Below are 270,864 nucleotides of genomic sequence, written 5' to 3'. Positions count from 1 at the left end.
GCCCGGTGATCTCAGTCGAAATTTATGGGCCTCTATAAAAGATTTGTCAGACAATAGGGACTGTATAATTAACCTCCTAGAGTCCAATACAATACTGCTATTCTCTATCCCCCATCCTTGCATATGCTGCAATTGTGCAGATATATAGTACACCCATGGGTTGGGCAAGGCTATACCTACCTCTGTCTTAGGTAGCTGTAGTTTGGTTAGTGCTATTCTGGCGGTATTCTTTTTCCATATTAAATCTCTTAATATGCCATCTATTCTGCGGAATAGGTAGAAGTCACATCATTAGTGAAATGATGTCCACCTGCGTGCAATCTAAGTGTTACATGATCTGTCATTACATATACACACCTTTTTTTGAAAGGCCGCAGAGGCTGCAACACCTAAGCAAGAGGCATCACTAACCAAACACTGCCATGAAGACAAAGGAACTCTCCAAACAAGTAAGGGACAATGTTGTTGAGAAGTAAAAGTCAGAGTTTAGGTTATAAAAAAAATATCCAAATCTTTGATGATGCCCAGGAGTACCATCAAATCATTACCAAATGGAAAGAACATGGCACAACAGCAAACCTGCCAAGAGACGGCCGCCCACCAAGGAGGGCATTAATCAGAGAGGCAGCACAAATACCTAAGGTAACCCTGGAGGATCTGCAGAGTTCCACAGCAGAGACTGGAGTATCTGTACATAGGACGATAATAAGGCGTACACTCCATAGAGTTGGGCTTTATGGCACAGTGAATGAGGAAACTGATATGCTGGCTCACCCCACAATAACAAGGAAGGTGCTACAAAGTCCTATTGATCCACCACATTAATAATGAAAATTACACTCACCTAAAGAATTATTAGGAACACCTGTTCTATTTCTCATTAATGCAATTATCTAGTCAACCAATCACATGGCAGTTGCTTCAATGCATTTAGGGGTGTGGTCCTGGTCAAGACAATCTCCTGAACTCCAAACTGAATGTCAGAATGGGAAAGAAAGGTGATTTAAGCAATTTTGAGCGTGGCATGGTTGTTGGTGCCAGACGGGCCGGTCTGAGTATTTCACAATCTGCTCAGTTACTGGGATTTTCACGCACAACCATTTCTAGGGTTTACAAAGAATGGTGTGAAAAGGGAAAAACATCCAGTATGCGGCAGTCCTGTGGGCAAAAATGCCTTGTTGATGCTAGAGGTCAGATGAGAATGGGCCGACTGATTCAAGCTGATAGAAGAGCAACGTTGACTGAAATAGCCACTCGTTACAACCGAGGTAGGCAGCAAAGCATTTGTGAAGCCACAACTTGCATAACCTTGAGGCGGATGGGCTACAACAGCAGAAGACCCCACCGGGTACCACTCATCTCCACTACAAATAGGAAAAAGAGGCTACAATTTGCACGAGCTCACCAAAATTGGACTGTTGAAGACTGGAAAAATGTTGCCTGGTCTGATGAGTCTCGATTTCTGTTGAGACATTCAAATGGTAGAGTCCGAATTTGGCGTAAACAGAATGAGAACATGTATCCATCATGCCTTGTTACCACTGTGCAGGCTGGTGGTGGTGGTGTAATGGTGTAGGGAATGTTTTCTAGGCACACTTTAGGCCCCTTAGTGCCAATTGGGCATCATTTAAATGCAACGGGCTACCTGAGCATTGTTTATGTCCATCCCTTCATGACCACCATGTACCCATCCTCTGATGGCTACTTCCAGCAGGATAATGCACCATGTCACAAAGCTTGAATCATTTCAAATTGGTTTCTTGAACATGACAATGAGTTCACTGTACTAAAATGGCCCCCACAGTCACCAGATCTCAACCCAATAGAGCATCTTTGGGATGTGGTGGAACGGGAGCTTCGTGCCCTGAATGTGCATCCCTCAAATCTCCAACAACTGCAAGATGCTATCCTATCAATATGGGCCAACATTTCTAAAGAATGCTATCAGCACCTTGTTGAATCAATGCCACGTAGATTTAAGGCAGTTCTGAAGGCAAAAGGGGGTCCAACACCGTATTAGTATGGTGTTCCTAATAATTCTTTAGGTGAGTGTATATCAAAACAGCTAGTATGGACCGAGCACTCACATTAAAATTTTATTTTATTTCTTTAATCCTAAAACATATACACTGCTCAAAAAAATAAAGGGAACACTTAAACAACACAATGTAACTCCAAGTCAATCACACTTCTGTGAAATCAAACTGTCCACGTAGGAAGCATCACTGAGTGACAATCAATTTCACATGCTGTTGTGCAAATGGGATAGACAACAGGTGGAAATTATAGGCAATTAGCAAGACACCCCCAATAAAGGAGTGGTTCTGCAGGTGGTGACTACAGACCACTTCTCAGTTCCTATGCTTCCTGGCTGATGTTTTGGTCACTTTTGAATGCTGGCGGTGCTTTCACTCTAGTGGTAGCATGAGACGGAGTCTACAACCCACACAAGTGGCTCAGGTAGTGCAGCTTATCCAGGATGGCACATCAATGCGAGCTGTGGCAAGAAGGTTTGCTGTGTCTGTCAGCGTAGTGTCCAGAGCATGGAGGCGCTACCAGGAGACAGGACAGTACATCAGGAGACGTGGAGGAGGCCGTAGGAGGGCAACAACCCAGCAGCAGGACCGCTACCTCCGCCTTTGTGCAAGGAGGAACAGGAGGAGCACTGCCAGAGCCCTGCAAAATGACCTCCAGCAGGCCACAAATGTGCATGTGTCTGCTCAAACGGTCAGAAACAGACTCCATGAGGGTGATATGAGGGCCCGACGTCCACAGGTGGGGGTTGTGCTTACAGCGCAACACCGTGCAGGACGTTTGGCATTTGCCAGAGAACACCAAGATTGGCAAATTCGCCACTGGCGCCCTGTGCTCTTCACAGATGAAAGCAGGTTCACACTGAGCACATGTGACAGACGTGACGAGTCTGGAGACGCCATGGAGAACGTTCTGCTGCCTGCAACATCCTCCAGAATGACCGGTTTGGCATTGGGTCAGTAATGGTGTGGGGTGGCATTTCTTTGGAGGGCCGCACAGCCCTCCATGTGCTCGCCAGAGGTAGCCTGACTGCCATTAGGTACCGAGATGAGATCCTCAGAGCCCTTGTGAGACCATATGCTGGTGCGGTTGGCCCTGGGTTCCTCCTAATGCAAGACAATGCTAGACCTCATGTTCCTGCAAGACGAAGGCATTGATGCTATGGATTGGCCCGCCCGTTCCCCAGACCTGAATCCAATTGAGCACATCTGGGACATCATGTCTCGCTCTATCCACCAACGTCACGTTGCACCACAGACTGTCCAGGAGTTGGCAGATGCTTTAGTCCAGGTCTGGGAGAAGATCCCTGAGGAGACCGTCCGCCACCTCATCAGGAGCATGCACAGGCATTGTAGGGAGGTCATACAGGCACGTGGAGGCCACACACACTACTGAGCCTCATTTTGACTTGTTTTAAGGACATTACATCAAAGTTGGATCAGCCTGTAGTGTGTTTTTCCACTTTAATTTTGAGTGTGACTCCAAATCCAGACCTCCATGGGTTGAAAAATTTGATTTCCATTTTTTTTATTTTTGTGTGATTTTGTTGTCAGCACATTCAACTATGTAAAGAACAAAGTATTTCAGAAGAATATTTAATTAATTCAGATCTAGGATGTGTTATTTTTGTGTTCCCTTTATTTTTTTGAGCAGTGTATAACAATTATCACTAAGGAACGATCATTCCAACAATAAACCGGCGGTAATCACTACAAATTCAAACAATGGAAATAATGTTGTAGTATTAGTAATTAGGAGACTCCTTCCAACAAAATGACCACTCTCGTTCTGTAGACAAAAATTATCCATATTAAATCCAGCCTCCCTCCTTCTAAACTTTCTGGCTTGCGTGCACTAGCCTCAGAGAGGAAAGAGAGGGGGGGGGGGGACATGGTTGCAGTCTGAGAGAACACTGCACTGCTTTTCTAGTTTATTTCTCATGGTCTGCAATTGTGATATCCAACGAAACAACCCTGGAGGAGCAATTGTGATATCCAACGAAACAACCCTGGAGGAGCAATTGTGATATCCAACGAAACAAGAGCAAATATCAAATGCAAGTAAGGAGATTATGTTTTTGTTGGCTGTTCTTTTTTTGTTTTTTTGTTTTGGATTCTGAGTTTAGAGGCCCTTTAATAAAAATGCTCCATCCACAACACCTCCTGGGCTGCAGAAGTCACATGCCCATCCACAGTCCAGACCAGAAGGCTGAAGGAGGTGATATCAGCGGATATACAGTTGGATTTCTGAATAGAGGGGCTTCATATCACCTTGTTCCAGAGTGGCCAATCCACACAGCTTTAAGACAGTACGTTTGCTGAAAACTTTCTTCTGCAGGCAAGTTATAATTAAGATGGGTTGCTGGGTCCTGGAAAACTTCTTTAAAAGGTAAATTGTCAGCTGGATATCCCCCCCAAAGCCCCTGACTATTCTGCTCCTGATGTCTCCAATAGTGTCTTTAATAGCCTTCTCAGAAAATGCACTTTAATCACCACTTGCACTTTATGTAAATGAGTGGTTGGGAGTTGAGAAGGTGGAGACATTGAGAGTGGAGGTCATCTTGGCTTTCCCCAATACCACCCCATCAGTATTGACTGATGTCCCTGAGGAGATCTCGTATCTTGTGCATATGGCCAGCCTAACTTTGTGACCACGTTGCCACCACTCAGATATTAATTATCTGCATATTATCCGGATGTAATTTTACATGCCAGCTTTTTGGTCATCATCCAGAGCTTATGTGTCACTGAAATTCGTAGATTTTTTTTTCCCCCTTGGTCAACTAAGGGTACTTTCACACTAGCGTTTTTCTTTTCCGGCGCTGAGTTCCGTCCTAGGGGCTCAAATCCGGAAAAGAACTGATCAGTTTTATCCTAATGCATTCTGAATGGAGAGTAATCCGTTCAGGATGCATCAGGATGTCTTCAGTTCAGTCTTTTTGACTGATCAGGCTTTTCAGAAAACCGTAGCATGTTGTATTTTTACCTCCGGCCAAAAATCCTGAACACTTTGACTGAACGCCGGATCCGGCCTTTTTCCCATTGACTTGCATTAACGCCGGATCCGGCGCCGTGTGTTCCGTCAAACCGGATCCGGCTTTTGCATGTTAAACCCGAAAAATTGGAAAAAGTCCATAAATGGCGGATCCGTTTTTTTCCAATGCATTTTTTCATTGTGATCAAAATCCTGATCAGGATTCAAATGTAATCCGTTTTCACACGTTTTTCCGGATCCGGCGGGCAGTTCCGGTGTCGGAATTGAACGCCGGATTCAAACAACGCTAGTGTGAAAGTAGCCTAAGATGGTCCATGGAAAGTTCAAAGTCTTCTCTTACTATAGTTCAGTAATGAGGTAATTATGATCTAATTACTTAGCCAACAGTGGGCAATCTCGTCTTTTGTAGTTTTATCCCCTAAGGGCTCGGAGTCTCATCTGTTTTGGTGTCTTCCTCATGCAGTTTTGTAATTTAAGGTTACATCTTACTATTGAAGTTGTATTCAGGGGTTGCCGGTAAAGCTGCAGCTGCAGAGCACTGTTTAAAGGAGATTACGAGATTACCTTGTCGATTTTTGCCACTGGATTCCATATTACTTCCAGACAGCTTGGCTCTGGACGACTGAACAATTACTCAGTGCTTGGTGTGTGGTGGTGTAGATTTGGCTCCAGTTACCCATGCAGTGCTTGGTCAGGAGCACCATTGTGCAGGAACACGACTGGGCTGCGCGCACTAAACCAGCACTGTATCCTTTTCATTCTTAGCATTGGTGGGGTCCCAGAGGTCAGACCCCCCCCCCCATGCTATCACTTTGTGAAGTCCTTAAAGACCACACCTGGACACATAGCATCTTGGGGAATATGGATGTCATAGAAGGGGTTCCCTGCTTAAGACCTCTCTATAATAGCTGCTCTTGCCATGGTTGATCGAGCCATTTAATGCATCACCTGCACAGTCATTTATTTAGTGGTGATCCTGACCTTGTGCTGCCAAAACCTCGCTGACCCATCGAGGCATGACCTGCACAAGACCTCTGGAGGTGTCCTGTGGGATCTGGCATTTAGACCACAGCAGATCCTTGAAGTCCTGTAAGTTACAAAGTTTGCCCTCCATGGATCAGATTTGTTTTCTCAGGTCATCCCACAGATGCTCGATCGGATTAAGATCTAGGGAACAATCACTTTGAACTCTTTGCCATGTTCTTCAAACTCTTCCTAAACAATTTCTGTAGTGTGCCATTGGAATTGGGGCTCTTTCAGACGAGCATGTCCTGTGCGGGAATCACTTGACTCTACAGTGTTTAGGTAGGTGGTACATATCACATTCACATAAATGCTAGGATCCAAGTTTCCCAATAGAATATTGCCCAGGGCATCACACTGCCTCTGTTGGCTTGTCTACTTACTGTAATGCATCCTGATACCATCTGTTTCCCAGGTAAATTACGCACACACAGCTGGCCATCCACAAGATGTATAAGAAAATGTGATATCAGGCCGTCGTCTTCCATTGCTTAATGGTCCAGTTCTGATGCTTACATGCCCATTGTAGGTGTCGGCATGGACACTCTGACCGGTCTGCAGCTCCACAGCTCCATTCACAGCAAATTGGAATGACCTGTCTGTTGCAGTACCTCTTCTGTGGCATTGGATCAGATAATGCCTTCGATGCCCACGTCCCTGTTCACTCGCCTATTGTTCTGCCTTGATTCACCTTACTGCATACGGTGAATGCATCACAGGGCCTGATGTCAGGTGCGTAGCTAAAGGCTCATGGGCCCTGGTGCAAGAGTTCAGCTTGGGCCATTCCTCAGTGCTTTGTGGTAAGGGGCAGGGCTGCACCTAGCCTTTCTGCTCATGAGGCAAAAATTTGAAAACTTCTCTCCCCCCATGCCAAATTTTCAGCCTAACACCTTCCCTCCAGCACTACTGTTAGACATACATGGAAAACATTACATACAGCGCTACAAAACATACAGGGTAATACAGCGCCACATCTCTTACATGCAGTGACGTGTCCTCTGATGTAGATGTTCTCTTTCCTCATCTTCTCCATTCAGACCAGACCAGCATGATGGTTTCTTTCAGCCATGTCTCATCTCTGCAGAGTTTTACTGACATCTGCTCCTCAATGCTATACTGCAGAAACAGTCCCCCTGAAAATACTAGTACCACGCAGATACTGCCCCTTCAATAATTATTGGCACACAGTGCTCAAAATGATAACTGCCCAGAAAATACTGTCCCTGACTCTAATAGTGCCATAAACATAATGTCCTCCAAAAATAATTGTGCAAAGCTGATACTATGCCACGGTGCCCCCCACAGTAATAGTGCTCCCCAAAGTCTTACCAATAAAAATAACTATCTACAAGAGTGCATAGCGTTAACAGTGCCCCCGACAGGAATAATGTCCCCCATTGTGCCCATACTAGTAATTATGTTCCCCGTAGTCCCCCAGTAGTAATATTTCTCCTTATAATGTGTGTCAGTACAAAAAAAATGCCCCCTAATAACGTGTGCTACTATACTTTGTGCCAGTACAAAAAATACCCCCTTACCTTTCAGATCAGACCCCCATATCAGATCCTCTTATCAGATCCCAATATCTGTTCCTCAGAACAGACCCTCAACATCAGCCCTCAGATCAGACCCATTTTAGACCTCCATGTCAGCCCCTTATATCAGACCTCAGATCCGACCCCAAAAAACTAAACTCTCCTGCTCCGTTATTACTCTGCAGGTCCAACATTCTTTCCTGTAGTGACGCTCCTTGGTCTTCTCAGGGCCCACTCTGCAATGTGACCTGACTGCGTATAGTGTTGGGCTCGAATATTCGAATCGCGAATATCGGCACTTTGAGAATTCGCGAATATTTAGAATATAGTGATCTATTCGTATTTTTGAATATTCTAGTTTTTTTTTTTCATCTGAACCCATGATCCCTCCCTGCTTCTTGCTTGTGGGCCAATGAGTAGGCTGCAATTTCTTTGTCTGAGCTTAGCAACATCCCTAGAAACCAATAGGAAAGTTGCCTACTCCTTACTATATAAGAACATCCCCAGCAGCCATTTTCTACAGTTTTTTAAAGTTCTGAGAGAGACAGCAGTGTCATTGCTGTGCTCTGTGCTTTCCACTCACTACATTAGATAGATAGTGTAGAAAAAACGCAAGGGTCCGTCGTTGACAGAAGGTATGTGTCACCGAGGTTCCTGGCCTCGGTGGAGTAAGAGCCAGTTTTCATGTGTCAGCAGCGGTTGCTGTTTGACACCTAGCTATTTAGTATAGCTGATCCGGGATGACTCTTACTGGGAGTAGTCAAAGTGCTAGGTGGGTGACTACTCCCCTCGTTCCAGGCTGGGTCTTGACTGGCCTATAAAAAAAACAGCCGGCAGTGTCAGCTGGGTGTGATTACCTCTCTCTCTGACAGAGGAGCTCTGGCAATCGCTGGATTGGGATCTGAGCCATGTGCTAGGCTGGAGGCCTGAGTTTGGGAGGTCTGCTCTATCCTAAGCAATGCAGATCAGGTGTGAACTAACACCTAGGATAACAGGTGACTGTCTAGGTGTGAACAAACACCAAAACTGCAAATGTACTGTTTTGTTGCCATAAGTGTGAATAAAACACTGACGTTTTTTTGAGTTACAAACTGGTCATTGCCTCTATACTGCGTCCGCTTGTCCTGTCTATCAGAGCGAATCCCCACAATTGGGAGGCTGGCGTGAAGGCCGAAATATTTTTGTTTTCTGGGCTCGGTTCTATGTCCTACATCAAACCTGCGAGATTACAACCCGTGTCCCTCGACAAAATGGAAGCTGTCGTGAAAGCCCTCATGGAGGCTAACCTGCAACAGTGGGAAGCATATAAGCAGCATCAGGAAACTGTCACGCTGGGTAGTGGGGAAAACCCCCCACCGTACAATGTAACAAGGATAACTGATAGCTGCTAGGCCAAGAAGCCAGGAAAATGGAATCAGGTCACCTCCTATAGCGTCCCTAATCCTCTCCCTAACTCCTCACCATATGAGCGGACCTGGATGGTAGGACGGTTTATACCCTGAATACCTGAGGCCCTGAGTCGCCCTTAGAATCCCTCACAAAGGAGCTGAGGAGAGGTGCCCTGTTCTTCCAGGATAAGGAAGAACAGGAGTCTCAAAAGGCCTAGCAGCAGGGAAAAGGAGAGACCATACACAACAAGAGGATCGGCAGGTAAGAACACAAGACAACACACTTACCTGCCAAAGTCTCCACGACTAGAACCCGTGCATACGTACAGGAGCCCTAACACCAAACAGGACGCTGTACCAGCAACTCACACAGGTATCCAGCACACCAGACTCCGCCAGAACCCCCATGCCGCAAGGTGCATGGCAGCCCTTGGCAGCGCTGCATAAAGGCTAGTGGTTCACCCCTCCGGGAAACCAACCCCCTTCCGGAGGACACAACACACAGGGAAAACATCTTACATACATGCAGGGACAAACACAAACAACATCCCAGACATGTAACAACAATAAAGATGTACAACACACCCTGGACATAAACCTACACCTAACATGCAACAAGTGAGGTAGGGTATAAGGAGCATACAAAAGGAAGACAATTTATGTCCAACAACATGGCCCTCAAGGACTGGGCAGAATCACCCAGGAAAGGAGCAGAGCCAGGAAGCCACAGGTAATATCCACATAGCGGCCACACCTAGGACACACCTAAATCCCCACCATCTAGAAGATTAACCCCTCGCTTACCAAACAGCAGGGTGACACACCTTAAAGGGGAAATGCATGTGGAAACCGACAACAACACGTTGCCACCGGCAACCGCGTCACGGTCAAAACATGACCGTGATAGAAACAAACTAGCTGCTATTACAACATGTGATGGCTTTACAAGCAGCAGGAGCCTCACAGAGCGTTCATGATGCCCGGAAAGCGGTCCGTGCGGTGATCCCCAAGATGACCCCCGCAGACAACGTCGAGGCCCCAGTATTATACCCTATTACATCTGTTGCAAAAATGTCTGCTATGTTGGACTGTCTTTTGGCTGATGTGTTCTGGAGGGCTTTGCACTGGATAGGCCAGGTGTCTCCTGGTAATGCCCTTGAGATGGTGGACCTGGTGGAACGCTATGAGGCTACCAGGAATTTGAAAGGGGGTTCGTTTGGGAGGGGGGCAGCCAAACCCCAGCAATCTCCATCACAGACCCAGAGACTTGTGCCAACCAAGCCTGCCCGGGGTGTACCCCTGTAGATCCGGCTCCAATAGTATGCTGGCAGTGTCAGGAGCCTGGCCACGTAAGGGCCGACTGTCCCCATGGGGCGAACCGATGGAGACTAACTATGGATACTGCAACTCGTTGTACTTCAGGAAGCTGTGTACATCAGGTATCCCAGAGACTATAGACAATAACCACCTGTGCCAGGTAGAAGTGGGAGACTCAGGGAGTCTTGTGTCCCTGGTAAGAGCTACCCTGGTGTAGCCCTACGAGTATACTGGCCTAAAAATCGGGGTCATGTGCATATATGGAGATTTAAACGACTATCCCACCACTCTGGTGTCTCTATCCACAGGAGGCGGCAGGTGGACCCACAAGGTGGCCGTTGCCACCACTTTACCTTATGAACTAATAATAGAGAGAGACTTTCAGGGCTTCCCAGCCCTTTGGCCAGCTGTGAGAGTTGTTGATGTCCCTGAGTCAGGGGTAACTCCAGCAGAGTGGCCTGGCTCGGGTGGGAGGCCATAGGGGTGGGGTGATCGCCACTTCGGTGGAAGAGGAGGGGGACAACCCCGCTGAGTGTGTTGGTAGGAGACGTTGAGACGTTGCAGACCTTAATGTCCCTGGTAAAAATTTCGGAACCGCTCAACACCGGGACCCAACCTTATCCCGGGCCTGGGAGAATGTTGTAACAATTGACCCAAAAACCTGGGTCCGAGTCGATGCTTCCCCATTTTGTCGTTCACCAGGAAATGCTGTATCGGGTAAACCAAATATGGGGTGAGCATGTTGAACAGCTGGTGGTGCCCAAGGCATATTGCAAGCTCGTATTGGAGCTTGCCCACCAACATGTTCTTGGGGGTCATTTGGGATGGCAGAAAACGCTGGACCGGATACTACAGCAGTTTTACTGGCCCAGTGTGTTCAGAGAGGTAGAGTTTTGTAAATCTTGCCCAACCTGCCAGATATATAGCCCTCAGCCACATTTCCGGAGACTCCTGGTACCTCTCCCGATTTGAGCGAATCACTATGGATCTTATAGGGCCAGTACCGAAGTCTGCTAGAGTGCACTAACACATCTTGGTCGTCCTCGACTACGCCACTCGGTACCCGGAGTCGATGCCACTGCGACATAAATCAGCCAAACTCATAGCTAAGGAGTTAATGGAGATGTTTTCCCGAGTGGGACTACCTAAAGAGGTTCTAACCGACCAAGGGACCCCTTTTATGTCCAAGGTCATGAGGGAACTAGCTACGGACATCCGTTTATCATCCGCAAACGGGTGGCCTGGTAGAAAGATTTAATCAAACATTAAAAAACATGTATAAAAGAGTGGTGTCTAAGGATGGGAGGGACTGGGACCTTCTTCTGCCCTATCTCATGTTCGCAGTGCGAGAGGTGCCTCTACTGGGTTCTCGCCCTTCGAACTGCTATATGGCAGACACCCTCGCGGTCTGTTGGACATAGCCAAAGAAGCATGGGAACAACAACCCACACCGCACAAAAGTGTTATTGAGTACGTCACCCAGATGCAAGGACGGATGGAGACAGTGTTGCCTCTGGTCAGAGAGCATATGGAGGCAGCACAGCGAGCCCAGAGTAGGGTCTATAATCGGCAGGCTCGGGTCCGGAACTTTAACCCGGGTGATCGGGTTTTGGTTCTGGTACCAACCATAGACAGTAAGTTCCTATTACAATAAAGTTTTTCTGTGGATTATTTCATATGGTGTTAGGTTTAATTATAGGAGTTCAAAGTTCCTAGCTAGCTGGTAGGGGCCCTACGAGGTACTCAAGAAAGTTGTAGAGGTAAATTACAAGGTACACCAGCCGGGGCGGCGAAAGCCGGAGCAGGTGTACCATGTGAATTTACTAAAACTGAAGACAGCCCGCGTCCAGGTTGTCTAGGAAAAAAATTCCTGACAGCCTCTCCTCTAAACAGGCTCAGGAAGACAGAGAGTTCATTAGTCGGAACACAGATGTGTGCTCGGACCTCCCTGGACGCGCTTCTATAATCCAGCATGACATTGTCACTGAGCCTCAGGCAAAAGTCCGGTTAAAACCATACCGAGTACCCGAGGCTCGGCGACAAGCCATCTCAGAGGAAATGCAGCTAATGCTGCAACTAGACGTCATTGAGTAGTCCAAAAGTGAATGGGCCAGTCCGATCGTCTTAATACTCAAGCCGGACGGGACGTTACGGTTCTGTAACGATTTTCTCAAACTAAACGAAATCTCCAAGTTAGATGCGTATCTCATGCCCCGGGTAGATGAGCTTATCGAGAGGTTAGGACAAGCCCGATATTATTCTGTTTTGGACCTCACGAAAGGCTACTGGCAGGTGCCCTTAACTCCTTAAGGACCGGGCTCATTTTCACCTTAAGGACCAGACCATTTTTTGCAAATCTGACCAATGTCACTTTATGTGGTGATAACTTTAAAACGCTTTGACTTATCCAGGCCATTCTGAGATTGTTTTTTCATCACATATTGTACTTCATGACACTGGTAAAATGGAGCAAAAAAAAAATCATTTTTATTTATAAAAAAATACCAAATTTACCAGAATTTGGGAAAAAATTGCAAATTTCCAAGTTTCAATTTCTCTACTTCTATAATACATAGTAATACCTCAAAAAATAGTTATTACTTCACATTCCCCATATGTCTACTTCATGTTTGGATCATTTTGGGAATGACATTTTAGTTTTTGGGGACGTTACAAGGCTTAGAAGTTTAGAAGCAAATCTTGAAATTTTTCAGAAATTTTCGAAAACCCAATTTTTAGGGACCAGTTCAGGACTGAAGTCACTTTGTGAGGCTTACATAATAGAAACCACCCAAAAATGACCCCATTCTAGAAACTACACCCCTCAAGGTATTCAAAACTGATTTTACAAACTTTGGTAACCCTTTAGGTGTACCACAAGAGTTATTGGCAAATGGAGATAGAATTTGAGAATTTTGATTTTTTGGCAAATTCTCAATTTTAATCCATTTTTTGCAGTAACAAAGCAAGGGTTAACACCCAAACAAAATGCTATATTTATTGCCCCGATTCTGTAGTTTGCAGAAACACCCCATATGTGGCCGTAAACTACTGGACTGGCACACGGTAGGGCGTAGAGGGAAAGGTGCGTCGTGTGGTTTTAGGAAGGCAGATTTTGCTGGACTGGTTTATTTACACCATGTCCCATTTGAAGCCCCCCTGATGCACCCCTAGAGTAGAAACTCCATAAAAGTGACCCAATCTAAGAAACTACACCCCTCAAGGTATTCAAAACTGATTTTACAAACTTTGTTAAACCTTTAGGTGTTCCACAAGAGTTATTGGCAAATGGAGATGGAAAATTTGCCAAAAGATTTAAATTCTCAAATTTTATTCTACACCCCTAGAGTAGAAACTCCATAAAAGTGACCCCATTTTGGAAACTACGGGATAAGGTGGCAGTTTTGTTGGGACTATTTTTAGGGTACATATGATTTTTGGTTTATCTATATTACATTTTTGTGAGGCAAGGTTACCAAAAATAGAAATTCTGAAATTTCATCTCCATTTGCCATAAACTGTTGAGGAACACCTAAAGGGTTAATAAAGTTTGTAAAATCAGTTTTGAATACCTTGAGGGGTGTAGTTTCTTAGATGGGGGTCGCTTTTATGAGTTTCTACTCTAGGGGTGCATCAGGGGGGCTTCAAATGGGACATGGTGGCAAAAAAAAGGCCATCAAAATCTGCCTTCCAGAAACCATACGGCGTTCCTTTCCTTCTGCGCCCTGCTGTTTGGTCATACAGCAGTTTACGACCACATATGGGGTGTTTCTGTAAACTGCAGAATCAGGGTAATAAATGTTACATTTTGTTTGGCTGTTAACCCTTGCTTTGTTACTGGAAAAAAACTGATTAAAATGGAAAATTTGGCCAAAAATTTTGGCACTGTTTTTATTAAAAAAATTTGACCGTGTTCATCTGAGGGGTTAGGTCATGGAGTATTTTTATAGAGCAGATTCTTACGGACGTGGCTTACCTGGACGATATTGTCTTCCACAGTACCGACTAGGAAAGTCATCTACCCAAAGTGCAGGCTGTAGTGGACTCCCTTAGGAAGGCTGGACTGACTGCTAACCCAAAGAAATGCGCGATAGGGTTAGAGGAGACTAAGTGCCTGGGGTACGTCATTGGACGTGGAGTTATCAAACCCCAAGTGAATAAAATAGAGGCGATTCGGAATTGGCCCCGACCTGTCACCACTAGGCAAGTAAAGTCGTTCCTGGGAATGTTGGTCTATTATATAAGGTCCGTTCCCCGTTTTGCCACTTTAGCGGCTCCGTTGACAGGGCTCTTGAAGGGACGGAATTCCGTGATGGTCCGCTGGAATGACCACGTGGAAGAGGCTTTTTCCGCCTTGAAGTCGGTCCTGTGCGGGTCACCGGTTTTGGTGACGCCCGACTTCAAGAGGGAGTTTGTGGTACAGACTGATGCCTCGGAACTGTACTCTCTTAGTAAATCAATGGGGAGGAACATCCCGTTGTTTTCCTGAGCTGCAAACTCACCCTAGCCGAGACAAGGTACAGTATTGTAGAGAGAGAGTGCCTGGCCATCAAATGGGCACTCGAGTCTTTCCGCTATTATCTATTGGGGAGAAAGTTCCGTCTGGTGACCAACCACTCCCCTCTTAAGTGGATGAGCCAGGCCAAAGAGAGGAATGCTCGGGTCACTAGATGGTTCTTGTCATTACAGAACTTCAAGTTCTCAGTGGAACACAGGGCAGCCGCTTGCAAGGGAAACACAGATGCCCTGTCCCAGGTACACTGTCTGGCAAGTGTTCACCCCCTCAGGGTTGAACAAAGGGAAGAGGTATGTAGGAAGGCGCAAGGGTCCGTCATTGACGGAAGGTATGCGTCACCGAGGTTCCTGGTCTCGGTGGAGTAAGAGCCAGTTTTCATGTGTCAGCAGCAGTTGCTGTTTGACACCTAGCTATTTAGTATAGCTGTATAGCTGATCCGGGACGGCTCTTACTGGGAGTAGTCAAAGTGCTGGGTGGGTGACTACTCCCCACATTCCAGGCCGGGTCTTGACTGGCCTATAAAAAAACAGCCGGCAGTGTCAGCTGGGTGTGATTACCTCTCTCACTGACAGAGGAGCTCTGGCAATCGCTGGATTGGAATCTGAGCCGTGTGCTAGGCTGGAGGCCTGAGTTTGGGAGGTCTGCTCTGTCCTGAACAATGCGAATGGGGTGTGAACTAACACATAGGATAACAGGTGACTGTGTTGCTGTATGAACTGTCTAGGTGTGAACAAACACCAAAACTGCAAATGGACTGTCGTACTGTTTTGTTGCCATAAGTGTGAATAAAACACTGAAGTTTTTTTGAGTTACAAACTGGTCATTGCCTCTATACTACGTCCGCTTGTCCTGAGCGAATCCCCACAATTAGATAGCTTATATATGTATAATACAGATAGTTAGTGGGAGATACTCCGTGTAGGTTATATCCTGATATAGTGTAGCTGTTGCAGTGCAGGGTGTTAAGCCTCATGCAGGCGTCCGTGAAACACGGTCCGTGAGATACCGGACTGACATGGCAGGAGCGCACAGCGTCTTTGGTTGCTATGACTCTGTGCGCTCCTGCAATGCCAGTCCGGTATCTCACGGACCATGTTCCTGGCTTTAGGTAGTGTGATAGGTTCTGCTGTCCATACATACATGCTACAGACATAGTGCTGTAATGTCACAACAATACATAGTGCAACAATCACCAATATGTAGTCAGACCTGCTAAAATGTGAAGTTTCACTTATTGCGCCAAAATATTTGCATCATTTGTGCCGATTAGCGCAATCACGAATATTTTGGAGCACTCTATCTGCATATAAAGCCATTTTTAACGTTCTGCTGTGCCAACCATTTTCTCAGTCTCAGGCAACTTCTAGCAGCTTGGAAAATTTAGCAAAAGTACACACGCCTGTATTGCGCGTGCATTACTCGAATATTACATTGCCGATTTTCGCAATCAAGAAAATAATCGCAAATTCGCAATTATATGACGAATATTGTACAAAATATTTGCGAGATATCGCGAATTCGAATATTGCCCCTGCCGCTCATCACTAGTTTGCGTACAACGTCAGATCAGAGTGCGCACAGGAGGGCTGTAGAAGACCAGGGAGGGGGCTTCCTGCATACTAGTGAGCGCTTCCATAATGAAAGCATTCACTAGTATTCTTCTGGGGGGGAAAAGTGCGTCTTATAAAGTGAAAATTATGGTAATTGTCGGTGTGCCACTGGCAAGGGGGCCCCCCTGGCTTAGTGCCCTGATCACAATTAGGACCTCTGTGACCCCTTAAGCTATACCCCTGCCTGGTGTTTTGGAGATGCTACATAGAAACATAGAATGTGTCGGCAGATAAGAACCATTTGGCCCATCTAGTCTGCCCAATATACTGAATACTATGGATAGCCCCCGGCCCTATCTTATATGAAGGATGGCCTTCTGCCTATCCCATGCATGCTTAAACTCCTTCACTGTATTTGCAGCTACCACTTCTGCAGGAAGGCTATTCCATGCATCCACTACTCTCTCAGTAAAGTAATACTTACTGATATTACTTGTAAACCTTTGCCCCTCTAATTTAAAACTATGTCCTCTTGTAGCAGTTTTTCTTCTTTTAAATATTCTCTCCTCTTTTACCTTGTTGATTCCCTTTATGTATTTAGCAGTTTCTATCATATCCCCTCTGTCTCGTCTTTCTTCCAAGCTATACATGTTAAGGTCCTTTAATCTTTCCTGGTAAGTTTTATCCTGCAATCCATGTACTAGTTTAGTAGCTCTTCTCTGAACTCTCTCCAAAGTTGTGGCCCAGTCGTCTAGCCTTCTCAATGTGGCCCTTCTTTATGTCACTCAAATCCTTACCCTAACCTCATCTTCCTGCTTACAACGCAAAAAGGGCATTCTTAGGCCCCTTTCACACGGGCGAGAATTCCGCGCGGGTGAACGCATTGCACTTGCACTGAATCCGGACCCATTAACTTCAATGGGGCTGTGGAGATGAGTGGTGATTTTCACAGCATGTTCTATATTCAGCGTTTTTCACGGCAAAGCAGGTCATATAAAAATGAATGGGGATGCGTAAAAAAAATCGCATAGCATCCACAAGCAGGTGTCTTGATTTTCACGCATGGTTGCTAGGAGATGATGTTAGTAAATTGATAAAAGTCAATTTACTGTGTTATTTTCCCTTATAACATGGTTATAAAGGAAAGTAATAGCATTCTTAAAGGGCTTCTGTCACCCCACTAAACTGTTTTTGTTTTTTTTGTGTACTTATAATCCCTATACTGCGATTTATCCATACATAATGTGATTAATCATTTTGGTTCTGTAGATTCTGCTAAAAAACATACTTTTATAATACTTAAATTACCTGTCTACCAGCAAGTAGGGCGGCTACTTGCTGGTAGCAGCCGCATCCTCCTATCATAATGACGCCCCCTCCGCATGTTGATTGACAGGGCCAGCGAACGGGATCTCTGCTGGCCCTTGTTTGCATTCAAAATCTGGCACCTGCGCCGTACCTGTCTTCAGTCGGCGCAGGCGCACTGAGAGGAGGACGCTCGCTCGGCCGCTCCTTCTTCAATGCGCCTGCGCCGGGTGTAGATGTGACGTCATCGGCGCAGGCGCATTGAGGATGGAGCGGCCGAGCGAGCGTCCACCTCTCAGTGCGCCTGCACCGATTGAATACCGTTACGGCGCAGGCGCCAGATTTTGAATGCAAACAGGGCCAGCAGAGAGATCCCGTTCGCTGGCACTGTCAATCAACATGCGGAGGGGGCGTCATTATGATAGGAGGATGCGGCTGCTACCAGCAAGTAACCGCCCTACTTGCTGGTAGACAGGTAATTTACATATTATAAAAGTATGTTTTTAGCAGAATCTACTAAACCAAAATGATTAATCACATTATGTATGGATAAATCGCAGTATAGGAATTATAAGTACACAAAAAAAAAATAATGTTTAGTGGGGTGACAGAAGCCCTTTAATACAGAATGCTTACTAAAAATGTTTTTACTCACCTCATCCTCTTGTTCGCGCAGACGGCATCGTCTTCTTTCTTCATCTTTCAGGACCTGCAAAAGGACCTTTGATGACGTAATCGCGCTCAGACGTCAGCGCAGGTTCTTCTGAATGAAGATAGAATCTTCTATCTTAATTCAGTAGGACCTGCGCTGACGTCTGAGCGCGATTACGTCATCAAAGGCCCTTTTGCAGGTCCTGAAAGATGAAGAAAGAAGACGATGCCGTCTGCGCGAACAAGAGGATGAGGTGAGTAAATTATATTTATTTATTTTTTAACCCTTCAAGCAACATTTTAGTAAGCATTCTGTATTAAGAATATATAACCATGTTCTAAGGGAAAATAATAAAATGAATAGAACGGCTAACCCAAACCCGAACTTCAGTGAAGACGTTCGGGTCTGGGTACCACATTCAGTTTTTTCTCACGCGCATGCAAAACGCATTGCACTCGCGCGGAAAAAACTGAACATCGGAACGCAATTGCAGTCAAAACTGACTGCAATTGCGTACCTACTCGCGTGGTTTTCCCGCAATGCACACGCGACACATCCGGAGCAGAGGCCTTATCGTAGGGATTGCACTAATGGGTTATTCTTATTGACAGGGGTCACTAAGGAGGCATATCTACTTTGAGGGGGGCACTGTGTGGATCGCTACTACTGTGTGCCGTTGTCGAAGTCTGTGGGGCACTACTGCTGGGCGAGGGCACCATAGAGACTAAGCATGATTGGGAGTCTATAAGAAAATATGGACATGGTTAGAGGCATGTCTTAACATTTATTTAGAAAAAATTGTCCCCCTTTGCTTTCTTTGAAAGTTAGGAGGTAAAATGTTATCGTTGTCGCTGTCAGTGTTTTTAATGTTATGGCTGATCGGTGTATAGAAAATAGAAGTTAAAACTTTGTATGTATTTTATACTGTGACCACTAGAGAGCGCTGTTGGATTAATGTGAACGTTTGAGCAGCTGAATGCAGCTTTCTGTGTGTGGTATGATGTAATGGGCATGGTACATGCACATAGGATGAGTGCGCTGAAACTTGTTGTGGATTTTGCTGCAGATCTGCAGTGGATTTCATCATAGGCTGAATTCCATGGTGGGAATCCAAAAAGTAAATTGACAGATTTAAAAAATCCACATGCAGGTTAATTTTACTAAAATCTCATCTTCTGTGCTGCTGGTAATGAAATACACTGTGGACGATTCCCCAGCATATCCAGCCTGTGCTGATAAACCCTTGGGTTATGTTCACCTGATGGATTGTTTCCAAGGCTGTGGTTTTGAGTCTGCATTGCTTAAAGGGGTTATTCCATCTTAGACAATGGAGGCAAATCGCTAGGATATGCCCCCATTGTCTGATAGGTGTGGGTCCCACTTCTGGGACCCGCACCTACAAGGAGAACGGAGCGGAGAAAGTTGAGGAGGGCGCACTGCGCAGGCGCCCTCCATTCATTTTTATGGAGCCGCCGAAAATAGCCGAGCGCTGGCTCGGCTATTTCCATCTGCCCCATAGAAATGAATGGGAGAGATGGCCGCGCATGCGCGGTGCGCTCCCATTTGCTTCAATGGGAGAGGCGGGGAGCTGCGCCTGGTAGTGGACGGACCCCGGGAAACCCGGGGTCCCCCAGCCACAACTCTCCCCGGCTCCGTTCTCCTTATAGGTGCGGGTCCCAGAGGTGGGACCCGCACCTATCAGACAATGGGGGCATATCCTAGTGATATGTCCCCATTGTCTAAGATGGGATAACCCCTTTAAAGGGGTTGTCCTACAAAAAATATTCTGCAATTTTCAAAACAGCACCTGTATCTGAATACTTTTGTAATTGCATCTAATTAAAAAATGTACTACACTTGTTGAGTTATTCAATAAGATCTGTATAGCGCCACCTGCTGTTTGTTTTTTCCCTTATTTCTCTGTCCACCTCACTGGGGTGGTCACGCATGCTCTGTTCCATCCTTCAACTGGCACCAGTCAGATATTCTGCTAAAATCGGTGATAGTTACAGAGAGACTGAGAGCTGCAGCAGAAAGGACATTCCACAGAAAGGACACACCTGTTGAGCTGTCATAGGGACAGAGCTGTAGCCAAAGGGAATGCCCCCTGAGAGGATGCCCACTCAAACTGAGCTGTGATGGGGGAAACAGCTGTAGCAGAAAGGACACATCCCTGAGAAGGGGCATGCCCACTGAACTGTGATAGAGAGAGCTGCAGTAGAAAGGACAAACACCCCGAGAAAAGGACACACCCCCTTCAGTGCCAGCTTGAAATAAATTAAAGGGACTCTGTCACCACTTTCTAACCCCCCCTTTTAAAAGTATTGTTCTCTCCATGGCGCCCTTGTGATTACAAAGGTGTTGTTATAACATAAATTCGCCGTCTCGTTTTGATAAAAATACCTTTTATCTAACCTGTCAATCTTGTGGATAAGGTGCCCAGGGCGTTTCTGAAGGTCTGAAGCTGCCGCCCGCCGCCGTTGGTGCCCAGCTCCTCCCCTGATCCTTTCAGCGCCGCCTGAATGTAAAGAAATCCGCCTCCGGCTCTCGTTCAGTGCCCCCTCCTCCTTTTCGAAGATCCCGCGCGTGCGCACAGGCCTGTGCCTGATGCGCCCGTGCGGACATTTAGAATCAGCCTCATTGAGCGAAGTGCGCATGCGCGCACTTCGCTCAACCTCCTCATAAGACGAGCACTGCAGCCAGCCACTCAGAGCCTGCCAAGCGCTGTATGGAGCTTTAATTAATGCTGAGAACATTAGATCGTTATGCACCTGACCGGCGGCTGTGAGGAGGGCTCAGGCGGCCCCCTGAGCATTGGTCCACCAGGAAATTTGACTGTAGTGTCTCTGGTCAGTCCGCCCCTGCAGAAGCCCCATTCACATGCATGAGATGTGGATCACAGATTTAGGCCTGGCATACCCACCAAAATTCCTATGAAGTTTCATGTGAACATAGCTGTAAAGGGATTATATAAGGTGCGGCTGATACACCCTGCACTCAGCAAGGAATCTGAACTCTTTACTCCATCAGATCCTTATAAGGTCTCATGCACACGACCGTATGTATTTTGCGGTCTGCAAAAAATGGATCCCCAAAAAATACGGGTGACGTCCGTGTGCATTCCGTATTTTGCGGAACGGAACAGCTGGCCCCTAATAGAACAGTAATTTCCTTGTCCGTAATGCGGACAATAATAGGACATGTTCAATTTTTTTGCAGAAAGGACATACAGAAACATATGGTTCCGCATACGGTCCACAGAAAAAAACGGAACAGACACGGAAAGAAGATACGTTCATGAGCATGAGCCCTAAGCGTTTGCATGAATTCTGATTCCTGATAATTAGCCCGATCCTCGACTCGCGTAATAATATCTACATCCTGTATGGCGTTCTCTAATAATTTATTCTCAATATGGGATTCTTGAGACGCATTACCAAAGTCTACAGGAAATGCACCAACAAGTCCCACCATTATTTACAGAGACAAATGTAAGGACTTACAGCCATGAATGTGCAAACATATAGACATTCCTTGTGCCATAATACCCCGCTTCTGTGTGGCACCATATTCTTCCTCCATAATTTGGTATTTGATGGAAATGCACTGAAATGTTGTACCTTATGGGGTTTGGCAAGGTTTATATAAAGCAATATGACCTTTTCCATGGGCAACACATTGGCACTGTGGTATTTATAAAGCATAGTCCTACCAGGGATTGTTACGACGTGTACATAAGATATATGCGTTCAGTAATTGACCTTGGCTTGTTACCCCTCAAGATTATAGGCTAGGTCATCAGTATCTGATTGGTGGGGGTTCGACTACCGGCAGCCCTGCCAATCAGCTGTTTGAAGAAGCTGTGGCACTTCAGTGAGCACCGCACTCTCCTTGCAGCTTACCAACCACAGCGCGTACATTGTATAGTGGCTTTGCTTGATATTGCCTGGTATTCACTTGAATGGGACTGAGCTGCAACTAGACCACATTACTGGCCTAGGAAGAGTCCACAGTGCTCACCGGAGTGCTGAGGGCATCTTCAAGCAGCCAGAAGTTAGACCCCCACTGCAGGGGTGTACCTATTCTTTCTGCTGCCTGAGGCGAAAACTGAAACAATGCCCCCCCCCCCCTCCCCAATGCCAATTTCTTAACCTAACCCCTTCCCTTCAGCCGATGGGCCTTCGGCTGCCCCCCTCTTGCCCCTACCTGGTGCTGCCTCACCTTGCCTCATTGATGGTGCACCCTTGCCCCACTGATCAGAATTGGTCTGAGGATCAGTCATCAGTATTAAACACTCAGACAACTTCTTTAGGCCTCATGCACACGACCGTATGTTTTTTTAGGTCCGCAAAAAACGGACCCGCAAAAAATACGGATGACGCCCGTGTGCATAACCTTATTTTGCGGAACTGAACACCTGGCACCTAATAGAACAGTCCTATCCTATCCTTGCCCGTAATGCAGACAATAATAGGACATGTTCTATTTTTTTGCAGAACAGAAATACGGACATACAGAAACGAAATTCACTTCCGTTTTTTTTGCAGAATATGGTTCCGCATATGGTCCGCAAAAAAAAACGGAATGGACCCGGAAAGAAAATACGTTCATGTGCATGAGCCCTTAAGAGAAGATCCATTGTCGCCATGAATGGGACCTCTATTCGCCGCCATAGCATTACTGCAGGATGTGACTTATGATGAAGTTTTTGTCATTTCATGTTATGTAATTATGTTCTCTGCCTCCCATACCGTATTCTATACTTACATAAAACCTCACAGACAGCCCAGACTGAAACCCCATTACACCAAGGACCGACACCATAAGTGGTGGAACTAACCTGCATTCACACGGTGCTGGTCACAAGGACGCCTTGACTTAATCACAGACTTTTCCGTCACAAGATGCATTGTGTTGTGTCCATACGGTAAATCACATTATCTGTATTCCACATGAGACGTTTTACCGTGAACGCCAAGCTATTGAAGGAACACATTAATGCGCTGGCTATGGCTCGAGGTCTGAATGATTACTACTAAAAAGAAATGATTGTAAAGTCATATAATTTCCTTTTACTTATTGCCTAAAAAAAAATTCACTGCCCCCCCCCCCCCCCCCCGGACTTTTTCATATTGTGTAAAGTTAGGTCTTATTTTGTCTTGTAAAAAGTCGATTTAATGTCAAAACTAAAGATAAATCTCTACATTCCTGACCACAAAATAGCTGAATTTGTAAGCATTCACGCCTCTTATTATCTAAATCCCATTTAAAGGGGTGTTCTAGATAAAGAAAACTAGTTGGCAGTGGGGTCAGCGGGGTTTGAAATCATAAAAGTAGAGGTACTCATTTCATACATCATTATGATGCTGTGCGGGTGCTTGCTCCTCTCCACTTCCGCCACCCATCTAGAAATGCAGTCTCAGCCAATCAGTGGCTGAGGCGGGTCACCTTTCTGACCAGTGATTGGCTGAGAGGGTGTCTGATGGGATGGTGGGCCGGGTACCATGCATCCTCTGAGCAGGGAACTGCAACACAGCTTCATTCAAATCATTGAACTGAACCCGCCATTGGGTGGATTGAAAATTGTGCATTGAACAAATGGTGACTTCGGTGTAGATTATGTTGATTTTCTGCACGGTTCTCGCTGTATTTCTGCACCAAATCCAATCAAAATCCACTTGTGTTACTTGTGGATTTAACAGATTTGTCCCAGATTTCACTTTTTTTCATTGCAAAGGATGAAATCTGCGCTGAACATCTGAACAAACAGCCAGGGTCGCACTGGGGTTCCTTGGGCCTCGAAGAGGAAATTATTCTTGGCGCCCAATTCCCATATTATCAAAAAAGACTAATCGGTTTTGTTTCAAAGAAATAGACCCTAGTAGCGAGCAATTGACAGCCAAATGTTTTTTTTCTCCTGGACCTTTGGGGCCCACTGTGGTATCAGGGCTTGGGCCCACTAGAGGATCCTCTGGTACTCTGGAGGGCTGGTCCGACGCTGCAAGCAACAGGACAATTTCTGTGCGGAAAATTTCTGCACTGTGTACTTGATATTTCAAAAATCTCTTCTGTTTACCTGGTACTGTATTAGAGCACATGAACACAAGCGTAAGCGCTCAGAGCCTGTGCTGCAGACCGCAAATAGCAGTCCACAATGAACGGGCACTGGCCGTGTGCACTCTGAGGATGCTGATCCATTGACTTGAATGGATCAGCGATCTGCAAGATACGGCCAAAGATACAACATGCTCTATCTTTTTGTGGTGCTGAGGCATGCACACGAAAGCCCATAGAGGCGCTTTGTAGTGCTTCTGCGGGTCTCCGCTCCACAAAAGATAGGTGAAGTCCTATCTTCGGTCGTATCATTCAAGTCAATGGGTTCACATCCGCACCACGGAATGCACACGAGCAGTGCCCGTATATTGCGGACCGGCCATCTACGGTCCTCAATACGGGCACTGAACGTTTACACTCGTGTGCATGAGCCCTAACACTGTGTATTTTCCACACAAGAATCCAGGTGTAATATGTGTGCGTATAGATCATAAAGGGTGTGACGAGTTATGCAACCTTTCTTTTTTGAGTCTTATAAATGCAGCAGACCTGGGCACATTATGTTGCGTCGTAGAATTTTTTTGACTTGGAATTGTTGGTTACTTCTACTATATTCGATATTCTGACCAAATTCTTTCAGCTGGACCTTATTGCTGCTCTCCTAGAATTCAATAACAACCAGGAAAAAAAAGGTTCACACTTTTGATAAAGGAGATGTTGGTTAGGATTGGAAAATCCCCTAGAAAGAGCGCCACATCTATCAATAGTCTGTGTCTGGTATTGCAGCTGAAAATCATCACAATAAAGCTCCATGCACAATACCCTTTGTATTTTCCAGTCCGCAAAATATGGATACTTTACATGTTGCATCCAAAATGTTTACAGAGCCATTGACTTCAATAGGTATTGTGGGGATTTGCTCTGGTAGACAGGCTTGCGGACGCAGTATAGAGGCAACGACAACGTCTTTAACTTAGGCCTCATGCACACGACCGTTGTGTGCATCCGTGGCCGTTGTGCCGTTTTCAGTTTTTTTTCGCGGACCCATTGACTTTCAATGGGTCCGTGGAAAAATCGGAAAATGCACCGTTTTGCAGCCGCATCCGTGATCCGTGTTTCCTGTCCGTCAAAAAAATATGACCTGTCCTATTTTTTTGACGGACAACGGTTCACGGACCCATTCAAGTCAATGGGTCCGTGAAAGAACACGGATGCACACAAGATTGGCACCACACTGGCCACCACACACTGGCCACCAATGATATTCAAACTGGGGAGGGTGGGGGGTCTGCCCCCTGCTGCCTGGCAGCCCCTGATCTCTTACAGGGGGCTATGATACGCACAATTAACCCCTTCAGGTGCAGCACCTGAAGGGTTAATTGTGCTGATCACAGCCCCCTGTAAAGATCGGGTGCTGCCAGGCAGCAGGGGGCAGTCATGTACACAGTTTGTAGTATATTCTAACTAGAAGCGTCCCCATCACTATGGGAACGCCTCTGTGTTAGAATATACTGTCGGATATGAGGTTCACGATGTAACTCATATGCGACAGTATATTCTAACATAGAGGTGTTCCCATGGTGATGGGGACGCTTCAAGTTAAAATATACCATCGGATTGGAGAAAACTCAGATTCTATGGTATATTAACTCCTGACTTTATATTGAAAGTCAATGGGGGACGGATCCGTTTGAAATTGCACCATATTGTGTCAACGTCAAATGGATCAGTCCCCATTGACTTGCATTGTAATTCAGGACGGATCCGTTTGGCTCCGCACGGCCAGGCGGACACCAAAACGACTGTTTTTTCATGTCCGTGGATCCTCCAAAAATCAAGGAAGACCCACGGACAAAAAAACGGTCACGGATCACTGACCAACGGAACCCCGTTTTGCGGACCGTGAAAAAATACGGTCGTGTGCATGAGGCCTTAAACAGTTCAGTGTTTTATTCACAGATAAGGAAAGTGACAACAAAAAGTAATAAGGAAAAAACTGTCACCTTGAGTCTGGTGTTTGTTCACACCAGGCAGCAACATATAAGTCCTTGGGTGAAACAGACGTCCACGTGACTTTCACTTAAACAAGATAGCAGGTCTTTAATCCCAGCCCAAACTCTCAGGGCCCCAACACAGAGACTGGCAAAGCTCCACTGTCAGATGGAGGATAATCCACACACACAGCTGAGACTGCTGGCTGGGTTTTATATCCCTAACCAAAACCTGTCCTGGAACGTGGGGAACAGCCACCCACCCTGTACTTTGGCTGCTCCCAGTAAGAGCCGGCCCGGATTGGCTTTACAGCCACACTAAATAACCAATAGTGTCAGTCAGCACTAGCTGCCGCTGACACTTAAAATTACCGGCTCTTACCTCACCGAGGCCAGGAACCTCTGTGACACATATTTTCCGTCACTGATGGCCCCTTCCACTTTCCTACATACCTCCCCCCTTTGTTCAATAATGAGGGGGTGAAAACCCGCCAGACAGTGTACCCAGGACAGGGCATCTGCATTTCCCTGTAACCTGCCTGCCCTATGTTCCATAGAAAACTTAAAGTTCTGTAGAGACAAAAACCACCTGGTGACCCAAGCATTCCTCTCTTTGGCTTGGCTCATCCACTTGAGAGGGGAGTGGTTGAAGTCAGGCGTAACCAACACCGGGGATCCACACAGGGCCGACTTCAGAGCAGAGAAAGCTTTTTCCGCCTTCTCATTCTACTGGACCGTCACTGACTTGCGTCCCTTCAAAAGGCCTGTCAATGGTGCAGTGACTGTAGCAAAGTGGGGGACAAAGCTCATATAGTATCCGACCATTCCAAGGAACGACTTTACTTGCCGAGTAGTGACCGGTCGTGGCCAATTCCGAATTGCCTCAATTTTGTTTACCTGAGGTTTAATAATTTTGCGCCCAATTACATACCCCAGGTACTTGGTCTCTTCTAACCCTATCGCGCACTTTCTTGGGTTGGCGGTTAAGCCAGCCTTCCTAAGGGAGTCCACTACAGCCTGTACTTTAGGTAGGTGACTTTCCCAGTCGGTGCTGTGGATAACGATATCGTCCAGGTACGCCGAAGCATGCCAACGATGTGGACAGAGTACAATGTCCCATCCGGCTTGGGTATTTAGACTATCGGAATGGCCCATTCACTTTTTGACTCCTCGATGACACCTAGCTGTAGCATTAGCTGCACTTCCTCCGCGATGTCTTGTCGCTGAGCCTCGGGTACCCGGTATGTTTTTAACTGGACTTTTGCCTGAGGCTCAGTGATAATTTCATGTCGGATTATGGAAGTACGTCCAGGAAGGTCCGAGAACACATCTGTGTTCCGACTAACGAAGTCCCTGGCTTCCTGAGTCTGTTTAGAGGAGAGGCTGTCAGCAATTTTCACTGTGGCAGCTGCATCCCTTGCTTCAGACAGAGAGACAGAATCCGCTTCCCCTAAAAACCCTGGACGTGGGCTGTCTTCGGTACCTCATAGGGCCCCTGCCACCTAGCTAGGAACTTACTGTCTACGGTTGGTACCAGCACCAATACCCGATCACCCGGGTTAAAGTTCCGGACCCGAGCCTGCCAATTATGGACCCTACTTTGGGCCCCCATGCGCTGCCTCCATATGCTCCCTAACCAGAGGTAACACTGTTTTCATCCGTCCTTGCATCTGGGTGACATATTCAACAACACTTCTGTGCGGTGTGGGTTGTTGTTACAACGCCTCTTTGGCCACGTCCAACAGACCGCGAGGGTGTTTGCCGTATAGCAGTTCGAAGGGCGAGAACCCAGTAGAGGCTTGGGGCACCTCTCGCATTGCAAACATGAGATAGGGCAGAAGAAGATCCCAGTCCCTCCCATCATTAGACACCACTCTTTTTAGCATATTTTTTAATGTTTGATTAAACCTCTTCACTAGGCCATCCGTTTGCGTGTGATAGACGGACATCCGCAACTGTTTTATGTGGAGCAATTTACAGAATTCTCTCATGATCTTGGACATAAAAGGGGTCCGTTGGTCAGTCAGAACCTCTTTAGGCAGACCCACTCGGGAAAACATCTCCATTAACTCCTTAGCTATGAGTTTGGCTGATGTATTACGCAGTGGCACCGCCTCCGGGTTCCGAGTGGCGTAGTCGAGGATGACCAAGATGTGTTGGTGACCTCCAGCGGACTTCGGTACTGGGCCTATGAGATCCATAGCGATCCGCTCGAATGGAACCTCAATAATTGGGAGAGGGACCAGGGGACTACAGAAATGTGGCTGGGGGCTGGTTATCTGGCAGGTTGGGCAAGACTTGCAATACTCTTCCACCTCTCTGAACACACTGGGCCAGTAGAACCTCTGTAGAATCCGTTCCTGCGTTTTCTGCTGGCCCAGATGTCCCCCCAAGAACATGTTGGTGGGCTAACTCCAACACAAGCTTGCAATACGCCTTGGGCACCACCAGCTGTTCAATATGTTCACCCCGTAGTTGATTTATCTAGTACAGCATCTCCTGTTGAACCACAAAACGGGGGAACATAGACTCGGCCCCCCGATTGTTGCGGCTCACCCTCAACTTTGGCTGGCACCAGCTGTCGGATTTGGAGTGGAGATTTCCAGGGTTTGACTGGCCCCCTCCCAAAAGAACCCCCCTGCAGATTTCTGGTGGCCTCGTAGCACTCCACCAGGTCGACCATCTCCAAGGCATTATCCGGAGACACCTGGCCGATCCAGTGCTGGAGAGGGTATGGCAAAGCCCTCTAAAACACATCCGTCAACAGCCGATCCAACATAGCAGTGGGAGTCAATATGTCAGGCTGCAGCCATTTTTGAAATCGGTGCAGCAGATCATAATATTGTGGTCTGGCGGGTTCAGCCGGGTTAAATTCCCACTGATGCACCTGCTGGGCCCGGACCTATACATTCACCCCGAGTCTCGTCAGGATCTCACCTTTTACTGTCGGGTAGTCGGCCGCTTGATCCTCGGGGAGATCAAAAAATACTTGCTGGGGACCAGACGCCATGAACGGTGTGACAACCTCAGCCCACTGGTCTCGGGGTAACTTTTCCCTCACGGCCACCTTTTGGAAGACCGCCAGATAGGTCTCAACGTCGTCCGAGGGGGGCATTGTGGACGTTCTGGGACGCTCCTGCCGCTTGCAATGCCATTACATGTTAGTTAGTTTCTTGGTGCTGCTTGTTACCCTCCCGCTGCTGCAAGTTAGCCTCCACGATAGCTTTCACAACTGTCTCCATTTTGTCAGGGGACACGGGTCGTAACCTTGCTGGCTTAATGTAGGACATGCACTTGTACCGGGAATTTTTTTTTTCCCAGCCTTCAGGCCTGCCTCACTGCGTTTGACTGCATGAGACACTAATTGTGGGGATTTGCTCTGGTAGACAGGCTTGCGGAAGCCCAACAGCTCAGTGTTTTATTCACACATAAGGAAAGTGACAACAAAAGTCATCGAAACAAGATAGCAGGCCTTAATCCCGCCCCAAAATCTCAGGCCCCAACACAGAGACTGGCAAAGCTCCACTGTCAGATGGAGGAAAATCCACACACAAAGCTGAAACTGCTGGCTGGGTTTTATATCCTTAACCAAAACCTGGCCTGGAACGTGGGGAACAGCCACCCACCCTGCACTTTGGCTGCTCCCAGTAAGAGCTGGCCCGGATCGGCTTTACAGCCACACTAAATAACCAATAGTGTCAGTCAGCACTAGCTGCCGCTGACACTTAAAATTACCGTCTCTCACCTCACCGAGGCCAGGAACCTCGGTGACACATATCTTCCGTCAATGACGGCCCCTTGCGCTTTCCTACAGTATGCGATCCGCATTTTGTGTCAAGTATAGGATCTGTTCTATCTTTTTGCGGAATGGACATATATATGCGGGAAGCATACAGATGGTCCGTGTGCTTTCTGCATCCGTATGTCCCTTCGGCAAATATGTCCGCAAAATGTAGACCACGGACCCACTAAAGTCAATGGGTCCACATAAAAAATGCGAGCACATGGACTGCATCCGTATTTTGCAGATCCGCAGTTTGCGGATCGCAAAACGGACATGGTCGTGTGCATGAGGCCTAACTGCAACAGCACTCGAACGCCAAATGATTTGCTATATGGTCGATTGGCGCTCATTATGGGAAATTTATCTGAAAAGGTCCCTGAGTTGTTAGCGTACAAACTATGGGCAGAGTGTGGCGCTATCTGTGAAGATTACACAATAATCGCACTGGGTTCCAGCAGCGATAATAGGTTTCGTAACCCTCCGTTTTCTTTGATCACATTGACAAGGCTGGATTTTACTCTATGACAGGAGCTCTCGTCTGGAATTCCTTGTTGTGGTGGATTCTGCAGACAGGTGGTGCACACATGGATGGCCAGGACTAGACAAAGGGCTTATAACAGTAGATTGTCCATCAAATGAGTCTGGAACGAGAGGATTATATAAGGGCAGTAGGAGACATTGCATCAGAATCCAGCAGCCCGTGTACTTGTTATGCAGGTCAGGTACATAGCACATAGTATGAGAGATTGCTGGTGTGCAGAGATGGATCCAAGCACTGTGATTTCTACAGGAGGCTAGAAGTCACTGCGTGACTAGAAGAATGAGATGCAGATGTTTTTGTCTTTTCTAATGTACGCAATGCAATTTTCAAGGACGGTTGCTAACAGATGTTGTTTGTAAACATTCCGTTTTTTATCACGCGCGTGCAAAACACAGTAAATCGCATTGCACCCGCGCAATAAAAACTGAACACGATCGCAAACAAAACTGAATGGCTTTGTTTGTGAACTCACACAGTTTTCACTGAATGCATCCGGAACGCATCTGGACATAATCTGGACACGCTCATCTGTAAGGGGCCTATGCCTCTTTCGCACGGGCGAGATTTCAGCGCGGGTGCAATGCGTGAGGTGAACGCATTGCACCCGCACTGAATCTGGACCCATTCATTTCTATGGGGCTGTGCACATGAGCAGTGATTTTCACGCATCACTTGTGCGTTGGTTGCAAATCGCAGCATGCTCTATTTTGTACGTTTTTCACGCAACGCAGGCCCCATAGAAGTAAATGGGGCTGCGTGAAAAACGCAAGCAAGTACGGATGCGGTGCGATTTTCACGCATAGTTGCCAGGAGATGATCAGGATGGGGACCCGATCATTATTATTTTCCCTTATAACATGGTTATAAGGGAAAATAATAGCATTCTTAATACAGAATGCTTAGTAAAATAGGGCTGGAGGGGTTAAAAAAAATGTAAAAATAATTTAACTCACCTTAAGGCCTCATGCACACGACCGTTGTGTGCATCCGTGTCCGTTGTTCCGTTTTCCGTGATTTTCTGCGGACCCATTGACTTTCAATGGGTCCGTTGAAAACTCGGAAAATGCATCGTTGTTCATCCGCGTCCGTGATCCGTGTTTCCTGTCCGTCAAAAAAATAAGACCTGCCCTATTTTTTTGACGGACAACGGTTCGCGGACCCATTCAAGTCAAAACACGGATGCACACAAGATTATTATCCGCGTCCGTGATTCGTGTTCGTAGGCTACTTTTACACAGACGGATCGCAGATCCGTCTGCATAAAAGTTTTTCAGAGCTGAGTTTTCACTTCGTGAAAACTCAGATCCGACAGTATATTCTAACACAGAGGCGTTCCCATAGTGATCCGCACAATTAACCCCTCAGATGCCGCACCTGAGGGGTTAATTGTGCGTATCATAGCCACCTGTAAGAGATCAGGTGCTGCCAGGCAGGAGGGGGCAGACCCCCCTCCCTCCCCAGTTTTAAATTCGTTGGTGGCCAGTGCGGCCCCCCCCTCCCTCCCTCCCTCCCCTGTATTACATTCATTGGTGGCTAGTGCGGCCTCCCCTCTCCCCCCCCTCCTAATTAAAATCCCCCCCCATATACTATGGCCCCACTTGTGCCCCGATCTTTATATTATGGCCCCAGTTGTGCCCTCATACATATACTATGACCCCAGATGTGTCCCTATACATATATTATGGCCCCAGTTGTGCCCCCATACATATATTACGGTCTTAGTTGTGCCCCCATACATATACGAAGGCCCCAATTGTGCCCCCATAGATATATTATGGCCCCAGTTGGTGGCAGCGGAGAGTTACGATCGGAGTCCCAGTTTATTCGCTGGGGCTCCGATCGGTAACCATGGCAACCAGGACGCTACTGCAGTCCTGGCTGCCATGGTTACTTAGCAATTTTAGAAGCATTATACTTACCTTGCTGCAGTAGCGTCCTGGTTGCCATGGTTACCGATCGGAGCCCCAGCGATTAAACTGGGACTCCGATCATAACTCTCCGCTGCCACCAACTGGGGCCATAATATATCTATGGGGGCACAATTGGGGCCTTCGTATATGTATGGGGGCACAACTGGGACCGTAATATATGTATGGGGGCACAACTGGGACCGTAATATATGTATGGGGGCACAACTGGGGCCATAATATATGTATAGGGACACATCTGGGGTCATAGTATATGTATGAGGGCACAACTGGGGCCTGTCATGCCCCACTCTGACGATGTGCGGAGGTCGGCCAGGATAGCAGCACGAGTTTATTATTTGTTTTGGTTCCGTGCTGGATCCGCCTCTCATCAGGTGCACTGGGTGGAGTCATTAGTTTAAATGGCCTCCAGCTAAGTGCTCTGAGCGGATTATACTGATCATTTTGGTCTGGGGAGCTTGGAGGGAAGGTTGGCTGTCAGTTCCTGCTCTCAGAAGATAAGTGTCATTTCTAGTTTGGTTGTTTGTGTCATCTTTCCCATCCAGGTTCTGTGCGAGCAGGCTGCTCCTATCTCCCCACTTCACCATCTCAGGGAGTTCAGGGTTTTGTCAGTCCAGGCTGGAGGACACAGCACACCTACCTTCAAGGTCTGCCTGTGGGCTGAGCAGTGCAGGGAAAGAGGTCAGGGATAAACTAGGAGGTGACCCTTCCCCGTCTCTCGTCCAGAGCCTGGTTGGTGGGTTATCTTGTATACTGAGTGCACGTCCGTCATGACAGGGCCATAATATAAAGATGGGGGCACAACTGGGGCTAAAGTATATGGGGGGGATTTTAATTAGGAGGGGGGGGAGAGGGGAGGCTGCACTGGCCACCAATGAATTTAAAACTGGGGAGGGAGGGAGGGGGGTCTGCCCCCTCCTGTCTGGCAGCACCTGATCTCTTACAGGGGGCTATGATACGCACAATTAACCCCTTAGGTGCGGCAGGGGGCAGTCATGTACACAGTTCTTAGTATATTCTAACTTGAAGCGTCCCCATCACTATGGGAACGCCTCTGTGTTAGAATATACTGTCGGATCTGAGTTTTCAGATATAACTCAAATCCGATGGTATATTTTAACATAGAGGCGTTCCCATGGTGATGGGGATGCTTCAAGTTAAAATATACCATCGGATTGGAGAAAACTCCGATCCGATGGTATAATAGGGACTCCTGACTTTACATTGAAAGTCAATGGGGGACGGATCCGTTTGCAATTGCACCATATTGTGTCAACGTCAAACGGATCCGTCCCCATTGACTTGCATTGTAAGTCAGGATGAATCCGTTTGGCTCCGCACGGCCAGGCGGACACCAAAATGACTTTTTCCTTCATGTCCGTGGATCCTCCAAAAATCAAGGAAGACCCATGGAAGAAAAAACGGACACGGATCACGGAACTACGGAACCCGTTTTTGCGGACCGCAAAAAAAAACGGTCGTGTGCATGAGGCCTAATCCACTTGTTCGCGTAGCCCAGCTTCTCTTCTTTCTTCTTTTTTGCTGTGCAGGAGGAAAAGGACCTGTGGTGACGTCACTGCACTCATCACATGGTCCGTCACATGATCCATCACCATGGTGATGGATCATGTGATGAGTGCAGTGATGTCATCAAAGGTCCTTTGCCCAGGTCCTGAAGAAAGAAGAGAAGCCTGGCTGCGCGAACAAGTGGATTAAGGTGAGTTAAATTATTATTATTTTTTTTTTTAACCCCTCCAGCCCTATTTTACTAAGAATTCTGTATTAAGATTACAGATGTGTGTATGGCCCCATAGAAATGAACGGGTCAGTGTGCTATCTGCAAAAAATGCGTCTAGCACTATGGCCCCTTTTAAACGAGCGAGTTTTACACGCGGGTGCGATGCGTGACATGAACTGAATCCTGACCCAATCATTTCAATGGGTCTGTGCAAATGAGCGTTTTTTTTCACGCATCAGTTTTGCGTTGAGTGAGAATCGCAGCATGTTCTATATTCTGTGTTTTCCACGCAGCCCTGGCCCCATAGAAGTGAATGTGACTTCAGTGAAAAACGCATCGTATCTGGATGTAATGCATTTTTCGGATTTAATGCATTTTTCTCTGATGGTTGCTTGGAAATGTTGTTTCTAAACCTTCTGTTTTTTTTCACACACGTGAAAAACGCATCAAAACGGATTGCACTTGGGCGGAAAAAACTGAAACACTGAACGCAATCGCAGACAAAACTGACTGAACTTGCTTGTGAAATGGTGTGAGTTTCACTAAACGCATCCTGAATGCATCCTGACACAATCCGTATCGTTCATGTGAAAGAGGCCTAAAGAGGCTATGCTGCAGTTCTCTGCACAGCGGGTGGGTAGGAGAATTACTATGGCCCTGATTTTCACTCCAGAATTCTGGCATCAAAAAGTCACGAAATAATGCTTTTGCAACTTTTTACACTCACTTGCACAAACTTTTGTGACTTTTTTCATTTTTACACCACTTACTCCAGTTTTGTAATATGGGTGGAAAAGTGGGTGTGGTAGCTATGTTAAAGGGGTTATCCAAGACTAAAAAATGCCCCCCATGTGCCCAGGCCCCTTACATTGAATATACTTACCTAGCTCTCCTGGTCCCTGCACCGCCGCTGCAGCTTCTCCCCATGTGTGGATGAAAACATCCGGCGTCGGGGACCAGCCTCCCTAGCGTCACCCGCAATGCTAGGGAGGCTCGTCCCCATCACCGCCTGCTCCCGCCTGGCTGCTCCCCCTTCCCCCCCAACACCGTATATTTTGATCAGCACACGGGGAGAAGCAGCAGCAGAGGTGCGGGGACCAGGAGCAGTGCAGGGAGCCCGGTAAGTACAGTACAGACCAAAAGTTTGGACACACCTTCTCATTCAAAGAGTTTTCTTTATTTTCATGACTATGAAGGCATCAAAACTATGAATTAACACATGTGGAATTATATACATAACAAACAAGTGTGAAACAACAGAAAATATGTCATATTCTAGGTTCTTCCAAGTAGCCACCTTTTGCTTTGATTACTGCTTTGCACACTCTTGGCATTCTCTTGATGAGCTTCAAGAGGTAGTCCCTTGAAATGGTCTTCCAACAGTCTTGAAGGAGTTCCCAGAGATGCTTAGCACTTGTTGGCCCTTTTACCTTCACTCTGCGGTCCAGCTCACCCCAAACCATCTCGATTGGGTTCAGGTCCAGTGACTGTGGAGGCCAGGTCATCTGGCGCAGCACCCCATCACTCTCCTTCATGGTCAAATAGCCCTTATTTTCAAAGTTTTCCCAATTTTTCGGCTGACTGACTGACCTTCATTTCTTAAAGTAATGACGGCCACTCGTTTTTCTTTACTTAGCTGCTTTTTTCTTGCCATAATACAAATTCTAACAGTCTATTCAGTAGGACTGTATCCACCTGACTTCTCCTCAACGCAACTGATGGTCCCAACCCCATTTATAAGGCAAGAAATCCCACTTATTAAACCTGACAGGGCACACCTGTGAAGTGAAAACCATTTCAGGGGTCTACCTCTTGAAGCTCATCAAGAGAATGCCAAGAGTGTGCAAAGCAGTAATCAAAGCAAAAGGTGGCTACTTTGAAGAACCAAGAATATGACATATTTTCAGTTGTTTCACACTTGTTTGTTATGTATATAATTCCACATGTGTTAATTCATAGTTTTGATGCCTTCAGTGTGAATCTACAATTTTCATAGTCATGAAAATAAAGAAAACTCTTTGAATGAGAAGGTGTGTCCAAAATTTTTGGTCTGTACTGTATATTCAGTGTGAGGGGCTCGGGCATATGCGGTACATTTTTTTGTCTCGGATAACCCTTTTAACCCCTTTATCATTGCGACTTTTTTAAAAAGCCGCAAAAAAATCGCACTCTCACTCCAGGAGGAGGGTAGAGTAGGAAAACTGGAGGAGCTTCTCTAGACAGAAGTGTTAGGTTTAGGCTAGGACAGTGGTCGGCATAGTGCGGCTCGCGAGCCACAAGCGGCTCTTTAGATCCTTCGATGCGGCTCTTTGGTTCGGGCTGGCGGGTGGGCGGCCGCGCAGCCATATCGCGCTGCTCAAGCTGCTTGCAAAATGTCCGTCATGCGCCTCCTGCCCCGTCTGTCTGCTCCTTCCACTTTATGAATGAAGCAGGCAGGCGGGGCAGGAGGCGCATGACGGAGGGTGAGATGTCACGCTGTGCACACTCCGCACAGCAGCAGAAGGGCGGGCAGCGGCCATGTGAGGAGTGGTGAAGAGGCCGCCGCTCAGGAGGAGCGAAATGTCCTGCAGCAGAAAGGTAGGAGCTGCCCCCGGTGTGTGCAAAGCGCCGGGCACTGCACCGGCCCCGTCGCAAGTGTCCCTGCCTCCTCCCCTCCCCCCACTAATACACATTACTTTACTTACTGGAGGGCACTTATGGGGGATATCTGTCTAGGGCACTTATGGTGGATATCTGTGGAGGGCACTTATGGGGGATATCTGTGGAGGGCACTTATGGGGGATATCTGTGGAGGGCACTTATGGGGGATATCTGTGGATGACACATATATAGCATCTTATGCTATATATGTGTCATCCACAGATATCCCCCATAAGTGCGTCATCCACAGATTTTCCCCATAAGTGCGTCATCCACAGATATCCCCCATCCACATTACATCCACATCTGCGGACAAGTTTAATAAAAGTAAAAAATGATAAAGATAAAATGAAATAATAATCAAGATCCAAATAAAAGAAAGTACATATAAAAGTATGTAAAAACACACTCTGGGCTCATGCCCACGAATGTAAGGGCGCCGTGCCTGTGCTGCGGACCGCAGATAGCGGTCCGCAATGCACGGACACAGACCATGGGGCAGCTGCATGAGGATCGCGGACCCATTCACTTGAATGGTGTTCGCGATCCGCATCCGACTGCCCGCACCGCAAAAAAGTAGCGCATGCTGAAGTGAATGGGTCCATGATGCGGGCTGCACACGGCCGTGTGCAGCCCGCATCATGGACCCGTTCACTTCAATGGGTCCAGGATCCGGGATATGAGTGCTACAGTGTGCTTCCGTGGTGCTTCTGGCTGTGCCTCCGCACCGCAAAAAAGTAGTGCATGCGGGCTGTACACGGCCAGTGCCCGCATTGCGGACCCGCCGTATGCGGCCTGCAATATGGCAACGGCGAGCACACGGTCGTGTGCATGAGCCCTAATAGTCCTCACTGGTACTGTTGACGCAATATTTTAGGTTTTAAAAATGTGGCTCTCGAAAGAAATTTCAATCGTGGTTTTGGCGATATTTGGCTCAGTTGACAAAAAAGTTTGCCCACCACTGGGCTAGGACTACGCGGTGACACTGGTCGCGGCCAAGATTGCTGAGCAGAGATGATCCCATAGAAATGAATGGGATTGCCGTGGCCGTGGCAGTGGCAAGAAATCCAACACGGCTTGATTTCTTGAGACTGCCGCCGTCATCCCATTCATTTCTATGGGATCAACGCCACTTAGCGATCCTGGCCGCAACAGCTGTCACCGTGTAGCCCTAGCCTTAAGGATACATTTATCAAACACGTGACATTTCATAAATGGGCCACAAAGTACTCCAACACAAGCAAAACTGACTCCAAATATTCTCCTCGTGATAAATTCGATAAACTCCCCCCTGTGCTTTCTGAGAATCGGTAGGACCCCCCACACCAAAAAGAAGAGGATGCACAGGAACCCAGAGGTCGGACCCCAACAATCACAACATAATGGCGTCTCCCAGGGCTATGCCATAAAATTACAAGAAGGTCAAAAAAAAAATTCTCTACTCTCCCCCCTCACGGCCCGCAGTTCCACTAATTGACAAGCTGGTGAGGTAAATGCCTTCATTATAGCATCATTTCATTTCAATTCAATTAGAATTCATTATAAAGCGCGTGAGAGAACATCGGAGTCACTTGTCAAAACATGGCTGCAAGGATTTCATCTAGAGCGTCAGTCACACTCGTCCTATTTCATGTATATAAAGCTGCATATAAAACAAACATTGCATGTCATTATGTAGATGGGGCCCGCCGCTCATGTTGTATCCTTTCCAAAATAAGCAATTAGTTCTGCTCTGCTTATCACAGGGCAATGACAGAGCCACCTCCCTGCTCCCCGGGGCCCTCATTATCCTGGAAGGCGGTCAATAGCAAAGATTTGTTTTACGGACTCCGCCATGAAGAAACGTACCACCAACAGCTGCCAAACGAGGGCACCCAGGGCACAGGCTGGGGCTGCACCTAGACTTTTTGTAGCACCTTTGATTTTTACCTATCGAGTGACAGCTGCAGGCACAAGGTTGCGAACAAGTCCGTTTGCTGTGGTGGCTAGAGAGTTGTAACGCAATAGTTAAAATCAATGAAAAGTCTAGGGGGAGTTTTATCAAAACTGGTGTAAAGGAAAACTGGCTCAGTTGCCCATAGCAACCAATCATATTCCACCTTTCATTTCTCAGAGCTCCTTTGGACAATGAAATGTGGAATCTGATTGGTTGCTATGGGCAATTGAGCCAGTTTTCCTTTACACCAGTTGTGATAAAACTCCCCCTTGGTGTAGCTCTGGCCTTAAAGGGGTATGTCACACTTTTTTTTATAGATGGCCTATCCTCCGTAAGGTAAATGTCTGACACCCTGTGCCCCTGACAATAAGCTGTTTCAGTGTAGATCCAGCATCGAAAGTCAGAACAGGAACTGCACAGCTCCTTCCTGGTTACTGCAGCGCTGCTCCCATTCACTACTCCTAAACAGCTGATTTTCTGAGGTGCCGGGTGTTGGATCCCCACCATCCTGGAATACCCCTTTAAGTGAATAGTTGACAATTGTCCAGAATTTGGCAGGACTGTCCCTGATTTTCAGAGACAGTCCGGGCAAATTCGCGAGGTCCTGGGGCTGAAAATGGGTGTGGCTAACTCCGCCCATACATGATTCCTAGGTGGAGTCAGGTGTTCTCAGGGGCGGGGCTAAGATGTCCTGATTTTACCAACTGAAACGTATTATTGTTTTTTCGGTTTCAGTGTATATCTCAGAATAAACCATCAATATTGTAAGGAATATTCTTATCTTTCCCTTTATATTGTACCCCTGGTACAAGACTTCGGTATTCAGCTTGATTTGATTCTTAATCTGGCGCCAGAGACAGAGACAATGACACAAGACACACTTCTGTGCAGTTCAAAGTCACTCTGCATCTTTATTGATCTCATGAGACATATATAGTGCTAAATGACATGATGTTTAAGTTAACCAGTAACACACATTTTAGCCAGCTACACATTTCAGTTATCTTATCTTATACCAGAGTCCAAGGCTATATGTGATATGTGAGCAAAACCACTTTAGTAGTAGTTTTTTTAAGAACTTTGCCCGCTACGTGTTCCTGTGTGCGTGATGTATTAATGTATAGATAGTGATGGAATATAAGCTTATATAAAAATAGGTTTTGGACTGTAATAGAATCCTTCAAATATCAGATCAGTGGGGGTTCAACTCTCGGAACCCCCGGTGTCACGCTTCAATGTGGGAGGGAAACACCACACCGAGCATAGGAGGGTAGGGGGAAACAGGGAATCAGGCCTGAGAACTAGGGAAGGAAGATGGACACCTCCTAGTGAAGACCCTAACCATAATCCTGCCTGACTACCAGTATGAACAGACCCCAAAGGTAGGTGACTTCATATGCAGAAATACCTAGAGTTCTATCAAGCCCTATAGGACCCTGGTACTAATGGCAGGGACGAGACTACCTGTTCCTCCAAAAAGGAAGCATGAACAGGAGTCTCCTTCAGGCCTAATACAAACAATTGGGAAATGCAACACACAGAACCCAAACAAAATACAAAAGGGAAAGTGGATATGTATAAAAAGAGAAAAGAAGGATGCGGTTACCAAACACTACCAAAGTACACAAAGATGTACAACAGGTGGAAAGGATCCAGAGGCGCCAAAGAAAATGGACTAAGAGAAAGAGATTGTAGATGATAGATGATACTAGTAGAGAAGGCAGCTCAAGATAGTGTTAGCGGTGCTATACACTCAATAGACAAATGGAGAAATAGATAAAGGATGGGCCGTGTGCGCCCGAAACGCCCAGCAAGGGAGTCTCAAGACGGCCTTACCCTCACCACAAAGGTGAACAAGAGAAAACAATAAACAAAATTCGGCGCCATTCTCAGCAATCAATGTTATTATTGGTGTTATTGGCCCATATGCGGGCTTCCGGGTAAATATTAAATCTCACGTGCATATATTAGTAATATATTGGCGTACTAAATACACAATATATTAACAGTATTTAGGAAGATATCATAGCACGTATACCCAGAATCCGTGTTACTTTATAATATAAACTCATTAGGTAATAGATCAATTAAAAATCAAGATTGAAGTTTTTGAAATTTAAAATAAAAATCAAGATTAAAACCCTGATGTACTCACTTCACAGGGGTATGCCACCAGGATAAAGCTCAAGACACCTGGAGCAAAATAAAAAAACAGCCAAGATCGCCTGTAGTATGTAGAAGATCTGACGTCAGCGCTCCAGTTGTACCAAGATGGAAATATACGGCACGTAGGACAGCAATCTTTTTTTATTTATATATTTAAAAAAAATATATTTATTTATTCCAATAAAAATTTTATTGAAATAAAAAAAGATTGACGAAGAATCGCTGTCCTACGTGCCGTATATTTCCATCTTGGTACAACTGGAACGCTGACGTCAGATCTTCTACATACTACAGGCGATCTTGGCTGGGTTTTTTTTTGCTCCAGGTGTCTTGAGCTTTATCCTGGTGGCATACCCCCTGTGAAGTGAGTACATCAGGGTTTTAATCTTGATTTTTATTTTAAATTTCAAAAACTTCAATCTTGATTTTCAATTGATCTATTACCTAATAAGTTTATATTATAAAGTAACACGGATTCTGGGTATACGTGCTATGATATCTTCCTAAATACTGTTAATATATTGTGTATTTAGTACGCCAATATATTACTAATATATGCACGTGAGATTTAATATTTACCCGGAAGCCCGCATATGGGCCAATAACACCAATAATAACATTGATTGCTGAGAGTGGCGCTGAATTTTGTTTATTGTTTTCTCTCGTTCACCTTTGTGGTGAGGGTAAAGCTGTCTTGAGACTCCCTTGCTGGGCATTTCGGACAAAAGGGAAAGGAAAGACTTAACTTCAAAGAGGCTATGGAAGCACCAGGAACTCAGCCAAGATCCAACCACAAACAATCCACAGGAACAGAAGTTATAAATCGAACAGCATAGTGGGAGAAGCAACTATAAAAAAGGAAGGTTAAATTTCCACATTAACAACACCTGGAGGCAAGGGGCGTGGCCATTACCAGAAACAACACAGACACCTATTGATCCACAAGGAAAACCTGTCAGATCAAACCACGTGTTGCCAGTCTCACAGATCTCCTGCCACTCGCTGTCGCCGGGATGTCCGTATGTCTCAGTACATCCGTGACACCCGATCAGTCAGCTGTTTGCAGATTGAAGGCACCATACTAGGAATGAAGGCTACATTACTTGCATGAGGGCCATGGTCCTTTCGAACAGCTGATCGCCGGGAATGCCAGGAGTCAGAGCCCAACCAGTCTGATGAAGATAAACTATCCTGAGGACAGGCCATCAACATACTAAAACAAGTGTAACGCCCCAGAGTGGCATTACCACTACTGGACCCTGCTACTATCGCTAATGGGCTAACAAAGCGTCATCTTGTATTTTGTTTAGGTCCTATACACTGTGCATTTCTAATGTTTGTAACTGTTATGTTCATATGTAATGTGCCTGGTTCACCAACAGGTGGCAGCAAATATGGCAGAGCTACAGTTAGGTAGATTGGAGCTTTACATTCCATTCTAACTCCCCTCTGTAGGGGAGTGGGCGAGGCCCTCTTCGTTCAGGAAGGGTGGGTTCCAGTTTCTAGTCAGCTTACCCCCTGCTTGGAGAAGGTGTGCAGCAGGGCACGTCTCTTCTGGACGTGCCCAACCCAAGCCAGCCAGAGCACCCTCAGCTTTGCTGGCCATGGCGGCCAAAGCTTAAAGCCCCAGAAGCTAGGAGTATAGTTCCCTGGCATAAATTAAAGAGTCAGACTACAGAGAGAAGGTGCAGCAGACAGAAGAAGCAAAGTCATACAGTCAGCCTGTCAGTACAGCAGAGCCAGAGAGAAACAAGTGTAGCAGAGACGAGTTTGCCTGCCAAGTGTCTTGGATGAACATTTATTCAAGTAAAGCTGCTGTTCAACTTTATGTAAGGTCTGCACTCGATTCTTTCTTCAATTCCTTAATTATTCCCCCTATTTATTGCTTCAGAGCCTAAGCCTGGGGTCCAGCCGTATCAAGGTAGGAGCATCGTGACACACATAAAGGGACATTTTAGGCCGCACTATATCACTCGACATTCCCAGTAACTCTTTATGAATTCTGTTATAGGTTCCGGAGTTATAAAGGAATCTAACAGAATTTTAGGACTTTTTTTTCCATCATGTATAACAGAACCAAGCTGAAACGTTATTTGTCCCCTGTAGGAAGGCGCAAGGGTTCATTGTTGACGGAAGGTATGTGTCACTAAGGTTCCTGGCCTCAGTGGAATAAGAGCCAGTTTTCATGTGCCAGCAGCAGTTGCTGTTTAAAGCCTAGCTATTTAGTATAGCTGTATAGCTGATCCAGGACAGCTCTTACTGGGAGTAGTCAAAGTGCTGGGTGGGTGACTACTCCCCACGTTCCTGGCCAGGTCTTGACTGGCCTATAAAAAAAACAGCCGGCAGTGTCAGCTGGGTGTGATTACCTCTCTCTCTGACAGAGGAGCTCTGGCAATCGCTGGATTGGGATCTGAGCCGTGTTCTAGGCTGGAGGCCTGAGTTTGGGAGGTCTGCTAACACCTAGGATAACAGGTGACTGTGTTGCTGAATGAACTGTCTAGGTGTGAACGAACACCAAAACTGCAAATGGACTGTCGTACTGTTTTGTTGCCATAAGTGTGAATAAAACACAGAAGTTTTTTTGAGTTACAAACTGGTCTTTGCCTCTATACTGCGTTCACTTATCCTGTCTACCAGAGCGAATCCCCACAATTGGTGGAGGATGCGTGCATCGCAGTGAGGCTGGGCTGGTGTGAAGGCCGAAATATTTTAGTTTTTCCGGGCACGGTTGTATGTCCTACAACAAACCAGCGAGATTACAACCCGTGTTCCTCAACAAAATGGAAGCTGTCGTGAAAGCCCTCGTGGAGGCTAGCCTGCAACAGCGGGAGGCCAATAAGCAGCAGCAGGAAACAAACCAGCTGCTGTTACAACATGTGATGGCTTTACAAGCAGCAGGAGCATCCCAGAGCATCCATGATGCGGTCCGTGCGGCGATCCCCAAGATGACCCCCCACAGACGACTTTGAGACCTGTTTGGCGATCTTCGAGAAGGTAGCTGTGAGAGAGAAGCTACCCTGGGAGCAATGGACTAGGGCCGACTGTCCCTATCAGGGCGAACCTATGGAGACTAACTATGGATACCGCAACTCGTTGTACACCAGGAAGCTGTGTGCATCAGGTATCCCAGAGACTATAGACAATAACCACCTGTGCCAGGTAGAAGAGGGAGACACTCTGGAAGTGGCTTTGTTGGACTCAGGGAGTCTGGTGTCCCTGGTAAGAGCTACCCTGGTGCGGCCCAATGAGGATACTGGCCGAAAAATCGGGGTGGTGTGTATACATGGAGATTTAAAGGACTATCCCACCGCCCTGGTGTCTGTATCCACGGGAGGCGGCAGGTGGACCCACAAGGTGGCCGTTGCCACCACTTTACCTTATGAACTAATAATAGGGAGAGACTTTCCGGGCTTCCCGGCCCTGTGGCCGGCCGTGAGAGTTGTTGATGCCCCTGAGTCGGGGTAACTCCAGCAGAGTGGCCTGGCTCGGGCGGGAGGCCAGAACTCTGGGAACCTGAGGCCGAAGGGCCCGCGGTAGGGGTGATTGCCACTTCGGTGGAAGAGGGGGAGACAACCCTGCAGAGTGTGTTGGTAGGAGACATTGAGGACTTACCGTCTGGTCCTGAATTGGCAGACCTCAATGTCTCTGGTGAAAATTTTGGAACCGCACAACACCTGGACCCAACCTTATCTCGGGCCTGGGAGAATGTTGTAGTAATTGATGGTGAACCACAAAAACCTGGGGCTAAATCAATGTTTCCCCGTTTTGTCATTCACCAGGAAATGCTGTCGGGTAAACCAACTACGAGGTGAGCATGTTGAACAGCTGGTGGTGCCCAAGGCGTATCGCAAGCTCGTATTGAAACTTGCCCACCATGTTCTTGGGGGTTACTTGGGATGGCAGAAAACGCAGGACTTGATACTACAGCAGTTTTACTGGCCCAGTGTGTTCAGAGAGGAAGAAGAGTTTTGTAAATCTTGCCCAACCTGCATAAATAGCCCTCAGCCACATTTCCGGATTCCTCTGGTACCTCTCCCATTATCGATGTCCTGTTTGAGCGAATCGCTATGGATCTCATAGGCCCAGTACCGAAGTCCGCTAAAGGGCACCAACACATGTTGGTTGTCCTCGACTACGCCACTCGGTACCCGGAGGCGGTGCCACTGCAACATACATCATCCAAACTCATAGCTAAGAAGTTAATGGAGTTGTTTTCCCGAGTGGGACTACCTAAAGAGGTTCTGACCGACCAAGGGACCCCTTTTATGTCCAAGGTCATGAGGGAACTCTGTAAGTTGCTCCACATAGAACAGCTACGGACGTCCGTGTATCATCCGCAAACGGATGGCCTGGTAGAAAGATTTAATCAAACATTAAAAAACATGTTAAAAAGAGTGGTGTCAAAGGATGGGAGGGACTGGGACCTTCTTCTGCCCTATCTCATGTTCGCAGTGCGAGAGGTGCCTCTACTGGGTTCTCTACCTTCGAACTGCTATATGGCAGACACCCTCGCGGTCTGTTGGACATAGCCAAAGAAGCATGGGAACAACAACCCACACCGCACAAAAGTGTGTTTGAAGACGTCACCCAGATGCAAGGACAGATGGAGACAGTGTTGCCTCTGGTCAGGGAGCATATGAAGGCAGCGCAGAGAGCCCAGAGTAGGGTCTATAATCGGTAGGCCCGGGTCCGTAACTTTAACCCAGGTGATCGGGTATTGGTTCTGGTACCAACCACAGACAGTAAGTTCCTAGCTAGGTGGCAGGGGTCCTACAAGGTACTCGAGAAAGTTGGAGAGGTAAATTACAAGGTACACCAGCCAGGGCGGCAAAAGCCGGAGCAGGTGTACCATGTGAATTTACTAAAACCATGGAAAAATAGGGAGTCCTCTACTGAAGAAAGCCCGTGACCAGGTTTTCTAGGAGAAGAGGTTTAGACCCCTCGGTCTGATGCAAGAGAAACAGTTGCCACAGTAAAAATTGCTGACAGCCTCTCCGCTAAACAGGCTCAGGAAGCCAGGGAGTTCATTAGTCGGAACACAGATGTGTTCTTGGACCTCCCTGGATGTACTTTCATAATCCAGCATTACATTGTCACTGAGCCTCAGGCAAAAGTCCGGTGAAAACCATACCAGGTACCCGAGGCTCGGCAAAGCCATCTCGGAGGAAGTGCAGCTAATGCTGCAACTAGATGTCATGGAGGAGTCCAAAAGTGAATGGGCCAGTCCGATAGTCTTAATACCCAAGCCGGACGGGACGTTACGGTTCTGTAACGATTTTCGCAAACTAAAGGAAATCTCCAAGTTCGATGCGTATCCCATGCCCCAGGTAGATGAGCTTATTGAGAGGTTAGGACAATCCCGATATTTTTCTGTTTTGGCAGGTGCAGGTGCCCTTAACGGAGGCTGCCAAAGAGAAACCTGCCTTTGCCACCCCTGAGGGGCTGTATCAGTATAAAGTGTTACCCTTTGGTCGGCATGGTGCCCCCGCCATGTTCCAACGACTCATGGACATTGTACTTCGTCCACATCGTCGGTACAAGTCGGCTTACCTGGACGATATCGTCATCCACAGTACCGACTGGGAAAGTCATCTACCCAAAGTGCAGGCTGTAGTGGACTCCCTTAGGAAGGCTGGACTGACCGCTAACCCAAAGAAATGCGCAATAGGGTTAGAGGAGAGTAAGTACCTGGGGTACGTCATTGGACGTGGAGTTATCAAACCCCAAGTGAATAAAATAGAGGCGATTCGGAATTGGCCCCGACCTGTCACCACTAGGCAAGTAAAGTTGTTCCTGGGAATGGTGTGCTATTATATGAGGTTCATTCCCCATTTTGCCACTTTAGTGGCTCCGTTCACAGGGCTCTTGAAGCGACGGATGTCCGTGATGGTCTGCTGGAATGACCAGGCGGAAGAGGCTTTTCCGCGTTGAAGTCGGTCCTGTGCTGGTCACCGGTTTTGGTGACGCCCGACCTCAAGAGGGAGTTTGTGGTACAGACTGATGCCTCCGAAGTAGGCCTCGGAGCTGTACTCTCTCAGGAAATCAATAGGGAGGAACATCCCGTTGTTTTCCTGGGCCGCAAACTCACCCGAGCCGAGACTAGGTACAGTATAGTGGAGAGAGAGTGCCTAGCCATCAAATAGGCACTCGAGTCTCTCCACTATTATCTGTTGGGTAGAAAGTTCCGTCTGTCGACCGACCACTCCCCTCTCAAGTGGATGAGCCAGGCCAAAGAGAGCAATACTCGGGTCACCAGATGGTTCTTGACATTACAGAATTTCAAGTTGAACAAAGGGGGGAGGTATGTAGGAAGGTGCAAGGGTCCGTCGTTGATGGAAAGTACGTGTCACCGAGGTTCCTGGCCTTGGTGGAGTAAGATCCAGTTTTCATGTGTCAGCAGCAGTTGCTGTTTGACACCTGGCTATTTAGTATAGCTGATCTGGGATGGCTGAGGGGCTCTAACTGGGAGTAGTCAAAGTTCTAGGTGGGTGACTACTCCCCACGTTCCAGGCCGGGTCTTGACTGGCCTATAAAAAACCGGCTCGGATGCGGACCCAAACAACGGTCGTGTGCATGAGGCCTAAGTGAGAATAAAACACTGAGGTTTTTTTGAGTTACAAACTGGTCATTGCCTCTATACTGCGTCCACTTGTCCTGTCTACCAGAGTGAATCCCAACACCCCATAGACATGTATTAGGACGGAGCAAAACTAAATGCCTCTAAAAATTGTGTTACATTCCGTTATAAGGCAGTGTTCACATCTGCAAAAAAATTTAATATGTCCTATTATTATCCACATCACGGACAAGACAAGACTGTTCTATTAGGGGCCAGCTGTTCCGTTCCGCAAATATGGAATGTACACGGACGTCATCTGTATTTTCTGTGGATCCGTGTTTTGTGGACCACAAAATACATACTGTTGTGTGCATGAACCCTTAAACTGGAAATCTGGATATCTCCTTTACTCCAAGTCGATGTTAAAGGAGGTTTCAGAAGAAAACAAGTGTCTGTTTATTTTTTGGTGGTAACAGTGCCACCAGGGGCATAACTACCATAGCGGCAGACCATGCGACTGCTATAAGGGGGCCCAGTCTCAGTTGGGATCATCCCCTCTTCTACTGCAGGTGAAAACTTGGTCAGGACTCTACTGTCTAAAGGAACACGTTTTAGCAAACGAGGCAGTGGAAAAATGGGCCAACGGTCATTAAAAAGGATTTAGGCAGAAACCCTTCTGTCCTGTGTGGGGGGCCTGGTTTGATCCCTGCTACGGGGCCCTTACTTCTCTATGTACGCCACTGAGTGCCACTCTTATCTCCAGGCTGTGTCTGGTATTGCAGCCTTTTCGTGTATATGTTCTTTTTCTTACAATGGAACTCTATGGTGAACGGTTGCCACTGTATTCATTCAATATAGTGGTCGCGCTGCCACATTCAGTATTTAACTTCTGAGTCTAGGTCAGTATATGACAATCTCTTCTAGTGCAGCCGAACATCCGAGTTTCAACAGAGGATAGTCCTTGTCACAAGCGATCCTTCTGTGGATTTTAGTTAAAGGGTTTCTATCACTTCGTATGACATAATTAGCTGTCAGACACTAGCGATCTGCTAGTGTCTGCTCTGGCCAACCATCCTACTATAATCGCTTGTGGGGCAGCGGTTTTGCTAAAAAACGAACTTTTATAAATATGCTAATGAGCCTCTAGGTGCTATGTGGGCGTCATTAGCACCTAGAGGCTCCGTCTACCTTCATAAACAGCCGCCGCCCAGCGCGTCCCTCCAGCCCGCCCATGTCCTCCTCCGTGTGACGCAGCAGACGAATTCTCGCGCATGCGCCGTGCGCGGCTGTATTCGGCGCATGCGCATTGAATGTCTGACGGCTCCCAGCTCAGACATCTCAAATGCGCCGAATACAGCTGCGCATGCGCGAGAATTCGTCCACTGCGTCACACGGAGGATCGCATTCCGAGGACATGGGCGGGCTGGAGGGACGCGCTGGGCGGTGGTTGTTTATGAAGGTAGACGGAGCCTCTAGGTGCTAATGACGCCCACATAGCACCTAGAGGCTCATTAGCATATTTATAAAAGTTCGTTTTTTAGCAAAACCGCTGCCCCACAAGTGATTATAGTAGGATGGTTGGCCAGAGCAGACACTAGCAGATCGCTAGTGTCTGACAGCTAATTATGTCATACCAAGTGATAGAAACCCTTTAAGGTCCATCAACATTCCATTAATCAATAGGATTTTATTATACTCGCAAGGATATAAAATCTACAGGCATTTGAACAATAATCCACGTTCATTCGTGTTCACAAAGTAGCCCGACCCAGGTTTCGCCAGAATAGCTTTATCAGGGGCGAATGTTACACCCTTAATTGGGCGTTCTATTTATATGGGTAGGGGTTAAACACTAAACCCCTCCCACCCCTCATAAATATATAAAAATACATATCTTAAAATTCAAACATAATATATTTATGCCAATTATACAAACTTCAATTCATATTCACATTTAAAATTCTTCATATTCATAATGCCAGTCTATCACTCATCATAGTAAATCACCGCAATACAGCACTTTAAAAGTCATCCCTTCATATATAACAATAAAACATAAACCAAATCTCTGTGTAACCCTCTCTATATCTCTCCATAATCTATACTTCAATGTATCGTTGGTATAATCCCATCTACATAACACTATTATATCATTCCACGTCTTGTCCTCCACGTGGTATCGTTAAACCAATGGGGTTCTACTGACGCCCGACGTCATTCCCCATTCACAAAACCATTAAACATTAACACGTGGCCAATTGTAGCCAATGAGACTCTTTTTCAAACCGATCCACCCCATGCTCATGCTGCCTATCTTCCTTATTCATCAGGTTTGTAACTATTCCATCAAACATTGTTTTAAATCAAAATCCATGTTTAATCTATTGGGTTGTAGAGAACTCATTCTTTATATCCACTCTACTTCTCGGCGGTTGATATTAGCTACCGGATCCCCTCCTCTCCAGTTCAGTTTCACTTTTTCAATCCCTGCAAACCACAACCCTTTCGGATTTTTTCATGCATTGGGCCCTATTCTCTTCAATATATTAATGATCTTGTAGAAGGCTTGCACAGTAAAATATAGATTTTTGCAGATGACACTAAACTGTGTAAAGTAATTAACACGGAAGAGGACAGTATACTGCTACAGATGGATCTGGATAGATTGGAGGCTTAGGCAGAGAAGTGGCAGATGAGGTTTAACACTGACAAATGTCATGTTATGCACATGGGAAGGAATAATGCAAGTCACCCGTACATACTAAATGGTAACATACTGGGTAACACTGACATGGAAAAGGACCTAGGAATTTTAATAAACAGCAAATTAAGCTGTAAAAAACAGTGTCAGGCAGCTGCTGCCAAGGCCAATAAGATAATGGGTTGCATCAAAAGGGGCATAGATGCCCGTGATGAGAACATAGTCCTACCACTTTACAAATCACTAGTCAGACCACACATGGAGTACTGTGTACAGTTCTGGGCTCCTGTGAATAAGGCAGACATAGCAGAGCTGGATAGGGTTCAGAGGAGGGCAACTAAAGTAATAACTGGAATGGGGCAACTACAGTGCCCTGAAAGATTATCAACATTAGGGTTATTCACTTTAGAAAAAAGAGGGGAGATCTAATAACTATGTATAAATATATCAGGGGGCAGTACAGAGATCTCTCTCATCATCTGTCACAGATGGTGTTGCAGAAAGCTGGAACTTATAAATAAACATCCGACTGGCTTGATCCCAAACTAAGGAGCATATGGGTGAGCCCTATAAAACCCCTAGAGCTCTCCCTGACTGCTATGCCCATGCACAGGTCTTTATGGTAGACGATTGCATGCCCACGTACCTAGACTGTATGACACCTGAAAACCCTATAATAGTGAGGGGACACAACCACCGGCTCCATGCACTTAATACGGATGGAGTCAGGGTCACCTAGAATCAAGCCAGCAAGGAAACACAAATAAAGAAAAAAGACTTATCTGAGGAATCAGCAGTAGCAGCCTCCAGCAGTGAACAACTCATCCAGGAAGAAGTGTAAACCGCAAAGTGAGGCAGTATGGGAGGGAATATAAAGGGAGACAATTAGTGTAAATAGGTGACAGCTGGGAGAAGGAAAGGAGATGACAAAGTGAAACCAAAACAAAGAACGTCATGCAAGAGGTAGAGAAGAAGGTCTAACAGACCTTCTCACAGAACTGGTGGTGACATCATCTATGTAACGGGGTTCCGAAGGTGCACTCGGTCTCCCATTAGCCGCAGACCTGCTGCTTAGCTTCAGGAGCGAGGATCTGTGTTTGACCTCGTTCCCAGGGCGGCTTTGCTACCTGGGAGGCCCCCTGCTCCTAAGTCTGCCTTGAGCGCCGAGCTGATCACTCGGTGCTCGACTGGTTGGTCTGTCGGTCATGTGACACTGGCCACGTCAAATGACCCTCACTCCCCACTATAAATACAGGCAGCCTGCTGGCCACAGGTTGCCTGTTAATTTAGGTTCCACCTGTGATTTTGTCTTTCCTGGCGTACCTCCTGCTGAATTCCTGACGATCCTCTGCCTGCTCCTTGTGTACTTTGCTGCTCTCCTGGTATTCTGACCCCGGCCTCCTCCTGACGATCCTCTGCTGACTCCTTTGGTACTTCACGACTCTCCTGGTATTTATGACCCCGGCTTCTCCTGACAATTCTCTGCTTGCTCCATTTGTACATTGTAGCTTTCCTGGTATTGACTCGGTCCGTTCACGTTCTGTTGTTTGTCTGTCTGTCATCCCTGCACTTATTACAAGCTAGGGATTGCCGTCCAGTTGTCCCCTGTCATTAGGACTCGCTAGGCATTTAGGCAGGGCCAGGGGTAAGGGTGGAGCGCAGTGGTCACTTTCCTCCCCCCTGTGTGTGTGTGTACACGACCGTTACAGTCTATTTATCCCCAGAACTGTGACGAGGGGACATCCTCTGCGTCTGGAGGAAAGAAGGTTTGTACACAAATATAGAAAAGGATTCTTTACGGTAAGAGCAGTGAGACTATGGAGCTCTCTGCCTGAGGAGGTGGTGATGGTGAGTACAATAAAAGAGTTCAACAGGGGCTTGGATGTATTTCTGGAGTGTAATAATATTACAGGCTATAGCTACTAGAGAGGGGTCATTGATCCAGGGAGTTATTCTGATTGCCTGATTGGAGTCGGGAAGGAATTTCTCCCCCCTTAAGTGGGGAAAATTGGCTTCTACCTCACAGGTTTTTTTTTTGCCTTCCTCGAGATCAACTTGCAGGATAACAGGCCGAACTGGATGGACAGATGTCTTTCTGCACACAATGCAGAAACCGCACCATGTGAATTGATTTTTTTCTTTCTTATCAGCCTTTGTGGGGATATGATTATGCACCAACTTATCACGTAGGTTAGGCACTTTTCGATACAACACTTCAGGTATTTCTGGAATAACGATCCCCAATATGGAGTCATTCTTCAAGACTGTCCAATTTTTCCACAAAGTGTTTTTCATTGGCCCAGTGATAGAAGGTAAATTTATAATCTTTATCTTCTTTATTTGCTCTATTTCTTATCTCCTTACCGCTGGCTTCTACAATCTCACAAATTTTTATCAATTTATTTGCATCATAGCCTTTTTCTACAAACCGTTCCTGTAGGATTTTACACTGTTCCCTATAATCCTCTGTATTTGTACAAAACCTATAAATACGCATATATTGTCCTTTGGTTTGCGGGGATTGAAAAAGTGAAACTGAACTGGAGAGGAGGGGATCCGGTAGCTAATATCAACCGCCGAGAAGTAGAGTGGATATATAGAGTGACTTCTCTACAACCCAATGGATTAAATATGGATTTCGATTCAAAACAATGTTTGATGGAATAGTTACAAACCTGATGAATAAGGAAGATAGGCAGCATGAGCATGGGGTGGATCGGTTTGAAAAAGAGTCTCATTGGCTACCATTGGCCACGTGTTAATGTTTTTTGGAATGGGGAATGACGTCGGGCGTGAGTAGAACCCCATTGGTTTAACGATACCACGTGGAGGACAAGACGTGGAATGATAGAGTAGTGTTATGTAGATGGGATTATACCAACGATACATTAAAGTATAGATTATGGAGAGATATAGAGAGGGTTACAGAGAGATTTGGTTTATGTTTTATTGTTATATATGAAGGGATGACTTTTAAAGTGCTGTATTGCGGTGATTTACTATGATGAGTGATAGACTGGCATTATGAATATGAAGAATTTTAAATGTGAATATGAATTGAAGTTTGTATAATTGGCATGAATATATTATGTTTTAATTTTAAGATATGCATTTTTATATATTTATGAGGGGTGGGGGGGAGTTTAGTTTTTAACCCCTACCCATATAAATAGAACGCCCAATTAAGGGTGCAACATTCGCCCCTGATAAAGCTATTCTGGCGAAATCTGGGTCGGGCTGCTTTGTGAACACGAATGAACGTGGATTATTGTTCAAATGCCTGTAGATTTTATATCCTTGCGAGTATAATAAAATCCTATTGATTAATGGAATGTTGATGGACCTTCACTGTGTGCTCCAACCTCTAAAATCCACAGAAGGATCGCTTGTGACAAGGACTATCCTCTGTTGAAACTCGGATGTTCGGCTGCACTAGAAGAGACTGTCATATGCTGACCTACAAACAGAAGTTAAATACTGAATGTGGCAGCGCGACCACTATATTGAATGAATTACTGGTTAATGTGAATTGAGCCCACTTCACACGGAGGTCTGCGACGCCGACACAGTGGTGAACTTTTTATCGTTTCATTTTGCTTTTACATAGGTTGACACTGTATGGCATCACTCTGAGGCATCCATTTAATGTATACGTTTTTTGTATACGTTAAAAGGTTGGGAAAACGTTATGTGAACCCACCCTAACTCTGCTTCGCTATCAGACCTCCAGGTATGGTGTTTCAGAGAATTATCTACAATTGATATATGATGTTTGTCTTGCTCAGGCTCATTAATTCAGTGTAATGTTTTATTTCCCCTGTGGTGGCGCTGCAGTGGAATTGAACACCTGCTGTCAGATTCTCTTTACAACTGATCGCTGGGGATCCCAGAAGCAGAACACTGTATGATCATTTTTTCAGTCCTTGCTTTTTGTGTGAGCAATTAAAGACCACACAAGGCAAAAGGTGGAAATAGAAAGTGGCCATAGGCCTGTTTCACATGGTCAGTATTTGGCATGAGTATTCGGTCAGTATTTGTAAACCAAAACCAGAAGTGAAACCAACAGAGAAAAGCTTTAATATAAATATTTCTGCCTCTTCTGTGTTGTGGACCCACTCCTGGTTTTGGCTCACAAATACTGATACAAATACAATACAATACTGACCATGTAAAGGAGGCCTAATTGCACTAGCTTTAAATAACTGGGACGTGGTTCTTAAAGTGGTTATCCCATTAACAACATTTATCACCAATCCACAGGATTGCTGGAGATCGGACTGCGGGGCCCCTGCTTTGTGGCTCACCCCTTTTTGCTAGACCTGAACATTTGCAGCGGGTCTTACAGACTAGCGATACATTTTTCTGCAGTGCAGGGGAAAGCTGAAGGAGCCATGGAAGGCTGTAATGACGCAGCCATTGACTGGTTAAGGGCTCATTCACATGACCGTACTTATGTGTCCGCATCTGTACTGCAATTTTGCGCTCGCTCCATTCATTTCTATGGGAATTCCGGAGATAGCCAAGCGCTCTACTTGGCTATCTCCGGAACTCCCATAGAAATGAATGGAGCGGCCACGCACATGTGCGACCGGCCACTCTGGTCTTTTCAGGGGAGCTGCAAGGGGTACGGGGCACCTGTTCTCGTGAACGGTGGGGGTCCCAGTGGCAGGACCTCCACCGACCTGATAGTTATCCCCTATCCTGTGGCTAGGGGATAACTTTTACCTACCGGAATACCACTTTAATGGAGGAACCCTTTTAAAGGGCATTTGTCAGCAGATTTGTACCTATGACACTGGTTGACGTGTTACATGTGCACTTGGCAGCTGAAGGCATCTGTGTATGTCCCATGATCATATGTGCCCGCATTGCTGAGAAAAATGATGTTTTAATATATGCAAATTAGACTCTAGGAGCAACGGGGGCGTTACTGCTACACCTAGAGGCTCTTCTCTCTCTGCAACTGCCGCACCCTCTGCATTTTGATTTACAGGTCTAGGTGTGATCATGTTTACACTGCCTGCTTCTGTCAATCAAAGTGCAGAGGGCCGCAGCAGTTGCAGAGAGAGGAGAGCCTCTAGGTGTAATGGTAACGCCCCGTTGCTCCTAGAGGCTCAGTTGCATATATTAAAACCTCACTTTTCTCAGCAACGAACATGAAAATGAACATGGGACCAACGCAGATGCCTTCAGCTGCCAAGCGCACATTCAACAGGTCAGCCAGTGTCATAGGTACAAATCTGCTGACAGATTAGTATTAGGAATTCTTGCATTACAGTTAAATTACATAATGGAAGTATCAGTTCAAGGCAATGATATGGGGTACCGGAAAAACTGAGGGGCACTAGTGGCAGCTAAAGAACCTCTGTATAATTTGGTACACGTGTTTCAGTTTTCCACTAAAAACCACATGCATTTATTTCCTTCAGGCTCCATAATCTACTGTCTCATGACTCATTGAAGATAATATATGGTGAACAGCAGAATAATAAGAATGAATGGGGCATAGATACTGCTAGATCAGGCATGCTCAACCTGCAGCTGTTGTAAAACTACAACTCCCACAATGCCCTGTTGTTTTGCAACAGCTGGAGGGCCGCAGGTTGAGCATGCCTGTGCTAGATGAATCCTTGTGTCTCCAGTAGAAACATGTGCTGCTTGTTATACTCCCACCAGCTACAATGGAGGCTTTTCAAAGTCTTCATGCCAAACAGACAACATTTAGTCCTTATTCCTACATTATATACGGTAATTTCCTTACAAGAAACGCACATTTTCCTCCTGACCTTCTGCAATCACATGCAAGCCGGCCGTAACATTGACTGCGTGGCTCATTAAGTGGCACCTCTCCATATGACCATGCCGCTGCCAAAATTGTCTGACTGGGGTGGAGAGTTTCAATGTTAGGCTTCTTTTACACTAGGCTTGTCCGGCAGGCTGTTCTGGCAGGGGAACAGCCTGCCTGATCCGTACTAACGCTTGCACACGTGTGCTGCCAGAAGTCCGGCGGGCGGTTCTTAAAATTACAACTGGATCGGAGAATCATGTTACCAGCTGAGTCCCGATCCGGTGCTCTGGCGGTGGCAGGGCAGCTGTCACGAGGGTGTCAAGAGCCACGTCTGACTCCGTTATACCCGGGGTCAGGAAGTCGCAGCGGGTGGCTGCGCGCTCTATGTCTAAAGATAGCGCTGTTTACTTAATGGTAGCTTTCTGTGTTTGCCTTGCAATCCTTTTTGTCTCACTCAGGGATCCGTAGCTTCTTCTCAGCTGTTTCTTGTCCGGCACTGTTTTGTTGTCGCCCACCTGGGACTATATGTTTTGTCCGTATTGTCTGTCTTCTCCCTAGTGTTTCCCTTTAGTGTTAGTGGTGAGGACTAGTGTTCCCACCGCCCTATTCACTACGTAGGGCTCATCTTCGGGAAAGCCAGGGTTTAGGCACGTGATCGGCGCACGGGTGAGAAACCCGTCTAGGGACGTCAGGTGCCAGCCTCAAGTTGAGTTAGGGGTCACCATCTTTCCCACTCCCTTGGACAGGGCCCTCCTTTTCCCTCCCTTTGCGTCACGTATGTGATCGGCACGCCGGTCGTGATAGCAGCTGGAGATGTTTGCTTCCATTGCTTTGCGCTCCGCTAATAGTTTAGCTCTTTACTTGGGAGGTATGTGTGTGTAGTGGTCTATAATTATTACTGTATATATAGCACCAGCATAGTCTGCAGCGCTGTATAAGGATTGTCACCACTCACAGCAGCCCCTGTCCCCATTGGCGGTTAAATATTAACTTTTATTATTACACGGCTAGGAGAAGGCTACTATCTATCTATCTATCTATCATCATCACAGACCTTGGTGTCCTCCTAACACTGATATAGTGTGCTATGATACCAGGTCATTCCCCTTCCTCTTTCCCAGATAAAGAATACCTGTGTTTACCCAGCAGAAAGCTCTCTGCAGTCCTTTCCTGGCAGAGTATGATGTCTGTTACAATGGCTTTATTACTCCATACAATAGAATACATATATTATTCTTATCAGTGCCATAACAAACCGATGAACAAAACCATAGAAAGTTAGCAGCATCTTCCGCAAGTACAAAAATACACATCTTTTGATAATAGCAATAGTATGGAAATGACATCAGGACGATCTGTACAAACTCATGAAGCCGATGAGATTCTTACTTTAAATATAGGAGGACACGTAACATAAATTACACAAGCATAGAGCACACAATATTGCACGGTTGAAATCTAACACTAAGATGTAATAGCATAAACAGGTTAAATTCTATCTCCGGTATATCTCACATCTAGGTTCTCACTAAAAATTAAGTGCACCCATCAGTAGGCCCCTTTATAGTATTTTGTCTGTAGGCATTTTGTCTTAAGTATACAGAGACCTTCAGGAAAGTGGTGGACTGCAAAAGATCATACAGAAAGTGCGTATTTATCGGCCATGTTTATCTCACTGTGCGACTGCGGTAGAGCTCATGTTCTGCACATATTTTCATGCATTAGGTTATGGCACTTGGAGACGGTGTAATATTGCATTACTACAGTTGTAAACTGCGATAACCATGACGTGTATTATCTCCCTGAAATAGAACGTGGTTGGCCAAAGTGCTGATGTCCTTCTGTGAGTGGAAGTTCAGCTCCTCATATTCGGATGTTGTCTCCCTGCGCAACCTAGCAGCATGAGATATCATCCATATATACAATCTATCCTTCCCTTCACCATTTCCAAATATGACCATTTTAAAGGCCATGAACACCTTCGGGGCAATTTTTTTATGATTTCATTTTGCTCATATTGGGCTAAAGATAATTTTTTCAATTGGTCTTTATGAAAAAAAATCTTCAGCAGTTTTTGTGATACATGGGGTTAAAAACTAGTCTATTTGCAGACTGTCCTTGTCAGCTGACAGCTCATGTGAAGTCTTATCTCTGATCTTCTGACCTCATGAGTCAGGAGATAACACTTCACAATAGCCATCATCTGACTGAACTCAGGAGCAACAGTCTGCAAATAGACTGATGTTTAATCCCATGCATCACAAAAACTGCTGAAAATTATACAGATTTTTAACCCCATGTATCACAAAAACTGCAGAAAAGGTTTTAATAAAGACTGATAAAAAAAAGATTTTTAGCTAAAATGAGTAAATGCGGTCATAAAAATTGCCCTGAATTTGTCCATACCCTTTAAATTTCACCCAGGAAGATTATTCTTAAAAGGGAATGTCCATCCTTATATTCTGTGCTGATTCATTTCATATATCTTTCTAACAGAGTTCAGTTTCTCTGATACAGAGCTTCAAATCCCAAGTATAGGCATAGATTTAAAGGTAATAATATGCTCACTACCTGCAATTACCATAGGAGCTTCAGAGGCTATAGCATATTGTTATACATTGAACTCGATAATAACCTTGTATGCAGTGAGCATCCTATCTCCCTCTAGTGGAGGCTGCAGGTAGCCAGCATGTTATATTTTACATCGATATGTATGCAAGGGCTTTGAAGCTCTGTATCAGGAATGCAATCTATGACCATTATAAAGACATATAAAAAAAGGAATCAACACAAAATTTTGGGCCTAAAAACTATATAATAAGAGCATAATCATGGTTAGCAGTTCCCTTTAATTTTTAGGGTAAAATGTTCTGCTTACAAACCTAATAATATACAGTATAAGGCCTGCAGACAGGGACACTTCCACTTAAAGGGGTTGTCCCATCTTACACATTGGGGGCATATCACTAGGATATGCCACCAATCTCAGATAGGTGTGGGTCCCAAAATGGGACTCCCAAACTCAGTGGAGAGCAGCTTTTCATGCACGGCCGCGCTCCATTAATTTCTATGAGACTGCTAAAAATAGCCGAGCACTGGTTTGGCTATCTCTGGCAGTTCCATAGAAGTGAATGGAGTGGCGGCCGCGCTCGCGCATTGCATTTTCCTTTCTTTTCTATGGGACTCCCGAAAATAGCCAAGTGCGTTCGCTCGGCTATATTCAGAACTCCCAGAGAAATGAAGGGAGAGCACACCAAACGCACATAGTGCACTTTCCTTCACTTTCAGGTCCCATTCTGGACATAAGTGTGGGTCCCACCTCTGGCAGTTCCATAGAAATGAATGGACGGCAGCAGTTCATGTGCGGCTGCTCTTCACTCACTTCGGGGGTTCTGTTTTGGGACCCACACCTATCTGACATCGGTGGCACATTTTAGTGACATGCCACCAATATCTAACATGAGACAACCCCTTTAATTTCTATTCAGACAACACAATACATAACGAACCCATATGTACTTTAGAATGAGTATCAATGAATGCTAGTGGAACACTTGTATGAACACTAAGAAAGTCAAATACTGTAAATTTCTCATAAAAAACACACTACACTCATACACATAAATTAGACTCGTCCATAGTCAAAATGGATTCATAATATATGAATAAAACCATTAGTTTGTATGCCAGATGCAGTTCAGGACCACTGAAGAAGGATATTTGGGTTCTCCTAACCCAACCCTATACATAGGATTCCTCTGCGAAAAATCTTTGGTCAATGTCTTCAAATTTCGGGTCACTACAAAATTTGGAGGGCCAATCTCTGCCACCCTTAGTAATGGGACTGTCACATTCTTGTGGATTTTTCATTTGTTTGTGAATGTCCGACTGGAAAAATAAGTCTCCAGTACTGGTGCTTAGCTTTGGAGAAACACAAAAGTTTTTCTCCAAGTCGCAATTTGCAATCCTAATTCCAGTGTCCACATTAGAAGGTAGCACTTTATTCTTCTTAAAACTGGCCACACGAATGCTGATATCCCTACTGAGTGAGGTTTTGGTGGTGTCATCCTTTGTGCGAGATGGGTTCTCTTCAGGCTGGTGGATTGAATGTTCACTAGAAGACTTCAGACTTGAATTGAGAAGCACAGGCTCCTCTAAGCTGCAAGAATTAGTAGATTTTCTACGGTTCAGCTGACTAAACAATGAAATATTATGACCGAGAAAAAATGTTTGTGGCAATTGTGTGCTTTCTTGGACGTGTGAAGATATTTCAATGTTGATGGAGACAGGAGATGGGAATATAAATGAGCTACAATCCAAACCGTTGTCACCATTCCCATTTCTATCAAGGACAACCTTATCTCTGCTATGTGGTAAGAGTTTCCGACTACTTACTTCTTCACCATGTTTAGAAGTTTGACTTTGAGGATCCTCCTCCTTGTATTCTTTAGGTCTATGTCCTGTTGGGAGGTACTTGGCTTCACACTCCAAATTTGGCACAGTTATGTGTTCCCTAAATAAGGAACATTCTGAAATTTCCTGTATATTTGCTGATAGTGCTTTTGTGGCATGGCTAGTATCATGCTTGTCTGTCTTTTTTGAGGACCAGATTTTTACAGCAGATCGACTATTTTTTAACCATGCCATGGGTGGAGCGCTAAGTGAAATTTTATTGTTTGGAAACTCAGCTCCATCTTTTCCAGTAATATAAGTGGAGCCATTATAAGGCTGCTTGCCCTCTTCATCCACTGCAAATCCTGAAAAGGAATTTTCTCCAAGGAAATCTGGACTGAGTTCTACTTGTTTTTTGTGTTGCCGCAATGTGCAGTCCAAGGGCGAAGGCACTTCATTTGAGTTTAACACTGAATAGTCTGAGAACTGAGAAAAAGCACTGTCCAAGGAACTCAATGAAGATCCCGAAGGAGATGTCCCAGGAGAAGACAAGCTAGAACAACTAGTTCGAGAGCAAATATTTAGTCTCAAAGCATTGGGTGGCATGAGTCTATTGGAGGTTCCTTTCTTGTCCCCTGTCTGCTTTTTATTACCATTTTTACCAACGTCAATACCCAAAGTCAAACTGCGATTTATAAGTTTTTGGCCTTCAACTTGAAGATAGCGATGCTGCTTGAGATGATCATCAGCTGACTGAGAAAGAAGAGCATCACAACTTGAGTTGTTCTCATGCGGAGACTCATTAAGTTGACTGAACCTTGAAGCCAAAATTCCAATAGCTGGTTCAGAGCAACGTCTGTGCCGCCTCACATCGGTAGTAGAGGAGTACCCAGAAGTATTGGAACACAGGGAGTCCTCCTCAGACTGCTCATGTAACACTGATCGACGTTGAGACGTTGCTGACATCTTCACAGGTTGTGCATGGGAGGAGTTATAGGCCCTGTTCTCTTCATTGTAGACGTGATCCAGATCACAATCACTTAGCGTCAAAACAGAATCTCTGCTTCTGTTGTCATGATTCCTCCTTGTAGGCAGACCACTGTACGGCGAATCTCCATCATCATTAAGTTCATTCTCCAGGCTATCGTAAGATGAGTCAATATGCTTGAAAGAACAAATATCTAAAGAAACAAGAACCAGAAAAACTTGGTGTTAGAACTGACTACCGTCACCTACAGCTCTTTATATATTCTATAAACATATTGTAATATGGGGTCTTCAAATAAACATACAGTAAGGGCTGATGCTATGTAATTACCCCTATTCTAAATTTATAAGGGTAGATTAAAAATTCTATGTCCTACTCTATGTCCTCTTGACCTGGTTCTGTGTACATAGTTGAAGCAGTGATGTGCCCGTATACTGAACATAACTGCTGCAGCCAATCACTGGACTCAGCAGGCATGTGCCATATGCTGCTGAGGCTAGTGATTGGCTGAAGCAGTCATATGCATAAATGGGCACATAACCACTACAGCCAAGAAGATGACATTACGGTGGGAAGGACTGAGTGGCAGCACTAGAGCAGGGAAGTTTGAATTGATGAGTATGCATTTTTTTGCTATTTTGCTACCCTCCTGCCTTTCACCAATATATTTAGATACCTATGGGGCAAATTGTTTATGATTGTATTTTACTCATTTCTCAATTGGTCTCATACAATGTTCAGTTATTTTTTGAGATACAAGGGTTAAAAAATCAGTCTATTTGCTGACTGTCACTTCTGAGTTCTGTCAGCTTAAGGCTCACATGAAGCCTTATCTCTGACCTCCTGACCTCATAAACACTCATTATAGCTAAGCTCTTAACAAACTGTTAAGAACATGGCTCAAAATTAGTGTTTATGAAGTCAGGAGATCAGAGATAAAACTCCACATGAGCCATCAGCTAACAGCACTGAGAAGTGATACTCTGCAAACAGACTGATTTTTAACACTTGTATCTCAAAAACAACTAAACATTTTTAATAAAGACCAATTGAAAAAATGATTTTTAGCGCGAAATTAGTAAAATGCAATCATTTAAAAAAAAAAAGCCTTAAAAGGTGTCCATAGCCTTTAACCACTTGCCGCCGCGCTAACGCAGAAAGGCGTCATTTCTGCGGCGCTCCCAGGTCACACTAACGCCAATTGGCGTCATCTCGCGTGAGCCGAGATTTCCTGTGAACACGCGCACACAGGCGCGAGAGCTTACAGGAACGGAAGGTAAGAGAGTGGATCTCCAGCCTGCCAGCGGCGATCGTTCGCTGGCAGGCTGGAGATGTGATTTTTTTAACCCCTAACAGGTATATTAGACGCTGTTTTGATAACAGCGTCTAATATACCTGCTACCTGGTCCTCTGGTGGTCCCCTTTGTTTGGATCGACCACCAGAGGACACAGGTAGCTCAGTAATATGTTGCACCAAGCACCACTACACTACACCCCCCCCCCTGTCACTTATTAACCCCTTATTCACCCTTGATCACCCCATATAGACTCCCTGATCACCCCCCTGTCATTGATTACCCCCCTGTCATTGATCACCCCCCCTGTAAAGCTCCATTCAGATGTCCGCATGATTTTTACGGATCCACTGATAGATGGATCGGATCCGCAAAACGCATACGGACGTCTGAATGGAGCCTTACAGGGGTGTGATCAATGACTGTGGTGATCACCCCATATAGACTCCCTGATCACCCCCCTGTCATTGATTACCCCCCTGTCATTGATCAACCCCCTGTAAAGCTCCATTCAGATGTCTGCATGATTTTTATGGATCCACTGATAGATGGATCGGATCCGCAAAACGCATACGGACGTCTGAATGGAGCCTTACAGGGGCGTGATCAATGACTGTGGTGATCACCCCATATAGTCTCCCTGATCACTCCCCTGTCATTGATTACCCCCCTGTCATTGATCACCCCCCTGTAAAGCTCCATTCAGATGTCCGCATGATTTTTACGGATCCACTGATAGATGGATCGGATCCGCAAAACGCATACGGACGTCTGAATGGAGCCTTACAGGGGCGTGATCAATAACTGTGGTGATCACCCCATATAGACTCCCTGATCACCCCCCTGTCATTGATCACCTCCCTGTAAAGCTCCATTCAGATGTCCGCATGATTTTTACGGATCCACTGATAGATGGATCGGATCCGCAAAACACATACAGGCATCTCCCTGGAGCCTTCCAGGGGGGGTGATCACCCCATATAGACTCCCTGATCACCCCCCCTGTCATTGATCACCCCCCCTGTCAGGCTGCATTCAGATGTCCGTATGATTTTTACGGATCCACGGATACATGGATCGGATCCGCAAAACACATACGGACATCTGAATGGAGCCTTATAGGGGGGTGATCAATGACAGGGGGGTGATCACCCCATATAGACTCCCGGATCACCCCCCTGTCATTGATCACCCCCCTGTCATTGATCACCCCTCTGTAAGGCTCCATTCAGACATTTTTTTGGCCCAAGTTAGCGTAAATTATATTTTTTTTCTTACAAAGTCTCATATTCCACTAACTTGTGTCAAAAAATAAAATCTCACATGAAGTCACCCTACCCCTCACGGAATCCAAATGCGTAAAATTTTTTAGACATTTATATTCCAGACTTCTTCTCACGCTTTAGGGCCCCTAGAATGCCAGGGCAGTATAAATACCCCACATGTGACCCCATTTCGGAAAGAAGACACCCCCAGGTATTCCGTGAGGGGCATATTGAGTCCATGAAAGATTGAAATTTTTGTCCCAAGTTAGCGGAAAGGGAGACTTTGTGAGAAAAAAATAAATAAAATCAATTTCCGCTAACTTGTGCCAAAAAAAAAAAATTCGATGAACTCGCCATGCCCCTCATTTAATACCTTGGGGTGTCTTCTTTCCAAAATGGGGTCACATGTGGGGTATTTATACTGCCCTGGCATTTTAGGGGCCCTAAAGCGTGAGAAGAAGTCTGGGATCCAAGTGTCTAAAAATGCCCTCATAAAAGGAATGTGGGCCCCTTTGCGCATCTAGGCTGCAAAAAAGTGTCACACATCTGGTGTCGCCGTACTCAGGAGAAGTTGGGCAATGTGTTTTGGGGTGTCATTTTACATATACCCATGCTGGGTGAGAGAAATATCTTGGCAAAAGACAACTTTTCCCATTTTTTTATACAAAGTTGGCATTTGACCAAGATATTAATCTCACCCAGCATGGGTATATGTAAAATGACACCCCAAAACACATTCCCCAACTTCTCCTGAATACGGCGATACCACATGTGTGGCACTTTTTTGCAGCCTAGGTGGGCAAAGGGGCCCACATTCCAAAGAACACCTTTAGGATTTCACTGGTCATTTACCTACTTACCACACATTAGGGCCCCTGGAAAATGCCAGGGCAGTATAACTACCCCACAAGTGACCCCATTTTGGAAAGAAGACACCCCAAGGTATTCCGTGAGGGGCATGGCGAGTTCCTAGAATTATATATTTTTTGTCACAAGTTAGCGGAAAATGATAATTTTTTTTTTTTTTCCCTTACAAAGTCTCATATTCCACTAACTTGTGACAAAAAATAAAAACTTCCATGAACTCACTATGCCCATCACGAAATACCTGGGGGTGTCTTCTTTCCAAAATGGGGTCACTTGTGGGGTAGTTATACTGCCCTGGCATTCTAGGGGCCCAAATGTGTGGTAAGAAGTTTGAAATCAAAATGTGTAAAAAATGACCGGTGAAATCCGAAAGGTGCTCTTTGAATATGGGCCCCTTTGCCCACCTAGGCTGCAAAAAAGTGTCACACATGTGGTATCTCCATACTCAGGAGAAGTTGGGGAATGTGTTTTGGGGTGTCATTTTACATATACCCATGCTGGGTGAGAGAAATATCTTGGCAAAAGACAACTTTTCCCATTTTTTTATACAAAGTTGGCATTTGACCAAGATATTTATCTCACCCAGCATGGGTATATGTAAAATGACACCCCAAAACACATTCCCCAACTTCTCCTGAGTACGGTGATACCACATGTGTGGCACTTTTTTGCAGCCTAGGTGGGCAAAGGGGCCCACATTCCAAAGAGCACCTTTCGGATTTCACCGGTCATTTTTTACACATTTTGATTTCAAACTACTTGCCACACATTTGGGCCCCTAGAATGCCAGGGCAGTATAACTACCCCACAAGTGACCCCATTTTGGAAAGAAGACACCCCAAGGTATTCGCTGATGGGCATAGTGAGTTCATAGACGTTTTTATTTTTTGTCACAAGTTAGTGGAATATGAGACTTTGTAAGAAAAAAAAATCAAAAAAAAAAAATCATCATTTTCCACTAACTTGTGACAAAAAATAAAAAGTTCTATGAACTCACTATGCCCATCAGCGAATACCTTAGGGTGTCTACTTTCCGAAATGGGGTCATTTGTGGGGTGTTTGTACTGTCTGGGCATTGTAGAACCTCAGGAAACATGACAGGTGCTCAGAAAGTCAGAGCTGCTTCAAAAAGCGGAAATTCACATTTTTGTACCATAGTTTGTAAACGCTATAACTTTTACCCAAACCATTTTTTTTTTTTACCCAAACATTTTTTTTTATCAAAGACATGTAGAACAATAAATTTAGAGCAAAATTTATATATGGATCTCGTTTTTTTTGCAAAATGTTACAAATGAAAGTGAAAAATGTCATTTTTTTGCAAAAAAATCGTTAAATTTCGATTAATAACAAAAAAAGTAAAAATGTCAGCAGCAATGAAATACCACCGAATGAAAGCTCTATTAGTGAGAAGAAAAGGAGGTAAAATTCATTTGGGTGGTAAGTTGCATGACCGAGCAATAAACCGCTAAAGTTGTGGAGTGCCGATTTGTAAAAAAGGGCCTGGTCTTTAGGGGGGTATAAACCTGTGGTCCTTAAGTGGTTAAGGATGCTAGACTGCTTGTTGACGCTCCCCCATGAATGGAACTGAGCGGCAGTACCGTACCCAGTCTATGAACAGTGGCACTGTTTCTGTAAACAAGCAGATATGTTTTTCTTAACATGTAACCCCTTAATACTTGATGTTTAGAAGACTAGATGGAGTTAGAGATCCTGGCCCATCTTGCAGGATTGAGGGCCGGCAGCAGAAAGATTCTGATATCCACCCATTCATAGAAAGCCTTCAGTTTCTGCTAATGGCACCAATCAAAAAGAGAGGGGCTGTAATTTTCAGCTAGGATGCTGTGTGCTTGCTGGAACCTGTAGTGCTTTTCACTACCAAGTATGTGGCTGCCTCCTTGATAGGGAGTGACTGCTTTGGAGCTCTGTAATTGAGCAGCCATTACTTACTCCCAATTATACTATACATAGGTCTAGGGAGTAATATACGGTATAATCATGTGGTTCACCGGCAACGTGGAGCTTTAATTTAGAAGAAGAAGAGCCCATCACGTCAGTGAGCTGTTCCCAAGCAAGACATATCATGACAGGTATAATGTAAGCTCCAACCCTTGAGCGCTAGGTCTAGCACCCCCTATGTTTTGTACCGGTGAACTCCCCGGGTTAAGAGTCCAACCTTTCCTCTAGTGCAAAACAACACAGGCTATTTTGGAATATTCAGCACAGTGTGTTGGGCGTTGTCGCGCAGTCACATTTTTTCCATGACAGACGACACTTGCCGCATTTATATAATTAGGATCTTAATCTTGTTTTTGGTGTTTATTGGCTTGTATATAAAAAAAAAAATCTGAATTTTTTTCTTTTTTGGGGATTGGTGCATATAATAGTTAACCGCCTCACGTCCGCCCATAGGATATAAACGTCCTATGGGTGGACGTCTATTTCTGACAGCACGTTTTAAAACGTCCTGTCAGAAATAGCAGCTGCACGCTAATCGTGCAGCTGCTGATCGGGTTGCCCGCTGTCAGTGACAGCAGGGCAACCCTAAGACAAGGCAGGGACAGTGCCCAGGTGTCCCTGCCTTCACGATCGCTGCAGACACAGCGCTCACCGAGCGCTGTGTCTGCAGAGCAGGAAGCGCTGTGCGCTTCCTGTTCCGGCCCGGCGGTCATGTGACCGCCGTGACCGGAGTGTGCAGGGGCTGTGTGAGGTCTCTCAGAGACCTCGATCAGCCCTGCTGTGAGGCTGTACAGCGCAGGATTGCTGCTGTACAGCTTCTATAGGGGTGCATTTGTCCTGTAACTGGGGCTACTATGTCAGCCCCAGTTACAGGAGAAATCAACTGTGAAAAAAAAAAGAAAAAGTGAAGCAAATGTCCCCCAGAGGTCTTGTATGACCTTATGGGGGACGAAAAGTGTAAAAAAAAATAAAAAAAATAAAAAAAATAAAGGGTTGAAAAAATAAAATAAAATAAAGTTTCACATGTAAAAAAAAAAAAAAAGTTCCCAAGTTAGGAATAAAAAAAAATAAATTAAAATAGAAAAAATAAAGTAAAATAGACATATTTAGTATTGCCGCGTCCGTAAAAACCAGCTCTATAAAAATATCACATGACCTAACCCCTCGGATGAACACCGTAAAAAATAAATAAAAAAAACTGTGTCAAAACAAGCAATTTTTGTCACCTTGCATCACAAAAGGTGCAACACCAAGTGATCAAAAACGCGTATGTCCCACAAAATGGTACCAATAAAACCGTCACCTCATCCCGCAAAAAATGAGCCCCTACATAAGAAAATCTCTCAAAAAATAAAAAAACTATAGCTCTTAGAACATGGAGACACTAAAACATAATTTTTTTGGTTTCAAAAATGCTATTATTGTGTTAAAGTGAAACAAATAAAAAAAAGTATACATATTAGGTATTGCCGCGTCCGTAAAAACCAGCTCTATAAAAATATCACATGACCTAACCCCTCGGGTGAACACCGTAAAAAAAAAAAAAAAAAAACTGTGTCAAAACAAGCAATTTTTGTCACCTTGCATCACAAAAGGTGCAACACCAAGTGATCAAAAACGCGTATGTCCCACAAAATGGTACCAATAAAACTGTCACCTCATCCCGCAAAAAATGAGCCCCTACATAAGAAAATCTCTCAAAAAATAAAAAAACTATAGCTCTCAGAACATGGACACATTAAAACATAATTTTTTGGTTTCAAAAATGCTATTATTGTGTAAAACTTTAATAAATGAGAAAAAGTATACATATTAGGTATCGCCACGTCCGTAACAATCTGCTCTATAAAAATGTCACTTGACTGAACCCCTAAGGTGAACGCTGTAAAAATAAATAAATAGAAACTGTGCTAAAACAACCAATTTTTTGGTCACCTTGCCCCATAAAGTGTTATATTGAATGATCAAAAAATCATATGTACCCAAAAATAGTACTAATAAAACTGGCACCTTATCCCCTAGTTTCCAAAATGGGGTCACTTCTTGGGAGTTTCTACTGTAAGGGTGCATCAGGGGGCTTCAAATGGGACATGGCATCTAAAAACCATGTGGAGTTCCTTTCCTTCTGCGCCCTGCCGTGTGCCCATACAGCAGTTTACGACCACATGTGGGGTGTTTCTGTAAACCGCAGAATCTGGGTAATAAATATTGAGTTTTGTTTGGCTGTTAACCATCGATGTGTTAGAGAAAAAAATTGATTAAAATGGAAAATCTGCCAAAAAAGTGAAATTTAAAAATTTGATCTCCATTTTCCTTTAATTCTTGTGGAACGCCTAAAGGGTTAACAAAGTTTGTAAAATCGGTTTTGAATACCTTGAGGGGTGTAGTTTCTACAATGGGGTCATTTATGGGGGTATCCACTATGTAGGCCCCACAAAGTGACTTCAGACCTGAACTGGTCCTTATAAAGTGGGTTTTGGCAATTTTCTTAAAAATTTGAAGAATTGCTTCTAAGCTTCTAAGCCTTCTAACGTCCTAAAAAAATAAAATGACATTTCCAAAATGATGCCAACATAAAGTAGACATATGGGGAATGTTAAATAATAAATATTTTATGAGGTATCACTTTCTGTTTTAAAAGCAGAGAAATTGAAATTTAGAAAATTGCGATTTTTTTAAATTTTTGGGTAAATTTGGGATTTTTTCATAAATAAAGGTGAAATATTTTGACTCAAATTTATGACTATCATGAAGTACAATGTGTCACGAGAAAACAATCTCTGAATGACTTGGATAAATAAAGGCGTTCCAAAGTTATTACCACATAAAGTGAGATATGCCCGTTTTGCAAAATTTGGCCTGGTCAGGAAGGGGGCAAAGGGCCCAGATGGGAAGTGGTTAAAGGAACACTCCAGACAAACCTGATACTGTATACTGTCATATACCTAGAGGGGGCATGCAAAGAGAGAAGTCATGCACCACCCCCTCAAGTCCTGAGATTTTACGTTATAATGTATCAATTATGCATATAAAAAGTGGCAGAAATTTCGGGACCCCATGGCCCCTTTGTTCTCATGATTGATAGGAATACAAGTGACCAGACCCCCCAGTGATCACACATTGATGGCTGTCCTATCCTAGGCTGTATGTCTAAGCTCTTACATTTTATTTCCTCCTTCTACTAGGGCTACTCTTGGACTTTTAGGGTATAGTTACACACACTGACTTTGTAACCTTTTTGTTCCATAATTGAGGCAAAAAAAAAAAGTTGCAACTGCTGAGCTGCAATACCAGACACGAGCAATAGACTAAAATGGCGCTGTTTCTAGAAGAAAGCAGCTTTTTATTTCTTTTCAAACCCTGGACAACCCTTTTAAAGAGGACCTGTCTCCTCTCCCGACATGTCTGTTTTAGTAAATACTTGCACTTACTTTGAAATAACTCTCAGAACTATGCCTTGGCCCGTTCCTTTTTTTATTCCCCCTGATAATACCGAATTGGATACTGGGCATTACCATTTATCCTGTTCAATTAGGTATATTTTTACACATTTTGATACTGACAGTCTCAAACACGTCAGGAGAGCTCACATGCCTTCTTTAAGATTCCTTGGTCATAAAGAATGAGCACCACCCTCTGGAATAAGAAAACCTGATAAACTTTATGATTGTCCCATATAAATCCTTCATTGGCTCTTCCACTGCCTACCATTCTGTTGGGCTGCCGATTGACCGTCTGACTCTGGTATTTGGGCTCTTCCACTGACATGTCGACCAAACCCGAACCAGTTGACAGATCAGAGAAAGAGCCCACATGCCAGTCAAATGAGCAAAGCCCAGATTGTGGAATCGGCCGCACAGCGGAATGGTAGTGAAACTATCTTTCTTCCACAGGTTGTATGCAAGCTAGAATTTAGCCAAAACCCTGGAGAACCCATTTAGTATTGACCTGTGCTTGTTTTAGGCTTGATAACTTTTGAGCGTTGGCTCGCGGGAGAAGACTTAGTGTGGCGCACAAAGAAGGAGAAAGCAGCCGTTCCAGGAGAATTGGCAAATTGCCACGTATGGCTTATTTACCACCCAAAAAATTGTGGGTTTTATAATTTGTGATTATTCACAGGAAAGTTCCTTACCTGAACTATCCTCTCTGTTATCATCCTTCGGTGATAAGCTGGCATATAGCAATGAAATATCATCTCCGAAAACCAAGCAATAATTCTCTATCAGGAACTGCACGAGAACCGACACCTGGAGAGAAGGATGAAACACATTCAGAACTTACTGGATCCAACCAAAAAATCTGTTTGCAGGGTGTACCTATAGTGGGTACAGGCGGCCCCCAACTTCCACTTATACAAGCCCCTCCCCTATCATGGGCTGATTTGCAGGATTGTGTTGCCAAAATCGGGACTCTTGGCAAGATTTTGTATTGGGGACCTGTGTCTCTTTTTCATGTCTGTTACTGGGAAAGATGAGTTCCTCTCAGTTTGTCCAGATCTCAAATGGTAGATCTGCAGATTGATGTCAAAAATAGTTGCAGGGTATTTGTTGTTACAGAACAGTGGCTGCTCAAGAGTCTCGGAGAGTTGGATAAGGAACCCTGTGGTAGATGTTATGACGGCCAACATTCCAAGCAAGAATTAAGGGCTCTTTCACACTTGCGTTGTTCTTTTCCGGCATAGAGTTCCGTCGTCGGGGCTCTATGCCGGAAGAATCCTGATCAGGATTATCCCCATGCATTCTGAATGGAGAGAAATCAGTTCAGGATGCATCAGGATGTCTTCGGTTCCGGAACGGAACGTTTTTTGGCCGGAGAAAATACCGCAGCATGCTGCGCTTTTTGCTCCGGTCAAAAATCCTGAACACTTGCCGCAAGGCCGGATCCGGAATTATTGCCCATTGAAAGGGATTAATCCGGATCCGGCCTTAAGCTAAACGTCGTTTCGGCGCATTACCGGATCCGATGTTTAGCTTTTTCTGAATGGTTACCATGGCTGCCAGGACACTAAAGTCCTGTTTGCCATGGTAAAGTGTAGTGGGGAGCGGGGGAGCAGTATACTTGCGGCTCCCGGGGCGCTTCAGAGTGACGTCAGGGCGCCCCACGCGCATGGGTGACGTGATCACATGGATCACGTCATCCATGCGCATGGGGCGCTCTGACGTCATTCTGGAGCGCCCTGGGAGCCGCACGGACTGTAAGTATACTGCTCCCCCGCTCCCCACTACTACTATGGCAACCAGGACTTTAATAGCGTCCTGGCTGCCATAGTAACACTGAACGCATTTTGAAGACGGATCCATCTTCAAATGCTTTCAGTTCACTTGCGTTGTTACGGATCCAGCGGGCACCTCCGGCAAATGGAGTGCACGACGGATCCGGACAACGCAAGTGTGAAAGAGGCCTAAGAAATGGCTGAACAGAAACTTGAACTTAGAAGTAGAAGGAACTCAAGGACATTTCTAATGTTTTTTCTGTATAAGAAGACATTTGTTACCTTTCTTGTGAATTCACCCTCAGCCTCTGGGCTGGAAGGGTTGGGCATCCAAAGAAGACTAGGAGAGATGCATACAGCGAGATTGAAGGCTGTCATTTGGTTGTTCTCAGAACGCTGCTCAATGCAACGTAATACTCCAAACACATAGCGCAGCAGTGTGACGTTCGTCTGCGGGAGCTTCTCTAGTAGTCTGTAATTCCAAAAAGAGCACATCAGATTTACATATTATTTTTTTCAAATTCTGAACTTCTTTTACATAATAACCACATTTAAAACAAACCTTTGGTTTTTGGGTCACCACTTTGCCTGTCAGTGAAAAATAAAAATGTTATGTCTTTCAGCCTTGTAGGCTATGGCTGATATGGAGCCTTATAGCCTTACATAAATGACTGATATGGAAACTCACTGGTAGTGCACAACTGTATTACATGGAGGAGGAGGAGGTAGATGAGCTGGACTAATGTGTATTGTCTCAAATCTATGGACACCTTCAAGGCAATTTGTTTTATGATTGCATTTTATTTCTTTTGGGCTAAAAATCATTTTTTCATTTGGTCTTTATTAAAAATATTCAGCTGTGTCTAAGACACAAGGTTTAAAAATCAGTCTGTTTGCAAGCTGTCATAGTCTGTTTTCTTTGAATTGGCATCTGACGGCTCATGTGTAGCTCTTTATAGCTCAATTCTAATCAAATTTATAAGCATATGGCTTAAAGAAGCACTCCCACAATGTTTTTATTCTCTGACCTGCTAGAAAGGTACACCATGTAAACTGTAGTGAAAGTAATCTTACTAGAGACTGTATTTGTTATAACCTCCCTTCTGATCCTCAGCTGTGTCATGCTACCAACACTCTGACTCTCCCAATAACACAGCATCTTATGTGTAGACAGGAAGACAGCTTCTCTATGTATTCCTATGAGAGCCTCAATGTTGGTCGGAATAAGTAGAGAAACTGACTTCCTGTTCTGTGTCAGCTGGAGAACCAGAGTGTTGGTCACATGACACAGCTAAGGATCAGAAGGGAGGTTATAGCTCACAAATACAGTCATCGATAAGATTACCTTCACTACAATTTACATACCTTTCTAATGGCCAGAGAATTTGAAGGAGTGCTTCTTTAAAGAGGACCTTTCATGGTTTTGTATTAATGGAGATAAATACCTTGACTTGATGCTGCCATCCTGCCTGATTTTTTTAAATATCGCTCCTGCACCCCGCTGTGCCATCCCCCCTTCCCGCAGTTTTCGCGCTCAGTATGCTAATACTGAACATTGGTACAGGGAGCAGAAGACGCTAGGGTTTCTCAATGGGCGTCTCATTCTCCCTGGCTGTGCCGCGATCCAATCACAGCGGGGAGTAATATGCAATCATAAAAAAAAATCTCCTTTCAAGATGCAGCCCCTGGGGTAGTGAGCTGATCATATTAAGTCCTGCTCCTGGAACCCCTGGCAAACAGCCGATTTTGTTAGGGGAAGTCATGGCCAGCCAGGCAGCCTCTCTATGACGTCCATATGTCCTATAATGGACGAGTTGTTTTCATTAGACAATCCCTTTAATTGGATCTCAGAGGTGGCCAAACATGCCATCCGTGCGAATTAAGGAAACCTCACACTTGTAAGTTTCCATGAATGTAAATCATTGTAAACGGAGACTGACTGTGATCCCACTTGGAAATGGTGAAGATCCTTCCCAGCTGCCGGACTCCACCGAATGACTTATGACATGTCAGTTTGACAAACCTGTTCCAAGAAAAGCCCTTTTTTTATTGGCTTGACAAACTATGCTAAATATCTTCAAATCAGCATTTATGATGGTGAAGTGTGTGGTCAAGAGCAGCCGGGAGAATTTCACATCTCGCTGAAGGACTGCTTTATAGCCAAGTGAAATATGTAAAAGCAGTGAAATAGGTAAATACTCACTTCTTCACAGCTTTTATTTTCTCCGTTTGACTTCCTTGATTCAGCACAGAAACCCATTTGTCACAGAGTTTAGATGAAAAGACACTGCCGGGAATATTACGAAGGAAATCCTAAGAGGGGGAGAATTTATAATAAAACAGCGGATACCAGAAAGTGTGGAAAGACGTCAACACCTAGACTGCAAACTTGTCTTGTGGGTAAATGGAATTTATCTACTATCTATCTACCTATTATCTATCTACCTATCATATTTTTCGCCCTATAAGATGCACCGGCCCATAAGAGGTTTTAGAGGAGGACAATAAATATTTTTCATTAGACCTCAGATCAGACCAGCAATCAGACCCCCAATGTTAATCAGACCTCAGCTCACAGCCCCAATCAGACCCCCAATGTTAATAAGACCCTCAATCAGACCTCAGCCTTCACCGGTTCCCGGTCCTCTGGTACTAATGAGCGCTTCCATAATGGAAGCGCTCATTAGTATTCGCCCCATAAGACAGAGGGACATTTTCCCCCAACTTTGGGGGAAAAAAATGCATCTTATGGGGGCGAAAAATACAGACTCTATCATCTATATACTATCTATCTACCTACCTATCATCTATCTATCTTATATCTATTGTGGGGATTCGCTCTGGTAGACAGGGTGTGCGGACGCAGTACAGAGGCAAATTACCAGTTCTTACATCAAACTTCCGTGTTTATTCACATATAAAGCAAAAACAAAACGTCACTTTGCAGTCTTGGTGTTAGTTCACACACAATGGAAAGTCACCTTGTCGGCAGTTCTGCCTCCAGCAGTCCATAGCAGGCTTTGTAGGGGGCCCGTTTCCCTTATAATGGGTCTCAGCCCTCCAGCACGGCACAAGCCTCAGATCCCAGCACACACACCTCCTGAGCTCCACTGTCAGACTGAGGTAATCCTCCTCACCTGGCAGTGCTGGCTGGTTTTTAGGCCTAGCAAAACCCGGCCTGGAACATGGGGAGTAGTCACCCACCCAGCACTTTGACTACTCCCAGTAAGAGCCATCCCGGATCAGCTATACAGCCATACTAAGTATTAAGGTGTCAAACAGCAACTGCTGCTGACACATAAAAACCGGCTCTTACTCCACGGAGGCCATGAACCTCGCTGACACATACCTATCATCCACGATGATTCCTTGTACCTTCTTACACTATCTATCTATGTTTCTGCACTAGTATATATGTCCATTCTCACCCATCTCTTTACATGTATAACTATAATATTATGGTATCCTCTCAAAGTCACACATACCTTAAACACAGATGCTGTGACAAAAATAGATTCACAAGCAAAATCAACATGAAATCCAGAGTTGAGCCTTTCTTTCATCTCCTTGCAGGATTTCGCATTAGCAGAACGTCTAAAGATGCCTCTTGTGAATGGTCCATCTTGGCAAAGGACAGATAACATATCCTGAAGATAATGAGAACGATTTACATGCAGAATACAAACAAGAATGTCAGGCAGCTGCTGCCAAGGCCAATAAGATAATGGGTTGCATCAAAAGGGGCATAGATGCCCGTGATGAGAACATAGTCCTACCACTTTACACATCACTAGTCAGACCACACATGGAGTACTGTGTACAGTTCTGGGCTCCTGTGAACAAGGCAGAGATAGCCGAGCTGGAGACGGTCCAGAGGAGGGCAACTAAAGTAATAACTGGAATGGGTGGACTACAGGTCACAGAAAGATTATCAAAATAAGAGTTATTCCGTTTAGAAAAAGGACGACTAAGGTGCGATCTAATAACTATGTATAAATATATCAGAGATCTCTCCCATCATCTATTTATCCCCGGGACTGTGACTGTGACGAGGGGACAGAAGGTTTGTACACAAACATAGAAGAGGATTCTTTACGGTAAGAGCAGAGAGACTATGGAACTCTCTGCCTGAGGAGGTGGTGATGGTGAGTACAATAAAGGAATTCAAGAGGGGCCTGGATGTATTTCTGGAGGGTAATAATATTACAGGATATAGTTATTAGAGATGGGTGGTTGATCTGATTGCCTGATTGGAGTCGGGAAGGAATTTTTTTCCCCAAAAGTGAGGAAATTTGGCTTCTACCTCACAGGGTTTTTTTTTTGCTTTCCTCTGGATCAACTTGCAGGATAACAGGCCGAACTGGATGGACAGATGTCTTTTTTCTGCCTTACAAACTATGTTACTAAGAATTCTCACGACTTTTAAAACAAAATATTTACCCTAAAATATCCCCAGTATAACAAGATATGCATCAAGGTCAACCTGCACAGGGGAGGATAGCGTCCTCTTCTGTAGCTATAAAAATGTCTACCATTCACATAGCAATGGTGTAACTACAGCCAAAATGGCTTCCTTCCATGGGACCAAGAGGGTGAGGGGGATCAATCAGGTGCAGAAACCACTATGCAAGAAAAGTTGCCCCAACCACGACACTGAATAACAGAATTCTGTCTGCTTGCAGTCACCACTAGGGGGAGCTCCTTACATACAGATTTATACAATTACCATTGAGTTCAGTGGAGATGCAGACATTTCTATGTAGTGAGCTCCTCCTAGTGGTCACTGCAGGCAGACAAAATTTTGTCATTGGACTCTTGTCATCTTTGGTTTCAGAGTAAGAATACTGCCATGTAAGGAAGGTACCCTGAAACAGAACCCTACCTGTGTTGTAAAATAGGTTTTCTAATCCTGAGAAAAGCTTCTTTTTATTTTTTTTTACAACAAAGGTTTTCAGTGCATTATGGGTGGGGCTGATCTGTTTGGTGCACTGTCACTCTTCCAGTAACAACACCTTCCCCTTTAGTTTGATTGACAGCTCTTGAGATTTCAAGGCTGGTAGAGATGACACAGGGGATACCAGGTGCACAGAGTGGAGCAGCCCCGCCAACAGTGCGCCGGAATTTGGTATTTGGTTTGGCAGCTGTATTTTGTTCTGCGCTGTGGTATTTGGTTCTGCAGGGGTGGTATTTTGCTCTGCACTATGGTATTCCTGGCTCCGCCTACTTCTGTTGTCCCTGCCTACATGTGTTGGCCATGCTTTCTGTTAATTTGGACCCGCCTACAAAATGGAGCCACTTTTAGTTTTTTTTTCCAGGGCCACTTCAAGTTCCCAGTCCGTCCTTTTTTTGTTGCCCCCCAGCTTTACCCAAAACTGACCTAACCTTGAAGCAGCTGTAAAGCATTCATAAGATCTTGGCAGAGGAGGACGGGATATTTTTTTTTAAATTGGGGATGTTCTCCTTTAATAATGTTCTTACCATGTACTGGAGAGCAGAATCAGGATCTCTATTTGGATCTTGAATTACCATTAGTAAAGGTTGAGGCTGTACGTGCTCGGCAGTCAGATATATAGTGCTATACAGTGCCGCGGTTTGGCGTTATATTTAAGGTGATGCTTACATTGTCACGTACAGTCAGCGCATTCATACATCATATGACACGAATGTTCACAACACGCAGTGTATAAATCAAAGAATTTTCTGTCTACTTTGTGCCAGTTTCTTAAAGCCACGCTTACGTTTAACAGCTACACTTTTCCAGACACGTACAGCTCTGCAGAAAATGACCGTAAATGAAGATGAATTTCTTATTTTAAAGCCTCTTTGTTTCAGTGTTACGGCCGGATCTGTTCTCCTTGTGTCGTATTATAATTTGTCTTCAGTGGTTAGTAAGGAATAAAACATGTGTCATATAGACCATGATCTACTGCAGCCCCCAGTCCCGGGAGGCCCATAGGCATTTGCCAAGTCATTGGTTACCTTCTAATGGACTTAAAGGCCTAATGTATCAAGACTGTACCATTGAATAAAGTTTTTCCCATTGCAACCAATGTGAGTTCACTTTACATTTTTCCTTTAACCCTGCATCTTTGAAGCCTGATATTCCCCATATTATTTATTATTTTGGAGTATCGTACAACAAAAGAGTCTGTTCCATCAGATTTAACTGATATGCTGTTCTCGCACATATGACCACAGAGGCCACTGATTGGCTGTAGTGGTGTTGTGATCAAGAATGGGTCCTGTCACCTACGGCATCCATGGCACTGGTATGGAGGGCATTTAAAAAAATTATAATTTCGAACACATTACTGTCTGCCACAGTTTTTTTTTTATTATACTGGACAACCCCTTAAATCTCTGCCCCCTGGACCACCCAGGAACGCCCCTTAAAATGACATAGAATGCCCATAAAAGGTCTCTTTGGACCAGGGCTTTCATAGGGATTGTCTTTGCAAAATTGAGACTGTAGGTAAGTATGCAAGAGGCACCACTTGTGCAGCCCCTAAGGTGACCCTGATGTTTGTTGCATGTGGTGAAATATGGCTACCTGCATACATATAGGCGCAGTATGATTTATACGGCAGCTGCAGGTACAGTAAAGACGCATGTTTAACCACAAAACTAACGCGTTTCCAGGTTATGGAGAGCTTTAAAGAAAAGGTTTCGGAAATTGCACTCACCATGACAGCTTTAGGCAGGTTGTCATTCTCACATATGGCAGGCAACGAAAGTCCAAAGAGCTTTCCAGGAGCTGAAGAGGTTGGAGAAAGAGGGATATTATCCAGCTGAGAGTTTGAACCGCGCCAGAAGGTCCAGTTTATGATGGAGCGTTTCCTCCTAAATGGCTTTTGGCTCGGATCTGGAGGAAAAAGCAAGAAGATTTAATGGAAGAGCTATACTGCGGCCATGACTTTTTGATGATGATTTTGGTTCCTGGGCAATGACCACATTTGTATATAAAGGAACAATCCCGCCCTTTGTTTGTTTTGTCCGGGAATCTTCTGCACCAGTAATCAGGACAGGACGCATTCCAGAAACTGACCACAACTGTGTACAACATCATGGAGGGCTTTGTATCATAACAGATCGTATTCCACAATTCTGATAGATGACATGACTGTAGAGATAGGGATTGACACGCTGGGATCAGATGATACATGATTTAACTAGCTCACGCGTTTTACCTCCTGGATGTCCCCAGTATGATAGGAACATATGGTAGCGTGTTCTGTTTTTATCCCCTTTACAGTTAGTAGAGATAATACTAGGACTGGCTGCACTCCAATAGCTAGATACGGTACATTTCTGTTACTTAAGATACATCAAACACTCCAACGCGTTTTAGACCATAACTGTGTCTTTTTGATGCATTGTTTCTCTTTTGTTTTTTTTCTTCAGCAAAAACATGGAGTTAATGTAAAAGATCAACTTTTATTTTTAAGCTTTTTCTTTAGGGTCTACTATAGGCTTAAAAATGTTATCAAAACTACAACTAGGTATACAGTAACTGGGGCACTGTGTTAATAATACACCTGGTAGCCGAATGTCCTACCAGGGTAATATGGACATCACAGAGGGAGGTCCCCATACCGTTGGGAATAATAATGATTTACAGGATAAAGACAATTACAAACTTATATATATATATATATATAAAGATAAAAGACGGACAGCACTCCAAGTGCTGTCCGTCTTTCATCTTTATTATACGGGGTAAGCTGCTACATCCCTGGACCTAGCACCCACATTGTTTTCTTCCGGTGCCGCCATTTGTTTTCTCTATATATATATATATATATATATATATATATATATACACACCTTTCTATTCAGATACTTAAAGGGGTTGTCCGAATTTAATTGTAAGCATTTTATCAATATAATAAAAATGATACCGGCCTCAGTGGTGACCAAGATATTTGTTGCATGTGGTGAAATATGGTCACCTGCATTAATATAGGGACAGTATAATTTATATGGCAGCTGCATGTACAGTAAACAAGCATGGTTATCCGATCCCTATAATGACCCCCAGAATGTTTGGACCCCTCCTCATACTTACCTGCTCCCAAGCACCCGCGTCCCTCCAGATCCCTGCACGGCCGCCACTACATCTCCCAGTCGCACGGATCAAATCATCCGGTGACGGTTGGAGCAGCCAATAGCAGGCCGCGACGTTGACCAGCCTCTCTAGTGTCCCCCATGATGGGGAGATGCAGCGGTGGCCGTGCAGGGATCCGGAGGGACGCGGGTGCCGGGGAGGAGGTAAGTATGCTCTACAGGAGGGGCCCGGGCATTCTGGGGGTCATTATAGGGATTGGATAACCCCTTTAATTACTTATAAAGCTAACGTGTTTTTGACTGCAGCAATGACATCCCATATACTGTATGTGACCACTGCAGTCAATCCGTGGCCTCAGTGGTATGCGGCACAGCACAACAAAGGACAATGATTAGCTGCAGTAGTCATGTGCCATATACAGGCATGTCACCACTGCAGTCATAAAAACATAGACTGGCAGAGAGGTCTGGCGCTGGAATGGAGGGGGCTCAGGATAGGGAGTATGCATTTTTTTTTATCTCCCTATTCTATGCCTTACAATTATTTTTTTTTTTACTTGGACAACCCCTTTAATTTTAAGGCATCTGTCTTTTGATATTCAATGCAACCATTTCTGAGTTATCTTCTGGGGCGAGGAGCAGGAGGAGTAGATGGCTACATACCATTGGGTATGGGGTGTAATATATTCATATATTCAGAAACCCCTGCCTTAGGACAATAAGAGACTCATCCCTGGATTCCATCCCATATTGCTGTATAAAAGAGACAAATCTCCCATTTAGATTCTGGTACAACTGGGTGACAACCCTTGTGGAGGCTGTATTGGTGGCCATATTGGTTATCACCCTGTTTCTCCAAAAACTGATATAACAATGGGTGACGTTCCACTTCTAAAAAGAACTCCACCCCTGTCCATGGGTTGAATCTTGTATTGCATCTTAGGGCTCATGCACACGGCCATAAGTGTTGCGGACCCAAAAAACACGGATCCCAGCCAAGTGCATGCCGCCGTTTATTTTTTAACTTCTGTAGAAATTTCCTAACCATGTCCGCAAAACGGACAAGAATAGGACATGTTCTATATTATTATTTTTTTGCAGGGCCGCGGAATGGACGTGCAGATGCGGACAGCACACCGTTTGCTGTCCGCATCTTTTGTGGGGTCCATTGAAAAGAATAGGTCTGCATCCGATCCGCAAAAAATGCTGACAGAAACTACGGCCGTGTGCACAAGCCCTTTGTTTATATTCTTGACCCACATTATGTGCCTATTGCCTGCTGCCTCCGATGGATGCCATACAGGGTATCCATCACCATAGGATTCCATTCAAAAACAAAAAACAAAAAACATAGCCGTTAATATATCCGTTTTTTTTACCCAATGTATTGATGAGAAGTCTGTCATTGCAAACCCCCTGTGAGAGAGCAATCCCTTACATATGGTGGAGGATGCGGGTATGTCGATGCTAAAAGGCAAAGTGTTGCTAGGGGCAACGGCATGACAAAAGAGCATGTGATGCTGAAGGCTGTATTGGAGAAATTTAAAGAGCCGGAAGCCCAATGTCTGGATAAAGCTGCTGTTGCAAATCTGGACACGTGCTGTGTTGCAAGGAAACCTTGCGGTGATTTAAAGGGCCAGAAGCCCAAGTGAAAGACTGACCTGTGGACAAAATATAATTATTTTTTTGGGGGGGGGGGGGGGGGGGGTCACTATGAAATCCTATGCGGAAGTTGCTGCGGCTGGGTGGAGCCCATCAGGTGCAACAAAGTATTGATGGGAATGTTGCCAGCTGGAAGTAGAATTTGTGCTGGGCAGAGACTTCCCAGTTTTTTGCCAATTGTGGAATGAAGTGCTTCAAATTGTGCAGATAGAGAATCTGAGAAAAAGTCTTCAGCAGAGGGTGTGACTCGTCTGCCTGAGAAAGACATCCTAACATCCAGGAGAAGGATGATGACCTCTGTGGAGATGTTCCTATGGCACCCGGGAGCACCGAACCCATGACATCTGTGGGTAAGAGCGTTCCTGTTATTGTGTGTGTGACAGAAAATGTGATGGAAAGCGTGGCTCTGGAGGTTGGGCAGGTGGTTGACCAGTGCCCTGGTGCCTCAGAAGCCATGAACTGTGGTGAGAGTCGGCGGCAGTCGCTATGTGCCCAGCCGGGAGGTGTTGAGACACCAGGACTAGAGACTGCGGCGAAAATGTGTGACATTGTGGTGAATGGCAGTCCAGTCCAAGCGTGGTTGGATGCAAGGAGCCAGGAGAGCCTGGTACACGCCAGCTTGGTAGCTGGGGACTACGTGTTGGACAAACAAGTGAGTGTGATGGACATTCATGTGGATAGCAAAGACTATCTTGTGGCTCTCACTGAGTGTGAGACTCCAGTAGGAACTGGGACTTATGAAGTGGGTGTTGCAAATAGGCTCACGCATGATGTAATGTTGGGCTGTGACTTCCCCTTGGGGAAGAGGAGACACTTCTGCAGCAAGTGACAAAACTTCTGCAGAACCTGTACCTGTCCCTTTAAATGATGGTGTAAGGGAAATGCACATGGAAAACAATGGTTTAGGTGAAATGACCATTGAAAACTATTTCAGAATGAATATGTGAAGTTATTTGAAACGCATAATGAAAATGTGGGGTCATATGATGATGATGACACCCCACAACCTCTGCAGGTTGTGATCAGGGATAAAGCAATCCTCAGCGTGTGAGAGGAGGAGTTAGGCCCCAGGGAACAGAGGGCCTTTGTGGCCCCAGCCAGTAGGGCTGGGGGCCACAAGGCTGAGGCAGCCTGAGTTTTAGGGAATTGAGAAGGAAGCCTGCATAGGCTCTGGTTGGTTCCAGCCAGGAGGGTTGGGCAGCCACAAGGCTCAGGAAACCTGAATTTGGGGGGACCCAGTGACGCCTAAAGAGAGGTGTTGCACGGTCAGAGTCAAGAGGACTGTTGGACCATATCCCCCCAAGGTATTTTGCTGCTTCCACCAGGAGGACTGGTGGGTTGCACTGGTCACAGCTAGGAGGCTGTCTGACCGAAGCCGAATACCACAGTGTGAACACTGACTTAGGCCTCAAGCACACGGCCGTTGTGCGTCCGTTCCATGCAATTTGAGGTCCCCAATGCACGGGCAACGTCCGTGCGGCAGCTGGGACGGCTCGAGACCCATTCAACTTGAATGTGATCCGTCAGCACCGCGAAAAAATAGAACAAGAACTATGCAGCGTCCCACTTATGTGTGTACAAGTGGTCCCCTTAAATTTCTGTATAATTATTTGTATTTAATATATTGTATTTCCTAATATCAGGCTGAGAATAAGCCCCACTTGTTCACTTGAGAGACTATACATGTGCTTTAATACAGTGGAAACTTTAAACATCTTTATTGAGCTGAAGAAGTGTTTTTGTGGATTACAAACTGCATGGGAATAACATACAAGAACCCCTCTGCAGAATCGCATTGTTAAAAGTGGAAAAATCGCATATTTTTGTGTCACTAAGACTGTTTGCTGTCAGTGAATGGATTCTCGTTTTGTACTTATTTTAAAATGGCCACTGGAGAGCCTCTTGGAATTTTTGCTGCGCCATCAATGATAGAGATACGCCCTATAGAGCGGGAACATTGTGTTACATCCCCTTCAAAGCGGGAAAAGTTAAGCCAAGCCTATAATGCAAAAGAACCTAATCTACATTGCTTTGCTTACACTGTTACTGGTATTGAGAGGCTGGCGCCGCCTCCCTCCTGTATGCAAACGGACCTGGGGGGCGGGACAGTCAGATCAGAGCGTGACGTGCCTGCGCACGCTGGAGAGACGTGAGAGTACGCTAATCTTTAAGCAGTGGTGTAAGCAGCGTCCCACTTATGTGTGTACAAGTGGTCCCCTTAAATTTCTGTATAATTATTTGTATTTCCTAATATCAGGCTGGTATTGTCAATATATTTATTCACCCCTAGATGGTGCTGGCACCACATATTATATATAGCTGGGGGTGTGCTAGAACAGGAAGTGAATTCAGTTTGTTCAGAGTGTAGTAGGAGAGGAGAAGGAAGTATATGGAGGAGGACATGCTCAGTCCAAGATGTAGCTGCCTTTCTTTCCTCTGGGCCCTGATCGAGCCTGGAGATGACAGACCAAGTAGTCACAGCAGCCCAGCACAAGACAGTAAGTCTAAGTTTGGATATAAAGCAAGTCTAGTGAAGATTAGAGCTGAGTCTAGCCAAGGGACTTCACAAGCACCAGTGACCAGGAGGAACTTAAATGTACCTCGACACAACTGGATGATTAGTGCGCAGAATTATCCCTTTTCACTAAATGCCTTCTGGGACATAGTGAACCTGAATATTTCAGGAGAGCATCCTGCATCAAATAATATAGCAGAGAGTTTGCCTGCCACGAGGGAGAACACCCTTATTGGATTGCTCAACATAAAGTAAGGAAACCATTATATTCAGTACTAGAGTGCTAGAAAGTGGACTTAGTGCAAATTTGCCAATTCTTTGCCTGTAAAGTAACCGCATTAAGTGAACTCCTCAACCGACAATTGCCAGACCTGTTATAGGAATTACAGTGAAACCAACATCTGGATTATTGCCTTCTGATATACAAATGAACTATAACAACTGTCCTGAGACTATTGATTCAGTAAATGAACTGTTTTACTACAACTAACTCTTCATCCTTTCTACTACTCTCAACATTTGCACCTTACGATGCTGGCGTCACGAACACAGGGGCCCAGCCACCAAAGCACCTTACCATCAAGGGCACCTCAACTTCCATCTGGCTGGTGTTCCTTGCAATAGAGAGTGCCCCGGAGGATTTAGTGCTGTCTTCCCTATCACTGTACGCCGGCCCAGGGAGGCTCTGCTAACGTGATTAAATTAACTACTACCCCCATCGGCCCACCGTAGCCTCACGTGTTGCCCCTGTGGCCTGGTATGTTGCAACTCCGTGATTGTGGACCCATTGAAGTGAATGGGTCCACATCCGTGATGCGGAGTGCACACGGGCGGTGCCCGTGTATTGCAGACCCACCATATGGGGGCTGCAATACGGCCAGGGGCACACAAAGGCCCTGTGTATGTGGCCTTAGAGGTGAGTTAGGGAGACCTCTGTATAGTGAGGGCCTAGCCGTGCAAGCGTTTATTGTTTTGTGTTGATGTAACACGTTGTGATGTGAAGCTGCGAATTCATGGTGCCGACTGACGCCAAACTTGGAAGTGTGATGGGCTGCGTGACAAAGCACTGTTTGAGCTTGAAAACCCCCTGTTTGATGAGGTCTGTCATTGCTGACCCCTGAGAGAGAGAGTGATCCCTTACAGTATATGTTAAATGTGGGACAAAAACGTGATGTGAACAGCTCCCTAGCTCAACTGAAGTGAATGGGACTGAGCTGTAATATCACACACAACCAGTACACAGGTGTGGCGCTGTTTTTAAAAGAAAACCCTGCACCAGCCTTTTAAATGTCAGAAAAAAACGCCCTTTAACCACATAACTGTATGTCTTCATCTTACTGTCAGCAGCATGTCTAGTTTACCAAAACGGACCATAAAACTAACGCCGCTGACATGTGAATGCCTTCCCCCGTGAGAGCACTCAGCCAGCGTATTTGTGTAAAGAAATCATCGCTCTCCTGGATCTAGTAAAACAGCCCCACCAAAGAAATGCTGGCCCCGAACGGCCCAGTGTATTGTTACAGCCAGGCCTTACGCGGGGAGGAAAATACTACCCGATTTCGTTAACCCCCTCTCACGGCCAAGGGCTTTCAAGCAGCTTTACTTCCACTCACAGAACCTTCTCAGGTTGCACATTCCCGTTTTCGATGTCGGTGCCGAAGCCATATGTAACTGATAAAGTATTCAGGGCCCTGGGTGTGACCGTTCCGATATGACTTATAACAATGGCCGCCTGTCTCTTTATACTTTTATTATTCTATATATTTTGGGCCGGGATCTGCTCGTTCCCTCCTGGGACTGGGCGGAAAGACTGAGCTGAAAACTTCGACTTATAAAAATATTTCTGGACGTAACCCTTCAGTAACCCTGAAGGAGCGCAAAATGCGTGATCCTCAAGGTCTGGCAATGGATGCATGCCAGACTAGTAGGTGATTTGCTGGCAGTCCATTAGGACGCCTTCACATGTGGCGGAAAAATCCGCATTGAAATCCGCATGTGTGTCTTTAGGTTCATGCGGATTTTGGAGAACTTTTTTTGCTCCTTTCATTATGGATTATGATTTACCGTTGAAACCTATGGAGAAATCAGGCTTCGCAAAATCCGCAATACATTGGGGGTCATGTCCTAAAGGTCTACTAGCTTTTTTGGCGTAGAAAAGTTGCGTATGTTGTCGTAAATGACGCGCTATTCCTTTTCCAAAAAGTAGGCAGGGTGTGGACCGGAGGAGGCCCATTTACCAACATGTGCTCTAGAAAACTTTAGGGCTCATTCACACAAACGTATTTTCCTTCCGTGTCCGTTCGTTGTTTTTTTTTGTTTTGTTTTTTTGCGGACCCTATGCGTAACCATTCATTTCAATGGGTCCGCAAAAAAAATGGAAGTTACTCCATGTGCATTCAGTTTCCGGATGTCCGTATTTCCGTTCCGCAATAAAATAGAACATGTCCTATTATTGTCCGCATAACGGACAAGGATAGGACTGTTCTATTAGGGGCTAGCTGTTCCGTTCCCTAAAATACGGAACGCACACGGACGTCATCCGTATTTTTTAGGGATCCGTGTTTTGCGGACCTCAAAATACATACGGTCGTGTGCATGAGACCTTACACAAGAAATCAGCTTCTGGCTGGTGTAGATGATACGTCAAATTTACTAAGAGGCGCGCAGCTCATGATAAATAGGATAGGTCATCAATGTCAGATCTATAGGGGTTCGACACCCGGGACCTCCGCCGATCAGCTGTTGGCTGCTCCATGAGCACTGCGGTCTCTTCCTAGGCCATGTGACATCACCGTACATCGGTCACATAGCCCACGGATACTGGCTGTGTATGTTCCGCATTTTAAGAACGGAACGTCCTGGATTCTATAGAACTGTCCTATCCATGTCCGAAAAACGGACAAGAAAAGGACGTCTTATTTTTTGGCTGGGCTACAGAATGGACATACGGATGTGGGTGTGCTGTCCGCATGTTTGGTGGCCCTATTGAAGTGAATGGGTCTGCATCCGACCCACAAAAAATGCAGATTGGAAGCAGACCAAAAATACGTTCGTGTGCATGAGCCCTTACCTGATGTGTGCAGGGGCCTGAAATGATGCTTTTAAGCCTCACTCACACGTCCGTGTCTGTGCTTAAATCCTTCAGAAGGTGGTCAGTGATGCCTCCGTGAAGATGTCCGTTTGTCCTCCATGTTTCACTGTTACTGAGCAGCTTACATTTTTTTTTTTTCAAGGCATCTCTTCCTAATGATCTGTGAAACAAGGATGGCATCCATGTTGCATCCGTGGTTTTCACGGACCCATAGACTAAAATGGGCGTGATGGATCAGTGAACACAGACAAAATAGAGCATGCATCCGTGCTAAAACACGGATATGTGAATACACACGTTAAAATGAATGGGGATGTGTGCTGTCCGTGGAAGGGCTCACGCACATGCCGTTTGTTCGGCAACGGCCGTGTGCACCCCGCTTCACAGATGCGGAACCCATTCCCTTGAATAGATCCACAATCCAGAAGGTTGGTGTGGAATGGAGGCACGGAACCCCACGAAAGGACTACGGAGTGCTTGTGGCCCCCAAATGCACGGAATGGCTGAACAACGGCCGTGCGAATGAGCCCGAACACTGAGGTGTGGGTGAGGCTTTAGGGTGCTGCCACACACGCAGAGGTTTTAGGTTGCAGTTTTGGAAGCCAAAATCAGGAGTGGATCATAAAAGGAGAGAAAGTATGAAGGACAAATATGACTTGTTTTGGTTTTGGCTTCCAAACCCTGAGCGCGTGCTCGTAGCCTTACACACTCTGCACTGGGCCACGTTACGTCGCTGTTTGTGGAGTTCCTGAACCCCCTGTGCGTTACACAGTATTCGACTTGTTCTCATTTCTTCTATGTTCGGCTGAGAAGCGCCTGGAAAAAAGTTTTGTGTCTGGGTTCTAGGATGACCTGTGGGTGACCATGGGCTTTACACATCCATCTCAGCTATTATTAGCAGCCCCATGAAAGCTGCTTACCTGCTGCTGGAGGCCATGCTGGATCCCGTCCACACACTACAACACTGGCTGCAGTACAGACAGTGCACTGACCATCAGCTGTATACAATGTGCCGCCATAATATTATTATTTTTTTTGTAAGTTAAGAAGAAAATTCTTAGTCCTTAAAGGGGTTTTCCTGTTTATATCAACATCCTTTAAAATAATCCTTTATAGAGGTAGCTGTAATTTCGTAATATATTTCTTATACTTTTATTGCTTCTATCTCCCATTTTGGGCTGTGGTCACATGACCATGTCCATGCAGCTGTTTCTTATTTCCTGTGATGTTATGTCCAAGGGCGGGGCAATGATAGGGGCGTGTCTATGTAAGTAGCTGGGTGGGAGGAGCTAACTGGGTGTTGTTAGGGGCGGTGCTGGAGCTGTGGCAGGGGAAGCAGAAGTGCATCATGGGTTTGGTTGGATACAGGAACAGGAAGTGCTACATACAGGATGGAAACAAACCATAGGGATTAGTTTCCATCAGGGATGCCCAACCTGTGGCCCTCCAGCTGTTGTAAAACTACAACTCCCACAATGCCCTGCTGTAGACCAATAGCTGTAGGCTGTTCGGGCATGCTGGGAGTTTTAGTTTTGTAACAGCTGGAGTGCCGCAGGTTGGGCATCCCTGGTACATGGGGAAAATGGGTCAGGAGAGTCCGAATTACAGAAAAAAACATGGGGAAAGATGTACAGTACATGAGGTCAGCAACTACATGGGCTTATTAGTTAAAAACCATAGTAATCCCCCCAAAAACTGATTAAGATGGTGGTCTCTCCATCCTGGAACTGCTAGTGCACCGTGGAGTTGTTAGGGTTAGCCATTTGGGACCCCCCATACACACACACCCACCCACACAATAGGCCATCTGTGTACCCCACCAACGTTAACCTACTCTTATTTCAAAAGAGCCAATCCTGTTGGTATCTGTAACAACGGAGACTCCCTTTTTGATGTCCATTGACCCTAACATGAGAAGTGGGAAGGAATTGTCCACATGGGACACCCTCTGACTCTTTACAACTCTGCATGATGACAGCTTAAAAGGTTTGTACAGGATTAAGAAGACCTGGCTGCTTTCTTCCAGAAACAGCGCCACTCCTGTCCTCAGATGGTGCGTGGTATTACAGCTCACCCCCATTCACTTCAGTGGTGCTGAGCTGCAGTACCAGACACAACCTGTGAATAGGTGTGGTGCTGACTGCAGAAGAAAGCAACTTATGGGGTCATTTATCAAACTGGTATAAAGTAGAACTGGCTTAGTTGCCCCAAGCAACCAATCAGATCCCACCTCTCATTTTCCAAAGGAGCTGTCAAAAATGAAAGGTGGAATCTGATTGGTTGCTATGGGCAACTAAGGCAGTTCTACTTTACGCCAGTTTGATAAATGACCCAATTAGTTTAAGCCGATTTTACCTGCAGCCCTAGGTAAAAGCCAGGGTGTAACTTTCCCATTAGGCCAGTTCCACATGTGCCTATTGCAGACGTGTGTCCTGGCCTGACCTGGCCTCTATGATGATGTGAGTTAGGGCCAGACATGTGTCTGTAATACAGATGTGTGAATCTAACATAAGTTGCAAATGACAAACTCACCCCTGCTATGTCAGTGCTTAAAACATATGTATTTCAACAAAAATTAAAAATTTTTTTTTTTAACTCTCTGTTGAAAACCGCCCAAGAGGACGGTTTCCGGAAAATGTTGCTTCGCTCAATATGTGTAAACATGGTGTAATTCTAGGAAAATACCTCAGGCGAGTGGAATGTGCGTTTCTACCCTCTCATTATGTCAGCTCGCAGTAATAACAGGCCAGTCAGGCTGAATGAGCCCTCTGTAAGGTGGAGCACTCACCGGCTAGCTGCTGACATACGGCCAGGCGACTGGGCTTCAGTATGAACTGACACTGCATCTCCCGGGGCAGCTGCTCCATGAGGAAAGCCCCCGCCAGATTGATGGAGTTATTTGCCCCCTGCATTTGTGGCAAAGCGTCGCGGATATGGCTCATTTTAATCCCGACTGGAAATTCATGTCCTGAGAGAGGAGAAAAAAATATGAAATTTAACTTTATTACAGAAGTCAAAAGTTTCTTTAATCCGGCATCAACGGGACCTGCTAGGCGGATAATCCAGTCCTCACGATATAGCAGTGCCGTGCTACAAATGACCAGAAATTCTAGATTATATCAGTTCCACACCAATTGCCACTAAAGTTTTTTTTTATTTTTTTTTTTTAACTGCTAAAAATGCCACAGAAACCACTTTTCGGATTTTTTTTTTTTCAAAGCAAATGTGCGGGTTTTGGTTTTTTTCCCCTATTGAGAGGGTGATGGAAAATAAAAACCTTTCAAAAACCCTTTAAAAAAATAGCAGAAACACAAAAGAGTCACCAAATTGAAAAATTCTAGGAGGAAAAAAAATAAACTGTTTGTCTTGCATTTCATATTTCCCATAGGCTTTCAACTAATATCTGGAGCTGACTTTTTTTCCAGCAAAAACCGTACCAAAAACATCAGGTTCAAAAAATGTTGTTTTTTTTTCTGTGTTTTTGAACTCTTTTGTGGTTTGCCTTTTTTTACTGGCATATTTTGAAGTGTTTTTAGGCAAAAATACCAGTTGCAGATGTTACATGAAAGTCCGTGGGAAATATAAAATGCAGGGAAAACAGGCATTTTGTAGGAGTGGTGTTTTGCCACCCTTGAAGTGAGTTTTTTGGCTCAGTGATGTCTTTTTTTTTTTCAAATCTAAGCATCTGGGTCTGGCATTTTCCGTCATCGTGTGGCAGCTTTTTCCCATAGACCTCCATTGTTTTTGTTTTTAGCAGTTTTTTAGCCGCTTCAAAAAAAAAACAAAAAAACGTGCAGTGTGTGTGTTTTTTTGGCATTAGTGCATGCCATTTTTCTTTTTTTTTACCAAGAGGACATCACAGGGGGGGTACATATTTTCCTCTAGGCATGCAAAAAAATCTCAGGTGGTAAACCTCACTATATGGCCAAAACGGTTAAAAAAAATTGCTAAAAAAAAAGTTACTAAAATAGCTGATCAGACATTTTTTGAGGCACTTTTTTTTTTTGAGTGCGCCAGATGTGTGCAAGGAGTCCTGACAGAATTTTGCAGTATGGTTGTCATTCAGAGCTCTCTAAACCTATGACAACAATTGTGGGGGTTCACTTAAGGCTACTTTCACACTAGCGTTCAGGGCTCCGCTTGTGAGTTCCGTTTGAAGGCTCTCACAAGCGGCCCCGAACGGATCCGTACAGCCCCAATGCATTGAGTGGATGCGGATCCGCTCAGAATGCCTCAGTCTGGCACCGTTTGGCCTCCGTTCCGCTCAGCAAGCGGACACCCGAACGCAGCTTGCCGTGCGGAGCCAAACGGATCCGTCCAGAATTACAATGCAAGTCAATGGGGACGGATCCGTTTGACGTTGACACAATATGGTGCAATTGCAAACGGATCCGTCTCCCATTGATTTTCAATGTAAAGTCAGGAGTCCCTATTAATATACCATCGGATCAGAGTTTTCTCCAATCAGATGGTATATTTTAACTTGAAGCGTCCCCATCACCATGGGAACGCCTCTATGTTAGAATATACCATCGGATTTGAGTTAGATCGTGAAACTCAGATCCGACAGTATATTCTAACACAGAGGCGTTCCCATAGTGATGGGGACGCTTCAAGTTAGAATATACTGAGAACTGTGTAATAACTGCTGCCTGGCAGCACCTGATCTTTTACAGGGGGCTGTGATCCGCACAATTAACCCCTCAGGTGCTGCACCTGAGGGGTTAATTGTGCGTATCATAGCCCCCTGTAAGAGATCAGGTGCTGCCAGGCAGCAGGGGCCAGACCCCCCCCTCTCCCTCCCCAGTTTTAAATTCATTGGTGGCCAGTGCGGCCCCCCTCCCTCCCCTGTATTTAACTCATTGGTGGCCAGTGCGGCCCCCCCTCCCTTCCTTGTATTTAACTCATTGGTGGCCAGTGCGGCCTCCCCTCCCTCCCCTGTATTTAACTCATTGGTGGCCAGTGAGGCCCCCCCTCCCTCCCCTGTAATTAACTCATTGGTGGCCAGTGCGGCCCCCCCTAACTCCCCTGTATTTAACTCATTGGTGGCCAGTGCGGCCCGCCCTCCCTCCCCTGTATTTAACTCATTGGTGGCCAGTGCGGCCTCCCCTCTCCCCCCCCCCCTAATTAAAATGTCTGTTCCGCAAACAAATAGAACATGTCCTATTTTTGCCCGCATTACGGACAAGGATAGGACTGTTCTATTAGGGGCCAGCTGTTCCGTTCCACAAAATACGGGATGCACACGGACGTCATCCGTATTTTTTGCGGTCCACCAAATACATACAATCGTGTGTATGAGCCCTTAGGCTGTGGAAACATCCATAGAGATCTACATAAGTCTAAGTGGATTAGATGTATGTAGAAACACCACAGTCTGATAGCCACAGTCATCTAGATCAATTTTCCTAACCTGAGTAACCTTAAATACATTACATCAGAGTACCACCACATTTAATGTCATACATTATGCATAGTTGCCAACTTTCCTGAATTTGTTGGGACTGTCCCTGATTTTCAGAGACAGTCCAGGCAAATTCGGGCTGTCCCGGGCCAAGAAAATGGGTGGGGGTTAATGTAAACTCCTCCCATAAGTGGGCGGTCCCAGGTGAGGTTAGTTATTCATGGGGAGGGGCTTAAATAAATTTTACCACCTAAAACATTGATAAGTATGCCCTATGCTGCACATTAAAAACACAGCGTGAGGAAGGTCCTAGGTCAGTGATGGCTAACCTCCGGCACTCCAGCTGTGGTGAAACTACGACTCCCAGCAAGCTCCATGGAGTTCTGTGAACAGCCAAGCGAGTGTGTATCTTGGGAGTCGTAGTTTTACCACAGCTGGAGTGCCAGAGATTAGCCATCACAGTCCTAGAGACATGCACCACCGGCTGAGAAGACCTTGATCAACACAACGAGACCATCATAAGAAGGTTAAGCAGTAGAAATCTTCTGTTATTTCAGCATTATTTCTGATATTGCAGAATTATAGGAATTTAGGCTACGGAATCTCAAGAAACACTTGAGGAGATTTTCAAGGAAAGGTACCCTCAAGTTTGACATGCCAACCATGACATATCCCTCATGATGAAATGTTGGCTTTGTGATTGCCCCATCAGCTCGGAGGTTGTCCACTTTGATAAATTTGCCCAACCACCGCCGTCGTGGAAAATCAATGGCTTTTTTTTTTTTCCCCCTTTGTGAAAATTTACAGTCTCAGAATAGTTGGTCAATGACTTGAGACACCTTGGCGGCATGACATTCATGACTCAAAGGATCTGAACCGATAAATCAATGGACTCTAACAATGGCAGATCCGGGCGCCCCATAATCAGAGCTGCTATTAAGGCATTCCTGTCATATCACTGTTGACTTTCTGATTGTCTGCATTTAAGATCTTAGGCTAAAACAGTAGCTGACATTCCTTCGGCATACCAATAAGAGGATAAGGTGCATCATCTTTGCCCGAGGTGACCCACAACTGGTAATCTGTTTCTGAGCCCTGGAGAGAGAGAACACAACATAGAAGGATGAGTTAAGTAATGTTCATTGTCCTAAGGCCGTCTTACGACACGTGGATGGCCAAGAAGCCATCAGGGCGGCTGACATCAGAGAGGTCGTAATCCTGTCAGGGTTATGAAAACAAACTCGGGAGATGGAATTTATCATCTGTAACACGGTTTTACGGAGTGATCCCCGCTCCACATTACATCATGCTGGACGGATAATATTATGTAAAGTGCTGGTCAGTAATTATGAGATATACAAGAAGCTGCCAGGAGCCAGGAAACCAATCTGATTCGAATGGAAGAGAAGATGACTGACAGCACAGGAAATATTAATCCTACGTGCTTACTGTCATGAAACCCAGGGAGGAATCTGAGGTCCAGGCTAAAGAAAGCACTGAAGATCTAATGGGATGTGGTCTCCAAAGAAATCACGACCCATACAATAATCTAATAGGATGTCTAAAACGTTTAAGAGACATTTGTAACTAGGACACTGGCTGACCTGTTACATGTGCACTTGGCAGCTGAAGACATCTGTGTTGGTCCCATGTTCATATGTGTCCACATTGCTGAGAAAAATTATGTTATAATACATGCAAATGAGCCTTTAGGAGCAATGGGGGCGTTGCTGTTACACCTAGAGGCTCTGTTCTCTATGCAACTGCTGCATCCTCTGCACTTTGGCATTGCCAAGCACTGATTATGTTTATACTGCCCGGCCCTGTCAAGGTGCAGAGGATGCAGCAGGTGCAGAGAGAGCAGAGCCTCTAGGTGTAACAGCAACGCCCCCATTGCTCCTAAAGGCTAATTTGCATATATTAAAACATCATTTTTCTCAGAAACAGGTCAGCCGGTGTCATAGGTACAAAACTGCTGACAGACGCCCTTTAAAGGCTTCCACATTCATATTATGCTCCTCTGATACTGGCCTAACCCTGTGACTTATGTGTGGATACTTCTAAGATATAGACATGGTCTGCATTAACCCAATGGCGATGGTCCTGCTCCGATATCCGCCTGCCTCATCACTCATCCTACAACTATATTTTCTCTTATGTCACTAAGAAAACGGTATTAGAAGACTTGTATAAAAGCTCTTGGTCGAGGGGGTTTCTAATGGCCTAGTCCACGGATCAGCAACCTTCGGCACTCCAGCTGCTGTGAAACTAGAACTCCCTAATCAGTGTGAGGAGACTTATAGGCCATACGTGCTCCTCTGAAATTCTGGGAGGGAAGGGATGCAAATGAGCTCTTAACAAGCTTTGCCTCTAATGCCACCAGATGTAAGGCAGCTATCCTAGAAGTCAATGTTCAGCTCTTAAAATAAGCCTTGAGACATGACTTGGATATTAAATAAGCCAGCACCTGTCCATAGGGTCTACAAAACACCGTTTTTTTTGTTCCGTATAGGGTTCAGACCCACGGATGAGTGTCCAAGATGCTCTGTGGTGTCTGCAGATTTGTTGCATATGATGTGGACGTGCGAGAGGTTAGGGAGATACTGGGAGTTGGTACGTCAGACAATACAGGATGTTTACAAGGTACGAATACCCTCTGACCCGAAAGTGTGAACTATGAACGGATGGTGTACCAGAAGCGTGGATGCCCAGCGAAATTTGAAAAATTGTGGGATCCATGGCTGTCGTTTCGACGTCTGAATAGAAATGTTTAAAAAATGTGCCTTTGTATTTTGTAGGTTAGGGTGGGGTGGGATGGGGGGGGGGGAGGCTGGATTGGAACTGGATTAATACACATAGTTTGGTGCCCTTTTTGTTATTAGTCCTATGGATAATATGTCTCTATGTCATCCTTGTATGTATTGTGGAAAAACGTGTATTTACACTGTAAAATGTTTAATAAAAATGATCTGATTTAAAAAAAAATAAGCCAGCACCTCATCTGCATCCCTTCCCTCCCATAATTTCAAAGGAGCATGTATGGCCTATAAGTCTCCTCACACTGATTAAGGTGCTCTCTCCCTAAGGAGAGTTAGTTCCCCCCTGACCCGGACACATCCCTCCTATCCAGTTAAGCCAGTACTCTCTGCTCTGCACTGAGGAGGGGCAATCACCCCAAAACAGCTGTCTGCAGATGAGGTGCTGGGTTATTTAATATCAAAGTCATGTCTCAAGGCTTATTTTAAGAGCTGAACATTGACTTCTAGGATAGCTGCCTTACATCTGGTGGCATTAGAGGCGGAGCTTGTTAAGAGCTCATTTGCATCCCTTCCCTACTAGAACTCCCAGCATGCACACTTACTATGCTATTCTTGTAACTCCCCTAGAAGTGAAAGGAGGATTCTGGGAGTTGGAGTTTCAGAACAGCTGGAGTGCCAGAGGTTGCTAATCCATAGGCACACATGTAAAGTGTTAATGACACCATCTGGGCTCTTACCTCCACTCCAAATTGCTGCAAGGCCATTTTAATGACATCAGTCACAGTATCTTCATTGGTTACAGTCAGAGTTTTTGACTACAAAAAAACAAAAATGAAAGTTATAACATTCTGCACCAGTAAATGAACGGGTTTATCCCATAACTGATGTATCATATAGTACATAGCAACCTCTTTCTTACAAAGCTAGAACCAGCCCTGTACCTCACATGGATCCAGAGATCTCCCCATTCATTGCTCTAATTGCTCTGCTAGATTTATTTTGAACTGGCAGCTCAGGGGGTGTGTCCTTTCTGCTGCAGCCCAGGAGGTGTCTTTTCTTAGGGGCCTTTTCTTTCTTAGGTGATGTGTCCTTTCTGCTGCAGCTCTCTCCTTATAACGATCACATCCTCTAAGGGTCCATTCACACGTCCGTTGTTTCTTTCCTGATCTGTTCCATTTTTTGCGGAACAGATCTGGACCAGATCTGTACCCATTCATTTTCAATGGGTCCTGAAAAAAAACGGCTCAATGTCTGATTTTTTTTTCAGGACCCATTGAAAATGAATGGGTACAGATCTGGTCCAGATCTGTTCTGCAAAAAACGGAACAGATCAGGAAAGAAACAACGGACGTGTGAATGGACCCCAACAGTGAGAAAAGGCTGGTGGCGGATAAAGGATGGATCTGAGCATGTGCGACCACCTCAGCAGTGTTACTGAGGTGAACAGGGAGAGAAAAAACAGCAGCAGGTGGCGCTATACAGATAAATGTTATTATATAACTCAGTGGTTATTCAAAAATTTTAATTACATGCAATTACAAAAGTATTCAGATCTAGGTGGTGGTTTGAACAATGTAGAATAATTTTTTGATGGACGACCCCTTTAAATATTTTATGTACTGTGCAAAATTTCAAGAGGTCAAAGGAGAGGTTATAAATATATAACCGTTGGGACCCCCTGCTGGGACCCCCACCAATTTATATGCATTAGCTATTTTTGTGAGCACCATGGGCATTGAATGGAGTAATAGAGTGCATGTCCAGGTTGCATTTTAGCTCAAATTGAACAAGAGGAACTTGGGAACGCACATTATAGTTATCGTGGGGGCCCAACTTGGGTAACCAAAGATCATATATTTATCACTTATCACCTATCTAATGGTTTTCAGGAATAACTCCTTTAAAAGTCACAGTTATCTATATTTTTACTATGATTTACTACAACTTTACTACTTCTACTACTATTTTACTATTGTTTTTTTTGTTTCTGTTTTACATTTGTATTTCATTTTCTGTACATGATTATGGGGACAGACATTTTGTCTGAGCTGATGCTCTGCTCTGTTAAAACATTTAAAGATTTGCCTACAGCAGCCGCATGGACCACTGAAACCTGAAAATTTGAAGATTTACTTATTTATTTTATGCACTTATATAGCGCTACTATATTCTGCAGCGCTTTACAGATATTAGCATCAAGCTGTCTCAATGGAGCTCACAATCTAAGTTCCCTATCAGTATGGAAGGAAACTGGAGTACCCGGAGGAAACCCACGCAACCACGGGGAGAACATACAAACTCCATGCAGATGTTGTCCTTGGTCGGATTCAAATCTAGGACCCCAGCGCTGCAAGGCACCAGTACTAACCACTGAGCCACCATGCTGTCCATGATGATTAATTGACGTCTTTGGAAGAGTGCTGTAGGCATCCTCTGTGACCTGTGAAGAGGTAATTGTACAGGCAGGGGGAGAGGGAGAGCTGTGGCCATCACCTTTTGTAAATGGTGGATCCTGTGGTATCTGCCTCCTGTGTCTTAGGATAGGACATCATTATCAAATTGGTCAGGGTTTACTCACAGCAACCACATGGATCAAGGCGGCGGTGCTCATTTTTTACCAGTCACAGTGACATACTACTGGTAGTGACCGTGTCTGGTATTCCAGCTCACTGCAGCTAGGCCCCATTGAATTGAATACAGCACCAGACTGATCCACTATGAAAAGTATCATGCTGTCCCACAGTCCCTCTAGTCTGCTAATTGGCTGAGGTGTTGGGAACTGGACCCCCACCAATCTGATATTGATGGTCTATATACTAAGGATAAGCACGCAATATTGTAGCCCTGGAAAACCTGGGGCCCTCTGAATCTGGCCCTTTGGGCACTGTCCTCATGTCGGGATACCCAGTCCTCCAATGTGGATGACTGTACATATCTATGTGTGCCTGAGAAAGGGAAATTTCATGGTGGTTCCCACTAGGGACAGTAACCAAAGTGAGTGATGTGTAACTGGATATGTTGGTACTACGTGACCATTGGGTAATCATAGAACATCATATGCCTTCTGTGTAGCAGGAATTCCTATTCTTCTCACATCCCGCTACGCAGCCCATACAATGGTTGTTCCAGGTTTGATTGTTTTGTAGCTTTAATCCTCTGCAAAATTATTACAAAAAGTTTTCGAGGTTTACAAAAGTTCCCAGCAGCAGAGCAGAACCGCACAGAAGATAAATGACCATGTCAGCCTGTAGTAAATCTGTTGGGGGAGATTAGAGAGTAGACCATGTGCCACAGAAATGCATTCTTTCCCCCAAGACATATGCTTCAGTTTGCACAGGGTCACTGTTTTCGGATTTGGCACCAAGAAAAGTTTTAAGCCGCATTTTTATGCTGAGCTAGAAAAAGCCTGTGGTTAGTGCAAGGGATCAGAAAGTAAAGGCTGACATGCTGTCACGGACGTTCCCGTGACAGGTGGCAGGAGATCGGTGAGACTGGCAACACGTGGTTTGACATGTTTTCCGTTTGGATCAAATGACGTCTGTGTTGTTTCTGGTGCTTGCCTCGCCTTCTTTCCCCAGGTGTGGCTATTATGGTCATTTAACCTTCTCTATTTATTGTTGTTTCTCCCACTATGCTGTGCGGTTTATAGCTTCAGTTTGAGTTGTGGATTGCTGGTGTGTGGATCTCGGCTGAGTTCCTGGTGCTGCCATAGCCACTTGAAGTTAAAGGGCTTCTGTCACCCCACTAAACCGTTTTTTTTTTTTGTTTATTAATAATCCCTATACTGCGAGCTCTGCATACATAAGTTAAATAATCATTTTTATTCAGTAGAATTTGATAAAAAGCGATTTTTAAAATATGTAAATTACCTTGCTACCAGCAAGTAGGGCGGCTACTTGCTGGTAGCAGCCGCATCCTCCGACCCTAATGACGCCCCCTCCGCATTGTGATTGACAGGGCCAGGGAACGGAATCGTTCTCTGCTGGCCCTGCCTGTTAGCATTCAAAATCTGGCGCCTGCGCTGTGGCCGTATGTATCTTCAATCTGCGCAGGCGCACTGAGAGGCGGCCACTCGCTCCTCAATGCGCCTGAGCCGGGTGTAGATGTGACGTCATCGGCGCAGGCGCATTGAGGATGGAGCGGCCGTCTCTCAGTGCGCCTGCGCAGATTGAAGATAGGTACGGCCGCAGCGCAGGCGCCAGATTTTAAATGCTAACAGGCAGGGCCAGCAGAGAACGATTCCGTTCCCTGGCCCTGTCAATCACAATGCGGAGGGGGCGTCATTAGGGTCGGAGGATGCGGCTGCTACCAGCAAGTAGCCGCCCTACTTGCTGGTAGCAAGGTAATTTGCATATTTTAAAAATTGCTTTTTATCAAATTCTACTGAACAAAAATGATTATTTAACTTATGTATGCAGAGCTCGTAGTATAGGGATTATTAATAAACAAAAAAAAAAAAAACGGTTTAGTGGGCTGACAGAAGCCCTTTAAGTGTTTTCTTTCCCTTTTGTATTTTGTTTGGTTATTTTGTGTGTTGCATTTCCCTATCATTTGTATTAAGGCCTGAGGGAGACTCCTGTTCGTCCTTCCTTTTGGAGGAACAGGTTGTCTCACTCCTGACATTAGTACCAGTGTCCTATAGGGTGAGTTAGGACACTAGGTATTCCTGTGTATGAAATCACCTACCTCTGGGGTCTGTTCATACTGGTAGTTAGTCAGGACTTTTATTAGGGTTTTACTAGGAGGTGCCCATCTCCTTTCCCAAATTTCCAGGCCTTATTCCCTGACCCCTTTCCCTCCTATGTTCGGTGTGGTGTTTCCCTCCCACACACAAACGTTACACATGCCCACCATTAGCCCCTAGGAAGAGATAGCTGTCAGCGGGCACTTACCACTTTCCCCTCTGAGAGCAACATACAAACAAAGCTGTCACTTCATTGAGAGATTTCAACAAGAAGACAAATTTTATGTGAGTCATTAAAAGAGGAACAACTACCGATTTCCCTGGGGTCAGACCCTATAGAACCTGTCACCTCCTATCTTTTACTTACAGCAGCCTTGTATTAGATTTTCATAGTCACATGATTCTGTAATTTTGAATGCATGAAAACTGAACTGGGTATATAGAAGAAGTATTTGTTCTACTCAGCTTCTTCTCTAGTGCACTCCCTTACAGTGCAGACAAGGAAATAATGCAAGATTGTGTTGCTAAGCTTCCTCTCTAGTGCACTACCTAGCGGTGTACATAGTAAATATAACTATATATATATATATATATATAGTACAGACCAAAAGTTTGGACACACCTTCTCATTCAAAGAGTTTTCTTTATTTTCATGACTATGAAGGCATCAAAACTATGAATTAACACATGTGGAATTATATACATAACAAACAAGTGTGAAACAACTGAAAATATGTCATATTCTAGGTTCTTCGAAGTAGCCACCTTTTGCTTTGATTACTGCTTTGCACACTCTTGGCATTCTCTTGATGAGCTTCAAGAGGTAGTCCCCTGAAATGGTCTTCCAACTGTCTTGAAGGAGTTCCCAGAGATGCTTAGCACTTGTTGGCCCTTTTGCCTTCACTCTGCGGTCCAGCTCACCCCAAACCATCTCGATTGGGTTCAGGTCCGGTGACTGTGGAGGCCAGGTCTTCTGGCGCAGCACCCCATCACTCTCCTTCATGGTCAAATAGCCCTTACTTTCAAAAATTTCCCAATTTTTCGGCTGACTGACCTTCATTTCTTAAAGTAATGATGGCCACTCGTTTTTCTTTACTTGGCTGCTTTTTTTCTTGCCATAATACAAATTCTAACAGTCTATTCAGTAGGACTATCAGCTGTGTATCCACCTGACTTCTCCTCAATGCAACTGATGGTCCCAACCCCATTTATAAGGCAAGAAATCCCACTTATTAAACCTGACAGGGCACACCTGTGAAGTGAAAACCATTTCAGGGGACTACCTCTTGAAGCTCATCAAGAGAATGCCAAGAGTGTGCAAAGCAGTAATCAAAGCAAAAGGTGGCTACTTTGAAGAACCTAGAATATGACATATTTTCAGTTGTTTCACACTTGTTTGTTATGTATATAATTCCACATGTGTTAATTCATAGTTTTGATGCCTTCATAGTCATGAAAATAAAGAAAACTCTTTGAATGAGAAGGTGTGTCCAAACTTTTGGTCTGTACTGTACATAATCATAACATCCACATACAACTACTGACATGTAAAGTAAATAACACTGATTATCTCATGACAATGGTGTCAAGGCCTGGGATATGTATTGGAATCAGGAAAAATGGGCAAGTGTAAGGATCTAAGCAATTTTCTCAAGGGCCAAATTGTAATGTCTATTTGAGTCAGAGCATCTCCAAAAGGGAAGGTTTTTTGGGGCATTCCTGGTATCCAATAGTTGTTACCTACCAAAAGTGGTTCAAGGAAGGACAACTGGTGAACTGGCCATAAGGTCATGGTCACCCAAGGCTCATTGACATGGCAGCGCTCTTTGCCCGCTGCTGTCCCACCATTAGTAGATCAGTATTCCACTCTGGAGGCTGCAGCCAATGACAGTCTGCTGTGCCTCTTCATCGTTCCCTTAGGGCACGTGCATCTTAAAGGGCCTGTATCCAATTGCTGCTATCTCTGCCATCTGCCAACGGCTGGCCATCTATGGGTATTTAACCCCTTAAGGACTCGGCCCTATTTCACCTTACGGACTTGGCCATTTTTTGCAAATCTGACCAGTGTCACTTTAAGTGCTGATAACTTTAAAACGCTTTGACTTATCCAAGCCATTCTGAGATCGTTTTTTCGTCACATATTGTACTTTATGACACTGGTAAAATGAAGTAAAAAAAAAAATTGATTTTTATTTATAAAAAAATACCAAATTTACCAAAAATTTTAAAATAAATTGCAAATTTCCAAGTTTCAATTTCTCTACTTCTATAATACATAGTAATACCTCCAAAAATAGTTATTACTTTACATTCCCCATATGTCTACTTCATGTTTGGATCATTTTGGGAATGATTTTTTATTTTTGGGGGATGTTACAAGGCTTAGAAGTTTAGAAGCAAATCTTGAAATTTTTCATAAATTTTAAAAAACCAAATTTTTAGGGACCAGTTCAGGTCTGAAGTCACTTTGCGAGGCTTACATAATAGAAACCACCCAAAAATGACCCCATTCTATAAATGACACCCCTCAAGGTATTCAAAACTAATTTTACAAACTTTGTTAACCCTTTAGGTGTTCCACAAGAATTAATGGAAAATAGAGATACAATTTCAAAATTTCACTTCTTTGGCAGATTTTCCATTTTAATATTTTTTTTCCAGTTACAAAGCAAGGGGTAACAGCCAAACCAAACTCAATATTTATGGCCCTGATTCTGTAGTTTACTGAAACACCCCATATGTGGTCGTAAACTGCTGTACGGGCACACGGCAGGGCGCAGAAGGAATGGAATGTCATACGGTTTTTGGAAGGCAGATTTTGCTGGACTGTTTTTTTTGACACCATGTCCCATTTGAAGCCCCCCTGATGCACCCCTAGAGTAGAAACTCCAAAAAAATTACCCCATTTTAGAAACTACGGGATAGGTTGGCAGTATTGTTGGTACTAGTTTAGGGTACATATGATTTTTGGTTGCTCTATATTACACTTTTTGTGAGGTAAGATAACAAGAAATAGCTGTTTTGGCACCGTTTTTATTTTTTGTTATTTACAACATTCATCTGACAGGTTAGATCATGTGATATTTTTATAGACCAGGTCACAGATGCGGCGATACCTAATATGTATACTTTTTTTTATTTATGTAAGTTTTACACAATGATTTCATTTTTGAAGCAAAAAAAATCATGTTTTAGTGTTTCCATAGTCTGAGAGCCATAATTTTTTCAGTTTTTGGGCGATTACCTTGGGTAGGGTATGATTTTTGCGGGATGAGATGACTGTTTTATTGGCACTATTTTGGGGTGCGTGTGACTTTTTGATCGCTTGCTATTACACTTTTTGTGATGTAAGGTGACAATAAATGGTTTATTTAGCACAGTTTTTATTTTACATTTTTTACGGTGTTCATCTGAGGGGTTAGGTCATGTGATATTTTTATAGAGCCGGTCGATACGAATGCGTCGATACCAAATATGTATACTTTTTTTTATTTATGTAAGTTTTACACAATAATATTTTTGAAACAAAAAAAAAATCATGTTTTAGTGTCTCCATATTCTGAGAGCCATAGTTTTTGTTTTTTTTTGGGCGATATTTTTTGCGAGATGAGGTGACGGTTATATTGGTACTATTTTGGTGGGCAAACACCTTTTTGATCGCTTGCTGTTGTACTTTTTGTGATGGAAGGTGACAAAAAAATGGTTTATTTAGCACAGTTTTTATTTTTTACGGTGTTCATCTGAGGGGTTAGGTCATGTGATATGTTTATAGAGTTGGTTGATACGGACGCGGCAATACCTAATATGTATACTTTTTTTCCCCCCCTATTTGTTACCAATTTTTTTTAACTTTAAATTTGGGGAAAATGACGTTTTTGTTTATTTTTACTTGAAACTTTTAATTTTTGGGGGGCAAAACTTTATTTTTTCAACTTTTTTTTCACTTTATTTTTTGTCCCACTTTGGGACTTGAACTTTTGGGGGTCTAATCCTTTACAATGCATTCCAATACTTCTGTATTGGAATGCATTGGCTGTATGAGTAATACTGTGTGTATTACTCATACAGCTTCCGGCCTGTGAGATCCAGGGGGCTGGATCTCACAGGCTCGTCACCGGAAGGCAGTGCAATGCCTTCCTTAGGCATCGCGCTGCCTTCCATGCCATCGGGTCCCCCCCCACAGCCCCATGGGGACCTGATGGCACCGCCGACCACCGCTGCCGCACCAGGCAAAAGCCGCAAACCGCAGGTCTGAATTGACCTGAGGTTTGCGGCGATCGCCGGACCGGGGGGCTGGTGCGGGGGAGGATTTGAGCAGGCACCGTGTTCCGATCACCGCCCGCCGGGCGGGGGTGATCGGAACCATAGATGATGTACCGGTACGTCATGGGTCCTTAAGGACTCGGGAACCATGCCGTACCGGTACGTCATGGGTCCCTAAGGGGTTAAAGGGAACCTGTCACCGGGATTTTGGGTACAGAGCTGAGGACATGGGTTGCTAGATGGCCGCTAGCACATCCGCAATACCCAGTCCCCATAGCTCTGTGTGCCTTTATTGTGTATAAAAACCGATTTGATACATATGCAAATTAACATAGGAGTCATATCTTACTTGTTTGACCAGAGAAGTCATATTTTCAAGCTCTGACTCATCTCAGGTTAATTTGCATATGTATCAAATCGGTTTATTTACACAATAAAAGCACACAGAGCTATGGGGGCTATGGGGTATTGCGGATGTGCTAGTGGTGATCTAGCAACCCATGTCCTCAGCTCTATACCCAAAATCCAGGTGACAGGTTCCCTTTAAGGCACTTTCCCCTAGGAGAGGGTGCCTGAGCTTTAGGTATTTTAGCCTGTCTAGTCCTAGTGAAGGTGTGCTTATCTCTGTCTGACTTCCCTTGTACCCAAACTTGCATGTATACCGTCTCTGATCCTCTGCTGAGTGCCCTGACAACTGCTTATCATATTGACCCTCTGCTGCCTGCCCAGACATCTGACTTGTTTTACGGATACGCACATATTTCTACTGTGTTATGTGCCACTTGTGCAGGGGGTGAAGACTAGGGGCCCACCTTGATCAGGGGCCCACCGGGGGTCTCTCACTTACCCCTGTGGGCCAGTCGAGCCTGCTTAAGGTTGGCGGAGAAGAATACCCTGTCACATATCTGAGCAGGAAGCTTACACCCTCTGAAGAAAACTACAGTATTGTTGAACATGAATGTTTGGCTTCGTGGGTCCTGGAATCACTGAGGTATTACTTGTTGGGCCGACAATTCAGGTTACAGACGATTCCCCATTTGGATGAGGCAAACAAGAGTGAAAACTTAAGAGTCACAAGGTGGTTTATCAAACTACACATTTTACATTTTTGTTTGAACACAGGTCAGACAAACTGCAAGGGAATGCAGATACACACGGCTTGATGGCTAAAGGTGTTCGATCCCAAAGGTTCAAACAAAGGGACAGGGTATGTGAGACAGTGACAGGAAAAGTAATGGAGGATCCTTATATTTCCCCAAGATTCCTCTCATATGTGTACTAGGCTCCAGGAATTATATATCTCTTCCAGGGAAAGTTTTGATGAGATATAAATAATCCAAGAAAGCTGACTACCCCTAGCAAAGAGTTTGCTAAGGGCTTTTGGTAACTCCTACTTTCGGGTCTGGATTTATATGGAATCAGAGGCAGGTTGGTAGTGGGGCCTATCATTCCCTTCTTGGCCAGTACAAGTTTTCTTTGTAACACAAGTCCAGCCCATTACTGCGCTATTAAGGTGTGCACTACAGAGAGAAAACCATCTAAGGAGACAGAAGCTGTGCGGAGAGACTGTTATCATGACTGATGGTTTTTTCAAAGTGGACATTTGCTCTTGTTGCGAGGTAAGACACGCAGGCATGGGATTCAGCCAGTTCCCTCAGGTTCTCCAGATCCAGTTGTTAAAATTACAGCGGTAACTGGAAATAAACTCTTCCATTCCATAGTTTAGCTCCTTAGGCTTTTGTGTGTAGTGTATATATGGTGTATTTATATATGTGTACCATGTATATGGTGTATTTATATATGTGTACCATGTATATGGTGTATTTATGTGTGTTGCATATATATGGTGTATGTATATGTAAACATGCCGTGATGCTGTCTGCTTTTGAGTAGGGAACCTGTTGTTAAAAATTTAAATCCCTCCCCTGAAGACACGTTAATGTAATTTTGTCTGAGTAGTTGGTAGCAAGACACTGGTATAGTCAGAGAAACGTATATGTTTGGTTAGCGCTCGGCTGAGCAGTGGTTGTCTTTTTCGACCTGAATGTAAAGGCTATGGGGAGATTTATCAAATCAGATTCTACCAGAACCAAATTTACCACCATGAAAAGCCTGACATTCCTATATATTATTATATCATCTTCTGTACTACAAGTCCCAGTATAGTGGGCACAGCAAGTCTTATGTAAGAGTCACTGCTGAGCCCTGAGCTTATATGACTGCAAGTAGAAAAGATTAACTGTAATATAAACTGTGACCGGTCATGTAATGTGGGATAATTATCAGCAAAGGTCCTCACCCCAAGCTAAATATAGGTAAGTATCTGTGAAGTAGACAGAAAACGTTAATGCTAATTACATGAGGGGAAAGTAAATCTCTCAGCATGTGTACTGCGGCCTGTACACCACAGAGTTAGGCCTCTTTCACACTAGCGTATTTTTTTTCCGTTTTGCGGGCCTTTTTTTGCGTTCCGTATACGGAACCATTCATTTCAATGGGTCTGCAAAAAAAAAACGGAATGTACTCCGTATGCATTCCGTTTCCGTATTTCCGTTTTTCCATTCTGTTGAAAGATAGAGCATGTCCTATTATTGCCCGCAAATCACGTTCCGTGGCTCCATTCAAGTCAATGGGTCCGCAAAAAAAACGGAACACATACGGAAATGCATCCGTATGTCTTCCGTATCCGTTCCGTTTTTTTCTAAACCATCTATTGAAAATGTTATGCCCAGCCCAATTGTTTCTATGTAATTACTGTATACTGTATATGCCATACGGAAAAAACGGGACGGAAACACAACGGAAACAAAAAAACGGAACAACGGATCCGTGAAAAACGGACCGCAAAACACTGAAATAGCCATACGGTAGTGTGAAAGAGGCCCTAACAAATGGAAACCCATCTGTGGATTTGGTCAGACGAGAGGGGACTGTTCTGAGCTATACGCAGTGATGTACACAGGAGAGAGGTGGTCCCAAAGGTCCGATGTTTACTTCTCCCTTCATGCCCCTTTCCAACAACCATGGGCCAAATCCCTACCTCCTAACAAAGGAGAGAGGAGTCCTGCAAAGGCTCTCACCATCAGGTGGCAGAGCGATAAGGCACGCCAGGGCGCATAGCAGCAGCAAGGTGTGCCCCTATGGTACCTACAGTCTTGTAACCTAGAAGAATAAGCACAAATAAGGGAGATTTATCATCTCCCAGAGTGGGAAAAAGTTGCAAACAACGTGTTTTAGACTTTTTTTTAAAAGTGACAAAGTCTTGATACAAGTGTCATATCTAATCTATATCACCCTTGCCACTTTTCCGAAAAGATAGCAAGGTGAGGATAGGGACACCTGGCGAATTTATCTTCCTTTATGACAGTTTTGTGGCGTAAAAAATAACTGAAAATATACATCAGCTCGGAGCTGATGTAGATTTGACTTTAGGCACATGGACTGCCGGGGGATGCGCCTCATCATAATGTAGGTGCGTCCTCTGGTAGTGCAGGGGATATCATAGAACAGAGTAAGGGCTGTTTCACACGAGCGAGTCCATTGCGGGAATCGCGCTCCGTGTGTGAGTGTGATCCTCCGCTCTGGACTTGCAGGAGCGCACGGCATTATCATGATTTATAATGCTATGTGCCTCTGCTTGACCTTACTTCTACAGAATCACACTGACAGCTTTATGTCACTATGATTCTGTGGAAAAAAGGCCATGCAGAGACACATAGCATTATAAATCATGATAATGCTGTGCGCTCCTGCAAGTCCAGAGCGGAGGATCACACTCACACACGGAGCGCGATTCCCGCAATGGACTCGCTTGTGTGAAACAGCCCTAAGGCTACTTTCACACTCGCGTTTGGTGCGGATCCGCCATGGATCTGCACAGACGGATCCGCTCAGATAATACAACCGCATGCATCCGTTCAGAACGGATCAGTTTGTATTATCTGTAACATTGCCAAGACGGATCCGTCTTGAACACCAATGAAAGTCAATGGAGGACGTATCCGTTTTCTATTGTGCCAGATTGTGTCATAGAAAACGGATCCGTCCCCATTGACTTACCTTGTGTGTCAGAACGGATGTGTTTGGCTCAGTTTCGTCAGACGGGCACCAAAACGCTGTCCGCCTCCAAAGCGGAATGGATACGGAACGGAGGCAAACTGACGCATTCTGAGCGGATCCTTTTCCATTCAGAATGCGTTAGGGCAAAACTGATCCGTTTTGGACCGCTTGTGAGAGCCCTGAACGGATCTCACAAACTGAAAGCTAAAACGCCAGTGTGAAAGTAGCCTAAAACGATAGTCTATGACAGGGATCAGCAACCTCCGGCACTCCAGGTGTTCTGGAACTACAACTCCCAGAGTGCCCCATTCGCTTCTATGGGAGTTAAAAGAACAGCCAAGCATGTTTGCATGCTGGGAGTTGTAGTTTCACAGCAGCTGGAGTGGCGAAGGTTGCTGATCCCTGCTCTATGATAAATCTCCCGCATGACAGTATTACGGTGGTTGCAATCATGGCCTCACACATAGACACAGGGGGAGACATATTGAGACTGTCATTGTGTATGCCGGTCTGAATCTGTGATGCTCCAGCATGAGATCCAGCACAATTATTACGAGGTGCACGCCCACCGTCCACCTCCTCCCTGTCCACTTTTTAGAAAAGTGAACGGAGAACAATTTTGGCTCAAACTGTGATTTGCTACAAAATTTGCAACTATTCTATGCCAGAAAACTGGAACAGAAACTTGATAAATCTTTCCCAATGTGTTTTCAGAGAGTTTGGGAGCTTGTCCTATTACAGATTTTGAAATGACAGATGCAGTATGTTACAGATGGTTGGCCATCTCCTGGATTCTGCAATATCTTTATGGTGCTAAGCATTAAAGGGGTATTCCCATCGGAGACAATGTAGGCATATCGCTACGATATGTTCTCATTGTCTTATAGGTGCGGGTCACACCGCTGGGAATTTTGAATCTATTCAAATAAAATAAAATTTAAAATGTTAAGAGTGGGCGTTCACTGTAAAATAGATCTGTCATAGAATGTGTGCTGCATATAAAGTCTCAGGTCTCTCTCAGTATATTGGTGTAGATGTAGTCATGCGATCTCCCATCAAATTAGGAAAATGTGTTTGAACTACACTCATATACTCACTACATTGACTACTACTCAGACAGTAAATGACTTTGTACTATAAATGATTAGGAACATCAGAATCTGAGCCATGAAAATCTTTGTAGTCGAGGCTAGCTAGTTACAGTATCAGGAATCCAGAACATGAGTCAAGCATATAACGTACTATGAATAATGCGAAGAACATTCCAACGTTGGACATTCATTAGAAGACACAGCTGTATTATTATATACCGTACTTCTATATGCTACCTGAGCATGGAATTCAAGACACGCAAAAACGTATCAATCTTGTCAATATAGTTGTGTGATGGTTATTTAAATGCATGAAATTATCTTGTATTATCAACGAGTCCCCTTATACATTAACAGGTTTATCTATCTATCTATCTATCTATCTATCTATCTATCTATCTGTCCCTGACCTGGTCAGTCAGAGGACCTCCTGTAATGGCAAAACAGAAACTTTATCAGTGCAGCTTATGTAGCTAGTAGGGGTGAAGGACCTGCAATGGTCACATGACTCAGTTTAGAGGTCCTTCACCCAGAAATAATTCCAGCAGCAATCTGGAGGGCAGAACTGCAGAGGAGGCAGAAGATTAAAATACTCTCCTGATACTCTCCCCTCACCTCCAGCATCACCTTTGCTTCGGTCAGTCTGGGAGAGGTCAGAATGGGAATAGTATTGCTGCCAGTGGTGAAGTATGGTTTGGAGGAGAATCCTGCTGGGGGAGGGGTCGGAAGGCAAAGAATGCTGTTGCCAGTGGGGGAGAGGTGTTAAAGGGGTTGGCCACAATACGCATAAAAAAATATAAATAAAGGGTCCAAGATAATAACTAAAGCCACGAGGTATTTGTATCATGAGAGATATACTGTGTACATATAATTTTTCTAATGTGGTCAGCAAAGCATGCTCCCATTGATGAGAGGCTGTGTGGGCGGAGCAGCTTCAAAGTGAAAGTAAAAATCCCAGCATGCATCACAGCAAGCATCTTCGGAGGAGTGATCACATGACATCCCTGGCCAAACAAAACAAATCATGTTTTTTCTGTGTCACCATTTTCTGAAAGCTATACTGTTTCTTTTTTTTTCTGCCAATCATCTTGTGCACAGGGTCATTTTTTGCGGGAAGAGTTGATGTTTTTATTGGTACCATTTTTGGGCACATATGATTTTTGGATCATTCAATATTACTCTTTATGGGTCAAGGTGACCAAAAAAAAATTGGTTGTTTTGACACAGTTTTTATTTTATTGTTTTACGCCATTCACCTAAGGGGCTAGACCATGTGATATTTGTATAGAGCAGGTCGTCGTTACAAATGCAGCGATACCTAAAGTCAGTTTTACAGAATGAAAGCAGTTTCGAAAAAAATTTCATGTTTTAGTGTATCCTTTTTCTGAAAGATATATTTTTTGGGCGATTGTCTTATGTAGGGGCTCATTTTTTGCAGGATGAGATGATGGTTTGATTGGTACTATTTTGTGGTACATACAACTTTTTTGATCACTTTTAATACTTTTTTTGGGAAGTGAGGTGGGAAAAATTTCAATTCCATCATAGTTTTTCTTTTTTTTTTTTTATTGTGTTCACGTGTGGGGAAAGTGATGTCATCCTTTTATAGATCAGGTCGTTACAGACGCGATGATACCAAACATGTGTAGTGTTTGTTTTTTTTTGTTTTTTTTTAATCAATTATTAATGTGTGGCTATAAGAAGAAATTAGATTTATTTATTTTTTTACTTTTTTATCACTTTTTTTTTATTTTTACTTTTTTTGACCCAGACCCACTTGATTCTTCAAGATCCAGTGGGTCTGATGGTTTACAGTACACTACAGTACACTGTATAGTGTACTGCAGTGCATTGTCACTCACAGTAAGCCTGATCAGGCAGGAGCCTGATCAGCTATACCAAGGCAAGTCGGATGCCTGTGAAGGCGTCCGGTTGCTATGGTAACCATCGGGATGCTGCCACAGCAGCGCAGCGCCCATGGGGGAGGGAGCTCCCTTCCTCTGTTAACCCATCAAGCATTGTGCCGCTGCCACAGCACAGCAGTAGCCCGATGGGAGAGGGAGCTCCCTCCATCTCTTAACCCCTTCCATACACCGGTCCCTATGGACCGCAGCATGGAAGGGGTTAAACAGCCGCCATCGGTGCCAACACTGTTGTTGGCTGTTTCAAGCAGAGTGTGAGCTGTATATTATGGCTGACACTCTGCTAACCGCTCGGCCATCCTGAAACAGATCGGGGCAGCGGAAGGGGGGGTCAGCAGCTCTGCTGCCGGCCATTCTGAAATTAGGGGGGCACAACGGGGACTGGAGCCCAAGGGGGGGGGGGGTATATTATATACACACATTTTAGAAGGTTTTGATCCCCACAGTCACAGACTGTGGGGATCAGAATCTTTCAGCCGGCATTAGGATTGTGTGATTGACAAGCCAATCAGAGAGATCGCCGGGGGGCAGACTGGACATGTGCTGCTCTTAGGCAGATTAGGAAAAGCAGCACATGTGCAGTTACAATAAAGGCATGGACGAGCTTTCTCCATGTCGCGTGCAGCCATGGACGAACTGGCTGCACGGCAGAGCGGGGCTCAGGGGGCGTGGCTTACTATAAAAAGATTACCAGACAGATTTTTGAAATAAAGTATATTTGGAATCTCTTTTTTTACCCTGCCTCCAACAATGTTGTGTAAAGTACTGATATAGTGGCCAACCCCTTTAAGTGGGACAATGATGGTTTCAGCTGGAGCAAGGGTTGGAAGATGAACAATGCTGCTTCCAGTGTGGAGGTATGGGAAGGGGGGAATGCTGCTTCTAGTGGAGGAGGGGGTGGAAGGGGGACAATGATTCTGCCAGTTGTGAGAAGTAGGAAGGGGGCAATGAGGCTGCCAGTGGGGGGAGGATGTGAGGGGGAGAAGGATGCTGGCAATTAGGGAGGGGTGGGTAGGGGAACAGTGATGCCAGTGGGAGAAGGGTCGGAAGGGGGACAATGATGCTGTCAGTAGGGGAGGGGTGGAAAGGAGACAATGGGATGGGATGTTACAGGGTTGGCTGCCTGGTGTGAATTGGGCCATTGTGCTTGTATACTGTATTTCCTCAACTGCATTGCTGGATTGGTTAATCTGCTTTGCTTTGTGTATGTGTACCTTATTGTCTAATTATTTATCCGCCTGCTATATATTCAGTGTTCCTGTTCCACCTGTATGCCTGTGCAATTGAGATCTTGTTCTGTCTCCGTAAACTAAAGCCTGCCACGTCCTCCAGTTTAGGAAGAGGAAACGGGGATCTCCTGAAGCAACACTACCTTGATGCACAGAACAGTCTCTATTTAGGAGCCAAACAAAAAAAAGGTATGGCAGCACAACTTTTCACATACAAACAATAAAACTGAAAAATAAGGATCATTCTAACTTAAAGTGGTATTATACCTACTATAAATGAAAAAAATAGAAACTCTTTGCGCAATACAATATTCAGGGCAGTGTAGAAACCAGCTACATATTTTTCATTTATAGTAGGTATAATACCATTTTAAGTTAGAATGATCCTTATTTTTCAGTTTTATTGTTTGTATGTGAAATGTTGTGCTGCCATACCTTTTTTTGTTTGCTTCCTGCATGTTAGCTTTATGGATATGCATCTGCAATTATGAATGTGCTAGTCTAAATTTTCTTGCAGTCTCTATTTAGAACAGAATAATACTTTATATGACATTTTCTGGGCAATGAGTTTCAGGGCTTGGTCTTCTAGTCAGCAAGGAGCTTTAATCTGTCTGTCTATGTAAGCAGCTTCTGCACTGTTGCCTTGTTCTGTTTGTCTGTCTGTGTGCTGACTTCTGCCTGTTTGCCTGCATGGGTCCCTGAAGTCTGAAAGCCTGAGTTCCTGAAGTATATCTGTCTGCCAAAGTTCAGTGCTCCTAGTACTGCTTCAGGCCTGTATTCTGCGTTTGCCTTGGAACTGCATGTACTTTGCCTGTCTCACCTCCGCCTGCTTCTTTCTGTGTGCATTACCCATTTCTCCGGTGCTTTGCACTGGTGTCTCTGACCACCATGGGTTTGCAAGAAGTAGTGGCATGGTGGCTACCCTGCAGAGAAGACAGGTCCCTGTATAGGGATTCCAGGATGAAAACCAAGGGCCCTCCAGGACGACACCCTCATGATTAGCCCAATCTGGTTGGTGGTTTCACCACCATTATCCATAACAGTTTGCACAACAGGGCACCATGAGGCTGCCAAATGGCGAGGTGTGAAAAGGGGACAATGCTGTTGTAATTGGGGAAGAGATGGGAAAGAGGACAGTACTGCTGCCAGTATTTGATGTTTCTAGGAGAATATTTTGGGGGACAATGCTGTTGTAATTGGGGAAGAGATGGGAAAGAGGACAGTACTGCTGCCAGTGGTACTTCACTGTAGTATTTGATGTTTCTAGGAGAATATTTTGTTCTATATTGTGGTATTTACCTCTGCTGGGCAGGTATTTTATGCTGGATTTTGTCCAGCCCTGATCATCTAAATATTCAGTAATCCTTAACCCAGTAACCTTGGTAACTTTTTGGAATATATGCCCAACTCTTCTCATTAGAAAAGATTTCCATTAAAGTGTCCACATTTCTGCCTAGTGCCTACTGTGTAATAAAACATACAAAGATACCAAACACCCATCACTCCACCATAAAGAAACATAGAAAAGAATACATCATGTCCTGAGAAAATGCCTGCAGCGTGATCCTGAGAAATGTTATCCTAACCAGGGTTACACATGTCAAAATAACGAAGTGCAATATAATGTGGCCACCAAAACACTTACATAGGCACAGTTCCCAATATCCTTGGTAATGATCTTCAGAGGGATTACTTTAGGGTGGTCATTTTCCTTTTCTTCTTTGATGTATCTGAAGGTATAAAATATAATAATAAATTCAATAGATGTTTTTGTGAAGAGAGATCAGAAATCCAGTTCTCTTAGATACTGAAGAAGGTCAAAACCTCAAGATAGAGAAATGCGCGAGTCCCACCTCTGGGATCCAGTCCTATTTCAAGAACAAGATCCTGATGTGAATGAACACCACGCATGCATGGCATGCTCTCCATTCACAGCTACGAAAATAGCCAAGCCAATGCTTGGAAGTCACGTAGCATTGAAAAGAGGAAGCCACGAAAGCACGGCATGCTCTCCATTCACACCAGGCCCCATTCTAGAGACAGAGGTGGAACCCACAGTTATTGGACATTTTTGTCAGTACAATATCCAAGTAGGAATGCTCATTTAAATTAAGAGGGGTAGAAATAGGGGGTGCAGAGGCAACCTGAGGGGCCTGTCTACCAAATAAGAAGACACCAATATTATGAAGGGTACATTGTATGCCTGCAGCTGTCACATGCCCATGTCATCCTTCACTGGTGGCCATGATACAGAGACTGGTGGAGGACCCAGGAAGCATGGGAGCGGAGCAGGATCAGCAAGGTATTCCTCAGTTAGATTTTTTTAAATCATTCTGAGGTGTTAGCCATATGTAAAAAAACAAATAAAAGCAGCCAAACTAGAGACCGAGAGATTAATTGTTAAAGAGAGTTAAACTAACCCTAAAATGTTCTTCAATTATATAAATGGTAAAAAGTATAAATCTGAAGGTGTCGGCCCTTTACAGAGTAATGTAGGGTAAGTCGCAGAGAGCGACGAGGAGAAAGCAAAGCTATGAAATATTTTTTTCTCCACTGTATTCACTGAGGAAAATAAAACGTCAGATGAAATGCAGAATGTAAAAATAAATTCGCCATTAAAAGTGTCCTGTCTGACCCAGGAAGAAGTACAGCGGCGTCTTAAAAAGATTAAAATAGACAAATCGCCAGGACCGGATGGCATACACCCCCGTATCCTAAGGGAATTAAGTAATGTCATAGCCAGACCCTTATTTCTGATATTTGCAGATTCTATACTGACAGGGAATGTCCCACAGGATTGGCGCATGGCAAATGTGGTGCCAATATTCAAAAAGGGTCCAAAAACAGAGCCCGGAAACTATAGGCCGATAAGTTTAACATCCGTCGTGGGTAAACTGTTTGAAGGTTTTGTAAGAGATGCTATCTTGGAGTATCTTAATGAAAATAAGGAAACAACCAAATAACGCCATATCAGCATGGCTTCGTGAGGGATCGGTAATGTCAAACTAATTTAATCAGTTTCTATGAGGAGGTAAGTTCTAGACTTGACAGCGGTGAATCAATGGATGTCGTGTATCTGGACTTCTCCAACGCATTTGACACTGTACCCCATAAAAGGTTAGTATATAAAATGAGAATGCTTGGACTGGGAGAAAATGTCTGTAAGTGGGTAAGTAACTGGCTCAATGATAGAAAACAGATGGTGGTTATTAACGGTACATACTCAGATTGGGTCACTGTCACTAGTGGAGTACCTCAGAGTCAGTATTGGGCCCTATTCTCTTCAATATATTTATTAATGATCTTGTAGAAGGCTTGCATAGTAATGTATCAATTTAAAGTAATTAACACGGAAGAGGACAGTATACTACTACAGAGGGATCTAGATAGATTGGAGGCTTGGGCAGATAAGCGGCAGATGAGGTTTAACACTGACAAATGTAAGGTTATGCACATGGGAAGGAATAATGCAAGTCACCCGTACATACTAAATGGTAAAATACTCGGTAACACTGACATGGAAAAGGACAGGAATTTTAGTGAACAGCAAACTAAGCTGCAAAAACCAGTGTCAGGCAGACATAGCAGAGCTGGAGAGCGTTCAGAGGAGGGCAACTAAAGTAATAACTGGAATGGGGCAACTACAGTACCCTGAAAGATTATCAACATTAGGGTTATTCACTTTAGAAAAAAGACGACTGAGGGGAGATCTAATTACTATGTATAAATATATCAGGGGTCAGTACAGAGATCTATCCCATCAGCTATTTATCCCCAGGACTGTGACTGTGACGAGGGGACATCCTCTGCGTCTGGAGGAAAGAAGGTTTGTACACAAACATAGAAGAGGATTCTTTACGGTAAGAGCAGTGAGACTATGGAGCTCTCTGCCTGAGGAGGTGGTGATGGTGAGTACAATAAAGGAATTCAAGAGGGGCCTGGACGTATTTCTGGAGTGTAATAATATTACAGGCTATAGCTACTAGAGAGGGGTCGTTGATCCAGGGAGTTATTCTGATTGGAGTCGGGAAGGAATTTTTTTCCCCTTAAGTGGGGAAAATTAGATTCTACATCACAGTTTTTTTTTTTGCCTTCCTCTGGCCAAACTGGATGGACAAATGTATTTTTTCGACCTTATAAACTATGTTACTATTTTAAGGGGCTAGACAACCCCTTTAATCGTTGTAGAGGGAAGATCCATTAAATTGACATTCGATAATCCTTTACCTGTCTGTATTTCTGTGTTCATGAAGTGTTCTGCAACTTTTAAATATACATTGAGCCTTATTCATCAAAACTATCACTCCTTTTTTGACCATTCTCAAGATCACAGCTTGGTGTGAACAAGAACATTATATACGGAGACCTAACACTTTTCACTGCTGAGGGTAAGGCTCATAATGATGGATTTTAACAGAATAGATGGCCCGCCACTGAGTTATAATAAGGTCTGTTGGGGTTCTGATGTTTTGGCACCAAGAATAATGCTGTAAGGAACTACAGAAGGAGATTTAAAGGGATTGGCCACCCTTTTGGAGGAGTGAGAGGGCTGGCAAACACCATCCTGAGCAGCCCTGCAATGGGAAGCATGCTTACCTTCTCACTGGCACTGGTTGCTGGCTCCTTCGCTCCTTGGCCTTGACTCCCTACTGTCAAAATCTGCTTTGATACCGCTGCAGCCAATTGCTGGCTGCAGTGGTGACCCGCTCCACTTGTGTCATGTCAATTGGTCAAGTGAGCAGGTCACTTCTGCAGCCAATCACGGATGTTGATAGCTGGAAGGTGTGAGTACCATCGCAGCCAACACCAGGGAGCAAAGGGGCCAGGCAAGGGCGGACTCGCCATAAACCCTACATTGAAATTTCCCGGGGGGCTGATACCCAGGGGGCCACTGCCAGCTGGGTACATAACGATCTGATCTTCTCAGCATTAATTAAGGATGCAGCCACAGGACAGTGATACAATTAAATACTGTGGCGGGGGCAGCAACATTTTCTTCTGCATTGTGGTATTTGGCTCTGTTGGGGAGGTATTTTGTGCTGCACTATGGTATTGCTTGCCCCGCCGACTTCTGTTGTCCCTGCCTAGTTGTGTTGCCCCACCTTCTGCTCAATTTGGACCCACCAAAAACATGGGGCCACTTTTAGTTTTTTTTTTCAGGGCTATTTAAAGTTCTCAGTCCACCCAGTGGTGGGGAGCAGGTAAGAGTCCTCCTTCCATTTGCAGGTCTGCCCGGGAAGGAGTTTTTATTTGCACATATATGTAATGTTTAATGGCACATATTTATTTTCATCTTACTATAATTTTTGATACTATAATCTTTCATAGTCCTTTCGACAATTATTTTTCTCAATGTCCGCATTTTGCTTAGGAATAAAGCAGCAGATATTGCCCATACACATGACGAAAATAGAAGAAAAAAAAAGGCCTACTTTGCAATTTCAATTTCAATTTGTAGGGAAAATGAGAAACTGATACTCTTCGTTTTGACACAACAATAAAAATGTGGATTTCAGTTTTTCAACCCAAACACCACAAATTCCCCAGACTGTAAATGTAGCCAAAAAGACCACAGGAATCTCACACAGGCCGACTGTCCAACAAGGATCCCCACATCACAATAAAGGCATCCATCATCTGCCTGACATGAAACATTTGTTCTTCAGATATCATTTATCCCCAGCACAGAGGAACAGATTGTTATTATAAACTACAACATGAAGTACATCACTATTTGTCTAGTGAAATTGTAGAAAATAAATGCGGCCGGGGTGGGTCCTTATTTAAAGGTTAAGTGTCCTTTCAGGTAATTTTTATGTAACTGAGCAGGTTAGATGTTAGCCCAGCAGTTAAATAAGACAGTAAATCACTTACAAACCAGCAGCAGTCTCTCTGTCAGTCTCTCTGCCTCTGCCTGTCTCTAGCATCCCCTCTGTTCTTATCCCCCCCCCCCCTCGTCATAGACTTCTATGCAATCTGATCGTTCAGAGAGCAGGCAGCTCATGAAGATAGATCTGAGCAGCGAACTAAGAATTTCTGAAGAGGTGAGGGAGCAGGAGAGGAGCCTGATAAGAGGAGAAGGAGCATCTTTCTTTGATAAGATACAGTATATTACAATGTTTCTTATAGTCGCCTGTACAATTCATTTATGAGAAAAAATAGAAACAATAATTACTATTTAAGATATTCTTGGGCCAGACAGAAGGTCACATACATAAACCCTCAACTCCCAACCAAAACATGTCAAATGTAGTGACTTAAGTGTGATTGAAGATATTGTGCCCATGACAACACCCCTTGACCCTCTTCTCTAGTCGCTCAGTATTATTATGGGGAGACTCCTAGCAACCAGTCAGATCTCACTTTACATTTAGTTTTCTGCAAAGTTAAGGGCACATTTATTAAGCCCTGCGTTTTAGACGCCGGTCTTAATAAAACCCTGCACTGGCGGTGGATCACTGAAGATATGTAGAGGTGCCGGCCTTCAGTGGATCCAGCGCCGCTTCTAAATATAAAACAGCTTCCTTGCTGTCGTACACTTAGGCCTCCTGCACACGAACGTGTGCGCCCCGTTGTCATATTGCGGACCGCATTTGCGAATCCGCAGTACACGGGTGCCGTTCCGTGGGCATTCCGCATCACGGATGCAGACTCATTCACTTCAATGGGTCCGCAAATCCGGAGATGCGGAATGGTGCGGGACGGAAGCACGGAACTGAACCCTACTGGAGCACTACGGAGTGCTTCCGTGGGGTTTCGTCCCGTACTTCCGTTCTGCAAAAAGATAGAACATGTCCTATCTTTTTGCGGAATGGCTGGATCGCGGACCCATTAAAGTGAGAGGGTCCGCGATCCACTGCGGCTGCCCCACGGACGGTGTTCGTGCATTGCGGCCCGCAATTTGCGGGCTGCAGCATGACCACGGGGCGCACAGGTTCGTGTGCAGGAGGCCTCAGACCATTTTCTACATCTAAAACAGGCGTTGAAAAATGGTAAATGAGACGGGTCTGCCGTCCCGTCCCCTTTCCCGCCATGACCACTTTTTTAAACCGGACGTGAGCAGGGAAAAGTCGCAGATTGTGGCGCAAAGAAATTCACGGCGCAATCTGTGCCAGAAATACACCTAATATAGGCGTATTTCTGTTTCATAAATGACCCCCTCCAGTTTTGTGCTATGAGGTTCAGAGTCCCTACGATAAATGTGAGCTGCCAGTGCCCATAGACCTAACTTGTTGATATGGGGGCACAGGTGTGGACATTTTTCTTACCGACGGTGTGTGATTTCATCCTCTGCTCTAACTTTTAACAACTTTTTACAACATGTATTGTGACAGCAAATTGTGGGACATGTTGGATTTTGACCCTTTCATTCCTTTGTTTCTCTGGAGATAAGCGGCACTGGGGCTGTATGGCATATCATTGTAAATCTTTGAAGATGAATTATGCAGCACATTATGGAGGCCTCTATAGAAATAACGCAATCCCTTGGCACAAAGTTTCACTATACAGGGAGTTTAAAGGGGTCGTCTCACTTCAGCTAATTACATTTATCATGTAGAAAGTTAATACAAGGCACTTACTAATGTATTGGTATTATCCATATTACTTCCTTTGCTTGCTGGATTAATTCTTCCATCACATTATACACTGCCCATTTTCGGGGGTTATGACCACCACTATAGCGCAGATACAAGGTGGCTGGGACGGGAGCTGCTGTGCATGTGTGCCTATGTGCGCTCCCCCGGTTTCAGGCACGAGAGAGGCCGGTGCGAGCCCGACCACTGCTGGATTACAGAGTGGTCATAAGCCCTGTATATAAGTAGTGTATAATGTGATAGAAAAATTAATCCAGCCAGCAAAGGAAGCAATATGGACAATCACAATACATTAGTAAGTGCCTTGTATTAACTTTCCCTACATGATAAATGCCATTTGCTGAAGTGACACAACCCCTTTAATCCTAAGCAATACCTTACCTACTCAACAGAGGCCTTTAATATAATCTGTTGTTCACTGTTATCAGCCATTTTAGACCAGGGAGAGACTGAGTGTTCTCCAGTGGGATAACTGGGAAAATCCCAGTATCCATGATTACCTTTTCCTCGCCAAAGCTAATAACCTCTGGCAACATTTATATACATATATGTGATTGATGCTAGCAGCTCTTTTTAGATGCCAGAGATGTTCATTTTAGGATTCCTAGGAAAAAATCTAGAAGTTATAACATAAAATGAACAAAGAGATAAAAAAGATCTTCCTACCTTTCGAATAGCCTGAGCCATCTGTCCTTCTCTTCTGGGGTGCTTTAAAGAAAGAAGAAAGCAATGTGTATGAGGTTACTGAATAGTACTACAACACAACAGGTCAAGAACCAGTATTGAAAACTAGGTAGACATGTCAGTGGTGGCCAGTCTTCTACTGAGAACATGATGTCTACTGCGCTTTCCTAGCTCCAAGCCTAATAATATACCCCATAGAATTACTGGGGATCTATTTGTTTGTATATATACAGTATATATAGGGAATCCCTTAAATAGTCATTGTCCTTTTATACAATTTCATTTAATTTAATAGAGAATGGTGTAATTAATTCTAAATCACTTCATTTAAAAGATATGCCTGCATACACCTGAAAGAAATCTGTACAGTCATGGCCACTAGAGGTCTCACTCCCACCTAATCTGCAGTCCACTGCCTGTTATCAGGCAAGATCCGTCCCTGGTAACATAGAAGATGTCTCACAGGATGTGGGGGCCTGTCACGGCTAGCTGAGATCCTGAGCCTGATAAAACAACTGCTTCTACACTGCTCCGGAATATCACAGGAGCCTCCTGCCTGTCTGTAAGTGTAATATCTCGCTCCTTATCTGGTATGTGAGCTCCGGAGCTGAAAACAAACAGTGGGAAGTAAGGGAAACAAAATCACAGCACTGCAGTACTTGCAGATTCCACAGAAGGGAGACACCACCTGCTTGTGAGAGAAATGCATCTAGCTGTGCATGTAGGTGTGATCTCTCCCTACTTATCTGTTACGTGAGCTACAGAGCTGAAAACAAACATAGTGGGAAGTAAGGGAAACAAAACCACAGCACTACAGTACTTGCAGATTCCACAAAAGGTAGATGCCCCCTGCTTGTGAGAGAAATGCATCTAGCTGTGAAGCTGAAGAGGGTAATAGTTAGGCTGAAAAAGACATTAGGGAAGCCAAAAAAAACAAAACAATTCCTTCACAGTTATGATTGTATAAAGAAGCCCACTCTTATGAAAACTTTTTCTAAAAACTCTGGGGGCGATCCATCAAGCTCCCACCCACATTCAGTTGCCTCAGTATGTGTGGCCGTTACCTTACAATCTTTTTCTCACTAGTGGTTTAAATATCTGTACTTTATAATTATTCTGCTCTTGCTATAACAGAAAGCTGCCTGAACCAATGATGAGAAGGTAGGCGTGTCTCAGACTACTTCAGACTCCTTGCAGACACTGGAGCTGAGATAAAAAAGCAGCCAAGGAGGTCATAACTGAAGGGTCACTTTTTAAATAGTACTTCTTAAATAAGAGCTGTCCACTCTCCTGACATCTCTTTTAATATAAATGTGCATTCTTTCTAAAATAACATATTTGGAGTATGGTATTCCTCCTGGATATGAACTTGAGACCTGGACAATACCATTCCCCTTGTCAATAGAGAATAGAGTGTGACCCTACACAATTAGACTGGTGTCATTGACTGGGCACTATCAGGGTGTGTAGAGACATGACCCATATACTGGGGAAATGGTAAAAAAAAATTGTCAATGTATTCATACATTTCTAAAAAGAATAACAGAGGGGCGGCACAGAGTTTTACCAGTAATTTGTCATTATTACTTACAAGCCTCCCTGTACATCAAATTTAAATGTGGTCATGAAAGCAAATTAAAATTCTATTTCCAAATCTGCCTACAGTCCTGTAGTCTTCCAAAAGGCTGCTGTCTGTCTAAAACTAGACCAGGCCAAAAACTAAAAGCGAGAGGGTCAATGTAACGACTGCTCTGACAACCAAGGACACCTTCTTCGTACTTAAAGGGGTTGTCTCAAGAAGAGAACCCCTATATAGATTGAAACTGGCCAGAAAGGGGGGGGGGGGGGGGTGGTCTTTTAAATAAATATAATACATTTTCAACTGCTCTGGCACACGGAGGGAGGTCTCGAGCAGGAGATCCCCTTTAGGACATCCATATTATGGAAAGGAGTTGTGAGGATGATACATTACAAACAGTTTAGCATCTATCAGTGAATTTATTTTCAGCAAGATCCTGTATGTATTCACATGTCCTGATGGAAAGGGTCTAGTCGGAGAAGCCCAGCAGAAGCAGCAGGCTGTACCTTTTAACACCGCCCTATAACTGGAAGGAGATCAGCGCTCTTTACTGTGTTATTTCAGGAAACAATCTTCTCCTGCCAGTTTTCCAGCTACAAGAAAGGACTCTCGATAAACATTTGGATTTTATCACATATGTTCCTTAGCAGGTGTTCTTGGCAATCAATCTTTTTCTAAAATTGCTCTCTGGGTATTTAGTGAGCTGTACCGCTGTGCATATTATAAAAGTGCATATTGAAGAGAAGCCATAGGAGAATACCGCAGTATGTATATGGCAGCATTATACCTTTTGTCATTTACAGCAATAGCCGGGTTCTCGCATTGGGTCTATGTTCAAAAACTTTTCCAGCTGCGGGGTCATTTTTGACCTTTACAGAATCATCATTTCTTCTCCTCATGAAGGAAATACTTGACCAATTATGACGGCAGTATGGCATATTGCTGCACTGAGGTTCCTATTAAGGAATATATGGCACTGCGTCACAGTCATGGTACAGTATCGTATGGTATTGTTATTGCATTGAAGTCTTATTTCGCCTGTGTGTGGCACTGTTATATGGGCGCCATAGATATAGCATTTATAGATAGGTATTTCTTTATTTCTATGACAGTACAACAACGGGGAGAGGGTGTCTACAGAAGGGAGAGAACTATAGCTAGAGGGGATAATTAAAGGGGATGTCTTAACAGAGACAAGCCCTTCCAGATACCAGCTGCCGTGGCTCTCAACACCTTTGGCAATCTGTTGGTTTTTCTGGGAAGTTCTTGCTCAACTCAACAACATTCCTGAAGAAGAGCAGGGGACTGCTCTCTATGAAAGGGTCTGTCTTCATGAGACTGCCTCTTTAAGGCCCACCATGGAGTTTTATGTACAATTCTGGGCTCCTGTGAACAAAACAGACATAGCAGAGCTGGAAAGGGTTCAGAGGAAATCAACTAAAGCTTGTTTGCATGCTCGTTTGACTGACAGCTATCTCTTCCAATCAGTTGGGCCAGGCGTGCATGTGCCGTGAATGGAGAGACGGCTCTAGTGGTTTACAGTTTATCTCCCTAAGAAAATAAGGATCAGGCATGTTGAAATCCAACAACCCAATCCTTTTCTCCCACAACATCATTGGCATTACACATTACACAGATAGATGGTTGCCCGGTCCCACCAAAATCAGAAGACATTTATGAAATGTGTAATAGGAAAATTTGCAGAGAAGAGACTTTGGAAATTTAACTGGATTGACTTTTGCCTGGAAAATGGTATCTGGTTGCCTTCCTGGAACTCCTGGATCAATAGTTGGAACGTAAAAGGCAACACCAGGATCCAGTAGACGAGATGATGTGATATGGAAGCCCTTTTCTCCTGATAAAATCATCATGAGTAGGTGCTACAACTGCTTAGTGAGGGGCAGCCAGAATCCAAGGAACTCAAGAACACAGGTCCGAGTATTGTAATTACTTCAGAAGGTCTTTTTCTTCTACCTCAATTTGGAACCCAGATGCACCATATTGTGATTCTTTAGCTCCATGACCTCCATTATGTCCCGAAGGGTAGTCGAAATCGTTGCAGACTTCCTTCTGATAATTATTTTTCAAAGGAATTGCCCATGATTAGTAAAACATGGCTGCTTTCTTTCAAAAACAGCACCGCTCCTTTTCACAGACTGTGTATGGTATTTCAGTTCAGCCCAAACCTCTTCAATGTAGTTGAGGTGCAGTATGAGACAGGTATGAAGCTATCTATCTGAAGAAAGCAGCCATGTTTCTCTAAGGCTACACGCACACGACCATATCCGTTTTACAGTTCGCATATCACGGATGCGCTAATCGCGGATACCTTCTGTGAGCAATCCGGCTTTTTCTCAGTCCCATTAATAGAAATGGCTATTCGTGTCCACAAACCAGACAAAAATGGGACCTGGTCTATATTTTTGGAAAATAGAACAGAAAAAAAGCGGAAGTTAATTCAGACACTTGGGAATCACACCGTATCCCAAAGGAATGAAAAAATCTGGGCGCCGACAGGGGTGGTTCAAATCGTGTAAAAGAAAGAGGAAGAGGAAAAGGGGGAAGGCAGCTCAAACAAAGTGTTCGTGACTACAAACACCTCACAAATTCGTGAATACGTGTGTAGGGTGATATATCTACAGTGCTGAACAGAGTCAGTCACTTACAATATAGACCCCAGGAATGAAACAAGGGAGAAGGAAAAAAGGGGAAAACGAGCGCCAATCCCTGTTAAGACACAAAGTCGTGGAGAAATGGAAAGACAGGAATGGGAAATAAGGAGTAGGACTGGATGGTACTATAACATGATATAGGGATAGTACGTGGTACCATAAATTGTGAATGAACACAGCTATAAAGGAGGGATACAAATATATAAATGAATAGTATAATTAATGATAAAAATTAATAATAAAAATTTATGATAAAAATGGTGAAATACCCCTCAGGACAACTTCACACAAGTGGCATTAACTTACACTAATATAAATGGTATAAAAAAAAATATAATAAATAAAATGCCCCTCATTTCACACAAGTCGCACTCACTTCACTCACTAACAGGGATTGGCGCTCGTTTTCCCCTTTTTTCCTTCTCCCTTGTTTCATTCCTGGGGTCTATATTGTAAGTGACTGACTCTGTTCAACACTGTAGATATATCACCCTACACACGTATTCACTATATTTTTGGGACAGACATATGGATGCGGACAGCACATGGAGGATATCCTTGGGTTGTCCTTTTTTAAAATTTTGGACCCACAGAAATGAATAGATCCATGCGTGATCTGGATCAGATGCAGATCCTAAATACTGTCCAGTCGTGTGCACGAGTACTCGTCCTGTACAACCCCTTTAAGGCTGGTATAGACTTGATATATGCTTACACATTGGACAATTTCCATGCCTCCTGCCTTGACCCTACACACGAGAAGTCCCTGCTTTTGCATTATTTGCACTTTATTTTTTCTATTATTTTATTACCATTTTATTTTTTGCTCTAGAATTTCATAACTGAAAATGCATCAGTACTTGGTAATAATAATAATAAAAAGTCAGTTCTAGTCAAGGTTGTATGACTTTTTTCCACCCTCCAAATCCAATGTTTACCAAGATTCCTGGATTCTTCATCCTCATTATCGACCACGGTTTGGGCTTTATTCTCATGCAGAACTTTGGATGAACCTTCACCCAGTCGTAAAGCAGTGATCGACAAACCATATGTGGGTTCATTTCACTTTTACTAGAGGGTGTTTTAGGACATCACATACACAGCATTGTATTTTTATTTTTTTTCCGCTTAAAGGGGTTTTCCCACAAATTAAAAAAAATGTCTGCAGTAATGCACAGCATTATTTTAACCATGCAAAAAAAAAATGTCACTCTCCAGTGTAACTTTCACCCTGTCATTTTCCTCACCCCACCGCTCTATTTCAGTGGGTGGTTAGAAGCTGGTCACATGACAATCAAGCACCTGCATCTGCCAGAAGTGCATTGTAGTCAGATCTTGTTAACCTCTTCCTCTTCTGCATATAAAATAGTCCCTCACTCACAGCCTCAGTGATTCCACTAATAAATAGCAATATGGTGTGTAATGCCCCCCTCCCCCAATTTCCCTTTCCCCTGTCTAGAGAGAGATATAGTTGTATATTTCTATGAATTTAGAAATAGAAGGTGTCTGGACCTCTTCACCTGCTTCACTATGAGATCTCTGTGCCAGGACTGAGGGGAAGGGAGCAGGGAAGCTACTGGGCATGTCGGTCCACCTCTGAATGCAGGAGAAGGTGGACAAGATGGCTAAACAGCAGGGGGCGCTACCAGAGAGAAAACTGTAATGTACTAAAAAAAACTGAACAAAATGCTGTATGGAGATCCGGAAACCCTTTCAACTGTGCCTTTATTTGACCTGGGGAAATACATAATCTAATGTAGATGATATTAGGAATTTATTGCTTATGATGTTAGTTATGATGACTGATTACTTATCATCTGACATTTTCCAGACCCGTTCTTAAAAAAGCCACACCCTTCAGTGACATCATGTATCCCATCAATGATGTCACTCGCTGCTCTTCCCAAAAGGCCACACCTATAGATGTGGTCCGTTTTTAATGCTGTGCGGGCATTCTACTGGATTTTGTTTTTTACATACGTGAAAAACAGATGACATACTGATGCCATAAGGATAGAATAAAAATGGAAATATGGCAGCTCTTGAAGACCAAACTTATTCACTACAGACTTTTCTCAGCAATGTGAACACATATAAATATGGGACAAACAGAGATGCCTTCAACTGCCAAGCGCACATGTAACAGGTCAGCCAGGTTCGTAGGTACAAAACTGCTGACAGATGCCCTTTAAGCATCCATGAAATGCCATTTATGATGTAATTTGGCAAAGCTTTAAACTGAAATATCTTGTAGACTGGTCAAGTCTTCCTAGGCTGGGAGAGCATCCATCTCCTTCTCCTTCAGTTGGTTACCAGTAAACGTGGCTCATCGGGGGTGGATTGGCCATAGACCCTACAGGGAAATCTCTCAGTGGACCAATGTCCAGGGGGCACACCAGTGGGAGGTTTTGGGGATGTATTTTGTGCTGCTGGCGGAAGTAGTTTGTGATGGACTGTGGTATTTGACCCTGCCTTCCATCGATTTGGACCCAACTACAAAACTGAGCCACCACAGTGCCCCTGGTGCTCCTGTCATTTGCCTATTTTTTTAGCCACTCAGTCCATTACGTGGGAGGAAAAAAAAGAAATGTGAAGAACTCATAGTGTGGATTGTGCAGATGTGTGAATTCCAAGCCTGGGTGGGATCGCTTTTTAAACCAGTAACAAAATGGAAATAGACTGGGATTAACGATGTTCAGATTACGTGAAGGATAAACACTTCAGATCTTGTGTAGACGGCTCATACACAGGCTATGATATACTGATAGCTATAATAAACTGCCTATATGCCATGCCCATCCAATGGTCGTAAAAAATACAAGTAAGGTTTATAACACTAATAATAAGAAATCAAAAATTGCTGCAAGAGTTAACCACGGCCGGCTGTGTGACTCACTTAAATAGCCGTCATTACCATTACTCCAAAATGGAGCGCCAGCCAAGATACTGCTTGTCAGGAAAGTGTTCACATGTGCATGTCTGTTACACTTATACAAATGGATTCTTCAAATACCAGATTGTTAACATTTCATTAAACAGTCGTATATTTTGTGGAGAGAAGAACGGATCTAGTATTATTCTATATCTGGTGCATTGGGCTTTGTACATTACATTCCTGAGCAATTTTACATCTTAGTCTTCTAAATTATAGAAGGTCTGTACTGTACAAAGGAAGGGGGTATGATCAGACCCCAAAATCACGACTGCATATATTGTGATTATATGTGATGTCATTTTTAATATGCAATGCATTCGAAAGGTCTTCAGCCCCTTTCACTTTTTTATATATTTTGCTATTGATGGAGAAAATTCAAGTTTTCTTCCATCAATACAAATGAAAACAGAAATTTTATATACAGGAAAAACGGAAATTTTGCATGTACATAAGTACTCAGATCCTTTGGCATGACACTTGAAATTTAGTTCTGGGGGCTCCCATTTCTCTTGATCATCTTTGAGATGTTTCTACACTTTAATTGAAGTCCACAAGTGGTAAATTCAGTTGACTTGGCATGATTTGAAAAGATACACTCCTGTTTATAAAAGGTCTCACAGCTGACAATGCATATCAGATCAAAAACCGAGCCATGAGGAGGAAAGAACTGCCTGTAGAGCTCAGAGACAGGATTGTGTGGAGGCACAGATCTGGAGAAGAGTACAAAAACAGTATTGTATTGAAAGATCCCAAGAGCACACTGGCCTCCATAATTCTTAATTCTTAAATGGTAGAAGTTTGGAAAAAACAAGACTATTCCTAGAGCTGGCCGCCCCTACAAACTAAGGCTACTTTCACACCTGCGTTTAGGTCGGATCCGTCTGGTATGTGCCCAGACGGATCCGCACCTATAATGCAAACACTTAGATCCGTTCCGAACGGATCCGTTTGCATTACCATGAACAAAAAAAAAAAAAAAAAATTTTTTTTTGGGTTCATGATAATGCTAACGGATCCGTTTTGACTTTACATTGAAAGTCAATGGGAGACGGATCCGTTTGAAAATTGAGCCATATTGTGTCAACTTCAAACGGATCCGTCTCCATTGACTTACATTGTAAGTCTGGACGGATCCGTTTGCCTCCGCACGGCCAGGCGGACACCTGAACGCTGCAAGCTGCGTTCAGGTGTCCGCCTGCTGAGCGGAGCGGAGGACAAACGGAGCCAGACTGAAGCATTCTGAGCGGATCCGCATCCATTCAGAATGCATTAGCTGGACGGATCCGTTCGGGGCCGCTTGTGAGCCCCTTCAAACGGAACTCACAAGCGGAGCCCCGAACGCTAGTGTGAAAGTAGCCTAAGTAATCAGGGGAAAAGGGCCTTCATAACAGAGGTGACCAAGAACTCAAAGATCACTCTGGCTCAGCTCAAAAGATCCTGTGTGCAGATGGGAGAAACTTCTCGAAAGTCAACCATCACTGCAGCACTCCATCAATCTGGGCTTTGTGGCAGAGTGGTCAGAAAGAAGACACATGAAAGTTTGCAAATAAAGCACCTAAAGGACTCTCAGACTTTGAAAAAAAAAATTCTCTGGTCTGATAAAGCTAATATATAACTTTATTTTGGCTTTATTTTAAGGACTCTTTCACACGAGCGTGTCCGGATAAGGTCCGGATGCGTTGCGGCAAACCCGCGCGAGTAGGTACCCAATTGCAGTCAGTTTTGACTGCGATTGCGTTTCGTTGTTCAGTATTTATTGCGCGGGTGCAATGTGTTTTGCACACGCGTGATAAAAAACTGACTGTGGTACCCAGACCCGAACTTCTTCACAGAAGTTCAGGTTTGGGTTCAAGGTCGTGTAGATTGTATTATTTCCCCTTATAACATGGTTATAGCATTCTGAATACAGAATGCATAGTACAGTAGGGCTGGAGGGGTTAAAAAAATAATAATAATTTAACTCACCTTAATCCACTTGTTCGCGCAGCCGGCATCTCTTCTGTCTTCTTCTTTGAGGAATAGGACCTGTGATGAGCGCAGTGACGTCATCAAAGGTCCTATTCCTCAAAGAAGAAGACAGAAGAGATGCCGGCTGCGCGAACAAGTGGATTAAGGTGAGTTAAATTATTATTATTATTTTTTTAACCCCTCCAGCCCTATTGTACTATGCATTCTGTATTCAGAATGCTATCATTTTCCCTTATAACCATGTTATAAGGGAAAATAATAATGATCGGGTCCCCATCCCGATTGTCTCCTAGCACTTGCTTGCGGATGCTTGCGATTTTCACGCAGCCCCATTCACTTCTATGGGGCCTGCGTTGCGTGAAAAACGCACAATATAGAACATGCTGCTATTTTCACGTAACGTAAAAGTGATGCATGAAAATCAGCGCTCATGTGCCCAGCCCAATAGAAATGAATGGGTCCAGATTCAGTGTGGGTGCAATTTGTTCACCTCACGCATTGCACCCGCGCGGAAAACTCGCCCGTGTGAAAGAGGCCTAAGTGTCATGTTTGGAGGAAACCAGGCACTGCTCATATACCATCTCTACAGTGAAGCATGGTGGTGGCGGCATCACGTTGTGGTGGTGTTTTTCAGCGGCTGGAACAGGGAGACTGGTCAGAGTTGAGGGAAAGCTCAATGCAACAAATTACAGAGATATTCTTTAATAAAAAGCTGATCCAGAGTGCTTAGACCTCATACTAGGCCAAAGGGTCACCTTTCTATAAGATAATGACCCTAAGCACACAGCCTAAACAACACAGGATTCACTTAGGGACAACTTTGTGAATGTCCTTGAGTGGCCCAGCCAGAGCCCTGATGAACCCAAAACATCTCTGGAGAGACCTGAAAAATGCTGTCTACCGAGGGTCTCCATCCAATCTGACAGAACTTGAGAGGATCTGCAGACACGAATGGCAGAAAATCCCCAAATCCAGGTGTGCAAACCTTGTGGCATCATATCCAAGAAGACTGGAGGCTGTAATCAATGCCAAAGGTGCTCCAAGTCCTGAGTAAAGGGTCGGAATACTTATGTTACTGCAAGATTTCAGTTTTTCCCTTTCAATAAATTAGCAAAGATTTTAAAACATTCTGTTTTCACTTTTTCATTTAGTGGATTGAATGCAGAATGATTGGGAAAATTGGAACTTTTCATTAATTTAGCACAAGGTCACTACATAACAAAATGTAAAAAAAAGTGAAAAGGTCTGAAGACTTTCCGAATGCGCTGTATCTTGTTTCCTTTATCTCTAATAGTATTCAAGGGACAATAAAGGTGCCTAATCGTCTGATGCCCACAAGGATGAGTCCGGAGAGCATGGCAAAGTCCCTGGCCTCTTCAACTATTTAGAATCACTCGAAAATTCAATTTTAAGGAAATAATTTGTCTTTTTTTGTTTGTTTGTTTTTACTAACAAAAAAACTCTATATTACACTAATCCATATTATTTTCTGATTGTATAGTTTTATATTCTATTTTTTATACACAGTTTTGGGGGCAGCCATCTTGCCTGTGCTCCTGCAACCGCAGTTCCAGGAATATATTTTACAACAGTCACCTGAACAGAAGAAAACAAAGACAGAAAAGTAAGTGACTCCTTGACCTCTATGGGCATATGTCGTGGGCATGCTTTGTAAAGTGTTCTTCAATCACTGTACGGAGATGGGGAGCTGTGCCCATCACCTACGGTCAGTTGTGTGACCCTAACTTTATAAAAGAGATATTAGCTTTCATTGTGATCCTAGGACTATATCACCATATTTGCATTACTAATTAGCCATCTGTACAGGCATATACAGCATTTCCTAATCTGTACTTTATGCGTATGTTTTTATCCTATTTTTTTACATAATTATGGGGCCAGACAGCAGTTGCAGAGAGAGTGTTGTGGGCATTCTCTATGGTATGTGTAGAGATGAGCGAATTTCATATTTTGAAATTCGTTCACACTTCTTTTAGTGGTAAAAGGTAAATTGCGTTATGGATTCTGTTACCACGGACCATAACGCAATTCTATGACGGAATGCATAACGGAATGCCTTTAGAGGCATTCCGTTATTCATCCGTCATAATAGAAGTCTATGGGCTACAAAACGGGTCCGTCCCGTTTCCGTTATGCAGGAGAGGACTCCCCTGCATAACGGAAACGGGACGGATCCGTTTTGCAGCCCATAGAATTCAGCTTTTACGACCAAATGAATTTCATAAGCGGAAATTCACTCATCTCTAGGTATGTGCATAAGTCACCTGTATGGGGAGGGGGAGGAGGTGAGCTGTGACCATCACCTTTTCTCAGTTGTGTGACCCTGTGTTATCTGCCTCCAGCTTTTTGATAGATGTTTTGTCTTTCATTGTAATCCTGTCCTGTTATGATAATACGATGACTGTTGACCTGGCGCTCAGTGTACACAGCACAAGCTGAAAAGTGACAGCTACTGTGGATGCCAGTGCACAAAGTTTTTAGATAGTGACTGAATCTTTTTAAAGGATATATGTAAAATAAAAGCTTCGTTCTTTTGCCCTCAAACCATCAAAGCATTACATCGTCAAACATACAGAATTAAAGTTACACACCTGAAAGTGGCGACACAGTTGGTGACTGGCCAGCCGATGACAAACGACCTCTCGGGGTAAGTGCTGCCCTCACAGACTTCCTCCATGCAAGACGCCGTCCACATCTCGCTCACCCGGACATGGTGCTTCAGTTTATAGTGAGATGGAGACCTGCAAAATGAATACAATAAATTATGGTTCAATCTGGAGGAAATCTATCAAACATTCTCTATGCTGTAATGTAATGTACTCTATATACCGCAACTGTGAGGTAGATCCACTTTAGGTAGGTGGGACTCAAGTGGCATATGCCATCAAGTGTCCCAGATGGGCCAACCCCTTTAATTGTTAGATTATAACCCTCAATGCCACTTGCTATTAAATAAGCATATAGCTCTTTTTTACCCCTTAGTGACCAAGCAATTTATTATTTTTTTTTCATTTTCTCATCATCGCATTCTAAAATCTATAATTTTTCTTTTATTTTTCCGTCTATGTAAGTCTATGAGGTGCCTTTAATGGCACCATTTTGGGGTACACATAACTTGAGGTGTTCGTTTTTCGGCATATACCGTATAACATTAGAACTTTACAGTCTGGGTTAGTGCGATTACAGCGATACTAACTACATGTTTTGTTTTTTTTACGTTTTACTGCTTTTGCACAAAAAAAAATGTTTTTGCATCGTCACATTCCAAGACCCATAACTTTATTTTTCTTTCTACAGAGCTGTGTCAGGTCTTGATTTTTGCTAAACGACTTGTACTTTTCATTGGCAATATTTTGGGAACATAAGACTTTTTGATCACGTTTTATTACGTGTATTTTTTTAACATAGATTTTTAAAATTTAATAAAACTTTTTTTTTTTAAGCTATTGAGTAGTCCCACAAGGGGACTTTAATAGGAAATCTTTTGATCGCTTCCACAATACATTGCATTACTTATGCAATGCACTGTAATAATCTGTCAGTGCTATACTGGGAGGCACAGCCTGCTAGGTATACATTGAAGGTAAGCCTGGGCGTTCATTAACTCCTAGGCTGCCGTGCACAGACAGTGGCACCCCACAATCTCATTCATGGGGTGTCAATGGGAGATAGTGAGTGTCTGCTCCCTATGTAACCACTTAGATGCTATGGTCGCTATCGACAGCAGCATTAAAGGGGTTAAATGCCCAGTATTGGCGCTTCTGCTGGTCCAGGCTGTCCAGCAGAATCTCAGCTGGGCCCGTGCTTTCTCCTTCACAGGAGACCGGTGCAGCGCTTAGACTAGGCCGCCGTGAAAAGATGGAGGACTAGCCTAAGGCCCTGTAGTGGCTGCCATATAAAGGTGTATTGGTGGTCACTAACGGGTAGAATGCTGACACAGTCATTACTACCTCATGGGACAGCACATCCCATAGTTTGACTACTCTAACTGTAAAGAACCCTTTCCTATACATAAGGAAGGTCCTATAGTCCTTTGTCAAACAGATAAATCCCGTGCCAGTTCTTTGTACTGACCTCACGTTGATGTAGAATTTTGGTTTGCAACAAAATGGCTCAATACGGGAACGGCGTGTGCTGAAATCTCGCCTTTCCATAAGCAAAACCTGACAAAACATGGCAGGAGAACACGTGCAGAAGTTGTTAGAATTGCTCTATTCAGCCCAATTCTTCTCAGGACAGCATCTCCTCTGCCGGAGAAGGGAGGATCATGTTCACGGCAAGAACAGCCAGTTACTTCCTTCAGCGACCAAGGTCATGTTTGTTATATCAGGTTTATAAATAGGGACCCAGTCAAGAAGGAACAGCGTATCCTTCAGCCCTAAACATTCCGCATTCTTCAGTAATAGCCGGGATCATGTCAGAGTAACGGGCTCCTCTGCATGTCACGAGCCACGGCATATTGATCCGCTCTCCCTGTTTATTTACCAGTCATTGTAGAAAAGACCAAGGCTGGAAAGATTTTACCCATTGTTCGTTTTCCTGATGATTCCCATTAGAAAAAAAATTAAAAAAAATCTCATACAGAAAACATGTCGACTTCCTGAAAAACAAATGGTGCTGCCACGCTTTACTTACAGAGCTGGCAGCCGTGGAGGATGCGCTTTCCTACGTAATCTTGTTGATGACCGACGCAGGACAACAATGGGATTTCAAGGTCAGATTTTATGGTGCAACTAGAGGCAAGACTGTTTTCCCATTCAGGTTGCCAAGTTTAGTAAAATTTTCACTGGGAGGATGTTATTCACACATTTATAGGGAGCAGTTGGTTACCTGTTTTGGACCGCGTGAACGGATCTCACAAACGGAAAGCCAAAACGCCAGTGTGAAAGTAGCCTTAGATACCGGACCAGATTTACTAATGTGTCAGAGGCTAGAATCTTTGGCGTGCTGTTTGTTACATTTGTCACATGGAATGCATAGTGATTTTTCAATCTAAAAAAAAGGGGAAAAAAATGGCGCAAAGGCCTACCCCACAGACAAAACGACTCTAAAATTCCAGTACAGGTCACTTGATATGTTGCCCCCCAAGTTTAAACTATCTAATCTGGGCTACTTTGTATTAATAATGACAATAATAGATAATAATTATAACAATAAAGAAAATAATGGGATTAAGACAACCCTGGTCCATACGCCTTATTAGTCCCCTTTCAGATGAGCGAATTCCACACTCCGGACTCGCAGCGTGAGTATGTGGCAGCTTCCGTCCTGACCTCCCAGCACTATTATATTGATTTATGATGCTATGTAACCCTTAGAGGTCTGGAATGTATTAGATAACACTGACAGCATTAAAGAGGACCTTTCATCGATCCAAACATGGCTGTGTAAAGCGGCGCCCCGGGATCTCACTGCACTTACTATTATTCCGGGGAGCTGCTCCGTTCTCCCGCTATGTCCCCCGGTATTTTAGATGATTTGGTTATACTGGGAGGAGTCTGCCCTGTTTCTCCCTGGGCGTTCCTTCTCCCTGGCTGTGAGCTCTGCGCTGCGATTGGACAGCGCTGCAGCCTGGGAGAAGGAACGCCCAGGGAGAAACAGGGCAGACTCCTCCCAGTATAACCATAACAGCAAAAATACCGGGGGACATATAACGGAGAGGCGCCCCGGAATAATAGTAAGTGCAGTGAGATCCCGGGGCGCCGCTCTACACAGCCTGATAGTTATCTTACAATGTTTGGACCGATGAACGGTCCTCTTTAAGTCATTGTTATACAATACATTCCAGCCTTCTAAGGGTTACATAGCATTATAAATCAATAAAATGCTATGCGACCCCAGCAGTGCTGGGAGGTCAGGACGGGAGCTGCCACATACTCACGCTGCGAGTCCTGAGGGTGGAACTCGCTCGTCTGAAAGGGGCCTTACAACCTATGAATGGCACAGAGCAATGCTCGTTTCCACCGATCTGGTGTACATGGCTCGTCCACGTATTACATATGACATGCGTTTCATTCTGGGCCATTAAAGCGGCTCTCCTTTCCAGAGCAAAAATTTGAGTATACATTGGAAATGTACAGTCATCACACTTGGTGCCCTCCTTTGAAATTATGGTGCCTTCATTGCTGAGAAATGGTCCTCGAATCCATCTTCCAAAAATGGCCGCTAGATTCTTAGACTCGCGAATGGATGGTTCATTTAAGGCCAGTGTAAGTCTAAAGCCTGTATTACCTTGCCCAATTCTTTGACAGATAATGACTAACGGGTGTTCGTATGAACCCTTGTTAGCGATCATCTGGCAGTGTAATACTGCCACCTATTGCCTGATGAATGAGCATCGGGCAATCCAAATCTTTTGACATGTTAAAAAATAATCGTTTGCGGCAGATTGGACTGTCTAATAGCAATCTGCCCCCGGCAAACCACTAGACAGCATGGGGACGAGCTATGGCACTGTGATCGCTCCTTCCCATGCTGTGGAGGAGATCGCTGCATGTAAGAGCAGCGTTCTCCTCCACTAGCTAGCAGGTGATTTCTGGGAGGGAACACTTCCCTCCCGACAGTCGTCTGTCACATCGGGCTGTGTAATACACGCTCTGCACTGCAAGTCTAATTCTGGACTGCAGGTGTGTTGGGCGTCTGCTGGGCGACTATGGCTGATTCATGCGGTGATCAGAAGATTGCAGGGACAGCTGTCTTTACAGTGCAGGTCTCTTGTCAGGAGACAGACCATTTATATAAATATTGCGCATTATTTTACCTCCATGTACAACATAATAGGCAATATGCAATGCATATCTCCACATATAACCACAATTACAAGACCAACATAATCTATATGCCAACACACAACGTCTGTGCCCTCTTTGGCGCCGAGTCATTTTGGCCATAAAGTAGTCACACTCGACTTACCTTTGAGCTAACCCTCGATGAAACCACAAATGGTTGTACTTACTTTGACTTGGCAATGATAAGGATGTCGGTGAAGAGGAAAAGATGGCGCTCCTGTGTCTGCAGACCGGTCTTCAGCTGAACATGGCTGTGCATTATGAATGATCGGCTGGGACAGACGAAGGCTTGGACAAGAGGACAGGATTCCGGGCTTACAGGTGAGAAGCACCCATCCCTGTGTGAGCAAGGAAAAATGGAATTCAATTAAGTTGGTCGCTATAATCTATCATATTACAGAAATAATAGTAGAACCCCTTTTGGCAGTCAGATAAAGCGCTGCAGGACCAGAGATAGCGCAAGTCTCAAATCAAAGTCATAAACGTAAGCGATACCGCTCCGCGGCGCTAAGGTCTTCATACAACAACCCATCTGTACAGAGATACAACCCTCTTGAATGTTCATGTAGTCATAGGGCACCGCAAAGAACTAATCTTCACCTCAAGTCTACGGAATACCTGGGGGTTTTACTTAAAGGCACTGTCTCACTTCAGTAAATTGCATTTATCATGTAGAGAAAGTTAATACAAGCCACTTACTAATGTATTGTGATTGTCCATATTCATTTGCTGGCTGGATTCATTTTTCCATCACATTATACACTGCTCGTTTCCATGGTTACAGGACTCCCTGCAATCCATCAGTGGTGGTCATGCTTGGAAAAAGCATCAGCCTCTCTGGTGGCCAGGACCATGGGAGCGCACATAGGCCGGTGCTTTTTCCTATATTGTGCAAACACGACCACCACTGATGGATTGCAGTTTGGTCTGTAACCATGGAAATGAGCAGTGTATAATGTGATTAATGGCATTAACAACATATACAGTGGCAGTGTACAGAACCGCACACACATATACAGTGACAGTGTACAGAACCGCACACACATATACAGTGACAGTGTACAGAACCGCACACACATATACAGTGGCAGTGTACAGAACCGCACACACATATACAGCGGCAGTGTACAGAACCGCACACACATATACAGTGGCAGTGTACAGAACCGCACACACATATACAGTGGCAGTGTACAGAACCGCACACACATATACAGCGGCAGTGTACAGAACCGCACACACATATACAGCGGCAGTGTACAGAATCACAGACACATATACAGCGGCAGTGTACAGAATAGCACACACATATACAGTGGCAGTGTATAGTACCGCACACACATATACAGTGGCAGTGTACAGAACCGCACACACATATACAGTGGCAGTGTACAGTACCGCACACACATATACAGTGACAGTATACAGAACCGCACACACATATACAGTGACAGTGTACAGAACCGCACACACATATACAGCGGCAGTGTACAGAATCACAGACACATACAGGGAGTGCAGAATTATTAGGCAAGTTGTATTTTTGAGGATTAATTTTATTATTGAACAACAACCATGTTCTCAATGAACCCAAAAAACTCATTAATATCAAAGCTGAATATTTTTGGAAGTAGTTTTTAGTTTGTTTTTAGTTTTAGCTATTTTAGGGGGATATCTGTGTGTGCAGGTGACTATTACCGTGCATAATTATTAGGCAACTTAACAAAAAACAAATATATACCCATTTCAATTATTTATTTTTACCAGTGAAACCAATATAACATCTCAACATTCACAAATATACATTTCTGACATTCAAAAACAAAACAAAAACAAATCAGTGACCAATATAGCCACCTTTCTTTGCAAGGACACTCAAAAGCCTGCCATCCATGGATTCTGTCAGTGTTTTGATCTGTTCACCATCAACATTGCGTGCAGCAGCAACCACAGCCTCCCAGACACTGTTCAGAGAGGTGTACTGTTTTCCCTCCTTGTAAATCTCACATTTGATGATGGACCACAGGTTCTCAATGGGGTTCAGATCAGGTGAACAAGGAGGCCATGTCATTAGATTTTCTTCTTTTATACCCTTTCTTGCCAGCCACGCTGTGGAGTACTTGGACGCGTGTGATGGAGCATTGTCCTGCATGAAAATCATGTTTTTCTTGAAGGATGCAGACTTCTTCCTGTACCACTGCTTGAAGAAGGTGTCTTCCAGAAACTGGCAGTAGGACTGGGAGTTGAGCTTGACTCCATCCTCAACCCGAAAAGGCCCCACAAGCTCATCTTTGATGATACCAGCCCAAACCAGTACTCCACCTCCACCTTGCTGGCGTCTGAGTCGGACTGGAGCTCTCTGCCCTTTACCAATCCAGCCACGGGCCCATCCATCTGGCCCATCAAGACTCACTCTCATTTCATCAGTCCATAAAACCTTAGAAAAATCAGTCTTGAGATATTTCTTGGCCCAGTCTTGACGTTTCAGCTTGTGTGTCTTGTTCAGTGGTGGTCGTCTTTCAGCCTTTCTTACCTTGGCCATGTCTCTGAGTATTGCACACCTTGTGCATTTGGGCACTCCAGTGATGTTGCAGCTCTGAAATATGGCCAAACTGGTGGCAAGTGGCATCTTGGCAGCTGCACGCTTGACTTTTCTCAGTTCATGGGCAGTTATTTTGCGCCTTGGTTTTTCCACACGCTTCTTGCGACCCTGTTGACTATTTTGAATGAAACGCTTGATTGTTCGATGATCACGCTTCAGAAGCTTTGCAATTTTAAGAGTGCTGGATCCCTCTGCAAGATATCTCACTATTTTTGACTTTTCTGAGCCTGTCAAGTCCTTCTTTTGACCCATTTTGCCAAAGGAAAGGAAGTTGCCTAATAATTATGCACACCTAATATAGGGTGTTGATGTCATTAGACCACACCCCTTCTCATTACAGAGATGCACATCACCTAATATGCTTAATTGGTAGTAGGCTTTCAAGCCTATACAGCTTGGAGTAAGACAACATGCATAAAGAGGATGATGTGGTCAAAATACTCATTTGCCTAATAATTCTGCACTCCCTGTATACAGTGGGAGTGTACAGAATCACAGACACATATACAGCGGCAGTGTACAGTACCGCACACACATATACACGGCAGTGTACAGAACCGCACACACATATACAGCGGCAGTGTACAGAATCACAGACACATATACAGCGGCAGTGTACAGAACCGCACACACATATACAGTGGCAGTGTACAGAAACGCAGACACATATACAGCGGCAGTATACAGTACCGCACACACATATACAGCGGCAGTGTACAGAACCGCACACACATATACAGGGGCAGTGTACAGAACCGCACACACATATACAGCGGCAGTGTACAGAACCGCACACACATATACAGCGGCAGTGTACAGAACCGCACACACATATACAGTGGCAGTGTACAGAACCGCACACACATATACAGTGGCAGTGTACAGAACCGCACACACATATACAGTGGCAGTGTACAGAATCGCAGACACATATACAGCGGCAGTGTACAGTACCGCACACACATATACAGCGGCAGTGTACAGAACCGCACACACATATACAGCGGCAGTGTACAGAATCACAGACACATATACAGCGGCAGTGTACAGAACCGCACACACATATACAGCGGCAGTGTACAGTACCGCACACACATATACAGCGGCAGTGTACAGAATCACAGAGACATATACAGCGGCAGTGTACAGTACCGCACACACATATACAGCGGCAGTGTACAGAACCGCACACACATATACAGTGGCAGTGTACAGAATCGCACACACATATACAGCGGCAGTGTACAGAACCGCACACACATATACAGCGGCAGTGTACAGTACCGCACACACATATACAGTGGCAGTGTACAGAATAGCACACACATATACAGCGGCAGTGTACAGAATCACAGACACATATACAGTGGCAGTGTACAGAATCGCACACACATATACAGTGGCAGTGTACAGTACCGCACACACATAAACAGTGGCAGTGTACAGAATCACAGACACATATACAGCGGCAGTGTACAGAACCGCACACACATAAACAGTGGCAGTGTACAGAATCACAGACACATATACAGTGGCAGTGTACAGAATCACAGACACATAAACAGTGGCAGTGTACTGTACCGCACACACATAAACAGTGGCAGTGTACTGTACCGCACACACATATACAGTGGCAGTGTACAGAGTAGAGTTGTTGCAATACCAAATTTCCAATTCGATACCATAAAAATGTATTGCGATACTCGATACCACGCGAAAAAATAAACAAAAAAAGGCACGTGCATTTCGCATTTAAAAAAAATGGCGAATCACGCAGTTTTATAAAAAAAAATTCTGTTCACCGCATAGATTTTTTTTATATTTTAATAGTTTCGACTTTTCTGACGTGGCGATATGTTATATGTTTATTTATTTATTGTTTATATATTTTGTATGTGAAATTGGGAAAGGGGGTGATTTATACTTAATATTTTGGTGTTTTTTTTTACACTTTTTATTTAATACCTATTTCCCCCCTTACAGCCAGTTCAGACCTGAGCGTTTTACAGCGCGTTCCTACGTGCTGTAAAACACTCAACAAGGAGAAACCAATGCTTCCCTATCGGCATGGTTCTCACCTGGGCGTTTTACAGCGCGTACGATCGCGCTGTAAAACGCCTGACGCCCCAAGAAGTTCAGGAGCTTCTTTGGGGCGTAGTGTCGCGCGTTCCCGTACATAGACTTCCGGGAACGCGCGACAATGGGCGTTCGCTTGTCTCCGCGGCGCGATTGTAAACGCCCGTACAATAGCGCATACAGAGCGTACGTTCAGTACGCTCTGGTGTGAACCCAGGGTTAGGGGCCAGAACCTGGGATCTTTTCATTGCCACTGCCACCAATGAAAAGGAGCGGAGGGGACCCTGTGGCCACTGCCACCAATGAGAAGGGGAGGGGACCCTGTGGCCACTGCCACCAATGATTTTAATACTGGGGGGTTGAGAGGGGCGGGCACACTGTGCCACCAATGATTTTAATAGGGTGGGGGGGAGCATTGCGCCACCAATGATAATTAACCCTTGATACAGGAGGCGGATACTGGCAGCAGATTAGCAGCAGTTAACCCCTCAGGTGCCGCACCTGAGGGGTTAACTGCCGCTGATCGCAGCTCCCTGTCAGAGGCAGGGTGCCGGCTATGTGATTCTGCTGCCGGCACCTGCCTCCTGTATTATGTGTTAAAGACGACCTTATATGGGTCCAGAATTTAAGCATTAGGCTACACAGAGCGGCACCCAGAGATGTCCCAGCACTTACTATTATTCCTGGGTGCCGCTCCGTTTGCCCGCTGTGCCCCATTACTGTCTCCTGCTCCATATGCTAATTACTATCGGAGAAATGGGGAGGAGAAATCCGCTTCTCTCCTGGGCGTTCCTTCTCGCTGCGCTGCGATTGGACAGCGCTACAGCCTGGAAGAAGGAACGCCCACTAGAGAAGCTGATGTCTCCTCCCCATTGCTCCGATGTGAGCGGGCGGGGCGGATTCGGGTAACTCCTTCTCTGCCAGACTGTCCGATAAGTCCATGTAGAGGCGGTGGAGTGACGGGAGCGCCCCGGATTACTGGGGGGCAGCCATGTGAGGGCAAATACCCAGGCGCCAGGACAAAATTCCTGATCGCCATGGCGACCTGGCGCCTGGGATTTGTCGATCCCTGTGTTAGATAGTGTATGACAATGTTACTTGCCACTATATAGCAGTGGGTAGTAAATGCATCATTATGTGGATCCGGTATGGTATGTAGACAATCTATGGCATTATTAATTGCCACTATACGCCAGTATTACCTATGTGGGTAGTAGATGCATTATTATGCCATGAATCCAGTTTTTAGGCAGGGTATGGCAGCATTATTTGAGTAATGATAGGAAAAACAGTGAGTGGGGATGGGCCCCTGCTTTACTTTCTCCCCAGGGCCACATTTTTCATAAAACGGACCCTGCATTTAGTCATGTCCTACAGCTTCGGAGCATTGTACAGGCCCTTAATATGTTATGCTCATGACATGCCGTGAATACATTTTGCGGCGGTAGCACAACCTGTCAGTCTATCAGTGTGTGCTGGTGAGGAATATGTCTGGCACGTGAAGTCCCCATCGCTCATTACGTTACTTTACTGAAACGTATGAGGTAAAACAGTGAGACAGATGGCGAGTGAGAATCATTAGGCCCACGTCTTCTTACACTGACGGCCGGCGTGACTCACACTGTACTTGGTGATTGCTTACTATCGAAACTGGTGTCAAGGAAAACTGGCTTAGTTGCCCATAGCAACCAATCAGATTCCACCTTTGCTTTTTTCAGAGCTCATTTGGAAAATGAAAGGCTGAATCGGATTGGTTGCTATGGGCAACTAAGCCAGTATGATAAATCTCCCCCCTAATAGAACAGTTTTATCCTTGACCATAATATGGACAATAATAGGACACGTTCTATTTTTTGGCGGACCGGTCATGCCGATATATGGACATGGAATGCTCACAGAGTCAATTCCGTTTTTTGCGACCTCGCTGAAGTGAATTGTTCCACAGACGGGCCACAAATAAATGCAATGGACACGGAAAAAAAATATGTTCGTGCGCATGAGCCCTTAGGTGTGTTATACATGGGATTATAAATCATATGAATGTACCATAAAATATATATATATATATATATATATATATATATATATATATATATATATATATATATATATATATATATATAGAGAGAGAGACGGAAGAAGTCGGACTGCACTCCAAAATGATAATGAAATAAACGATTTATTCACCCATAAAAATGGCAAAACTTGCGACGTTTCGGCTCACAAGAGCCTTCCTCTTGTGAAGGCTCTTGTGAGCCGAAACGTCGCAAGTTTTGCCATTTTTATGGGTGAATAAATAGTTTATTTCACTATCATTTTGGAGTGCAGTCCGACTTCTTCCGTCTCTACAATACTTAGGGTATTGCCGCTACCCTGTGCTGGACGTTGCACTGCACCCACATCTTGGCTGGTGCTCCCGCTGGATTCTCTCCTTTTTCTATATATATATTCACATCTATAAAAAAATAATAAAACACAAGTATTTCGGTGGAATAAATTAGGCCACGGCCAGCTTTATTAAAGATTATCCTAATCCAAATTAAAACTGTATCAATCATACCAATAACTTAATAAACAATAATTAGACCAGCCATAAGCCCGGTCTAAACTTCAGACTAAACTCGTCCGCTCACCTTTTCAGTGAGCAACTTTACACCCTCCTTCTAATAAAGCAGCCGTGCCAATAACACAAACTTTCAACAGGGAAGGGCGGCCGGGGGCAGCACCTCCTCCAGATGCTGTTGGGATGACAGCCCAGCACTGCCCGCTACTGCCACTAAATAGCCCTTGAAACCATCCCACCAATGCCCTAACTGTTGCTGGGCATCTCTGGCTTCTTTGCCCAGCAACACTACCCTATAGGTCACTCACTGACCCAATGAGTGACCTCTGCCCCAGACCCCCAGCAACTAGGGATCGACCGATTATCGGTTTTACCGATATTATCGGCTGACATTCAGGATTTTGACCGTTATCGGTATCGGCATCTATTTTGCCGATATTACGATAACGTATTGGGAACACAGAACGCGCTGCTCTCAGCGCTCTCCGTGTTCCCTCAGCAGCACAGGGGAGAAGGAAGCTGTGTCTCCTCCCCCTGTGCCGCTGCTGCCGCCAATGAAGAGACAGATGGGAAGAGGAGGGACGGGGCTGTGAAGATAAATCTCTCATTTTAGGCCTCATGCACACGACCGTTGTGTGCATCCGCCTCCGTTCCATCATTTTTCACAGTTTAGCGGAGGTCCCATTCATTTCTATGGAGCTGTGAAAAAAAAACTGATAGTCCTCAGTTTTTTCTCCGCGTTCGTGATCCGTGATTCCAGGCGGTCAAAAAAATATAACCTGTCCTATTCTTGTCAGTGAAAAACGAAGGACGGACCCATTCAAGTCGATGGGTCCGTCAAAAAAACAGATGCACAACTGGTGCAATAAAATTACACTTTTTATTAACCTTCCTTTTTGTTTCCCTGTCAGCCAAAAAAAAAAGGAAGGCTCAAGGAAACACAACTGAAGCAAAATCGGACACGGACCACTGAAGCCCAAATCACTGACAGTGAAAAAGCACTGTTGTGTGCATGAGGCCTTATTCATATACAGGAGGCGGGAGCTGGCTGCAGAATCACATAGCCGGCTCCCGACCTCTATGAGCGGTAGCTGCGATCCGGCTAACTACCGCGGATCGCCGCTACCGCTCATAGAGGTCGGGAGCCGGCTATGTGATTCTGCAGCCAGCTCCCGCCTCCTGTATATGAATTAATGAGAGATTTATCTTCATTGGTGGCGCAGTGCGCCCCCCCCAAGCCCCCCAGTATTAATCATTGATGGCGCAGTGCGCCCCCCACCCCTGTATTAAAAACATTGGTGGCGCAGTGCGCCCCCCACCCCTGTATTAAAAGCATTGGTGGCGCAGTGCGCGCCCCCACCCAAGCCCCCCTAGTATTAATCATTGGTGGCAGTGGCCACAGGGTCCCGCCCAAAACACTATGGAAGGCTAATGGGATGATTATAATCCCACGAGGATCCCTCCATATATTTTCGGGATCCTATCATTCTTCTACCCGTGGGGATCCATGCTCTTGTCCATATGGAGGGCACTACAGTGGTCAATGCTTATAGAGTACATATTCTTATTTTACCACACCAATGGCCTATTAGCACTGAAAAGTGCCCTTAAATGTGCTGCAAATGGTCCTATTTCCCTTCCCCCACTTTTCCAAGAATTATTCAAAGTATCTTCATAAGTCCTCATGCACACGGCAGTTGTTTAATTCGGTGTCCGTTGCACCGTTTTTCGTGATTTTCTGCGGACCCATTGACTTTCAATGGGTCCGTTGAAAACTCGGCTAATGCACCGTTTGTCATCCGCGTCCGTGATCTGTGGTTCCAGTCCGTTAAAAAAATATAACCTGTCATATTATTTTCATGGAAAACGGTTTGCGGACCCATTCAAGTCAATGGGACCGCTAAAAAACACGGAGGCACACAAGATTGTCACCCGCGTCCGCGTCCCTTTTTTTCCTATCATTTGCATGGCAAACCTGTCTTAGACTTTTTTTTACTTTCCTTTATGTCTGGTGGTCCTCCAAAAATGAAGGAAGACACACGGAAACAAAAACGGAAACGGATCACGGAACAACGGAACCCCCTTTTGCGGAACGGAACACAACAACGGTCGTGTGCATGAGGCCTTACTCGGCAGAGGGTATCAATGACATAAAGAACGTGAACTGGTATATATAATCTGACAATAATGGCCTATGGCTAGGAAATGCAATCAGTGTTTAGCCCGTAAGGATCCAACTGGTGGGGCACCTAAGAAATACTAAGGGGGAGATTTATCAAAACTAGTGTAAATAGCAACCAATCAGATCCCACCATTTGTTTTTCAGAGCCCCTTTGGAAAATGAAAGTTGGAATCTGATTGGTTGCTATGGGCAACTAAGCCAGTTCTACTTTACACCAGTTTTGATAGATCTCCCCCTTCGTGCATAGGGAAAAGCAAACACCCCCTTCAGCTGTTCTCCTACACAGAGCTTCTCATGATGTCCACCTGACGGTCCAGTCACATTAGGCACGGTTGGGGGTCCCAGTTTCTTCAGTCATGTTTATACTAGCAATATGTCATTAATATTACAGCAGGATATGCCCTTAACACTTGTGTCCATTTAAAGGGCATCTGTCAGCAGATTTGTACCTATGACACCGGCTGACCTGTTACATGTGCACTTGGCAGCTGAAGGCATCTGTGTTAGTACCATGTTCATATGTGGCCTCATCACTGAGAAAAATGATGTTTTAATATATGCAAATGAGCCTCTAGGAGCAATGGGGGCGTTACCATTACACCTAGAGGCTCAGCTCTCTGCAAATGCCGTGCCCTCTGCACTTCGACAGGGCCAGGCAGTGCAAACATTATCATGCCTGCCTGGCCCTGTCAATCAAAGTGCAGAGGGGGCGGCAGTTGCAGAGAGAGCAGAGCCTCTAGGTGTAATGGTAACGCCCCCATTGCTCCTAGAGACTCATTTGCATATATTATAACCTCATTTTTCTCAGCAATGCAGACACATATGAACAAGGGACCAACACAGATGCCTTCAGCTGCCAAGCGCACGTGCAACAGGTCAGCTACTTTCTGACCCCCAGTCATGTGACCATTACTATCCAGCATACACTAATGCGGCATGCCATTCCGTCTGACGCATCACATGACTTTCTCCACTTAGATGAAGCGCGCCTGTCCTCCTAAAGTTACTAAGTGCTTGTGCCTGCTGAGCGCAGTGGCAGTGTGCATTCCACTGACGGGATGTCTTGCCCCATTACAGATGCCCCGCCCCCTCAGATAGAATATGTTCCTTGTGCTGTAAAAATGACATCTCAACTTCTCTCTCCGGGTCAGTACAATTACAGCAATACAACATGTACTGCATATAGTTTCTCTTTTTAATACTGAAAAAAAAAATGAATAAAAAATTTGGACAAAATAAATGTTTTCTTTTCATCGCCATATTCTAACCTCCACAACTTATTTATGGTTACATTTATGGAGCTGTTTGACGCCCATTTTTTGGCAGTGTGTATGACTTTTTGACCACTTTTTATTACATTTTTTTTGGGAGATGTAGTGACAAAAAAACTGGCGAATCAGCCAATTAGATTTCTGTGTAGTTCCAGTGCCGACTACTGCAGAACGGACGATTGGTGAGAGTGCGGGTTGTCGGATAACAAAATTCTGGAATACCCCTTTAAAAGCATATGGGCTGTGGACAACTTAAAGTTATACAGTATGTGCATAACAGCGGATATGTCCAATTACAGCATGAGTCAAGATATATGATATCCGACCGCATGCATGGAATTCAGAGAATATCTTAATTTAGTTGTGGTTTTCAATGTTTTGTAGGAATCCTGTCATCGGACGGTTATTTACTTTCCTGACTGTTTAGGTTTTTGTCCCTCAGATCGTAATGAAGACCATCATTAAACCACTATATACTCATGATGAAGACATTTCTTCTGAAAGTCATTTTTCCGTCTTTCATTATAATGTTTCCTGTAGGTTCAACATCCGATGCTGCTTAAATTCTTAATGTATTTTTATAAGGGTTGGGGGCAAACACAGAATTCCAACAAACACAGAGTAAGGGTGCATGCACACGACCGTTGTGTGTTTTGCGGTCCGCAAAACACGGATGGCGTCCGTGTGCGTTCCGCAATTTGCGGAACAGCACGGACAGCCTTTAATATAACTGCCTATTCTTGTCCGCAAAGTGCGGACAAGAATAGAACAGGTTATATTTTTTTTGCAGACCACGGAACGGAGCAATGGATGCGGACAGCACACGGACAGCACATTGAAGTGAATGGGTCCGCATCCGAGCCGCCAAAACTGCGGCTCGGATGCGGACCAAAACAACGGTCGTGTGCATGAGACCTTACATGATACAATTCTGCCTGCAGCTGCCACTAGGTGGAGCTAAAGAGCTTATTTGATACTGTATTATTATCAAAGTAAATGAATATGCAGTAAGCTCCAAAGCGCCCTCTATTGGTGGCAGACAGCAAGTTACCCTATGAGAATTTATTCCGACAAGTGGTGTCCACGTCTGCGCGCTCTCCGAGTGTAGAACAGACAGCACACAGACTGAATACTGGCACATTATTCCGAATGGGCAAATTCACACATCTTATTTTCTGCTCAGCCCTCTGGTCCAATTCTTGCACTAGGCTCGCCCATTTAAGTCAACGGATCAGCAAGAAAAATGGGCGCCGACATAATCACAGATGAGTTTTACGGCACTAATCTGAATAAAGCCTAACACCTTGTTAATGCTTTTTAAAAGGTCAGACACTGACTAATAGAATAGCTGTCTTCTAGCAAGAGGTGAAAGGCACAGCTTTCTTTTACTTCTTGGAAAAAGCTAATTTGCCTTCCCTTTTCCCACAGAAGCATTGCATGGCCTACTTGTTGCTCTCCACAAGGAGAAATAGTTCCCCTAGATCACTGACAAAGGTTTCTCACCCTGCTAAGTCACTTTTCGGTGCTCTCTACCGAGGAGGGACAATCACCCCAAAACAGCTGCCTGCAGATGAGGCACTGGATTAGCTATAATCCTAAATTGTGTCTCAAAGTCTGTTTAAAAGGTCAAACATTGATTTATAGGATAGATGCCTTCCAACAGGTGGCACCAGAGGCACAGCTTTATTCTTTTTTAAAAGTGCTAATTTAACTTTTTTTCCCCCGAGGAGCAGTGCATGGCCTATAAATCTCCTTATGCTTACTAGGTGCTCTCCACAAGGAATAACAGTACCCCCACCAGGGCCGGTACAAGGCAGGGGCCGAAGGAGCGGGTGCCCTGGGCGCTACCATTTGCGGACAGGAGGGGGGCGCAGGTGAAGTGCCAGCAGCAGTGGCGTCGCCAGGGGGGGGCCAGAGGGGGCCACGGCGGCGGCCCCCCCTACATCATGCTGTGCCCCCCCAACTAAAATGACCCCCCCCCCCAAGTGAGCAGCCGCCGCCGGGCACAGGGAGATGAGCGCTTCCATTGCGCTCATCTCCATTGTAAACTGTCTGTGCCAGCGGAGGTGCAGGGGAGGGAGAGGCGTGTCCCTTCCCTTTCCTCTGATAGGCTGCAGGCAGGCACCGAAGTGGAGGAGAGGCCCCGCCCCCTAATTACTCCTGTTTACCTTTCTAAAGCTAAAGGACCTTTGATGATGTCATCACAGGTCCTGTAAGGGAACTGCACAGTGTAAAGTGTAGTTCCCAGGTTAGAACAGTGCATCTGCCAGGACCTGTGATGACATCATCTTCAACATCACAGGTCCTGCAGAATCTAGCAAAGGAACTGCACCAAAAATGGTGTAGTTCCTAGGTTTCAAAGGTACATCTGCCAGGACCTGTGATGACATCATCACAGGTCCTTCAACCCCTAACAGCAAGTATTAAAAGTTCACAAGCAGCTCTGTATTGATCCATACAGACTGGAATGGAGAGGTAAGAGGAGGTCCTCCACTTTTCATCATTTACCCCCCCCCCCCCCCTCCATGCCCTGTTTTTACTCATTGCTCACTCATGTATACTACTTCAGACAGTTACCACTACCTCATGTACCTCACAGTGACTATAATGCATAACTGACCACATATTTCTATAAACACTGCATCTACAGTATTATACCTTCTATGTGTCACATCAATACACTGCTCTGTATATATATATATATATATATATATACACACATACATGCACACACACTGCATATATTACACAGTATTATACATGCAATATGTACAGATATATAGTATATACCGCAGTGCACTGATATGTGAGGTATGAGGTATAATAGATGCTGTGTGTACAGATATCAGTACACTTCTGTATATACTATATATGTGAGGTACGAGGTATAATAGATGCAGTGTGTACAGATATATAGTATATACAGCAGTGTACTGATATGTGAGGTACGAGGTGTTAATACACTGCTGTATTTACTATATACCTGTACACACTGCATCTATTATACCTCGTACCTCACATATTACACTACTGTATATACTGTATACACTGCATATATTATACCCCGTACCTCACATATCAGTACACTGCTGTATATACTATATACCTGTACACACTGCATCTATTATACCCCGTACCTCACATATCAGAACACTAGGGAATATACTATATACCTGTACACACTGCATCTATTATACCGCGTACCTCACATAACTGTACACTGCTGTATATAATATACATCTGCATCTATTATACCTCTTTTGTGTGCCAGGGCTGTTTTGTAATCCCATTCCGGCCCTGATGGCATAAATTATAAAACGCAGCAGCAAGAATAGTTCATGGAACAAAGGGAGGGGCTATAAAAGGGGGATGGGGGCCCAATTTAGATTCCTGCTATGGGGCCCAGTGATTTTTATGTACGCCCCTGGCTGCAGGCACTAGGCCGGCAGCCTATCAGAGGCCGGCGCAATGACGTCATCGTGCCGCCTGAGCCTTACATTACAGCGTGGGACACAGGAAGAGGCTGCATCGCATCGCTGACACTTAGGTAAGTATAAGTGTTTTTTTTTTGTTTTTTTTACAATAGTGTTACTGGCACATTGGGGGGGCTTATTACAAAACTGGCACATGATGATGGGGGGGACTTTATACTGGCACATGATGATGGGGGGGAACTTTATAGTGTCTGTGACTTTCAAAGTCCCACAGTCCTTTGTTCTATTGCTTTAAGTATATTCTTGTTTTGAAACAACATTGATTCTTTCTTAAAAACGAGGGGGGGGCGCAGTTTGTCCCAGCCCTGACCCCCACATACACTAATTGGCCTAACTGGGGGCAGATACTGGGACATTCCCCAACCCAGCACCCAGTTGTACCTTTATTAATAAACGTCTAGCAGGAATAATAAAGGAATGGTTGCTGTGGCAGCTCTTTTCTAAAAGGAGTTGTCTCTGATAAAACAGCCCCCTAAAAAAGGGGTTCTCTGGAAATAATTTAAAATGACTGCCACAACTAGTTCTAGAATGTGATCAGGACTGGTTGCCACCAGTCTAGACTGGAGTGAGGGGACGGGGCCTCACTACACACTACACTCTGGCACTTGCATATATTAGATATTGGTGAGTGTTCCTGTCAGGCTGCTCAGCCATGATGGCATATATAGGCAGGATCCCATCATCACCAACTATTGTAGAGCAGTGTAGTGAGGCCTCACCCCCTCACTTTCCTAGGGAGTTCTGCAAGTTGAGGCGACCAGTCCCGCTCACATTGTAGGACAGGCTGTTGGCAGCCATATTAAATGTTTTCTGCAGAACCCCACTAAGGGTAGGCTCAAGCGATATTAAATACATGTCAGAAAAACCTGATGTGTATTTGCCATGACAGATTGTAGTTTGAACGCTGTGCGTAGAAAAGCGGATTAGCCTCATTTCGACACGGATCAACGGCTGTATGACGTGCAATGCAAAACCCCATTGGCGTTTGCTCCGAAATCAGTGTGAAGTTTAAAAGGGTTTTCTGAGACTTTTGAACTGATGACCTATCGTCTGGATAGGTCATCTCAGTATCTGATCGGTGGGGTCCAACACTCCGGACTCCTGGTGATCAGCTGTTTGAGAAGGTAGTAGCGTTGCGGCCTTCTTGCAGCTTTCATCGGTCGCATGGTCTAGGTCAGGGGTAGGCAACCTCCGGGACTGTTGTGAAACTACAACTCCCAGCATGCATACTTGCTCTGCTCTTCTAAAAACTCTTCTACAAATGGATGGAGCATGCTGGGAATTGTAGTTTTACAACAGCTGGAGTGCCGAAGGTTGCTGATCCCTGGTCTAGGTGCAGCTCAACCCCATAGAAGTGAATGGGGCTGAGCTGTGATACCAAGCACAGCCGCAATACTATGTACGGCACTGTGCTTAGTGAGCTGGCTGCAGCACCGCTGCGAGTGCCAATGCCGTCACAAGCAGCTGATCTGCAGGGGCCCCAGCACTGATCAGATACTGATGACATATCCTGAGGTCTCGCACAACCCCTATAAGCCATGTAAACATACCCTAATAGTGGCTCAAAAGGGTTTCTTTAATTCAACATATAATAAATGTAAGACGCCTTAAAGGGAACCTGTCATCAACTTTATGCTGACCTCACTGAGGGCCCCATAAACCAGTGACAGAAATGCTGATGTCAGCGGTGTGTCACTCATGAGCTAAATGTAAGTGGTTGCCGAGAACCAGTCATCAGCAGGAGAGCAGGAATCCAGGAATAACCAGGACTCTTCTCAGGAGGCCAGGACTCTTTTCCAGGCCCAGTCTGCAATGATTGTGATGTTGGTTCTCGGCAACCACTTACTTTTAACTTATAAATGACAGACCTCTGAAATCATCTGACTGGTCTCTACTTTATGCAGCCGTTAGTATGAGCAGCATAAAGTTTATGACAGGTTCCCTTTAAGAGTTCAATACATGGCTATAGGCCAGCTGCTTGGATAACACTTCAGCTCATGAGCAGGTGACATGTCAGCTCTATTCCATAAAAACACATTAGCCGGAACCACCAGGTAATAGATTTAATAAAATTGGCATCAATTTTATGTCTTGGGTCCCTTTAGTAAAAGCAATGTCAAAACAAATGGCAAAAGTCTCCGAATCTCTGCCTGGGAGCAGCGCTGGGCATGTAACCGAGCGTAGACTTAACAGAGGGAAGACAATGAGTTTTGGATAATATCTGTGTATAATTCCACTGAAGGTGATGGTAACTTACAATGTTTGGCTTGGAGTCGGGCCAGGGCTTAATTCCACTATAAATGAGTCACGAATGTTACCCATGTATTCTCATTGTAAGAATCTGCCGGCTAGCTGCTGACCTTTCATCCACAAGAATAGATCCATTCAATGTGATAGCGAGCTCGATACATTTTCACAGCATTCCTGTCCTTGATTTAAACTAACAGATCAGCTACATGGAGAAGATTCAGCAAAAATGTGCGGAGAGGAGAAGATGCCACTCGCCACATTGTATCCATTTGTCCTCATAAGGGCAACATGATTGCTGGTTATCTTGGCGTACAACTGGGCACAATGGGGGAGACTTACTTATACTGGTGCCAGTCTACGACAGAGGGGGAGAGTGCATCATAACCCTCTGACCTGGTGATGTTTACAACTATTCTAGTGATTAAAAAAAAATCTAGACAGACAGATATTAGAAGGATAGATACATATGATCGATAGATAGATAGATGGGTGGATAGATGGAAAATATAGTAGATATAAAATGTAGATAGATATGGATTGATAGATATTACATAGATATACTGTATATAGACAATACAGGAAGAGAGTATCTCCAATATGGCCGCCCCAGGGAGATTTTAGGCATGAAAATGAAATACGTGTATTTAAAACGTTAAATGCTGGTTAAACACATAGTTTCCCCTTCAACAGACTTTAGCGCAGTCTGTGGGTCAGACATTGGGTCATAAAATCTCTCGGGCACTTGAATTCTTTGTGGCTGCTCTGCTTTATTACCTAAGTACTCCGAACGGGGTGATTGGGATCATGTAAGTGAACCATGGAATTTGCCGATGAAAAGCGGATAAAGCATTGCTCTGGACTGGGAACGTTCCTCCGGCCTGACCACTGTCAACTCATTCATGGACCTCAAAACACCCAATGTTTGTAGCAGCTCAGACTGTGCCAAGCGATTTCACCAGCCTCTCGCTCTTCGTGCCCTCATTATAACGGGGATCTTATGTTTGTGCCAGACCTTGGCTTCTCTGCCCTCATTAAGAAGCAGCCTCGTCCAGCAAAGAGCTGAAAGCTCCTTCCTTGCATTACTTTACCTATCATTTTATAGAGAAGAAGACAGATTCCACTATCTCAGGCATTGATCTCAGCTCTAGGTGGGTACCATATGCAGATAGGATCATAGGACTCAATTGAGCTGGCCTGCAGCAGTTTCTTTGGGTGCTACCACATTACTACATCCCAACTACTACCCTCAATAGACCCCCCCCAAACTCCCATTTAAAGGGAACCTGTCAGGTCCTGTCTGAGGGCAGCGTAGTGTAGTGACAGACATGTTGATTTCAGTGGTCTGTGCCAGAGGTGGGACCCGCACCTATCAGACAATGGGGGCATATCCTAGCGATATGCCCCCACTGTATGTGATAGGAATACCCCTTTAATCATGCGATCGTTTGATTACTTCTACCATAGGCTGTAAAAAATATAGTATTGTAGTCTATGGTGCTTTTGATGATCACCAAGGCAAGTGTTGGAGCCATCACAAGGCCTATCACATCAGATTGGCACGCTGCCATTTTGCTGCAGGGAGGAGCAATGGGTGGTCATGCCTCTGAGTAACTGCTCGAATGCTGAGGTTACTATTAATCACCCCATCTAAGGGGTTAAATGACCAGGATTGGTGTCGCCTCCAACCCGTGTCACTGCAGGCGGGTGTCAGCTGTATTACACAGACGGAACCCATCATGTTTGAAGCTGGCTAAGCTCCTGAGCCCACTCCATGCTTCCCTTTCACCAACATGACATAAATGTGACTAAATGGGGCCGAGCTGCAATACCAGACATATCCCCTGGATCAGAGTGGCGCTGTTTATGGAAATAAAGGAGACTTATGGGTTTTCTGCCTCATACAAACCCTTTAAATGTGTTGTCCAGCTTGGAAGAACCCCTTGGGGCATGGCTCATAGCATTTGTAGGGTCTACCCATAAAAGCTATAGGATAGTTATGCAGTAAACATTGCGATTCAACTCCCCATCTCATCAAAATGAATAGGACTGATCACTTACTTGGTGATGGTTTTCGACTTATTCAGAGCTTTACTTAACACGAGTGATGGAGCAGATTGACGTCTTTGTGCCAAGCTCTTCATTTTCTGCAAAATATTAAAGAAACAATATTTTTGGGGTAAATTACAGTCTTCAAAATTCTTATTTTCCACATACAGTATATACACATGCTCATTTCATTGTACAGATCATGATTCATCTGATAAATGGGTTTTCTGTTGCCTTCTTCTGGATCAACACAGCTATATTTTAGATGAGTATGATGTTCTCTAAAGACTGGTGCCTCTTTGATCAGGGTCCAGATCCTGGAACTCCTAACCATCAGCCCCTGCAGGGGAAATGTGGTATTGCTTACCTGCTATTCAAATTAATTCTCGACCGTGTAATATTGTCCATGAATAGATTAAGGCCCATCAGAGAGGGAGCCGCTCTTACTTACTTAGGCTCATAGGTAGGCTCTAAGCAAAGGACCCCCGCCATAATGTCCAAATGGCCTACTGGGGGCATGTAGACACAACCTTCATGACCCAACCCCTCACTAACTGCCATATGTAACACTAGGGAGTCACATACCACAATATTCAGGTCAAACTTCATATGCAAAGAGCCCATTCTCCTTCTCCAGACATAACTGTGTTGACTTTTCTGATGAGAATCAAATCTTCTGCCTCATGGATACGTACAGAAACAAGTCCACACTACACTAATATTTTGTCTATAGGGTTAAGAAAACTCTCTCACTTAAATGTGCCGTCCAACCCAAGAGAAGAATGTAAAGGGAAAACAAATGTGTGTATGGAAGCCAACTGGTCCTTCATTTTTGCTTCATAGGCAGACATGGTTTATGTATGAATAGATGAAACGCATACTTTTTCTTAAAGATGTGATTTTTCTAGTTTTTGTTCTAATTCGTTTAGCTTTTACTCTGTATTTGTTCAACCAAAAGAATACCCCCTCACCCAAATATCATGTTGGGAGCCTTCTGGACGTCCCAGGAGAGTTGACAAGTATCAGTCAACAATTCGTCCAATATCTACAGTGGTTGGGACTGGCTTTCCAACAATTTACTGCACAAACCCTGTATCTAAATACCTTGGTCAAGTTAGAGTGGCTTCGTGGTGCTCCTTCTCGACAATCAGCACCTGTGGATTATGTCTTACCAACCCCTTCCCCCAAGAATTCCCCTGCCAATAAAAGTAGAAATTATAATACTTTTTATTTGGCCTCACTATCATTTCAAGACAAGATTATGAGAAATGTCCCGTCTTATATCTTAAAGGGGTTGTACCATCTCGGACATTGAGGGAATAATAAACACAGTGATGTCACAGTACAGGGAGGATAAACAGTGATGTCACAGTACAGGGAGGATAAACAGTGATGTCACAGTACAGGGATGATAAATAGTGATGTCACAGTACAGGGATGATAAACACAGTGATGTCACAGTACAGGGATAATAAACAGTGATGTCACAGTACAGGCAGGATAAACACAGTGATGTCACAGTATAGAGATAATAAATAGTGATGTCACAGTACAGGGATGATAAACACAGTGATGTCACAGTACAGGGAGGATAAACAGTGATGTCACAGTACAGGGATGATAAACACAGTGATGTCACAGTACAGGAATGATAAATAGTGATGTCACAGTACAGGGATGATAAACACAGTGATGTCACAGTACAGGAATGATAAATAGTGATGTCACAGTACAGGGATGATAAACACAGTGATGTCACAGTACAGGGAGGATATACAGTGATGTCACAGTACAGGGAGGATAAACACAGTGATGTCACAGTACAGGGGCCATAAACAGATTTGTCTGTTAACAGAAAAAAAAACATTGTGATGTCACAGTACAGGGATAATTCACCACCGGACTAACCACAAAAACATTTACACTTTGACATCACAGCAGAGGCTGAAAACGTATCACAGACCAGCATAATGCAAAAAGTCAGGCTGCACAGAAGTGATAATGCCTGGCCTGAGAAGCAGGGACCCCGAGTATTCAAACCCTATCTATGGAGCTGCTTATCGTTAAAGGAAACATATCATCAGACTGGAAAAAGCCATCTCTCCCAACCTGCAGTATTGCCACAATTCTTTATCATTAAAATGGCCTTTCTCCAAGCAGCTGAACCACAGGGGTCTCATTCTTAAGATTCTCATTACTCATGCGCTCATTACTCCTTGTGGAGTAGACAGGTACAACTGATCTCCCCCACTGAGCATTTTCTTCACATTTGCTGCACACATTTTTCCTGTTAGAGAAGATTTGCACTTCAGTAGGATAAACCAATTCATTATCATTATGAGCATGGAGAGCTAATGAGACATGACTGCTATCTCCAGCTATTGTGCATTAATAACATAGCTTGGACTTCATTGGACTCTTAATGAGCCATGGCTACCTCGGATGCATAGTTGTTTACATCTGCCATTTCTGAAAATTGATCTTGTGCCATCCAGAGTGTTTGATGTCTCCGACTTAAAAGAACATGGCCTTTTTCATCATCAGACTTCAGTTTATGTTCTTAAAGGGAACCTATGTCAGAAAATAACCTATTGCTGAAATCAAGAGTCAGATCATAAAAAGATAAAAAATTGCTATTTTTGATTTTCAATGTTCTATACAAAAAATGTTGCAATAGGTTAACATTTTCTCCTCCCTTCATATTGTAGGTCATAGAGCATGCCCATAATATTCTACCACATGAGTCTTCCTATGGCTTTCCCTATAATTATGTAAAAAAAAAAAATTTTGAAAAAATAAATCTTCAATAAAAACATATAAGAATGTATGTTTCTGTACACATGGATAAATAGTAATAAAAAAAATATAAGGTGATACATTCCCTTTTAACTCATCCAGATTTTTATGGATAAGGACAAGATAGGATTAGGGAACCTGATCAAACATCTTGTATCGCTTGGAATGTTTTTTGTTAGAATTCCCTAATTAAAAATATTCTTTTATTGACATTTTAAAACCAGTATCCTCCTCCGATTAACTGGAGGACCAGACTCATCCTTCCATCACGAGCTGATTGATTTCAGTGAGAGCTGTTGTATGTAATTCCTCATTTCACCTGCGGTAGTGCTGCAGAGAAACTCAACACTTGTTTCACCGCAGATTAACGCCGATCACTGGGGGTTCTGACTATGACACCCTGTTATCAGCTTATTTTTGGGGAGACCTTCTAACAAAAAAGGACTGTCCAAAGCAGAAAACTCCTGTAAGCAGATTTTTTTTTACAAATATCTAGATATTTTGAAGCTGTCTTTCTCAAGGCTGTGCAACAACTCAAGCAGAATTCTTGGCTTTAACATGCACGGATCACCTGAGGTTGAAAAGCGTTTAATGCATGCCATAATAAAATACATTTTTCTTCAATATCGCTGACTTGGAAGAAATCACAGACGTATTTTATTTCCCCAGAGAACCACTATTTGGCAGTAAAGTGGAATCAGCAAAAACAAGCATCCCGAACATACATCAGAGCAGACATCTCTACAGAAAATGACCAGCTCCAGCTAGATTATGGTTGTCTGTGCTATTATGGTAGTCACTGTACCTTCCACTATCCAGGATCAGGTGGCCAATACTTGACCCAATGTGGGATGACCCTAACAATATTCAACTCTCTAGATTTTGATTTGCAGGCTTGTGGCAAAAATATTAGCAAAAGAATTCCGTGTTATCGTGACATTAACTGAGCCCTCTAAGCAGAAGAGCTGGAGACCCAATGTAGAGGAGGACAATCATGAGGGACTCCACATTACATGTGGCTTCCTTGTAGTCTGTCATCCACCTATAGATTGTTTTATGATGGAGCAGAGTCCCATAGGTATAGTGAAGACACATGATCAAAAACTAGTGTCTACCTATAGGGCTCCAGGTTACGCTACTTTCACACTTGCGTTGTTAATTCCGGTATTGAGATCCGGGAGAGGATCTCAATACCGGAATTAAACGGATTTTGTACATCAGGGTGGGGTTGTGTGAAATCAAAACGGAAAAAATCAAATCCGTCACTAAATGCACTGAAAGGTTTTTTTAGGCTCCATTGTATTACTTTTTTTTTTCCGTTTTTATGACCAGACACAAAACCGCAGTTTGCAGCGGTTTTGTGTCCGGTCACAAAACGGAATGCTGCCGGAACGGATCTCTTTCCATTCAGAATGCATGAGGACTAAATGGAAATGTTTTTTTTCCGGTATTGAGATTCTCTGCCGGATCTCAATACCGGAAAACAACAACGCAAGTGTAAAAGAGCTGAAAAATATTGTCACGATATAAAAGGTACTACTATGATTGGGCAAGGCACCATCATAACCCCCTAATGACCAGACCATTTAGACATTTTTTTTCTTCTTGCGATTTAGCACACCTATAGGTTTAAAAAGGCCTTGTTTTTGTGACTTTTTCAATTTAATTTGGTGAAAATGAAAAATAAATTAACAGTATATTTTTGAAACTATAGCTCTTTATTCTTCAAATGTGCAAATTGATACCAATCAAAATCGGTTCCCTATACTGAGTCAGTCATTTTTATAAAGAATATATTTAGTTTTGTGGGAACCGAACAGCTACAGTTTTGGTTGGTGTGAGGTTTTTATTTTATTTATTCTTTATTTTTTCTTTTATTTGTATTTTATTATATTTTTATCTTTTTTATCTTTTTTACTTACGGTATTTTTTAATGTGTTTTTGGCACATAATATATCTCCCAAGAGGTGATTAAAATAACTCTGGGAGACATTTACACTTTTAAAAAAAAAATTTCATCCAAAGGAGACCCAGGAACAGCGGCGTACAGCCACCGCGGGGTCGTAGAGCTGATCTGGAGACTCATCCACTCTGCTACGCCTGATACACCCAGCCGCTTCCTCACTTCACTGCTATGGGCTCATTGAGCTCTATGTACTGAGGAAAGGAGAAAGCTCTGGCCTCTCTGGTGGCCGAGACTGCGGGAGTGCATGTAGGCTGGTGCTTTTTCCTATAGTGTGAAAGCGCGACCACCGCTGCTGGATTGCAGGGTGGTCGTAACCATGGAAATGAGCAGTGTATAATGTAATGGAAAAACTAATCCAGCCAGGGAAGAAGGGAATATGGGCCATCACAATACTTGTATTAACTTTCTCTACATGCTATTTTCTGAAGTGACATGAAAGGTAATGCAAAAAAAAAAAAAAAGGGATATAGAAAATGAATAAACGAAAAGGACGAGATGAAGCAGAACATCATACATAAATCTGGAGGGTGACATCTATATTGATTGAAAGTTACTTCTTAATATTTTCAGTGGTCTCATTCAGACCCTATCTGGGTACAGAGTTGAGCTGCCATTTCCAGAAAGACTCTCTATTGCGGTTTGAATACCGCACCGTACAGTCATGCACCCGAGGAAGGCGGTGGTCCGCCGCTGAAACGCGTAGTGCTTTTATCATGTAAATATTTGAGATTACGGTTATATTTACCCAATAAATCTGGATTGTTTTACATGGATCTTGTATATTCCTGTGTTTTATACGTATTTTAATAGAGATAAGCTGTCGGCCCCATATAAATGTGACACTGTACAGTCAAACCACAACCCATGTGCAATTCTATTTATTCTGAATATATGAGGGACTGGTAGAGAATGACAGTGGGCATCTCGAAATGTGGTTTACAGCCGGCACTATTTCTATCCTCTCCGTGTACACCCTCCACCCTATTGCCTGGGTGGGGACCCACTGAGCTTTTCTCAAGGCAGAAAAATGAAAGGGGCAAAAAAAAACTAAATGATTAAACATATCCGTAACATATTTTGACCAAATGGCCATGTCCATCTTCACGACCAGTTCTGTTTCATTCTTTTTAATCTAAAATGAGCAATAAAGCAACCCTGAAATAGGTTAGAAGTTTTGTTTCTACAGCTCCTACACAGACTTATGTGTTTCCACGGTAACAGACAACAAACAAACCCTGTCGCGTCACACTTCTGCCTGTCCTTTTCTTCCTGCTTACCTACCACAAGGTTAGGGTCAAATGGAAGAGAAAATATGACTGCAGGGCTAAGGTGCCCATTGGAGATGAGTCCTTGAGCAGCGAGGGGCAGTCCCCGTCACTCAAGATGTTCTCCCTCCCACTTGATTGACAGGGCTGGACATCTCACCCGGTCCTGTTATGCTAGGTCTACATGACGGCAAGTGTAGCGTGACTGACAAAAAGGGTACAACTATATGGCGACATGTGTCACGTGATATTTATGTCGCAGAAAAATCGCCCGATGTTTTTTGTAAAAACAGTCAATGGTGTCCCACTTTTGGCGCGTTGCAGTCGCAGCATATAACATGTGGTAGTGCGACACCATTGACTATCATTACAAAAAATGTTGCGTGACTTTTCTGCGAAAAGAAATCATGTGACAAATGTGGCTGTGTGGCCCTAGCCAAAAATCTCATTACAAGTAGCGGCGCAATGTGCTGCGTGTGCTGTATCTAGAGTATATACCGACAGAACTTGGCCTGATGCCGCAACTATGTCTAACCAGACGCACGCCTATGGCATAAATCAACTATAGAAACTATAAGGAAGCTGCCAGACCGCATGAAAATATAATGATATCATTTATTAAGCAGGATTCAAAGGACAATACAGAATAAAAGAAACAAAATAAATGTGCAGGGACAAGGCGACGTCGCCCGAGGAGAGCACACGGGCAACAATTCGCACTGCTCCACATGATAATAACAAGATAAGGTGTCAATAAGATAGATCATCAAGGCAGTGCCTCCTCCGGGATGGCGCCAACCCCGACGTGCATTTCGCGAACCCCCAGACGAAGCGGGGGGTGATCTATCTTATTGACACAATTGCACTTTATCTTGTTATTATCATGTGGAGCAGTGCGAATTGTTGCCCGTGTGCTCTCCTCTGGCGACGTCGCCTTGTCCCTGCACATTTATTTTGTTTCTTTTATTCTGTATTGTCCTTTGAATCCTGCTTAATAAATTGTCATTATATTTTCATGCGGTCTGGCAGTTTCTTTACAGGTTCTTTAGGTTGCGGGGCATGTACAGTCGCTGCTCCGGTAGCAGCAGAGACTCTGTTCTTAGGCTGTTACTCGCAGCAGCGCTGCAGGCGTGAGGTTGACTCAGACCGCGAGTGGAGTGGTGGAAGAGAGAGAAGGGGCGCGCAATAGAATAGTACGTTCAGGTATAATAACAAAGAGAGAGAGAAGCTCACCTTGTCGGGTTGTGCACAACTCTATTGCAGATCCAATTAGAATCCAATTCCACAGGACTGCAGCCGCAGGGAGTGTCTCTCCTGGAAAGAGAGTGTTAGTCCCGAAGAAAAGTTGCTGCAATGGCGCAAATTCGCTGATGGAAATGGACGTGGGACTTCAATATAGATTTTTTATTTTTTTTATTTAGAGAAAGCGCATGACCATGTAAACAACGCGTTTCGGGGACAAACAGTTCCCCTTCATCAGGTTAGGGAACTGTTTGTCCCCGAAACGCGTTGTTTACATGGTCATGCGCTTTCTCGAAATAAAAAATAAAAAAAAATCTATATTGAAGTCCCACGTCCATTTCCTTCAGCGAATTTGCGCCATTGCAGCAACTTTTCTTCGCAGGCGTGAGGTTGACAGGGTCTGGCGAGATGTCCTGTCAATCAAGTGGGAGGGGTAAGCCTCTTGAGCGGCAAGGACAGCCCCTCACTGGTCAAGAACTCTGTTTGATAAAGGAATCGATGTATCGCCCAGGGTTAGGACCTTCTTCCCATACACATTAGAATGCCGGCCAGCCCCGCTAAAGAAAGTGGGTTCAACCAACAATCATGCCATAATCTACTGAAAATTTGGATCAGTTTAGACTATAAAAAAAAAAAAAAAGTTTGATGCAAAAATGGACATACCCTTTAAGAACATCTCTGTATTCTAATCAGAATTACTCAACATGCTCCTGAGACGATTCTCACGGAACCTTTGGAATGTAGCAAAAAAAGTTACCGCTGGTGAGCTTAAAGGGATTTCTCACTGTAAGTCCCACTACAGGGACGCCACGCAATATCTGTGGCCGACCCTGGCAGCAAAGTAGTTCCCATTCAAGTCAGTGGCCTGTATGACAAATGATGCTCTTTGTAGCCACTGTCCTCTCCAGGTAATAGATAAAGGTCCTGAACAGAGGACATTCTGCCTAATAACTTGGCAGAATGTCCAGTAGGGTCTTTAAAAAACCGTGTCTTCATTTTCTTTTAATTTTTCACAGAATTTATAATCACTTGGTATCCGAATAAAAAAGAAAAAAGAAAGAGAAAAGACATAGGGGGGGGGGGGGGGGGCATTTATCTAAATAGTGTAAAGTAGAACTGGCTTAGTTGCCTATATCAACCATTCAGCTTCCTCTTTTAATTTTGCAAAGGAGCTGTCCAACATGAAAGGTGGAATCTTTGATTGGCTGCTATGAGCAACTAAGCCAGTTTTATGTTACACCAGTTTGATAAATGACCCCCATAGTGAATAGTACACAACATACATCAACCTGACAAAAGAATGGCAACTGACCAGTCCCAGTACGACCGTCAACGATCTATAAAAACTGGAGTAGAATTTAGTGATCTGAGCTGGTATTAGATACCACCTCAACTGCAGCAACTGCTCTAGGGGTTATCTACCCCTTTAATAGTGATGACCTAACCTCCGGAAAGGCCAACAATATGTGATCGGTGGAGGTTCGACACCCCACATCCTTGACGATCATCAGTTTCAGAGTAGCTTTGTGTAGTGGGCTGATCGGCTTGTTGCAGCATTGCTACCATTGAAGTGGAGGAGAGCAGCGTTGCACTTACAAGGTGTGTCCGTTGCACAGTGAACGGAGCTGAGTGGTTCCGGCACCGATGTCTGGCGCTGGAGCTGCTGCAGTACAGCTGATCGGCAGGGGTGCAGGGTGTTGGACCCCCAGCAATCATATATTGGCCACTAATAGTAAAGGAGTGGACAACCCCTTTAGCGTCTGTTTCATAGGGCCATAATTGCATTTTAGGTTCCCTATTAGGGCCGCAGCATTGTGGGAATCCTCTGTGATTCCACAGTACGTGGTCTAGGTGTTAGATGTGGCTCAGTTATGTGACAAAGGTAAAAGCGACAATAAATACTACAAAGCCAAATGAGCAGATGCTTCCACATTACAAGACGTCAGTCATAGGGGCAGAACACAATCCTCCGTAAAGTCAGAGGGATGCCAGGAGTTTAAAGGAGGCATTAAGAACAAATCCCCGGTGTAAGAACTGAAATCCGGTCCTTCCATTAAGGATCTGGCTCTATGCGAAAACTTCAAAGTGCTGGAATCTCTGCTATCGCGGGATATGTTATTATGTTTTATGGTACCTGCCTGTAAAAATCCCAAATCAGAGCCGAACCTTTAGCCTCCAGACAGAGGGGTTCAAACCTCAGGAAGCTCTGCCCAAGACGCAGGCTACTGCCTGAAGATGGAGGCTGATCGCACAAGAATGTTCACTTATGTAAAGGGGTTATCCCATAACATTATACAGGTGAAACTCCAAAAATTAGAATGTCGTGCAAAAGTCCATTTATTTCATTAATGCAGCTTAAAATTAGAATTTTGTGAAAAGGTTCAATATTCTAGGCTCAAAGTGTCTCACTCTAGTCAGCTAATTAATCCATACCCCCTGAGCAAAGGGGACCTCAAAATTGTGACTTTGGGGTTTCATAAGCTGTAAACCATAATCATCCAAATGATAACAAATAAAGGCTTGAAATATCTCTCTTTGCATGTAATGAGTCTCATATGTTAGTTTCACCTTTTAAGTTACATTACTGAAATAAATTAACTTTGCACGATATTAAAATTTTTAGAGTTTCACCTGTAAAATATGAAAATGATACAAACTTTGCCTAACAGAGCTAGAACCAGCCCTGTGCCTCGCATGGATCCAGAGATCTCCACATTCATTGCTGAAATTGCTCTTCTAGATTCCCTTCAGGCCGACAGCTCAGGTAGGAGGGGGTGTTCCTTTCTCAGGGGGTATGCCCTTTCTGCTGCAGCTCTCTCCCTATCACAGCTCAGGGGGTGTCTTCTTTGTGCTGCAGTTATCTCCCTATCACAGCTCGGAGAGCATGTCCTTTCTGCTGCTGCCGCCTACCTATGCCAATTCAGGGGGGCATGCCCATTCTGCTGCAGCTATATCCCCATCACAGCTCAGAAAGTGTGCCCTTCCTCTTGCAGCTCTCTCCCTATCACGCTCAGAGGGCATGTCCTTTCTGCTGCAGCTCTCTCCCTATCACGCTCAGAGGATATGTCCTTTCTGCTGCAGCTCTCTCCCTATCACGCTCAGAGGATATGTCCTTTCTGCTGCAGCTCTCTCCCTATAGCAGCTCAGGGGGGTGTCCTTTGTGCTGCAATTCTCTCCCTATCGCAGCTCAGGGGTGCACCCTTTCTTACAATTGCATCCAGTTTAGAGTGAAATGGATTGGAGATACAAATACATTTTTGAGCATGTTTACCCTCTAACTATGCCGAGCTGATGAGATGTTATGTAAAATCAGCCCCTCAATACATTAGCGGGCGAGGTAAACAGATGGATCTCGCCTTCTTGAGTCATGCAGAACTCATTTACTTCAGAGCTGAAACGAGTTGGCTGCCCGGGTGTGTTTGTCTTTTGTGGATAAACACGATTCCGTTCCTTTCTTTACATTTCCGTATAATCTTCATTTCTGTAAGTTTTATGTATTTAGTATTCTCAAACTCAAAGCACATTCCTTAAACCTGCCACATGGTGACAACAAGTAATGCCTACCGCACAGGGGGCGTTTCCACTGGCTAAGTGTGTGTGTGCGGGGGGCATCAATAACTGCTTTGGGATGGGATTTTATGATATAAAAAATACAATTTTAAGGAGCCCTGCCATATGCCCTATTGGGGTATATGAACATTATACAGGAGGGGGGGGGAGGTGAGGGCTCATGCACACGACTATGTACCTTGCGGTCCACAAATCACAGATCTGACAAAAAACGGATGACATCAGTGTGACGTCCGTATTGCATCCTTTTTTTTTTTTTTGCGGATCCACTATAACAATGCCTGTCCTTGTCTGAACGGACAAGAATAGGACACGTTCTTTTTTTTTTTGCGGATCGGATTTGCAGACACACGGAGGCATTTCAGGTTTTTTTGCGGCCGCATTGAAATTAATGGTTCTGCATACAGGCTGGAAAAAAAAAAACGTTGTTACTTTGCACATCACTAAACACCGAGGAGCCCCCCTTTCTGCATAGTCCTTTTTTGAGTAACACACTGTGCATGGACACTGCGCATACACGGCCACCACTCCAGTAACCGCTATGGGGCTTACGAAAACAGCCGAGTCAGCGCTCGGCTATTTTTACAACTCCTATAGATGTGAACATAGGGCGGCCGCGCATGCGCGGATGCTCTTCGTTCACTTTGGGGCCCCGTTCGGAAGAGGTAGGACCTGCATCTAATATTGATGACATATGCTAGCGATATGCCATCAATGTATGAGATAAGGCTACTTTCACACTAGCGGCAGGACGGATCTGACAGGCTGTTCACCATGTCGGATCCGTCCTGCCGCTATTTTGCCGTGCTGCCGGACCGCCGCTCCGTCCCCTTTGACTATAATGGGGACGGGGGCGAAGCTCTGGCGCAGCACGGCAGTTCGTGGTGGGAGGCCGCCGGACCAAAAAGTCAGACATTCAGTACTTTTAGTCCGGCGGCCTTTCGCCGTGCACTGCCGTGCTGCGCCGGAGCTCCGCCCCCGTCCTAATAATAGTCAATGGGGTCGGAACGGCGGTCTTGCGGCACGGCGAAATAGCGGCAGGACGGATCCAACAGGGTGAACAGCCTGTCAGATCTGTCCTGCCGCTAGTGTGAAAGTAGCCTAAGAGGACCCCTTTAGGCTACCGGATCTGGCACTAATACATTCCTATGGGGAAAAATGCCAGGCATTCAGGCAAGTCTTCAGTTTTTTTCGCCGGAGATAAAACCATAGCATGCTACGGTTTTATCTTTTGCCTGATCAGTCAAACAACTGAAATGAAGACATCCTGATCGGATTGCTCTCCATTCAGAATGCATGGGGATATGCCTGATCAGTTATTTTCCGGTATAGAGCCCCTGTGACGGAACTCAGTGCCAGAAAAGAAAACCGCTAGTGTGAAAGTACCCTTAATCTGGCTCATCTTTATACTGTCTAACGGAATTGAAAAATGGATCACACCCTGAGTTCCAGAATTCTGGCTTCAAAAAGTTGCTAAGTAGGGCTCTGTCACTTTTAGGGCTCTGTTACTTGAGCAAAACATTTTGCACGTTTACACCACTCCCTCCACTACTGAAATATGGGTGGGCACTGGGCATAGCTCGCTTTGTTAATTCGTTTTGCTCCAGATATATCAACTGCGGCTTTTTAAAGAGGCGCAAACTCACTCCAGTAAGGGGGTGGCGTACAAAAACCAGAGTCACGTTTCTAGACAAAAGTGTGATGTTTAGGGATGCACCAAATCTATCAAACAGCGTGCAATCATTCCATAAATTTGGTGCAAATTATTACAGCACAGATTCAAGAAAAACTGACTTTAAATACTTCCCCTTGTGATAAATCTCCAGAAGCGCGAGCCAAATTTTTATCCCCTTTTTGGCAAATCTTACCACCCACCCCACCCCCCTTTTCCAGGCAGGACATGCCCCTTTTGTCGGATGAGAATTCTGGTGCATTTTGGTTAGTAAATCTCCTTTACTGTATTAGATCTGAAAGGACACATGGTCCCCCAGAAGAAGCAGTGGCGAGACCCACATTGGTCACGCGGTCATCATTATATATTGGCTATGAACCCAAAAAGCTCATGTAATAGCTGAAGATGATAAATAAAGTCCCTGACATGGAGGTGGGTAGGGACATGATTTGGTATCTTTTAGCACGGTGTCAGCCTATCTGCTAGATACATAGTAATACTACTACTTATGCCTCTTGCACACGACCGTCTGTATTTTGCGGTCCCGAAAAAACAGATCCGCAAAAAATACGGATGACATCCGTGTGCATTCCGTATTTTGCGGAAGGGAACAGCTGGCCCTTCATAGAACAGTACTATCCATGTCCGTAATTTTTTTTGCAGAACGGAAATACGGAAACGGAATGCACACTGAGTACCTTCCGTTTTTTTGGCGGACCCATTGAAGTGAATGGTTCCGCATACGGTCCTGCAAAAAGAAAAAAACGCCATGGACATGGAAAGAAAATACATTCGTGTGCAAGAGGCCTTAGGCCTCTTGCACACGACCGTATGGCTTTTTCAGGATTTTGTGGTCCACAAAAAACGGATCCGGAAAAAATACCGATAACGCCTGTGTGCATTCCGTTTTTTGCAGAACGGAACAGCTGGCCCCTGATAGAACAGTACTATCCTTGTCCGTTATGCGGACAATAATAGGACATGTTCTATCTTTGAACGCAACGTAAAAACGGAAACGGAAGGCATACGGAGTACCTTCCGTTTTTTTGAGGATTCATTGAAATGAATAGTTCCATATACGGAACGCAAAAAACGGAACGGAAACAAAAAAAGTTTGTGTGCAAGAGGCCTTCGGATAAGCATTGACCTCAGATCCTTCAGTATTTTACTGGGACCAGATGAAGGTCAGTGATGGTTGAAAGCAAGGACTGAGACATCTTCATGCAGCTTTTAGGTTTTTAAGTAAATATCTAGTAAAGCAAATAGATAACTATAGCAGGTAAAAGGCCATTGTAAAGAACTTGTTAGGCTACGTCCACAGTAGCGTTGGGAATCCGGTAGCCTAATCTGACAGAGGATCAGACTTATGGAGCTCACAGTATCTGGCATTGTTGGACATGGCCATGTACCACCGGATCCCCATTGACTATAATGGTATCCGGTGGTGATTCAGCCGGTTTTTGGCATAAAAGCGGCCAGAAAAAAAAAACGCTGCATGCAACGGTTTTTGTCCGGCCAACAGCCTAATGCCATATGCTGGAACAGCCCATCGGATCAGGCATGCCAGTGATGTGAACAAAACCTAAGTAGCTCAGGGCATCGTGTCTTGTCAAAGGCTGCAAAATAATTAAGATTTAGTAAAAGGCCTCCATATGTGGTAGTGGAACATACAAAGCTGATGCAGCAGAGTTGAACTTGTTATTTACACATTAATCATTTACAAATGTTTATGACATAAGGGGGTGGTTTAGAAAACCCAATTACAAACCTGCACATTTGTGCTTTACATGGGAAACTCATTGACAGTGTAATACCTAATTGCTCCTGCGGGGGCACTGTAGCGAAATCGGACACTTGCTGCTTGGATCTTCTCCAATAATATCTGATCACCGGGTGGCCAGCAAAGGATACCCTTTAATAACTTACAAAAATGATTTGTCCAAGGTGGACAACCCCTTTTCAGATAACTTCTAGAAAACTATACACAACTGATTATTATATCCCAGGTATCAAAATGACAAATTCAAATTGATTACTGTATATTGTATATACTGTATACTACTCTGTACAGTCGTGGCCAAAAGTTTTGAGAATGACACAAAAATTAGTTTTCACAAAGTTTGCTGCTAAACTGCTTTTAGATCTTTGTTTCAGTTGTTTCTGTGATGTAGTGAAATATAATTACACGCACTTCATACGTTTCAAAGGCTTTTATCGACAATTACATGACATTTATGCAAAGAGTCAGTATTTGCAGTGTTGGCCCTTCTTTTTCAGGACCTCTGCAATTAGACTGGGCATGCTCTCAATCAACTTCTGGGCCAATTCCTGACTAATAGCAACCCATTCTTTCATAATCACTTCTTGGAGTTTGTCAGAATTAGTGGGTTTTTGTTTGTCCACCCGCCTCTTCAGGATTGACCACAAGTTCTCAATGGGATTAAGATCTGGGGAGTTTCCAGGCCATGGACTCAAAATGTCAACGTTTTGGTCCCCGAGCCACTTAGTTATCACTTTTGCCTTATGGCACGGTGCTCCATCGTGCTGGAAAATGCATTGTTCTTCACCAAACTGTTGTTGGATTGTTGGAAGAAGTTGCTGTTGGAGGGTGTTTTGGTACCATTCTTTATTCATGGCTGTGTTTTTGGGCAAAATTGTGAGTGAGCCCACTCCCTTGGATGAGAAGCAACCCCACACATGAATGGTCTCAGGATGCTTTACTGTTGGCATGACACAGGACTGATGGTAGCGCTCACCTTTTCTTCACCGGACAAGCCTTTTTCCAGATGCCCCACAACAATCGGAAAGAGGCTTCATCTGAGAATATGACTTTGCCCCAGTCCTCAGCAGTCCATTCACCATACTTTCTGCAGAAGATCAATCTGTCCCTGATGTTTTTTTTGGAGAGAAGTGGCTTCTTTGCTGCCCTTCTTGACACCAGGCCATCTTCCAAAAGTCTTCGCCTCACTGTGCGTGCAGATGCGCTCACACCTGCCTGCTGCCATTCCTGAGCAAGCTCTGCACTGGTGGCACTCCGATCCCGCAGCTGAATCCTCTTTAGGAGACGATCCTGGCGTTTGCTGGACTTTCTTGGACGCCCTGAAGCCTTCTTAACAAGAATTGAACCTCTTTCCTTGAAGTTCTTGATGATCCTACAAATTGTTGATTGAGGTGCAATCTTAGTAGCCACAATATCCTTGCCTGTGAAGCCATTTTTATGCAACGCAATGATGGCTGCACGCGTTTCTTTGCAGGTCACCATGGTTAACAATGGAAGAACAATGATTTCAAGCATCACCCTCCTTTTAACATGTCAAGTCTGCCATTTTAACCCAATCAGCCTGACATAATGATCTCCAGCCTTGTGCTCGTCAACATTCTCACCTGAGTTAACAAGACGATTACTGAAATGATCTCAGCAGGTCCTTTAATGACAGCAATGAAATGCAGTGGAAAGTTATTTTTGGGATTAAGTTAATTTTCATGGCAAAGAAGGACTATGCAATTCATCTGAAAACTCTTCATAACATTCTGGAGTATATGCAAATTGCTATTATAAAAACTTAAGCAGCAACTTTTCCAATTTCCAATATTTATGTAATTCTCAAAACTTTTGGCCACGACTGTATATCACGGGGCAGATGTACAGTACTAAGATAGGTTTACTTTGCGCCAGAATATTGTGCCTGCACCATTTTTAGTTTGCGCCAATTGTGCACAGCAAGTGTGCCCCACAAATTCTGGCGCAAAACGAGACACTTTCCATGTGCAATGACATTGATACGTCTCTCCCAATGTGCTTTTTTCAAGTGGTGTTCAATCAATATTAAAGGGGGTTATCTGGGTTGCTCCGCGATTCCATGTGGCGGCCACTCCCGGGACCACGTGCTGCACATTGGGCATGTGATCCTAGTAGTGCATGCATGAGTCTGCATCTCTCTCTAGCACTGCGGTGAGAGATTCAGACTCACGGTTTCTAACCCCAGGCTAGGATTCACGTGCCCAACATACGTCACGTGATCCCAGAAGTGGCCGCCACACGGGATCTCGGTGCAACTCAGATAACCCCTTTAAAGGGGTTGTCGCATGAAAACAACCCCTGTCCATATGCTTTGTTACTGCACACGGGCATCATATGAGCCAGAACGGACAGCGGTTCCCATTCTGGGGGACCCTATAGATGACCATTCACCTGAGTTTCCACCGTGTAATACATCTCAGATGTCTCAGGTACCTGGGGTCCCTAGATTTGCTATAGGGCACTGCAGGAGATGTATAACATAGCAGGAGCCCATTCCAGTTACATTAATGTATACACTGCTGCCATTATACCACATGGATGAAGAGTACGTGGCCGGTTCCTGCTTTCTGGATACACACAGGATGACTGCTATATAATGAACCTACATGGGAGAACAGATATGGAGATCATATGGCACAGAAGTGTATGGACTGGTAGAACAAGTTCCCTCCCAGACTGCTGACATAAATGAGGAAATGTCTGACAACCTCCTCACTTTTATCTACACCAAACAATATATGAAGGTGTTCTGAAAAGCTGAGGCTGGGATCTCCCACAGGAGGCTGAGGGTCACACTTATCAAAACTGGTGTAAACTAGAACTGGTTTAGTTGCCTATAGCAACCAATCAGATTCCACCTTTCATTTTTCAAAGGAGCGCTGAAAAATGAAAGGTGGAATCTAATTGGTTGCTATGGACAACTAAGCACGTTCTACTTTACATGAGTTTTGATAAATCCCCCCTAAGTGTCTGCAAACCTGAATATTGGGGCGGAGATTCATCAAAAGTGGTTCTAAGGAAAATTGTCTTAGTTGCCCCTAGCAACCAATCAGATTCCCCCTTTCATTTTCCAAAGAAGCTGTGAAAAATGAAAGGTGGAATCTGATTAAGGGCTTGTTCACACGACCGTGTGAAGCCCGTGCCCGTGCTGTGGACCGCATAGGGATCGTGGCCCCATTCACTTGAATGGGTCCGCGATCCCTCCGTTACGCAAAAGGATAGAGCAAGCTCTATCTTTTTGCGGTGCGGAAGCACAGAACGGAACCTCAGAAAGCACTCCGCAGTGTTCTGTTCCGTGGTTCCGTTCTGCACCGTTCCGCATCTACGGACCCATTGAAAACGGTCCGCAATATGGGTCCGCCCTAAGGCCTCTTTCACACAACCGTATGGCCTTTTCAGTATTTTGCGGTCCGTTTTACACGGATCTGTTTTTTTCCGTTCCTCTGTTCCGTTTTTCTGTATGGCATATACAGTATACAGTAATTACATAGAAAAAATTGTGCTGGGCATAACATTTTCAATGAATGGTTCCACAAAAATGGAATGGATACAGAAGACATACGGAGTACATTCCGTATGTGTTCCGTTTTTTTTGCGGACCCATTGACTTGAATGGAGCCACGGAACATAATTTGCGGGCAATAATAGGACATATTCTATCTTTCAACGGAACGTAAAAACGGAAATACGGAATGCATACAGAGTACATTCCGTTTTTTTTGCGGAACCATTGAAATGAATGGTTCCGTATACGGTCGTGTGAAAGAGGCCTAAGTGTCTATAAACCTTAACATTGGGGGAGATTCATCAAAAGTGGTTCTAAGGAAAACTGGCTTAGTTGCCCATAGCAACTAATCAGATTCCACCTTTTAATTTTTCAGAGCTCCTTTGGAAAATGAAAGGATAAATTATGATCGGTTGCTATGGGCAACTACACCAAATTTCCTTTACACCAGCTTTGATAACTCTCCTCCATAGACCCATCAAAGATCTCACCATCACCACATGGTCCATGAATGAACCAGTAACCCCAACACTGCAGGCAAATCATACTGGAAATCAATGTCTGGTCTGCCAGATACGTCACATCACATCATCTGCCATTACTCGGACTGCAATTTTAATCATAGATTTGACAAATTGGACGTTTCTATCATTTTGGAACCACTGATGCAAGGATTATTACACAGGAAGATAGTCCACGGAAGGGCTGACGCAGTGTCCATGACTGAATCATTTATAATACGGTTTCCAAAGTTTTATGGTATGAGAAAGGTGAGCAGGATAATACCATAGAGGTAGACTTGACAGCTTCTATGGGGCCCCTAGAGAGAGGGCCCAGCTATGGCTGGTACTGTCCACTTTGGTATTGGGTGAGGAGAACCTTAGTTGGACTCCCCTCTCAACCAAGGCAGATGGGTGAAAAAATGACCCAAGGGTATGGAGGTGGTAGAATCAACCGCTAAGCCTCCTGTCCTGGCTGGTAAAACCCTGGTACCATAATGGTGAGGAACATTTGGCGCCCATTTTTTTCTATGTACGCTAGAAACCCATCAATAAAAGCTCCGGTTTGGTGTAAGTTTCCACGTATAATTCCCTAATATGCAGTATTTGTATTGTTGCAACCATTCAATGTACAGGTTCGGCCACACAGGGCAGATTTTTTCAGCCACAGATTTTTCTATGATTCCGTGGCAAAATGTATGATTTGCCAAAGATATTTTGTCTAAGTTCGTGGAAATCTGCAAATTAATTCCACAGCATATCCGCAGTGTGTAAAATGTCATCCACTTTGCTAATACTGTAATACAATGCAGATTTCCTGTGCGCAATATGGGAGTGGTAGTGGCTCTGATGAGATGATGTGTCATGGTGGACTCCCTCAGGCCGTTGGTCCTGGCGATCAGTGCAGTGAAATGGTGGTATAAAGAATCAGGCCAGAAGTCACTTAGCAGTAGTTGTACACAGCGTCGGACTGGGATACTTGGGGCCCACCTTAGGGCTCCTGCACACAAACTTATGGTTTTTTCCGTGTATGCGAAACCATTCACTTCAATGGGGCTGCAAAAAAAACGGAAATGACTCCATGTGCATTCCGTGTCTGTATGTCCACATGTCCACAAAATTATAGAACATGTCTATTATTGTCGGCATTACAGACAAGCAGGGGTGTGTATAGAATTCATTGGGCCCCATAGCAGGAATCTGAATTGGGCCCCCATGGTCCTTTCCAAGCCCCGCTGACTACCCATCCCTGGTCCCTCCAACCTTCTACCCCAGCCCCTCCCCTCCCTCACCCATGAACTGTAGGTACATTGGCGCTACATTACACATTACTACTGTTTTTGCTTATGAAACAACATGTACAAAACGGGTGACATTAGTAGGTATAATGTACTATATAGCACTACCGTCCAAGCCCGCGTTCACATCACTGTTAGGCCCCTTTCACACGGGCGAGTATTCCGCGCGGATGCGATGTGTGAGTTGAACGCATTGCACCCGCACTGAATCCCGACCCATTCATTTCTATGGGGCTGTGCACATGAGCGGTGATTTTCACGCATCTCTTGTGCGTTGCGTGAAAATCGCAGCATGCTCTATTTTGTGCGTTTTTCACGTAACGCAGGCCCCATAGAAATGAATGGGGTTGCGTGAAAATCGCAAGCATCCGCAAGCAAGTGCGGATGCGGTGCGATTTTCACGCATGGTTGCTAGGAGACGATTGGGATGGAGACCCGATCATTATTATTTTCCCTTATAACATGGTTATAAGGGAAAATAATAGCATTCTGAATACAGAATGCATAGTAAAACAGCGCTGGAGGGGTTAAAAAAATAATAATAATAATTTAACTCACCTTAATCCACTTGATCGGCATCTCTTCTGACTTCTTTCTTTGCTGTGTGCAGCAACAGGACCTGTGGTGACGTCACTCCGGTCATCACATGATCCATCACATGATCTTTTACCATGGTGATGGATCATGTGATGGACCATGTGATGACCGGAGTGACGTCACCACAGGTCCTGTTGCTGCACACAGCAAAGAAAGAAGTCAGAAGAGATGCCGGCTCCGCGATCAAGTGGATTAAGGTGAGTTAAATTATTTTATTTATTTTTTTAACCCCTCCAGCGCTATTTTACTATGCATTCTGTATTCAGAATGCTATAATTTTCCCCATGTTATAAGGGAAAATAATACAATCTACAGAACACCGATCCCAAGCCCGAACTTCTGTGAAGAAGTTCGGGTTTGGGTACCAAACATGCGCGATTTTTCTCACGCGAGTGCAAAACGCATTACAATGTTTTGCACTCGCGCGGAAAAATCGCGCGTGTTCCCGCAACGCACCCGCACATTTTCCTGCAACGCCCGTGTGAAATTTAGCCTTAGTTTTCTGTTTTTCTGAAAAAAAAACAATAAAACAGAGCCTGTATTGTAAGCATCCGTTAGGCTTATTTATGCACATTTTGCATCCATTTTAGCCATTTCCATCTGAGATACGTTATTTTAGACGGTAAGAAAAAAATACTTTGTGCAGAACTTTTTTTTACATAAAGAAAACAGATATCAGATGGAAATGGCTAAAGAGGATGCAAAATGTGCGCATCAGACGCTTAAAATACTGAGCAAACTGAGCATAACAGACGGTTAAAATACAGGATCTGTGTTTTGTTTATTTATCTCTTCTTCTGACGGATCAGAAGAACGGAAAAACGGAGCAGTGATGTGAACCCGGCCTAAGGCTTCATTCATATCTCAGGTGACTGCATCTGACAGAGAACATCCTGCCAGAGGTCACTGGATCCAACATTGCTAGATTCTGCCCTTCACCAGGGATGCCCAACCAGCACCCTCCAGCTGTTGCAAAACTACAACTCCCAGCATGCCTGGACAACCTAAAGCTTTCCTGCCATAGACTATGGCAGACTACCAGCAGGGTTTCGGCTTGACAAAAACAGTTCTACTGGTGAAGGGCAGAAACCAGCAGTGGTGGATTAGTGAACTCTACCACAGGGATCAGCAACCTCCGGCACTCCAGTTGTTGTGAAACTACAACTCCCAGCATGTTCCACTCACTTCTATGGGAGTTCTGAGAACAGCCAAGCAAGTGTGCATGCTGGGAGTTGCAGTTTCACCACACCTTGCGTGCCGAAGGTTGCTGACCCCTGCTCTACCAGATACCAAAGATGTGAACGAAGACTAATACGGCATCAAAGTGCAGCGATCAGGTGGCTTTATTTTGTCCGGGTTCAGAGCTGAACCCCAGACATATCCCTTCTTTCCCCACTCAGCCCCTGTGACATGAGCATCGGAGTATTTCCCTTGCCCTGCGCTGAATCTGGAGAATTTTTCTGGATGTCACCGGATCTGCAGAAAAAGCCCTTTCCCTGCGCAATTCAGCGTATGGCAAGGGAGAGCATTGGGGCATGAAATGTCAGAGGGGCTGAGTGGGGGAAGAAGGGAATATGACAACGTTAACAGTCACAGTCATAACTAGTATTGAGTTTAGTTGTATTTTCAAGTTTGGCTTACAAGGTTCAGGTTACCTAAGAATTCCGTTATGGATTCTGCTACCACGGACCATAAGAGAATTCTATGACGGCATAGCATGGTCAACATAGTCTTCTATTATGACGGAAAGCCTCTTATAGGCTTCCGTGGTTCATGCCGTCATAGAATTCCGTTGTGGTCCGTGGTACCGTAATCTATAACGGGATTCTTAGAAAACCCAAACCTTGTAGGCTGAACTTCAAACACAAGTTTGCTCAACACTACTCATAACGCATTAACTAAATGTGAAAACTCATCAAGTGTGTATTAGCTCTGCTATATCTGTGTGTATGTGTGTATATATATATATACACACAGACAGACACACACACATCATATATACTGTACATATAGTACAAACACATATATACATTAGACAATTACACACACACATATCACATACATATGTACAGAATACAGTACACTACATATGAACATATATGTAAACACACACATATTACACTGGCACACACTTACCTTCTGAGCAGGGAGGACATCTTCTCCTCAGCAGGCAGTGCAGCAGGCTCTCTTCCCCCCTTCCTCTGTCCCGACTGCTGCACATGGATTACATAACAGCAGAGGAGGACTCTGTGCCAGGACAGGGAAGAGGAGCAGAGTGGAGGAGGGGAGCACTGGGGAGGCTTCTGATGGCAGCAGCACATCCTGCTGTAGCTTCTGAAAAACGGACCTCTCCTCAGCAGTGCAGCCCCTGAGGACATGTGCAGGCTGCTGCTAGAGGCATCTCCTCATGGTACGATCTGGGGGGAGGGGGGGAGCCAGAGCACAGCCTGCTGAGGGGAGCTGGAAGGCAGAGGCAGAGGCCCTGGCAAGTACTCTAGACCAGAGCTGTTGTACTAATAGTAATAGGGTGGCGAGGCATTTCCTTCACAGCCGGGCCCCCTAGCAGCTGCATGGTCTGTCTCTAGAGGTAAGCCACTGCAGACAAGGAAAGGACTGTTCTATTAGGGGCCGGCCGTTCTCTTCCGCATAATGTGGAATGCACACACCCGGTATCCATGTTTTGCGGATCCGCAATTTGATGACTGCAAAACATCCAACAGTCGTGTTCATGAGCCCTTGCAGTGATAAAATGCACAAACATACATGTGGCAGAATTTAGGCTACTTTCACACTTGCAGTAACAGGGTCCGGCAGGTTGTTCTGGCGGGGGAACAGCCTGCTGGATCCGTGCTAACGCTAGTCTACCGTGCCACGCTAGCCCACCCAACGCTGAACACCTGAGAAACAGCAAGAATTCTGGCTCTCAAAGACCTGTTACTGTTCCTTTAAAAAGTCCACCTTTACTCCACTCATTCATCTAATTTAGTAGCACCTGAGCACTTTAAAGACACCTGTCCACCCCACAGTCAGTCAGACTCCAACTACTACCATGGGCAAGACCAAAGAACTGTCAAAAGACACCAGAGTCAAAACTGTGGACCTCCACAATGCTGGAAAGGGCTACGGGGCAATTGCCAAGCAGCTTGGTGAAAATAGATCAACTGTTGGAGCAGTTGTTAGAAAATGGAAGAGGCTAAAGAGGACTGTCAGTCTCCCTCGGACTGGGGCTCCATGCAAGATCTCACCTCGTGGGGTATCACTGATGATAAAAAAGGTGAGGAATCAGCCCAGAACTACAAGGGAGGAGCTGGTTAATGACATGAAGAGAGCTAGGACCACAGTTTCAAAGGTCACTGTCGGTAGGACACTACGCCGTCATGGTTTCAAATCATGCATTGCACGGAAGGTTCCCCTGCTCAAGTCATCACATGTCCAGGCCCGTCTGAAGTTTGCCAATGACCATCTGGATGATCCAGAGGAGGCATGGGAGAAAGTCATGTGGTCAGATGAGACCAAAGTAGAACTTTTTGGTCTAAACTTCACTCGTCGTGTTTGGAGGAAAAATAAGGATGAGTTGCATCCCAAGAACACCATCCCTACTGTAAAGCATGGGGGTGGTAACATCATGCTTTGGGGGTGCTTTTCCTGGGGGACAGGACGACTGCACTGTATTAAGGAGAGGATGAATGGGGCCATTTATTGTGAGATTTTGAGCAACAACCTCCTTCCCTCAGTCAGAGCATTGAAGATGGGTCGTGGCTGGGTCTTCCAACATGACAACGACCCGAAGCACACAGCCAGGATAACCAAGGAGTGGCTCCGTAAGAAGCATATCAAGGTTCTGGAGTGGCCTAGCCAGTCTCCAGACCTAAATCCAATAGAACATCTTTGGAGGGAGCTGAAACTCCATGTTGCTCAGCGACAGCCCGGAAACCTGACAGATCTAGAGGAGATCTGTGTGGAGGAGTGGGACAAAATCCCTGCTGCAGTGTGTGCAAACCTGGTCAAGAACTACAGGAAACGTTTGATCTGTGTAATTGCAAACAAAGGATTCTGTACCAAATATTAACACTGATTTTCTCAGGTGTTCAAATACTTATGTTCAGCAGTGCAAGACAAATTCTTGAAAAATCATACAATGAGATTTCCTTTTTTTTATTTTTTTATTCTGTCACTCAGAATGGGAATGCACCTACAATGTAAATTTCAGAACCCTCCATGATTTCGAAGTGGGAAAAGTTGCAAAATCGCAGGGTGTTCAAATACTTCTGTTCCTCACTGTGTATAGCACACACCAATACATGTATGCCTAACCCTGTTAAGTGTAGCACAGTAAAGGGGTTGTCTCACTTCAAATAGCATCTATCATGTAGAGAAAATTAATACAAGGCACTTACTAATGTATTGTGATTGTCCATATTGGTTCTTTTCTATCACATTACACATGGCACGTATCCATGGTTTTGACCACTCTGCAATCCAGCAGCGGTGGCCGTGCTTGCACACTATAGGTAAAGGTGTTGGCCTATACGCACTTCCAGCCTTTCCCTATAGTGTGTAAGCACGGCCACCACAGCTGGATTACACGGTGGTAATAACCACGGATATGTGCTGTGTATAATGTGGAGTATCACGATACAATAGTGAATGCCTTGTATTAACTGCATGATAAATGCCATTTACTGAAGTGAGACAAACCCTTTAACCCTTTATGCATAAATGTCTGGCATGAAATTTGCCAAATTGTAACCTCCTCAGATTGCACATAATCTACAGTATATTTAAAAGGGTTGTCCTACCATAATGACCTATCGCCTATCTACAGGATAGGTGATAAATATCAGATTGCTGGGGTCTGACTGCTGGAACACCCAATGATCATGGAAAAAGGGGCCTGAGACATTACATTACCGCCAATCTATGTACACAAGAGTCTTAAGACCACGTTCCCTTGATCTTGGGGGTCCCAGCAGTCAGACCCCCATCAATCAGACACTTATCACCTGTCGTGTCCTATCTGTTTCACCTTTTCACATTCCCTATCTTTAAGGCCCCTTTCACACGGGCGAGTATTCCGCGCGGATGCGATGCGTGAGTTGAACGCATTGCACCCGCACTGAATACCGACCCATTCATTTCTATGGGGCTGTTCACATGAGCAGTGATTTTAACGCATCACTTGTGCGTTGCGTGAAAATCGCAGCATGCTCTATATTCTGCGTTTTTCACGCAACGCAGGCCCCATAGAAGTGAATGGGGCTGAGTGAAAATCGCAAGCATCCGCAAGCAAGTGCGGATGAAGTGCGATTTTCACGCACGATTGCTAGGAGACGATCCGGATGGGGACCCGATCATTATTATTTTCCCTTATAACATGGTTATAAGTGAAAATAATAGCATTCTGAATACAGAATGCATAGTAAACTAGCGCTGGAGGGGTTAAAAAAAAATAAAAAAAAATTTAACTCACCTTAGTCCACTTGATTGCGTAGCCGGCATCTCCTTCTGTCTCCTTTGCTGAACAGGACCTGTGGTGAGCATTAATTACAGGTAAAGGACCTGTGGTGACGTCACTCCGGTCATCACATGATCCATCACCATGGTAAAAGATCATGTGACGTACCATGTGATGACCGGAGTGACGTCACCAAAGGTCCTTTACCTGTAATTAATGCTCACCACAGGTCCTGTTCAGCAAAGGAGACAGAAGGAGATGCCGGCTACGCAATCAAGTGGACTAAGGTGAGTTAAATTTTTTTAATTTTTTTTTAACCCCTCCAGCGCTAGTTTACTATGCATTCTGTATTCAGAATGCTATTATTTTCCCTTATAACTATGTTATAAGGGGAAATAATACAATCTACAGAACACCGATCCCAAGCCCGAACTTCTGTGAAGAAGTTCGGGTACCAAACATGCGCAATTTTTCTCACGCAAGTGCAAAACGCATTACAATGTTTTGCACTCGCGCGGAAAAATCGCGGGTGTTCCCGCAACGCACCCGCACATTTTCCAGCAACGCCCGTGTGAACCCAGCCTAAAGGTTCAAATCTGGCCCAAAATATGTGTCAAACTAAAATAGAAATGATGAAAAAGCAGAAGAAAAAGCGTCAATCACCGAAAGTTCACAAATCGCAGCTTTATTGTCGGCTAAAACACAGCGGATGCGGGTCACAGATGCAGCAATGTAAGGCAAAATAGAAATGCTCGCCTGTTAAAGGGCCTGTGTCCACTTTTCTAGTTATCCTCTATCCACAGGATCGGGAATAACTAAGTGATCTGTGGGGGTCTGAACGCTGGAGCCCCCACTGATCCCCCTTCTTGACTGAGTGGCATATGCCTCTCCATCCATTGTCTATGGGGTCACCGGAGATGGCAGAGTACAGCGCTGGCTATTTCCTGTGGTCCCAAAGAGAATAAATGGAGCAGCAGGACATGTGTGGCCTGCCACACCATCAAAACGGAGGAACAGTGGGGGGTTGCAGAATCGGACCCCACTAATCATATAGTTATGCCCCTATGGTGTGGAAAGGATAACTTGAAAACTTGCACAACCCCTTTAAAACCTCCACCAGTATCTCTATACATGGCAGCAGTGAGCAAAGGGCACAAACGGAGGGTCATAACTAAAACAAAAGCATTAGGGTCACCTGAGGCAGGGTAGTAGTGTGGATCCTGGAGCAGGGTTAACTGGAGAGGAGGCAATATTAGCGGTGCATTTAGAGTGGGGGCACTTATGGGGGTGCACCTAAAGCAGAGGCATTAGGGTCACCTGAGGCAGGGTAATAGTGGGGATCCTGGAGCAGAGTTATTAGAGGGGCAACTGGAGAAGAGGCAATATTAGGGGTGCATTTAGAGTGGAGGCATTAGGGGGCATCTGGAGCTGTGGTACTAATGGGGGTGCACCTAAAGCAGAGGCATTGGGGGGGGGGGGACCTAGGGCAGAGTCCCCCCCAATGCCACTCTGAACTCTGCAGAGAGCAGCACACATTCACAGATCTGAGTCTGCTATTAAAAAAAAACAATTTCCCCCTTACAGTCTCCTACAGCTCACTACTGTCACACACCTGAGAAATCAGCCCAGCACCGCAGAGGAGTCCTTCTCTCCAGCAGCCACAGTTTTCTGACAGCAGGGAGGGCAGGAGGATGGCCAGACATGTTCTCTCCTGAGTCCTCCTTCACTGCCAGCAGCCCAGGAGGTTTAGAAGATACCGTGGGGCATCCTGTACATCGCTGTGCGATACTGCCACCTAGTGGCGACAATAATTATCTCTCCTGAGAAAAGAGAAATAATTACTCCTCCATCTTATCTCCGGGCGCAGGAGACTGGCCCACCGAGGAATCCCCCCGCCTTCCTGGTGGGCCAGTCCGAGCCTGGTTGTACACAATGCAATTTCTCTCTCCAGATGATGAGGTATGGTGACTGGCAAAGTAGCTGATAATTGCACCTCTGAAGTGCTATCTTTCTGATCTCCTCTGACCTGCTGGCACTTGTGGCTGTAGATATCCACTATTTAATGCAGGCTTTCAGTTGGTCTTGCCAGGATGCAATGTGGGTAATGGGTGTCTCAGCCGTAGTCCCTCACCTGCAGCAGGGTCTGGATAACTGTGGATGCTGGTCACTCTGCTGACTGTAACACTGTAGCGGTGAAGATATCTGTAGTTGTGCTTTCTTGCAGTCTCTCTGGAATAGTAATCTCACAGATCAGCTAGATCTAATGCTAGTCCCTAAGACCCTTGGGACAGGAGCTATTGGATGCGCTTCCTCACTCCTCACACAGTCCTAGCTAGAACACCCTCTGCTGGCAGGAAATAGGACAAGCCCACCCCTACCGGGACGGGAGGAATAGGGTGGTTAGTCTCATTCCTAATGCCAACCATACCTCACCTGCTGGGGTGCAGGGTATAGATGAGGATGGGTTACTGCAGACACCCCTACAAGTAGGAACCATTTCCATAAAAAGGGTTGATAGACAAGTGATGTTAAAAGCTACCATTGGGTTTTTTTTGTATCAGGATGATTTATTTTTTTATTATTTTTTCCATCCGCATCAAAAAATAAACTGAAAAATACCTACCCAGCATTTCCTAGCAGCTATCCGTGAAAAAAAAAAACCACCACACATGGGTGGCAGCCCTGTGTCGCTGTTTTTATTTCACAGACCCATTGACTTGAAGGGCGAGACTTGCGTAAAAAACGGACCGGAATAGAGCAAGCAGGGATTTTTATCTGAAAGGACCAATGGTCCATGAAAACAGGTGAAATGGCGCATTGACTATAACGTGTCGTTGTTCTGCTACGCTCGGACGGCACACGTATGCGAAAATCGCTTGTCTGAAGGTGCCCACTGGAGTCATTACAAGCATGGACGGGGGCTCTTACCGGCTACAAGCGAGGGCGGTCCTGACGATTTATTGCATGCTTGTAAGGGTATGTTCACATGCAGTTCTTTCCATGTGGATTTTGGTACAAAAACCCGGCCGAAAACGCTTGCGAATCATCCTCATTGAATTAAGTCGGGGAAACGCTTGTTAATACATAAGGCTCGTTTTTTCCGCTTACAGTTTTAAAAACCATGCCGAGGGGGGGGAAAGGGGGCGGACATTTTTTTAGGCAAATTCTGCACGGAATCTGCGTACGGAATAATTAAAGCAGGATTTAAAACCCCATCGGAATAATAACCATATCCTAAAAAAACATCAGGCGTCCTGAAACGGATTCCACAACTCAGCGCGCACATACCCTAAAGGGAGCGATCCCGAGACCGGAGAACGGCTCAGAATACAATTCCATCATCTCATACATCGGTGGCATATCAGTAGGCTATGCCACCAATGTCAGATAGGTGAGGGACCTGCTCCTGTCGCCCGAATCAGCCACCCAAAGTGAATTAGAGAGCACCGCACATGCCTTATAGAGCAGGAGGAGCAGAGCAGATTAATATATAGGTTCATGGGAAAAGATTCAGTAATTTATACATTTAGGGGGGAATTTATCAAACTGGTGTAAAGTAGAACTGGCTTAGTTGCCCATCCCAACCAATCAGATTCCACCTTACATTTTTCACAGCTCCTTTGGAAAATAAAAGGTGGAATCTGATTGGTTGCTATGGGCAACTAAGCCAGTTCTACTTTACACCAGTTTAATAAGTCTCCCACTTTAAATTTCCTGCTTATTCTGGGCTTTGACATCATGGAGGCGGTCCTATCATTGATTGACAGCTCTCTCTGTATACACAGCTATATAGGGAAGGCTGTCAATCACCGATAGGACCGCCTCCTGGACTTCAAAGCCCAGAATGAGCAGGAATATAAATGAATGAAATAGAAGTTTTACTGAATCTTTTCCCATAAAGCTATATATCAATCTGCTCAGCTCCTCCTGCTCTATAACCTGCAGCTCAGACACCGTGTTCATAGTGACAGGTTCCCTTTAAGATACACTGAACAATCTTGACCACCTCAGTTTTTATGGAATTTCTAGAATCTCCACCCGCGCAGGTAAAGTCTATGCTTGTTTCAATAAATGACCCATAATCCAGAAGCTTTGAGAATTGGTCATTAAAGCCGGATTAAATGTATTTCCAGGTATAAAAAGGTAGATTATATGTTAGTCATCTAATACTAATGGCAGTATAAGAACCATCACAATGCGTCATGGACGAGAAGGAGAATAAAGAACTGTCTGCAGTATACGGTGTACGGTGTATACTGGGAGATCTTCTCATGGGCACTAATCTCTGGTCGCTTAGGAGTTAACGGTGTCACCCAGCCACACAGCATGCCGCCATACGGTGTCACCCTCCGTCTACTGACAGCTTCCCTTTTCCAATTGCATAAGTCAGAGATAATAGAGGAAATGCATTTGCTAAGTAAGCACTAATACAAAATACTATATATCGTCTTATATATATATAGTGTCCGGACCCTATGTGTACAGAGGCGGCAGAGGAGGTCCTGAAAACAGCACTGATGCATCTATATCTATTATATCTATTTATCTATATCCGTCTATCTGTATCTATCTAATCTCCTATCTATATCTATTATATCTATCTATCCATCTCATATCTATATCTCTATCTAAATCCAGAAAATGGACGGCTCTCCAGTCAGATGAAAAAATAGTGATCCCTTTATTCAACCATCCGGTGCAACGTTTCGGCTCTGGAAAAGCTTGAAAAAGGCTCATTCCAGAGCCGAAACGTTGCACCGGATGGTTGAATAAAGGGATCACTATTTTTTCATCTGACTGGAGAGCCGTCCATTTTCTGGATTTATTTGTGGGGTAAGAAGTCGATTCCCTAGGAACGTGCACCCAACTTTTTCTGGTCATAGCCAGTGCCGCCATTTTTCTACTATATATATCCTATCTATATCTCCTATCTATCTATATCTCTCTATCTATATCTCCTATCTATCTATATCTCTCTATCTATCTGTCTGTCTATCTCTCTATATCTATCTATCTCCTATCTATATCTCTCTATCTATCTCATATCTATCTTTCTTTCTACCTACCTGTCTATAATAGCGCCATCGTTTATCGTGTGTATATTTCCCATAGATCCTGTACAGAGCTCCTGGTAAACCTACTGAGATATCACAGGGCATAAAGGAAACATTTAAATGACAAATTCAGCTCCACTACATCTGCCAACACATGACGTGTGCTTGTGATAAATAGGAGTTGGTCGGATGAAGCAGTGTGGATCCCTTTGATGTAATTTAAGATTAAATGTATGGCACAGCACACAGACAATCCAGCCTCCAAGAGTTAAATGACACACTGCGCTCTGCTACATCTATAAATACACGCAGACGAGTCCCCGCAGGACTCAGGTATTGACTATGTGACAGGCGACATGACTGGCAGCCGACTGTCACCGACCTGATCGGCGAGCTGTTCACTGATCTGCCTCCCCCCAGCTGTAATGCAACTACAACTCCCAGCATACCCAAAGAGAGAGCGGCGACCCCCGGGCAGGTTGTAATAGTCCAGGTGAATGGCCAACGCTGGAATGAATTACCTTGCGATTTTCGTGGCCCCCGGATATTTTGGGCTCCCCGGTCAAGGACGACGATCGGGGCTGCTGTCCACCATTGTCCTGTTGAGGTGACATCGCTTCCATTAAGAGATTTCCGAATAATCCCACAATTGGTCACTCATGCCCGGCAGCTTGGCAGGAGAGGATGGCGAGCGCCCAGCTTCATTCACTCTGGGAGTGATGGGGTTAAAAAAAAAAAAAAAGCCAAGTCTTACGGCTTCAGCGGAACCTTCTTTTTAACTCTTCCCTCTCCAGCAGCAGGCGGGCGAGCAGCGGGCAGGTCGGCATTGCTGGCTGCTCTGAGCTGCGGCAGGAGGAGCGCCCGTCCTAGTGCTGCTGAGCCACGCCCCTGACTCCTCCCCTCCTGACGCGGCCGGACTCGTGTGCGCTCCACTAATCCGTCCCCACTCCGGGCTGCGGGCCACATGCGGCGGCGGCGATGGCTCTTTGTCTCCGGGCTCTGCATGTGGTGCGATGGCCGTACGGATAGTCATGAGGATGCTGGGGGTAGTAGTGCTTTTTTGGTCCTAATTTGCGTTATCCCATGACAAGTAGGACTCTGCAATGAATAGAGCATTATTACAATCATGTACATGCAATATATTGTAAGGTTTTTAATGCACATGACATTTACCAAACACCACAGCAGTACCAAATACCATAGTGCCGCACACAATATCTCCCCAACACCCCCATGAAGTACAAACTATCCAGGAATTTTTTTCCCTTACCATATCTCCCCCACTGGCAGCAATATTGTCTCCTGACAACCCCTCCCCCACTAACAGCAGTATTGTCCCCTAACTACCCCTCCCGAATGGCAGCAGTAATATCCCCTGACAACCTCTCCCCCACTTGCAGAAGTATTGTCTCTTGACAACCCCTCCCCCACTGGCAACCCGTGGAAGTTCGGGTTCGGCCGAACTTCAGGTCAAAGTTCAGGTTCGGGATCCGAACTTGACCCCGAACCCGGACCCCATTAAAGTCAATGGGGACCCAAACTTCACTTCATTATTTTCCGTTATAACATGGTTATAACTGAAAATAATAGCATTCTTAATACAGAATGCAAAAGAATATTGCCATTGAGGGGTTAAAAAAAACCTCACCTCATCCACTTGATCGCGCAGCCGGTATCCTCTTTCTTCAGGACCACACGGTACGTCATCACAGGTCCTGCAAAAAGAAGAGGATACCGGCTGCGCGATCAAGTGGATGAGGTGAGTTTTTTAAAATTATTTTTAACCCCTCAATGGCCATTTTATTTAGCATTCTGTTATAATAGAAAATCATAAAATCACCAGAACACCGAACTTCAGCGAAAAAGTCCGGGTACCCGAACTCGCAAAGTACAGTACGAACCCGAACTTTGCAGTTCAGGTTCCCTCAACCCTACTGACAACCCATCCCCCATCAGCATTGAAAAATAAAAATGCAAAGCCCCTCAAAAAGGTCAATAAAAATATGTTTATCACTGTTTTTTGTGGTTGAAAAGGCCTTGTTGTAGCAATTTTTAACACATCTTTGGCATTTTTCAAGTCCTTTAAAAACTACATGCGATAAAAATACCAGAAAATACTAAAGTTACGAAAAGCACCAAACATGCAATGCAAACATACCAAGAAAAAATGTCATAAAAAGCATCAAAAATGCATTAAAAAAATAATAAAAAGCACATGATTTTCATGAACATGATCATTAGCAAACATGTAAAATGCCATGTGAAGGGTCAAAAAACACTTTAAACCAAAAGCCTATAAACTAGTATGGTGTCAAAGAACAAACGCTTCAAATAATCTGCAAATACACAGCATGTCAATCCCACTCAGGATATTTGTCCATCATCTGGCCACTTTCACACATGAGTGTTTTGTTCAGTGTTTGATCAGTGATTATCATTAGTGTTGAGTAAATCGAGCTTCAAATCTTGGGTTTTGGGCGGATCAGTCATGGATCTGCAAAAACAGATCCGTTACAATAATACAACCGCCTGCATCCGTCATGAACGAATCCGTTTGTATTATCTGTAACATTGCCAAGACGGATCCGTCATGAACTCCATTGAAAGTCAATGGGAGACGGATCCGTTTTCTATTGTGTCAGAGAAAACGGATCCGTCCCCATTGACTTACATTGTGTGTCAGGACGGATCCGTTTGGCTCAGTTTCGTCAAGCGGACAGCAAAACGCTGCAAGCAGCCTCCAGAGCGGAGTGGAGACGGAACAGAGGAAAACTGACGCATTCTGAGCGGATCCTTTTCCATTCAGAATGCATTAGGGCAAAACTGATCCGTTTTGGACCGCTTGTGAGAGCTCTGAACGAATCTCGCAAACGGAAACCAAAACGCCAGTGTGAAAGTAGCCTTAGAAAGTCAATTGTTTTAATGCTGTACGGAGACCTGGCGAGGTGAAATTCGTTATCATGGAAGTCTTTCGGGACTTCGGTGAATAACTTCGGACTTCGATTTTAAACTTGAAAATGATTTTAAAACAGGAATCCAAAGTCGGCTTCGGATCCAATTTTTAAAATGACTTTCAAGCTCTAAAGTCGAAGACTGAAGTTATTCACGAAGCGAAGTCCCGCGAGACTTCCATGATAACGGATTTCCTAACCTAATCCCTTCCCTTCAGCCCTCTTGCCTCACCTGGCCTCATTGGTTGTGCGCCCTGTGTACAGAGACTGATCCATGATCCAAAGCTCGATTAGTTTAACACTGAGGCCTCTTTCACACGGGCGTTGCAGGAAAATGTGCGGGTGCGTTGCGGGAACACCCGCGATTTTTCCGCGCGAGTGCAAAACATTGTAATGCGTTTTGCACTCGCGTGAGAAAAATCACGCATGTTTGGTACCCAAACCCGGACTTCTTCACAGAAGTTTGGGCTTGGGATCGGTGTTCTGTAGATTGTATTATTTTCCCTTATAACATGGTTATAAGGGAAAATAATAGCATTCTGAATACAGAATGCTTAGTAGGTGATCAATTGAGGGTTAAAAATAAAAATAAAATTAACTCACCTTCTCCTCTTGTTTGCGTAGTTCCCGGTCTCTTCTTTACTTCTTTAATCATGAGCTGTGGGCTAAAGGACCTTTGGTGACGTCAGATCACATGCTCCAATCACATGGTCCATCACCGTGGTGACATCACCACAGGTCCTAGCCGATAGTTCATCTTTTAAGAAGTAAAGAAGAGACCGGGAACTACGCGAACAAGAGAAGAAGGTGAGTTAATTTTTTTATTTTTTTTTTAACCCTCAATTGATCACCTACTTTGCATTCTGTATTCAGAATGCTATTATTTTCCCTTATAACCATGTTATAAGGGAAAATAATACAGTGAATAGACTGTCACCTAGCAACCATGCGTGAAAATCGCACCGCATCCGCACTTGCTTGCGGATGCTTGCGATTTTCACGCAACCCCATTCACTTCCATGGGGCCGTGAAAAAACACAGAATATAGAGCATGCTGCGATTTTCACGCAACGCACAAGTGATGCGTGAAAATCACCGCTCATGTGAACAGCCCCATAGAAATGAATGGGTCGGTAGTCAGTGCGGGTGCAATGCGTTCACCTCACGCATCGCATCCGCGCGGAATACTCGCCTGTGTGAAAGGGGCCTAATTATGATCAGTGACTGTGAGCCAAAACCAGGAATGGAGTCTGCACAAAGATAAAGTATAATAAAAAGTTGCACATATTCTGTCCCCCCCACCTGGTTTTGGCTCAGAATCACTGATGGAAATCACTGATCAAACACTGTGTAAAATCAGCTTTACTGTACAACAATGATAGGGCTTGTATTCCATTGCTATCACTCCAGATCACTGCGCTTTATACCCCTCTCCCCCTCTGTATGGAATTACACTATGCATATTATATTCTAATAAATTCTCTTCCGGATAAGGCATGAATTGACATTCTGGATATTTTGCACGGTCTTTGCATAACCTTTGTTTAATCTCTTATCCACTTTGTAATGAAGTTGTTAAGGGGTTAAAAGTGGTTGAAAACCAGGTTTGGGTGTTGCTGAGTGCATGGAAAGGATAGCTTAAAGGCTATGTAGACATTTGGAGGCAATTTTTGTTTATAATAGCATTTTACTCATTTTTGGCTGAAAATCATATCTTCAATTGGCCTTCATTAAAAATATTGAGACATTCTGTTACAAAGGGTTAACTGTTTTTCTAACTGTGTGACTGGTACTTTCACTTTGTTGGTCATCTAATTACCCTTATCTCTAAACTACTAATTTAAGCCACATTCTTATCAGTAAGATGAGAAACTAGCTTTAATGAGTGTTTATAACGTCTGAGAGCAGAGATAAGGAGCCCGTCTGCCCCCCTAGATGACGGAAAAGACAAAAAATCCACAGGCTGCTGGTAGAGCATGTCTTAATAGAAAAAAAAGATTCCATATTTTTAATAAAGACTAGGGTTGAGCGAACCCACAGTTCGGGGTTCGTACCGAACTTTAGGATTTTTGAACCCCGGACCCGAACATTTCCGTAAAAGTTCAGGTTCGGTGTTCGGCGATTTAATGGCGCTTTTTGAAAGGCTGCAGATCAGCCAATCAAGAAGCATTTAACTTGTGTGCTCTTCGAAGCCATCACAGCCATGCCTACTAATGGCATGGCTGTGATTGGCCAGTGCAGCATGTGACCCAGCCTCTATATAAGCGGGAGTCACGTAGCGCTGCACGTCACTCTGCTGTTACTAGTGTAGTGAGAGGATGCTGCTGCTGTGAGGGAGAGAATAGGAAAGAATCTGATATCAGAACTTGTTGTTAACTCTGTGATCTACAGCGATTTTGTTTTGTGGGTGCAGTGCAACATTTTTGTACCCTGCCCTGAGCCCAGTGATGCAGAAAAATAACATTTATCCGTCTGTTAGTTAGGTGGCGGTCAGCGGCCATTTTGTGGAAGTGCAGTGCACCAGCAAAGCATATGTGCCAGGGACAATAATTTAACCCTGTTCTTTTAGTTCAGTGGGCAACATATACCCATTTTTTAAGTGCACCTGCACTGCATATGTGCCAGGGGAAGGTAAAATAATATAGGTAATCCGTCTGTGAATTCAGGGACCCAGGGGGTGACATATTCACATTTTCTTCTGTAAAGTACAATCCAAGTAAAGCCATCTGTTAGATTTTGTGGGGACAAATTATATATTTTTTGCTAAAATGTACATTTGCGTCTAATACAAGCGTTAAATACAGCTGTTATATTCTGGTTAAAAAAAACACCCATTTTGTGCAAGACCCTACATTTGGGGCCTTTGCTGCATTTGTGACAGTCCAATACAAGCGTTAAATACAGCAGTTATATTTTGGGTTTAACCCCTTCAAGACCAAGATAGTTTTCACTATAAGGACCAAGCCACATTTTGCAAATCTGACATGTTTCACTTTATGTGGTAATAACTCTGGAACGCTTTTACTTATATAAGCGATTCTGAGATTGTTTTCTCGTGACATATTGTACTTCATGTTAGTGGTAAATTTGAGTCAATATGTTTCACCTTTATTTATAAAAAAAAATCCAAAATTTACAGAAAATTTGGAAAAATTTGCAATTTTCTAAATTTGAAGTTCTCTGGTTCTCTGACAGACAGTGGTAACTTACAAAATAGTTATTACCGTATTTTTCGCCCCATAAGACGCACTTTTTCCCCCCCCAAAAGTGGGAGGAAAATGCCCCTTCGTCTTATGGGGCGAATGCTTCCATTTTACATCGCAGTCTGCGACGCTGCATTATCGCAGGCTGCGATGTATGAGACGGGAGAGAGGAGGGGCTGGAGTCCGGAACTAGGGGCGGGGCCCGTCGCAGTCACTGTACTCTTACACCGGGCCCCGCCGCTCACCGAAGTATTTAAAAACATGAATCCTCATCCTGTTATTAAGTTTAACTAACGCTGCGCTCTCCCATGTCCCCCTGTATCCCCACAGCACTTAAGAACAAGCTTCCATAGCAGGCTGAGCGGACGGCAGCAGTAACGTCACTCACTGACGTTGAGCGCCTGCTCCGCCCACTTTATGAATGAAGCAGGCGGAGCAGGCGCTCAACGTCAGTGAGTGACGTTACTAGGGATCGACCGATATTGATTTTTTAGGGCCGATACCAATAATTTGTGAACTTTTAAGGCCGATAGCCGATAATTTATACCGATATTCTGTGAAATTTTATTTTAAAAAAAATAAAAAATCCTACACAAATCTGCTGAAAATGAATATTTTTACTGTTAATGTGTAGTTGTTTTTTTTTTTGTAAATCTTTCTTTTTCATTTATACTTAATATTTTGGTGTTTTTTTTTTTACTAACTTTTAGCCCCCTTAGGGACTAGAACCCTTGTCCTATTCACCCTGATAGATCTTTATCAGGGTGAATAGGATCTCACACTGTCCCTGCTGCTCTTTGCTTTGTGCACACAGCAGCAGGGAGCTGACTATGGCAGCCAGGGCTTCAATAGCGTCCTGGCTGCCATGGTAACTGATCGGAGCCCCAGGCTTACACTGCTGGGGCTCTGATCGGAGGAGCAGGGGAGAGAGGATCCTGTGGCCACTGCCACCAATGATTAAAACTGGGGGGGCTTGGGCGGGGGGGCGCACTGCGCCACCAATGTTTTTAATACTGGGGTGGGGGGCGCACTGCGCCACCAATGATTAATACTGGGGGCTTGGGGGGGCGCATTGCGCCACAAATGAACATAAATCTCTCATTTATTCACATACAGGAGGCGGGAGCTGGCTGCAGAATCACATAGCCGGCTCCCGACCTCTATGAGCGGTAGCTGCGATCCACGGCACCTGAGGGGTTAACTACCGCGGACCGCAGCTGCCGTTCATAGAGGTCGGGAGCCGGCTATGTGATTCTGCAGCCAGCTCCCGCCTCCTGTTCAATTTGAATGAATGAGTAAGTTAACATCATTGGTGGCGCAGTGGCCAAAGCCCCTCCCCTCCTCTTGTCTTCTCTCCTCTCATTGGCGGCAGCAGCAGCACAGGGGGAGGAGACATTGCTTCCTTCTCCCCTGTGCTGCGGAGGGAACACGGAGAGCGCTGAGAGCAGCGCGATCTGTGTTCCCAATATGTTATCGGTATATCGGCAAAATAGATGCCGATACCGATAACGTTCAAAATCCTGAATATCGGCCGATAATATCGGTAAAACCGATAATCGGTCGATCCCTAGACGTTACTGCTGCCGTCCGCTCTGCCTGCTATGGAATCTTGTTCGTAAGTGCTGTGGGGATACAGGGGAACATGGGAGAGCGCAGTGTTAGTTAAACTTAATAACAGGATAAGGATTCATGTTTATAAATACTTCAGTGAGCAGAGGGCCGGTGTATTGGGGGACACTGTTATGAGGGGGATCTGTGGATGACATATAGCAGTGTCATCCACAGATCCCCCCCCATAACAGTTCCATCCACAGATCCCCCATAACAGTGCCATCCACAGATCCCCCATAACAGTGCCATCCACAGATCCCCATAGCAGTGCCATCCACAGGTCTCCCCACCCCATAGCAGTACCATCTACAGATCCCCCATAACAGTGCCATCCACAGATCCCCCCACCCCATAGCAGTACCATCTACAGATCCCCCATAACAGTGCCATCCACAGATCCCCCATAACAGTGCCATCCACAGATCCCCCCACCCTATAGCAGTACCATCTACAGATCCCCCATAACAGTGCCATCCATTTCTCCTGCAGCCCAGCATGGGTTAACAGCAAAATAAACCTCAATATTTGTTACCCTGATTATCAAGTTTACAGAAACACCCCATGTGTGGTCATAAAGTGCTATATGGGGGCACAGCGGGGCTCAGAATGAGAGGAACACTGTGTGGCTTTTGGAAGGCAGATTTCACTGGAATTATTTTCAAGCACCATGTCGCATTTGAAGACACCCTGAGGCACCCCAACAGTGAAAAAAAAACAAAAGTGACCCCATTATGGAAAGTACACCCCCCAAGGAATTTTTCAAGGGGTGCACTGAGCACTTTGGCCCAATAGCCGTTTCAAAAGATTTTGGAAAGTCTTGGCAGTGAAAATGAAAATCAGGTGTCTTGATGGATGGACAGGCTGGAGTGACAGGTGTCTTTATGGAACGGACAGACTGGAGTGACAGGTGTCTTTATGGAACGGACAGACTGGACTGACAGGTGTCTTTATTGAACGGACAGACTGGACTGACAGGTGTCTTTATTGAACGGACAGACTGGACTGACAGGTGTCTTTATTGAACGGACAGACTGGACTGACAGGTGTCTTGATGGACGGACAGACTGGAGTGACAGGTGTCTTTATTGAACGGACAGACTGGACTGACAGGTGTCTTGATGGACGGACAGACTGGAGTGACAGGTGTCTTTATTGAACGGACAAACTTTAGTGACAGGTGTCTTGATTGATGGACAGACTGGAGTCACAGGTGTCATGATGGACGGACAAGCTAGTATGAAAGGTGTCTTTATTGAACAGACAAACTGGAGTCACAGGTGTCTTGATGGACGGACAGGCTGGAGTGACAGGTGTCTTTATTGAACGGACAGACTGGACTGACAGGTGTCTTGATGGACGGACAGGCTGGAGTGACAGGTGTCTTTATTGAACGGACAAACTTTAGTGACAGGTGTCTTGATTGATGGACAGACTGGAGTCACAGGTGTCATGATGGACGGACAAGCTAGTATGAAAGGTGTCTTTATTGAACAGACAAACTGGAGTCACAGGTGTCTTTATTGAACAGACAAACTGGAGTCACAGGTGTCTTCATGGACGGACAGGCTGGAGTGACAGGTGTCTGGATGGACGGACAGACTGGACTGACAGGTGTCTTCATGGACGGACAGGCTGGAGGGACAGGTATCTTTATTGAACAAACAAACTGGAGTGACAGGTGTCTTGATGGACGGACAGGCTGGAGTGACAGGTGTCTTAATGGGCGGACAGGCTGGAGTGACAGGTGTCTTGATGGATGGACAGGCTGGAGTGACAGGTGTCTTGATGGATGGACAGGCTGGAGTGACAGGTGTCTTTATTGAACAAACAAACTGGAGTGACAGGTGTCTTCATGGACAAACAGGTGTCTTGATGGACGGACAAACTTTAGTGACAGGTGTCTTGATGGACGGACAGGCTGGAGTGACAGGTGTCTTTATTGAACAAACAAACTGGAGTGACAGGTGTCTTGATGGATGGACAGGCTGGAGTGACAGGTGTCTTAATGGGCGGACAGGCTGGAGTGACAGGTGTCTTGATGGATGGACAGGCTGGAGTGACAGGTGTCTTTATTGAACAAACAAACTGGAGTGACAGGTGTCTTGACCACCTCAGCCCCTAGTGCTTAAACACCCTGAAAGACCAGGCCACTTTTTACACTTCTGACCTACACTACTTTCACCATTTATTGCTCGGTCATGCAACTTTTTACATATACCCATGCTGGGTGAGATAAATATCTTGGTCAAATGCCAACTTTGTATAAAAAAATGGGAAAAGTTGTCTTTTGCCAAGATATTTCTCTCACCCAGCATGGGTATATGTAAAATGACACCCCAAAACACATTCCCCAACTTCTCCTGAGTACGGAGATACCAGATGTGTGACACTTTTTTGCAGCCTAGGTGGGCAAAGGGGCCCATATTCCAAAGAGCACCTTTCGGATTTCACTGGTCATTTTTTACAGAATTTGATTTCAAACTCCTTACCACACATTTGGGCCCCTAGAATGCCAGGGCAGTATAACTACCCCACAAGTGACCCCATTTTGGAAAGAAGAGACCTCAAGGTATTCGCTGATGGGCATAGTGAGTTCATGGAAGTTTTTATTTTTTGTCACAAGTTAGTGGAATATGAGACTTTGTATGAAAAAAAAAAAAAAAAAAATCATCATTTTCCACTAACTTGTGACAAAAAATAAAAAATTCTAGGAACTCGCCATGCCCCTCACGGAATACCTTGGGGTGTCTTCTTTCCAAAATGGGGTCACTTGTGGGGTAGTTATACTGCCCTGGCATTTTCCAGGGGCCCTAATGTGTGGTAAGTAGGTAAATGACCTGTGAAATCCGAAAGGTGCTCTTTGGAATATGGGCCCCTTTGCCCACCTAGGCTGCAAAAAAGTGTCACACATGTGGTATCGCCGTATTCAGGAGAAGTTGGGGAATGTGTTTTGGGGTGTCATTTTACATATACCCATGCTGGGTGAGAGAAATATCTTGGCAAAATACAACTTTTCGCATTTTTTTATACAAAGTTGGCATTTGACCAAGATATTTCTCTCACCCAGCATGGGTATATGTAAAATGACACCCCAAAACACATTCCCCAACCTCTCCTGAGTACGGCGATACCAGATGTGTGACACTTTTTTGCAGCCTAGATGCGCAAAGGTGCCCAAATTCCTTTTAGGAGGGCATTTTTAGACATTTGGATACCAGACTTCTTCTCACGCTTTGGGGCCCCTAGAATGCCAGGGCAGTATAAATACCCCACATGTGACCCCATTTTGGAAAGAAGACACCCCAAGGTATTCAATGAGGGGCATGGCGAGTTCATAGAAATTATTTTTTTTTGGCACAAGTTAGCGGAAATTGATATTTTTTTATTTTTTTCTCACAAAGTCTCCCGTTCCGCTAACTTGGGACAAAAATTTCAATCTTTCATGGACTCAATAGGCCCCTCACGGAATACCTGGGGGTGTCTTCTTTCCAAAATGGGGTCACATGTGGGGTATTTATACTGCCCTGGCATTCTAGGGGCCCTAAAGTGTGAGAAGAAGTCTGGAATATAAATGTCTAAAAAATTTTACGCATTTGGATTCCGTGAGGGGTATGGTGAGTTCATGTGAGATTTTATTTTTTGACACAAGTTAGTGGAATATGAGACTTTGTAAGAAAAAATAATAATAATTCCGCTAACTTGGGCCCAAAAAATGTCTGAATGGAGCCTTACAGAGGGGTGATCAATGACAGGGGGGGTGATCAATGACAGGGGGTTTATCAGGGAGTCTATATGGGGTGATCACCCACCCTGGAAGGCTCCAGGGAGACGCCTGTATGTGTTTTGCGGATCCGATCCATCTATCAGTGGATCCGTAAAAATCATGTGGACATCTGAATGGAGCTTTACAGGGGGTTGATCAATGACAGGGGGGTAATCAATGACAGGGGGGTGATCAGGGAGTCTATATGGGGTGATCACCACAGTCATTGATCACGCCCCTGTAAGGCTTCATTCAGACGTCCGTGTGCGTTTTGCGGATCCGATCCATCTATCAGTGGATCCGTAAAAATCATGTGGACATCTGAATGGAGCTTTACAGGGGGTTGATCAATGACAGGGGGGTAATCAATGACAGGGGGGTGATCAGGGAGTCTATATGGGGTGATCAAGGGTGAATAAGGGGTTAATAAGTGACAGTGGGGGGGGTGTAGTGTAGTGGTGCTTGGTGCAACATATTACTGAGCTACCTGTGTCCTCTGGTGGTCGATCCAAACAAAGGGGACCACCAGAGGACCAGGTAGCAGGTATATTAGACGCTGTTATCAAAACAGCGTCTAATATACCTGTTAGGGGTTAAAAAAAACACATCTCCAGCCTGCCAGCGAATGATCGCCGCTGGCAGGCTGGAGATCAACTCTCTTACCTTCCGTTCCTGTGAGCGCGCGCGCCTGTGTGCGCGTGCTCACAGGAAATCTCGCGTCTCGCGAGATGACGCGTATATGCGTGATTGTGCGCAGCGCTGCCACCTCCGGAACGCGAATCTGCGTTAGGCGGTCCGGAGGTGGTTAATGGACGGACAGGTGTCTTGATGGACGGACAGGCTGGAGTGACAGGTGTCTTGATGGACGGACAGGCTGGAGTGACAGTTGTCTTAACGGACAGACAGTAGTGACAGGTGTCTGGATGAGGTGATGATGACAGGACTGGACAGGACTAATCTCACTGGGGAAAATCAGGCACAGAAGAGTGGCAAATTGGTACTGAAGGGGTTAATTAGGGGTTAATTATGTACCAGGCAGGGGATGAGGCACAGAACTGACTACAGACGACAGGCAGTTGATGAGACACAGAACTGATCTGTGTCACTGACTGGGGCACAGAAGCAGCTCTTCGGCACAAAAGGGGTTAATTCGATCTGGTAGGTATTAATGTGCAGCAGCTTTTCACACTATCTCCTTCTCTGATCGTTTCTCTGACAGGAATTGGGACGATCAGAGAAGGAGAAGCACATAGTTCCTCCCTAACCCCCCCTTACCTGCCCCGATGCGCTGCGATTGGTCCCTCTGCAGTATTGGACCAATCACAGCGATCGCGGGCGGGTCAGAGCTCCGATGCAGTTCCCGCCGGCGTCTCTGGTTGCCTAGCAACCCCAGCACGCCGGCTTCACTGAACCTTCAGCGCTTCGCTCCCTGCGCTGACAGAGAAAGCCGATCACGTAGATGCACGTGGGGATGCGGTGAGGCAGCACATTCCCCCACGTACATGTACATGTTGCGTGAAGGGGTTAAAAAAACCACCCATTTTGTGCAAGATAATACATTTTGGGCATTTGCTGCTTTTCTGACAGTCCAATACAAGTGTTAGATACTGCTGTTATATTCTGGTCTTAAAAAAACACCCATTTTGGGCAAGATAATACATTTGCGGCCTTTGCTGCATTTCTGACAGTCCAATACAACCACTCAATACTGCTGTTACATTGTTGTTGACCTCAAGAACTTTTTCCTCTTTATGACACCGACACTGCCTTAGGCCTCTTTCACACGACAGTATGTCTTTTTCAGTGTTTTGCGGTCCGTTTTAAACGGATCCGTTGTTCCGTTGTGTTTCCGTTTCCGTTCCGTTTTTCCGTTCCGTTTTTCCGTATGGCATATACAGTGTACAGTAATCTCATAGAAAAAATTGGGCTGGCCATAACATTTTCAATAGATGGTTCCGCAAAAAACGGAACGGATACGGAAGACATACGGATGCATTTCCGTATGCATTCCGTTTTTTTGCGGACCCATAGACTTTAATGGAGCAACGGAACGTGATTTGCGGCCAAATATAGGACATGTTCTATCTTTAAACGGAACGGAAAAACGGAAACGGAATGCATACGGAACACATTCCGTTTTTTTTTGCGGAACCATTGAAATGAATGGTTCCGTATACGGACTGTATACGGACCGCAAAAAACGGCCCGCAAAACGGAAAAAAAAAACGGCCGTGTGAAAGAGGCCTTACTCTCAGTGAATTTAATTGTTGACTATTGGCAGTTACATTGTCGCCTGACATAAACCATCTGTTAGTTTGGTGGGTGAATGCAAAGAATGAGGAGCGCGTCAAATAAGGGACGTGGCCCCGGTCGTGGTGCTGCTGGTGGAGCTCCTGTTGCAGGGAGAGGACGTGGTCGATCTGTGCCAGCTACACGCACAAGTGAAACCCCTTCCTCAGGTGCGAGTAGGTGACATAACCTTCAGCATTATTTAGTCGGGCCTAATGCGGCTCTACGAATGGTGAAGCCAGAACAAGTACAGGCGATAGTAGATTGGGTGGTTGACAGCTCCTCCATCTCCCACCCAGTCTCCTGCTGGAAGATCAGAGTTGGCACCTGCAGCCGATGTCCATTGTCCATCAGTCTTTCACCTCACCCCCTTGCAAATCAGCCAAGCAATCAGCCCCAAGTCATGCAGCAGTCTCTTCTGCTTTTTGATGACTCTGTTAGCAGGGTTTCCCAGGGCCATCCACATAGCCCTGCCCCAGAAGTGGAAGAGATTGAGTGCACTGATGCCCAACCATTTATGTTTCAGGATGAGGACATGGGAGGACCACCGCAGCACGTCTCAGATTATGACGAAACACAGGTGCCAACTGGTGTGGCTTTCTGCAGTGTGCAGACCGACAAGGAGGGCAGGGGTGAAGACTGGGTGGAAGATGATGTGGAGGACGATGAGGTCCTCAACCCCACATGGAATCAGGTCATGCGAGTGACCTGTCTAGTTTAGAGGAAGAGGCGGTGGTCGCACAGAGCCACCAGCACAGCAGAAGAGGGAGGCGGGTGCAAAAGTGGAGCGACCATCCCCGGTCTAGACCGTACGCCTGCTACTGCCCACCGCACCAAGGGACCGAGCACACCAAAGCCAGCTCCAAGGAGTTCCCTGGCAGGCAGTTCTTCAGACAATGTGCTGACGACAAGACACGAGGATGTGCCAGCAACGCCACCACTTGGGTCACCAAACATCTCCACAATGTCCAATGGAAGCGTTCAGCTGTCTATCTCCCAAACACTGGAGCGAAAGAGGATGTACCCCCCTACCACCCGCGATCCCTGGCCCTGAATGCCAGCATTTCAAAATGACTGGCCTTTGAAATGCTGTCATTCCGTCTGGTGGAGACGGAGAGTTTTGTCCCACAGTACGTCGTGCCCAGCCGCCACTACTTTTCCAGACGACCCATCCCTTCCCTGCACAACCACGTGGGGGACAAAATTAGGTGTGCACTGCGCAACGGCATCTGTGGCAAGTTCCACCTAACTACGGATATGTGGACCAGTAAGCACACTGGGTAAATGCAGTGGCGGCTGGGCCTGAGGCGGATAGCAGTTTGGCGCATGTCCTTCCACCACCGAGGATTGCAGGACGCTTCTCTTTGCCTCCTGTTGCTTCCTCCTCCTACTCCGCTTCCTCATTCTCTACCAGCTCCTCATCCGGTCAGTGTAACACCTTCACCACCAACTTCAGCACAGCCAGGGGTAAACGACAGCAGGCAGTTTTAAAACTTATCTGTTTGGGGGACAAACCCCACACCGCGCAGGAGCTGTGGACGAGCCTTGAACAACAGACCGATGAGTGGTTGGTGCCAGTCAGCCTCAAGCCCAGCCTGGTGGTGTGCGATAATGGGCGAAATCTTGTAGCAGCTCTGGGCCTAGCCAGTTTGATGTACATCCCTTGCCTGGCACATGTGCTGAATTTGGTGGTGCAGAGATTTCTTAAAAATTATCCAGATATGTGAGAGCTGCTGCAGAAAGTGTGGGCCGTCTGTGCGCGCTTTCGGCGTTCTCACCCTGCCGCCTGTCAGCGCTGCAGCCTAACTTCGGCCTTCCCGCTCACTGCCTCATATGCGACGTGCCCACAAGGTGGAACTCCACCTTGCACATGCTGGCCAGACTGTGCGAGCAGCAGCAGGCGATAGTGGAGTTTCAGCTGCACCGGTGAGTCGCTCTGCGAAACAGCACCACTTCACCACCAATGACTGGGCCTCCATGCGAGACCTGTGTGCCTTGTTGCGCTGTTTCAAGTACTCCACCAACATGGCCAGTGCCGTTGACGCCGTTCTCAGCATTACTATCCCACTTCTATGCCTCCTTGAAAAAACACTTCGGGCGATGATGGAAGAGGATGTGGCACAGGAGGAGGAAGAGGGATCATTTACAAGGGTTTCAGGCCAGTTATTCACAAGTGGCTCCGAGGGTGGGTTCCTGCACCCACATACGCCAGGTACCGAATTGTCCAGCCAGGGCACAGTTCTGGAGGATGACGAGGTGGAGGAGGAGGAGATGGAGAAGGAGGAACCGTGTTCACAGCAGGGTGGCATTCAAAACAGCTCATGGTCATCACTGATGCGTGGCTGGGGGGATACAGAGGACACAGGCGATACACCTCCCACAGAGGACAGCTTGTCGTTGCCTCTGGGCAGCCTGCCACACATGAGCGATTACATGCTGCAGTGTCTCCGCAACGACCGCCGAGTTGGCCACATTCTAACTTGTGCTGATTACTGGGTGGCCACGCTGCTGGATCCCCGTTACAAGGACAACATACCGTCCTTAATTCCGTCACTGGAGCGTGATCGTAAGATGCACGAGTACAAGCGCACGCTGGTAGACACGCTGCTGGTGGCATTCCCACCTGACAGCGGGGGCACAGTGGAAGCACAAGGGGAAGGCAGAGGAGGAGGAAGAGGTCGCCAACACAGCTGGGGCACCGCCAGAACCTCAGAAGGCGTTATCACAGACAAGCGCAGCCGCCTGTCCACAACCAATGTGGACAAGCTCACGTTCATTGAAATGAACCAGGCATGGATCCCACAGGACTTGTCCGTACCTTGCGCAGAATAGACATGTATACCGGCCTTACCCAGCCATTGTTATACTCCAGCGCACTTGCTCATTGTTGTATTTTTGATATGTCCCACTCTTTTGGAGTGTACCCTAATTAAAAAATAATAATAATAATTGAAACCAGTGTTGGCTACCTCGTCCTCCTTCACCGCCGCTTCCACCTCCACCGCTACGTCCACCGCCTTCTCAACCTACTACTCCATATGGACCGCCACCTCCTAGATAAAGATTATTATTTTTAAATTTTACGTATTTTATTTTATTTTAAGTCATTTCACTTATTTGTCTGTTACATTGTTGGGTGACATTCTCAAATTTTTGGCTGTGATATACCCCTGCTCTACATTGTGGACAGGGAAATACATTTCACTAAGTTGTCTGTTACATTGTTGGGTGAAATTCACCAATTTTTGGCTGTGATATACCCCTGCTCTACCTAGTGGCACTAATTTGTCTGCTACATTGTCGGGTGACATTCACCAATTTTTGGCTGTGATATACCCCTGCTCTACCTAGTGGACAGGGAAATACATTTCACTAATTTGTCTGTTACATTGACGGGTGACATTCACCAATTTTTGGCTGTGATATACCCCTGCTCTACCTAGTGGACAAGGAAATACATTTCACTAATTCATCTGTTACATTGTTGGGTGACAAATGCTCATCTTTTGCGCTAGAAAGTACATTTGCGGCCTACACTGCATTTAGGACAGTACGAATGGTGAGGCCAGAACAAGTACAGACGATAGTAGATTGAGTGGCTGACAGTGCCTACATGTCACGGTCATATTGGTGTTTGACCGTGACGCGGTTGCCATGCAGACTGGTTGCCGGTGGCAATGTGTTGTTGGCAGTTTGCATGTGCACTTCCCCTTTAAGGTTTGCCTCCCTGCTGTTTGGCGAGCAAGGGGTTAATCTTCTTGCTAGTGAGGATTAGGTGTTTCCTGGGTGTGGCTGCGGGCTTAATATATACCTGTTGCTTGCTGGCTGGGGGCAGTTGTACTACAGCCATGCTCGGTGTTGGAGCTTTGCTCCTTGCCTGGGTGTTTCTGCCCAGTCCTTGAGGGCCACCTCATGAAACATAAATTGTCTCCCTTGTATCCTCTATGTACCCAACCTCACTTGTTGAATGTTTGGTGTGGGTTTATGTTCAGGGTTTGTTGTACATCTTGTTTGTTGTTTCATGTCTGGGATGTTGTTGGTTGTCCCTGCATGTGTGCAAGACATTTCCCTGTATGTGTTGTACCTCTGGAAGGGGGCTGATTTCCCGGAGGGGTGAACCATAAGTCTGGATGCAGTGCTGCCTGGGGCTGCCGTGCACCTTGCTGTATGGGGCCCAGGCAGTATCAGGTGTGCTGGATTCCGGTGTGTGGTGTTGTTTGTACGGTGTCCTATTTGGTGAGTGGGCACCTGTACTTATGCACGGGTTCCAGTCGTGGTGGCTGCAGCAGGTAAGTGTGTTTCTGGTTCTTACCAGCCGACTCTGTTGCTGAATTCAGTCGTCCACTTTTCCCTGCAGCTAGGCCTGTGGAGACTCTGGTTCATCCGTGTCTTGGATGAACCTGGTTGTCTCTTGTCCCTGTCTCCTAACCTCAGGTATATTCAAGGATTTCAGGGTTCTGAGGTTCCAGTGTATGGGCCCTCCTACCTTAAGGGTCGGCTCATACAGTTAGGAGAACAGGACCAGATTTAGGGATGCTATAGGAGGTGACCAGCTCCCTTTTCTTGGCAGCCTGGTCTAGCTGCTATCCCTATCCCTTTTACATTGTACGGTGGGGGAACACTGATTAGTTTCATCACTAGGCGGGTGAAGAAAGCTGCTCATCATTGACTCTAGGCTTAGGTTGCTGCTGATGGAGCTGGAACTGCTCCTACCACCCCACCCTGCCACAGCAGCCATGGCAGAGGAACGTGAGCGCAGACGGCTCCCCTGGTCAGACCTGCGAGAGGATGGACGATGGCTGTCACTACGCAAGCAAGTGAGCATGCATCGGGCCATTTGTGCAAGTGACTCGGAGGGACTCCCTGCCTCCATCTCCACTGCATATTGCCATGGTGTGTCTGGGTCCTCTGCCTCGTCTTCCTCATCACCCTGTAGCTCCTCTGGCTGCTCCTGCTCCTCCTCTCCATAAAAACCACTAGTGTTGAGCGAGCATGCTCGGCCGAACTGCTGTTTGGCTCAAGCATCGCTATGCTCGGCAGATCCGAGTGCTCGGCTGAATAATTCGGGTGCTCGAATACAATTTATTACAATGGAAGTCAGTGAGAGAACCCCAGGCACGCCCTGCTCGGAAGAGAAGAGAGTGTCTGGTTCATAAAAAAAGGTTAGAAATTGATGGAAACCCCATCAAAATGGTTTGGAAACAGCATTAAGAGGATAGCTGGATGCATCTTAGACTCCTATTATGTACGACATACAATAGACAACCACACAAAGGCTACATGCCAATAGCCAGGTATGTGCAAGCTATCAATCTATCCATGAGACAGATAACAGCTAGCATACCTTACAATGGCAGCCTTGTGCACTATGAGATATTCCAAACCAGCTCTCATCTGACTGAGAACCTGTAAACCTTAAAGTTATTTTGCATCTGTTGGATGACTCATGAACAGTGCCCTCGATTAGTTGCGTAGTGTTATGACAAGACTATTCGCTGAGATCATATTTGTTATTTTGCTCTATATTAGTTTTTAGTTCGTAATATTCTAAAAAACAAATATATAGTAATATAGCCAATATTATGTAATAATTATGTAGTAAGTCAGTGATAATATCTGACACTGGAAAAGCTGGGTAATAACTCAGTGTAGATTGCTAGTTATTACCCAGCTTTCCCAGTGTCAGATATATTCACTGAGTTATTACCCAACTTTCCCAGTGTCAGATTTTATCACTGAGTTATTACCCAGCTTTCCCAGTGTCAGATATCATCCTAGTGTAGATTGCGAATATTCTAATCGCAAATTTTTATCGTGAATTTTCCATGCAAAAGGCTACTTCTTGTCAGAAGACTATGAAACCAATAGATGCCGCTATTGAGTTATGAACAGCGCCCTCTATTGGTTTCATAGTCTTCTGACAAGAATATTAGTCTTGTCATAAGACTGTGAAACCAATAGAGGGCGCTGTTCATAACTCAATAGCGCCATCTATTGGTTTTCATAGTCTTATGACAGCTGAAAAACAAGGCAGATTCTGCTCATTTGCATGTCTTTCCCATATGCCCATGTTTATGCAAATTAGTTTTTACATGACAAAACTGTATAGAAAGGTTATTGAATATTATGTTAGGACAATCAGAAAACTTTTTGTCGCCCTAATGATATTGATCTAGGTGTGCAGGTCCACCCAAGCCATCCAACAGATGCAAAATAACTTTGAGGTTTACTGGTTGTCAGTCAGATGAGAGCTGGTTTGGAATATCTCATAGTGCATAAGGCTGCCATTGTAAGGTATGCTGGCTGTTATCTGTCTCATAGATAAATTAATGGCTTGCACATACCTGGCTTTTGGCATATAGCCTTTGTGTGGTTGTCTATTGTATGTCGTACATAATAGGAGTCTAAGACGCATCCGGCTATTCTCTTAATGCTGTTTCCAAACTATTTTGATGGGGTTTCCATCAATTTCTAACCTTTTTTATGAACCAGACACCCTCTTGTCTTCCAAGCAGGGGGTGGCTGGGGTTCTCCTATTGACTTCCACACCAATGTGTTTGGCCAGTGCACACAAGCACTTTAGTGCTCGCTCAACACTAAAAACCACCCATTTTGCTACACATTGCTTGTGCTCCAATGTCCTCCTCCTCCAGTTCAGCCCCCACAGGGCTCATGTGGCCATGAGATCTAGACGCCACGTCTCCAGTCCCCTGACCTGCCAGATTTACCAGTATCTGTCCCAGGACATGAAGCAGTGGAATGACGTTGTTAATCCTGTAGTCCTGGCGACTGATAAATAACGTGGCCTCCTCAAAGGGCCTGAGCAAACAGCAGGTGTCACGCATGTGCTGCCACTGGCTGACATCAAAGTTACACAGAGGAGTAATCCTGTCCGCTTGGATCATTAAGAAATCGTTTATGGCCTTTCTCTGTTCGTATAGTCGGTCCAACATATGGAGGGTGGAAACGTTGCATATCAGCCTATGTTGGGGATGCAGTTCTGCCACTGCAGCTCAAGGAGGGTGTTCTTTGTGGTGTACGAGTGGCTGAAGTGCATGCAAAGTTTCCTGGCCATTTTTAGGATGTCTTGCAGATAGGTGGAAGACTTCAGGAACCGCTTGACAACCAGATTGAACACGTGTGCCATGCAGGGAGCATGGCTCAGCCCTCCTTGATGTAGCGCCAACACTATGTTCTTCCCGTTGTCGGTCACCATGGTTCCGATTTTGAGTTGTCGCGGAAAAAGCCAGGATTAGATTTATTGATGAAGGACACAGAGAAGTTCCTCCCCTGTGTGACTCCGTTCGCCCAGGCAAACGAGGTGCAGAACAGCATGACACTGCCGTGCCCTGCACATGTGGTATGCTGGAGGGGCACTGTGAATTGTCCTTGCAGTGGAGGATGAGGAGGCAGGCAGAGGACATTGTCGCAGGACCAACGGCGTGACAACGTGGAGGCGGAAGCAGCGTCACCTGGGCAAGTTGCCTATGCAGGAACCACATTCACCCAGTGGGCCGTAAAGGACATGTATTGTCCCTGACCGTAGTTACAGCTCTACACGTCGGCGCTGCCGTGCACTTTGGCAGACACCGACAGGCTCATGGACTGGCCCACCTTCTGTTCTACATGTGTGTGCAGGGCTGGTACTGCCTTTTTCGCAAAGACATGACGGCTTGGGACTCTCCACCTCGGCTCGGCACAAGCCATCAGTTCTCTGAAAGGTGTAGAGTCCACCACTTGGAAAAGGAGGGACTGTAGCACCAGCAACTTGGACAGGAGCACATTCAGCTTCTGCGCCATTGGATGCATGCATGCATACTGCTGTCTCTTGGCAATCGCTTCGGTGATTGATTGCTGACGGAATGACTGACGAGGAGCAGGAGCATCTGGACTAGCAGAAGATGGGATTGACAGACAGCACCCTTCGGCTGAGGTAGTGGAGCCTTGACTGCCTGAAACCGGGTGCGTGCCACTGGGTGATGCAGCATGCTAGACCACCACATCAGAGCCGCGGTTCTGCCAGGCCACTTTATGGTGACGCTGCATATGTTGACGCAGGACCGTAGTGCCAACATTGGCACCCTGGCTACGCTTCACCTTCTGCACACAGATTCTACTTATGGCCATGTTCACCTCCTCCGGCGGCTTAACAAAAAATATGTCACACTGCCGAGTAGGTTATTTTACCCCCAACACTACACACTGAATGACTGTTACCGCTGCTGCTTCCATGAACCCGTGCACCACTACTTTCGGGGCAGGCAGGCTCCTTGCGAAGCGGGTTGTCTACCCCGGGCACATTTGGCTACCGACCTCCCACTACTGCTTCCCTGCTGACTCCCAGCCACGCTAGCGACTTGCTGGCTCCGCCGCTGCCTCACAGGCAAGCTGCCACCCTCTTCTCCCAATGATGATGAACCCCTTAATTCACCCGACTCCCAATTGCGGTCAGCTACATCATCATCATCATTTAGTACTGTCTGCATGTCACTGATGTCCTCCTCAACAGTCTCTGGGTCAGGAGCCTCACCCACCAGCTCCCATGCCACTTTCCTCATCACTACTTGCCCGCCTAGTGGAGGAAGCGGCGGATGTCTCCTCCACAACTTGGCTGGCCAGTAGCTGCTGACTGTCCTCTAGTAGCTCGTCCTCGCTGTATAGTGGGGCTGAGCCCACAGCATGTAATACTTCTCTGGCTAAAGGGACAAAAAAGGACAGAGGCAGGTTGAGGACAGGTGAGGGCACAGGGCCTGCTCCCGGGCAATGCCAACTAAGTGTTGTGTCTGACGAACCCACAGACTTTTGGCTGGGGGTGTCTGATGTCACTCGGGACGAAGTTGATGACCGAGTCAACCATTCAAGAACCGCTGGGTTGCTGGTCAAGACACACACGACCGCTAGACGACACCCGGGCGCTCAGGCCTCTCGCTGCGACTCCTGCTGCCACGCCCTCTTACTCTGCTGCAACCTGTGCCTGCGCCAGAAACATTTAGGCTTCTGCCACTCTACCACTACCCTGTGCAGGGCCTGGCACTTCTCTGTCTGACATACTGTTAGATCAAATAAATAAATAAAAATGAAATTAAAACACCCCAAAAAAGTCAGTAATTTTCTCACTTCACCACACAACGGCTACAAAGCCCTTTTTTTGTGCCACTGATACACGCAAAAAAGGGCTTTAGAACATATAACTGCACCGCTGAACGGCATATATATATTTTTCTTTTGCCACTAATACACGACAAAAAGGGCTTTAGAACATATAACTGCTCCGCTGAACGGCAAATAGGCCCTTATTTTTTCAACTGATACATGACACAAAAGGCTTTAGAACATATAACTGCACCGCTGAATGGCAAATATATTTTTCTTTTTTCCACTTATACACTCCTCAAAAGGGCTTTAGAACATATAACTGCACCGCTGAACGGCAAATAGGCCCTTATTTTTTTCCACTTATCCACAACACAAAAGGCTTCAGAACTTATAACTGCACCGCTGAACGGCAAATAGGCCGTAATTTTTTTCTACTTATACACGACACAATAGGCTTTAGAACATATAACTGCACCGCTGAACGGCAAATATGCCCTTATTTTTTTCCACTTATACACGCCACAAAAAGCTTTACAACATATAACTGCACTGCTGAACAGCAAATATATTTTTCTTTTTTCCACTTATACACTCCACAAAAGGCTTTAGAACATATAACTGCACCGCTGAACGGCAAATATATTTTTCTTTTGCCACTAATACATGACAAAAAGGGCTTCAGAACATATAACTGCACCGCTGAACGGCAAATAGGCCCTTATTTTTTTTCCACTTATAGACTCCACAAAAGGCTGTAATTTTCTCACTTCACCACACAACGTCTAATAAGCCCTTTTTTCCCACCAGTACAAGCCAATGCTTTAGAACATATAACTGCACCGCACAAGGGCAAATAAGTCGTATAAATATTTCCTTGTAATAAACCCTGTTAATGGCTGTATCAAACAGCACTTGCACCCCAATAACAAGAATGGTTTGCTGGAATTACAGAGCTGTCTAATGGTAATTTGGATCCCCAGTCAGTGCAGCAAGGTGTAATAGGATTGTTCCTATTACCCAGGCTGTAACCTTCCCTACTGAACCCTGTTCTACATAAATATTGTGGAATGATTCCTCCCTATCCTTTCCCTACACCTTGAATATGCTTTCCCTGAACTTGTAAATTGTTCTTTTGTCACAATGAAGTCTTTCCTAGCATTGCCTCTAGTGCCTGCTGATGTCTCTCGCTGCACTAAGTACACTGGAAAATGGCAAAATCCAAGATGACTGAGGCTATTTATAAGGCTTTGACATCACAGGCTGGCTGGCTGCTGATTGGCTGCATGCATGGCATTATGGGTGATCCCACGTTCGCAGAGTTCCTTGCTCAATGTCCTCACACGTGCAGCAGCCATTTTAGGAAAAAATGTGATCCGTTACCACAAAGCGCGAGGAAATTCGGAATCATTGCAAATCTTTTTTCCTGAAATTCGGATTGAATTCCACTTCGTTATCTTCTATTCGCTCATCTCTAGCTACTATAAAGGGGGCACAGAGGGCATCACTACTATAAAGGGGGCACAGAGGGCTTTACTACTGTGAAGGGGGCACAATAGGCATTATTACTATGAAGGGTGCACAATGGGCATTGTTACTATGAAGAGGGCACAATGGGAATTACTACTGTGAAGGGGCACAGAGGGCATTACTACTGTGAAGTGGGCATAATGGTCATTACTACTATGAAGGGGGCACAATGGGCATTACTACTGTGAAGGGGACCCAGAGTGCATTACTAATGTGAAGGAGGCACAAAGAGGGCATAACTACTGTGAGGGGCATAACTATTATGGGGGCACAGAGTGGGCATTACTACTGTGAAGGGGGCACAGTGGGCATTACTACTGTAAAGGTGGCACAATGGGCACTACTACTGTGGAGGGGCCACAGAGTGCATTACTATTGTGAAGGGGGCACAGAGAGGGAATAACTACTGTGAGGGGGCACAAAGAGGGTAATTTCCACTGTGAAGGGGACACAGATGTGTCTGTCCCTGTGTGTGTGTCCCTGTGTTTGTCTGTCCCCATCACCATGCCCACAGTCTTCCTATGTCTTGACGCAGCTGTATCAGGACATTCTGGTCGGGGCAAGAAGAAGGAAGAGCAGGCAGCGCCACCAGCATGGAGTCCTGAGGGGGACGCACACTAAGGACGAAGGTAACACTACCACATGATCTACACTAGTGTTATCTGTGGTTTTACATAGGACTGCAGGTAAGACTACCATATTATCAGCACTAGTATTATCTGTGGTTTTACATAGGACTGCATGTAACACTACTACATGATTTGCAATAGTGTTATCTGTGATTTTACATAGGACTGCAGGTAACACCACTATATTTTCTGTACTCAGAGATTTATCACTGTGTTACCTCTGGTGTTACATAGGACTGCAGGTGATATCAACATTATCTTTACTTGTACCGCCCCAGATCTGGCAGGACGGTCTCGGAGTTTGGTGGCTACTTGATTTTCATACTATTTTTTAATGGGAGGGGGGCGCAATTAAAATTTTTGCCTCAGGCAGCAGAAGAGTCGCTGTGGCGTAGCTATAGGGGTCGCAATTGTGACCGGGCCCCTAAGTCAGGGGGGCCCATGGTGCCCCCTCCAGGAGAGATGGAGTAAAGCGGCAGCAGGCAGCCCTATACTACTATTGCAGCTTCACATAGGGGGGCGAAGGCAGAGCCGTGCGTGCAGGAGAGGCGGTGGTCCCGCTCCCGTCTGGGCGGCAGAGTTGTACTGGTCGAGTGGCCGGAGGAGGACGGTGAAGGCAGCGCCTTCTGGAGTGACGGATTAGAGAGTGAGTGTGGTGAGGGCGGTGGCGTGATGGATATTGCTCTGCTCAGTGGCGTAGGGATCGCTATAGCAGCCATAGCAATGGCTATGGGGTCCTACGCCACGGGGGCCCTGGCCGCCGGCTGAGGATTAAAATAAATAAATAAATCATCTGTGGTGAGTGGGTGGCGGTACGATAGGGTCGGCCTTCCCCCCTCCCCGATCCCCCCCCCATCATTGGTGGCAGCGGCAGTTCCGATCGGAGTCCCAGCAGTGTAAGCTGGGGCTCCGATCGGTTACCATGGCAGCCAGGACACTACTGAAGTCCTGATTGCCATGGTCAGTTAGTCAGCAGCATACTTACATGCGCTGTGGCCGCCCGGCGCTCTTTCTTCTTGTAACTCGTCACAGGTCTGTGCGGCGCATTGCTATAAGCATAAGCAATGCGCAGCACAGACATGTGAGTTACAAGAGGAAGGAGCGTCGGGCGGCCACAGCGCATGTAAGTATGCTGCTGACTGACCATGGCAGCCAGGACTTCAGTAGCATCCTAGCTGCCATGGTAACCGATCGGAGCCCCAGCATTACACTGCTGGGACTCCGATCGGAACTGCCGCTGCCACCAATGTTGGGGTGGTGGTTGGGGGAGGGCGCACTGCCCACCAATGATTTTAATACTGGGGGGGAGGGCTTGCACTGCCCACCAATGATTATAATACTGGGGGGGGGGGTTCACTGCCCACCAATGATTTTTATACCGGGGAGGGCGCACTGCCCACCAATGATTTTAATACAGGGGAGGGCGCATTGGCCACCAATGATTTTAATACCGGGGAGGGCGCACTGCCCACCAATGATTTTAATACCGGGGGTGGGGGGCGCACTGCCCACCAATGATTTTAATACCGGGGGGGGGGGGCGCATTGCACCAATGATTTTAATACAGGGGAGGGGGGGTGCGCACTGCCCACCAATGATTTTTAATACCGGGGAGGGCGCACTGGGGGCGGATTGAGAGGCACTGGGGGCTAATGGAGAGGGTACTGGGGGCTGGTTAGAGGCACTGGAGGCTGATGGAGAGGCACTGACTGGGGGCAGATGGAGAGGCACTGGGGGGCCGCTGGTGAGAGGCACTGGGAGCTGATGGAGAGGCACTGGGAGCTGATTGAGAGGCACTGGGGGCTGGTGAGAGGCACTAGGGGTGATGAAGAGGCTACTGGGGGTTGCTATGAGGCTACTGGGGGTTTCTATGAGGCTACTGGGGGCTGCTATGAGGCTACTGAGGGTTGCTATAAAGCTACTGGGGGTTGCTATAAGGCATGGGGCTCTTATATGAGGTCTGATTGGGGGTCATTCATATTGGGGTTTGAGCTGAGGTGTTATCTGAGGTCTTATTGGGGTCTTATTAACATTGGGGATCTTATTGGGGCTGTTAGCTGAGGTCTGATTAACATTGGGGGTCTGATTGGTGGTCTGACCTGAGGTATAATGAAAAAATATTTTTTTCCGGACCAGCTTGGAGAAAAAAGTCCTCACAGTAAGCACCCCTGAGGCCAAGCCAGCCAGCACCGCTGAGGCCAAGCCTGTCAGCACCCCTGAGGCCAAGCCTGTCAGCACCCCTGAGGCCAAGCCTGTCAGCACCCCTGAGGCCAAGCCTGTCAGCACCCCTGAGGCCAAGCCTGTCAGCACCCCTGAGGCCAAGCCAGCCAACACCCCTGAGGCCAAGCCACCCAACACCCCTGAGGCCAAGCCTGTCAGCACCCCTGAGGCCAAGCCAGCCAGCACCCCTGAGTCTTCAGAACTGTAAGTAAATTATATATAAGGGGAGCTTATAATATGAAAGAGACGAATTATGTCTGAACAGACATATAGCGCAAATTCCAGTTTTTGTTTATGTTTTGTGTTGCACTGAATTTTCTGCGATATATACAGTGGGATGCAAAAGTTTGGGCAACCTTGTTAATCGTCATGATTTTCCTGTATAAATCGTTGGTTTTTACGATAAAAAATGTCAGTTAAATATATCATATAGGAGACACACACAGTGATATTTGAGAAGTGAAATGAAGTTTATTGGATTTACAGAAAGTGTGCTATAATTGTTTAAACAAAATTTGGCAGGTGCATAAATTTGGGCACTGTTGTCATTTTATTGATTCCAAAACCTTTAGAACGAATTATTGGAACTCAAATTGGCTTGGTAAGCTCAGTGACCCCTGACCTACATACACAGGTGAATCCAATTATGAGAAAGAGTATTTAGATCAAAATAATTTTTATTGGTATTTTCATCATTGATAAAGAAACATATCTTGCATTGTCTATAATGTCTATAAGTAGTATTTTTTTTCACGTATCATAGTTAGTTCTGTATACAAGTTTCAGTTATGTTGATATTCATCAAGTTTTATAGTTTGATCTAGGATAGATGGCAAAACTAGAACATTAAAGAGGAAATATAAGAGAAATAAAAAGAAAAAGGAAGTAAAAATAAAAGTAAAGAAAAAGAACAGAATTATAAGAAATATAACATTTAGAAACCGTTATTTTAACGAGAAAGAGTATTTAAGGGGGTCAATTGTAAGTTTCCCTCCTCTTTTAATTTTCTCTGAAGAGTAGCAACATGGGGGTCTCAAAACAACCCTCAAATCATCTGAAGACAAAGATTGTTCACCATCATGGTTTAGGGGAAGGATACAGAAAGCTGTCTCAGAGATTTCAGCTGTCTGTTACCACAGTTAGGAACATATTGAGGAAATGGAAGACCACAGGCTCAGTTCAAGTTAAGGCTCGAAGTGGCAGACCACGAAAAATCTCGGATAGACAGAAGCCACGTATGGTGAGAACAGTCAGAGTCAACCCACAGACCAGCACCAAAGACCTACAACATCATCTTGCTGCAGATGGAGTCACTGTGCATCGTTCAACCATTCGGCACACTTTACACAAGGAAGTGCTGTATGCGAGAGTGATGCAGAGGAAGCCTTTTCTCCACCCACAGCACAAAAAGTGCCGCTTGAGGTGGGCTAAAGCACATTTGGACAAGCCAGCTTCATTTTGGAATAAGGTGCTGTGGACTGATGAAACTAAAATTTAGTTATTTGGCCATAACAAGGGGCGTTATGCATGGAGGAAAAAGAACACAGCATTCCAAGAAAGACACCTGCTACCTACAGTAAAATATGGTGGTGGTTCCATCATGCTGTGGGGCTGTGTGGCCAGTGCAGGGACTGGGAATCTTGTCAAAGTTGAGGGACGCATGGATTCCACTCAGTATCAGCAGATTCTGGAGACCAATGTCCAGGAATCAGTGACAAAGCTGAAGCTGCGCCGGGGCTGGATCTTTCAACAAGACAACGACCCTAAACACTGCTCAAAATCAACTAAGGCATTTATGCAGAGGAACAAGTACAACGTTCTGGAATGGCCATCTCAGTCCTTAGATCTGAATATAATTGAAAATCTGTGGTGTGACTTAAAGAGAGCTGTCCATGCTCGGAAGCCATCAAACCTGAATGAACTAAAGATGTTTTGTAAAGAGGAATGGTCCAAAATACCTTCAACCAGAATCCAGACTCTCATTGGAACCTACAGGAAGCGTTTAGAGCCTGTAACTTCTGCAAAAGGAGGATCTACTAAATAGTGATTTCATTTATTTTTTGTGGTGCCCAAATTTATGCACCTGCCTAATTTTGTTTAAACAATTATAGCACACTTTCTGTAAATACAATAAACTTCATTTCACTTCTCAAATATCACTGTGTGTGTCTCCTATATGATATATTTAACTGACATTTTTTATCGTAACAACCAACGATTTATACAGGAAAATCATGACGATTAAGGCTACTTTCACACCTGCGTTTAGGTCGGATCCGTCTGGTATCTGCACAGACGGATCCGCACCTATAATGCAAACGCTTAGATCCGTTCAGAACGGATCCGTTTGCATTACCATGAACAAAAAAAAAAAAATTATTATTATTTTTTTTTTTTTTGGTTCATGATAATGCAAACGGATCCGTTTTGACTTTACATTGAAAGTCAATGGGGGACGGATCCGTTTGAAAATTGAGCCATACTGTGTCAACTTCAAACGGATCCGTCCCCATTGACTTACATTGTAAGTCTGGACGGATCCGTTTGCCTCCGCACGGCCAGGCGGATACCCGAACGCTGCAAGCTGCGTTCAGGTGTCCGCCTGCTGAGCTGAGCGGAGGCTGAACGCCGCCAGACTGATGCATTCTGAGCGGATCCGCATCCACTCAGAATGCATTAGGGCTGGACGGATCCGTTCGGGGCCGCTTGTGAGAGCCTTCAAACGAAACTCACAAGCGGAGCCCCGAACGCTAGTGTGAAAGTAGCCTAACAAGGTTGCCCAAATTTTTGCATCCCACTGTATATATATATATATATATATATATATATATATATACAGGGAGTGCAGAATTATTAGGCAAATGAGTATTTTGACCACATCATCCTCTTTATGCATGTTGTCTTACTCCAAGCTGTATAGGCTCGAAAGCCTACTACCAATTAAGCATATTAGGTGATGTGCATCTCTGTAATGAGAAGGGGTGTGGTCTAATGACATCAACACCCTATATTAGGTGTGCATAATTATCAGGCAACTTCCTTTCCTTTGGCAAAATGGGTCAAAAGAAGGACTTGACAGGCTCAGAAAAGTCAAAAATAGTGAGATATCTTGCAGAGGGATGCAGCACTCTTAAAATTGCAAAGCTTCTGAAGCGTGATCATCAAACAATCAAGCTTTTCATTCAAAATAGTCAACAGGGTCGCAAGAAGCGTGTGGAAAAACCAAGGCGCAAAATAACTGCCCATGAACTGAGAAAAGTCAAGCGTGCAGCTGCCAAGATGCCACTTGCCACCAGTTTGGCCATTTTTCAGAGCTGCAACATCACTGGAGTGCCCAAAAGCACAAGGTGTGCAATACTCAGAGACATGGCCAAGGTAAGAAAGGCTGAAAGACGACCACCACTGAACAAGACACACAAGCTGAAACGTCAAGACTGGGCCAAGAAATATCTCAAGACTGATTTTTCTAAGGTTTTATGGACTGAGGAAATGAGAGTGAGTCTTGATGGGCCAGATGGATGGGCTCGTGGCTGGATTGGTAAAGGGCAGAGAGCTCCAGTACGACTCAGACGCCAGCAAGGTGGAGGTGGAGTACTGGTTTGGGCTGGTATCATCAAAGATGAGCTTGTGGGGCCTTTTCGGGTTGAGGATGGAGTCAAGCTCAACACCCAGTCCTACTGCCAGTTTCTGGAAGACACCTTCTTCAAGCAGTGGTACAGGAAGAAGTCTGCATCCTTCAAGAAAAACATGATTTTCATGCAGGACAATGCTCCATCACACGCGTCCAAGTACTCCACAGTATAAAAGAAGAAAATCTAATGACATGGCCTCCTTGTTCACCTGATCTGAACCCCATTGAGAACCTGTGGTCCATCATCAAATGTGAGATTTACAAGGAGGGAAAACAGTACACCTCTCTGAACAGTGTCTGGGAGGCTGTGGTTGCTGCTGCACGCAATGTTGATAGTGAACAGATCAAAACACTGACAGAATCCATGGATGGCAGGCTTTTGAGTGTCCTTGCAAAGAAAGGTGGCTATATTGGTCACTGATTCGTTTTTGTTTTGTTTTTGAATGTCAGAAATGTATATTTGTGAATGTTGAGATGTTATATTGGTTTCACTGGTAAAAATAAATAATTGAAATGGGTATATATTTGTTTTTTGTTAAGTTGCCTAATGATTATGCACAGTAATAGTCACCTGCACACACAGATATCCCCCTAAAATAGCTAAAACTAAAAACAAACTAAAAACTACTTCCAAAAATATTCAGCTTTGATATTAATGAGTTTTTTGGGTTCATTGAGAACATGGTTGTTGTTCAATAATAAAATTAATCCTCAAAAATACAACTTGCCTAATAATTCTGCACTCCCTGTATATGGGCATGACGGGAAATAAAAGGGTTGTGCCCTGAAATTTTTTAAGGGTGCACATAACCACATGCCACTATCTCCCATAGGCATCTACCAAAAAGTTAGCAAATATTCCTAATAGCAGGGTTTGAACAGCCCCCTTTACCTACCGAGCCCCTCTGTAACTGCACAGGTTGAAATTATCATGTGTGTTTAAGATTTCTTTTCAAAATTCAGAAACTGAATTCACATTGTGTATTGGGCTTTTTAAGGGTTTACATTATCCTCCAGTATTTGAAGTGCTCTAGATCTTTCGGTTTCACACTTTCCTGAGGAATGTAGAAATACATACAGCACATTCCAGGATTTGGACGGACACCGCAAAAACGCTTTATGTCGTCGGGCTGGTATATTTGCAGACGTTGTTCATTTACAGTATAAAGGAAGCTTATATGTGAAATATTTGGCCAGACGCTTACTGAAAGTAACACATTTTTTCACTTTCTCCTGAGACCTGAATATTGTGACATAGACTCTTCTGAAAGCCAAAAAGTCATCAGTTGCTAGCTGCAAGCTATACCTATCGCCTGCGTCTGTCTGCTTCTCCCATATACTTTCTGCTTAAATCCATAATCCAATTATAAAATACAATCCAAATATCTACTGTTCTTGGAGCATTTCAATGTGAGGAATGTGTCTGCTATTTCACCTTTACATATACAGTAGTTTAACCCCTTTCCACTCTACGCCATAATGGTATATTGGAGAGTGAGAGTTTCAAGATGCTGAAAGGGGTTGTGCCATCATTAATGGCATATCACTGGTATCTACAATAAATGCCAGGTAGGTATATGTACACCTCTGGGACTCACTCCTATCTCCAGAACGGGAGCCCCTGAAGTGAACAGAGAGCAGGCTGTACATGCATGAAATCCTCTCCATTCACTGTTATGGGAATTCCAAAAATAACTGAGCATGGTCGCCTATTTTTGGAAGTCTCTATAGCAGTGAATGTAAAGCAAGTCATGCAAGTGTGACGCACGGCAGCGGCAAGGGGTTCCTTTAAGAGAAATAGGTCTACTTGTTTTTGTGATGCCAGTTGCAGTGAAACAACAAGGGCACAGGGCCCCTTTAGTGATGTAGTAGATGGTACCCAGGTATGCCAGAGTGGTGTAGGGTGGCCTAAATGTCCCTTAATGTTGGTGCACGTGTCACGGTGCTCCTACCTGGATACGCTGGACCCCAGGCGTTGTCGTCCGAAGCAGAGCAAGGGGGTAGGTGATGAAGGGGATGAAGAAATAAATCAAGTCCAGACCTTGTGATGAAGTTGATAACAGCTTTACTTGAATAAACGTTTCTCCAAACAGACTCAGGCTTTGTCTTGGATCCAGCAGGCTTTGGCATTAACTGTGGCAGGCAAACTCCTCTCTGCTACATCTGTTGCTCTCTGGCTCTGCTGTACTATCAGGGTAGCTGTATAACCTAGCTTCATGTGGATGCTGCCACTTCACTTTGTAGTCTGTCTCTAAACTGGTCCAGGGAACTTTACTCCTGGCTTCAGAGGCTTCCAGTTTCTGCCTCCATATCCAGCTGAGCTGAAGGTGCTCCAGCTGGCCTGGGAAAGGCCACGTCCAACAGGGACATGCACCTTCTGCACACCCTCCCTCGGCAGGGGGTAAACTGCAACTGACTCTAAACTAAACTCCTCCCTCCCTACAGCAAGTGGGAAAACGCCCACCACACCACAGAGAGGAAGGGGGGGGGTTAAAATGGAAGGGAAGGTTCCACTCTATGTCCCTGTAGCTCTGCCATTTATGCTGCCACCTGCTGGTGAACCAGGCACATTTTCACGAATAAGACTTTTCGAAACGCGTCAAAAACAGCCTGTACCAAGAGAGATCTTGAGCCCTGTACTATCCGTGTGTAACTTGAATAAATGGAGAACTTGATACTTCGAAAAAAAGTGAGTGCTGGAGTCTAATTTTACTCATTTTCCACATTACATGATAACATAACAGTTGCAAAATAGACAATGCACATAGTGAAGAACCTGCAATAAATATGTATGATGACGTAAGGTTAACCAATAAAGACAGTTGAGGGGTGCAGAAGTGGTAATGCCACTCTGGGGCGTTACACAAATGCATCCACCCCTCTATTCACTGCTATGGGACTTCCAAAATTCGCAGAATCAGCATGGCTGTGCTTGCATGGGTTGTTCTCCCTCCATTTCTGAGTCCCGTTCTTTAGATAAGAGCAGGTCCCAGAAGTGGGACTCACATCTATCTTTTATGACATATCCTAACACCATACTATCACAACACAGTCATAACGTGGGCTCAGGAGCGGTGTCCGCACTATCACTTGCTATGTTAAACAGCTGCCACTGGCTCTAACAGCTGAACTCAGAGATAACTGTAATCCTGACTGTTGTGCAGAGGACCTTTCACCTGGATATCCTTAATCTAATTATTATCCTACCTTATAGTGCAGCCCCCACTGATGTCTTTGTAATGGAAATTGAGGCACACAGATTGCTAGGTTTTGCGTTTCAAAAGAATATATTTATTCACACAGTGGTTTCATGATCCAGTTGCCCAATATTTTACATTGAAAAGAAATAGCATAAATCCTTGACCGTACGTTCGGGTCTGAATAGGCCTTCTTCAGCGGTCACATATTATCTGCAATTACATAGGATCTTTTTAGTCAACCAGTACAGAAACTGCAAAGTGATGTCAAAAAAAAAGGAGGGAGGGGGAGAGGGGCAAGCACATATTAAGCTTTATATAATAGCTCATGCAAAAAATAAAGTAATACATACATTAATACATAAATTCATGGTAAACAAAACACATATTGAGCTAATTGCAAAAAATGGGGTAGTACATAAATTCATGATAAAGGGGGGATTATCGGTAACCAAGTCCTTCAATTCATTATTCCCATGATTCAAAGGTATCTCAAGAAATATCATAAATCGTGACACATAAATACACTGCTCAAAAAAATAAAGGGAACACTTAAACAACACAATGTAACTCCAAGTCAATCACACTTCTGTGAAATCAAACTGTCCACTTAGGAAGCAACACTGAGTGACAATCAATTTCACATGCTGTTGTGCAAATGGGATAGACAACAGGTGGAAATTATAGGCAATTAGCAAGACACCCCCAATAAAGGAGTGGTTCTGCAGGTGGTGACCACAGACCACTTCTCAGTTCCTATGCTTCCTGGCTGATGTTTTGGTCACTTTTGAATGCTGGCGGTGCTTTCACTCTAGTGGTAGCATGAGACGGAGTCTACAACCCACACAAGTGGCTCAGGTAGTGCAGCTTATCCAGGATGGCACATCAATGCGAGCTGTGGCAAGAAGGTTTGCTGTGTCTGTCAGTGTAGTGTCCAGAGCATGGAGGCGCTACCAGGAGACAGGCCAGTACATCAGGAGACGTGGAGGAGGCCGTAGGAGGGCAACAACCCAGCAGCAGGACCGCTACCTCCGCCTTTGTGCAAGGAGAAACAGGAGGAGCACTGCAAAATGACCTCCAGCAGGCCACAAATGTGCATGTGTCTGCTCAAACGGTCAGAAACAGACTCCATGAGGGTGATACGAGGGCCCGACGTCCACAGGTGGGGGTTGTGCTTACAGCCCAACACCGTGCAGGACGTTTGGCATTTGCCAGAGAACACCAAGATTGGCAAATTCGCCACTGGCGCCCTGTGCTCTTCACAGATGAAAGCAGGTTCACACTGAGCACATGTGACAGACGTGACAGAGTCTGGAGACACCGTGGAGAACGTTCTGCTGCCTGCAACATCCTCCAGCATGACCGGTTTGGCATTGGGTCAGTAATGGTGTGGGGTGGCATTTCTTTGGAGGGCTGCACAGCCCTCCATGTGCTCGCCAGAGGTAGCCTGACCGCCATTAGGTACCGAGATGAGATCCTCAGACCCCTTGTGAGACCATATGCTGGTGCGGTTGGCCCTGGGTTCCTCCTAATGCAAGACAATGCTAGACCTCATGTGGCTGGAGTGTGTCAGCAGTTCCTGCAAGACGAAGGCATTGATGCTATGGACTGGCCCGCCCGTTTCCCAGACCTGAATCCAATTGAGCACATCTGGGACATCATGTCTCGCTCTATCCACCAACATCACGTTGCACCACAGACTGTCCAGGAGTTGGCAGATGCTTTAGTCCAGGTCTGGGAGGAGATCCCTCAGGAGACCGTCCGCCACCTCATCAGGAGCATGCACAGGCGTTGTAGGGAGGTCATACAGGCACGTGGAGGCCACACACACTACTGAGCCTCATTTTGACTTGTTTTAAGGACATTACATCAAAGTTGGATCAGCCTGTAGTGTGTTTTTCCACTTTAATTTTGAGTGTGACTCCAAATCCAGACCTCCATGGGTTGAAAAATTTGATTTCCATTTTTTTTATTTTTGTGTGATTTTGTTGTCAGCACATTCAACTATCTAAAGAACAAAGTATTTTAGAAGAATATTTAATTAACTCAGATCTAGGATGTGTTATTTTTGTGTTCCCTTTATTTTTTTGAGCAGTGTATAAGCTCTACCGGGGGATTGTCAGTAACAAAGTCCTTTAATCAGTTATTCCCATGATGTAAAAGTCTCTCAAAAGGTATAATAAATAAGTTGCTCCTACAGGCTCATTTGCATATGTTCAAACATCAGGGACATGGGACCACATATGAACATGGGACCAACTCAGATGCCAAGTGCACATGTAACAGGTCAGCCAGTTTTATAGGTACAAATCTGCTGACAGATGCCTTTCAAAAATAAGTTGTTTTTTTTTCTGGAGAACATAAAAAACTACACAAATTTGGTACCATCCCACAGTATAAAGCCATCATGCTATTTACACCACACGGGGAACTCAATAAAGCAAAACCCAAAAAGTGGCGGAATCAGTGTGTTTTTGCATGTTAATGCAAACCAGAAAAACCCTTTAAGCGTTCAGCATGCAAAATAATGTGACTCTTAACTGCATTTAAAGAGGACCCGTCACCACAAATCGCAGTGCAATCTGCAGGCAGCATGTTACACAGCAGAAGGAGATGACCAGATTGATATATAGTTTGGTGGGAAAACAGTCAGTAAAACTTGTAATTGATATATTTCTATCTCTGCTTTTCCTGAATTTAAGTCCAACCCTGTGTACAATCAGTGACTGACAGCTATGGGGGATTGACATTGTAACATCCCAGAGTTATGTTACTAAACTCTTTTACCCTGCTACAACCTGTTAAGTGTATCTGCATTGTCATCCTGTGTAATTTAACATCACATCCTCACTAATGTGCATTGAAATCCTTGTAACATATATTTTTCTGTAATTTCCATGTGCACCAGCAGGTGGCAGCAATGTTTTTACCAGGGACTTAGTTCAGTTTAGCATTTCTGAACTGGAATAGTACATTCCAGTTCAGCTCCCCCCTCTTTGAGGAGGTGTGGAATGTTCCCACATCCTGCCTCATGGGTGGGGAAGGAAGTTAGAGTTAGTGTGCCAGCCACCCCGGCTAGGGGAAGGCTGTGCAAGTAGGAGATCCCAGTTCTAGGGATCCAAGCCAGTCTCTTGTCTCGGCTGAGACAAAAGATCATCATTCCCAGTCTGAGCCCTTCAGCCTCAGCTGGTGAGAAGCAAGCAGCCACCTCCAGTATTCCAGGAAGAAGCATACCCTGTGAGCACAACTTTGAGTACCGTCCAGAGACCAGGAGAAGCCAAATTCCTCCTCAGCTAGTCAGTCCCCAATACAGCAGAAGACAGATAGTGCAGAAGATATAAATTCCTGCCACATTACAGAGCCACAAGCAGATGACTTATCCTGTAGAGAGCTCCAGGCACATGATAGAAGCAGAAGATAGATTCCTGCCATACATTGCCAATACCTGCTGGGACTTCAGACTATTGCTGTACCTCATATGGATTGCTGCTGCATCAAGTAAAGACCAGTTTGAATTATATTCCAAGTCTGGATCTCAATTATTGCTACTAAATCCCTCAATTACTCCTACTAGCAACACACTCATTTTATTGCAAGTGAGCCAGGATCCAGGAGTCCAGCCGTACCAAGGTAGGAGACACCGTTGACACTATTACTATTACCATACAGAGACATTACACCACTCTGGCATTCCTAGCCTAGTACGTGAGCTACAACATCTTAAAGGGCCCTGTATTAGTACTCTGCGCACGCTGCAATTGGCGTCATGAACAAAAACTATAGACTTCTATACCCATATCCGGACCCACTGCATAATTTTGGCGTCCGCCTAACCGTACCACGGTCCTGCTCATTGCAACATCAGCATTTCCCTTTCCGTTATAGCATTCTGTTCGAATGCGATTAAAACGAAAAATAACAGAATTTCTATATGGGAAAGCCAAAATGGAACACTTTAAAAGGCATTCTATTTTAATTTGTACTACTAGAGTTGAATATACAAAAAAAAACGGAAACCAGCTTTCTGTCACGGTTCAGTTATTTTGGACTGAAAGCAATTGGCCTCCCTTTCAGCAACAGGAAAACATTCCCCCATTTTGCCTTGATATCAGGGTCTAAAAACATGTCTATCCAGTAATAATAGGCCTTTAAGTACGTAAGAAAGCAAGCATACAGCTTGCCATGCTTGCCCGCACACCTGAGGACCCAATTCTTCTCAAAACTGCCCACCACTGCGATGATTGGTCATCATGGCCAGTTCATCATCATAAGCCTTATACTCCTCCACCACCGACTCCTTCTCTTCCTCCTGGTAGCTTCTCCTCCATTTCCTCCTCCATGGAACGTTGTCAGTGTGGGTCCCCAACAGCTACAGGGCAACCAGCAAAATGCAGAAACTATTTTTCTTCTATATTCCCTTGTTGCATCAGCATGGATGTGTACTCTAAGATAAATATTAGGGATGACATTGTTGATGCTGCAGTTGTCCCTACTGCAACGCCCGCGCCCTAGGGGTGCTATGTGAGTGTAACGGTGGTGGTGTGCCAAGTGAGGGTAGTAGTACTCACAGTTCAGTTGTCCCCTGGACTGGCCTGCAGTGGAGGGGAAGACAGCACTAAATCCTCTGGGGCATTCTCTATTGCAGGGAACACTAGCCAGATGGAAGTTGAGGTGCCCTTGATGGTAATGGGTGTAAGGTGCTTTTGCGGCTGGGCCCCTGTGTTCGTGACGCCAGCACCGTAAGGTGCAAATGTTGAGAGTAGTAGAAAGGATGAGGAATCAGTTGTAATAAACAGTTGAACGTTTACTGAATCAATTGTCTTCAGGTGATGACTCAGAAATAGGTTCGATAGTGTTCCTTTTATCAGGTTTAGGCAATTGTCAGTTAGGGAGTTCTCTAGTACTTTACCTTTACAGGCAAAGAATAATTAGATTTACTTTAAGTCCACTTTCTATAGCACTCAGGTACTAAATATACAGTTTTCTACTTATCTTGAGCTATCCAATAAGGGCGTTTCGCCATCGCGGCAGGCAAACTCTCTGCGACATTATTTGCAGGATGCTCTCCTGAAGTGTTCAAGTTCATTATATCCCGGAAGGCTTCTAGAGAAATAGGATAATTATGGCCTTTAATCATCCAGTCGTGTCCAGGAACTTGGAAAGATACTCTTGGTCACTTGTGCTTGTGAAGTCCATATGCCAGATGCAGCTCTAACCTTCACTAGGCTTGCTTTATATTTAGACGTAGACTTACTGTCCAGTGCTAAGCTGCTGTAACTACTCTTAGTTTGTCCTCTCTAGGATTGATCTGGTCCCGGAGGAAAGATATTGCAGCTACATCGGGGATAAAGCCTGTTTCTCTCCTCCATTAACTTCCTTCTTCTCTCTCTGACTCTCACACTAATTAACTACTTCCTTTCTGTTCTGTCCAAGTAATGACAGCACCACCTAGGGGTGAATAGGTGTAATGACAATGCAGGCCTGATAAATAGGAAATACCATAAATTGCAAATACATTAATTAAATAGGCAGATGTTTAAAGTGTCCCTTTTACACACATATGTGGGATGCTGACAAACCTGGTGGCCTTTTCAAAGGGCCTGAGTATGAGACACACATCTCTGATGAGCTGCCACTGCCTGACCTCTCGGCACTGAGCTGGTCTGGTGCATGATGAAATCATTCAGTACTTTACACTTCTTGTACAGATGCCCCAGCATATCCAGTGTGGAATTCCAGCGAGTTGGAACATCACGGATCAAGCGTTGTAATGGTAGACTGTTCTGTTGCTGCAAGTCCAGGATGCTGAATGGATGAAATGAGAGGACAGTCTCCTGGACATGACCTGCACCTTCTAAAATCCACGGTACATTTTCAGAAAGTGTTATACAAAAGTGTATCACGTATACTATGCAGGGAGCATAAGTAATTTTTCCCAAATGCAGCATGGCCACGATGCTCCTGCCATTGTTACTGACCACCTTGCCCAGGTGGAGTTAGCGGGGAGACAGTCAGAAGGATGTTTTCTGCTTGATGCACTCACCAACTGATCTGCTGTGTGGCTACTCCTGCCCAGGCTCATCAGGTCTGACAAACCACAGCAACGCTTCACTTTACACATGGGATAGGAGGGAGGGGAAGTGGTAGCAACATTCTGCCATGTTTATGTTGGGGACGGGAGGATGCCATTGAGGAGGACGTGAAGGAGACAGATAAGCGCCTGGTGTGGGAACCAGACTAAGACAAGTGAGAAGGTGTCAATAGGACCCGGCCTATTTGCTTCATCACCACTGGCGCAAAAAACATTAACCCAGTGGGCTATGAATGACATGTACTGTCCCTGCCTGTGACAGCTGCTCCACCTTGCTGCACAGCCAGAATTGCAAGGAACGGACCACGTTCTCCGCCACATGACAGTACAAGCCAGGGATGGCTAGGTATCTTCCAGTGAGGCTGAGCGCATGCCATCTGTTCCCTAAAGGCAACAAAATCCACTAAGTGATACGGTGGTGACTGCTCCGCCAGCAACTTGTCCTAGTGGGAGTTAAGCTTGCACACCATTGGATTGCTGGGCATGTATAAATTACTTATGAACTGTAGACCGGAAGTTTTTACAAAAAAAAGACTGGCTTTTCATATACAGAAAACATGAGGTTGTTGCAGAATCATTACAGAATTTGCAGTGCAACATGAACTTCTCAATTGCCAGCAGCTGTATGAACTCTGAATGAACAGTCCCTCCCTCCCTATGCTTTCCTATAAAATCCTATCCTATAAAAGCCTGATCTACCCAATTAAATATGTTCTTATACTCTCCCTAACACACTTAAATTACTGGCATATGTCTGTAATTGCTGTTTTGTCAGACACAGCCAACACACTTGCCCTCCGATCACAAGCTGTGCTTAGAATGGCATCTCTCCAGCCCAGAGGCTGAAGGAACTTCCAAAGTCCTACCCGTTAATTGGCTCACAGGCTGTCAACCTCTGAGCCAGTCAGGGCAAGACCACGCCCGCTCAGGGTCATGTAAAAAAATATATAATAATAATAATCCAACTGATCCTCCAACTTCAACCTTACTGTCATTTACCAGTAAGGTAATTAATCAGAGCAGAAGAAAGCTCATAGAGTAGACACAGAAAATATCCATTATAGCAATCTGGGTGGATAACACAACTAGGCAAATCCCCACCATACATCCCCATAGTCATTTTTTTCTGTCACTTTAATGGGACTTAGCTTGCAGTAGATTTCCTACTTGCTACACAGTCTACGGAGCTCTGCTAGTCCGCACACCCCGACTCCTGCAAATAGCTGATCAGTGGGGAGTCCAACTCCCACTATCACATATTGATGACCTGTCATAAGGATTGATCATCAGTATTAATTGAAATGTGTCATTAGAAAATGACCTATAGTTTAAATCACATTTCATACAGTGCCTTGCAATAGTATTCACCCCCTTGACTTTTTTCGTATTTTGATGCCTCACAACCTGGAATTAACATGATTGTTTGAGGATTTGCATCATTTCATTTACAGAACATGCCCACAACTTTGAAGATGTTTTTTTTTTATTTATTGTGAAGCAAACAACAAATAGGACAAAATAACAGAAAAAGTCAATGTGCATAACTATTCACCCCCCTAAAGTCAATACTCTGTAGAGCCACCTTTTGCGGCAATCACAGCTCCAGGTCGCTTTGGATAAGTCTCTATGAGCTTGCCACATCTTACCACTGGGATTTTTGCCCATTCCTCCTTGCAAAACTGCTCCAGCTCCTTCAAGTTGGATGGTTTGCGCTTGTGAACAGCAATCTTAAAGTCTGACCACAGATTTTCTATTGGATTGAGATCTGGACTTTGACTAGGCCATTCCAACACATTTACATGTTTCCCATTAAACCACTCAAGTGTTGCTGTAGCAGTGTGTTTGGGGTCATTGTCCTGCTCGAAGGTGAACCTCCGTCCTAGCCGCAAATCACGCAACAGAGTGGTGCAGGTTTTGCTCAAGAATATCCCTGTATTTAGCACCATCCATCTTTCCCTCAGCTCTGACCAGTTTCCCAGTCCCATCCCCACAGCACGATGCTGCCACCACCATGTTTCACTGTGTCTCCCACATGCCTTTTCGCAAACTCAAAACGTGCCTTTTTGTTTTTTGCTGAAAGTAATGGCTTTCTTCTGGCCACTCTGCCATAAAGCCCAACTCTATGGAGTGTACGGCTTATTGTTGTTCTATGTACAGATACTCCTGTCTCTGCTGTGGAACTCTGCAGCTCCTCCAGGGTTACCTTAGGTCTCTGTGCTGCCTCTCTGATTAATGCCCTCCTTGCTCGGTCCATGAGTTTTGGTGGGCGGCCGTCTCTTGGCAGGTTTGCTGTTGTGCCATGTTCTTTCCATTTGGTTATGATAGATTTGATGGTGCCCCTGGAGATCATCAAAGATTTGGATATTTTTTTATAACCTAACCCTGACTTGTATTTCTCAACAACATTGTCCCTTACTTGTTTGGAGAGTTCCTTGGTCTTCATGGCAGTGTTTGGTTAGTGATGCCTCTTGCTTAGGTGTTGCAGCCTCTGGGGCCTTTAAAAAAAGGTGTGTATATGTAATGACAGATCATGTGACACTTAGATTGTACACAGGTGACATCATTTCACTAATTATGTGACATAGGCACATGACAACTTTCAGTTTTCTATTTCTAAACAGTTTTATTTATATGTTTTTCTCATTTTACTTCACCAACTTAGACTATTGTGTTCTGATCCATCACATAAAATTCAGATTAACAAAACATTGAACTTAAGGCTGTAATGTAACAAAAAAAAAAAAAAAAGTCAAGGGTGGTGAATACTTTTGCAAGACACTGTATATATTTTTTTAAATGTGTGATGTTATATTTATTTTGTCATGTCACTATCTATATTTTAATAAAAATCATAAAATCCTGCAGTTTTCGCACTGGCCACTAAGCCTAATAACAGGAGCCCCCTTTTCTGCTGTACATATCACTTTACTGCAGTTATCTGCTTATCTATCATTCTAATCCTGCCTGTAATGCTATCACCTCTGTGAAAGCTTATCTCTTCTTTCCTTGTACAATGACCTCTGCACAGGGCACATAGCATGCCTAGAAGACTCTCCCATAGAAGTCAATGAGGTTCCCATCCTGTCCATTGTGTCTATTGCTCATGGGGCTGCCATAAAGCAATTTTCTTATTGGTTTCTAAAATTCTAAAATAAAATTTTCTAAAAAGGGGTTTTCTGAGACTTATATAATAATGACCTATCCGCTGGATAGGTCATCAGTATTTGATCGTTGAGGGTCCTACACCAGGGACCTCGCCAATCAGCTGTTTGAGAAAGCAGCGCCGAGACCCTCTTGCAGCTTTCCTTGGGCAAAGTGATGATACATTCATCAGTCACATGGCCTAGGTGCATCTCTGCCAAACAGAAGTATGGTAAATGGAGCTGAGCTGCAATACTAAGCAGAGCCACCATACAATGGAAAAAGCTGCACTTGGTGAGCAAAGAGAAGGTTGTGGCGCTCACAGAAGTGCCAGTGCCTTCTCAAACAGCTAATCAGCAGAGGTTCAGGGTGTCGAACCTCCAAGTATTTAATAGCTATGGGGGCAATTTTTTTTCATTGCTTTTTACTCATTTTAAACTAAAAAATAAAATTTTAATTGGTCTTTATTAAAAATATGGTGTCATTTTTTCTGTACATGAGATGCTCTAGTAGCACCCTTTGGATTTACTGTCTTTTCTGTCAGACCAGGAGCAGACGGGCTCCTTATCTCTGCTCTCTGACATTATAAAACACTCATTATAGCTCAGTTCTTATCTTACTGATAAGAATGTGACTTAAATAAGTATTTATGACCTCTTAGTAGTTTAGAGATAAGGGTTATTAGATGACCGGCACAAATATTTTTAATAAACGGCAATTGAAAAAATTATCTTTAGCCAAAAATGAGTAAAATGAAATCATAAAAAAAATGCCTCCAAAGGTGTACATAGGCCTTTAAGTATCAGAAAACCCTTTTAAGAACAGCTCAGGCAAGACAGCCACCCCATAATAATGTTCAGAAAATAGAATAAAAAAAAATCTGCAATCTGAAAATAAAAACAGAACTGGCAGATAAAATATTTAGTGATACATTTCTTTTAAAGGGGTCTGGGACATTGATGGCCTTTCACAAGGAAAAGCCATCAATGTTAGATAGATGCCTGTCCCACCTCTGGGACCTGCTCCTATCTCGGGGCCCTCAAATTTAAAGAGAGCACACGCTACATGTGTGGTGTGGCCTTCATTCATCACTATGCGAGTTCCAAAAATAGCTGAGCGGCTATTTTCAGACGTCCCACAGCGATGAATGAAGAGCACATTGTGCGCGGCCACCACTCCATTCAACGCTATGGGATGGGAACTCTCTTAGCAGAGAACCAAAGGTGGCTGTGTATGTGCGGCGTCTCTCCCTTCACTTCAGGGGGTCCTGTTCTCGAGATAGGAGTAGGTTCCAGAGGTTGGACCTGCTGCACCTGTCTGATATTGATATCATATCTTAGCAATAGGCCATCAATGTCTCAGATGGGCCAACACCTGCAATACCCCCTTCATACTGTCTCTCAAGGTACCACTAAAAAAAATTGTAAGAATTTAATTTGGCATTACTCCACCCAAAGCTCACGTTTCATTTTGGCACAAAAAAATTGAATGACATTATATCAACAGGCGTTCACATTGGCACACACGAGCTGCTCATGAGGATTTGTTACACATGAAATACCAGTATATAGACCGTTATACTGTATAAACTGCGAGCACGTCCTCAGCTGTGAAACTCTCAGACAGTCTATGCCCCTAGAGCCTTAGGGGTTAGCTCTAGGCCACGGTCTGCTCATGCAGCCAGAAAGTATTTCTGGTCTACCAGGGATTCTGCATCAAAGAGTTTACTGACTCAGGAGCTCTAAGAATGGGGTCAGTGGTGATTAGAGATGAGCAAAGTTCTTAAAAATTCGATTTGGCTGCTTTGTCGAATTTTACAAAAACATTCACTTTGTGAAGAATTACTTCGTCACAAAGTGCAAGTAGTGGGTGCAATGACAGGAAACAGCGATTGCTCCTCCCCCTCATTGAACCCCTCAGATACCGCGTTCACTGCTGATCGCAGCATCTGAGATCTACAGTCAGGTCCATAAATATTGGGACATCAACACAATTCTACCATTTTTGGCTCTATACACCACCACAATGGATTTGAAATGAAAGGAACAAAGATGTGCTTTAACTGCAGACTGTCGCTTTAATTTGAGGGTATTTACATCCAAATCAGGTGAACGGTGTAGGAATTACAACAGTTTGCATATGTGCCTCCCACTTGTTAAGGGACAAAAAGTAATGGTGCAATCGGCTTCTCAGCTGTTCCATGGCCCGTTGTGTGTTATTCCCTCATTATCCCAATTACAATGAGAAGATAAAAGGTCCAGAGTTCATTTCAAGTCTGCTATTTGCATTTGGAATCTGTTACTGTCAACTCTCAAGATGAGATCCAAAGAGCTGTCACTATCAGTGAAGCAAGCCATCATTAGGCTGAAAAAACACAACAAACCCCTCAGAGAGATAGCAAAAACATTCGGTGTGGCCAAAACAACAGTTTGGAACATTCTTAAAAAGAAGGAACGCACCGGTGAGCTCAGCAACACCAAAAGACCCGGAAGACCACGGAAAACAACTGTGGTGGATGACCGAAGAATTCTTTCCCTGGTGAAGAAAACAACCTTCACAACAGTTGGCCAGATCAAGAACACTCTCCAGGAGGTAGGTGAACAACATCCTATGGACAGATGAGACCAAGATCAACTTGTACCAGAGTGATGGGAAGAGAAGAGTATGGAGAAGGCTTTTACCTTATGCGGCGGCGGCGGGCGGAGGTGCCATCGGGTCCCCATGCGGCTGTAGGGGGGACCCGATGGCATGGAAGGCAGCGCGATACCTTCCTTAGGCATCTGCGCTGCCTTCCGGTGACGAGCCTGTGACATCCAGCCCCCTGGATCTCACAGGCCGGAAGCTGTATGAGTAATACACACAGTATTACTCATACAGCCAATGCATTCCAATACAGAAGTATTGGAATGCATTGTAAAAGGGATTAGACCCCCAAAAGTTGAAGTCCCAAAGTGGGCCAAAAAATAAAGTAAAAAAAAGTTGAAAAAATAAAGTTTCCCCCCCAAAAAATCAAAAGTTTCAAGTAAAAGTAAACAAAAACGTCATTTTCCCCAAATAGACATATTAGGTATTGCCACGTCCGTATCGACCGGCTCTATAAACATATCACATGACCTAACCCCTCAGATGAACACCATAAAAAATAAAAACTGTGCTAAATAAACAATTTTTTGTCACCTTACATCACAAAAAGTACAACAGTAAGCGATCAAAAAGGCATATGCCTACCAAAATAGTACCAATCTAACCGTCACCTCATCCCGCAAAAAAAGATGATCGCCCAAAAACTGAAAAAACTATGGCTCTCAGACTATGGAGACACTAAAACATGATTTTTTTTGTTTCAAAATTGAAATCATTGTGTAAAACTTACATAAATAAAAAAAAGTATACATATTAGGTATTGCCGCGTCCGTAATAACCTGCTCTATAAAACTATCGCATGACCTAACCCCTCAGGTGAACACGTAAAAAAAAAAAAAAAAGTTTAAATAAAGCCATTTTTTGTCATCTTACATCACAAAAAGTGTAATAGCAAGCGATCAAAAAGTCATATGCACCCCAAAATAGTGCCAATCAAACCATCATCTCATCCCGCAAAAAATGAGACCCTACCTAAGATAATCACCCAAAAACTGAAGAAACTATGGCTCTGAGACTATGGAGACACTAAAACATGATTTATTTGTTTAAAAAATGAAATCATTGTGTAAAACTTACATAAATAAAAAGATTGTATACATATTAGGTATCGCTGCGTCCGTGACAACCTGCTCTATAAAAATAATGATCTAACCTGTCAGATGAATGTTGTAAATAACAAACAAAAAAATCTTTGCCAAAACAGCAATTTTTTATTACCTTGCCTCACAAAAACTGTAATATAGAGCAACCAAAAATCATATGTACCCTAAACTAGTACCAACAAAACTTCCACCCTATCCCGTGGGGTCACTTTTTTGGAGTTTCTACTCTATGGGTGCATCAGGGGGGCTTCAAATGGGACATGGTATCAAAAAACCAGTCCAGCAAAATCTGCTTTCTAAAAACCGTATGGCATTCCTTATCTTCTGCGCCCTGCCCTGTGCCTGTACAGCAGTTTACGACCACATATGGGGTGTTTCTGTAAACTACAGAATCAGGGCCATAAATATTAAGTTTTGTTTGGCTGTTAACCTTTGCTTTGTAACTGGTAAAAAAAAATTAAAATGGAAAATCTGCCAAAAAAGTGAAATTTTGAAATTGTATCTCTATTTTCCATTAATTCTTGTGGAACACCTAAAGGGTTAACGACATTTGTAAAATCAGTTTTGAATACCTTGAGGGGTATAGTTTCTTAGATGGGGTCACTTTTATGGAGTTTCTACTCTAGGGGTGCATCAGGGGGGCTTCAAATGTGACATGGTGTAAAAAAAAACAGTCCAGCAAAATCTGCCTTCCAAAAACCGTATGGCATTCCTTTCCTTCTGCGCCATGCCCGTGTGCCCGTACAGCAGTTTACGACCACATATGGGGTGTTTCTGTAAACTACAGAATCAGGGCCATAAATATTGAGTTTTGTTTGGTTGTTAACCCTTGCTTTGTAACTGGAAAAAAAATGTTAAAATGGAAAATCTGCCCAAAAAGTGAAATTTTGAAATTGTATCTCTATTTTCCATTAATTCTTGTGGAACACCTAAAGGGTTAACAAGGTTTGTAAAAATCAGTTTTGAATACCTTGAGGGGTGTAGTTTCTAGAATGGGGTGGTTTCTATTATGTAAGCCTCGCAAAGTGACTTCAGACCTGAACTGGTCCTTAAAAAGTTGGTTTTTGAAAATTTCTGAGAAATTTCAAGATTTACTTCTAAACTTCTAAGCCTTGTAACGTCCCCCAAAAATAAAATGTCATTCCCAAAATGATCCTAACATAAAGTAGACATATGGGGAATGTAAAGTAATAACTATTTTTGGAGGTATTACTATGTATTATCGAAGTAGAGAAATTACTAACTTTTCCAAATTTTTTGCAAATTTGGTATTTTTTTGACTCCATTTTACCAGTTTAATGAAGTACAATATGTGACGAAAAAACAATCTCAGAATGGCCTAGATAAGTCAAAGCATTTTAAAGTTATCACCACATAAAGTGACACTGGTCAGATTTGCAAAAAATGGCCTGGTCCTGAAGGTGAAAATGAGCCCGGTTCTTAAGGAGTTAAATACGCCAAAAAGAGGCGTATATATTTTCATGAATGACCCCCATAGTGTATTTCTCATACATACCAATGCTAATGCATTGGAGTGTATGAAAGAAGAAATTTAATGATTGCTTGTTATAGTTCCCTTGAGAACTACATTATAAAAAGTGTAAAAAAATTTTTTTTAAAAATGGTAAAAAAAAAAAAGAATGAAATCACCCCCCTTTCTCCAAAATGTAAATAAAAATATGTAAACAATAAAAAATACACATCATGGGCATCACTGCATGTGAAAATGCCCATACTATTAAAATATTTATCCCATGCAGCAAACAGCAAAATGGAGAAAAAAAAAGTCAAAATGGTCAATATGCCGTTTTTTGGGTCGCTTCTAGAGATGAGCGAATCGAAGCTGACGAAGTGGAATTCGATCCAAATTTCAGGAAAAATGTGATTTGCACCGAAGCCGAATTTCCTCGCGCTTCGTGGCAATGAATCACATTTTTTCCTAAAATGGCTGCTGCACATGTGAGGACATGGAGCAAGGAACTCTAGGAAGGCAGGATCACCCATAATGCCATGTATGCAGCCAATCAGCAGCCAGCCAGCCCTGTGATGTTACAGCCCTATAATTAGCAGCAGCCATCCTAGATTCTGCCATTTATCAGTGTACTTAGTGCAGGGAGAGATGTCTGCAGGCGCTAGGGACAGTGATAGGAAAGACTTGATTGTGGTGAAAAATCATTCCACAGCATTTATGTAGAACAGGGTTCAGTAGGGGAGGTTACTGACTGGGTAATAGGAACAATCCTATTACACCTTGCTGCACTGACTGGGGATGCAAATTGCCATTATACAGCTCTGTCATTCCAGCAAACCGTTCTTGTTATTGGGGTACAAGTGCTGTTTGATACAGCCATTAACAGGGTTTATTACAAGGAAATATTTCTACAGTACGTCTTATTTGCCCTTGTGCAGTGCAATTATATGTTGTAAAGCCCTTTTTGCCGGGTATTAGTGGCAAAAGAAAAAAATATTTGCCCTTGTGTGATGCAGTGATATATTCTACAGCCCTGTTTGCCGTGCATTAGTGGCGAAATAAAAATATATTCGCCTTCCAGCGTTGCTTTTATCTGTTGAAAAGCCTTTTGTGTTATGTAAAAGTAGAAAATAATTAGGCCTAATTGCCGTTCTGCTGTGCAGTGATATATTCTACAGCCCTGTTTGCCATGTATTAGTGGCAAAAGAAAAATATATTTGCCCTTGTGTGGTGCAGTGATATATTGTACAGCCCTGTTTGCCGTGTATTAGTGGCGAAATAAAAATATATTCGCCGTGCAGCATTGCACTTATCTGTTGAAAAGCCTTTGGTGTTGTGTAAAAGTAGAAAAAAATTAGGGCCTATTTGCCGTTCAGCGGTGCAGTGATATATTCTAAAGCCCTGGTTGCCGTGTATTAGTGGTGAAATAAAAATATATTCGCCGTTCAGCGTTGCACTTATATGTTGAAAAACCTTGTGTAGTGTAAAAGTGGAAAAAGATAAAGGCCTATTTGCCATTCAGTGGTGCAGTTATATGTGGTAAAGGTCTTTTTGCGGTGCAATTTTTTCTGTGAAACAGGCATTTTGGGGGAAAATTCATGGGTGACTGTACACCTCCTTTTGATGTATGGACCGAATTACGTAGTGCTGAAATTTTTTATGTGACACTGGCTTTTTTTCGAAAAATTAATGAGTGATTGTATACCTCCTTCTGCGGTATGGACCGAATTACTTAGGGATTACATTTTTTACGTGAGAACTGGCTTTTTTTCGGAAAATGTATGGGTGATTGTACACCTCCTTTTGCTGTATGGGCCGATTTACGCAGTGGTGAAATTTTTAATTTCAAAGCAAACTCCGCTGCTCTGTATCTCTTGTGAAGTCAATGTCTCCAACTATTCCCCTCGAACGATTTACACCAAATACAATATTTTCATGTAGAGATCCAAGAATTATGTTGGAGGCATGTAGTGTATGCAAGCCATGTGCGACCCCTCTCATCACTCTCATGCTGTTCTGCATCTGGTTCGCCTTGGCGAACGGAGTCACACAGGGGAGGAACTGCTCAGTGTGATGCATCAAGAAATCGAATCCTGGCTTTCTCCGTGACAACTGAAAATCGGAACCATGCTGACCGACAACGGGAAGAACATGGTGTCAGCGCTGCGTCAAGAAAGGCTGAGCCATGCGCTCTGCATGGCACACGTGTTCAATCTGGTTGTCAAGCAGTTCCTGAAGTCTTCCACCCATCTGCAAGACATCCTAAAAATGGCCAGGAAACTTGCATGTACTTCAGCCACTCGTACACCGCAAAACACACCCTACTTAAGCTGCAGCGGCAGAACGGCATCCCCCAACATAGGCTGATATGCAACGTTTCCACCTGTTGGAATTCCACCCTCCATATGTTGGACCGACTATACGAATAGAGAAAGGCCATCGATGATTTCTTGATGATCCAAGCGGACAGGAGTAGTCCCCTGTGTAACTTCGATGTCAGTCAGTGGCAGCTCATGTGTGACACCTGCCATTTGCTCAGGCCCTTTGAGGAGACCACGTTATTTGTTAGTCGCCAAGACTACGGAATGAACAACGTCATTCCACTGCTTCATGTCCTGGAACAGATGCTGGTAACAATGGCTGGTCAGGGGGCAGGAGACGTGGCGCCTCGATCTCACTGCCACATGAGCCCTGTGGGGGCTGAACTGGAAGAGGAGGGGGAGGAGGACATTGGAGCACAGGCAAGGTGTAGCCAAATGGGTGTTTTTTCTACTCAGTGCATATTTACAAATGGTCTCATGGACCAATGATTGTCTCTGGGTTTACACGTGTGAATATTACTTAATATAAAACCTAACGTTTATTGCCTTTTAATAAAACACTATACTAAACTCACACTTTAAAATTATCCGCTATGTCTGCGATTTGATTACTAAAACTGTATCCTCATGCTAGCGCTACAGGGTTAACTGGAGGTTCAGGTGTCTACCCGGCCTCGCTATCTCTTCACTTCTTCCCTATAGTGAGTGCTATAGGCTGATACTAATACTTGCACTGTTGTATTCACAGTGTATAGTCACTAGCGGTCTCATGGGAACACTCTCTAAAGTAAGCCTCCCTGTCTGTATAGCGCTGTATATTAATCGCTGGTAGTTAGATGCAGGCATACGCTGTCTAAAACACATGCACTATTTCACTCTGCCCCCCAACATGTTTCGCCAAACACTTGGTGTCCTCAGGAGTTCGGGCAGTCTGCTAGTGGAGGGGGCGTGAACGGAACTTTTAAAACCTCCCTCCGATGACGTATCAATCTGACTGGCCACTAAGTATTCATTAAATCGCTATGTTTCTTTTTGGCCTATCAGGGAGGGGCTTGTAAACATGCTATACCTCCAATTGGATGCTCCTCCAATGAACGTTTACGTGCTTCCTTGCGCATGCGCTGGGACTTAGACATTGTAACTTCTCTATAACCTCTATTGCGCATGTCACAGGACTTATGCACTACGCACACCTCTGGTGTTGATTGCGCATGTATTTGCTCTTAGTTTATTCTTTGGATCGTCCTGATTCTTTGCGCCTGCGCTCCAACTTAGAAGATTCCATGCTGGTGTGTGATTATTGCGCTTGCGCTAGACGCGCTTCTCTCCTGCGCATGTCAAAGCACTCAGATGTTTCTAGAGTAGATGTTAGGTGTCCTTTCGTCTGCCCTTGCGCTCCAACTTAGGCATCGCGTTCGTCTTGCAGGCTCTGAGGCGCATGTCTTTAGAATTATATTAATTGTCACTTCACGGTGCGCTTATCATTAGACTTTGTTTACTATTCCTAGCGCCATCATCACAGCCCGTTGACCTGCACCTACACTCAATAGATACCAGAAAGGAATCAAATTGATACTTACATATGTGGCTTTAGATGATCTAGCTATCTATATATATATACTAATTTTCATTGTTGATATTCTTACCATTACAGGTTATAGCTGCACGTACCAGGGGATGCGCGACACTTGATCTCTATTTTCTTGCAAGGTAAGTATTCATTGGGCATTGGTATCCAATTGTTAGCATACATTGTTCTCTATTTATGATTTATTACCAGAGGGCTGGTCTCCTTATTTCTTCCTTTCCTATCTTTTTCTGGTGTCCCACTTTCATGTTATACATTGTTATTATTATGAGATATATATACACTGCTTTCGTTGTCATATGTAATTTTCACTTTTGATATTGTCTCTCCGTAGGATCCATTAGAGGAATTATACATATGTGAACCCCTCGTTTAAGCCATGTGGGGCCAGGCTCCTGAGACGGTAAATCCATCTAGTTTCTTCCTGTTGCAACTTTCTATCCAAATTGCCCATTCGTGGGCCTATCTTCATTTTCTGAATACCCCAGACTGTCAGAGTCTGAGTATTGCCATTGTGTATTGTTTTTACATGTCTAGAGAGAGAAGTGTCAGAGTCAGTATAAGGCCTCTTTCACACTTGCGTTGTCCGGATCCGTCGTGTACTCCATTTGTCGGAGGTGCCCGCCGGATCCGTAACAACGCAAGTGAACTGAAAGCATTTGAAGACGGATCCGTCTTCAAAATGCGTTCAGTGTTACTATGGCACCCAGGACGCTATTAAAGTCCTGGTTGCCGTAGTAGTAGTGGGGAGCGGGGGAGCAGTATACTTATCGTCCGTGCGGCTCCCGGGGCGCTCCAGAATGACGTCAGAGCGCCCCATGCGCATGGATGACGTGATCCATGCGATCACGTCATCCATGCGCGTGGGGCGCCCTGACGTCACTCTGAAGCGCCCCGGGAGCCGCACGGACGGTAAGTATACTGCTCCCCCGCTCCCCACTACACTTTACCATGGCAAACAGGACTTTAGCGTCCTTGCAGCCATGGTAACCATTCAAAACGTCGGATCCGGTAATGCGCCGAAACGATGTTTAGCTTAAGGCCGGATTAATGCCTTTCAATGGGAATTAATTCCGGATCCGGCCTTGCGGCAAGTGTTCAGGATTTTTGGCCGGAGCAAAAAGTGCAGCATGCTGCGGTATTTTCTCCAGCCAAAAACATTCCGTTCCGGAACTGAAGGCATCCTGATGCATCCTGAACGGATTTCTCTCCATTCAGAATGCATGGGGATAATCCTGATCAGGATTCTTCCGGCATAGAGCCCCGACGACGGAACTCTATGCCGGAAAAGAACAACGCAAGTGTGAAAGGGCCCTTAATGGTACTGAGATGTTTCGATATACGTCTCCTGAGTTCTTGTGTTGTTTTCCCTATGTATAACTTAGGGCATCCACATTGGATCGCATAGATGACTCCTGTGGATTTACAGTTAATATATTCTTTTATTGCGTATTTCTTATTATCCACTGGGTTAGTGAACTCCTTTTTTGGTATCATTTTTTCACAGAAGGTGCAGTCACCACAGGGATATGATCCCTTTGTACTTAACCACGTATGTGTATGTGGTGTAGCTTCATGTATGAAGTGGCTGTGTACCAGTTTTTCTTTTAAATTTTGTCCCCTTCTATAGGTAATGGCAGGGTGTGGAGGAAGGATTTCTTTTAGTTCTTCCTCTGCAAGTAAAATGTATAAGTATATTACGGACCTTCTCACTTTGGCCGTCATAATTTCCTATGCATCGTACTATTTTCTTATTACTTTGTTGTTGTTTGATATTTGAAAGTAATATGGTCCTGTCACTTCTTTTGGCTCTGTTATATGCTTTATGCAATTTTTTGGGGGGTATCCTCTTGCTAGAAATCTATTATACAGTAATTTGCACTCATCCTCAAAGTGCTCATTTGTAGAGCAGTTTCGCCTTGCTCGAAGATATTGCCCAACTGGGATGCCTTTTTTTAGTGTAGTAGGATAATGGCTATCCCAGTGGAGTAGACTGTTTGTTGATGTGGGCTTCCTGTATATTGTTGTTTTAATATTGCCATTAGTATCCAAGGCAATGGTAAGATCCAATAAATTAAGCCTATTTCTATCTATTTCTGCAGTGAATTTAAGGCCTAGTGCGTTATTATTGAGTTTTCCGACAAAATCAAAGAATTGTGTTTCAGTGCCCTCCCATAAAATCAAAATATCGTCGATAAATCGACCCCAGTATAGTATGTGTTTTGTGAAATCATAATGTTCTTCAGTGAATACTGTCCTTTCTTCCCACCACCCTAAAAATAAATTAGCAACACTCGGTGCACAAATCGTCCCCATTGCGGTCCCAGTGGTCTGAAAATAATATTTGCCATCAAAAATAAAATAATTGTGTGTTAACAAAAATTGATGTATGGACAAAACAAAATTATTGTGCTCATAGTATTGTGTGCCCTTGGTTTGGAGATAGTATTTTATGGCTTCTAGCCCTAAATCATGCCTAATACTGGTGTAGAGAGCCTCTACATCAAGGCTGGTGATCATAGTGGTTCTACTCACTTGGATGTCTTGGAGTTTGGTCAATGTGTCTTTCGTATCCTTCAAATAGGACGAAAGACTGAGGACAAATGGGGAAATGATCTGGTCAACATAACTGCTGATTCCTTCACATAGGCTCTGGTTTCCTGATACTATAGGCCTCCCCGGTATAGGATCACGGTTCTTATGTACTTTAGGGATGGCATAAAATGTTTATATGGTAGGTCTTGGATTGAAGAGGACTCTAAATTCACCTTTAGTAATCAGGTTTTTCTCTTTTGCTATTTCCAGTATTTTTTTCAGTTCATTTTTGAAGGGTTCTGTTGGATTTTCCTTTAATGGTTGATACGTTTTGGTATCGCTCAGGAGTGTCATTACCATCTTGTGGTAGTACTCTTTCTCAAGGAGGACAATGTTTCCACCCTTGTCTGAGGGCTTGATTTCGAGATTTTCTTCTTTCATAAGATGCTCCAGGGCCTCTTTCTCCTGTTTGGTGAGGTTAGCTCCCAAAGATGCTTTACTAGTTTTGATTTTTTGAAGGTCTCTGGTTACTATGTCCACAAATGACTGTATTTTACCATATTTGGTAAATGGTTGGGCATACTTTGATTGAGGGGTCAGTGTGCTGTATGGTGCACTTGGTGGAATAATCTCACCCCTATGTTCCCTTTGTAATTCTTCTAATATCTGTATGGCTGTGATTTCTTTCGCCGTTTGTTTATGTGGATCTCTTTCTATGTTTAAATGCTCTTTATGGAGGGCCAGGTTTCTGGCAAATAGATTGATATCTTTCACCCAACTGAAACAGTCATGATATGGTACTGGTGTAAAAGATAGGCCCTTGTATAATAGAGTTTGATGTCCAGGTGTTAAGACAAGACTGGTAAGATTGATAATCTGCATATTCTTATTACTTGAAGGGGTTAAATCCCCTGTCGATATCCCCACTTGTGGCTGGTCAGTGGACAGGAGACGTGGCGCCTCGATCTCACTGCCACATGAGCCCTGTGCTGTGGGGGCTGAACTGGAAGAGGAGGGGGAGGAGGACATTGGAGCACAGGCAAGGTGTAGCCAAATGGGTGTTTTTTCTACTCAGCTGACAGGACAGGAGAAGCAAGAGCAGCCAGAGGAGCTACATGACGATGAGGAAGATGAGGCAGAGGACCCAGACACACCGTGGCAGTATGCAGTGGAGATGGAGGCAGGGAGTCCCTCCGAGTCACTTGCACAAATGGCACGATGCATGATCACTTGCTACTGGATTTGTGGCCGCAATTAGCAGAGTTTACCCTGGAAAAGCTGTCCTGCCCGGCCAGTAGTGTGGCATCAGAGCGGGTGTTTAGTGCGGCAGGGGCCATAGTTACCCCAAGGAGAACTCTCCTGTCCACCCAAAATGTGGAGAGACTGACCTTTGTCAAGATGAATCAGGAGTGGATCAGCTATACCGGAAAGACTTAAGCTGTGTTCAGATCAAGTTCTTATCTTATGTTTAACATATATTCACATGGCGCACACATGTAGCAATCCTCATCTTCACTCTTAACGTGTTAAAGGGGCTGTCCGCCTTTTATTATTGATGACATACCCTAAGTCAGTGGTGGCGAACCCTGACACGGGTGCCAGAGGCAGCACTCAGAGCCCTCTCTGTGGGCACCCACACCCTGGAAAAAGTCTATGGTGTGCCAATACGACTTACACCTTTCCTGCCATTCATCAGCGCAGGGCGCACTATGAACAGCGCAGGCAGCGCACTGAATGCAGGCAGGCTATCATGGCTAAATGATAAAGTACATGGAAGATATACTATATTGGACTGTAGTATTCAGGGTAAATTCCCGTGTTGGCACTTGGCGATAAATATGTGGGTTTTGGGTTACAGTTTGGGCACTCGGTCTCCTCCCTGCCCTAAGTCATCAATATCAGATTGTCGGGAGTCAGCTGTTTGAAGAGAAGCCAGCGCTCATACGAGCTCTGCCTTCTCTACTCTGTTTACCTACTCACCGCAGCAATTGCAGTGGTGAACAGGTGTAATTACTGTAAGTATGGAGTCCACATTCACTTCTACGGGACAGCTCTGTAGCATTCACTTGAACAGAAAGGTCATCAATAATACAAAGCGGACAATCCCTTTAAGTAAACAATGGCAAGAAATTAACTTTTACTAAGGCTTTTGTCACAAGATGTTTTATCACAGTTTAGTTCTGCTACATCTGTATACATCAAACGGATGCCATACGGTGATATCCGTCACCATAGGTTCACTGTGAAAATATAAATAAAAAAGAAAATAGTATATGTCTTTCCTGGCTGGACTCTGCATGATGGAAACGCGTAGTATACTATGCCCAGGGGCATAGCTAGAAGTGACTGGGCCACACAGCAAATTTTTGTACGGGCCCCCCCAACCCCCGCCGCACTTTGCAACTCCATCCTCCCATGCAAACCCCACTCTTTTGGCTAGTGAAGATCGCAGACAGGGGCTTGGGGCGCAGGCAAAGGCCAAGGGGGTGCAGACAAGGGCCAGGGGCCTAAACAAGGGCCAGGTGAGGCACATACAAGGGCAAGGGAGGGCACATACAAGGGCCAGGGAGGGCACATACAAGGGCCAGGGAGGTGCAGACAGAGGCCGGGGGGCACAGACCAGGACCAGGGGGGTGCGATAAGAGCCAGGGGCACAAACAATGGCCAGGGGCGCAGACAAGGAAAAAGGGGCAAAGACAAGGGCCAGGGGGACACAGAAAAGGGCCAGGGCTGTGCAGACGAGGCCAGGAGGGCACAGGCCAGGGCTAGGGGGGTGCAGATAAGGGCCAGGGGGCGGCACAGACAAGAACCAGGGAGATGCAGACAGGGGCCAGGGGGGGTGCAGATTAGGACCAAGGGGGCATAGAAAGGGGCCAGGAGGGCACCGATAGGGGCCAGGGGGGTGCATACAGGGGCCAGGGGGGGCACAGGCCAGGGAGGTGCAGACAGGGCCAGGGGGAGCACAGACAAGGGCCAGGTGGGGTACAGGGGCTAGGGGGGTGCAGATAAGGGCCGGGGGGGGACAGACAAGAACCAGGGAGATGCAGACAGGGGCCGGGGGGGTGCAGATAAGGGCCAAGGGGGCACAAACATGGGCCAGGGGGCGCAGACAGGGGCCAGGGGGGGGCACAGGCCAGGGAGGTGCAGACATGGCCAGGGGGGGCACAGACAAGGGCTAGGGAGATGCAGACAGGGGCTGGGGAAGGGGGGCACAGACAGGGGCCGGGGGGGTGCAGATAAGGGCCAAGGGGGCACAGACAGGGGCCAGGGGAGTGCAGACAGGGGCCAGGGGAGTGCAGACAGGGGCCAGGGGGGGGCACAGGCCAGGACCAGGGAGGTTCAGACAGGGCCAGGGGAGCACAGACAAGGGCCAGGTGGGCGCAGATAAGGGCCAGGGGGGCTCAGGCAGAGCGCACATACCTTAAATGCTGAGGAGTGAGTGATGTGCGCTGCCGTGCTGCTCCTCTTGCCTGCCGCGCTTCCTCTCTCTCCTGCCACACTCTCCAGTCAGGACAAGAACTTAGTAGGCGGACCTAATTAGCATGGCGCGCTAATGGACGGCGCCACGCGCTATGCTGGCAGAGACAGGTAGTAAGGAAAATCAGCGGGGGGGATTGGCTGTCGGCGGTCAGGGACTGATGGTGATGTGACCGCACTGTAAGTGAAGGGCCCGGCCCGAGATGATCCTCATGTTGTCTGACACCGAGACACTGCTCCCGGGCGGATAGGCCCCTTGTCAGCCCGGGCCCCGAATCAGCCGCTTCCTCTGCTTCCCCGGTAGTTACGCCACTGACTATGCTATTGCATCCTTTGTTTTCTCAACATTTATAGTAAATGTGGGACAAAAAAAACTTAATGCACCAGTCCCTTAGCTGTTTTTAAAAGCTAAAGCCAGGAGCCTTTCCTATATACGTGGCTTCAGTATATGTAGTAGATAGCATTGCTACTGGCTTTAGCTTCAAACACGACCTGAATGTGTAAACCAGCCTTTACTCCTATTGACCTGCTGTGTATTTCCAGTCCTGTGTACACTAATCAGAGATAATGTAATTTCTCCCCTGTGTAATTTACCTCATTAGTGAAGAGATTTAGGCCATTCTGTACTGTACTCATGAAGCTGCTACCACGTATGTACTGTGCTAAAAGGCTTACAGAGGTGTATAGCTGGACAGATAGATAGATAGATAGATAGATAGATAGATAGATAGATAGATAGATAGATAGATAGATAGATAGATAGATAGATAGATTATTTAACCACCTCCGGACCGCCTAACGCAGGATCGCGTTCCGGAGGTGGCAGCGCTGCGCACAGTCACGCATATATGCGTCATCTCGCGATGGCCGAGATTTCCTGTGAACGCGCGCACACAGGAGCGCGCGCTCACAGGAACGGAAGGTAAGAGAGTGGATCTCCAGCCTGCCAGCGGCGATCGTTCGCTGGCAGGCTGGAGATGTGTTTTTTTTAACCCCTAACAGGTATATTAGACGCTGTTTTGATAACAGCGTCTAATATACCTGCTACCTGGTCCTCTGGTGGTCCCCTTTGTTTGGATCGACCACCAGAGGACACAGGTAGCTCAGTAAAGTAGCACCAAGCACCACTACACTACACTACACCCCCCCCCCGGTCACTTATTAACCCCTTATTAGCCCCTGATCACCCCTGATCACCCCATATAGACTCCCTGATCACCCCCCTGTCATTGATTACCCCCCTGTCATTGATCAACCCCCTGTAAAGCTCCATTCAGACGTCCGCATGATTTTTACGGATCCACTGATAGATGGATCGGATCCGCAAAACGCATCCGGACGTCTGAATGAAGCCTTACAGGGGCGTGATCAATGACTGTGGTGATCCCCCCCATATAGACTCCCTGATCACCCCCCTGTAAAGCTCCATTCAGATGTCCGCATGATTTTTACGGATGCACTGATAGATGGATCGGATCCGCAAAACGCATCCGGACGTCTGAATGAAGCCTTACAGGGGCATGATCAATGACTGTGGTGATCACCCCATATAGACTCCCTGATCACCCCCCTGTCATTGATTACACCCCTGTCATTGATCACCCCCCTGTAAAGCTCCATTCAGATGTCCGCATGATTTTTACGGATGCACTGATAGATGGATCGGATCCGCAAAACGCATACGGACGTCTGAATGAAGCCTTACAGGGGCGTGATCAATGACTGTGGTTATCACCCCATATAGACTCCCTGATCACCCCCCTGTCATTGATTACCCCCCTGTCATTGATTACCCCCCTGTAAAGCTCCATTCAGATGTCCGCATGATTTTTACGGATGCACTGATAGATGGATCGGATCCGCAAAACGCATCCGGACGTCTGAATGAAGCCTTACAGGGGCATGATCAATGACTGTGGTGATCACCCCATATAGACTCCCTGATCACCCCCCTGTAAAGCTCCATTCAGGTGTCCGCATGATTTTTACGGATGTACTGATAGATGGATCCGATCCGCAAAACGCATCCGGACGTCTGAATGAAGCCTTACAGGGGCATGATCAATGACTGTGGTGATCACCCCATATAGACTCCCTGATCACCCCCCTGTAAAGCTCCATTCAGATGTCCGCATGATTTTTACGGATGCACTGATAGATGGATCCGATCCGCAAAACGCATCCGGACGTCTGAATGAAGCCTTACAGGGGCATGATCAATGACTGTGGTGATCACCCCCCTGTCATTGATTACCCCCCTGTAAAGCTCCATTCAGATGTCCGCATGATTTTTGCGGATGCACTGATAGATGGATCCGATCCGCAAAACGCATCCGGACGTCTGAATGAAGCCTTACAGGGGCATGATCAATGACTGTGGTGATCACCCCATATAGACTCCCTGATCACCCCCCTGTCATTGATTACCCCCCTGTCATTGATTACCCCCCTGTCATTGATCACCCCCCTGTCATTGATCACCCCCCCTGTCATTGATCACCCCTCTGTAAGGCTCCATTCAGACATTTTTTTGGCCCAAGTTAGCGGAATTTTTTTTTTTTTTCTTACAAAGTCTCATATTCCACTAACTTGTGTCAAAAAATAAAATCTCACATGAACTCACCATACCCCTCACGGAATCCAAATGCGTAAAAATTTTTAGACATTTATATTCCAGACTTCTTCTCACGCTTTAGGGCCCCTAGAATGCCAGGGCAGTATAAATACCCCACATGTGACCCCATTTCGGAAAGAAGACACCCCCAGGTATTCCGTGAGGGGCATATTGAGTCCATGAAAGATTGAAATTTTTGTCCCAAGTTAGCGGAACGGGAGACTTTGTGAGAAAAAAATTAAAAATATCAATTTCCGCTAAATTGTGCCAAAAAAAAAAAAATTCTATGAACTCGCCATGCCCCTCATTGAATACCTTGGGGTGTCTTATTTCCAAAATGGGGTCACATGTGGGGTATTTATACTGCCCTGGCATTCTAGGGGCCCCAAAACGTGAGAAGAAGTCTGGTATCCAAATGTCTAAAAATGCCCTCCTAAAAGGAATTTGGGCACCTTTGCGCATCTAGGCTGCAAAAAAGTGTCACACATCTGGTATCGCCGTACTCAGGAGAAGTTGGGGAATGTGTTTTGGGGTGTCATTTTACATATACCCATGCTGGGTGAGAGAAATATCTTGGTCAAATGCCAACTTTGTATAAAAAAATGGGAAAAGTTGTCTTTTGCCAAGATATTTCTCTCACCCAGCAAGGGTATATGTAAAATGACACCCCAAAACACATTCCCCAACTTCTCCTGAATACGGCGATACCACATGTGTGACACTTTTTTGCAGCCTAGGTGGGCAAAGGGGCCCATATTCCAAAGAGCACCTTTAGGATTTCACAGGTCATTTACCTACTTACCACACATTAGGGCCCCTGGAAAATGCCAGGGCAGTATAACTACCCCACAAATGACCCCATTTTGGAAAGAAGACACCCCAAGGTATTCCGTGAGGGGCATGGCGAGTTCCTAGAATTTTTTATTTTTTGTCACAAGTTAGTGGAAAATGATGATTTTTTTTTTTTTTTTCATACAAAGTCTCATATTCCACTAACTTGTGACAAAAAATAAAAACTTCCATGAACTCACTATGCCCATCAGCGAATACCTTGGGGTCTCTTCTTTCCAAAATGGGGTCACTTGTGGGGTGGTTATACTGCCCTGGCATTCTAGGGGCCCAAATGTGTGGTAAGGAGTTTGAAATCAAATTCTGTAAAAAATGACCTGTGAAATCTGAAAGGTGCTCTTTGGAATATGGGCCCCTTTGCCCACCTAGGCTGCAAAAAAGTGTCACACATCTGGTATCGCCGTACTCAGGAGAAGTTGGGGAATGTGTTTTGGGGTGTCATTTTACATATACCCATGCTGGGTGAGAGAAATATCTTGGTAAAAGACAACTTTTCCCATTTTTTTATACAAAGTTGGCATTTGACCAAGATATTTATCTCACCCAGCATGGGTATATGTAAAATGACACCCCAAAACACATTCCCCACCTTCTCCTGAGTACGGCAATACCAGATGTGTGACACTTTTTTGCAGCCTAGGTGGGCAAAGGGGCCCATATTCCAAAGAGCACCTTTCGGATTTCACAGGTCATTTTTTACAGAATTTGATTTCAAACTCCTTACCACACATTTGGGCCCCTAGAATGCCAGGGCAGTATAACCACCCCACAAGTGACCCCATTTTGGAAAGAAGAGACCCCAAGGTATTCGCTGATGGGCATAGTGAGTTCATGGAAGTTTTTATTTTTTGTCACAAGTTAGTGGAATATGAGACTTTGTATGAAAAAAAAAAAAAAAAAAAATCATCATTTTCCACTAACTTGTGACAAAAAATAAAAAATTCTAGGAACTTGCCATGCCCCTCACGGAATACCTTGGGGTGTCTTCTTTCCAAAATGGGGTCACTTGTGGGGTAGTTATACTGCCCTGGCATTCTAGGGGCCCAAATGTGTGGTAAGGAGTTTGAAATCAAATTCTGTAAAAAATGACCTGTGAAATCCGAAAGGTGCTCTTTGGAATATGGGCCCCTTTGCCCACCTAGGCTGCAAAAAAGTGTCACACATCTGGTATCTCCGTACTCAGGAGAAGGTGGGGAATGTGTTTTGGGGTGTCATTTTACATATACCCATGCTGGGTGAGAGAAATATCTTGGCAAAAGACAACTTTTCCCATTTTTTTATACAAAGTTGGCATTTGACCAAGATATTTATCTCACCCAGCATGGGTATATGTAAAAAGACACCCCAAAACACATTCCCCACCTTCTCCTGAGTACGGAGATACAGGGCTTCAATAGCATCCTGGCTGCCATGGTAACCGATCGGAGCCCCAGGCTTACACAGCTGGGGCTCCGATCGGAGGAGCAGGGGAGAGGGGATCCTGTGGCCACTGCCACCAATGATTAATACTGGGTGGGTGGGTGGGGGGGGGGGGGGCGCACTGCGCCACCAATGTTTTTACTATTGGCCGGGGTTGGGATGGGGGGGGGGGGCGCACTGCGCCACCAATGATTAATACTGGGGGGTTTGGGGGGGCGCACTGCGCCACCAATGAAGATAAGTCTCTCGATCATTCATATACAGGAGGCGGGAGCTGGCTGCAGAATCACATAGCCGGCTCCCGACCTCTATCAGCGGTAGCTGCGATCCGCGGCACCTGAGGAGTTAACTACCGCGGACCGCAGCTATCGCTCATAGAGGTCGGGAGCCGGCTATGTGATTCTGCAGCCAGCTCCCGCCTCCTGTGTATGAATGAATGAGAGGCTTATCTTCATTGGTGGCCCAGCGGCCACAGCCCCTCCCCTCCTCTTATGTTCTATCCCCTCATTGGCGGCAGCGGCAGCAGCAGCACAGGGGGAGGAGACACTGCTTCCTTCTCCCCTGTGCTGCGGAGGGAACACAGAGAGTGCTGAGAGCAGCGCGTTCTGTGTTCCCCATACGTTATCGGTATATCGGCAAAATAGATGCCGATACCGATAACGTTCAAAATCCTCAATATCGGCCGATAATATCGGCCAAACCGATAATCGGTCGATCCCTACCCCTGACCAGCACACCATGCGTTACAAGCACCCCTGACCAGCACCCCCTGTGTTACATGCACCCCTGACCAGCGCCCCCTGTGTTACATGCACCCCTGACCAGCGCCCCCTGTTACATGCACCCCTGACCAGTGCCCCTTGTGTTACATGCACCCCTGACCAGCGCACCCTGTGTTACACGCACCCCTGACCAGCGCACCCTGTGTTACACGCACCCCTGAACGCCGCATTCTGCGTTACAAGCAGAATAAGTAGTATTAGTTGCACACACCAACAACACCCACAGGGTTATTTCACAAAAGGGTGAAGAGTTTGGAGAAGTCAGGAGAAGTGAACAATATAGGACAACATGACTGATTTGAAAACAATTCTCCAATCCAGCTCACTTTCCTATTCAGTTATGTTGTCCTCGATTGTTCCCTTCTCCAAACTCTTCACCCTTTTGTGAATAAGCCTGTGAGCGTCTGTTCATTGGTCTTCTTTAGTGACATGTTTAACATATGGGATTATTTACACAGCCCTGGTGTTTGCTGAAACTGCTTTAAACTATAAAGAAAAGTTTTCGAGAGTGTTTCTCTCTTTCTCAGGTCTGAAGCAATACCGAGGAAGAAAGGAAAACTCTTGAAAGCTTGTCTTTTAAGTATTAGGTTAGTATAATAAAAAGGTATCCCTGCATACCGCAATACTCTTGTATTTTGTAATCTTATTTATATATACTTATTTAGTTTTTTTCAGTAGTATGATTAAGCGGTGAAAATTATTAGTGCCTCCCCATTTTTGACTGTGGTATCTTATGTGCCCCCCCCCCCCCCTATATATTGTTCCTAGAGTCGCCACTAGTCTTCTGCTCCATTCTTTGGAAAGGATGCTCACTGAAGAATTACGGTCCACTATGTCCATAGAGGCATGTGTTAAAGGATAATTTTGCGCATTAATCATCCGGCTGTGCCCAGGTACTTTTAGGTTCCACCTGGTCACTGTTGCTTGTGGAGTCCTTTGGCGAATTTAGCTTCAACCTCCACTAGACTTTCTCCATATCCAAACATAGACTCATAGATCCAAGGGGCTAATATAGACTTTCTCCATATCCAAACAAAGACTCATAGATCCAAGGGGCTAATATGGCAGCTACATGGTGGACTAGGCCTGTTCTGCTCCTCCACTAACCAACTCAACTCAGCTTCCTCAACTTCTCTACCACTGACTTAATAAGCATACCCCAGTGTATACGGTATATGTATAAGTGGTGCCAGCACCACCTAGGGGCGAATAAGTGTAATGACTTCTGACAGTCTGTTAATAGGAATTACAGCTATATATCACACTACATTTGATCAGCAAATACAAAAGTTTAAAGTGCCCACGACCATCACTGAGTGGGACCCTGCACTTTGTAATAATGTGGCACCTAGAACTGTGGTCTACTACTACTACTGGTGGTGGGATGGCTGGTGTTGCTGCTGTTTTCACTACTACCTACATTCTGCCTCTCAGATGACAAGGCATGGGTCTTTTGTTTTGTACTCCTTCATTTACCAGACATTTTATTATGAGGCCTATAAAGTAAAAGTCACAGGTTTGGTACACAGATTATTAAATATCACACATGTTTTTCCTGTGATTTAAAGATAGAGGTGCAATTAAACGTCCTTCCCCTTCAACAAACACACTGCACACTGGTATTGATAATCTACAATGATCATGCAGTTTTTGTAGTAAAATGCTTTTGCTGTAACTGAAAGGTATCTTGAAATAATACGACACATTAACTAACACTGGTACAATACTGCAGTTTTTTCAGTAAAACACATTCACTAACACGTTATAATAATGCAGTTTTTGTATGTTAAACTAATACAACACATTCACTAAAATGGGTATAATAATGCAGTTTTTGCAGTAAAACGCATTCACTAACATTGGTATAGTTATGCAGTTTTTTTTCCCAGTAAAATTTGTTTACTAACACTGGTATAGCAATGTAGTTTCGCAATAAAATGTGTTTACTGTAAAAGAAGGGTATCTTAAAGTAATATAACACATTCATTACAATGTGTATAATTATGCAGTTTTTGCAGTAAAACACGTTCACTAAGATGGGTATAGGAATAAAGTTTTTGCAGTAAAATGCTTTCGCTGTAAGTGAACGTTATCTTGTAGTAATATAACAAGTTCACTCGGATATATTGATGCACTTCAGTGCACTGAAAATGCCCAATTACAAATGGTAAATTGAGGTTATTAGAAAAAAAGGGGGCAATTATCCAGCATTTACAGCAGAATGTATGCTATTGGGGCGCTGGCAATAAGCCTATGACATGTAGAAAACTAAGGTTTTTAGTTTTACAAAAAAAAAAGCTATCTGTCCATATACAGAAAAAATGTGTTTGTTGCAGGACAGAAATTGCCATCAAGCTATATGAACTGTGAGACAAACCACACCTCGGAGTTACTAGTCCCTCACTCTCTATGCAAAGATTTCCCTGATAAATCCCTAAAATCTACCCAATTATATCTTTATAGTTTGTCCCTAGTACAGCTAGATTTTGCTTGAGTCTACTCTGCAATTGCTTTTTGGCAGACACAGCCACAACACATGCTATCAAAATGCAAGCTGAGAACAGAATGGTATGTAATTGCGTTTTCAGCAGAAGAACCTGCCATAATTCGGCCACTGATTGCCTTATCAGGCTGTCTGTCTGTCTCTGAGCCAATTAGGGCAATCTCTCCCTCCTGCTCCCAGGGTGATGTGATCCCCCATCTTCTTCCTTCTTGTCTTTTCCCCCACCAATTTTCACAGTTAAATGGCGCTGGGTGTAAAGTTTGTGTGATTTGTCCAAATCAAATCGCTAAAACTCTGGATTCGATTAGTAGACAATTTTATGTAAAATTCGTAACAAATCAGATTAATTTAGAATCGAATCTACATAATTAACATCAGAAAAAAAGCAGCAGGTTTGCTCTTTGTTCCTAATACAGTGGTGTTTAAAAGTTTGTGAACCCTTCAGAATTTTCTATATTTCTACAAAAATATGACCTACTGTAAAACTACATTCGATTTTCCCGTGTGTCTGTGAGTGGCACAACTATTCCTCCTAACTTCTCCATACACATGCAAGTGGAGAAGGCTGTACAGTCGTGGCCAAAAGTTTTGAGAATGACACAAATATTAGTTTTCACAAAGTTTGCTGCTAAACTGCTTTTAGATCTTTGTTTCAGTTGTTTCTGTGATGTAGTGAAATATAATTACACGCACTTCATACGTTTCAAAGGCTTTTATCGACAATTACATGACATTTATGGAAAGAGTCAGTATTTGCAGTGTTGGCCCTTCTTTTTCAGGACCTCTGCAATTCGACTGGGCATGCTCTCAGCCAACTTCTGGGCCAATTCCTGACTGATAGCAACCCATTCTTTCATAATCACTTCTTGGAGTTTGTCAGAATTAGTGGGTTTTTGTTGTTCCACCCGCCTCTTGAGGATTGACTACAAGTTCTCAATGGGATTAAGATCTGGGGAGTTTCCAGGCCATGGACCCAAAATGTCAACGTTTTGGTCCCCGAGCCACTTAGTTATCACTTTTGCCTTATGGCACGGTGCTCCATCGTGCTGGAAAATGCATTGTTCTTCACCAAACTGTTGTTGGATTGTTGGAAGAAGTTGCTGTTGGAGGGTGTTTTGGTACCATTCTTTATTCATGGCTGTGTTTTGGGGCAAAATTGTGAGTGAGCCCACTCCCTTGGATGGGAAGCAACCCCACACATGAATGGTCTCAGGATGCTTTACTGTTGGCATGACACAGGACTGATGGTAGCGCTCACCTTTTCTTCTCCGGACAAGCCTTTTTCCAGATGCCCCAAACAATCGGAAATAGGCTTCATCGGAGAATATGACTTTGCCCCAGTCCTCAGCAGTCCATTCACCATACTTTCTGCAGAAGATCAATCTGTCCCTGATGTTTTTTTTGGAGAGAAGTGGCTTCTTTGCTGCCCTTCTTGACACCAGGCCATCTTCCAAAAGTCTTCGCCTCACTGTGCGTGCAGATGCGCTCACACCTGCCTGCTGCCATTCCTGAGCAATCTTAGTAGCCACAATATCCTTGCCTGTGAAGCCATTTTTATGCAACGCAATGATGGCTGCACGCGTTTCTTTGCAGGTCACCATGGTTAACAATGGAAGAACAATGATTTCAAGCATCACCCTCCTTTTAACATGTCAAGTCTGCCATTTTAACCCAATCAGCCTGACATAATGATCTCCAGCCTTGTGCTCGTCAACATTCTCACCTGAGTTAACAAGACGATTACTGAAATGATCTCAGCAGGTCCTTTAATGACAGCAATGAAATGCAGTGGAAAGTTTTTTTTGGGATTAAGTTAATTTTCATGGCAAAGAAGGACTATGCAATTCATCTGATCACTCTTCATAACATTCTGCAGTATATGCAAATTGCTATTATAAAAACTTAAGCAGCAACTTTTCCAATTTCCAATATTTATGTAATTCTCAAATCTTTTGGCCACGACTGTAGTCAGACCTCTGGTGGCAGCTTGTCTCCTCATCTCTCTAGGGGTCCCACCAATAAAGGACGATTTAAGCAACTTATGTTTACGCCAGGCTTGGGAATTGGTATTATGATGCTCCCTTTAGAGGATTAAGTGGAGGGACTTCACTGGTGACACTTTATCATCATATGTAGACATATGTGTGGGGTTATTGTTATTCCATTATTGTTAGAACATGGCCTGACACGATCATTTCTCCTTCTAAAAATCTGGCTTTGTTAGCTCTCATGTGTCAGAAACCAGGAACAAAAAGAGGCATTATTTTATCAATAGGATCTTCATAGTAGCGGAACCAAAGCATTTGCATATTGTGAACAAACCATACATTTATTCCTTTGTAGAATGGTACCATAATAGGCTTTTCATGAATTGCATTGGTAATATTAGCCAGCGCTACCAGCAAGCAAACAACATCTCCACTCATTTCCAAAATAAATAATTAGTCCTAGGAAGGGGTGATGTCCAGGGTGGACACTCAGGCCTAGCATCAGTTTGCTGGGAATTACCACTAGCTTTAAAAAGTTAATTACTATATTACCAAATTAACTTGTTTTTTTCAATATTATTTTCTCCTTTGTAACGCCTGTTGGTAGGGAGAGAGATGGACAGTAATCCCTGATCTAGAACCCAGTCTTTCTCTACCTACTTGCAGTACAAGCCCTAGATAGCAAGACTGCAACTGGTCGACAGTCCCTGCACTACTTCAATGCAGAAACAAACACCAAGAGACAAAACAACACAAAAATATGGTCATACGTAAATGGGTGAGAACCAGACAGGCTATGCAGTACCAAACGAGAGACAAAGAGTGGTCAGAAGACAAGCCGAGATGAGAACCAGATGGACAATGCAGTACCAAACGAGAAACAGAGAGTGGCCAGAAGACAAGCCACGGTCAGAGAAATCCAATAAGCACAGGAACATTGCTAGTGAGTCAGAGACTATCACTGGCACTGGTGTATGGCCAGGAAGGATAGGTCATGACTCAGCCCTCCATTAGTCAGAAACAGTAGCACATAGGAATAGAGCAGCTGAACAATCAGCCCACTGCTAATCTCCTTCAGCACACACTCACTGTGGGGAGAAACAGAGCATTGCATCCTGTTGCTAAGGATGCTCTCACCACGGGATGTGGCTCAGCAGAGCTTCTCTCCCGGCGCAGTCGCACCGAAGATCGTGCTGACGGAGCTTGAAAAGATGACTTTATGACATCCTTGTTTTATTTTTTATTCTTATGACTTTTTGGGCTGTCAGAACTGCTCTCCAGGTATGCTATCCATCAGGTTTAAGAGGTTGTTCATCCTAGGGGTCAACAACCACAGTTGATGGAAGGTGTATCCTATAAAAAATCCAGGCCAGACTGGAATTGGCTTAGTCATGTAACCACTGCTGTGCCAATTAGAGATGAGGGAACTTCTTGAAGTTTGTTTCGTGTCTGATTCGTTGAACTTAAAAAAAAAGTGTAATTTGTGGCCAGATCAATTCTACACAAATCAAATGTGCTCTAATTGGCCTGAAAATTGGTTCCGTATATGACACTGAGGACTCTTAGGGCTCAGATTTTTTTATATATTTTCGTTCTCCCTCTCTCTCTCTCTGACAGCAATAGCAAATTATGTCAGAGTGACACTGACATATACAGCTATGGGTAAACGTATGGTATGGTAACAAACATTGTGCTTAAAAACACTGTGTCATCACATTTGTTATGCATTTAGAAACCTTCCAAAATTGTTCCTTATTGAGGGCAGATGGTCTTTAAACACATACAGTGGTTTGTTTGTTTTAAAAAAAAGGTGTCTTGTTCTCAACAAGCATTCCAAAAATTAAATTACCAGAGCCACTAAAACTCCCATCCGCCAGTCTGCTCCTCTTGGGCTTGTGGCACTGTTATTGTAGCACAACGTGTTCAGCAATAATACACTGTAATCTTGACATAATGCAATGCATTAATGGTTAACTGGTATTAAGGATGAACGAACCGATTCGAACCAGAACTTTACTATTTCTCAGACGAATTTACTAAAACGGTGAGTAGCGCCATTTTAGTGCACTTGTCGGCGGGGAAAATAACACTGGGGAGGAAAGAAAAGGGTTCTCACATGAGAGGAAGTGATGGGGAAGGCTTGCCCTAATTGGCTCCCAGGCTGACAGACAGCCTGGAGGAGCCAATCAGTGCTGCAGCAGGCAGGTAGGTTCCCTAGCAGAACAAGCAGAACGCCATTCTGTGCTGGGCTGTGAGAGAGGGTGGTTGTGTGTGACGGTGTCTGCCAGGAAAATGATCTTAGAGAGTCAAGGACAGTGAAAAATCTAACAGGCACAGTCAGAAATTAATTAATCAATCAATCAAGCTAATTGTCAGAGACAGTGAAGGGAAAGGCTAGGATTCCAAAGAAGAATTGTGTGTGTTATGTACAGGCAGGTTCATAAATATTGGGACATGGACACAATTCTAACATTTTTGGCTCTATACACCGCCACAATGGATTTGAAATGAAATGAACAAGATGTGCTTTAACTGCAGACTGTCAGCTTTAATTTGAGGGTATTTACATCCAAATCGGGTGAACGGTGTAGGAATTACAACAGTGTGCATATGTGCCTCCCACTTGTTAAGGGACCAAAAGTAATGGGACAGAATAATAATCATAAATCAAACTTTCACTTTTTAATAGTTGGTTACAAATCCTTTGCAGTCAATTACAGCCTGAAGTCTGGAACGTATAGACATCACCAGACGCTGGGTCTCATCCCCGGTGATGCTCTGCCAGGCCTCTACTGCAACTGTCTTCAGTTCCTGCTTGTTCTTGGGGCATTTTCCCTTCAGTTTTGTCTTCAGCAAGTGAAATGCATGCTCAATCGGATTCAGGTCAGGTGATTGACTTGGCCATTGCACAACATTCAACTTCTTTCCCTTAAAAAACTCTTTGGTTGGTTTTGCAGTATGCTTTGGGTCATTGTCCATCTGCACTGTGAAGAGCCGTCCAATGAGTTCTGAAGCATTTGGCTGAATATGAGCAGATAATATTGCCCAAAACACTTCAGAATTCATGCTGCTGCTTTTGTCAGCAGTCACATCATCAATAAATACAAGAGAACCAGTTCCATTGGCAGCCATACATGCCCACGCCATGACACTACCACCACCATGCTTCACTGATGAGGTGGTATGCTTAGGATCATGAGCAGTTCCTTTTCTTCTCCATACTCTTCTCTTCCCATCATTCTGGTACAAGTTGATCTTGGTCTCATCTGTCCATAGGATGTTGTTACAGAACTGTGAAGGCTTTTTTTAGATGTTGTTTGGCAAACTCTAATCTGGCCCTCCTGTTTTTGATGCTCTCCAATGGTTTACATCTTGTGGTAAACCCTCTGTATTCACTCTGGTAAAGTCTTCTCTTGATTGTTAACTTTGACACACATACACCTACCTCCTGGAGAGTGTTCTTGATCTGGCCAACTGTTGTGAAGGGTGTTTTCTTCACCAGGGAAAGAATTCTTCGGTCATCCACCACAGTTTTTTTCCATGGTCTTTTGGTGTTGCTGAGCTCACCGGTGCGTTCCTTCTTTTTAAGAATGTTCCAAACTGTTGTTTTGGCCACGCCTAATGTTTTTGCTACCTCTCTGATGGGTTTGTTGTGTTTTTTCAGCCTAATGATGGCTTGCTTCACTGATTGTGACAGCTCTTTGGATCTCATCTTGAGAGTTGACAGCAACAGATTCCAAATGTAAATAGCACACTTGAAATAAACTCTGGACCTTTTATCTCCTCATTGTAATTGGGATAATGAGGGAATAACACACACCTGGCCATGGGACAGCTGATAAGCCAATTGTCCCATTACTTTTGGTCCCATAACAAGTGGGAGGCACATATGCAAACTGTTGTAATTCCTACACCGTTCACCTGATTTGGATGTAAATACCCTCAAATTAAAGCTGATAGTCTGCAGTTAAAGCACATCTTGTTAATTTCATTTCAAATCCATTGTGGTGGTGTATAGAGCCAAAAATGTTACAATTGTGTCGATGTCCCAATATTTATAATTAGGTAGCATATATACACATGATTACTGCAGCAATACCCGCGGTGTGGCTGCAATCTACCTGTGTGTGTTAAGTTGAAATTGAGCATTCAGTCGTCCGTTAACGTATTTTCAGTTTCCATACTGTCGCAATTTAAAAAAAAATTGGGGGGGGAAGGATTTATCTTTTTGTGCAAGATAAATAACATGATATCTTAATTTTAAATTATTTTTTTTATTTGAGTTTTTTTTGTAAAAGTGGGCATTTTCAATTCTCAATTTTTTTTAACAATTGCTTACTTTTTAATTCATTAGACTTGAACCTGTGATCGTTTGATTGCTTGCACTATACACCACAGTACTTCTGTATAGCCATGTAAACTTGTTATGGATCAGCGAGTGGGACAGAAAATATCACATGGGGTAATGAACCGATATTAAAACTTAACATTTAATACATATACGTTATAAAAAATTAGCCCACAAATAGATATTCAATGTGTAAAATGCATATAAAACTATTGATACCTTACGCCTAGTCATCCAACACTATATGGTGGATACACAGTAGAATTATAAAAACAAATGGGAGAGAGGAAATAGCAAGGACAGTATGCAGATATAAGATACTGGGTGTTTGCCCCTATATGTCCCTATATGCTAATCCTCTGACCCAAAAGATCTCAAAGTCCCTACCTCTCACTCCTAAAGACAGGACAGTGACTGCCCAGCTTCCTCAAGATGTATAAGGAAAAGAAAGGTGAAACAATAATAGTAACTGACGTGTTTCTTTGGCTCTCGCCAAGTCTTCAGGGGACAAGTACATACAGTGATGTTACAACTATAAAATCCATGATAAGAATAAAGCGGGGATTCGTCGCCTGATAAAACTGATAAAGTGGCCTTCTGCGTGTGACAGCGCAATCAGCGAGTGTGAACCCATTGTGTCAACTAAGGGCGGTTTCACATCAGTGTTATGAATTTTGTAATTGCTTTCCGTTATAACATGGTTATAACAGAAAATGATGGAATTCAAAACGGAAACCTTTAGAGGCATTCCGTTTTGATCCATCATAATAGAGGTCTATGGGCAAGCATAACAGATCCAGATGCAAAAAATGGTGGCTCACTCACTGTTCCACGTTTGGAAAAGGTGCACTGCCCCACAGCAGTCCCAAATGCTGGTGAAGTGAATGAATGAAGAGGGGGTTGGGGGTCACTCAGTATTTGGCAAACAATGAACTGGTAAGCAGGAGTTATCAAAATATAATTTATCAAATTGTAATATATTCAATAGACATGATTAAAAGCGAAATCCATAATCAATAATAAAAACATAATTCATAGTAAAACACATTATAAACATGATGAAAGGTGCAAATTGCAAATAATGGAGGTAAGTTCGGTTAGTTGATGGATTGGATGATTGTTCACCACAATCTTAGATGGATAGCATCCTCGAATATATGATCCAATTCTTAATAGTTCCTATATGAAGAGGTAAGTCAATTGGAGGAAAAATGTTTATCACAATAGTATCCACGCGATTGAGCTGAGCGTTGGAATATCTATTGGAATTGCATCACATATATTCGATTGTATTGAAGACCCGAAGACTAATGGGTGAGAGCCGTTTGCCAGATAATGCTCTATTAGTATAGTATAGTACTTTACCGCTCCTGCGTCCGTAGCTGGAGGTCTGCTTACACGGCGTGGTGTTGATGTCTGCTGTGACCTGCAAGGACCTGTGTGGCGTCCTACGTGGTTCACTGGTAGGTCACGTGATTTAAGAGTTCGGGCGGAGCTTCATTCCATATTAGGATGTAAATGATCTTTTTCAAATATTGCTATTTTCCCGGGAGTATATCCATGCGATTCAGAGCGCTCTTTCTTATTGGTCCCTCACTGTTATTGCCAAACGCGTTTCGGGGTAAAAGGACCCCTTCCTCAGTGGCTTAAACAGAAATGGTCAGGTCTCCTCCTTTTATATAGTGTCAATAGCTGGAGTAATGTATGCTGGGACAGTGAGGGATTCATAGAAAGCATGGACATGGATCCCGATTTTATTGTGCGGGGACACATATATTAGTTAACAAAGAAATATTGTTTATCATGTTAGATAATCGCATCGACATTATTCCCATATGATCTTCATAGTCCCCATCATCCAGAGGGTAATTGTTATATCCATCCGGTCTGAGTCACATATACTTCAGCTATCTATTTTCGGTATGCTATCCTTACCATGGAGTAAAAGCAACAAGTAAACTTCAAAAGACATTAAAAACATTAAAATAAGCCATTCATATAGGATACCAATATATATGTATAAGAAAAACAAAAACGAAAACAAACAAACGCACATGCGATTCCTGTGCGTTTTCAATGCGTTTTTTATCAAAAATGGTAAAAAAAAGTGGTCTGGGGGCTACGTATTCGATAGTTGCTAGATATTAATTGTATCATGAATGCATATGAGTGATGAAGTTATGAACTGGTAATGCACAGATGTACAGGTGTAGATAGGGGCGCAGGCCTACCGGGAAAGGGAGATCTGGGTGCTGAAAAACAGCCGGACGCAGATGTCCCATTCCTAATAGGCCGTCGCCCCATTATAAAAACCCAAAGAGTTCCATTTCGGCATTTAAACCTCTTGGAATCAGGGTATCGAAATCAAATATCCTCTTTGATTCAGTTCTAGACATTTGGAGGATATGATTTCCCCCTCTCCATGAGTGTTTAACTTTTTCAAGTGCCGTATATATAAGAGTGGATGGATCATTGTTATGATAATCCCTATAATGTTTGGATAAAGAATGTAATTCGTATCCCTTCCTTATGTTTGTAACATGCTCTGATATTCTCTTCTTTAGGGTTCTTTTTGTTCTTCCTATGTACTGTTTATGACATGGACATTCAATTAAGTATATTATATTCGTAGAGTCACATGTCAGGCCCTCTTTGATGTCAAGTGAAAACGAATTTTGTGTCGAAGATGCCTTTAAGGTTTTCTTAGGAAATGAGGTAATTCTTCAATTAGAACAACGCTCACATCTGTGGAAGCCATTAAAAGATTGCAAGTTTTGTTTACTTAGAGTGGTTCTATTTTTTACTGAAGGGGCAATTTTTAGGCCCAAATTTGGAACCTTGGTATAGGTAATCTGAGGTGTACTTGTGAACATTGGTCCAATTATTTTGTCCTCAAGCAGATGGTGCCAATACTTCCTGATGATTCTTTCTATAATTTTATATTGCACATATGGAATGGTAGAATCGTTCTCAGGGTTTCGTCCATGGTCTGCCTGGGTACAAAAAACTCTTCCCTTTTCATTGTTCTGACTTCCCCCAATGATCCTTCCAACAAATGAATAGGATATTGTTTATTAAGAAACTGTTGTTTTAAAATCCCAGCCTCTGCTTCAAATTGTTGGTCTTGGGTACAGTTACGTTTCAATCTTCTAAATTGACTTTTCGGGACATTAATCAACCATCTAGGCAGGTGGCAGCTTGTATACAGTATATAACAGTTTTTTGCCACTGGTTTATGATAGGTACTGCATAGTAATCTATCCTCCTCTACTTTGATATCAAGATCTAAAAATTGTTTATTCGTGTTACTAATGGTGGAAGTGAATTTGAGTTTTTTATCATTTGAATTTATATTTTCAAGAAAGGCAACTAAGGCCGTCATTGTATCCTGCCACACAAACACAATATCATCTATGTAGCGCCGCCATAGTACCAGACTCGTCCCCAGCAGTAGTTGTATGACAACAGATTCCCACTGTGCCATAAAGAGATTGGCATAGCTGGGGGCGAATCTGGTACCCATGGCGGTGCCCTTACATTGTACATAAAAATCCCCATTGAAGGTGAAATAGTTGTGCGGCAGTATATGCTTGACCCCCTCTACTATAAAAGATACTTGTTCCTCCTTCATAGTATTCTGTAGGACAAGTTGTTGATGGAGGACCTCCAGTCCTTGTGTATGATCAATAATTGTATAGAGGGAATTCTAAGTAAGGCAAATGTACTAATCCCCTGGGGGACAGAGGGGTAAAACTTAACATTTAATGTAGGTAATTCTAAAATAAGTGGACACTAGAGGATGGCCTCTGTAACAAACAACATGAAAACAGCCCTAAGGGCATAGACTGAACATACACAAACAGTATGGGAAAGATGGTATAAATAAACAAGAACGTTCTCACCCAGGTGTAGATGTAGACCAGGGGTTCTCTCAGAGGTTGTTGAGGATAGAGACGGACCTGTGATGGTGGATCGCCATACTGGAAGGTACCAGGCGTATGTGCCCCTTTGCGTTGTTGGGTGACGGGATGGGCTAACCCTAGACAACCCTAAGTAAGGGGCAGGGGCTAGTACGCCCTACCCTCAACAACCTCTGAGAGAACCCCTGGTCTACATCTACACCTGGGTGAGAACGTTCTTGTTTATTTATACCATATTTCCCATAATGTTTGTGTATGTTCAGTCTATGCCCTTAGGGCTGTTTTCACGTTGTTTGTTACAGAGGCCCATCCTCTAGTGTCCACTTATTTTAGAATTACCTACATTAAATGTTAAGTTTTTCCCCTCTGTCCCCCAGGGGATTAGTACATTTGCCATATTAATTTTGGGAGTAAATAGGTCTGGTCGTCAAACCCGGCCTCTCTGTGTTTCTTTACTTTGAATTCTAAGTAAACAAAACTTGCAATCTTTTAATGGCTTCCACAGATGTGAGCGTTGTTCTAATTGTAGAATCTTCAACACAAAATTCGTTTTCACTTGACATCAAAGAGGGCCTGACATGTGACTCTACGAATATAATATACTTAATTGAATGTCCATGTCATAAACAGTACATAGGAAGAACAAAAAGAACCCTAAAGAAGAGAATATCAGAGCATGTTAAAAAACATAAGGAAGGGATACAAATTACATTCTTTATCCAAACATTATAGGGATTATCATAACAATGATCCATCCACTCTTATATATACGGCACTTGAAAAAGTTAAACACTCATGGAGAGGGGGAAATCATATCCTCCAAATGTCTAGAACTGAATCAAAGAGGATATTTAATTTCGATACCCTGATTCCAAGAGCTTTAAATGCCGAAATGGAACTCTTCGGGTTTTTATAATGGGGCGACGGCCTATTAGGAATGGGACATCTGCGTCCGGCTGTTTTCCAGCACCCAGATCTCCCCTTCCCGGTAGCCCTGCGCCTGTCACCGCCAGATCTCTGAGAAGTTCTGATAGATGTTCTTCAGTACCTCCTGCATGATGTTCTTTTGTTTTGCTTTCGCTTTGACATCTCTTCTCCCTCTCCCAGCTGTCATCTATTAGCAGTGATTGCCTCCCTATATATCTCCTCCCATACTGCTTCACTTTGCGGTTTATACTACTTCCTGGATTGGGTTCTCTGCTTGAAGTTGCTACTGCTGGTTCCTCAAGATAAGTCTATTTCTGTATTTGTGTTTTCCTGTTGGCTTGATTCTAGGTGACCCTGACTCCCTCGTATTGAGTGCAGGGAGCCGGTGGTCGTGTCCCCTCACTATTATAGGGTTTGCAGGTGTCACTCAGTCTAAGGTGCGTGGACATGCAACTTTCTATCATTGAGATCTTTGCATGGGCTGAGCAGTGAGGGAGAGCTCTAGGGCATTAATAGGGCTCACCCTTTTGTTCATTAGTTTGGGATCAAGTCAGTCGGATCTTTATTTGTTACTTATTGTTTCCTGCAACACTATCTGTGACAGCGCTCCTATCTACACCTGTACATCTGTGCACTGCATCACTTCATCACTCATATGCATTCATGATACAATTAATATCTAGCAACTATCGAATACGTAGCCCCCAGACCACTTTTTTACCATTTTTGATAAAAACGCATTGAAAACGCACAGGAATCGCATGTGCGTTTGTTTGTTTTTGTTTTTCTTATATATATATATTGGTATCCTATATGAATGGCTTATTTTTATGTTTTTAATGGCTTTTGAAGTTTACTTGTTGCTTTTACTCCATGGTAAGGATAGCATATCGAAAATAGATAGCTGAAGTATATGTGACTCAGACCAGATGGATATAACAATTACCCTCTGGATGATGGGGACTATGAAGATCATATGGGAATAATATCAATGCGATTATCTAACATGATAAACAATATTTTTTTGTTAACTAATATATGTGTCCCCGCACAATAAAATCGGGATCCATGTCCATGCTTTCTATGAATCCCTCACTGTCCCAGCATACATTGCTTCAGCTATGGACACTATATAAAAGGAGAAGACCTGACCATTACTGTTTAAGCCACTGAGGAAGGGGTCCTTTTACCCCGAAACGCGTTTGGCAATAACAGTGAGGGACCAATAAGAAAGAGCGCTCTGAATCGCATGGATATACACCCGGGAAAATAGCAATATTTGAAAAAGATCATTTACATCCTATAATGCAGGGGTGCACAACCTGCGGCCCTCGATATCATTCTGTGCGGCCCTCAACCATATAGTGACAGACATGTATGTCTATGTCTTGTGGCTGCTCACATGCATTTTTCATGTATTCTCCCATTAGATGGGAGTTCTGGATGTGTAAGAAGACATTTATGGTGTATACTGTATGTACAATATGCAATAAAAACAGTATATCAGTTGGTAATACTCCTTTAACTTTTATTTTCGGCCCATGGGATTCCTTCAGTCTGACAATGTGGCCCCCAACCAGAAAAGGTTGTGCACCCCTGCTATAATGGAATGACACTCCGCCTGAACTTTTAAATCACGTGACCTACCAGTGAACCACGTAGGACGCCACACAGGTCCTTGCAGGTCACAGCGGAGATCAACACCACGCCGTGTAAGCAGACGTCCAGCTACGGACGCAGGAGCGGTAAAGTACTATACTATACTAATAGAGCATTATCTGGCAAACGGCTCTCACCCATTAGTCTTCGGGTCTTCAATACATGCGAATATATGTGATGCAATTCCAATAGATATTCCAACGCTCAGCTCAATCGCATGGATACTATTGTGCTAAACATTTTTCCTCCAATTGACTTACCTCTTCATATAGGAACTATTAAGAATTGGGTCATATATTCGAGGATGCTATCCATCTAAGATTGTGATGAACAATCATCCAATCCATCAACTAACCGAACTTACCTCCATTATTTGCAATTTGCACCTTTCATCATGTTTATAATGTGTTTTACTATGAATTATGTTTTTATTATTGATTATGGATTTCGCTTTTAATCATGTCTATTGAATATATTACAATTTGATAAATTATATTTTGATAACTCCTGCTTACCAGTTCATTGTTTGCCAAATACTGAGTGACCCCCATCCCCCCCTTCACTCATTTTTCATAGCAGATCGTCTTTTCCATCACATCCATCTTTTCCGTCCAGCATAATGGAAACCAGAAGGATATGTTATGTTTGCCCATACTGTTCAGAACGGATCCGGTTGTATTATATCTAAAAAAACTGATCCATCGCCATTGACTTACATTGTGTTTCATGACGGATCTGTCTTGATCAGTATCCCACGACGCACTCAAAAACGCTGCTTGTGGCGCTTTTGAGTGCATCATGGGAACGCAATGAAATGGAACGGAATGCATTCTGATGCACTCTGTTCCGTTCAGTTTTGTCCCCATTGACAATGAATGGGGACAAAATGGAAGCATTTTCCTCCGCTTTTAAGATCCTATGAAGGATCTTAATATCGGAAAGGGAAAGCGCTGGTGTGAAAGTAGCCTAAAGGTATTATTCTGGTGCTTCCCTGTTATTAATCCTCTAACCCCTATACAGGGATCTGGACTTCACTGTGGGTTAGCAGCCAGACCGCTGCCTCCTGGGATAGTCCCAGTGTAGTTGGCAGCTGGCCCACTGGGGTCAGGGACGCCGGTGCAAGCACAAAAAAACACAGGAAAACCGCAGGTACAGTTTGAACAGGCATCAAGGCTTGAATGCTGGTTTTAGAGATCCAAACAGCGCATAGTTAACATAGACACAGGAAGCACTTGTGGACGGGGTAGTGGGGAGGCACACAAATGTCAGGCAGGCTGGGAATCTGACTGGAGCACAGACTAGGTTAACTTAAAGAGGACCTTTCACCAGTTTTCTTTTTTCATAAAAGAAATACCTAATAATGTAGTCCAGGTTCAGGAGATACCATCTTGCTATTTTTTTCATGACCCGCTCCTCCGTTGCGCCGCTATGTAACCTGCTTGGTTTTGGCACCTGATATGCTAATTAATAGCATCGGAAAAGGGAGGAGGAGACATTAACTTTTTTCAGTGCGCGTCTCCTTCTCCCTGGTTGTTATGCTGACCAATCAGTGAGGACCGCTTCACAGCCAGGGAGAAGACAAACTGTTCTTATGAGATTTGGCAAATCTCGCGAGAACAGGCTAAGTAGTAAGCATAGCGGCACAACGAAGGACCTGATCATGAAATAACATTGCGAGATGGCATCTCCTGAAGCTGAACTACAGTATTGCTTTCATAAAGAAAAAACTGGTGAAAGGTCCTCTTTAAATATGAACTGAACTTGGACTTGAAAGTGCAGGAGCACTCAGGCAGCATGGAAACAGAACTTAGACCACTGCAGGAACATAGGCAGGAAATAACACAGGATAAACGCAAGTAAATCGCCATAGCATAACACTATCAAACACCTTTGCTGGTCACCAAGAAACCTAAAGCTCAGGCATCCCCTGCCCAAAAGGGTGCCTTAAATATCCAGGGACCTTCAGTCATTGGTTGGGGAAGAAGGTAAGCGCGTGCACGCCCTTAAGCCTTATTCACACGTCAGTGTTTTGGTCAGTGATTTCCATCAGTGTTTGTGAGCCGAAACCAGGATTGGAGTCTACACAGATATAAGGTATAAGAGAAAGATCTGCACCTGTTCTTTGCTTAGAGTCACCCTGGTTTTGGCTCAAAATCACTGATGGAAATCACTGATCTGACTGTGTGAATGAGGCATAAGGGAGCATCTTTCAGGTGCATATAGATGGCATCATGAATGGCTCGGCACCCACGCCCACAGGGAACATCAGAAGGGTGTGGAGCACAGACCACAGATGTAACAAAAGTTATTTTATTAATATCCTTTTACACCCTGTCTCTGACAGGGTGCAATAGGAAGATTTTCATGGTAGGCTTGAGAGCCTTCACAAAGCCCCAGACTTTCATTTCAACTGATTGGCACACCACAATCTTGATCAGGAGACAAAGAGAGTCTACTCCTTCGGTCTCACTACTCAGGTCCTGTGGCTGCTATCGACCATGGCATCTGAGGGGTTAAAAGCCAAGCAAAGTGGGCTCAGCTCCTTAACCAGTGCCATATTTCCCTTGCTCACATCTGCTCCACATATATGGTGGATGTCAAAGATAGCACTCTAGCTTGAACAAGGAGAGATATTGTGCAGGAGAGGAAGCAAGACAAACTCAATAGAAAGTCTATGGCCCCATTTTGATTATGATCCCTGTAGGGAGGAGAGAGGGCACGACGTGCGAGCACTTTTCTCTTTTCATTCTAATGATCGTGGGGGTCTCAGCACTCAGACCTCCACTGATCAAAAACTTTGATATGTCTCTATAACATATCAAAAGTTTTACGAAAACTCAATGACCCTTTAAAAGGATTGCCCTATCTGGACATTATATGGCATATTGATATGGGATTAATAAAAATAAGCTGAGGACCATTCTTCTCATTGGAGCAGGTTCCAGTGGTCAGACCTTCAGCGTTTTGACAAAAAAAATTGAGAAAGAATTTAAAATAAAATAGAAACAAATTATATAAAAAATGCAATGCCTATTGACACAAGGTTTTTTAGTCAAGCAGCCCCAAAAAACAATGGATATCTATGTGACAAAAATGCTAGAAAATGAGGCAAAAATTACAGGTCCAGAGCATGCTTCAATTTGACCCCAAACTTGACTACCCCTCCCCCAAAAAACTAAACAAAAAACAAACAAACAAACAAACAACTCAAGTGAAGAAAAAGCCACCCAAATAACGTATTGCATTGCTATAAAGTTGCTACTCTTAGGAACCTGATATCCTTCTCCTGTGAGACCAACACTCTGGAAAGATTAGCAAACTCTGCTTCCAGAAAGCATTCGTGAGACAAGACAGCAGAGTGAATAACAAATTACAGCTTTACAGACACTGCTGCATGTTTAAGGAACTACGGCTCAGACACCCATCACCTATCCTACCACTAGGCCAGACAAAGCTCAAAATCACTGAAAAAAGATACAAAAAAAAAAAAACATCCTGCACAATGTGATAAATAAATATGCGTTTGTAAATGGCTACATTCATAAAAGAAAAATCACTGAAAATAATGCACTAACACAGTAGAGGCAAATATAATATATAGACTAAGCCTTCATTCGGATATGATAAAATCTGAGATTCTCAGCCAAAATATTTAGACCAAAACACATTGTGCCCACCTACCAGTGCCAAGATGGTCTCATTCAGGCAGGTCCTACTCTAAACCTACCTATCCCATTGGGCATCTACATTCAGGAGAGCAGACCCTGCACATATACAGTAATGTGCTGCTACTTGTTACCTCTGTGTGCGGTCAAGCTCAAGCCTGAACCTAAGAGTGGACACCTATACCCAAAAGGGTCTGTTACTGCCAATCTATAGTTATAAAACACACCTGTGCCCGCCTACCAGCGCCAATGTGGTCTCAGTCAAGGCAGGACCTACTCTAAACATATCTATGCAGTTGGGCATCTACATTCAGGAGAGCAGACCCTGCGAATTTACAGTAATCTGCTGCTATTACCTTTGTGTGCGGTCAAGCATCCAATGAGAGGAAGAGCACGAAAAAGCTCAAGCCTGAACCTTACAGTGGACAAGTGCATGTTACTTCCAAACTATACTCATCCAACCTGCCTCCATACCTCTTTTATGGTGCCAGAAACTGCACCTTGAATCTGCTGCTATTGGATGTATTATAAATCATATCTTGCACTTAGTAAAAACAGACAGTTATACGTTCAATATTGGCCTCATTGTTAAAACTACCTTTCCAGTGCACTGATCCCCAGGGAGCAACGCCCTGAGGGAGTACACTGTGACACAATACCTCAGGACCACTACCACTCCCATCCTCTGCTCCTCAGGGGCTCACTGCAGATATAGGTATATATAATATGTCATAACTTGTTATTGCAACCCCTATACTGCATATCTGGAAATGTTTCTGTTGCATTATTTTATCACTGAATCACTGACTTTTCTGCAATACAGCAATCATTTATCAGGATAAAATGACAACAGAGAAGAAAAATATCATATTTTATGATCTTTGCCATAAGACACCCGGAGCAGAATTTGATCCAGATGGAACAAAAGCTGTTAAAATCAGAAATAATTTATTTCAAAGGCAGGAACACAGTGAACCAAGTGGCAGGACGGACGCCAAGCTGGATTCAAGTTGTTTTCCCTGGGAACACATCTTTATTATGTACATTTAAAAAAAAAAATGTGGGTGTTGTGAATGGTCTAATTCTCCTCTGTAGGAGACATTGCTGGCTGCCCTGTAGAGTCTAAGTAGCTGCTCCTCAGGAACAATGAATTCTGCTTGTCAGCATACCTTGACCCTCACTAGACACCTGGAATCCCATATTACACCACGACAGAACAAGAATCTCATATGCTCTGGACATTTGCCTATATCCCCTATGCAAAGTTAAAACTTCTTACTTTATTTCTATTGAAAGGATTAACTTATACTGTTTAATACTGTGTTCCGTCTTCAAATGCTTTCAGTTCACTTGCGGTGAACAACGGATCCGGACAACGCAAGTGTGGAAGAGGCC

The 270,864-nt window shown here is 44.6% G+C and overlaps 1 protein-coding gene and 1 long non-coding RNA gene across 3 annotated transcripts; one reads left to right on the top strand and one right to left on the bottom strand.

The window, feature by feature from the left end:
* Positions 1-59,602: 59,602 nt before the first annotated feature.
* ARHGAP20 (Rho GTPase activating protein 20) lies at positions 59,603-187,210 on the bottom strand. 2 transcript variants are annotated; one of them, XM_040426247.1, is made up of 15 exons: positions 186,830-187,210; positions 155,600-155,685; positions 137,271-137,441; positions 132,907-133,056; positions 121,123-121,164; positions 114,507-114,591; positions 96,351-96,428; positions 93,883-93,949; positions 90,239-90,418; positions 78,802-78,980; positions 75,604-75,765; positions 74,322-74,431; positions 72,401-72,590; positions 71,039-71,153; positions 59,603-61,713 (listed from the first exon to the last, which is right to left on the bottom strand). In XM_040426247.1, exons 1-15 carry the CDS (start codon positions 186,929-186,931, stop codon positions 59,882-59,884), a joined length of 3,549 nt encoding a protein of 1,182 aa, XP_040282181.1. In that variant the 5' UTR covers positions 186,932-187,210; the 3' UTR covers positions 59,603-59,881. The 2 variants fall into 2 exon arrangements, with proteins under 2 accessions (XP_040282181.1, XP_040282182.1); XM_040426248.1 differs by lacking the exons at positions 121,123-121,164; positions 132,907-133,056; positions 137,271-137,441; positions 155,600-155,685; positions 186,830-187,210 and adding an exon at positions 121,001-121,111.
* A 19,055-nt stretch (positions 187,211-206,265) lies between these two features.
* Positions 206,266-220,463, top strand: LOC120994168. The gene is made up of 3 exons (XR_005777340.1): positions 206,266-206,277; positions 217,626-217,629; positions 220,393-220,463. It is a non-coding gene; the product is annotated as an uncharacterized LOC120994168 (long non-coding RNA).
* Positions 220,464-270,864: the final 50,401 nt, after the last annotated feature.

This window comes from Bufo bufo, chromosome 3, assembly GCF_905171765.1.
Source record: "Bufo bufo chromosome 3, aBufBuf1.1, whole genome shotgun sequence".
Taxonomy (NCBI): Eukaryota; Metazoa; Chordata; class Amphibia; order Anura; family Bufonidae; genus Bufo; species Bufo bufo.
Note: the sequence above shows the minus strand (reverse complement) of the source record. Positions and strands in the feature narration are given on the sequence as shown.

Bases quoted from the DNA above. Each gene is read 5' to 3' on its own strand.
- ARHGAP20 (XM_040426247.1), bottom strand. From the start codon at position 186,931: ATGGAAGCGATGTCACCTCAACAGGACAATGGTGGACAGCAGCCCCGA. The intron at 155,686-186,829 runs GTAATTCATTCC...AATATTTTGCAG, and splicing joins GGGGCCACGAAAATCGCAAG to AAAATGAAGAGCTTGGCACA. The intron at 93,950-96,350 runs GTAAGAGCCCAG...CTCTCTCTCCAG, and splicing joins TGCAGCAATTTGGAGTGGAG to GGCTCAGAAACAGATTACCA.